We start from the raw sequence: 288,358 nt of genomic DNA, 5'->3' as shown, positions 1-288,358 counted from the left end.
TTTTACTACTAAAATAGATTAAAGACCAGGAGAAGGCAATACATCACCTCCCAGCTCCCAAGCTCAAAAAGTATTTCTCAGGGAGAAATATTTTTGCTGTGAGCATTTTCATCAGAATCATAATTGAGCGCACCTACTATATGCCAAGCCCATGCCAGGTGACCACCTGCTCTGACCACCTTCCACTGCTCTGACTGAGCCACCTGAGTGGTTATCATGAGAGTTTTTAGAACCCCATGCGCCCTGAAGAAGCTTTTTCTGTAAAGGAGAAGATAGTACATATTTGTTGCATATTCTTCTTATATACGTGGCCCTTTAAAAATGTAAAAACCTTCTGAGATTGGAGATTGGAGGTCACACTAAGGTAGACTACAGGACAGATTTGGACCATGGGCCAGAGTGGAACAGAGGGATGGACATATAAAGTAATCCAATAAAAGTCAACCCCTGAACTTGTGTTGGAACTGGTGAGAACAAGGGGTTTCTGCTGGAATTATTGACAATAAGGGCAAAATAAACCTACAGCTTGTGGAAGCCACCACACGGACACTGCCAATAAAGAGAGGAAAACAAAGCTGAGGAATGCAGCGAGAGAGATACCAAATCTTGGTTACACCATGGGAGCACCTGGATCTAGCCAGACCTTTGAACTTTTGAGTCATGGGGACAAAGCCTGCTTCAGCCAGATTCAGTTTGGTCTCCTTCACTGGCAACAAAAGGATTCCTAATTAAAAGGAGAAAAGGGATCCGTGTATGAGTGTGGCCAAATTCAAGACAACCCTGAAGCAGGGCCCTTCCTCTCACAGGGCTGGTGGGACAGTAGTGGGAGAGACTAACATCAGATATGTCGTGCAGGTAAAGCTAAGAGAAAATCCTGAGTTAGACCCCACAGCACCAATCAAGACACAAAGGGAAGACTAGGAACACAGATGTTTTATCACTCAGCTTTGCAGCAGGTGTGAAAGTGCCAACTTAGCTTTAAAAGAGCATAAATACACGTAAGGTAGGGGTTGTGATCAGAGCCAACCCTCCCGTATGTGACAGGAGATGCTGGATAAGTGAAGTCCCCAGCTCCGTGGTCTCCAAAGTGTGGGGTGAGGGGCTGGAAGGGGTGGCCGTGCACTAGATGATCCCTTAGGAAGAAGAAAATATCGGAACTTAGAGTTATCTTAACTAAAGTCTATTTTAAGCATTACTAGTAATTTAGATGTGGCTTGAGCCTGGAACCTTCACTCAGTCTGTACTGAGAATGGCTGTACGGGTCTGGTATCAGTCAAGCCAGGAAACCCAAGAGGAGAGGAGAGTTCCACAGTATGAAACAGTCCATCAAGGCATCACTGTCTTCTCATCCTCAGTCTTCCAGTAAACTACAATACCGCTTCTTTTTTTCTGTTTTTAATTGTCTTTTGAGATACAGTTGACATATAACATTGTATTAGTTTTAGGTATTCAACGTAATGATTTGATATACCACAGTAAGTCTAGATGTCATCCATCGTCACCTCACACAGTTACTTTTTTTTTTTTTCTTGTGATGAGCACTCTTAAGCTCTACGCCCTTAGCTACCTTGTCCAATATGGTAGCCGTTACTTGCTTGTGGCTACTGAGCACATGATATGAGGCTGGTGCAAATTGAGCTGTGCTGTAACTGAAAATATACTCAGGACTTTGAACATTTAGTATGAAAAAAGAAATGTAGAATATCTCATTAATATGTCTTAATGTTGATTACATGTCAGAAGGGTAATATCTGGGATATATTAAGTTAAATAAAATATTGTATTAAGATTAACTTCATCTTTCGTTTTACTTTTTCTTTTTTTATTGAAGTAAAGTTGATTTACAGCGTCGTGCCAGTCTCTGCCGTACAGCAAAGTGACTCAGTTATATATACTGAATACATTTTTTTAAAATATTTATTTATTTATTTATTTTGGCTGCGCCAGTCTTAGTTGCAACACGCAAGATCTTTGTTGCAGCATGCAGGATCTTTAGTTGCGGCACGCATGTGGGATCTAGTTCTCTGACCGGGAATCGAACCTGGGTCCCCTGCATTGGGAGCACGGAGTCTTACCCACTGGACCACCAGGGAAGTCCTACAATCTTTTTTTTAAATATTCTTTTGCATTATGGTTTATCCCAGGAGATTTGATATAGTTCCCTGTGCTATACTGTAGGACCTTGTTTATCCATTTTTTGTTTTACTTTTTTAATGTAACCCATAGGAAACTCAGAATTACACATGTGGCAGACATTGTGATCCTGTTGGAGGAGAGGGCTTGAGACTGAAGGTGAGAAGACCAAGGAGGAGACTTCGGAAACACCCAGGAGAAATCAGGAGAGGATGAGACATCCCCGGGCAGTGGGATGGGGACAGAGAATAAGGGGGAGAAACTCAGGCTTCTGCTGTAGGATGCAGTGTAGTGTTGTATTGTTGCAGGATTAGAAGCGTGGACTCTGGGACCAGATAGCCAGGTTCCAAACCTGACTCTGACACTTATCAGCTGCGAGACCTCGGGCAAGTCACTTAACCTGTCTGTTGTGCCTCCGTGTCCTCAATAAGACAGTGTGGGTAGTCACAGTACTTCATAAACTTGCTGTGAGGATTTAATGAGTTTGTTCACTGATTCTCACCCTTGACTGCACATTTGAATTACCTGGAGAGTTTTTAAAACTCTTGCTGCCCAGAGATTCTGATTTCACTGGTGCAAGGTATGGCCTGAGCATCAGGACTTTAAAAAATTACCCAGGTGATTCTAACGTGCAGCAGAGTTTGCGAACCATTGAGTTAGTATACACAGCGTAAAACACCGGCACGGTGTGACCCTGATTTAAGTGTTTGCTGCTATTATACTTTTAACGTCTTGAATAATTCATAAGATGTTTATATTATGGTAACAGTTGAGAGCCTACTATGTGCCAGTCATGTCATTGCAGGAGCAGGGCATCTTCCAAGTCCATTCACAGAGCTCACAGTGAGTGTTTCGATACGTCCTCCCCGGCAAGTACAGGTGCGCCAATCGGAGACCAAGGTTGGATCTGGCGGCTCATTCAGCAGTTCCAGCTTTTCAAAGCCTCGGTTGGGGAAATAGTATAGCCCATTTCCCAAAACACTTAACTCCAACAACAAGGTTTTAGTGTTTGGCAACATACAAGCAGAATGCAATTAAGCCTTGGAGCTGTGTACTGGGTGTCTACCAGCTGGAGCCAAGTGGAAATGGAGTGAAGTGAGGCTCTGTTTGGAGTATGGAATAAAGCCGTCTGTCTCAGGCCCCCACGGTGGGAGATGCTTCAGTGAGAACTGGCTGAAAATGGTGAGGGACCTTCAGAACTCAGGTTGTCATCAGGGAAGGAGGCGTGGCTGAGACGAATAAGGACAGAAGGCAGAGAGGTACTAAAGTCATGAAGAATGACCCTTCTGCCTTGGACGGAGCTGAAAGAAGAGCCAAAACTCTCTTCTTATTCAGCAGACTTACAGTGAGCACCCACATTGTCTCTAGGCACCATGGGTGCTGATTTAAATCATAATCATTGTTAACAATTATTGGGCACTTACATGCCAGGCGCTATCTTAAACACTTTGTATGCAATATCTTTTTAAAATATAACAATTCTATGAAGAGAGGGTTATCATCGTCACTTTTAATGAGAAAGCTGAGGCTCCAAGAATTGCAGCAAGTTGGTTGCAAGCGACAGAACTCAGACTCGCTTAGACTAGAGAGAAATTTGTTGCCTCAAGGAATACAGTGAAGGATTGAAACAGCAAGCTATGGTATGGACAAAGATGCGTCTGGATCTTTTTTTTTTTTTTTTTTTGCTGTATGCGGGCCTCTCACTGTTGTGGCCTCTCCCGTTGCGGAGCACAGGCTCCGGATGCGCAGGCCCAGCGGCCATGGCTCACGGGCCCAGCCGCTCCGCGGCATATGGGATCCTCCCAGACCGGGGCACGAACCCGTATCCCCTGCATCGGCAGGCGGACTCTTAACCACTGCGCCACCAGGGAGGCCCGCGTCTGGATCTTTTGATGCATCTGGTACCAGGGGCCCTTTCTCTCTGTGCCTCCCCTTTTCTTCTGTCTGTGCATCAGCCATATGCTATCCTGCATGCCATCCTCTTAACGCAGATGGCGGTATGGTTTCTGGCCTTCCCAAGGCTGCTCTCCTCCGTTCTGGTTTTTCAAATTCCAGGGAAAAGCTCTAATTGACCCAGCTTGGGTCAGGTGTCCACCTGGGTCAGTGCAAGCTTGAGCCAGGGAGGTGACAGTGATGATGGAAGGAAAAGGACAGATTCCAGAGGCATCATGCCTTCAACACACTGGAAGCAACCTGTGTGCAGTCATAAGGGTCACATAAGTATAGTACAGCCTATCTGAATAATTGCTCTACATCCATAAAAATAAAGATGCAGATGAATAAGTAATGAAACCAAAGGATGTTCACAGTATATTAAGTGAAAAAAAAGGTTACAATACAGAATGTACATCATGATCCCATTTTCAGGTAGATGATATATAGTTAGATCAGGAGGGCAGATACTGAGGGAAAAAAGACCTTGAAAAAGCACACACGTGAAAATGTGAATAATGACCATCTCTTCTAAGCTGAACTCCCAAGAAGTTACTTCCCATGCTTTATTTTATTTTCTTCGTTGCCCTTAACGCTTTCTGAAAATGTCTGATCCATTTGTTCATCTGTTTATAAATTCCAGGAGGGAGGGAGTCCTTCATTCTCCTCTATTCCCAGAACCTAGAATCAAGCCATAGGAAAAGCTCTATAGATACCAGCAAAGTTGCTCAGTGATGAGATCCCACTTTTTTTTCTTACCTATTTTTTAAAATGTATACAATGAATTCATAAGAAGAAATAGCAAAGAAGCAAGACATTAAAAGGCGTCATTCTCACCACTGGCAATACTATCACCACCACCTCCACCAACACCACTGGTTCCTTGATCACGGCCGTGGTCCCCAGAAGGACCGCGCAGTCAGAGGCTAATGCCAGACACCGCTAGCACATCAAAGTGCTTTGCTCAGCCTGTGAACCCACCCAATGCCTCTCTCGCCTTTCTCCAGCTTCCTGGGTGCCCACTTTGTCCATCTGTGCCCACTCGGTACAGGGGATGTTATTAACGCCATCACACCCCCATAGACTCAGGAGCCCGGAATAACCTGCTGCCGGCAGGGCATACACTCAGAAGAATGTTTCCAGGAAGAGGGGGTCACCAATCTGTATCCACGCTCGTCCTATCCTCACCCCCTCACCTCCTTTGCCCCCAGTCCTGAGGACTATGAAGATCATTATGAAACACCAGAGCTGGCAAAGTAAGGTTGGAGAAGGAACTCAGGCTGTGGGCACGGAAAAGTCAGAATGGAGGCAAGTAGACCGCTTGTTCTGACCCTTCGGAGTTGGGCCCCAACAAGGGTCCTCCTGCCCAGTGTCGTTCGGGCCAATAGAAGCCGACTGAATTCAGTTCAGAAACAAAGGAAAGCTTTATTCTTTGATCAAAGAATGAAGCAGTCCCACCTGGACAAGCTTTCCCGGCAGCCCGCCAGGCCGTGGGCGGGGCTGCTTTATAGGGTCCTGGGCAGCGGAGGGGGCGGAGTTCTCGCAGGTCGGGCGCATGCGCTGCTCAAGACTCCAGATCTCAGAGCCGGGGGCAGCCTCCCTGCACACGGCCCGGGGGCGAGGCCTCCGCACGCAGCCACCCAGGAGGAAGGGAAGCCAGACTAAGCACAGAGGAAAAAAAAAAAGGTTAGACTTTATTATCATTTCCTGGGAACTGTTCATGGGCTTTGCGAGCGGCAGCCCCCTCGTCTGTCTGTCGTCCGGCTCCTCGTTGTCAGGGCGCGCTGGGCGTCTTGTGTAACTGCCTCCTGCTGAGGCTGGGCGTCTTCGTGGCCTGGGTGGAGGAGCAGCACTCCTCCAGCCGCCTTTAGATGCGTTTGATGGTCAGCAGGCCTCGGCCCTGACTGTTTGCCCCTGAGCGACCCCCATTTGTCTAACCTCTTGGAGACAAAGGATGCCAGGCAATTGAGGGTGCGTGGCCCAGACGTTAGCAAGAGCGTAATGGTCACATGTCACATTTTTCCTAAACATGAAGCTCTTGGTCTTCAGCCTGCCGGCCACTGTGCCTGGTGTGGAGGCTTGGTCGGGGCGGACTCTCCCTGGTCACACTTTGGTTGTTGTTCGGAGGAGAAGCTTCAGGTCAGAGAGAGGTTAGCGCGAGTAGTCAAGGGGGGCCGTTGCCCCAGGTTGTCTCTCCGGAGGTTGGGGATTGGGGGCCTTTTCCCTCCAGCGTGATGCCCCCCCCCGGAGTGACCCCTGCGACTTAAGGGCGGACGGGTGATTAGGGTCACCAGTGGGGTCCGTCCACTTGGGGATGAGCTGGACTTGCAGGCCGCCGGTTTTCCAGGGTTTTAGGTGCACCCAGACTCCTGGCTGGAGGGGGTGCAGGGCCAGGTAGGTAGGTGGGTGGGTGTGAGCAGCACCTGGGCACCATATTCAATGAGGGCTTTCACGGTTCCTCCCACCTGGAGGGCCCACTTGAGTTGGTCCATTTCAAGGGGGCTCAGGTGTCCCTTCTCTCAGGCGTGGGGAATGGGTCTACCATCCGTGAGTTGTAACGCACTAGATTTACCTTATCCGTGGGGCTAACTGCGTGCGAGCTGGGCAGTTGGAAGCAATTGAATCTAATTTTCTTGAGTCTTCTGGCGTAGCTCAGCTGAGGTTCATTTTCAGGTCTGATTGGATCTCTGTACTTTCTCGGATGACTGGGGTCTCCAGGCTGAGTGCAAAGTCCATTTTACGCCCAGGGCACTCGTTATTCACTTCGTCACTTGAGACACAAATGCCGGACCATTATCATTTTGTAGGGATCCTGGGACCCCAGACCTAGGGATTATTTCTTTTAGTAATGCCTTAGCTGTTTCAGCTGCCATTTCAGTTCTAGCAGGGAGTGCTTCTATCCACCCAGATAATGTGTCTGTCAGCACCAAGACATACCTGAAATTACCAGGTACTCTGGGCATGACAGTAAAATCAAATCTGCCAGTCTTCCCCAGGATATGTTCCTCTGGTCTGAATGGGTCTTATCGGGAGGCCTCTGGGGGGGTCTGGTGTTGGGTTTTTCATTGTGCAGATGGGGCAGATCTCAACTCTCAGACCGATTATACCTTTCATGCCAGCAGTTACCATGACCTCAACTAACCAATTATAAAGGGCTTCCCTCCCATAGTGGGTTACTTGACGAGCCTTCATGATGGCTTGACAAGCTGTGGCTTGGGGGAAAGAAGTATTGTTCATGTTCATTAACTAGCCACCCCCATATCTATTAAAACCCCATTTTCGGGCTTTGTCTCATTCGTCCTTTGTGTAGTTCGGAGAATAATTGAATGGATCTGGTCTTCGAGGTATGAGGGGTAGTTGCCAAGTTACTGGTTCTAAGGCTGCCCTTTTGGCAGTTGCATCAGCCTTGTTGTTTCCCTTTATTACCTCTGCACCCACTTTTGGTGACCCCTACAGTGAATCACTGCCGCCTTTCTTGGCATTTGTCCTGCTTCTGAGAGCTTCAGTATGCTTAAGCCATGCGTCACCTGTTTATTCTCTGCAGTAAGCATACCTCTATCCTTCCAAATAGCCCCGTGTGCGTATAGGATGGCATATGCGTACTGGGAGTCTGTGTAAACATTAAAGTTCTTCCCTGTCCTGAGCTCTAAGGCTTGGGTGAGGGCTATCGGCTTGGCTTTTTAGGGCAGAAGTCCCTGAGGGTAGGCTTTGTGCCTCCATGACTTGGGTCTGGGAGGTCACCATGTATCCCACCAGCCTTTTTCCTTCTCTCATAAAACTGCTCCTGTCGGGCTTTCCTGGTGGTGCAGTGGTTGAGAGTCCACCTGCCGATGCAGGGGACACGGGTTCGTGCCCCGGTCCGGGAAGATCCCACGTGCCGCGGAGCGGCTGGGCCCGTGAGCCATGGCCGCTGAGCCTGCACGTCCGGAGCCTGTGCTCCGCAACGGGAGAGGCCACAATGGTGAGAGGCCCGCGTACCGCAAAAAAAAAAAAAAAAAAAGAAAGAAAGAAAACTGCTCCTGTCTATGAACCATCCCTCTTTGGTGTTTAGTACAGGCTCACTTCCTAGGTCACAGGGACAGGAATAGATCATGTCTATGGTGTCTATATAATCGTGCTCCAAGCGGTCCCATTTCTGTGGGTAAGTGGGGTGGCAGGATTTTGCGTGTGACAGGTTTTTATGATAACTGCTGGCTTGTCTAAAAGCATAGCCTGAGCTTGGATCAACCTTCCGGAGGATACACATTCTGTTCCCTTAGAACTTAACCAAAGCCTGAACCTGGTGTGAAGTCCAGGTTGACCAGACATTAACTTTTCAGCTTCCTGTAGCCGAGTGGTAGCAGCTGTCACTGCCCGTGGGCAAGGAGGCCACCCCTTAGCAGTTTGATCTAATTGTTTAGAGAAATAAGCAACCACCTGAGTAAGGGGTCCTAGGTTTTGAGTGAATACCCCAGTGACAATTCCTCTTCTCTCGTGAATATGAAGGTTAAGAGGGTTAGCTAAATCTGGGAGGGCCAGGGCATGGGCCTGAAATAATTGCTTTCTCAACTTTTGACAGGCCCCTTCACGTTCTGAATTCCATTCAAAAGGATCATCATCCTTTCCTACAGAGGTCTAGCTATTAGATCATAGTTAGGGACCCAGGTGCAGCAAAACCCAGCCATCACCAGGAAACCCCTAAGCTGTCTTCCAGTTCTGGGAGGGGTGAGGCTGCATGTGTGTTCTTTCCTTTCCTGGTATAGGCCTCTCTGACTTTCTGTGAGAAGGAAGCCTCGGTAACTCACCCTAGTTTGTGGTATTTGAGCCTTTTTCTTGAACACTTTATATCCTTTATTGGCTAAGTGGTTCAGAGCAGCTCAGAGGCCTCCTTAGTTGGGCTGGCTATCAGAATGTCGTCTGCATCCAGGATGTAGATCTTTTAGACCTTTAGCTAAAATTTCCCCAAAGATGGTGGATGAATTTTTGAACTCTTGGGGCAGGACTGTCTAGCAGTATTGTTTTTTGTTGAGAGTTTGGGTCCTGCTGCTCAAAAGCAAAAAATTCTTGTGACTCTGGAGCTAATGGAATACAGAAGAAGGCATCTTTTAAATTTAATACAAAATACCAGGTCCTGGTGGACGGTAGAGTAGTCAGCAGGGTGTGGGGATCAGGGGCCACTAGATGCGTATCCTTGGTGGCTTCATTGATTTCCCTGAGGTCCTAGACCATCCAGTGTTCCCCCCTGGGTTTCTTTCCAGGGAGAATGCAGTTGTTACAGGCTGATTGGCCTGGTCTAATAAGGCCCTGGTCAGTTAGGCCCTGTATGACAGGGGCAATGCCCAACAAGGCCTCCGGATGGGGTGGGTACTGTTCTCTATGGGCCATGTATGTCCAGGTTTTAGAAGGGCTGTCACAGGACTGGATCCTGCAGCTCATGGTGCTCCAGGTCCGAGTGCCAAGTGTGGCATTTCTGCACGTGCCCCACTGCCACCGTCCTGAATTCGGATGTCGTGTGCAGCACTTCTGCACACGGCACGCCAGGTGTCGGGCACAGCCTTTTCGCTCTAGGGACTCTGGTCTGAAGTGCTGGGTGCAAGGCCTCTGCACATGGTACCCTGTGAGCAAGTGAAATTACACTCAGCACAAAGGGGAAAACAGTTAGATTTTATTACCCACGTTCTATTTTTATTTCCCGGGAATTGTTCATGGGCTTTGCTGGTGAAACACTCAGATTCATCTTACAGTTTTGGGTATTAATACCTACTCGCAGGTCCCAGAGTTCTGAACCAGAGGCTAAACACCCCTGGGACAGAATTCCTATGAAGCAAGTTATGCATAGTCATGGTTATAGTCATGGGTCACTAACATATAGTACCAAGTTTTAAAATAATCTAATATTTATAGTAATTTAGTATATAGTTTATTATATGTAGTAAATATATTTTACTACATGATGTGCTGTATAGAGAAAAGTACATATATTTATACAGTACTATATACTACACAATATATATGATATATAAAAGTATAGAGATTATTATATTTTACCATGTACATATATGTGTGTATATAGAAAGTACACTCATTTATTCATTTGTGCTGTGAAACTGGACATTTTCACATGATATTTTGTACCCCCTCTAGTCTTTTTTTTTTTTTTTTTTTTTTTTTTTTTGCGGTATGCGGGCCTCTCACTGTTGTGGCCTCCCCCGTTGCGGAGCACAGGCTCCGGACGCGCAGGCTCAGCGGCCATGGCTCACGGGCCCAGCCGCTCCGCGGCATATGGGATCCTCCCAGACCTGGGCACGAACCCGTATCCCCTGCATCGGCAGGCGGACTCTCAACCACTTGCGCCACCAGGGAGGCCCCCCCCTCTAGTCTTAAAGTGGAAGACACACCTATTTTAAAGCCATAGTATTTTTTCAATTGCTCCTGAGATAGAGGTTGAGTTCATCATAGGAAGAAGAGAAGACTTCTATTTTGTTTTGAGGAGAATTACTCTTAGAGGCCTTTGAATTAAGCAAAGGAGAAGCAAAGGCCTCTTCTGAAAAGGTCTTCATTAAGGGCAGAGATGTCTCTCTAAAGAGATTTCTGTGTCAGCAGGAAAGGAGAGACTCTCCTTCCTCTGGAACAAAGTGGGAGTTGGCAGCTTCAACCCTGATCTGGGGAAGAGATGATCAAAAGCACTGGCAACTCTGGGAAACAGGCTGAGCCCACTGAGGCAGGAGAGGAGAGGCACCAGGTGGGGCATTTCAAGGCCAGGATTCAGGGTCTCGGTTGCCCTTTCTATGGTACAGTTTCCTGCTCTCACCTCCACGCATCCAGTAAATGATGTAGGGCTAAGGTGGTGAGAGATGCCCAACAGAGAACTTAGGAGTGGGAGCCCAGAGGAAGGCCCTTAGGACACATACGGGGAGCAGGGAAGCATTCTGCAGGAACCCCCAGAAGTACCTGGGAAGGGCAGCTTGGTACCAACTCCAGTGGATCAACTAGGAGAAGAGCTCAGACAATTGTGATGCAATTATGAATGGAAGATGGAGGATCCCAGGACATCTGGGATACAGTGAACTCAACAGTATTGACTATCAATTCTGTATCCAGAACTAGAAAGACCACGGTGAACAAGATAGACATGGTCTTGAACCTCACAGATACAACAACTATGTACAAATATGAGGTTGATTCCAATAGAGATCACAGTCTGTGAAAGTGTCAGCAAACTTTTTCTATCAATGACCAGATAATACATATTTTAGGTTTTGGGTCATATGGTATCTGTCACAACTACTCCACTCTGCCACTGTAGTGTGAAAGCAGTCACAGACAATGAGTAAGAAAATAGGCATTGTTGTATTCCAATAAAGCTTTATTTATGGACACCAAAAATTGAATTTCATACCGTTTTCACATGTCACAGAATGTTATTTTTTTTCAACTACTTAAAAATTCAGAAATTATTCTTAACTCACAGGTTATCCAAAAACAGGTGGCAGGCTGGATGTGGCTCCTGGGGTGTAGTTTGGCTATCTCAGCTTGTCAGTTAACCTTAAATATAAATAATAATAATTTTTAAAAGCCTGTGGTTTTGAGAATTTGCTAAGTGTCAGGTGCTATGTTAAGTATGTTTCACTATAATAATATTACACTTATAAGTTGGCTTTCCAGTGGACTTTCTTGACTGGGAAAGGAGAGAGTGACGGTGCAGCTACTTTTCCAAGTATTGAGCGTAGCTATGGGTGATGTCACTCTATGAGCATCATCCATTATATCTGTCTCTTTATTTTTTTTTACTTTTTTTTTATTGGAGTATAATTGCTTTACAATGTTGTGTTAGTTTCTGCTGTACAGTAAAGTGAATCAGCTATATGTATACACATATCCCCATATCCCCTCCCTCTTGGACCTCCCTCCCCACCCCATCCCACCCCATCCCACCCATCTAGGTCATCACAGAGCACCGGGCTGAGCTCCCTGTACTGTACAGCAGGTTCCCACTAGCTACCTATTTTACGCATGGTAGTGCATTTATGTCAAACCTGATCTCCCAATTCATCCCACCCTCCCCTTCCCCCCCGTGTCCACACATCTGTTCTCTGCATCTGTGTTTCTATTCCTGCCCTGCAAATATGTTCATCTGTACCATTTTTATAGATTCCACACATATGTGTTAATATACGATATTTGTTTTTCTCTTTCTGACTTACTTCACGCTGTATGACAGACTCTGGGTCCATCCATATCTCTACAAATGACCCAATTCCATTTCGTTTTATGGCTGAGTAATATTCCATTATATATATATGTACCACATCTTCTTTATCCATTCATCTGTCAGTGGACCTTTAGGTTGTTTCCATGTCCTCGCTGTTATAAACAGTTCTGCAATGAACATTGGGCTACATGTGTCTTTTTGAATTATGGTTTTCTCAGGGTATATGCCCAGTAGTGGGATTGCTGGGTCGTATGGTAGTTCTATTTTTAGTTTTTAAAGGAACTTCCATACTGTTCTCCGTAGTGGCTGTATCAGTTTACATTCCCACTAACAGTGCAGGAGGATTCCCTTTTCTCCGCACCCTCTCCAGCATTTATTGTTTGTAGATTTTTTGATGATGGCCATTCTGACTGGTGTGAGGTGATGATACCTCATTGTAGTTTTGATTATCTGTCTCTTTTTAAAGGAAGTGTTGAAATAGCTGACCTAGCCATCTCCTCTCAAAGTCACCAAATGCTAAGCAAGAAGGGATCATCAAGTCCAATCCTGCCACTTTATTAAAGAACTCTGAGTCTTAGAGGGAGTTACAGAAAAGGCACCCAAACACAGCAGCCATCGGGCCACATCTCCTGGCCCCATTTACCGCTGCCTTTCCCCATCCTCAGTGACCATTCAGCTTCTGGTCACAAATTGGCGAATGGGATCACAGAAAACCAGGTGGCCTTGGGTCAACAGAGCATCTTGCCCAACAAGGGAACATTCAGCTAAGAGTGACTCTGGCGGGGCGGGGAGAGACAGATTTAATAGGCATCTGGGCAGGAAACACTGCCCTGTTTATTGATGGAAAACTGTTTGCCAGATTAAGAGCTCTTTGGGGACCTTTGAAGATGTTTGGCAAAGTCCAGTCCCAAAAGCTGATGTGCGCTGAGAAAAAAAATCTGTGGGCCTCTGAAAACTGAGCAGCCAAAAGGCTACCTCCCCAGAAGCCTATGAAGGGAGCAGCATGAAAGGCTCCACTTCCAAGAGGATGCATGGGAGTGAGCTACCGTCTCTTTAAGAGGTGCCCCTCCTCCAGGAATTAGTCAGGCACTCCACCCTGGCCCTGTAATTTCTTTTTTTTTTTGCTGTATGTGGGCCTGTCACTGTTGTGGCCTCTCCCGTTGCGGAGCACAGGCTCCGGACGCGCAGGCTCAGCAGCCATGACTCACAGGCCCAGCCGCTCCGTGGCATGTGGGATCTTCCCGGACTGGGGCACGAATCCGCGTCCCCTGCATCGGCAGGCGGACTCTCAACCACTGCGCCACCAGGGAAGCCCCCTGTAACTTCTTTGGAGCAATTTGCACAACTGTAATTAGTCACTTGTATGTACTTTATACCCGCAAGCCCCAAGCCTGTTTGCTGTGCTGTACTAGCAAAGTGCCAGGCACATGGTAAAAACTTATTGACCATAGTGAGACACCGCCTCACAGCCATCAGGATGGCTCCTATCAAAAGAAACAGTAAGTAACACGTACTTGTGAGGATGTGGAGAAATTGGAACCTTCGTACATGGTTGATGGTAAAATGATGCAGCCGCTGTGGAAAACTGTGGCAGTTCCTCAAAAAGTTAGAAATAGAACTACCATTTGACCTGGCAATTCCACTTCTGGGTACATATCCAAAAGAATTGAAAGCAGAATCTTAAAGAGATAGTTTTACACTCATGTTCATAGCAGCACTATTCACAACAGCCAAAGGTAGAAGCAGCCCAAGCATCCATTGATGGGTGAATAGGTAAGCAAAATGTGGTATAACATACAATGGAATATTATTCAGCCTTCAAAAGGAAGGAAATTCTGACACGTGCTGCAACACGGATGAACCTTGAAGACATTATGTTTAAGTGAAGTAAGTCAATCACAAAAAGACAAATATTGTATGATTCCACTTATATAAAGTAGCTAGAGTAGTCAGACTCATACAAGCAGAAAATAGAATGAATGTTGCCAGGGCTGACAATGTCAGTACACTTGACATTACTGAACTGTACACATAAAAAATGGTTAAGATGGTAAATTTTATGTTATATGTATTTTACCACAGTTTTTAAAAATGAGTTTAAAAAAAAACAACTTCTTGAATAAATGAAGATCACTGCTGGGGAGACTTTCAGCTATGTGGAACAAAATCCACTGCAAGCCTAATTAAGCCAAAAGAAAATTTTATTGGCTCATGTGACCAAAAAAATCCAAAGGTAGATGCTTCAGATATAGCAGGATCCAGGTGTTCAAATGATACCATCAGGAATCTGTCTCCATCTCAGCCCTGTCCCCACGTTGTGGGAAAGATGAGCACACAACTTTTGGAAGATGGATTTGCTGTTCATCAGTATAAGTTTCTTTCTGAATTGGACACTAAGTGGAGACTACTTTAAAATCCTCTCAGGCTTACCTCACACTTCAGGGAGTGTGGGATTGGGTGGGAACAGTGGGGAAGAATGTGACTCGAAGGGATTTTTTTCAGAGCGATGAAACTTGTGGTGGTGGTGATTTCACAGATCTATGCATGTGTTTAAATTCCTAGAACTGAACAGTCCCAAAACCCAGTTTTTCTGTGCATTAATTAAAAAATAAAATAAAATTTATAATATATCAACAAAATGTAAGGGGGGGGGGGAAAGAGTGGACAAGAAATAATAACCTGCTTAGATAATCAGGAAATTTTGAAAAGTAAGGTAATGGAACCACTAGAAGTTTTTAATTTTAATCTGGTAATTTAAAACCCAGAAGAGGGGCTAAAAGGCAATTTAAACCTAGCTAAATAGAAAATAGATGAACTAAAAAATTCTAAATAAATTACCCAAAAAGCCACATGGAGACATAGAGATAAAATATATGAAATAAATATTAAGTGACATAGAAGATAGATAAGAGAGCCTAACAAATATCTAATCAAAGTTTATGTAAACAATAGAGAGAATGGAAAACATAATATTTGAAGATATGATGGTTGTGGTTTTTTAAAAATTAGTAAAAGATATGGATCTGGAGATATGGATCTGGATCATTTGCTGGAAGCCCAGCAAATCCCAACCAGAATAGATAAAGGTCTTACTTATGCATCATGGTACAATTACAAATAGCAAAACAAAGATCTTAAAAGCAGCCAGAAGGAAAAGAAGGTCATTTGTAAAGGAAAGACACAAGTAGACAGCACACATCTTATCAGTAACATGGAAAGCCAGCTGTGAGTGAAATAACATCTTTAAAATACAAAGCAGAAATAACTGTCAAACTAGTTTTGTGCACTCAAAAAAAGCCATCTTCCAAGAATGTGGGCTACGTACAGACATTTTCCAAAAAAAAAAAAGTGGAATAGTTTATTACCAATAGATCCCACTAATACAATTTCTAAAAGATATTTCAAAGAGAAGAAAAGTAAGCCCATAAAGAAAATATGAAATTTAAGAAGGAACAATACCAAATACATTGGTAAATAGGTAAATATAAAATATTATGGGGGCTTCCCTGGTGGCACAGTGGTTGGGAGTCCGCCTGCCGATGCAGGGGACACGGCTTCGTGCCCTGGTCCGGGAGGATCCCACATGCCGCGGAGCAGCTGGGCCCGTGGGCCATGGCTACTGGGCCTGCGCGTCTGGAGCCTGTGCTCCGCAACGGGAGAGGCCACAACAGTGAGAGGCCCGCGTACCGCAACAACAACAACAACAAAAATATTATGTAAAAAAAAAGTGAACATAATAGTAATACTTTATTTGTGAGGTATAAAAATAGACTTAGGGGCTTCCCTGGTGGCACAGTGGTTGAGAGTCCGCCTGCCGTTGCAGGGGACACGGGTTCGTGCCCCAGTCCGGGAGGATCCCACATGCCGCGGAGCGGCTGGGCCCGTGAGCCATGGCCGCTGAGCCTGCGCGTCCGGAGCCTGTGCTCCGCAACGGGAGAGGCCACAACGGTGAGAGGCCCGTGTACCACAAAAAAAAAAAAAAAAAAAAGACAGTGTGGTACTTCTGTGAGGAGAGGCAAATAGGCCAACCAGTGGAACAGACCCACATGCATTTAGACATTTGATTGATGACAGATTATTAACAGTGCTATATTAATTAGATATCCACGTGGAAAAAGAATACTGACCCCTCCTCACCCCCTTCACTAAATATCCTGTTTTCTTAAAGGATGCTATGAGGCTTGAATTCACAATTAGGAGACAGAATACATCCTCCGCACTTCTTCACTGATTGCAGGTTACCACTTAGCGCTTCAGCTGTTGGCAGGCTTAAGAAGTTGCACCTTTGGCATGGAAATCAGGGTGTCAGAGTGGGACCAGCAGCAGTGAGGGTACATAGGAGACTCGATATGGTGACTATAGCTGGCAGACCTGTCTGCAAGCATATGTGACACGCCCCCAGGGTCTACCACACAGGAACGGAGGGTCCCTTGCCGTTTTCTGGAAGTTCTGGGTGAGCAGGTGGAGGCAAGGGCCAGTTGGATATTACTGTTAAAGTGACTCCAGGGGGCTTCCCTCGTGGCGCAGTGGTTAAGAATCTGCCTGTCAATGCAGGGGACGTGGGTTCGAGCCCTGATCCGGGAAGATCCCACATGCTGGGAAGCAACTAAGCCCAATGTGCCACAACTCCTGAGCCTGCATTCTAGAGCCCGTGAGCCACAACTACTGAGCCCACATGCCTAGAGCCCATGCTCTGCAACAAGAGAAGCCACCGCAATGAGAAGCCTGCGCACCACAACAAAGAGTAGCCCCCGCTCGCTGCAACTAGAGAAAGCCTGCACACAGCAATGAAGACCCAATGCAGCCAAAATTAATTAATTAATTAATTAATTAATTTTTAAAAAGAAGTGACTCCAATTGAGCTCGCAGGAACACAAGCCTATGAGCTCCCCGTAGGTCTGAATTAGGTCTCATCTACCTCTATGTCCTCAGTGTCACACATAGGGTAAGTGTATTGTTTTGCTCAGGTGGCCATAATGAAGTACCAGAGACTGAGTGGCTTAAACACGGAAATTTATTTTCTCATAGTTCCGGAGGCTGGAATTCCTTTGTCGGTGTGGTTGGTTTCTTCTGAGGCCTGTCTCCTTGATGAGTAGATGACCGGCTTCCCCCTGTGTCTTTGCATGGTCTTCCCTCTGTGTGTGTCCAAATTTCCTCTTCTTATTAGGACACCAGTCATAATGGATTAGGGCCCACCCTAATGACCTCATTTTGACTTAATCACCTCTTTGAAGACCCTGTCTCCAAAAACCATCCCTTTCTGCAGTCCTGGGGGTTAGGACTTCAACACACGAGTGTTGGGGGGTACGATACAGCCCATTTGACACTCTGTGCTAAGTAAGTGAATGAGTGTGTGAGTGAATGATAGATGCCTCCATTACAACATCTCTTCTCTGAAAGAAGATTTGAAGCCCCGATGCCTGAGCAGAGAGTATGTAGGCATTTATGATGGTCCTGGACCCCTCCCCTTCAGCCAGTGAAACAAAGTGGAGGGTGCAGCCATCCCCAGTGGGACACCAGCTAGCCAAGCTAAGTGCTAATACAGTCTACTTGTTACGGCTACTGCTTTTATATCTTCAATATTCCAGCACTAAACCTTGAGGCTAATTTTCCAAGTGCCAAGGAGGCTTTCAAGAGTCCAATGCAGTCACCTTTTGGAAATTAACCCTCACCAATCCACAAATCCTATAGAACACATTTAGACACACAGCCACGACCCTAAGAAATACTTTCATTGTCATGATACGTGGTAGGAGGATAAACTGACCTATAGCCATTTATTTCCAATTTTCCAGGTCAGGGCAACCCTTATAGCCAGAGTCCTAATTTCAAATATATAATTCCATTGTCTTCACATATATCCTTGTGATCAGTGGAATACATGCCCAAATTTTGGTAACTAAGGAAATGGTGGTAAAAAGCTTGGATATCAGAATATTAAACCTGGTCCTACTCTCTAAAGATATCACCATGCTTATCATATGCATGCTTTGGAGTTAATCATCTCACTGGTCCCTTTAAGTCTGATGCTTATCTCTAGATACCCTTTATTCTTTATAAAATTATGGCTTTGATATCTATTTATCACTTCATATTTATTCATTTATTATTTTGATCAATATTCATTCAACATTCTTTCATCTGATCAGTATTTACTGAGTGTTTACTATGTGCTGGGCACTAAGACCTCATGTACAGCAGTGAAAGAAGGTTCCTGCTACCATGAAGCTTATGTATTAGTGGGGAGAGGGATGCTAAGTAAATAATAACAATTATAATTAGAATAATTGAAAAATGTAATTGAAAACCATGTGAAGATCAGAGTATAATCCAGTTGAAGGGAACAGAATATGCAAAAGCCCTGAGGTAAGAACAAGAGTTTTTAGAGGAACAGAAAAACCGTGCAGTGTGGTTCTGAGTATCAGAAGTTCAGTAAGTGTCCAGAATGGTATGTTCTGTCATTTGGTTTAAGCTGAATTCTCCCAAGCATTTGGGAACTAGGAAAGGACATTCGTTCTTGTAAACAAGTAACTTCTCCGTTATCTCTTTCATGAGTTTAGATTTGGATCATGGCTCCTCTTAAGCTTCATCCTCTAACTTGAAGCATCCCAATGGTTTTTAGCTTATCTCATGCCACCTCAAGTCCTCTCGATAAAAATAACTTTGTCCTTTTTGCATTCCCAGTACTTAACACTTAGTGAGCCCTTATCATGTGTCAGGTGCCCTGCTAAGCACTGGACATGCATTATCTCCTTTAATCCCTACAGCGACCTTGTTAGGGATGGTATCATTTTATAGGCAAGAAAACTGAGGCTCAGGGAGACTGGATGACTTGTTCAAAATCACTAAAGAAAGAAGTGGGAGAACAGAAATTTGACTTGTCCAGGAGTGTGCCATGCTACTTTTGGCCGCACTCTATTGGTTACCCTTCTCCCCTACATGATGTACATGACCCTTGACCTAACTCAGTTCCTAAAATCATGGAGGATCTCAGGGAGTCCTCAGGCTCTTCTAAGGGACCTTTCAGTTCTGCCAGTTTACTGGTTCCAAATGCCATTTGGGACCAGATCCAGGTTGACTTCATCTGAGTCTCAAGGGAGGATTTTTTTTTTTTTTTTTTTTTTTTGCAGTACGCGGGCCTCTCACTGTTGTGGCCTCTCCCGTTGCGGAGCACAGGCTCCGGACGCGCAGGCTCAGTGGCCATGGCTCACGGGCCCAGCTGCTCCGTGGCATGTGGGATCTTCCCGGACCGGGGCACGAACCTGTGTCCCCTTCATCGGCAGGCGGACTCTCAACCACTGCGCCACCAGGGAAGCCCAAGGGAGGATTAAAAAAATAAAATAAAATAAATAGAGATGCTAGGATTTGAACCCAAGGCTAAAAATCATCTGCCTCTTTTGGAAAGCTCCCCCAGGTGATTCTGGTAAGCAGCAAAGAAGGGGTCAGTTTTATCCAGCCTGAGCTTCCTGATATAAGCAGCCTGTGCCAGGAAACTTTCAGAAGTGGAGAGATTATCACATACCAGTTTGATAGTCCTAGTATTTGAAACTTCTTTCTTCTTTGCCTGAACTCTGCCCTTCCCAAACTTTGGTTGCCTGAAGAAATGAGGTCATCCAGTGTCAACCAATAATACCATATGGTTGAAAATTCTTATAGCTGAGAAACAATTTCACATCCCATTTCTTAAAACTGTGCTGCTTTGTTCTGATTTTTGTAAGGAAAAAAAAAACACAAGCAAACACAGCACCTCAGAGTGCAAATCATAAAAGAAAAGCGTGTGTGCCTCACTATATCCACTTTGCAGAACGATCAAAGGTACAGAACGAAGAGAAGGAAGTGGAAGGAGAAACGGGAGGAAGAAGTCGATGGGCATAGAAAGAGAAAAAAGAAAGATTAGGTCAAATATGGGCTCTACTGACTGTAGTTCTGAATTTTTAAAACACACTTTCACTCTTACTCAAAAGAACCATAGAGAAAATTTTCCCTTACCAAGAGTGTTATACCTTCATTGGCCCAAAAGATCCAGGAAAGTTTTAATCCTTAATGCACAAAATTTCCCCAAGAGCCCAAGAAGAGCTTTATTGCTGGATTGTGATAGAAAGCCCATACCTTCATGTATAATTGAAGACGTTTAGGGCAGCAATACAACCCTTCCTGCTTATACACAGACTCCAAACCCTCGCTAATGTGCAGCTATCTCAGGAAGCTCTCTGAAGCAATTAAAAATAGTTATTCTGCTGCCTAGGAAGAGTCTGAGCTCGTCCTAGCCTTTGCATGGATTGTGACAACACATTAAGGAGTTATTCACTTCACTTGTACTCATTCTACAAACTTTTCTCAAACTGTGATTGCTAAACACGTAGGTAAGGCTCATTACATTTTTTTTCAAAATAACACAAATAGTGAAGATTGTTTTTGATAAGCATTTCCTCTTCATTTATCCAGTTGATTTCTAATTTGCCAAGTGTAGGAGGTAAAATTATATTATGTGTGGTCTCTACCCCTCAGGAGAATTTTGCTTCTGAAATTTTAATAATGGAATCTTCATCTTCCACACAGGAAACCTAATTTAATTCATAGCAAATGTTGTTCTGAATGGAGTGTTATTTTGCATTTCATCTGTGATATACACAAGTCTCCAGAAATGGCAGGAAAAAATTGGTTACCTCATTAGGCTGTGTAGTTTAGAGCAGTGTTATTCAGTGCGTGATCTACAGTCTAGCAGCACCAGCAGGACCTAATATTTTGTAGAAATAAAAAACACTTCTTTAGAGCAGTGATACCCAGTTGGAGGAAGTTTTGCCTCCGAGGAGGCATTGGAGACATTTTTGGTTGTTACAGTTGGGGGTGAGGATGCTATTGTGTTCTAGTGGGTAGAGGTCAGGGATGCTGCTCAACATCCTCTGTGGCACAGGACAGTTCCCTACAACAAAGAATTATCTGAGGGCTTCCCTGGGCGCAGTGGTTGAGAGTCCGCCTGCCGATGCAGGGGACACGGGTTCGTGCCCCGGTCCGGGAAGATCCCACATGCCATGGAGCGGCTGGGCCCGTGAGCCATGGCTGCTGAGCCTGCGCGTCCGGAGCCTGTGCTCCGCAATGGGAGAGGCCACAACAGTGAGAGGCCTGCGTACCGCAAAAAAAAAAAAAAAAGAAAGAAAGAAAATACTCCACTCCCCTCACAGATACAGAGAACAAACTAGTAGTTACCAATGGGGAGAGGGGAGGGGCAAGATAGGGGTAGGGAATGAAGAGGTTCAAACTACTACCTATAAAATAAATAAGCTACAAGGATATATTGTACCAAACAAGGAATATAGCCAATATTTTATAATAACTCTAAGTGGAGTGTAATCTGTAAATATTCTGAATCACTATGTTGTACACCTGAAACTTATATAACATTGTAGATCAACTGTACTTCAATATAATAATAGTTTAAAATAAAAAAATTTAATTAAAAAAATACTCCACTCCCCCAAGTCACTATCATATTATCCTGTTTTACCGCCTTCCTTACAGATTGTAAGTATCTCATTTGTTTGTCCATCAGAGTAGGGGTCATGGCTCTCTTGTTTGCCACTATATCCCCAGCACCCGAAATAATGCCTGACATGTGGTAGCTTCTCAAATAAATATTACTGAGTGAATAAGAAGACTTAACTGACAAAGTGTGATACAGGTTGACAAAACCAGAACATCTGGTCTCCTTAACTTGGGTGCACCAAATGATACACTCCAAACTTAGACACTCAGCTCTCCCTCTCTAGCCCACATGTAGGTGCAATCCTTGTCCAGTCCTCTTCAGTCTTCCTAATACCCAGCAGATCAGGCCTGCTCAGCTGTCACCCCTAAAACCTCCACCACCCATTACTCCAGCTTGCCATTCCACGGGTCAGTTTTCAGCCTTTCAGAACCTAATCTGGTTCGCAGTCCAGATTCTTTGGAAATGATTCTGCTCCAGGAGACCTCTCCTGCGAACATGGCGAGCCACATGCAAGTCCCCACACGGCAAGGGAAGGAGAACGCTTCTATAGAGGGGAAGAGGCAGTGGGCGGGCCCTAGGAAACAAAGAGTCCCTGGCCTGTCATTGGCTGAGTCCTTGCCAGGAGAAAAGAGGAATCTTTCTTCTTCCTGTTGGGCTCTGTTATCATCACAGGGCATGAGGGCTCCCCCGTCTGGTCTCCCAACTCTGTTTAGCTGAAGTTTCTGTTTGTTAATTTTTTATAGCAGGTTCATCCATGAGTTGCAGAGTATAGTCCAAAACACAGCATTTTATATATATATATATATATATATATATACATACACACACATCTATATGTATGTGTATATATCCTTATAATATATATATTTTATATATAAAATGATGGGATGGATACAGTTCTTCCCTGGTACAATGGAGGATGAATGGGAAAAAGATTTTTAAGTCAGAGAGTTTGTGTTTTATGCCCCTCCATCTTCAAGTGGTTTCATTAAAAGGTGGTGTGGTTTAAAAAATTAACAGGACAGAATCTGTTTCACCCTCATACTCCCTCTCCCCTGTTTTGCTCATTTTTCCCCCTTGTGAGAGGATCAAAATTGTTGGAAATTGGAAACGTAAATGGTTTTCTAATAATATTAGCCAAAAAGACACTGTTCTTTTGTAGCAAACCCCTGAGACCACAGCAGTTACTTTATGACTGCTAAAGCCTGGTAGTTGAGACTAACGCAGAATTTGGCAGCAAAGGTACTCGACTTCTTACCATTCCTGAAGATCTGGAACCTTTCTCTTGCATTTTCGCAGATCAGCAGATTCTCAGTCAATCTCTCTCTCTCTCGCTCTCTCGCTCTCTCGCTCTCTCGCTCTCTCGCTCTCTCGCTCTCCCGCTCTCCCGCTCTCCCTCCCCCTCCCTCCCTCCCTCCCTCCTTCCCTCCCTCCTTCCCTCCCTCTATCTTTCTTGCCTTCCCTCTCCCTCCCTTCCTCTATTATGGAATCCTAGATACAAATAACATCAAAAAGCATACATTCAACATCACCCCATTGAATATTGTAGATCTAGGGATCCATCTGGCATTGAGAAGTTGTTCTTTGAATCCATCTCATTTCATCTCATTTGAATCATCTCATTTCTGTAGTCCATTGAATCTGTGATTGTTTCCTTGGCCTACATTTTAATTTTACCTTTGGTACATACCTTATAATATAATGTCTCAACCAGCAAGTCTGTTTTCTTTGCCTTTCAAAGACAGACATCTACCCTGTAAAATCATGAGTCATAAAGAAATGATCACAAATGCTGATAACTGGGTACAAAAGATGTCCATCACAGCATTTTTCATGTTTTGTGTAACAACAGAAACCCACTAAAAATAATCTAAATAGCCAATTATCAGGGAACGGTTACATAAGTAATAATCCATCTCATTAACAGGAAATGATGCAGACTATGAAAATATCTGCAAAGAACGTTAATAGTGATATAACATGTAGAAAGAGGATTAGAAGGAAATATTCCCTTATTTTCATGGTGGTTAACACTGGATGGTAGGATATAGGTGATATCTCGTCTTACTTATACTTTTATTCATTTTCCTACTTTTCTAGATTGAAGGTATATTAGTTTTACATTTGGAAGTAAAACTATTTTCAAAGGTCAAAAAGGGTAAGTTGTTACATCAGGATCTAGAAAGCTAGAGTGAGTTTTTTTCCCTCTCCTACACTGGCTATTAGGAAGTCACTTTCTTCTCTCCTTTTAAAAGAGGGAAGGTATTTCCACATTATTAAGCAATCAGCCAGTAGGGTTCATTCAATAGCAGTAAATGGGCCTCTCAAGAGAAAATTAGTGAAGCTCAGGAAATTAGAGCTAGAAACCCCTACTGAGTGGTCTAATGCATCCCTCAAGAATCAACGCCATATACATTGCACTTGCTGGTATGGGCACTTTCTTTTCAATCTAATTGTAAATGTTTCAAGTGATTGCAGTTTCACTGCTGTATTTTAGACCAGTCAACAAACTATTAATCCATCTTTCCTGAGCAGAATATAATAACTCCAGCAAACTTCATAGATGTCAAACTACCTCTCTTGCCTGGACCTGCTAGCTGAACAAGTATCTTAGACCTGGTTCAAATCCTGGCACCTCCACTCAGCTATAAGGCCTTACACAAGACCGTTTACCTGTCTGATCCTAGGTTTCCTCAGCTGTAAAAAGAAACCTCTCCACGTACCTTACAAATGGTGCTGTAGGAATTAAATGAGATGGTGCATCTAGGGAATGCATTGAGTGCACACAGTAGGTACTCAGTAAATGTTTGGTGATTCTGGAGTGTTGGACCAGTGTTGAACAGTTGTTTTCCTGACAGAGAAGATGGGCTATGCTGAGTCAACAACCCCTTTTTAGTGTATTTCCCTGGATGACACAAGTGGGTTGGAGTGGATGGTGCAGTTCATGACCTTGAAACAGCAAAATTCCATTTGGTACCCAATCCTTGAGCTTAGTCACACCAACTAATATCACCAGGCTCACATCACAAATATGGCTCATACAGCCCCCATTGGAGCCTTTTCATTGTTGATAAGAGCTGCAACTAGAACACTGGCCATGGGGATGGGAAAAAAAGGATGGAGTGAAGAGTCATGTTTGAGGTGGAATCAGTAGGGTGTGATGAAACGTTCATGTAGAAGCTGAAGGAAAGAGAATAATAATGCCCTCCAAGTTCCTAACTTGGATGACTACATGCACAGCTTATTGAGTCAACAAATATCTACCTATGAAGAGCCAGGAACTGGGCATGAGGAACACCACAGTGAACCAAACAAACAAACAAAAATCTCTGCTTTTGTGAGTTTACCTTCTAGTGGGAGAGACAGACAATAAATAGTAAACAAATAAATAAGACAATTTCTGGTTGTGGCAATGTAGTGAAGGAAATAAATAGGATAAAAGGATGGAGAATAAGATTCTGGAAACCTGCTTTAGATATGATGGTCAGGGAAGGACTCTCTCAGGACATAAATCCATGAGGTGATGGGTTCTGAAAGATGAGAAGGAGCCAACAGGTGAAGAGAGGGAGGGACACATTCTGGGAAGAAGGAATAGCAGGTCCAAGACCTTAGGATAGGAAAAGGCTAGGTGTACTCCTTGAGAAAAGAAAAGGAAAAAAAAAAAAGGCCCGGGGCTTCCCTGGTGGCACAGTGGTTGAGAGTCCGCCTGCCGATGCACGGGACACGGGTTCGTGCCCCGGTCCGGGAGGATCCCACATGCTGCGGAGCGGCTGGGCCCATGAGCCATGGCCGCTGAGCCTGCGCGTCCGGAGCCTGTGCTCTGCAACGGGAGAGGCCACAACAGTGAGAGGCCCGCGTACCACAAAAAAAAAAGAGAGAGAGAGAGAAATGGGCGGGACCCATTAGCCAAGAACCAAGCCTTGAGAAGCAGGTTCTTGGGGAGGACACTTTCACCTTTGACATGCTGAGTTTGAGGCACCAGAGGCAACCTAAAAACTAAAGATCCAGACCTACATCCTGCGAACTAGAGACAGTATTGGGATTTGGAAAAATGTTCCGTTCCATCAAAATCACTGGGGACTGTTCTAAAAATACAGACTTCTCAGGCATTCAAAATACAGATTTCTGGGGTGCCACCCTGGGAAATTCTAATTCAAGTAGATCTTGGTCAAGATCCGGAAATCATTGTTCATTTCTCCCAGGTAATTCTGATCCATTCATTCAAGAACTATTGCTTGCGTTCCTAGTATGTATCAGGACAATTCTAAGTGCTGGAGATACAGCCCTGAACAGGTTACAGAGCTTATAGTCTCAAGAAAGAACAGACAGCAAACAAGTAAACAAATAAATTACAATAGTGATATATGTCACCCCCCCCAAAAAAAGCTGGTAGAATGTATAATAATTATGGGGACCTACACTAGATAAATCTAAAGAGCTCTCTGTCTCTCTGAGGAAGTGACATTTCAGTTGACAGCTGAGGAATAAGAAGGAGCAGCCATGTGACAGTCTTGGGAAATACCATTCCAGGCAGAGGGAACAGCCAAGGCAAAGGCTTGGTTGAGAACTCAGTAGATGAATCTAATTCTTTGGTTTATTCTCACTTGATTAACCAACCAAAATGGGGGAGAAGGCATGGTGGGAAAGGTACTGTTGTACTGTTTCAACATTTTTTTAATCATTTTTAAAAATTGAAGTACAGTGAACTTACAGTGTTTCAGGTGTACAGCAAAGTGATTCAGATAGACATGTAGATAGATAGATATCCCTTTTCAGTATCCATTATAGGTTATTACATGATATCGAATATAGTTCCCTGTGCTATATAGTAGGTCCTTGTTATTTATCTATTTTATATATAGTAGTGTGTATATGTTAATCCCAAATTCCTAATTTATCTCTCTCTCCCCACCCCATCCCTGCTATCCCCTTTGGGAACCATAAGTTTGTTTTCTATATCTGTGAGTCTATTTCTGTTTTGTAAATAAGTTCATTTGTATCTTTTTTTTAGATTCCACATATAAGTGATGTTTCATATTTACATGTTCACCCAGCAAGCTATGCTAAGCACAATACCAGATACTGTACCAAGGGCTGACACAAAGATGAGCAAGACAGTTCCCTGTCTCAGGGATTTTGCAGTCCAGTGAGGTAGGTAGATATTCAAATCACTGCGGCCCATGAAATGAGTGAGAACATCCCAGATAATCAATTCATGTTCTGAGAAAGCCAAGCAGATGAGTAATATTTTCTCATCTCATTTCTCCGTACGATGGTGTGAGCAACTGTTTTTGAGACTGTACACACTGAAATTATTTGCACTTCTTTGCGACCCTGCCAGCTGAGACTATCTGGATTTTTCATGAAATATTTGCAACAATGGATATTGGGTTTGAGATACTGTATAACGACTATATTTGGGGAAAATATCGTTCTAATAATAGCGAACGTTTATTGGGCCCTTAGAATCACGTGGCTTGACATGCAATCTCATAGTCTTTACAACATCCCTATAAGGCAGGGTCTCTCATTATTCCACCTTTTTTGGATGAAAAAATCAGAGCTCAGTCAGGTGAGGGAATTTTCCTGAGATCATTCAACTCAGATGTGATGATTTCCCAGCTCTATCTGGGTTTGGAGCCCCAGTTCTGGTCCATACCATATTTCATAAATTGCCCAGATACAATTGCTATCCTCACCCCGGCTCCCAAAGTGGATCCCTCTCTCTCCTTTCCATCCCAGTAACCACCTGGGTTGTCTACACTCGTTAGATCTACCTGCTTCTCTCTTTCCTATAGGTGGGAAAGTGGAGCGGAGAAGGACCCCTTGTTTCCACACTTGGGAGAAAGCGGAGGGCACCAGGGCAGGCCCTGACCGGGTGGTGCCCACTGCCTATCTACACTCCACCCCAGTCTCCAGAGGCCCCCTGTGCAGTGTGTGAAGGGTTAGGCCCCAAACTGAGTACCTTGTTCCCTGCCCACCTGTTGAGGAAAAGAAATCAGTGGGGCTCAATGTTCAAAGTCTTAGAAGGAGGATGGAGCCGGGGAAGCAAATCCTTAAAGTCAAGAGGAAGTAATAGGGCTTCCCTGGTGGCGCAGTGGTTGGGAGTCCACCTGCCGATGCAGGGGACACGGGTCTGTGCCCCGGTCCGGGAAGATCCCACGTGCCACAGAGCGGCTGGGCCCGTGAGCCATGGCCTCTGAGCCTGCACGTCCGGAGGAGCCTGTGCTCCACAACGGGAGGGGCCACAACGGTGAGAGGCCCGCGTATCACCAAAAAAAAAAAAGAGGAAGTAATAAGTCTTTGGGCACCTTGGTAGGGTTGGACGGCCAACTGGATAGAGCTGTGTCGCCTGCTGTGACGCTGAATGTGTTCACATTCAGCTGCTTAAAAAGATGAGCTGGTCATCTTCAGCCTGTAGGTCAGCCAGTCTACAACGTCTTAGAGTCTTTGCTTTCCCTTCCCTGAGCCTCCTTTTACTCCGGACTCTTAGGTGTGAGTCTGGGTGTCTGCCTGTTGGGCCCTGGGTGTGTCGTCAAGGAGTGCCTTCCCCCTGTTTCTCAGGCTGGCGGGCTCCCTGCCTCCTCCCCCATGCCCTCGCTCCCTCCCTCCCTCTCCTGCGGAGGCTCTTGGCCTGGGTCCCTGAGGCCAGGCGGGTGCAAGTGAAGGGCGAAGGAGGGGTGAGGTTACGTCTGCCTGGAGCCCCGCGCCGCTGGCTTTTCAGCGACTCGCCAGGAGCCCGCGGCCAGAGCCCCAGACCGCGCCGACCGCCTCCCTGCACCGCGCGTCTCGCCCATGTCTCAGTACGCTCCCAGCTCGGACGTCAAGAGGGCTTTGGACAGCAGCCCCGAGGCCAACACTGAGGATGGCAAGACCGAGGAGGACGTGCCCATGCCCAAGAACTACCTGTGGCTCGCCATCGTCTCGTGTTTTTGCCCCGCGTACCCCATCAACATCGTGGCTTTAGTCTTCTCCATCATGGTGAGTGAACAAGGGCCCGGAGCAGCCAGGGAGGAGAGACCCGGGCCGTGTAACACGAGCCCCTCGGCCGCTCCCTTCCTCACGGCCCCGCGCTCCGGGGGTGTTCTGTCCTCCGCAGCCCCTGCTCACCTTTCTCGGGCCCTCCGCACTCTCCCCCCAGCCATCAGCGCTGCCCGGACCAAGCCTCCCCCAGGCCCACTTCTTCCAGCAGCGCCCGTTGTGCATTCTCTCCGTCCCGGGGAGGTTCTTCCCCGGACTTTCCCGCTTCCCTCCCGACCTCCTCCGACATTCCTGGGCGCTCATCCGATTCTTCTCAACCCGTTTTTCTGGAGCCTCCAAGCGCGCCACCCTCGCAGGCAGCAGCACACCCCGTCCGCTGAGCGCGCAGGCTCTGCGCCGCTCTTTGCCCCGCCGGTGCTCGGCCTCTCCAGCGCGCGGCACTGTCTCAGTCTTTTAGCGCGGAGTCCTTTCTTTGCCGTGCCCGGAGCGCCGCCTCCGCCGCTCTCTGAGGGTCCCCAGGCGATCCCCGATGTCCTCTAGAGCCCCGGTCCCACACTTCAGCACGCCCTCTCTGCGGCACCAGTTCCTTCGCACTTCTTCCTACGCCAGTTCCCTCTGCTTGGCTCCCTTCGGCACCCTTTGACCCCGCTTTCCAGTGAGCCTGCGCTCCAGCCCGTTCTTGGGCTGCCCCTGTGCCCCTCTCACCAGCACTGTGCGAGCTCACCTTTTACTCTTTCTGCCCCAGCATGTCGTAGTCCCTCTCTCACTTCCTGCGCGGGGCTCTCTGCCCGCCACTCTTGGTGTTGCCCAGGGGCTCCCAGGCGCCCCTCCACCAATGCGTCTTACGCCCTGGGAGCTCCCGGGAACCCACTGGGGACTCCCGCGCCCCGTGCAGCTCCGCGCGCCCTTTGCGCTGGCCTCCCGAGCTGCGTGCCTCTCTCTGAGCGATCCAGTCCCCCCTTCCGAAGCTCGCCTCCACCGCCCTCTTCCGCCCAGGTAGGAGCTCTGTGCGAACCCCACCGGGAGGGCAAGGAGCGCCCGCGAGGTCCTAACCTTATTGACTGGGGCAGCTGGCCGGGCACTGTCCCGGGACAGCCTTGCGAGCTCCCTCTCCCGCCCACCCACCTCGCCTGACCGAACTCTCCAGACACAGACCCGGGAGAGTCCGGATTCAGCTCAGTAAAGATCAAGAGCCGCCGCCCCTACCCCCTACCCCCTTCAAGCCCGCCCTCACTTGCCCGTGGGTGGTTCCGTATTCGCTTCGTGGGTGCACACGAAGACCTCATTTGCACGCGCAGCTTGCCCTGTCTCAGACCGCTGAAGTTCTGACCGCCTGGGTTCAAATCCCAGTTCCACCACGTACTAGCTAGCTGTATGCATCTCTCTTAATGTCAGTCTCTGTCTGTAAAATGAGAATAGTCAAAGCCATATGTCTTAGGATTGTTGTATTAATGAGATAAAGTGTGACCCGCTTGGCACAGTGTTTAAAATCAAACCCCCACAAGCTCTATTCTCCCTTCCCCGATAGTTTTTGCCCAAAGCACTCGTCTGCATCTGATATATTATTTCACTTATTAACATGCTTACTGTGTGTGTCCCCTCGTTAGACTATAAGCTCTCTGAGGGCCGGGATATTTGCTTGATGCTCGTTTTTTGTTGCTGTACCTTTACCTAGAAGAGAATCTGACATTTGGTAGATACCCAATAAATATTACAAAATGAATGCCTGAATGAATGCCTGAATGAACGAATGGTGTTAATGGGTCACAATGTCTGTTTTACTCCTGCTGCTCTATCCCGTACTGGAGCCTCAGAACCACCGTATCAGGTTCCTTTGGACCAACCAGCCAGTTTCCTCCCTTCCTCTCCCAAGATATCCGGTCTTGGGTTCTTTTTGTTTTTTGTGTTTTTTGGCAGCAAAGCAGGGGGAGGATGCAGCAGCCAAATTCTCCAGACAGCAGCAGACTCTCTGGCTGGTATTGGTGTCCACATTCTGTCCTGGTTTATTAATGAATCGACAGCCGATTTACCCCTTTCCCAGTGCCAACGAGAAAACTGCCTGCAAAGGCTCCCCGCACCCCACATTCATCGGAGATGAGCTAAAACTCCAGCGGGTGGTGACAGGTTGGACACTAGCGATGCTACTTGGTGTGTCCTGGGGGATAAGACTTGTATGTGTTTCAAATAGAAACCTTTTTCTGGTCCCCTCATCCCCATTCCCTCCACCAAGACTTCTTCACTAGCTTTACAGCAAGAGACCATTCTATTGTCAGAAAGTAGACACTGGAGTCAGAAAGTTGACTATGGCCAAGTTCCATACCCTTTCAAAGCCTTGGTTTCTTCACCTAGAAAATGAGAATGTAAAAGGTGTTTTAAGTGGAGGCAAAACTGTTGTAAGGATAAAACAGAAGAAAAGCGTGTCAAGCCACCAGCTTTGTGCTAGGTACGGGCAATAATTGTCAGACAGATGGATAGATTTGGAATCTGGAAACATCATATGCCATGTATGAAAACAAACAGAACATCAAATTAATGAAATCCAAATTCTAAAAAGAGCTTCCTACACCCTCTCATTGCACTCCCTCTAAGGTACTGGAAGCTTTTTCCCTTTGAAACAGTGTACATCCCGATTTGACAGGTTTCATAATAAAGACTCCAAAGTCCAAAGGATGAAGAGGAAGTGGAAGGGTGTGTAAGAGGAAGGTGGCCCACCAAAAGCCAGGTGTGTTCTTTCCCTAGGGAGTGTTGTGATGTTCAGTCCTGGCTATTTTCAGATCTTACTCATCTGTAATTTGTGATAAATTGAGGCACTAAATAGTGGTGCTATTCCCCATGGAAGCACTTGGAAGTATTGGGGAGTATTTGTGTATCTCAGTGATTCGGGGCGCTACTGGCATTTGGGGAGGGGCTAAAGAGTATTAATATCCTACAGTGCTGGAGGCTGTTGCCCGAATGAAGAACGGACCTACCCCAAACATCAATAGCACCCCAATCAATAAACACTGGGAGATGATGCAAACTGGTATAAATATTGACAAGGCTCAATATAACTAGTTCCCAGAACTGTAAAAAGAGCCAACAATCTCAAAACAATCAATATCTGTATTTATTAAACCAAGCCTGAGAAGCCTTCTGTAAAATCACGGAGTTGAAGTAGGTGCTAGGGGATAATAAAACTACTTTGAAAATTATACATTTGAGAAGAGTGTTCTTCAAGCTGTGGGCACCTGTGATCTTTTAACCATCCGTGCAGAGCTAACGGAGTCCTGGTTGTGAGGCAGTGCAGCACCGATGAGAGTCAGTACAATACGGTTTGTTGTATTGAAACACTGGTGGGTCAAGCATTGTCAGAGGCAGGGACGTGAAAGCCTTTGCTTCCCCCAAGTACTGAAAGTCTATTTGTTGCAGTGCACTTAACTGTACTCCATTTCAGGGACACATATCTCAAAGAATTTCCCCCAGACTGGGCCATCGCTAGCCCATATTGCACATGTGAATTTGAAAATGGCACCCTTCCTCCATACAGATGCAGCACATGGCTTGGAAAGTAAAGCCCAGGGTGGTTTTCATTGTGCTCCCGCTCCTCCCTGGCTATCTCTGTTTATTCCGTCCAAAAGATAGAATGCTGGAGACTATCCACATGGCTTTTACCCTGGAGAAAGAATGTTTGTTCATCCTACAAATACTTATTGAGCACCTATTATATGCCAGGCTCTATTCCAGGCATTGGTATACTCTTTTACCTCTGTCAAGTGGTAAATAAGATCAGCAAGGTCTCTGCCCTCTGGAAGAAAAAAGGTTCCAGGCAAGTTGCAGGAGTGTTGGCAAATTTAGCCTGTTGGTTTTGTAGCTGGAATTTGCTGCCTGGCTCAAGAGACTGGAAGTGAGTCCATGCCGAGCCTGCATTTTTTATGATGTTATGATACAGTCTTTTGCATAGTTGAACCGAGTTGGTCACTCTAAGTATGGATACAAAATAGCCAATGAGTTTTAATTAGGTGAATTGTAAGCCTTCTTTCAACAGAACTTCTCCCTCACACCAACAGAATCTGTCTAGATACCAACCAGTGAGGTTCAAATCCTTTTGTGCTTTTTGCTACATTTGTGATTTCATGCAGCTGTCTTAATCTTTCTGAGGCTTGATTTTTCAACCCTGTAAAATAAGGGTTGTGACAGTACCAACTCAGGGGCTGTTGTGGAGATTAAATGATAAAAGTTAAATGGTTTCATGGCATTACCTAAAACACAGCTAGAACTCATAAGTATTGATGATGTTGATGATGAACTCAATAAGGATGGTGATGCATATATTTTAGGGATACAAGCCATTACCTTTTCCAGTAGCAGTAGCAGTTTTTCTGTTTTTATTGAGACTAGCAAAATTTGATAAAAAATAAAAACAGTGACCAGTAAATGTGTCACTGGAATAAATAACTGCTGTGGTCTAAAGGTAAATATTAATTTCAGACATTCAAGATCTCAGAAAAACATCTGACATATACCTTTTCTCAGAAAGCTATGGGAGGATGTGCTCCCTGAATACAAGGAAGTAAATCAGGAAAGAGAAAGACACAGGATCCAGAAAATGGCTCCAGCACAGAAAAAAAAAAGGCAAAGAGAAATCCTCAAAACAAGGCAACAGGTCTCATAAACCAGCAGAAGATGCAGTTGATAATGGATGATTGGTCTGAGGCCATTGTCAAAATCCGTTATCTGAACATGGGCTGGCACAGTAAGCCACAGTCCTGCCCAGAGCCTGACCACACCTGCTCTAGAAGACAAGGTCTGTGGTCAAAAAGAAAGTAAATATCCACAGGATGAAAGACAAACCAAACTGGGCATTCTTTCTATCTGACCCAGGCTCTACCAGGGCTCATCCATCAACACTGTGTTTCAACTGGACTTCAGTAGGTTTAGAAGGGAGTTGTTTTTTGTGTACGTTTTTTGGGGGGTTTGGTGGTTTTTTGTTTGTCTGTTTTGGGTTTTGTTGTTGTTTTCAGTGACCAAGGCAGAACTTGGAAATAACAGATCTTGGTCGAGGTAGCTGACCCAGGAGGCTTACATTGCTTACAAGTTGAAGCTCTAAATATTGTAGCTCGTTGGGTCTCTCAGTGTGATTTCTCTCGTCCTTCTGTGGCTCTTTCCACATCATTGTCATCTGAGAAATAGGTTATTAATATTATGGACACCTATGACTTATTTCTTATGAATTCCTGTGCTTGAAGCTCTAAAGAGTGTTAAGATGGTTTCAGATGACAAAGACCTTGCCTGAATTGTGTCAGCTTTGTTGGAAAGCTCTATTTTAAATACCCATAGATTTTATTTTTTAATAAATTTATTTATTTTATTTATTTATTTTTGGCTGCGTTGGGTCTTTGTTGCTGTGCATGGGCTTTCCTAGTTGCAGCGAGCGGGGGCTACTCTTCATTGTGGTGTACAGGTTTCTCACTGCGGTGGTTTCTCTTGTTGCAGAGCACAGGCTGTAGGCGCGTGGGCTTCAGTAGTTGTGGCACGTGGGCTTAGTTGCTCCGCGGCATGTGGGATCTTCCAGGACAAGAGCTCGAACCTGTGTCCCCTGCATTGGCAGGCGGATTCTTAACCACTGCGCCACAAGGGAAGCCCCAATACCCATAAATTTTAGATATGCCCATCACCCAAGCAGCCCCTTGCCTGGATGGCTACTTTCTTTTTTTTTTTTTTTTTTTTTTTATGCTGTACGTGGGCCTCTCACTGTTGTGGCCTCCCCCATTGCGGAGCACAGGCTCCGGACGCACAGGCCCAGCGGCCATGGCTCACGGGCCCAGCCTCTCCGCGGCATGTGGGATCTTCCCAGACCGGGGCACGAACCCGTATCCCCTGCATCGGCAGGCGGACTCTCAACCACTGCGCCACCAGGGAAGCCCTGGATGGCTACTTTCATAAGTTTCCCCAATATGTGGCAGAGGGTGGCCACTGACATTTGGTATTTGGGAATATAGAGTTTAAACTGCTGTTAGGATCCTTTCAGTAGGTCCTTTCAATTTAATAAGTCCTAGATTATTAGAGGTACAAGATGTTAATCTGTGTGTTCCTGTAAAAGAAAACATTTTAGGGCTTCCCTGGTGGTGCAGTGGTTGAGAGCCTGCCTGCTGATGCAGGGGACACGAATTCGTGCCCCAGTCTGAGAAGATCCCACATGCCGCGGAGCAGCTGGGCCCGTGAGCCATGGCCGCTGAGCCTGCACGTCCGGAGCCCGTGCTCCGCAACGGGAGAGGCCGCAACAGTGAGAGGCCCGCGTACCGCAAAAAAAAAAAAAAAAAAAAAAAAACCATTTTAAATGACATTTTAATTTACTGATAAAATTTTATAATGGCTTTGTTATAATATGGAAGATATAGATAAAACAAGATTGGCCACTAATGGATGGTTGTTGAAGCTGGGTTATGGGAACATGGAGTTTTGTTACATTATTCTGTTAATTTTTTAATATGTTTGAAAGTTTACATAATAAAAAGTTTTTTTTGTTGTTAAGGAAAAAAGAAAGCCCCTCCCAAAGTTGTTAAACATTGCCCAGATAACAAAACAGCAGCTATTAAATGAGATGGCAAAACAGGCCATGGTTGAGGTGCATTTTGTCATTAATTAATAAGCAAACTATGTCTGACTTGTAATAAATTTTTTTTAACTTTTTATTTTATATTGGAGTATAGCCAATTGACAATGTTGTGATAGTTTCAGGTGCACAGCAAAGGGACTCAGCCGTATGTATGCGTGTATCCATTCTCCCCCAAACTCCCCTCCCATCCAGGCTGCCACATAACATTGAGCAGAGTTCCCTGTGCTATACAGTAGGTCCTTGTTGGTTATCCATTTTAAATACAGCAGTATGTACATGTGAATCCCAAACTCCCTGACTATCCCTTCCCCCCATCCTTCCCCTCTGGAAACCATAAGTCTGTTCTCATAAATCGTTCTCTAAGTCTGTGAGTCTGTTTCTTTTTGTAAATATGTTCATTTGTACTATTTCTTTTTAGATTCTGCATATAAGAGACATCATATGATATTTCTCTTTCTCTGACTTGCTTCACTCAGGTCCACCCACGTTGCTGCAAATGGCATTATTTCATTCTTTTTAATGGCTGAGTAATATTCCATTGTATATATCTACCACACCTTCTTTATCCATGACTCGTAATGAATTTTAACGATGACTTTGAAGGACACCTTCAACTAGGTCTCATGAGAAGGCCAGGTAGGAGGGCTCATATCCTAGAACAGTGCTCCTCAAAATTTAGCCACTTGAAGCTCTTGTTAAAATGCAGATTTCACTTCTCTTTCAAAGCTCAGCTGGAAGGTCACCTCCTTCGTGAAGCCCTTCTTGATTGCCCTGTTGCCCTCACCCTAGGTTGTACCCACTATACTCTGAACAGATTTCTCTCAGAGTACCTTTCCTTCTCTGCACCAGTGTGTGTATGTGATCCCCTTGCGGCTGCACTGTTAGCCCCAGGAACTTAGCACAGTGTTGATAAGTAATGTATGTTTGATGAATGAATGGATGGATGAATGAATGAATGGCTCCAGAGGCCGAAATTTGTTCCTACCTTTATCTCTGAGGATTACACTCCCTTCCCGTCTCTGTTCTGTGTTTCTGCCAAAACATTTTTGGAAAATATCCAGGAAACCCAGGCTAATGCCAAGCATTGCTGAGAAGTTAGCCAAGGCTTGGTTCCCAAGGATAGCTTTCCTGGCTCATCTGGAGCTCACCAGCACCCCACACACTGCACGCCAGTGGGTCCACCTTTGGAAATTGATTTCTGTTCTCAACTAACACTCTTCAGTTCAAAGCTGCTCATCCAGAAGTATGATGCCTTCAGAGCAGGAGTCTGAATATATCTGAAATCTCCAGTTCTGCAAGTTCAGGAATTAAACCATATTTTCCAAAACCATGCTTCTCAAATAACTGGTTTTGCCTGATATAAACAAGTTTTATGAAAAAGAAAGGGGTAGGGAATATGGGGGGAAATTGAGAAGTCAAATGCTAAGTTAAGCAAAAGTGAACTGTTTCCTTTCCTTGGAGGTCTTGTGAAGCCTTTGGCCAACCACTGTTTCCTGTGGCTCTTGGATGGAACAGTATAGCATGGGACATTTACTAAGCATGTTGCCTCGCGTCTTTTGATCCTCAGGCTAATACGCCACAGAACACACTTTGGGAAATACTGTTCTTAATGATACATTGGTTCTCACTTTTAATGAGTTGATCCATTGTTGATATTAGAGTAATAATGCAGGGTGTTTCATCCCTAACATTCTTGCCTAAAGACCCACCTCTCTACCTTTCTTCCAACACAGCTTTTTATTTTCCTGCTCAGATGTTGTGCTTTTATTTTTTTATTGAAGTATAGTTGATTTACAGTGTTCCAGGTATACAGCAAAGTGATTCAGCTTTATATGTATATTCTTTTTCAGATTCTTTTCCATTATAGTTTATTACAAGATATTGAATCTAGTTCCCTGTACTATACAATAGGTCCTTGTTTATCTATTTTATATCTAGTAGTGTGTATCTGTTAAATCCAAATTCCCAATTTTTCCCTTCCCCCTCTTTTTCCCCTTTGGTAACCATAAGTTTGTTTTCTATGTCTGTGAGTCTATTTCTATTTTGTGAATAAGTTCATTTGTATCATTTTTAAAAAATTCTACACGAAAGTGATATATGATATTTGTCTTTCTCTGACTTCACTTAGTATGATAATCTCTAGGTCCATCCAAGTTGCTGCAAATGGCATTATTTCATTCTTTTCTATGGCTCAGTAATATTCTATTACACACACACACACACACACACACACACACACACACACACCCCCCACATCTTCTTTATCCATTCATCTGTCGATGGACATTTAGGTTATTTCCATGTCTTGGCTATTGTAAATAGTGCTGCTATGAACATTGGGGTGCATAGATCTTTTTGAATTAGAGTTTTCACCTTTTCTGGATATATGCCCAGGAGTGGGATTGCTGGATCATATGGTAGCTCTATTTTTTGTTTTTTAAGAAACCTCCATACTGTTCTCCATGATGACTGCACCAATTTACATTCCCAGCAAGAGTGTAGGAGGGTTCCCTTTTCTCCACATCCTCTCCAGCAGTTATTATTTGTAGACTTTTTGATGATGGCCCTTCTAACTGGTGAGAGGTGATAACTCATTGTAGTTATGATTTGCATTTCTCTAATAATTGGCAGCGTTGAGCATCTTGTCATGTGCCTGTTGGCCATCTGTATGTCTTCTTTGGAGAAATGTCTATTTAGGTCTTCTGCCCATTTTTTGACTGCGTTGTTTGGTTTTTTTGATACTGAGCCCGGCACAGATATTTTTAATGTGTCCTGTAACCAGACTTGCTGATGTTCTTCCTCCCTCATTATCTTTTTTTCTACAGGTAGAATTCAGAAATTTGTCTTTCTGTTTCCTTTACCCTTTACCTCCTGCTTTCTATTACCCCAAACTAAAGGGCACCTCCTATATTTAACTGCCTCTTCTGATAACTTCATTTGTTCTTTGTTCTGGATAATTTTGATAGTGTGCTATTGCTGTTATTATTATTATTATTATTACATTTGTCCATATGTATTTACTTCTCAAAGCATTTTCACATGGACACAATTTCACTTGTTCCTCACAAAATTCCAGCGAGACACAGACGAAAGTGGTTCTCCCCATTTATCCATGAGGAAACAAGGCTCTGAAAGGCGACCCTAGTGGACAAAATCAAACATGACAGTCCTCACCCCCATGAAGTTTACAGTCTGGCCTCTTGAAGCATTATAATCAGATGACTATGCCTGCCCTTGGATAGGAACACAGCTTTGATGTTCTGAGAGCTTTTTCTTTTAATAGACTTGCTCCATTGATATAAGAAACATTCATGTAATACTCTCCATCAAGCCTGGCAGAATTTCTCTCTAGTTTTTTTATTTTAGTGATAGACAGGCAAAAGGACAATTCTCACTTGTCCTTGAAGATATTTATAGAGAGAAACAGCCCAGAAGCCCAAGAAGGAGACAGATTAGCATGAACAGATGAATGGTGATGACAAGGAAATGTGCCTTATGATCTAAAAGCTTAGTCTCTGAATTCCCAGCACTACCTTTAGGCAAAGAAACTTAGGAGCAAGCAAAATCTAAAAAGAAACCCCAGAGTCCTCTGAAAACTCAGACATTATTACTAAAAATATTTACTGAGTACGCACATCCATCAAGCTATTTTGATGGAACCTGCTGTCTGGGAGTTTGGGATCTAAGACAATACTGATCTATATAAAGAGAGTTCTTACACCTGGACGGAAGTATCTCCGACTATGTTCAGACATGGATGTAAGTTTGCACAGGTGTGTGAGTGAGTGTGTGTGTGTGTGAGAGAGAGAAACAGAGGCAGAGAGAGAGACACACACACAGAGGCAGAAAGAGAGAAAACCTTACTTACTCCCCATTAGGCAAATATCTACTAGAGATAAAGGGATGATAAAGATGGGCATGGTTTTGAAAGAGAGAATAGGTGTTTTGAAGAAAAGGGAACATGTTCTAAAATTAGGATTTCAGTATTGGCAACTCAATAGATCAAAATACTGGCAAAGTCACAATAGCAAATAAAAAATTTAAATACCAGAAATAAACCTAGGAAACAAGCAACATCTATACAAAGAAAGCTTCACCAAGAGATTAAAATTTTTTAAAAAATTAACTAAATGGAGAGGCATAACATTACATATTAGATATTCATCCCAGCATTAAGTTATGAAATGAATTATGAAGTGAGTTAATATACATGAATCATGGTGCCTGGCTCAGAGTAACTGCTTAATTGATGTTTGTCATTGTTGTGGTTTAAATGTGAAAAATTAAAGATGGAGATAAAGATTGATGCCAACAGAAGAGATTGACTAAGTTAATTATAATACATACATTTAGAACATAGAATATTTTGTAACTGTTAGAATCATGCTTTTGAGGAATTTTTATGCAGGGGAATGTTTAAAGTAAAAGATCAAGTAGGGGAAAAAAGACAATATAAAGTTGTATACGCAATAAGATCACGCGTTCTTACACATTCTGTCAATTAAAAGAATCCACACACCTATATGCACACACACACATGAACATGCATGGGGGGAAAGGCTGGAAAGCATTCCAAAATGTCTACAATGATTCTCTCTAAGCGGCAGGAATATGGACAGTGTTACAACTGTAAAGGTTAAGGGCACAGATTCTTTACCAGGTCCACCAGGGTTTGAATCCTGGCTCCCTGCTTGCTGTCATGTGACATTGATGAAGCTAATTAACCTCTGAGCCTCAGTTTCCTCATCTGTAAATTGGAAACAGTATCACCTACCTCCAGACTTCCCTGGTGGTGCAGTGGTTAAGAATCCGCCTGCCAAGGCAGGGGACATGGGTTTGAGCCCTGGTCCAGGAAGATTCCACATGCCGCGGAGCAACTAAGCCCCTGTGCCACAACTACTGAGCCTGCGCTCTAGAGCCCATGAGCCACAACTACTGAGCCTGCGAGCCACAACTACTGAGCCTACGTGCCACAACTACTGAAGCCTGTACTCCTAGAGGCCGTGCTCTGCAACAAGAGAAGCCACCACAATGAGAAGCCTGCGCACCACAATGAAGAGTAGCCCCCACTCGCTGCAACTAGAGAAAGCCTGCACGCAGCAGCGAAGACCCAAGGCAGCCAAAAATAAATAAATTTATTTATTTTTAAAAATATATATATATCACCTACCTCCAAGGGGTTGCCCTGTGAATGTGATAGGATAATATATGCAAAGTACTTGGTAAATCTTGGCTATTATAACTTCAGATTTTACTATAATAAGTCTTTACTATTTTCCAATTTTTCTGTAATAAATGTTTAGACTTCATTTCTAGTCAGAAATAAGGATTTTTCTAAAGACAATAAAAATCTTCAGCCAGAAGGAAGAAGGGGTGGTGGTAGATAAGTGAATTCTCCACCTTGAAGGGTGGTGCTACTTCTACATCATACGTTCTTTTTTTTTTTTAATGTCGGTTCATTGGTTTGTTTATTTATTTTTGGCTTTTTTGGGTCTTCATTTCTGTGTGAGGGCTTTCTCCAGTTGCGGCAAGCAAGGGCCACTCTTCGTTGTGATGCGCAGGCCTCTCACTATTGTGGCCTCTCTTGTTGCGGAGCACAGGCTCCAGACGCACAGGCTCAGTAGTTGTGGCTCACGGGCCTAGTTGTTCTGCGGCATGTGGGATCTTCCCAGACTAGGGCTCGAACCCGTGTCCCCTGCATCGGCAGGCAGATTCTCAACCACTGCGCCACCAGGGAAACCCCATACGTTCTTATCAAGCTGAAATGGTCAGCTCTGTAGCCCAGTCAAGACAAATGCTATTTTATTCTGATGTTTTGTTCTAGTCTTGAAAATCTCTAAGGATAGAGAAAGCACAGCTTAGCACAGTTTATGCCCAAAGGAAATGGTTAGAAAATATCAGCAGTTTTGTTGTTTGGGGTCTGATTTTACTGGGGTTTTACCTAAGCAGAAGCTCACCTCCACTAATATAAGCCCACTTTTTTAAAAAATTGAGATATAATTGGCATGTAATTTTGTGCAAGTTTGACATGTATAACATTTTGATATGATACATTTATGTATTGCAGTACGATTGCCATCATAGCATTAGCTAACACCTATATTATGTCACATCATCATCTTTTCTTTTTTCATGGTGGGAATAATTAAGACCTAGTCTCTTTGATATTTAGAAGTTTGATGTTTATAATACAGTATTGTCTATAATCACAATACTGTGATTAGATCCCCAGGACTTATTTATCTACTAGTTGCAAATCTGTACCCTTAACATCTCCCCAGATCCCCAGCTTCCATCCCCTAGTAAACACCACCCTGCTCTCTGTTTTTGTGACTTTGGCTTTTTTAGATTCCACATATAAGTGATATCATACAGTATTTGTCTTTCTCTGTCTGACTTATCTCACTTAGCCTAATGTCCTCAGGGTCCATCCATGTTGTTGCACATGGCAGGATTTCCTTCTTTCTCATGGCTGAATAGTATTCCATTGTATGTGTATATATACACCACATCTTTATCCATTCACCTATTGATGGTCCCTTAGGTTGCTTCCATATCTTGGCTTTTGCAAATAATGCTGCAATAAACATGGGAGTGCAGATATCTCTTCAAGATCCTGTTTTCATTTCCTTTGAATATATACGCACGGGTGGAATTGCTATATCATGTGGTAGTTCTATTTTTAATTTTTTTCAAGAACCTCCATACTGCTTTCCATAGTTAAGCCCATTTGTTTGTTCTGTCTCTCACCCACTTATAGGGCACCTTATGCTCCTGAGATGAGTTCTTCATGCTTTTGAAGGACATGTGGTTCATAATATTTTCCCTTGAGCCACACTATCTACTCAGTAAGGATCTACCAACAGAAGGAAATGGCAGACACCAGAGAGGATGTCTCCATCACTTCAAACATCCCATGAACCGCCCCAGCCCCAAAAAATCTCTTCCACATCTGTGCTTGATTGTGGCAAAGTTCAAGACCCATTATCAATGAGAAGGAAAACAGAAGAGGCAGGATGTGGCAAACAGACATCTGCATTGCCAAAGACAGAGAAAGCCTGGGTCACCAGGCTTCTCTTCCATTTATGGCAGTTCCTCACCCCTGCCACCATGGTAGGAAGCTGATTGCATGGCAGTTAGCTCTGAAGTTCAAAGAGAAAAGCTGGGAGAAGGAATTCAGACGAGGGAGGAGAGATTTAAGTCAACACAAAGAAGCATCACTTGAGTGTGCTCAGTTCCCTTAGAGAAGGTGGCACAGGACCTGGGAAATTTTCAGCTGACATTTCTCAAGGGTAGAAAGCAGGGAACGGGGATTCTCACACATTCATTCATTCATTCAACAGCTTTTGTACACTTACTATGTGCCAGACACTGTGGCGACCAGGTAGATAAATACAGCTGACACTCTGGACATCTGTGAGCTAACAGGTTCTCGTGACTAGAAGCAGTCTACATGTTAGGTCAGCACATTAAACACTCTGCTTCCCCTCAAGAATTCTGAACCACTTAAGAAATAAAACATAGGAAATAAAACAGAGGAGGTGTTTGGAGCATGTGGCTTCTGACTCACAACCAAAGGGATCTACTCTGCCCCCAAATTAGGCAGAATTACCCAACCCTCCATGGGCAGCACAGGACAACCACAGCCTTCCCCTGCTTGTCGAATGGGACAGTCAGAGTCTCAGCTCTCTGGCAACTTACATACGAGTCGGGGAAGACAGACCATACACACGTTAGCACATAAATGAGATCGTTTCAGAGTGATAAGCACTGTAAAGAGAATAAACAGGGAAGTAGGAGAGAAGGATTAGTGAGGGCAGGTGGTGAAGAAAACCTGCTTTAGAAAGGGTGATGGGCAAAGACTAAAGGCTAAGAACTAGCCAGCCATGGAAAGACCTGGACAGAGCCAGGAGGTGCAAAGGCCCTGGGGTGGAATCAGCTTTGTGTGTTCCAGGGACATATGCTATGACATCTATGTCATCCACTTAAAATGGATTTAACTCCCCCAGGAAGGAATCCCAGAATAGGCCACAAAATAGAAAGGTAGGGCTCTGTTATCCAGTGGGATGTCACACAGGAGCTCTTAACAGACCATTACTTTGCTCTGGTCTCAAGCCAGCCTGCTCCCAGATTTAGCATCAATTCTTGGTTTACTCTTACTTTGACAGTCATTCCAAATTAGAACAATTACTCAAAGTTAATTTGGTCCCTGAAGCACGATCTGTTTTTGTCTGGATCCCAGTTTCCCTGGGCATTAATGACCTGTGCATTTAAATGGGGCTTACATTTATACACCATAGCCCAGGATTCACTGTTTTTTATCCCTCCCTGCTAAATCAACTCCCCACAGAGTTTCTTTCCATATTTCTAGGAGATGTTTCTCACGTGCTCACACAAAAGTCTAATCTGCTGTTAACACATGCAGGCCTGGCTGCTGCTTCCGGTGGGCTCTGGGGTAACTGCCAGGCACCCCCAAGCTGATTCTAAGCCCTGCCACCATCTCTTGCCAGATCCTGCCCGTTTCTTTGGGCTCCATCACTGATCCACTGGAGCCCTCAATGTGCAAAAGCTCTATCACTTGTTCTTGTTTCTTTAAAAACAAAACAGTGTACAACTTACTGGGTTTTGGTATCAGTATATTCACAAGGTTGTGCAATCGTCACCACTATTTAATTCCAATAAATTTTTACCACGCCTAAAAGAAATCCCATTCCCATTAGCAGTCACTCCCCATCCCCTTGTCCTCCCAGATCCTGGCAACCACTGATCTATTTTCTGTCTCTGTGAACTTAGTTATTGTGGATATTTCATATAAATAGAATCATACATTATGTGATCTTTCATGTTTGGCTTTGTCGGGGAGGGGAAATTTCCCCCTCTACCCCTCTTGAGTTCTTGTGGCTGGACTAATAATAAAATTGACACAAGACAGATGAACAGGAGAAAAAGAAACACATTATAATTTGTGCACACAGAGTTCTCTAGAAATGGGACCAAAGAAGTGGCCAAGGTAGGCAGCTTTTATACCTTTCAGACAAAGAAACAGTAAATTTGTGAAGAAGCGACAGGACAAACTTAGGTTCTGGGTATTCAGTCAGTAAAGAATCTGGACAGGGTTTGCGCTTGGGCTAGTAAATGTTCAAAGAAACAAGGACATTTGAGTTGATTCCATTTGGGGGGCTGTTATAAATAATGCTGCTATGAATATTCGTGTACAACTTTTGTGTGAACATAGGCTTGCCATTTTCTTGGGTATATACCTAGGAGTGGAATTGTCAGGTCATAGTGTAACTCTGTGTTTAACTTTTTGAGGAACTATCAGTTACTTTTTTTTTGGAAAGCAGCTGCACCATTTTACATTCCCACCAGCAATGTATGAAGCTTCCAGTTTCTCTACATCCTCAGTAATACTTGTCATCGCCTGTCTTCGTTACTCTAGCCAACCTAGTAGGTATCTTGTTGTGGTTTAGATTTGCATTTCCCTGATGATTGATGAGATTGAGCATCTTTTCATGTGCTTATTGGCTGTTTGTATATCTTATTTGGAGAAATGTTTATTCAGATTCTTTGCCCATTTTTAATTGTCTTTTTATTTTTAAGTTGTAAGAGTTCTTTATATATTCTGGATACAAGTCCCTTATCAGATATCTAACTTGCAAATATTTTCTCCTCTCTTAGTGGGTGGTCTGGGCCTTGTTTCTTTCACTTGCTTTGTGACCCTTGTTGGAGGGAACTATCTGCGTGTTGCAAAGTTTTTAGCGAAACCCTTCCTTTTTTGCTTGTAGCCTTTCTCTCCTTTGCCTTGCAATATGGACACTAGGCTGGCAGTAGATTCAAAGGCAGACACTGTGAGGGTTCAGGCTCCGTACCCAACTCCTGGGTTCAGATCCCAGCTCTATCCCTTCACCTAATTTCTCTGGGTCTAGGTTTTTCCACCTCTACAACAGGAATGTTAACGCAGACCTCTTTGCATTGTTTTCAGAATTACATGAGATAATGCTGAGCCCTTTTATACTCATCTCAATTAAGTCTCACCACCAACCTGTGTTGTAGGTACTATTATCCCCATTTTACAAGTGAGGAAAACTGAGGTTCAGATCCATCCTTCCAAGGCTTTATTCTCCTTTGGGTTCAGCTGCTACCATATTAAAGATCCATATATCTGTTGTATAACATCTGTAATAAAATTGGTCAGAGCACAGTTCACATACACACATACAAGTGTTGGGAGGGTAGGTTCCATTTAAGTGAAAAATCGCCAGTGACTCTGGCCTACGAAGTGAAGGCTAAAGAACTAAAATTCCTTCATGAGTGCTTGACCTCGAGCCAAAAATTCTTTCTTCTGGTCATTCAGACAGCAGACCCGTGTCTGCCATTCTAAGGCAGAAGCCCACCCTTCAGAACTCTGACACAGAAAGTTAGGTGACTCAGTTTACCCTTTGTTCTGCCAGTGCCGAAATAACAGGTCGTCTTGGTTGGTCAGAAAGTTATGCTGGTCGACCGTTTTGTTTTGGTGTCTGTTTGCCTTGCTTGTGGATTTGTTTGGTTTTCTGACCTCACATAAGGGAACTGAAGGAACCCTAAGTGCCCTCCATTAGGGACTAGAAATGGAGCGGTGAGCGAAGAGAGACGTGGTGTCTGCCCTCATGGAGCTCACAGTAACACACACTCAAGTCAATAAGCAACAGAGTCAATAACCGTGAGTCACACCAAGAGCTGTTGACCAAGAAAACGCAGAAGCCTGCAAATAAGAGAAGAGTTCATTGGGATGTTAGGAATGGCAATTCAGGAGGCATAGATTCAGATGAAACTGAAAGAATGTTCCAGGGAAGAGAAAGAGTCAGGGGCTTATAAAGGCAAAAGCCACGAGGCTGTTAAAGTTGTCTGGCAGGAATTATGATTGATTCTGACTCAGGAAACGAAATAGCTTGTCCTGAGGGGATGGACTGACATGAGTTATTTTAGGGTAAGTGTCTGATAAGTATCTGGAGTTTCTGGAACAGCAGGCAGATGTTCTGGATGCTACATTAAGACGTAAGTGGTTGAATCTAAAGAAGAGTGAATATATGTATATGTATAACTGATTCCCTGTGCTGTACACCTGAAACAAACACAATATTGTAAATCAACTATACTCCAATAAAAATTTAAAAAAAAAAAATTTTTTAAATCACCTTTTTTGAAACCATAATTCAAAAGGAGTCATGTACCGCAATGTTCATTGAAGCTCTGTTTACAATAGCCAGGACATGGAAGCAACCTAAGTGTCCATCAACAGATGAATGGATAAAGAAGATGTGGCACATATATACAATGGAGTATTACTCAGCCATAAAAAGAAACGAAACTGAGTTATTTGTAGTGAGGTGGATGGACCTAGAGTCTGTCATACAGAGTGAAGTAAGTCAGAAAGAGAAAAGCAAATACCATATGCTAACACATATATATGGAATCTAAAAAAAAAAAAAATGGTCATGAAGAACCTAGGGGCAAGACAGGAATAAAGACACAGACCTACCAGAGAATGGACTTGAGGATACGGGGAGGGGGAAGGGTAAGCTGTGACAAAGCGAGAGAGTGGCATGGACATATATACACTACCAAATGTAAAATAGATAGCTAGTGGGAAGCAGCCGCATAGCACAGGGAGATCAGCTCGGTGCTTTGTGACCACCTAGAGGGGTGGGATAGGGAGGGTGGGAGGGAGGGAGACACAAGAGGGAAGAGATAGGGGAACATATGTATATGTATAACTGATTCACTTTGTTATAAAGCAGAAACTAACACACCATTGTAAACCAATTATACTCCAATAAAGATGTTAAAAAAAAATCACCTTCTTTGAGAAAAGGTATTATATTAGCAAACCAAATTAAGGATAGGGAATTATGCATTGTTTATGTTAATTATGTCTTTGTTCCCAGAAGAATGATAATTGACCTGGATATGGTTAAACAAGTAATATTATGAAATAATTCAAATGCAAAGGAGGTAGAAAGATTAAATAAAATGCATGACTGTTAAAAAAAAAGACATAAGTGGTCAAAGTTCAGATTCCATCCAGGCTGAGATGTGCATAAGTCACACTTTCTTAGTGGCCTTGAGAGCTTTCTTAGCAATACCAACTCCATTTTGATTGTCCTTTGCCAGAAGGAGACAGACCAGGGCTGAGTCAGAGCCTAGGTCAAGGGACCTACTTAGGATAGGGTGACCTGAGAAGGCTGCCCTGAGGAAGTTGACCTGTAAGTTGAGACAGGGAGAATGAGCAGACATTGGCCACATGGGACGGACAGGGAAGAGGGCTCCAAGCAGAGGAAATAACCTAGGCGAGGACCAGGGCCAGGAAGGAGGTAGAGGGTGAGCAGGGAGGAGGGCTCCAGAAGAGGCTGGAGAAGCGTGCCACGGGCCAGGCCTTGGAGGGCTTGGAAGGCCAGAGTTGAGAATGAGAATATGAATCTCTCCCCAAGGGCAAGGGGAGCCAACGATGGGAGGCCTCTCAGAGCTTCCAGTCCCATCCCCTCACATGCTTTATGCCCTCTTCTCATAGATCATTATCAGATATCAGGAGCTTTCCAGAAAAGCCACTTTCCACTAAGGTGTCACTGACTGCTGAGGCGTCACTCTGCTACCTGTCCCAAGTGACAGAAATGTACCTTCTGTGCCATACCAAGGAGGAAGGGGACTTAATGGTGGAAGTCTTGATTTTTGTTGAGGTCTTTTTTTCTTAACACTGGGAAAAATCATGAAGGAGAGCAATTGGGCAAGGGGATGTGGACTCTACCAAAGTATATTTAATAGCTCATTTGTTTTCATCTTCCTTAGTTGGCCTATGACATCATAATATCAATATAATAGCTCATACTTATTGGTACTATTTCCCAACCACTGGTGTAAGCACCTACGTGTATTAATTTACTGAATCCATAATGACCAATGACCAGGAAGGCAAAATAAAAAATAACTGACAATGTCTTCCATTGTTATTATTTGGTGTTTGGGGGCTAGTTTTATTTGAGGGTGAACGTGGAAATTCTGAGCACGTTTGGTGGTAGAAAAATACAAAATGAATGAGTTTTTGTCAGGGAGATCAGTAGCTCAGATGAGAGATATATTTGCCCCAGTTTTTAAATCAGTGGCCAAATTTTTATTAAATTAGAATCAAGTCAGCTATCTGGTGCTGGGTTATCAATAATGCATTAAATCTACCTCTTGGGTTTTAGGGGACATAATGAAGTAGTTATTGTAAGGGCTTTGTCAGTGGATTTACTGTCTTTTGCTTAAGTTTGTAGCCCCTTAGCAAGTTGCCTTTGACAACAGAAACATTATTTGCTTCCCTCTCTCTGAGTCTCAGTGTTCTCATCTGTAAAATGGAGGATAAAATGTTTTGCTCCCATGAGGTTACTGTGAAGATGCAATTATACGATGCACATAAAGTGATTAGGTCAGGGGCTGGCACAGGATAAGCACTCCATAAATATTATCTATTATTTTCACGTGATAATTCATTATTGTAACTATTATAGCCCCTGGCTTCACCTCCAGCCTCATCTCATGTTCCTTCCTCTCTCTCTCTGTCTCCCTCCCTTCCTCCCACCACCCCGTTTTTCTTACCTTAGTAATATTCTGTAATCTTGTTTATTTGCATGTTTGAGTATTTATTTTCAGTCTTTACCAGAATGTAAGCTCCATGAGGGCAGGGAACAGTGCCTGGCACATAGTTGGTGCGTAATAAGTAGTTTTTGAGTGAATGAAGGAATGAATGAGTGGCTGTCCATCAGGATAGTGGTTCTCAACTCTTCTCAGAATGACCCGAGAAGCTTTCCAAAACATACTGATTCTGGAGTCTTATCCCCAGAGATCCTAATTCTGTTGATCTGGGATGGGGCTTGGGCATAGGAATTTTTATGGGCATTTTTGGGACACAGGCAATCCTAAGGTACGGCCACCAATACAGGGAATATAAAAAGTATAACTTGAGAGAGTTTCAATTCAAATCTTCACCCGGCATCCACCCCATAGGTGATGCTGTCTAAGCTGGTATCATCATGTGGAATGCAGCAAGAGTTCTGCTGTAAAGACCAGAGGGAATAGACGAAGTACTTTCCATATTTTCTTGGCTCAGGACAAGAGAGCAGCTGTATCACTGATGTAAAGTGTCACAAATTCCCAGAACATTGGATCCATTGGTGTTCAACTCCAGTTATCACAATTTACGGGGTTATTCTGGGTGTCTCCTTGGAAGTGTGGATGCCGGAAATTACCCGTACCTTCTGACAGGTAGCCAGGAGGCTTGGCTGCACGGCCTCACAGCACAGTCTCGCTGGTCCCTGCTGCAGCCTTCTTGAGATTGGGCAGAGAGACAGTCTCCCTCGTTTCTGGCTCCTGAACAACTTTCCTGCCAGGGTATTTGCGTATCATGTGTCCATCCAGGGAAGGGACGTATAAATAAGCTTGAAATTACTAGATGCAGTGAGCATGACGTCACTAGTATTTACTACAGGAGAAAGGAACTTGCCCACTTTTCTGTCCAAGTGTGACCTTTGCTGGCTCGAGGCAGCTGACCAAGACCTGGAAGCTCTTTTTAGGTTTTATAATGACTTATATTTTGCCAGCACAAGCCCAGGCTCACAGAAAAGGGAAAAGGCACCACTGGGAACTCGAGCACCTTATAAAATGTGTGAGGACAGCCCATTTGTTCTACATGCTGAGAAACGTTCATTTGACTCGCCGTGGAAGATAAAAACCGGAAAGAATCTAAAGGTCCTTCATTTTTTTTAAAACACATTTATTTATTTATTTATTTATTGGCTGTGTTGGGTCTTTGTTGCTGTGCGTGGGCTTTCTCTAGTTGCGGCGAGTGGGGGCCACTCTTTGTTGTGGTACACGGGCTTCTTACTGCGGTGGCTTCTCATTGCGGTGGCTTCTCCTGTTGTGGAGCACAGGCCCCAGGCCCGTAGTTGTGGCTCTGGGCTCTAGAGTGCAGGCTCAGTAGTTGTGGCGCACGGGCCTAGTTGCTCCGCGGCATGTGGGATCTTCCCCGACCAGGGCTTAAACCCTTGTCCCCTGCATTGGCAGGCAGATTTTTAACCACTGCACCACCAGGGAAGTCCCTCTAAAGGTTCTTTTTAACATACTTTGCAGGGTGAACAGAGACAGCAAATTGCTATCTAGCACCTTAAAATAAGGGTCATTGGTTTATGAAATTGTGAGGAAGTCTCACAGCTTGGAAAGCAACTCTGGGCAATATCCAAATGCCACAAATCTAAGTTAAAAGACAATGAACATGGACATGGAGAGAGGGTGCGACTTACAAAGGGTAACATGAGAGAATTGCTTTTTTTTTTAGTTGAAGTATAGTTGATTTAGAATGTTGTGTTAATTTCTGGTGTACAGCAAAGTGATTCAGTTTTATATTTATATATATATATATATATATGCACACACACACATACATATATATACATTCTTTTTTTATATTCTTTTCCATTATGGTTTATCATGTGATATTGAATATAGTTCCCTGTTCTATACAATAGGACCTTGTTGTTTATCCATTCTATGTATAATAGCTCACATCTGCTAACCCCAACTTCTCACTCCATCCCTCTCCAAACCCCTTCCCCTTTGCAACCACAAGTCTGTTCTCTATGTCTGTGAGTCTGTTTCTACTTCATAGATAGATAGGTTCATTTGTGTCATTTTTTTTCTTTTTTTTTTGCGGTACGGGGCCTCTCACTGTTGTGGCCTCTCCCATTGTGGAGCACAGGCTCCAGATGCGCAGGCTCAGCGGCCATGGCTCACGGGCCCAGCCGCTCCGCGGCATGTGGGATCTTCCCGGACCGGGGCACGATCCTGCATCCCCTGCATCGGCAGGCGGACTCCCAACCACTGCGCCACCAGGGAAGCCCCCATTTGTGTCATATTTTAGATTCCACATATAAGTGATATCATATAGTATTTGTCTTTCTCTTTCTGACTTACTTTGCTTAGTATGATAATCTCTAGGTCCATCCATGTTGCTGCAGATGGAATTATTTTGTTCTTTCTTATGGCTGAGTAATATTCCATTGTATGTGTGTGTGTGTGTGTGTGTGTGTGTGTGTGTGTGTGTGTGTGTGTGTGTGTGTGTGTATGCATGCCACATCTTCTTTATCCATTCATCTGTCGATGGACACTTAGGTTGTTTCTTTTTTTTTTTTTTTTTTTTTTTTTGCGGTACGCGGGCCTCTCACTGTTGTGGCCTCTCCCGTGTGGAGCACAGGCTCCGGACGTGCAGGCTCAGCGGCCATGGCTCACAGGCCCAGCCGCTCTGCGGCATGTGGGATCTTCCCGGACCAGGGCATGAACCTGTGTCCCCTGCGTTGGCAGCTGGACTCTCAACCACTGCGCCACCAGGGAAACCCAAGTTTGCCTTTTTAATGTGGCTACCAGCAAATTTTAAATTACATATGTGGCCCCCATTATATTTCTTTTGTACAGTGCTGAACTATAATATATAAAAAGTTCCTGCAAATCAATAAGAAGAAGACAAACCAATAGAAAACTAGACAAAAGATACAAGTATAAACTTCATCAAGAAGAAATACATTTGACAAATAAACATCCATACATACATTTGTTAATTCAACAAGTATTTACTGATCTCCAGGCACTGTATTAGTCACCAGGGAGAGTTTTAAATAAGCTGATCTGAGAAGGCCTCTTTCAGGAGGTGACATTTGAGTGGAAGTGTGAATTTGACTTAGTTTCATTATTAATCAAGAAATGTTATTTAGAGATTCTTTTTCACCTGTTAAAATGGCAAAAATAGATTGATAATATACAGTGTTAACAAGGTTGTGGAGGAAAGGACACTTAAATACTGTTAGTGGGAATATAAATTTATATAGCTTTTTTGCAATGCAATTTGACTATGTCTCCAAATGTAAATACATCTACCCTTTGACTCTGTAATCCCATTCCTAGGAATCCAGTCTAAGAGGCTCAAATGTGTACAAAAAAAATGTGAATGAGGGTGTCCACTGCAGCATATTATGTAATTGCCACAAACTTTAAATAACTGAAATGTCTTTTGGTGAGGTGTGACCATTTAAGTGACTACTACAAACCCATTAAAAAGAATGAGACAACTATACTTGCAGCTTTTCTGAAAGTTTGAAGTTGTTTGAAAACAAAAATTTACCCACCAAAAATGCATCGTGACAAATTAAGATTTTCCCCAAGAATCAAGGATAATGCAACATTAGGGAGTTTATCAATATACTTTAAATCATGACTGGAGAAAGAAAACAGGAATGAGATAGACCCAGAAGCACTAGCTTGGAAAGCCGCCCACCCTATAACAAGTGGAAAAAAGCAACTTTCAGAACAAGTATAGTATAATACTATTCACATTTTTAACTAAGAGGAAAAGAAAAAAATGAAAAACTCAGAGAGAGAGAGAACCAAACTATCTACGTGACTTTGGGCAAATCATTTTAACTTCTCTGTGCCTCAATTTTCCCATCAGTAAAATGAAAACAAAGCATCTGCCTCACTGGGTTGTTATGAGGACTAATGAGATAACCCTTGAAAAGTATTTAACACAGTGTCTGGTACATAATAAGTGCTCAATAAATGTTATCTGTTGCTATCATTTTGTCAAAGAAAAACTCAGAGGCCAAAGCAACTAGAAAAGAAAAAATTTTATTTGAAAAGAAATACAAGCAAGTCCAGCCAGCCAATTAAAAAGCACAGCACAAGTATGTAAAGGAAACAAATGCAAAATTGCCAAGGTTACCAAGTTTTACATTAATCTGTTCATGATTAAAAAACAAAGCAGAACAGTATCTTTCTCAAAAGATTACATATCCACAAAAGAAGTGACCTGTGTTTAGGCATCCACATAGCAAAAGGCAAGGATGAAATTCTTTGCCAAGACTTAGGGGAAATACTCAAGGTTTCAATATCAGAGGGATGCGGGCTAGATAGACTAACCTGTTGTTCTTGGTTTAATCTCAGGATACAAATTGCTATTTCTTTCTCATGACTGTGATACATGATGTGCTTAGTGATCATGAAAACAGGAGAAAGTGTCAGTTGTTTTCCTTTCATATTATTCATGGGAAAAAAATCTAGAAGCAAATGTACCACACTGTTATCTTTGGGAAATAGAATTGTGAGAAGAGCTTACTATTAACTGTATATGTTTCTGTAGCATTTGAATGCTTTACATGTTCACAAATTTCATTCATAATTTGTGAAAGAACTAAGAAGATCATATAAATTTTAAATATTGACGCCATCCCTTGTTTCTTTCTAGTTCTTCCACAGAAGATGGGATAGTTTGCTTTTTAAGCTCTTCAGAAAAAGATTTATAAACCATGCATTTTCTCTAAAAGCCATTTCTGCCACTTCAGTCTGTAGCATCTGCCAGGAGACACTTAATATGCAATTCCAGTTGGGAGAGAAAAGAATTACAGCCAATGAATTGGGGAGGGGGAGGTAATTAATCCTTTCCTGCTTCATTGTTAGATGATGACCCTGCAGCCCAAGCCCCACACCAGTGAAGTCCTTTAGAGTAGAAATCTGGGAGTTCTGAAATATCCCACCCTCGTCCCTCCCCCCATATCCTTACATCTGCCCAGCAGATTTACCCATGGGCAGCTCCTTCTTCAAGAACCAGAGGAAGAAACGGATTCATAAGAGGACTCCTGGGGAGAAAAGAGTCCACAGTTAATACTGAAAGAGGCTTTTCATCTGTTTTTCAAGCTAACTGTGGACCCATTCCTAGAATGACTCAACATCTCCCTTATGAGCCCCAGAGGGATGGTGAATTGCAGAGAGGAGGGTCACATACAAGATGCCAGACTGGCAACAGGTGATGAAGGTTGGGCAGGGTTCGCTCATGTCTTGCACTCAAATCCCCCTTAGCCAGGCACCAGCATGACTCTTCTGACCTGCAGCAGACAAGTCAAGTGGCCTGGGTAGCCCCCATCTCACCTGTGCTCATGGGCAATGCACAGATGTAGACGTACCCTTCAACATGGCACACATTGGCTGTTCTTCCCACTTTCATTGTCACTGCTGCTGAGAACATGAAACTGGTTTTTCGTCCAAACAGCCAAGAGTTGACAATGTTTGTGGGGAGATTGGCGGGGGGTGTCTCATTATTTTTTCTCTGGTTACAGCAAAACACAAACATCACCAGAACTAATCTGAAAACTGGGTTTCCCAAGGTAGCATGATAGAATAATGATCATTTTAGGAGGGTCTGAATCTACATAATTTTAAAATGATCATGAACTCACAATTTGGGGTTCTAGGATTCTATGCACTGACTTTGATTGTGAAGCCTCTAAAACAAAGTTTCCCAAACTTGGGTCTCCAGATTCTATTCTGTCAAGGGGTAGAGATTGAGCACTTGTAATTCTCATAAGTAGCCCAGATGATTCTATTGCACACCAAGGATCTCAGCTTTAGAAGAAGAATAAAACAGGCAGCGGCAATTCACAATAAAAGGTAACATGTATTGAGCATATATTATGTCCTGGACCAGTGCTAACCACTTTACATGCATTAACTCATTAGCACCTCTCATATGAAGGAGGTGTTATCACTGTTGCTCCCAACTTACAGATGAAGACACCGAGGCTTAGAAAGCTTGATAATTTGCTCTAATTCTCACAGCTGATAAGACATGGAATTTGAACTCAGATCTCTCTGCGTTTAGAGCCCATACTCTGTGACACACTTCCTTGGGTTAAATCTTAAGGTGGTAAGCATCTTGACCTTGCAGGATGTTAAGGATAGCTGTCTAGACCAAAGCTTTTCAATCCTGAGACTGCCAGATACTGTGGCAGCAACCTAAGTATCCATCAATGAATAAGTAGATAAACAAAATGTGGTCTATCCATAAAATGGAATGTTAGCCTTAAAAAGGAAGGAAATTCTGACACACGCTACCACATGGATGCACCTTGAGGACATGATGCTAATTGAAATAAGCATTAAAAAACAAATATTCTGTGACTCCACTCATATAGTGTCCCTAGCAGAGTCAGATCTATAGAGACAACATAAAATGGTGGTTGCCAGGGGCTGGAGGGTGGGAGGACTGAGGAGTAGGTGTTGAGTTGAGTGCAGAGTTTGAGTTTGAGACGATTGATGATGGTGATGTTTGCACAACAGGGTGAATGTACTTAGTGCCACTGAATTGTACACCAACAATGGTGAATTTTATGTTAGGCACATTTTACCACAATTAAAAAAAAACTGGTGTCTGGTTCCTGCACCAGTTAAATCAGAGTCTCTCCAGAATAGGGCCCAGCTCTCTGTATTTTTTAGAAATATACTATCCAAGTGTTTCTAATGGGCACCCAGAGTTAAGAACACCAGAATTCAGGGTGCAGAATTCTGGAGCTCACCCTGCTGGCAGTCCCTGGCATCGTTGCAAGTTCCCACTCTCCCATTCACACAAGAGGCCTAAAAGCAAGACTCACTGGGAAAGGCGAGTCTCCCAGCCTGTTGCTGACTAAGGTGGCCGGGTCCAAGAGTTAATGGAAGGTCCTGGAAGCAGAAAGCTCTGCGGTATCCTGGGTATTTCTCTGGCTTGTCATTGTCTGCATATGCCTCATTCCCCTTAATAGTCGACGAAGAAGGGTGATTATTACTGAAGTGCTGAGCTTTCAGGATCAAGAATAGAGTTCCGGGCTTCCCTGGTGGCGCACTGGTTGAGAGTCCGCCTGCCGATGCAGGGGACACGGGTTCGTGCCCTGGTCTGGGAAGATCCCACATGCCGCGGAGCGGCTGGGCCCGTGAGCCATGGCCACTGAGCCTGCGCATCTGGAGCCTGTGTTCCACAACGGGAGAGGCCACAACAGTGAGAGGCCCGCGTACTGCAAAAAAAAAAAAAAAAAAGAATAGAGTTCCCACGGAAACCTACAGTCCATGGCATGGATCAGGTCACTGTGTCCCTAACTTATAAATGTATTTCCAGTCTTATTTGGGCTGCAGCATGACTTTTGGGGAATTCTCAGCAATGGGAGTTAAGATAAAGAGAGCTTATTATAAGCGAGAAGAATGGCATCTGGCCTCCAGCTCAGCAGCAAGGATTCTCTGAGCACCTCTACTTTGCCTGGGACTCCAAGATGCCCTCAATGAACTCATATTCTGTAGGGAAATGGATGTATTCATTCACCCATTCAGCCAATACATATTTCATGAGTCCCTGCAATGGCCCAGACATTGCTCAAAGGGGCACAGAATCTGATTCTGGGCCTTTGCACAAGGATAATCTGCTGAGCCCAGTGATACCCTGCAGCTGCTGGATCATGGGGAAGCCTGGGGTAACTCAGAGGAGAGGCCAGGATGGCTGGGACACTGGGGACGGGTAGCTGCTATTTACCAACCAGTACAAAAGTATTCCAATATTTTAACAGCTGGGAAAGCTGTATGAGTAGGTGCCAGATGAATGGCAGCTTGGCTTGGGCAATGAGGTGAACAGTTCAGCCAATGTCCCTGACCTTCTTGTGTAGGAACAGGCAATCTTTTTCTGTCGTAGACCAACTAGTAAATATTTTAGGATTTGGTAGACAGTATGCTCTCTGTCCCAGCTACTCAACTCCATTGTTGTAACATAAAAGCAGCTACAGACAATAGTAAACAAGTGGTTGTGACTGCATTCCATACAGACTTTGTTTATAAAAACAGTAGACTGGATTTGGCCTAGGGGCCATAGTTTGCAAACCCCTCTTCTAGTGGATGAGACAGATATACCCATTCATCCTTTCATCATACAAATATTTATCACGCATCTTCTACATGACAAATATTGCACTGGGCACTGGTATACTGTGCTGAAAAAGATGGAATGGTCCCTGCCCACAAAGCACTTAATGGGAGACAACAAATCAGTCTTTTCAATATGCTATGGTAAATATTAAGATGAAAATAATCAGGAAATACAGAAGAGGAAGTTAACTCAGACTGGGAGTTCAGGGAAGACTTCCTGGAGGAAGTGGTAACCATGCCACCTGCTCAGATCAGCCTGGGAAGCCATATCTTTCCCTGTGGGTTGTCATCACCAGCTCTTCCCTTGTGTCCTCCAGTCTCTGAACAGCTACAATGATGGAGACATCGAAGGATCCAAGCGGCTTGGGAGGAATGCCAAGTGGGTGGCCTTCGCCTCCATCATTATTGGCCTTCTCATCATTGCTATTTCTTGTGCAGTTCACTTCGCACGAAAGTAAGTAGGCTTTTTTAATCCCTGCCAATGTAAAATGTCTTTTCTTTTTTGTTTTAATTTATTTTTTTTAATTTATATATTTGGCTGCACCAGGTCTTAGTTGCAGCATGTGGGATCTTTAGTTGCAGCATGTGGAATCTTTAGTTGCAACATGCGGGATCTTTTAGTTGCAGCATGCAGGATCTTCAGTTATGGCATGTGAACTCTTAGTTGCGGCATGTGGGGTCTTTTAGTTGCGGCATGCGGGATCTTTAGTTGTGGCATGTGATCTCTTAGATGCAGCATGTGGGATCTAGTTCCCCGACCAGGGATGGAACCCAGGCCCCCTGCATTGGGAACACGGAGTCTTAGCCACTGGACCACCAGGGAAGTCCCCTAAAATGCCTTTTCTTGAATGTCCACTGGAATCAACTAGGATAGGTTAGGTTGCGCTCAGTAACAAACAATCCCAAACAAAAGGGTTTTCATTTTTCCTCACTGCTGTTCCATGGGCCGTGTAGGTTTGCGGAAGGTCTCTCTTCCACACAGTCACTCAGGGTCCAGGCTATCTGAAACTCCACCATCTTGTAGCTGCTCTATCTAAAACAGGAGTCAATAAACTTTTCCTTTAAAGGGCCAGATAGTAAATATTTTAGGCCACTGTCAGCATCTCAGTTGCAACTACTTAGCTCTGCCATTTTAGCACAGAAGCAGCCATAACCAATCTGTAAATGAATGGGTGTGGCTATGTTCGATAAAACTTTATTTATAAAAACAGGGAGCTGGCCCATGGGCCATAGTTTTCCAACCTCTGATCTAGAGCATGAGGGCTTCTCAGGCTAAGACAGGAGACAGAAAAACCAGAGAATCCCACATGGGTTTTCACTGCCTCAGCCCTGGAGTGACACATGTCACTTAGGCTCATAATTGATTGGCTAACACCAGTCACATAGTTCGACCAAACTGTAAGAGAGTGAGAGCTGCAGGACAGTAAGTGGAATATTTAGGTTATTACTTGCTCTGCCTTAGCATCTAATCTGCTAAATGATTTCCTACATGACACTGCATCCAACTAGCCTAACTGTTCTTAGTTTAAGAGCAGAAGGGTCTCCACAGATGTTCGGTATTTTCAGTGAGCTCTCATCTCATAAAGAGATGGATGCTGTTGATGTTTCTCTCTGGATTTGGACAAATTTATTCTGATTTCTCCAACCAGCTGAGATGGGCTCCATCTGCTAGAATCCATGATACTTTCCATCAGAGGTTTGCCAGAGGGCAAGGTGGTGTGATGGACAACCAAGACCTGGAAATGACAAGTACAGATTCATCTCTGTCTCACTGCATAACTCCTAGCAAAACAGATAAGAACTCAGAAATCCTTTCACTCTTCTGTCAGAGCAGCACTGTTCCTCCTACACCATTTCCCTCAAGCTGAGAAGATCAGTCTTTCTGACGTGGTTTCAGGAAGGGCCCACTGGGTGGATAAGAGAGGAGCGGCACACCCTTTAGCCTGCCAGGTCAGCCAACCCCACCTTGGCAACCAAGAGTGTAGTGGATGTCACAGTAGGTCAGCTTCCTAACAGGCAAGCCAAATCCATGAGCAATCGGGCAGTTGGATGGAGGGGGAGATGTCAAAATACAAAGAGCCATAAAGGAAAAAAATAGATGGCTTTGGCCAAAGAGAGGAGAAAAGGACAATAAAATATCAAAGGAACCTCACACTTTCTTGCCTGCAAGATGGCAAATTGATGATGTTGGCTTATGAAGGAAAAGACAGTTGAAAGATAGATGTGAACACACCAACTTTCCTCTTAAGGAAAGCATAATGTGCTTGTGAGTGTGAGCACAGGGCTGTGAGCTGTGGAGTTCATGGTGCGGGTTTGGGGACCAGACTTCCTGGACACAAGTACCCCCTTTACCACTTACTTACAGTGAGACCATCAGCCAACTGCTTACCTTTCTCAACTTCAGTTTCTTCCTCTGTCAACTGGGGATTATAGTAGTACCCATTTAATAAAGCCGTTGTGAAGGCTAACGAGAATGTGTATAGGTTGGCATCTGTTCCTTAGTAGTACAGAAAAAATACAAACCATTTATTAATTCTATTATTACTACAGTTATCAACATGATGGGGGGAGGACGTCGGGGTTTAAAATGCTACTCAATAGAGTTCAAGGCTTTGTACATACGAGCCAAGCTCAAAGGACGGTGTTCCAGGGGAACGAGGCCAAGTCCTGGCCTGACTCCCGGGGACTCGTGAAAATACATACTGCCCAGATCGGTGTTTGCGCTCAGTGGTTATAATAATAGCAGCTGACACTGACATAGAACTTACCATATGCCAGATACTGTTCTAAGCTCTTATATGAATTAACCCTCACTGAGCCCTCACAGCAGCCCCATGAAGTAGGCGGTATTATCCCCATTTTTGCAGATGAAGAAACTGAGGCTCAGAGAAGGGAAGTGACTTGCCTGCTGACTCACAGCTCCTAAGTTGTAAAGGCGGGTGTTAAGCCCGGCATCCTCTGGCTCTGGATGCTGTCCTCAGCCGAACACCACACAGCCTCTAAGCTAGCACGTCCTTTCTAGTACATCCAATAACAGAGGCCAGTGGACGGCGCCCACCTTGTGGCTGACTCTAGAATCGTTGATATGATGCTGGTGCGGTGACGTTCCAACCTACCGCAAGAATGGGATGAGCTAGGGCCCAGGGTAGCAAAATCAGAGGGCTGCAGGGGTTAGGCAGGGACTGTCCACGCATGAAGCAGCCTGGTTGCAGGACGGTAGGTAGCAGTGGGGACGGTGGCGCGAGGAGAGAGCGCAGTTTACGGGGGGGGGGCAGCCACCACTCTGCTCCGTTACTGTCACCGCTTAGAATGCAGATCTCGTGGGCCCATTTTCCAGAAGACGTTGAAAAGCTCGGTCTTCATTTAAAATCTCCTGAGGTTTAGATTTTGACAACCAGTTCGCATCGTTTAAACACATGGTGAGGGCCCAAAACAAAAAACACAAAACTTGCACCTGCAGCCTGGACATTAGCTACTTTGCAGTCTCCGGTGGACAGTTTGGCTTTCAGAGTTCAGTTTGCCGATTAGACACCATGCAAGAAGTTTTACTAGGGGCGCAGAAGTCTTCATGTATGGGGACTTTCTCCATTCTTCATATAAATGTTTCTGTCTGGAGATAAAGCATTGATGTTTGTCTGCTTGTGACTGAGGTTTTGTTAGTAGCAGTGAAGGACAGAAAGGAAGTCACCTCTCCACCCCTTCTCCCTGGGGGCAAGTGTCTCACAGCTGTTAGAGCCCGGCCCGCAGCAGGATTCAAATCCTACTTCTAACATGCGGACCGCCCAGACATGTTATGAAACTCTCTGTGCCTCAGTTTCCCTCTCTATAAAGTGAGGGTAGAATTTTCCCCGCATCTATATGGTCAGCTTCCTTTTACATACTTTTTCTTCCGTGTTATCAAAGAAAGCAAAAATGTCTTCCAGAGTTAGAATCCCATGGAGACACTCAAATTTAAAGGCTTTGTTGTGTGTGTGTGTGTGTGTGTGTGTGTGTAAGTGTGTAAGAGACAGCAAGAAACTAGGCCTCAGTGAATGAAATCAACTCTATCTTCCGTTAAGACCAATTACAAGGCCGATTTCTCAGTAACCCTTTGAAATAAAATTCCCCAGCCTGGCTTACTGCAGGAATTGAATGGCAGTGTAGAATTGCTAAGGCAGAGGTTCCCAAGCTTCGGGCTGCAGAAGAGGTTACCTGGGGAGTTTTAAAAGAGGTGGACATCGTCGGAGCCCTACCTCAAAGGATTCCAACTCACAAAGCCAGAAGCGAGGACCAAGAATCTGCATTTCCAAGCTCCCCTCTCCTGCCCTAGGGCGCTGGTGCAGGTGATCAGAACGCACCAAACTTCCTCCCTCCCGAATCTAAACGGCAGAAGCACTAGCGGTAGCCAGCCGTGAACAGAGCGGTCAGCTTTCATTTACCGCAGCAAACTTGTCCTCCCAACGTGTTACATCGAACGAACAAGGCCAAGGATGGGAGTCATTTTACAGCCTAGGAGACGGACCCGCAGAGAGGCTCTTTTGTTGCGATCTAAAAGGCAGCAAGGACTTCCTTGGAGGGGCTGGGAAGATCTGACTTTAGAGAAGAACTACCCTAGAGATAAGACCGAAAGGTTTGAATATGTCAGTTTTCTGCATTTCATTAAAAAAACTGTCTGAAGTCACCTATTGCCTTTTAAAAATGGTGAAGTTCTGCCTTTAAAACAAGTATTCCTTACCCTTATTAAGAAAACTGTAACCAATCTCTTCTCCCTCAAGAGACTGAAATCTCGGGTAGTTTGTTTTCTCGGAATAGACTCAGGTCGTGATAGCCTTCACCCAAACTCATCAAAAAGTCTCATTCATCCTAATTTATTTCCTCCCAGTTTTATCAAGATATAATTGACATAGAGCGCTGTATAAATTTAAGGTGTCCAGCGTACTGACTTGACTTACATACACCATGAAATGATGATCACAGTAAGTTGAGTGAACATCTATCAGCTCATGTAAATACAAAATTAAAGAAATAGAAAAAAATACTTTTCCTTGTGATGAGAACTCTTAGGATTTGCTGTCTTAACCACTCTTCTATGTAATGTACGGCAGCACTTTATCACATCGTACATCACATCCCTAGCGCTCATTTATCTTATAACTAGAAGTCTGTACCTTTTGACCACCTTCATCCAACTCTCCCTCCCCCCAACCCCTGCCTCTGGTAACCCCAAATATGATCTCTTTTTCCATCATTCGTCCTAATTGTACAGGTTGTCTGTGTGAGCCACATGGTGCTGGGAGCAAAGAAAGAGTTGCATGACATGCAGTCCGTTAGAACTGGGAATCATTGAACTAAAATAGTCAACAGTCTGGGGTAGAATGCTGAGCTGTCAGAATAGAAGTGTTCTGGTCCAAATGGAATCAGAAGCTTGCAGTCTCTTGCAGTGATAAAGTTCCCTGCCCGCAGGTTATAGGGAGAGTGGAGGAATGGATCACAGAGGTGAGACGTTTGAATACTGCAGCCGTCTAGTTCTTGATCCTGCTTCTGCACATGCCCAGCCTACATCAGCAAGTCTATAGACTTTTACTTTCTGCTGGTGTCTGAGGATTCAGGCAAGGGAGGTTGTTCTAGTCATGTTTCACAAAGCACAGGCCTCACCTGTGACATTCAGCAGAGATGTTTGTGTTGTATGTTGAAACACTGGAACCACACTCTGAGCTCAGTGGGAGCCCTGTACCCATTCATACTCCTAAGTGTCGAGCGACCTGGTGGCCAGAAGCTCCATTTAAACGGTTGCTTTTTTTCTCTTTGAGGAACATGAATAGTTGATTTCTGTAAATGCACATACATTGCAATTCCACTGACCTTACATCTCTGGGTGTTCTTGTAGGTACCTAAACAGCTAGGCACACTCCCACCATGGATTAAAAATGTTTGTTTGTCGTTCTTAGCAATAAGAGACTTCATGTTCCAGAGTTCCATTAAGGAAGAACTTGACTTCTAAATTTAAGGATCCCACGACTGTCTCCCATTAGCAGGTTCAGAGTTTGTAGATGTTAACGCATTCTGTACGGCAAAGCTTCTGTCTCACAGACAGACTGGAAAGGTCCTTTCTTGGCCTCAAAATATCCTCCCTTTGCATTAGAATGGGAAGTAAGCATATACTTGCTTACATATATACTTAAGCATATATCTCAAGGGGCATAAGAAGCAAGAACTTGGTCTTGCAAAAACATTAAAGCAAATCTGTCTTATTCCCTATATTATTGGCTGGTGTAAGGCTTCTTGGTGATTGTTTCGCACAGGATGTGTCTTCAGAGAATATTTATGATTCCATGATGAAAAATGGGGGACATTACCTGTTTCCAGAAGATCAGAAGGGCTTTCTTTGTTGGTTCAGATAAGTTGCAGTAAAGACAAGTAAGACCTAAGTCATCAACAATGGACAGATTTTTGCTTTGAAAAGTTTGTAAGCTGGTGGGACATTGATGAAAAAATCAGAATAAACATGAAAAAGATGTTCAAAAAAATAAATGTTTTTAAAAGAAAGAAGAATAAAGAAAGAAATTTTTAAAAAGGAAAGAAAAAGATATTCAACCTCTTCAGTAACCCGGGCAACACAAATTAAAGCAACAACAAAATACTTATATATATATATATATATATATATATATATATATATAATTTCTTTTTCTGTCTGCCAAATTGAAACAATTTAAAAGATGGATAATGTCAAGGTGGGTGAGAGTGTGAAGAATTGGATACCACACTGTCGGTGGAACAGTAAATTGGGACAGTCTTTTGGGAGATCAATTTGCTTGTATCTATTAAACTTTTAAAATTTATGTGCCCGCCCACCCAGCAATTCTGCTTTTCAGTGTCACAAAAAGGCATGTAAAACAGTAGTTCTCCTCCCTACACATTAAAATCACCAATGCCCAGGGCGCACCCTGGACCAGTTAAGTTAGAATCTCCAGTGAAAGGGCAGGGCAGTGGTAGGTTTTAGGGCCCTACAGATGATTCTGATGTACAGCCTAGGGATGAGAATCAAGGATGTGCAATGATGTTCATTGAAGCTCCGTTCGAAATAGGGGAAAGCTTGAAACAACCTAAATGTCCATCAGCAGGAAAATGGTTAAATACACAGTGGTTCATTCATAGGATGGAATAATACACTGCAGTTTAAACGTGGAAGTATCACTGTGGCTTTATAAGGCCCCAGAGGATCTGGTTGCTGCTTCTCCATCCTCACCTCCCAGGACTCTCCCCCTCACTCCTCCACTTCAGCTACACTGAGTTCCTCTCTCTTCTTTGAGCAACAGAAGTATGCCACAGGGCCTTTGCACTTGCTGGCCCCTCTACCTAGAATTTTCTTCCTCCCAATATTCACATGGCTTGTTCCCATCTCTCCTTGACATGCTTGCTCATACGTTACTTAGCAGAGAGGCTACCCCTGACCAGCTTCTCTAAAATAGCACCCACAGCCCCACGTCTCTTCCCTGTGTCCTCTTAACCAACCTTACTTTTCTTCCTAGTATTTACTTCTCCCTGACGAATTTTATATATACATAAAAATTTTTATATAAATATATAAAATATATTTTTATATATATATTATATATATATATAAAATGGTCTGTTTCCTCCTACTGGAATGAAAACTCCAGGAACATTTTCATTTCATTTCTGTCATTGCCCATAACAATAGAGCATAACATTTAAGGGTGCTTCCTGTGAAGCTAGACCATTGGGGTTTAAATCTAAGTAGTTGTGTGCCTTTGGGCACGTCTTTTAACCAATCTGTGCCTCAGTTCTCTCATCTGTAAAATGAAGATAAAACAGTACCTACCTCATAGGGCTGTGAAGACTAAATTGTATAAAGCACAGTGCCTGGCACGTGGTAGTAACTGCTGGGTATTGTTATTAACACCAGCACCTAGAGCAGTGCCTGGCATATAAATATTTATGGAATAAATGAATGAATGAGTTTAAATCAAATGCACACATTGTGCACACACACAGCGAATTTCTAAGTGAATATGGATTTAAATGTAGAGGAAAATGCCTGGAGGATGCACCCCAAATGCTAACACTGCTACTAACCCTTGAGGAGGAGAATAAGATTCAGAAAGACTCACGAACCTTGAGTGTGCCTACATCTGTATCGTTTGGGTTTTTCTGCATGTGCCACACTTAAAACATAATATGTTTACAAATAAAATGTTCCTCAAAAAGAAGCCAGTGCTTAGACTCAAAAGCATGCAGACCTGCTAGTCCACATCAGCACTGGTTGAATTAGGGTACTTACCCTGAAAGAAGGAAGCCCTCGGAGACGAGGCTCTGCTCCCTCCTTCCCTCCCTCTCTCTCCCTCTTTCTCCCTCCCTCCCTCCCTCCCTCTCTCCCTCCCTCTCCCCCCTCCCTCCCTCTCTCCCCCTTCTTCCCTCCCTCCCTCTCTCCCCCTTCTTCCCTCCCTCCTTCCCTCCCTCCTTTCCTCCCTCCCTCCTTTCCTCCCTCCCTCTCTCCCTCCCTCTCTCCCCCCTTCTTCCCTCCCTCCCTCCCCCTTCTTCCCTCCCTCCCTCTCTCCCTCCTTCCCTCTCTCCCCCTTCTTCCCTCCCCCTTCTTCCCTCCGTCCCTCCCTTTCTCCCTCCTTTGCTCCCTCCCTCCCTCTCTCCCTCCCTCCCTCTCTCCCCCTCCCTCCACCTTCTTCCCTCCCTCCCTCCCTCTCTCTCCCTCTCCCCCTCCCTCCCTCCCTCCCCCTTCTTCCCTCCCTCCCTCCCTCTCTCCCCCTCCCTCCCTCCCTCTCTCCCCCTCCCTCCCTCCCCCTTCTTCCCTCCCTCCCTCCCTCTCTCTCCCTCTCTCCCTCCCTCCCTCCCTCCCCCTTCTTCCCTCCCTCCCTCCCTCTCTCTCTCTCTCCCCCTCCCCTCCCCCCTCCCTCCCCTCCTCCACCCCACGCCCCTCACTTTATCTCTTGTACACACAGTGTCTGAGCAGCCAGCTGTCAGCCAGGAGCATGGAGGACGAACCTCATCCACACACACCCCAAAGGAGTTTCTGAGGAATGGATCCTTGACTTCAGACTGTGAGATCTTTTCCTCCAGGACTCTCCCTGGCAAATGAACTAAAAACGAAAAGAAAAAAAAAATGTCCAAAATTTAGGAAAACCAGACAGCAAAGCCAGGTCAGCCAGGGTCTTTTTTTTTTTTTTTTAAAGAAAGAAAATCAAGTCTCACTGTTTCAGTTTATCAAAATCCATTGTGTCCATGTGTCCTTTCCTCTTCTCCAGAGATAAGCCTCAGATAATCTCATTACTTTTAATGGGGGAGAGGGGTCCAGATCCAGAAGGAGAGGGAGGTTCTGGGAAGAGCAATGGATGCTGGTGTTTGTGATGTTGAGCACATTTGTAGCAGGTTTAAAGTCATCAAATAGAGCTGAATTTGTGGATTGTTTCCTTTTATTTTTACATGTTGTAGCTTCGCTTCAGTCTTCAGTAGCTCCTCCATCAGTTCCCCAGAGTTCACCATCCCATCTTTGAAGACTCCGATGAAGGAGCTTTCTGGTCTTTTGTCTTGATTTCACTTTTCTTAACTCCCTCCCACCGACCCCTTCCTTGCATCCACCCTGGGTGAACTTGACCACAGCCACAGTTTTCACTCAGACTCTGAGAATGTACTTAGTGGTCAATTCTAGGTACACGGCCACCTTTCCCATCCCAGTTTTGGAAATATACTGGCTGTGTTTATGGAATGTGCTTTTATTCAATCTCTCTCTCCCCTCTTTCTCTCTTTAGCAAGTCTCAGGCAAGACCTTTGATTTTCCTGGATGCCACCTGGAAATGCCACCCACTGTATTTATTTTCTGTCAAATGTAAACCCTTTAGGTGTGACTATACTGGTTTAACAAGGCCACCATTATTCTGCCTTCCAGAAGACGCTAACCCCGTGTGCAAGACATACCGCTGGTGGTACACAAAGATAATTTTCAAGTCCTTTAAAGCCACAACATTAAGTGACACTGAATCACAAAGAACATTTGCCCTTTTCTATTCTTTTTCAATCCTGATTACAGCTCAGAGAAAGTCTCTGTGTAGTGCTTAGGGGCCCTTAACCCCTTTCTGACCCTTTGGCTCTTTTTCCTTCTTAATAAAGAAAGAGCAGGCCTCAGGTTCAAAGTCTTTTGTTTAGATAGAATTTAATAACTTACTGGGTTTTGTTTTCATTCTATGTATTTTATTAATTACCTTCCATTTATAGCTGTCTACTTAGGGACATTGTTTTCTGTTCAAATACCTTTACTTAAGAAAAGGAAGTGGACTCAAAGAAAATATTAAGTGGTTAACACAACAGGTGATAGGTATATATGTCAAAAATAACTTCAAACACTAATATTAGAAATAGTGAAAATAACTTTCCTAAGCAAGAGAAAAGGCAGCTTATTCTAAGTGAATGAACAGGATGCTAAGTCAAAACACTTGAGTTCCAAAGCCTTTCTGGCCACTAACTAGCTATGCAAGCTGATTTTAGGCAAGTTTCTTAGCCTTCTGTGCCTCAAATTTCTTCATCTGGAAAATGGAGATAAGAACACCTGCCTCCTTACCTCAGAGTGTTATTGTGAGAATTCATTGCCATGATAGACATGATGGCCCCTGGAGGGAAATTCTAAGTGCTATACAAAGCATTGTTCTTAGATATTGTGAATCTCCGGCATTTGTTAAAAATCCTGGACCCTCGCAAAAAATAAACACTGATGGACACCAGATTCCACCTGTCATTTTTCCCAGATGTCCGTCACGAGCCAGGACTTGTCCCAGGAGGACATGAATCAGGGACACCAGTTCTCAGCACACAGAGCTCCTGGCATCATTCCAGTATATGGGATCCTGATTTCTGTTTCTCACACCTTGTTTTTTGTTTGTTTGTATTTGAGTCCCTGATCTTTTACCCAAATCAAATGAAGTGTTGCTGAGAGGCAGAATAAAAATAGTTTTAAGAAAGCCTGTTTACCACGGTGTATACATTGTGTTTTCTTGGGGTTCCCAACCTTCTAGAGACGCCCATAATCATAACGGGCTCATTCATCCCAGCCTCAGCCTATAGGGAGGACCATAGAGAGGCCCAGGGTGGGGCTAGAGAGGTGTCAACTCAGATCTAACTCATGGCCTGAAATGCCCTTCTGGGAGGCATTACAAGTGTTGGTCCCACTAAAGCCACTGAGATCTCTGGGATCAAGATGAGGGTCTGATTTTTTTCTGGGCCCCCAGGGCCTGGCAGTGAGCTTTAATACTGACAAAGTGAGATGACGGTCTTCTCTGGGACCTCCTACAAGGCTGAGATCGCCCCTGTTCCACTCCAAAAAGCACAGTTAGGAAACAGATTGGCCAAGACCAGGGGACTCTTTCAGCAGCCAATGACAAAAAAAAAAAAAAAAAAAAGGCTACAGAAAGAAGAGTTTACTTGATCATATAATTGAAAATTCCAGGGATAGCTTCAGGTATGGCTGGATCTTGGTGTTCGGCGTTATTAAGAGCGTCTCCCTTATCTATTTCTCAGCTTCAACTTCCTGAGTACATTTTGGGTTCACAGTGGCACAGTGGCTGCCAGCATCTTCAGATTTCTTCCTACCAGCTAAGCGATGCCTGTGGAAATAAAGTAACTCTTCCCTCATAGCTACAAGGGAAAAAAACAAAGTTTCAATTGGAAATAATGCACAATTGATGTGGAGCAGGAACCAAGGCATCAGAATGGATACCAGCCATTAACAAACAGTTGTGGCCACCCTTTCCAACACAAAGTGATGCTGTGTCCAGGGGTGTGTGGTGCCCTCTTTGGCCAGAACTGGGTCACGATTCAGCCAGTAAAACTGAGGGTGAAGTCAGCTCCACCCAAACTTTATGGATTGAGAGTGTGGGAAGGGTGGTTTCCCAAAGGAAAACTAAAATACTTTTACCAGAAGGAGAGACAGATGCTGAGCAGGGGAAAAAAACAAAACAAAACTCAACCACTGTCTGCATTAAGCAGGCTGCTTCTTACAGTGCCTGTCACAAGCAGGGTAAAAGTCATCTACTAGCTTTTCAGGCAATTTACCCATTCTGTTGTCACTCTCCTCCATTTCCTCATCCAACCATTATTGACAGAGCACCTGTTCAGCCATAGAAACTGGGCTGGGCTGTGGAGATTCCAATAGGATGACAAGAGACCCTTGGGAAGAGTTATCAGGCTAGTGGGGAACAAGCACATATGGAAACAATGAGAAGCAAATGTGAGAGTGCTCAGACAGGCAAGAAACAGTGTCATGCAGTCCCTTTGCAGGAATGAGCACTGGCTGTATCCAAGGGGCAAAGCCTCAGGGAGGGAATGTCCCTGTCCCACTGCTCTGTGCATTGCTAAGGCTGATATGGCTACAGCCTTTGAAGTGGCTCCGTCTTTGCCCACAAGTTATGGGCAGAAGCAGATGCAGACATAAAATCGCTGGTCTCAGCTCCTGGATCAGCAAATTATCTTCGGCCCATACAAGACAGCTGCATTCAGCAAAACAGCATTATGCGTGTATCTTGATACGTAACCCTAGATCCAGGCTTCTAAATATAAGAAACCGTCTTGGGCTGCTGATTTAAAAAAAAAAAAAAAAGCGTATTCTAAGTGTCCACATTCATTGGTTACTACCAATCCTTAAAAAAATACTCATGGATGTTGAATATTTGAGACTGGGGAATTACCCTATAAAAATAGGCCCCTGGGGGCTTCCCTGGTGGCGCAGTGGTTGAGAGTCTGCCTGCCGATACAGGGGACACGGGTTCGAACCCTGGTCTGGGAGGATCCCACATGCCGCGGAGCAACTGGGCCCGTGAGCCACAACTACTGAGCCTGCGCGTCTGGAGCCTGTGCTCCGCAACGAGAGGCCGCGACAGTGAGAGGCCCGCGCACCACGATGAAGAGTGGCCCCCGCTCACCACAACTGGAGAAAGCCCTCACACAGCAACGAAGACCCAACACAGCCAAAAATAAATAAATAAATAAATTTATATTTTAAAAAAAAGTAGGCCCCTGGACCAAGATACTTTAAATTCCGATTTGACAAATACAAAGATGCCTGATACCCAGGCATCACCCATCATACCTAGAGAAGCCACAGAAAGAACGAATCCCCTTTCCAACAGATTGATTGATTGATTATTTGTTCCAACAGAGATTTATTTATCAGGGGTCAGGAGAGGGAAGCACAAAGTTGCCTTTGTGCGTTTTTTTTTGTGTCGGGCATCTGAGTTTCATCTTGTGTACCTGTCTGTTCCAAACCTCAGATGAGCGGCCAGGTCAAATCTGTGATAGTCCAGTCAAAACTTTTATCCCTCTTCCAGTTCAAGTGCACGTTTGCCCAGTTCACAGTCATAGACTAGTTCACCGAGGTGCCCTGCCATTTAGTTTTCCCAAGCTGTCTGCTCCTGGCACTGCCACCAAGCGTTGATTCCACTGGGTGGCATGGAATCCCACGTATGGGGACTGCTTGTGCTTTGGAGTGAGTATATTGACAGGAATTCATGAAAGGCCAAATCCTGCCTCTGTAAAGGTGACAAATGGCCTAACGGCCAGGGTGAAAGAGGACCTGATACAGATCCCAACATTTAGTAGGTAAGGTAAATAGTTCTTGAGCCATCTCAAGAAATCTAAACAATTACAGTAGTCTTCCTGTAGGTCTCCCTGTGTATTCGTTTCTGATCGATGCTGTAACAAGGACTACAGACATGGTGACTTGAAAACAGTCCACATTTATTGTCTTCCTGTTTTGGAGGCCAAAAACCTGAAACAGGTCTCACTGGGCCAAAATCAACATGCCGGCAAGGCTGCATTCCTGCATGCAGGCTCTCAGGGAGAATCACTTTGCTTGACTTTCCTACCCTCTGGAGGCCGCCCACACAAGCCGGGCTTCATTTGGGTCCATAGCTTCGTGAAATAACTTTTGGGTGTACGTGGATTTACGTAACTTCTGTTTTCTAAACCATTATGATGAGTGATCAAGGAATAAGTGAGAATGTTTGGGGACAGGAATTTGAACCAACTCCTTGTATGGGTGGCTTGTGAGGCCTCTGAGGCTGGGCTGCCCCCTCGTGGAAGAAGTGGAGAAAGGCAAGTCAGGGTGTTCCCCTTTAATGAATGGCATGTTTTATTTCCTTTTATAACCCTCTGTGTCCGTGTAATGGGCTCCAGAAACAAGCTGGAGGGAAATTGCACAGCTTTGACAGAGAAAAGAAGCAACAGGGTCTGGAATAACCAGCTTTCAACAAAATGGAAATGGAGCTGATGCTTTTTAAGGGCTTACATTATGTCAGACACTAAGCACTTTGTACCATGTAATTGTCACAAGAACCAACTGAGGAAGCTACTGGTTTTTTAAAATTTATTTACTTATATTTTTGGCTGCGTTGGGTCTTCGTTGCTGCACGTGGGCTTTCTCTAGTTGAGGCGAGCGGGGGCTACTCTTCGTTGCGGTGCGTGGGCTTCTCACTGCGGTGCCTTCTCTTGTTGCGGAGCACGGGCTCTAGGCACGCGGGCTTCAGTAGTTGTGGCTCGCAGGCTCTAGAGCACAGGCTTAGTAGTTGTGGCACATGGGCTTAGCTGCTCCGCAGCATGTGGGATCTTCCCGTACCAGAGCTCGAACCTGTATCCCCTGTATTGGTAGGCGGATTCTTAACCACTGCGCCACCAGGGAAGCCCAGAAGCTACTACTTATTTTCCACTTTTGACCAACGGGGAAACCGAGGCATGAGAAGGCTAAGTAACCTGCCCAAGGACCCATAAGTAGAAAGTGGTAGAAGTAGGATTTGAACCTGTGTAATCTAGCTCCAGAGTCTTAGGTTCCAACATGACCATACATGCCACTAGTCACTAGTTCAAAGCACAAAAGTACAGTCTGCTGCTTTTGAAACAGATTTATTGTCTGATTTCCAGGGTGATTTTCAGGATAACTCACTCTAGGACTTAGTTCTGGCCTCAAAGTTCTCAAAAGCAGTGTAACATCTCTGTTCCTTGGCAACACAAAAAGTAGAGAAGGTAGTAAAACCTCCGTGACGGAGGAAGACAGAGTCTGGCTAAATCAGGCTTGTTCTTCAGTCTCTATTCTGCACTTCTAAAAATAGCTCTTTGGGGCCTCCCTGGTGGCGCAAGTGGTTGAGAGTCCGCCTGCCGATGCAGGGGATACGGGTTCGTGCCCCGGTCTGGGAGGATCCCATATGCCGCGGAGCGGCTGGGCCCGTGAGCCATGGCCGCTGAGCCTGCGCGTCCGGAGCCTGCGCGTCCGGAGCCTGTGCTCCGCGACGGGGGAGGCCACAACAGTGAGAGGCCCGCATACCGCAAAAAAAAAAAAAAAAAAAAAAAAAAAAAAATAGCTCTTTGGCCCCCAAAGAAGTTGTTTAAACATTAAAAGAAAAAGGTGGGTAACTCTAGTAATATTATGGCTTGCTATCTGCCAGGTATTGTGCTAAGCCCTTAAAATGTACTTTCACTCAATTGCCATTAACAACCCTAAATATAAGTACTACTATTAATTCATCTTTGTCTTTGAGGAAACTGAGGCACAGAGAAGTTAAGTAACTTGTCCAAGGTCACACAACTGCATAGTGTTAGGATTTGAGCCCAGGCAGTTTGATTCTAATATCCATGTTCTTAATCACTACATTAACTCCCATAAACCATAAAATGACTCTAATCTTTTAATTCATAACTAAGAAGAAATAGCAGAACTACTTTTTACACATAACAGAATGAAATGACTTAATTGCCTGTTGCCCATTTTCCCTAATTAGTTGCAAGCTTGACATAAATTTGTGCGGGCTGAACTTCGGGGACAGATTTGCGGTAACTACAACATACTTTCTGTCTGGGATCTTATCAGATATTTAAGAAGCTCTGAGGTCTCACCTTTATGTCTAAAATTTATTTTCTATGTACAATAATTGATATGCACAGAAGAAAAAACTACTACATTCCTATTGTTATATTCTTTTTTTTTTTGCCATCTTTTTTTCCCCCCCTGCAGCATCTTAGTTCCCCAGCCAGGGATTGAACCCGGATCCTCGGCAGTGAAAGGGAGAAGTCCTTACCACTGGACTGCCAGGGAATTCCCCATTCCTATTGTTTAACAATAGGAGCTAATCTGAGTGTATGATTTAGAATGCTTTTGGTTGTAAGCAACAGAAAATCCAATTGACTTAAACAGTAAGAGAAGTTACTGGTTCTCATAATGGAAAATTTCAGACAGAGGACAAACTTCAAGGTTGATTTGATCCAGCAGATCATAAAGTCAGCACTATGGCTCTGGTTCTCTTTGATTCTCTCAGTTCTGTTCTCTTTTGTGTATAATTCATTGTTCTCATCTGGCATCCCTCATGAGAGGAGCATCTCAAGCTAAAAAATTCCTCATAAATATCCTGAGAGAAGGAAGGCCTCTCTACCCCAAACCATCAGACAAAAGCCCCGCTATTCCTTCTCACTGTAACATGTCATAGGACCATGTCTGAATCCAGGTTCATAGGTCTGGCTTACAAGCCCATCCCTGAAATAAATACTTGAGCAAGAGGGATGAGATAATCCACAGGACCTGCTTCTGGAGTTGTTCAGTAAATATTAGCTCTTATATTTTATTATTTTAAAAAATGAGATTTTTTTTCTACCTAGGTGAAGTATAAGTAGAATGACCAATAATGAAAAGTTGGTCCACCTAACTCATGAATCAGCAAATATGTAGCAAAACGATAAAATACTACTTTTACTAAGGCTGCCAAAAAAAATTTAATGTGATAATGTTAAGTTTTGAAAAGAGTGTGATAAACAGTCATCCCAAACATAATTCCTAGAACATTTTTAGAGATAAATTTGAAAAATTCTAGCAAAATTTTAGAGGTGTGTACTCTTAGGTTCAGTGATCCTATTGTTAGGAATTATTCCCACTATTTTGCTCACAAAACTACACTAGATATGTGAATTGGTTGAGTTGTACGGGTATACAACAGCAGTATTATTTGTGTAAGTCCAAGATGAAGAACAAAAATGTTAGAACAATTAGGCACCCATGTGCCAAAAATGAACCTCAACCCATACCCCGTACCACACATATAAATGGACTGAAAATGGATTAGATCTAAATGTAAAACCTAAAATGATAAAACTTCTGAAGAATATATATGAGGATGTGGAGAAATTAGAGCCATTGTGCACTGTGGTAGGAGTATAAACTGGTGCAGCCGTTATGAAAACAGTATGGCAGTTCCTCAAAAAAATTAAAAGTGGAATTACCATATGATCCAGCAATTCCACTTCTGGGTATATACCGAAAAGAATTGAAATCAGCATCCCAAAGAGATATTTGTACACCGATGTTCATAGTAGCATTATTTACAATAGCCAAAAGGTGGAAGCAACCCAAGTGTCCATCAACAGATAAATGGATAATCAAAACATAGTATACACCTAATGGAATATTATTCAGCCTTAAAAAGGAAGGAAATTCTGGCACATGCTGCAGCATGGATGAACCTTGAAGACATTATGTTTAAGTGAAATAAGCCAGTCACAAAGGACAAATACCATGATTCCACTCATATGAGGACCCTAGAGTAGTCAAATTCATAGAGACAGACAGTAGAATAGTAGTTGCCAGGGGCTTCAGGGAAGAGGGAACAAGGAGTTATCACTTAATAGGTATAGAGTTTCAGTTTTGCCAGATGAAGAGTTTTGGAGTTGGATGGTTGTGATGGTCGTAAAACAGTGCGAATGTATTTAATGCCACTTATAAATGGTTAAAATTGTAAATTTTATGTTCTGTATATGTGTTAATCATGTGTTTTTATTTTCTATATTTTATGATGCTTTGATATCTTGGGGCCAGTGACAGGGGAGAGACTTCCCCTCCAAAGGTTAACTAATTCCTAGGGATAGTAGATGACTTGCCTAGAATATGCGAACCAACAGCTCCAAAGCCCATACTCTGAACTACCCCCTTTCTCTGGCTTTTCCACTCCAGGAGGCAAAATTCCTCTGCCCTGACCATCCCAGGGCCAGGTAACAGACAACTGGGGACCAGCCCTATAGCCCAGAGCCCACCGAAACTATTCAAACTATCCAATCTTAGACCTGCTCAGCTGCTTACCCTGCCTCCCCCGTTCCTTCTCTCAGAAATCACAATAAGGACTCTATACACGCTTTCCCCTCACTCTCTCTGCCTGTGACCAACCTCAGGGTTCCCTCTTGAGGCCATGTGTGGCATGACGCACCTCCCACCCCCTCCTCTTGGGAACTGAGAGTAACAAACTATCTTTCTTTTTTTTTTTTTTGGTTGCACCGGGTCCTAGCTGCGGCAGGCGGGCTCCCTAGTTGGGGCTCCAGGGCTTCTTAGTTGCGGCATGCAGCTCCTTAGTTGTGGCATGCGAACTCTTAGTTGCGGCATGCATGTGGGATCTAGTTCCCTGACCAGGGATAGAACCCAGGCCCCCTGCATTGGGAGCGTGGAGTCCCATCCACTGTGCCACCAGGGAAGTTCCCAAGCTATCTTTTTTTTTTTTTTTTTTTTTTTGCGATATGTGGGCCTCTCACTGTTGTGGCCTCTCCCATTGCGGAGCACAGTCTCCGGACGCACAGGCCCAATGACCATGGCTCACGGGCCCAGCCGCTCCGCGGCATGTGGGATCTTCCCAGACCGGGGCACGAACCCGTGTCCCCTGCATCGGCAGGCGGACTCTCAACCACTGCGCCATCAGGGAAGCCCCCAAACTATCTTTTTGATGGCAATCATATCCTGATCTGTTGGCCTCACCATACACGAATAAAACCAAAATCCCAGGTACATTTTACAATGGTATATTTTAGCACAGTTTTCAAAAAATAGATAATTTTTTAAGAGTATTGAGAAAGCAATTAAGTCAATTATGGTACGTTTATGCTGTAGTAGTTTAGCCTGGTCATTAAGAGTGTAGACGTGGGAGTCGAATTTCTTGCATCTGAATCCTGGCTCTCCTGCTTACTAGCTTTGTCATGTTGGGAAGTGACTTATCCACTTGTGTCTTAGTTTTCTCATATTTAAAGTAGGGATAATAATAGAATGTACCTCCGAGGGCTTTGTGAGGATTAAATGGGTTAAAGCGAGGACAGTGCCAGCTATATAGTAAGCACTCTGCAATTGTTAACTATTATTGTTATGGAATCTGCAGTTATTTTTAAAAGGAGGGAGCTCTGTATGTGCTGACATAGAAAGATACACTAGGGGGGAAAAGCTCCAACTGTGTCAGTATTTTAAAGGAGAGAGATATAAGCAAATACATTTTCTGCAAAAAATTATACAATTATAAGAAAATATGCCCCCTAAAAGTAGACAAGAGGTTATTTTGGGAGGAAAAACATAGGGGTATAGGGGGAAGGTATAAGGGGGACTTTTGTTTTTTTATTCAATACCTCCTATACTCCTTGAAATTTTTATCATGTTCATTCATACTTAAAAATACAGACATTTAATTTTTGGAAGACTGTGGGAACATTTTTCGTTGCTCTTTCTTGCCACCTAGCGGTTGATGGAGGCATTGCCTGGAATGGTCACTATCATTGGTGTTCTCCTTATTCACTATTTCATAAGTGATCCACCTTCTTGATTTAGTATCTTACGCCAAGCAATTCATAGCCTCCAACTTTCAGATGTTGATGAGTTTGGTAACAGTAAGAAACATGCACCCATAGTTACAGAAGTCAAAAGATGTTAAAAAACACAACAAAAACAAAAAAGCATCTAGTTTGGTATCCTTCACTGAATGACCATTTCAGTTTTATATTTATAATCTTGATCAGCCTGACCCATTGGTCCACCTCAAAGGATCTCTTACCGATCGGCCCTTACCCAATGATCTGTCCACTATGCCTAAATTTCTACATCAGTCTGGCTGCCGGAGTTTGATTGTATATTGGTTCCATGATTTCCTTGCTGTATGAACTTAAGTAAGTCACTTCACCTCTCTGAGCTTCAGTTTCTTCATCTGTAAAATACAGGTGATAACAATAGTATATCCCTCAGAGGACTGTTGGGGTGTTATGAGTTGACATATCAAGCACAATGACAGGCACGTAACAGGGCTTGATAAACAACTTTCACTAGTAATACCTACAGTCTTCAGATTGCAACTTAACTGTCACTTCCTCCAGGAAGCCTTCCTTGACCTCCTGGCTAGGTCACATCCCTCTCACTAGGGCGCAGTTGTCCTTCCTAGCATTTGTCACAGACAACTACTGGATGATTATTTTATTAATGTTTCTGTTGCCTACTAGATCATAAGCTCTATGAGCATGGAGCCTGGGTCTGGTTTTGCCCATCATTCTATCCCCAGCATCTACCCCAGTGCCTGGCAGATAGTAGTTGTGCCATAGGTAATTATTGATAAAGAAATGAATTAATGAAGTTAGAAAACTGAAGGCCTCCAAAAAAACTGATGTTAACTAGAATGAGTGCCATGATTAGGTTCTGATGGACTGAGCTATCTGTGTCATGAGACACAGTAGCAGACCTGGGGTCGACAGGTTATCCTGCAAGATGGTTTGCATATGGTGAATTGGAAAACGGATAAACTGTACACCTCTACCATTTGTCCTAGGACCAATCCTAGTTTTTTTTTTTAATTGAGGTGAAATTCACATAACATAAAATTAACCATTTTAAAGTATACAACTCAGTGGCATTTAGTACATTTTCAGTGTCACACAACCACCATCTACACTGAGTAAAAAACATTTTCATCACCCCAAAGGAAAATACTGTGCTCATAAAGCAGTCACTCCCCATTCCCTCTTCCATCCAGCCGCTGGCAATCACCAATCTGCCTTCTGTTCCTATGGATTTACCTATTCTGAACATTTCCTACAAATGGAATCATGCAACGTGTGATCTTTTGTCTCTAGCTTCCTCCACTTAGCATGTTTTCATCATCGAGCGTGGGATCTTAACCACTGGACCAACAGGGAAGTCCTGACTCCTGAAATTTATCAATCTGTGTTTTTATAATTGGCTGAATTCTAAGATTTAGCCCTACCCTCAAATTCTGTGATATTTTAAAGTGTATATTCATCATCCCATGAATCAGATAGTATTAATCCCATACATAAACCCTCCTGTGAAATCCCACTGACTTGGAATAATATCCAGAATGTTCACTGTGACCAGTGAAGTTCGAAAGAATCAAGCTTTTCCTCCTGCTTCCCAATAAACTCCAGCCACCATACAAATTGCCTCTATATTTCTCTAGCATGGGAAGCTCATACCTACCCCAGGACCTTTGCACTTGCATTTTACCTCTGCCTGAAATGCTCCTCCCAAACTCTTCTCCCGTCTGACTCTTTCTTGTCATTGAGGTCTCAGCTCAACTCTCACCTCCTTAGGGAGGCTCTCTGTGACCATCTCATTTGAAGTAGTACCCTTGTCACTCACATAATTCCATTTTGTTTCCTTCATAGTAGTAGGTCACTCTGAAATTATCTGGCTTTTTTGTTTGCTTGTTTATATATCTGCCTGCCACCAGGGGCCCTTCAACTTTGCAAAGGGATAAACATTGTCTGTCCTGTTATTCCTTTATCCCCAGAACCCAAAACAAAGCCTAGCATATATTGGTTCTCCATAAATATTTGTGGACTGAATACTATAAAATGAACTCCATTTACTTCTCTGCCAGTGACTATTTCTCTGTCACAATGACAGTTGCATCTCAGTGGGGAGAGAACACAGGGATGCCTAGCAAGAAAAGATGGGCACATCTGCCAAACATTTTCCGTGTTATTTACATTGGCTAGATAAATTTCCGAAAGCCTGGTGGAAATCCAAGTAGGCCAACTAAAAGCAAGCTTATAATTCTTTCCCAACAGCTCATACACATCGTGGTCTGTCTTAGCTCGGGCTGCCATAAAAAAGTATCACAGATTGGGTGGCTTAAACAACAGAAATTTATTTTTCCACAGTTCTGGAAGCTGGAAAGTCCAAGATCAAGGTTCTGGCAGGGTTTGGTTTCTGGTGAGAGCTCTCTTCCTGGCTTGCAGATGGTGACTTTATCCTCACATGGCCTTTCCTCTGAGTGGGCATGAAGAGAAGAAATGAGAGAGAGAGAGATCTGGTATCTTTCCCACTTCTTTGAAGGACACTAATCGTATCAGATCAGGGCCCCACCTTTATGACCTCACCTAACCTCAGTCACCTCCTAGAGGTCCTGTCTCCCGATACAGTCACATTGAGGGTTAGGGTTATGAATCTGGGGGGAGTACAAACACTCAGTCCATAACAAAAGGTGCTTTTCTCTCCCAGGTCTCTTCAGCAGCTCTAAACTCAACTAGCTGACTAAGTCCAGAACCTCAGACTCCAAATGGCCAGTAGTTCAGAGATTGCACTGGAAGCTTCCATAGTTACTAAAGAAATGCCCCTGCCCAGGAGTCCTTGGAAAGTGATCATCTGGAAGGCATGGCTTGAGCCAGATGTATTTTTCGAGAAAGGGTTGTGAGGAAAGAGGGTCAAGATGTTATTCTCACAATCAAAGGGTTACAGTGCTGGGCAGTGTATAGTCCAGAAATGAGGCAGGATTCCCTTTTCCAGAGCTGGGCACCTCTCTTTTCTTTTTTCTTAAGATTATATTTATTTCTTAAATAGTTAACACTCACATGGTAATAAATTCAAAAAGTGTAAAATGGAATAAAGTGAAAAGTCTCCCAGCAGCCCAGCTGCCTTCCTTAGAAGCAAACAACATTTTCAGTTTCCTATGTATTCTTCAGGTTTTCTATACTTTTACCAGCAGATACATGTGTATCTTTTTTTTCTCTCTCCCCTTAAATGCTAGCATACTTTGATGCGCTGTTCTGCACCTTTCTTTTTTTTTTCTCTTTGTTGATATACCTTGGATATTGATCAATGTGAGCATACAGTGTTTCACCATTTTTTAAGTCTGTATAGCTTGCCATTGCATAGCTATGTCATGACTTTTTTATTATTTATTTATTTTTGGTTTGTTTATTTTTTAATTTTTAAATTTAATTTTATTTTTTATACAGCAGGTTCTTATTAGTCATCCATTTTATACACATCAGTGTATATATGTCAATCCCAATCGCCCAATTCATCACACCCCCACCCCCACCCCCCTACTGCTTTCCCCCCTTGGTGTCCATACGTTTGTCCTCTACATCTGTGTCTCAGTTTCTGCCCTGCAAACCGGTTCATCTGTACCATTTTTCTAGGTTCCACATATATATGTTAATATATGATATTTGTTTTTCTGACTTACTTCACTCTGTATGACAGTATCTAGATCCATCCACGTCTCAACAAATGACCCAATTTCATTCCTTTTTATGGCTGTGTAATATTCCATTGTATATATGTACCACATCTTCTTTATCCATTCATCTGTCGATGGGCATTTAGGTTGCTTCCATGACCTGGCTATTGTAAATAGTGCTGCAGTGAACGTTGGGGTGCATGTGTCTTTCTGAATTATGGTTTTCTCTGGGTATATGCCCAGTAATGGGATTGCTGGATCATATGGTAATTCTATTTTTAGTTTTTTAAGGATCCTCCATACTGTTCTCCAGTACAGTAGCTGTATCAATTTACATTCCCACCAACAGTGCAAGAGGGTTTCCTTTTCTCCACACCCTCTCCAGCATTTGTTGTTTGTAGATTTTCTGATGATACCCATTCTAACTGGTGTGAGCTGACACCTCATTGTAGTTTTGATTTGCATTTCTCTAATAATTAGTGAAGTTGCACAGCTTTTCATGTGCTTCTTAGCCATCTGTATGTCTTCTTTGGAGAAATGTCTGTTTAAGTTTTCTGCCCATTTTTGGATTGGGTTGTTTGTTTTTTTAATATTGAGCTGCATGAGCTGTTTATATATTTTGGAGATTAATCCTTTGTCCGTTGATTTGTTTGCGAATATTTTCTCCTATTCTGAGGGTTGTCTTTTCATCTTTTTATGGTTTCCTTTGCTGAGCAAAAACTTTGAAGTTTCATTAGGTCCCATTTCTTTATTTTTGTTTTTATTTACATTACTCTAGGAGGTGGATCAAAAAAGACCTTGCTGTGATTTATGTCAAAGAGTGTTCTTCCTATGTTTTCCTCTAAGAGTTTTCTAGTGTCTGGTCTTACATTTAGGTCTGGAATCCATTTTGAGTTTATTTTTGTGTATGGTGTTAGGGAGTGTTCTAATTTCATTCTTTTACATGTAGCTGTCCAGTTTTCCCAGCACCACTTATTGAAGAGACTGTCTTTTCTCCATTGTATATCCTTGCCTCCTTTGTCATAGATTAGTTGACCATAGGTGCGTGGGTTTATCTCTGGGCTTTCTATCTTGTTCCATTGATCTATGTTTCTGTTTTTGTGCCAGAACCATATTGTGTTGATTACTGTAGCTTTGTAGTATAGTCTGAAGTCAGGGAGTCTGAGTCCTCCAGCTCCGTTTTTTTCCCTCAAAACTGCTTTGGCTATTCGGGGTCTTTTGTGTCTCCATACAAATTTTAAGATTTTTTGTTCTAGTTCTGTAAAAAATGCCATTGGTAATTTGATAGGGGTTGCATTGAATCTGTAGATTGCTTTGGGTAGTATAATCATTTTCACAATATTGATTCTTCCAATCCAAGAATATGGTATATCTCTCCATCTGTTGGTGTCATCTTTAATTTCTTTCATCAGTGTCTTATAGTTTTCTGCATACAGGTCTTTTGTCTCCCTAGGTAGGTTTATTCCTAGGTATTTTATTCTTTTCGTTGCAGTGGTAAATGGGAGTGTTTCCTTAATTTCTCTTTCAGATTTTCATCATTAGTGTATAGGAATGCAAGGGATTTCTGTGCATTAATTTTGTATCCTGCAACTTTACCAAATTCATTGATTAGCTCTAGTAGTTTTCTGGTGGCATCTTTAGGATTCTCTATGTATAGTATCATGTCATCTGCAAACAGTGACAGTTTTACTTCTTTTCCACTTGGTATTCCTTTTATTTCTTTTTCTTCTCTGATTGCCGTGGTTAGGACTTCCAAAACTTTGTTGAATAATAGTGGTGAGAGTGGACGTCCTTGTCTTGTTCCTGATCTTAGAGGAAATGCTTTCAGTTTTTCACCATTGAGAATGATGTTTGCTGTGGGTTTGTTGTATATGGCCTTTATTATGTTGAGGTAGGTTCCCTCTGTGCCCACTTTCTGGAGAGTTTTTATCATAATTGGGTGTTGAATTTTGTCAAAAGCTATTTCTGCATCTATTGAGATGATCATATGGTTTTTATTCTTCAATTTGTTAATATGGTATATCACATTGATTGATTTGCATATATTGAAGAATCCTTGCATCCCTGGGATAAATCCCACTTGATTGTGGTGTATGATCCTTTTAATGTGTTGTTGGATTCTGTTTGCTAGTATTTTGTTGAGGATTTTTGCATCTATATTCATCAGTGATATTGGTCTGTAATTTTCTTTTTTTGTACTATCTTTGTGTGATTTTGGTATCAGGGTGACGGTGGCCTCATAGAATGAGTTTGGGAGTGTTCCTTCCTCTGCAATTTTTTTGGAAGAGTTTGAGAAGGATGGGTGTTAGCTCTTCTCTAAATGTTTGATAGAATTCACCTGTGAAGCCATCTGGTCCTGGACTTTTGTTTGTTGGAAGATTTTAAATCACAGTTTCAATTTCATTACTTGTGATTGGTCTGTTCATATTTTCTATTTCTTCCTGGTTCAGTCTTGGAAGGTTATACCTTTCTAAGAATTTGTCCATTTCTTCCAGGTTGTCCATTTGTTGGCATAGAGTTGCTTGTAGTAATCTCTTAGGATGCTTTGTATTTCTGCGGTGTCTGCTGTTACTTCTCCTTTTTCATTTCTAATTCTATTGATTTGAGTCCTCTCCCTCTTTTTCTTGATGAGTCTGGCTAATGGTTTATCAATTTTGTTTATTTTCTCAAAGAACCAGCTTTTAGTTTTATTGATCTTTGCTATTGTTTTTTTTTTGTTTCTATTGCATTTATTTCTGCTCTGACCTTTATGATTTCTTTCCCTCTGCTAACTTTGGGTTTTGTTTGTTCTTCTGTCTCTGCTTCCTTTAGGTGTAAGGTTAGATTGTTTATTTGAGATTTTTCTTATTTCTTGAGGTAGGCTTGTATAGCTATAAACTTCCCTCTTAGAACTGCTTTTGCTGCATTCCATAGGTTTTGGATTGTCGTGTTTTCATTGTCATTTGTCTCTAGGTATTTTTTGATTTCCTCTTTGATTTCTTCAGTGATCTCTTGGTTATTTAGTAACATATTGTTTAGCCTCCATGTGTTTGTGTTTTTTACGCTTTTTTTCCCTGTGACTCATTTCTAATCTCATAGCGTTGTGGTTGGAAAAGATGCTTGATATGATTTTAATTTTCTTAAATTTACTGAGGCTTGATTTGTGACCCAAGATGTGCTCTATCCTGGAGAAAGTTCTGTGTGCACTTGAGAAGAAAGTGTAATCTGCTGTTTTGGGATGGAATGTCCTATAAATATCAATTAAATCTATCTGGTCTCTTGTGTCATTTAAAGCTTCTGTTTCCTTATTTATTTTCATTTTGGATGATCTGTCCATTGGTGTAAGTGAGGTGTTAAAGTCCCCCACTATTATTGTGTTACTGTCAATTTCCTCTTTTATAGCTGTTAGCAGTTGCCTTATGTATTGAGGTGCTCCTGTGTTGGGTGCATATATATTTATAATTGTTATATCTTCTTCTTGGATTGATCCCTTGATCACTATGTAGTGTCCTTCCCTGTCTCTTGTAACATTCTTTATTTTAAATTCTATTTTATCTGATATGAGTATTGCTACTCCAGCTTTCTTTTGATTTCCATTTGCATGGAATATCTTTTTCCATCCCCTCACTTTCAGTCTGTATGTGTCCCTAGGTCTGAAGTGGGTCTCTTGTAGCCAGCATATATATGGGTCTTGTTTTTGTATCCATTCAGCAAGCCTGTGTCTTTTGGTTGGAGCATTTAATCCATTCACGTTTAAGGTAATTATGGATATGTATGTTCCTATGACCATTTTCTGAATTGTTTTGCGTTTGTTTTTGTAGGTCCTTTTCTTCTCTTGTGTTTCCTACTTAAGGAAGTTCCTTTAGCATTTGTTGTAGAGCTGGTTTGGTGGTGCTGAATTCTCTTAGCTTTTGCTTGTCTGTAAAGCTTTTGATTTCTCCATCGAACCTGAATGAGATCCTTGCTGGGCAGAGTAATCTTGGTTGTATGTTCTTCCCTTTCGTCACTTTAAGTATATCATGCCACTCCCTTCTGGCTTGTAGCGTTTCTGCTGAGAAATCAGCTGTTAACCTGATGTGAGTTCCCTTGTATGTTATTTTTCATTTTTCCCTTGCTGCTTTCAATAATTTTTCTTTGTCTTTAATTTTTGCCAATTTGATTACTATGTGTTTTGGCGTGTTTCTCCTCGGGTTTATCCTGTATGGGACTCTCTGTGCTTCCTGGACTTGGGTGGCTATTTCCTTTCCCATGTTAGGGAAGTTTTCGTTTATAATCTCTTCAAATATTTTCTCTGGTCCTTTCTCTCTCTCTTCTCCTTCTGGGACCCCTATAATGCGAATGTTGTTGTATTTAATGTTGTCCCAGATGTCTCTTAGGCTGTCTTCATTTCTTTTCATTTTTTTTCTTTATTCTGTTCTGCAGCAGTGAATTCCACCATTGTGTCTTCCAGGTCACTTCTCTGTTCTTCTGCCTCAGTTATTCTGCTGTTGATTCCTTCTAGTGTAGTTTTCATTTCAGTTATTGTATTGTTCATCTCTGTTTGTTTGTTCTTTAATTCTTCTAGGTCTTTGTTAAACATTTCTTGCATCTTCTCCATCTTTGCCTCCATTCTTTTTCCGAGGTCCTGGATCATCTTCACTATCATTATTCTGAATCCTTTTTCTGGAAGTTTTCCTATCTCCACTTCATTTAGTTGTTTTTCTAGGGTTTTATCTTGTTCCTTCATCTGGTACATAGCCCTCTGCCTTTTCATCCTGTCTATCTTTCTGTGAATGTAGTTTTTATTCTACAGGCTGCAGGATTGTAGTTCTTGCTTCTGCTGTCTGCCCCCTGGTGGATGAGGGTCTCTAAGAGGCTTGTGCAAGTTTCCTGATGGGAGGCACTGGCGGTGGGTAGAGCTGGGTGTTGCTCTGGTGGGCAGAGCTCAGTAAAACTTTAATCCACTTGACTGATGATGGGTGGGGCTTGGTTCCCTCCCTGTTGGTTGTTTGGCCTGAGGCAACCCAACACTGGAAGCCTACCTGGGCTCTTTGGTAGGGCTAATGGCAGACTCAGGCCAAGGAGCACCCCCAGAACCTCCGCCACCAGTGTCCTCATCCCCACGGTGAGCCACAGCCACCCCCCGCCTCTGCAGGAGACCCTCCAACACTAGCAGATAGGTCTGGTTGAGTCTCCCTTGGGGTCACTGCTCCTTCCCCTGGGTCCCGATGCGCACACTACTTTGTGTGTGCCCTCCAAGAGTGGAGTCTCTGTTTCCCCCAGTCCTGTCAGAGTACTGCAATCAAATCCCGCTAGCCTTCAAAGTCTGACTCTCTAGGAATTCCTCCTCCCGTTGCTGGACCCCCAGGTTGGGAAGCCTGACGTGGGGCTCAGAACCTTCACTCCAGTGGGTGGACTTCTGTGGTATAAGTGTTCTCCAGTCTGTGAGTCACCCACCCAGCAGTTATGGGATTTGATTTTACTGTGATTGTGCCCCTCCTACCATCTCATTGTGGCTTCTCCTTTGTCTTAGGATGTGGGGTATCTTTTTTGGTGAGTTCCAGTGTCTTCCTGTGGATGATTGTCGAGCAGCTAGTTGTGATTCTGGTGCTCTCGCAAGAGGGAGTGAGAGCACGTCCTTCTATTCCACCATCTTGGTTCAGGGCTATCTGTCTATCTGTCTGTCTATCTATCTATCTATTTATTTATTTATGGCTGTGTTGGATCTTCGTTGCTGCGTGCAGGCTTTCTCTAGTTGCAGCAAGCGGGGACTGCTCTTCATTGCGGTGCGCGGGCTTCTCACTGCAGTGGCTTCTCCTGTTTCCCATGTCATGATTTATTTAACCAGTCCTCTACTGATGGATGCGTAGTTCTCCTCTTGCAAACATGCAAATATTGCAATGGATGACTTTGTCCATCATTTCGCATGTGCATGAGTATATCTATAGGATAAATTCCTAGAAGTGTTTGAATTAAATGTCATGGACCTTTTAAATTTTGCTAGAAATTGCCAAACTTTCCTTCATTATCTTTCAACCAAATATACTCCCCGCAGCCCTGGATGAGAGTCATTGTAGGATTCTGATTCAGCCTGAGAAGTGGCATCATGTGGAGGGACCATGAGTGATTGGGGGACCATGAGCCAGGCTATCCCAGCATCCAGCTATCCCAGCACAACCTGTGATCATCTGAGTGGCCTCTGCAAATGGTTTGACCTCTGGGCCTCAGACCACCCTCCCTTATATAAAACCAACAGGTTGGTGGGTCCATAAGTGCCTTGCTAATTCCAATCTGTTCTCAGGAAGGAGGCCCCTAAATATTAACCTCAGCCTTTTTAGTCATGGGTAAAAGGATAAATGAGATTTTTCTCTGACTCTAGATGAGATTTCTAAGGCCTTGAAAACCTGTTTCTCTCTGGGCTTAAATCTGGTTGAGCTGGGCTCCTGGCAATGGACCTGGTTTGTTTGGGGGTAATTTATGAAGTCATCCATCTTTACCCTGACTCCAGACTGAGACCAGTGAGCAGATGATGCCTCTGACACATGGTGCCCTACCATTTATACCTCCTGGGACACCCCTGCCTTCCCCCCTCCCCGCCCCCTGCCCCTGCAACAGAGTAGTCTGACACCCATACCAGCAGAGGGTCAGGGAAAGAAGAGGCATTTCTGATGCTTGGGAGAATCATGAACTATTGTTAAGTAAAGATAAATAACACAAAGTAACCCGTGAGAGATGCAGCTGAAATCCAAGTAGACACTTGTAATTGGAGAGTCTACCCTATCTGTGATGTTCACTATGGGGCCAAAAGCCGATACCAGTGTTAGTTTCTCTGTCCATGAAGTCTTAACACAATATGGCAAGACTCCCCCATCAGCAGTTACACAGACCCCTTGTTGTACTCAACTTTATCTCTTTGAGATCTCCCTGAATGTGTCCCAAAGTCAGTTTTTTATAATTTTTTATTTGGCCACACTGGAACCCCAACCACCGATCAAACCCATGCCCCCTGCAGTGGAAGCGCGGAGTCCTAACCAGTGGACCACCAGGGAATTCCCAGTTTTGAGAATACAGTGTAGCATTGTAAGTCAGACTGTCCCACACATATCCTCCAAATTTGGTGTAAATCTATCTATTTGCTTTCACCTGATACAATTACAAATAGACACAAACTTAAAAAAAAAAAGAGCTCAATGAAGGCAAAAATGGTCCTTTCTGAAATGTCAGTGTGTCCTAGAATTTAATTGTACGTCCCTATTGTGTTGTGTGGCAGACACTCTGTAAGTAAGAAAAGATTTTACACAACTACTTCTGGTTCTCATGGTCAAATGTTTCTGTTGGAGAGAGGCCAGGACCACTGCTAGTCTATATGGCTGTATTTGTACAAATTAGAAAAAGGCACCCGTTCTTCCAGGCAGGTGGAACCTTGGGACCTACTTGCGTCCTCGGGTAGGCACCCCTGTGCAGGGCGCACCTGTACAATCCCAGTTACTGGGCTGTCTCAGCAGTTGAAAACCTCAGGATATCACTTATCTTATCCGAGCCAGAGCAGAAGTCTTGAAACTTTCTTCATGCATAGAAGTATCTGCATAGCTCAGATTAGGGGTCCATAACTCATGTGTTTTTCCTTATCTCTCAAGTTGTTTGGGGAAGAACCAAAGATCAACATCTTTATATCCATGGCTTCTTCATTGCCTATTGTGAGCAATAAAAACAGGTCAAGGAATGTATTCTGGGTTATCTGTTGGCCTGGCTTTAGTGCTTTCAGGGCTTCTCTAGAACCCCTTCCCTCCTGTATTGCTGCCTTTCTGTGAGTGTGTTTCCACCTCCATTCTATAGATTCCTTTAGGGCTGGAACCACATCTTATTTATTTTTGTCTTTTAAAAAAATGTGGTTTTTTTTGATGTTGCGGGTAGGGGTTTATTAATTAATTTATTTATGTTTGCTGTGTTGGGTCTTCGTTTCTGTGCGAGGGCTTTCTCTAGTTGTGGCAAGCGGGGCCACTCTTCATCGCAGTGTGTGGGCCTCTCTTGTTGCGGAGCACAGGCTCCAGACGCGCAGGCTCAGTAGTTGTGGCTCACGGGCCTAGTTGCTCCGAGGCATGTGGGATCTTCCCAGACCAGGGCTCGAACATGTGTCCCCTGCATTAGCAGGCAGATTCTCAACTACTGCGCCACCAGGGAAGCCCTAAAAAAATGTTTTTCAATTACAAAAGTAATACATCCTTGCAGTAGAAATATTTTAAAACAGTAAAGTAAAAAGTGAAAATCCCCTATCTGTTCCTGTTTCCAGTTTGAGTCCTCTCCCAAGAGGGGACCACTATTAACAGCGTGTTGTACATCTTCCCAGAACTTTCCATTTGCAAGCAAAATGATGCTAAGAAAAGTGCTAGTGTTTATTGGATGCTTACTAAGTGTCAGGTGCTATGCTAAGCACTTTTCCTGTGTGTTCTCAATTAATTCACAAAACAAGCCTATGAGGTCGGTATTTTTTTATTCCCCATTTCACAAAAGAGGAAACCAGGTGATGTTACTAAGTAGTAAAGCCAGAATTTGAACCGAGGCAGGCTGACTTCAGAGCTCATGCTGTTAAAACCTCTATTGTTCTGCCACTTGCTTTGGGGATTTGGAATGTCATAGACATGTCTTCATAGTTGCCCACATAATTCTATTTCCTCCTTTTTAAAAGTTGCTCGGGCTTCCCTGGTGGCGCAGTGGTTGAGAGTCCGCCTGCCGATGCAGGGGACATGGGTTCATGCCCCGGTCCGGGAAGATCCCACATGCCGCGGAGCGGCTGGGCCCGTGAGCCATGGCCACTGAGCCTGCGCATCCGGAGCCTGTGCTCCGCAACGGGAGAGGCCACAACAGTGAGAGGCCTGCGTAATGCAAAATAAATAAATAAATAAATAAATAAAAGTTGCTCATTATTCTATAAAATGAATGTATTTCATTCATTTAGCCATTCTCCTACTGACAAACTTTTTAGGATTCTGCAGTTTTCCATTTCCTTATTTCATCAAATCTAAGATTCCATTGATTGTAAGATGCACCCTGTTTCAGAGATTAAAATGTGAAATAAAATGTGCATCCTACAATTAATGTATTATGGCATTAGAAACAATGCTGCAAATGAACATATTGCATATAATTTTCACATGTGTATTTCTGTAGACGTTTTCTAGAAGTAAATTTGTCCACCAAAATGAAGGTGCGTTTTTTAAATTTTATAGATACTGCCAAATTCCCTGTATCTGAGTCATCTGTGTCTCCCATTTACTTCACACAATGTCTGGCATTATGTAGGTACTAAATAAATGTTTGTTCAGTGGACAAAATGCATGACCAGGCCCAGCAAATGCAAAGCATTTTGGCATACTCGCATGCAAACACACACACCACTACCACACACACCACCACCACCAACAAAAATCCTAGCAGTGACCAACAAGGAGATTAGAATATTTTAGCACCACATGTGTACACACTTCTTGCTGAAGCACTGGCCACAGCAAATGACAAACGCTAATAAATGCATTTTATGCATAATTATGTGTTCGAAGTGATTTTAAAATAGCTTGCAAAATTACCTGTCAAAAGGCTGTGCACTCCATTTTTTGAAAATACACGAATAATTCCAGCGTTTTACAACCCCCAAGCTACTAGACGTGAGAAGTTTCCAGAGTTTAATGGTCTGTCATTTTCTCAAACACCTGCAAGATTATCTGCATAGGAATCACCTGGAGTGCTTATTAAAATGCAGACCCCACGCCAGAGCTTCGGAATCATAATTTCTGGGGATTAGGGGCAGGTGAATCTGCATTTTAAACAGGCACTCCACGTGATTCTAAGGCACTCAAAGGCGTGAGAGCTAGCGCATTAAAGGGCTTTAAGGAGTCTTAATTAGATTTGCCCTTTAGAACGACCTCTTTGGCTGTAAAGTGTAGAATCAACTGGAAGTGGGCAAAAGTAACCGAGGTAACTAACACCATAGCTCATCCCAGCGCGGGGAGGGCGGCCCAGATGGCCTGCGCGCTTCTGCGCTCCCTGCTGGCCATCAGCAGCCACGTCCTGGACCGGCCGGAGCGGCCAACTGCGACTGCGCCCTCCGGAGCCCGCCGGGACCGTCTGGGTGCTTGCCAACGCGCGGACCTGGACCGGAAGCGGAAGTGAGGTCGAGTTCGCCTCGCGCGCTTCTCCCACCGCAGCCACTCCCAGCCCTGTGGGTTGGGTCGCTTTGCGCAAGTGCCGGAAGCGGAAGTTGTTAAGACGTTGGGGAGTTCTTGGGAGAGAGCCGAGTTTTCCTAACGCTCGGTGGTTTCGCTCTGCGGCAGCCTGAGCATCAGGTAAAGCGCCTTTGTGAGACCTCGGCAGCCCTGCTACCCGGCCCAAGCCGGATCCCGACCCCGTATCCTAGCCTGAGGGGTGTGGTACCCGGTGCTCTGACTCCTTCCTAGGGTCCTGGTGGAGGTACCGGGAGTCACTTGTCCCTCCCTTGGAGTGAGGCCCCGTGTCCGGCTACCTCCGCCATGGGCAACACGAGCAGCGAGCGCGCTGCGCTGGACCGGCAGGGCGGCCACAAGACGCCCCGAGGGGACAGCTCGGGGGGCTCCAAGGATGGGGACCGGCCCAAGATCCTGATGGACAGCCCAGAGGACGCTGACCTCTTCCACTCCGAGGAAATCAAGGTAATGGGGGTGTGGGAATCTGATTCCCCTTGACTAATGTTGAAATCTCCTAGATTCCTCCCCTTGTATCTCCTCTAATCATCAGAAGTGGGAGAGCCCTCTTAGCAGCTCAGGAACCTCTGTCTAATTACCGATATGAGAAAGTCACCCTGAGGGAGGAGGAATTCACTTCGTTTAACATCATTAAGGAAAAAAGGCAGTTCTGAGACAGGTTCAGATTCTTAATTAATTAAGATCGTGGCACTAGCAGTAATTGAGTCCCAGTCTGCTTTTCTCTTAGGTATAATTAATTTCACAGCTCTGAGAAATCTTCCACCACCTTTACGCAGACTAGCGCTTTTTGTAATAGTTGTGCAGTTAACTTTCAGTTTTGGAGATAAGCCAGAACATGTGTAGGGTGAACGTAGAGTCGAACAGTTGACCGCAGCTGCCAGAGGTCTTTAGTTCTGCTGAAAACTTGTGGTTCACCCTTTAGAGCAGGCATAGAAAAGTAATTTCACTTCCGGAGGTCAGTGAGTAAGTGAAACATCGGTCTGAAGGAGGCAGCCAGCTGCTCAGCTTCTCTCTCTATTGTTTATATATGACTTAATATTTTAAACAGGCCAAAGCAAACATTTTGCAGGCCAGATTTGGGCGTCCTGCGGCAGTCTGCTTTAACTCATTAAAAACTCTATAAAGACGGTTCTCCACTCCTGCTTCAGCCACTTTCCTGCTAACCACCTGATGTGGTCAGTTTCTAGGGGCAGAGCCCGGTCCAAGAATACTTGGTGATTCTGGCAGCTGATACGTATGTGGTATATCCTAAAGAAATGAACAACTAAATACTTAAAGGGCACTGCAACAAGTAGGTTTAGGAAAGATGACAGACACCCCTTACCCCCTCCGACACACACATTCTGTTAGTATCTAGTTGCCTATTAATCATCATTGTCCATTAGGCTAATTGCCTGGCAACTCATCCAGCTGTACTCATTTTTCCTCAGATGCTGGCCTGGGTAATCGCATTATTATCTTATATCCTCACCTGGATCTTGGCTTTGAGGCTAACCTATAAAGAGTCTGCTTTTACTTGGCCCTCCAGCCTGTGATTTCAACTTGCTTTCTGAATTTGTTGCATCCCTGAAGCTGTGTGCAAAGTGAACTTAGGAATCCTGTTTTTCCAATGATTTGAGATCTCTTTCCCTAGAAATAATTTTGGCCCAAGGGTAGCCGTTTAAGACACCGTAAGAATCAAACTACTTTCTTTAAGAAATATTTGTTCTTTTGCTGCTTTAAAACTCTTACAAGAAATGTTTAGCATACAGATGATCTGTAGAGAATGATTTAAATAATTTCCATTATCATTTCCACAGAAGTCACTGAAATGATGTAGCAGACACACTGGATTGAATGCTCGGATACAAAAAAAAAAGTCGTGAATTCTTTTAACTATACTTGTTCACCATTTTGGCTGTGGCTAGTTATCACACCCTCAGTGGAAAGTGATTGCAGTCTGTTCTTTAATCTGTAAATTTTGTTAAAGGTCACAGAATGCAGGTATCTTTTAAATGAGCTCAGGTCAGTATTTGAAATGAAGGTGCTAGAAACCTGCTCCAGACCTTTTAAGAGTCTATCACAGCCTAGAACTCCTGCTCTTTGGCTTCTGACTAGGAAAAATTTAAGAGATCCAAAACCACACCCAGAGTCAGATGTGTTTTTTTCTCTCGTCCTGGAATACCTCCTTTATACAGCGCTGCCCATATAAGAAGTTACTGTTTACCGTAATTAGGGTCAGTCTTTGTCTTATGTTTTTCTCCCTGGTGCCTGGACAGCACTCAGTGATTAGCTTTTGCCTTCCTCAGCACCTGGGCTTGCCAGTTTTCAAGTTGACAGCTCTGGACTTGTCCCTAATAAATTTTCATGTACTTCAAATCTTGCTTAATTAAGGGAGGAAAATGACATTTACTAAGCTAATCTCAAATTCATCACTGCCTTCTTGCAAGTGAGCTTTATAACTTCTAGAATTTTGACGACGACCTCCTAAATAACAGCAGTAAAGTAGCTAATAATTATGAAGCGCCTACTCTGGGTCCGACACTCTGCAGAGCATTTTACATGGGCTGTCTTGTCTCACTCAGCCTTCACAGTAACCTTAGGAAATAGCTACTTTGATTACCTCCATTTTGCAAGTGAGTTAACGAGCCGGAATATGAACCTGGGTAGTGACGGCTGCCTCTTTAGAATGAATTGTCAGTGTGAGGGTAATTGTCTCTTGCAGGGAGCTCACTAATGGCTTCCTGTTCCTGAGTCAAGCGCTCTGCTTCCAGGCTCCGGAGAAGGAGGAGTTCCTGGCCTGGCAGCACGATCTGGAAGTGAACGACAAAGCTCCTGCCCAGGCTCGGCCAACTGTGTTTCGATGGACGGGGGGCGGAAAGGAAGTTTACCTATCTGGGTCCTTCAACAATTGGAATAAACTTCCCCTCACAAGAAGGTAATCGCCTGGGTGTGTTCATCTATTTGTCTTAACCCAGGGCTGCTCTGGTTTCTGAAGGACTCCTGTGGGTGAATAGAAGAGGCTGTTTTTATAAAGTCGATGCTGAATGGAAAAATAGTTGTTTAAATATTAAATACTTAACATTAAATAGCTTAATAATTCACAGGGTTCAAATCACACACACCAAGGAGTCGTGCTAGGTTTAGAGCACACTTAGAAGAAAACGTTGCTCAGTTATGAGCATTTCCGTTTCACAGACACCTTTCACTTCAGATATTCTAGCTTTGTGTCTGTTCAGGCAGGACTTTTTTCAGAAAGAGAAGTCTATTCCTAGCGCAGTGGACAGAGCGGGAGTTGAGTCCTTGTTGGCTGAGCTGAGCCTCAGTGTTCCTCTCTGTGAGAAGGGAACGTTGGACCAGATGATCTCCGAGCTTCCTTCTGACTTGGACTCTGTATCACTTTTGTTTGAAAGGTACACATTATGTAGGCGCCCTTAGCACGACTATAGCCAAACACTTGCTCAGACACCCTAGCGTGGACGGCTGTCTCAGATTGTCAGTGGAAAAGCATCTTCACTAGTAAGTCCTCTTGATGAAACCAAGGAAGAAATCGTGCCCTGCTGGGCCAGGCCTGGTCCTTGATAAGGAGCCGCCTGCTTTTCCAGGGGTCTGGTTGGTGTAGGAGGGAGACACTCAGCCCAGTTACAAGTCATGCTAGTCAGGAGAACAAAACAATCAACTGAGAGAGGTTTCGTGAAACATTTTTTTTAGTAGTTATGCGAGTTGCTTTAGGGAACTGTTTGTACATCCTGTGAAATTGATCCCCTGCCCTGAGCTAGGCAAGCTGGCAAAGGGTAAAGCTTGGCGGGCAGCTTGCTGTTTATCTTGTGCTGCCATCCTCCTTGGCATCCAGGCTGCCAGGTGTTACTTTGCACACAAATTGAGGACAAATGACTGTTCGTTGACCTTTTGATGGTAGGAATGTGGACTCCTGGTGTCTGAGCAAAGCGAGTTTCCCAGGAAACCTCTTACGGTGCCGCTTCCTGGTAGCTTTTCTAGATTGAGATCATTATACTGAATTGTGTAAATTGGTTAAAAATGTTTATTTCTCGTGCAGCTGAACCCTTGATTTTACGTGGAAGTTTTGTTTTGTTCCATGGCTGGTTTTGCAAGTCAGCTAAGAGGGCAGCCCACCCCGCTGACCTCGTCTGCTTCCTTTTTTCTCGCAGCCACAATAACTTTGTAGCCATCCTGGACCTGCCCGAAGGAGAGCATCAGTACAAGTTCTTGGTGGATGGTCAGTGGACACATGACCCTTCTGAGGTACTCTTCCTCACGCCCTTGGTCCTCTGGCCGCCCCCACAATCCAGACAGATCGCCTTCCCGCAGAGACAGTTGCCAGGTCCCTTCGTCCTGCTGGTCGAAGTCCCTGCGTGTGGCCGAGCTAGATAGCAGTGCTCCTTGTCAGCCTGTTGGCATCCTTGACCGAGATGAGCAGGTGGGCCAGCCCGGAGATGAGACCTTCCAGCCAGGGCTGCTAGATCCTCTAAAGAACACCTCTAGAGACCTTCCACGTTGTGATTTCTGCCTGTCTGTCTCTTCCCAGCCGATAGTGACCAGCCAGCTTGGCACAGTAAACAACATCATTCAAGTGAAGAAAACTGACTTTGAAGTATTTGATGCTTTAATGGTGGATTCCCAAAAGTGCTCCGACGTGTCTGGTACGAGCAGTTATTTTATACCACGTGTGCGCCGGTGGGGGCTGTATAGTTTAGAAATACCTTGTTTCAAAGAGCCACAAAACTAATTCCTAACTCTGTGTCAGGTCAGGTTGCTAAAATCTAGCTCTGAGGGACCCGTAAGTCATTTTTTTGGTCATCTCCAGGATTCCGTAGGTCTGCTTGGCCACAGAGAGCAGACACTGGAAACGGAACCAGAGCTTGATCTCGTGCCAGGGCAGGCCCAAGAGGCCCTGGAGAGTTGCATCAGGTCGCTGAGGGGCCAGTACTGGGGAAGCCAGCCTGCTCGGGGCACCTGGAGAGTTTCAGCCCGACAGGTGATACACTGACCCCTCAGTGACCTTGGCATCATTTGCGTGGTCCATGAGCACCTTTTCAGAATCCCTTCGGGGCGGGGGAAGGCTCACCACAGAACAGGCTACACGGCACAACCTGCTCGGTATGGTCCTAGTAAAACTCTCCCATCTTCCAAGGATCATCCGATCGCCGAACTTTGAGTAAATTGCTTTGCATCCAAACCCACAGGAAGAAACTGCTTTTTGAAACAGTATGTGCTACGCAGGGAGAAGGATGCGTTGGCATTGACAGTGTTCACACCAGCTGCACTGCCCGTTCTTGCAGGGCCTCAAACCGTCCCAGGACCCCTGTGGGAAGCAGTGAAGGCTCCCCGGGACTGTGCCTGACCGTCTAGGAAAACGGGTTCAGTTCACAGGATGATTCTTCATTGTCACCTGCCTGGGCCTGGAGGTCCTGCCCCCAGGATCTCTTAACTCTTTATCAGCTCAGAACTCACACTGGCAGGTGGGCCACGTGGCTGACAAGTCATGTTATTGAGCAGGAATTGGAAATCCAAAAATAGCATTCTCCACTCTGGATAGCTGACTGGTCTTTTAGAGAAGTCATTTCTGTTTTATTCAGACAGGTGGGAATTGGGGGGTGGGGGAAATGCCCAGATATCCCTTACTTGCTGATAAGTGAAATTTTAGGCCACAATCCAAAGCTTTTAGTCAAGATTGTGCAGCAGAGGTTGCCTGGGGAAAGGAAGCTGATCCCTCGCTGCTGGGAAACCAACTGCAGGCTCTCCATGCTCTTCTCATACTTAGACACTCCCTTTCTCAAAATACATATTGACTCTTTTTTTTTTTTTTTTTTTCTTTTTGCGGTATGTGGGCCTCTCACTGTTGTGGCCTCTCCCGTTGCGGAGCACAGGCTCCGGACGCGCAGGCCCAGCGGCCATGGCTCACGGGCCCAGCCGCTCCGCGGCATATGGGATCCTCCCAGACCGGGGCACGAACCCGTATCCCCTGCATCGGCAGGCGGACTCTTAACCACTGCGCCACCAGGGAGGCCCCATATTGACTCTTAATGGCTCAGTTTTCTGCACTGAATGCCTTTCTCAGTTTCCTGCTGTGATAGGGCTGGGTTGTGTGAAGGGAGTCGGTCCCCTAGAGAATGACATGGAAGGAATTGGCGGAGCCAAGCCATCTCAGCTTTACGGGGACAGCACATCCCAGGTGTCTCGGCGGCCAGACACATCCCAGGTGTCCTTTGGATCGCAGCTCAGTCCCCGCCGGCTGGCCAAATGTCGCTAAGTGAGCGGCTTCGAAGCTGACGGAACACTGCACTTCTAGAAGCTTCTTAATATATCTGTATAATGGGGATACTCCAGTATGAGTTTAAGAGGAACCGGAGAGCGATGGAGGCAGAGAGCCTTTAGAGGTCAGGTCTTCAGCTTTTCGTTGTTTTAGTTGTGAAATCCGCCGGCGCCTCTGTGTGAACAGGCTGCTTTATCTTCGGTTTTATGCTGGCTGCTGGCGCGCCTCACCTGGGCCCGGCTGCGTAAGCCTCACTGGGGCCCGGCCGCGTAAGCCTCACTGGGGCCCGGCCGTGTAAGCCTCACCTGGGCCCGGCCGCGTAAGCCTCACCAGCCGGCGCGCCTCACCTGGGCCTGGCCGCGTAAGCCTCACCTGGGCCCGGCCGCGTAAGCCTCACTAGGAGCCTTGAGCTTCTATGTGGTACTCGCCGGCCCGGCCTGCAGCGAGGAGGACGCGTCGGCCTGCGGTGGCTGTTGGGTCGGGTCGCTGTGAGCAGCTTTCCGTGACTCTGTCCCGGACTCACTGCTTTGCCACGACTGCTGTCTGCCACCAGGAATTCACTACTCGAGTTTTATGCCTGTCACCCAACTTCCAGAAGTGTTTTCTCATTGCCTCTGCCCTTCCCCCTTGGGGCCAGGATGTCCTTCAAGAGAATATAAATCTGTACTGAGGGGACAGGAGACGTGGAAAACTAAATGTCACCCCAAATTGAGACTGTTCCCAGGACTCCTAATTTTCCAAGTAAATGTCCTGTCACCGTCTCCCAACAGAGCTGTCCAGTTCCCCACCAGGACCCTACCACCAGGAGCCCTACGTCTGGAAACCAGAGGAGCGGTTTAAAGCGCCACCCATCCTCCCCCCACATCTTCTCCAGGTCATCCTGAACAAGGACACGGGGATCTCCGTGAGTAACCAGACACCTGCCCAGACCGTCCTCCATGGTCCTGTTCAGCCACTCCCCTCTGTGCACGTCTGGCAGGGCAGCTCGTGAAAAGTTAAGTGTCACCCATCGGTGTTAACTGCCGGGGTCCCCCTCTGACGTGGGAACGGGCTACTCAGAAGATGTTCCCAGGGTGGGCCTCCCCATCCCACAAAGCCTTTCTGAGCCCTTCCTCTGGTGTTCCACTCCCACCTCAAATTTCATGACAAAATACACAACCATCTCTTCTCAGTAAGCTGCGTGGTGGAATTCCTCCTCTGGCCCCCAGATTTTAGAATCTTCTTTGTTTGGCCGCGCTCGGAATGTGGGATCTTAGTTCCCCAACCAGGGATCGAACCCACATCCAGTGCAGTGGAAGCGTGAAGTCTTAACCACTGAACTGCCAGGGAAGTTCCAGAATCTAGTTTTGGTCACCAAATTGCTTTCAGAAACCTCAGGGATCAAAATTTGGGGTATGTGGGTAACACACATTGCCTCTGGGACATTGATATTACTTATAAAAAGAAGTGGGCTTCCTACTGAATCCCGAGGAGCACCCCATTATTCCCTGCGTTTGATTTTCCATCCCGTTTTGATCTGAACTGCCCAGTTCCCCTGGCTCTGGACTGTGCAGTGTAGCCATAATTCTTGGGAGTCCAGGTGTTCTTCAGCCTTGTCCAAGCCACCACCTAACAGGCAGATGCTCCAGGGTGATCAGGTAACTGCTGCTGCTCTAGACGCCACACAGAAGTGGATGCATGTGTGCTGAGCAGGGGGCTGGAGGCGTACACGGGCAGGCATCCCCGCAGCAGTCATGGTGTGTCCCCCGGGGACTCGCTGTTCTTGGGGCCGCCCCGCCCCAAGCACGCACCTGACAGCTGAGCCGGCTTTTACTGGATGCTTTTTCTGTTTTGAATTAGCAATTATAAAATTGGGGAGTGTACGTTGGGGGGAAAAAAAAAGAAAAACAAACCTGGATTTCTGGCTTCTCTGAAAAAATAGGAAGGAGTGGCCACATTGCCTCGTACGTGAGCTCTTATGGAGGAAGAGCGCCTCTCCCCTCCCCCAGTTATCCAGTGCCTTCTTCAGGCTCCCCGTCGGAGTCTCAGAGACATGAGTTTGCAACACGCTGCTCAGGAGCGTTGAGTATTGATCGTTTCTTCCCGCTTTTTCTAAAAGCGCCTTCACTGCACGGCTTCCTTCCTGCCCCTCCTCCAAAGAGAGAACAGAGCCTGGCCCACAGTCTAGATGAAGCCTGGCCGGAGACGCACACCAGTGCGCCCAGCAGACGCCCCGAGAGCGCCCCTTAGTTGGAGCACCAGGCATGACCCCTCGCCCACCCAGTCACTGTGCACAAGCCCTTTCACTGCCTGACAAGGAAGAAAGGGGCCTGAGAGCCTGCCTCCTTCCCTCTGAAATCCAGTGCCGTGCAACACAGGGGAGAGTCTCCTTGATTTCCGAATCCTAAGTGCACACGTCTGCTTTTGCTCCCCGCAGTGCGACCCAGCTTTGCTCCCTGAGCCCAACCACGTCATGCTGAACCACCTCTATGCACTTTCCATCAAGGTAAGGACGCGTTGGTTACTTACGCTGTGTTTCTCCAAGTGCTCTGAGGCCCCCTAGCGATGGCACTACCTGCACTATCGACACTTACCTAAAGGGCGGCTTCCGGGGCCGGACCCAGACCCATAGGCTCCTCTTCCGAAGGAAGGCCCAGGAACCTGCTTTTATTCAGACCTCCTGCTGAGTCTCATGCTCCTTAAAATTTGAGCCTCCTGACTTAGTCCTGCCCTTGATGATTTCCGCCCTCTTCCTCAGGACGGAGTGATGGTGCTCAGCGCGACCCACCGGTACAAGAAAAAATACGTCACCACCTTGTTATACAAGCCCATATGAAGAGCTGGGAGCCGGCCATGGGCCCCAGGGAGCAATGTGTGCCACCGGGCTCCGCGCGTGCATGCTTCTCGCTAGACAGGATGGACTGTACATTTCCCATTTCACGCTCTTTAGAAGACATTTCATACCCGCCCTACTCGTACTGGAAGGTTTGTTCCAGACACAGCAGCTCCTGGAGCGCCTCAGTTTGTAACAGTCCTCTTAGCATCCGGTGGCTGTGAGTCCTGGGGCTCAGCAAGGCTGAGGGGAGAGGGGGAGCAGACAGTCTGCACCCCACACCGCGGTGCAGAGGACGGAGCAGGTCTAAATGTACATCCTCTGAACTGGTCACGGAGACTTTTCTTAAGCCAACAAGGAACCTGAGCCACTTTGCTGGTGGAAATCCGGGAAGCAGGTACCGAGGCCGCACAGAATTTCTCATCGTGTGTGTGTCTTGACTTGTCCCTGCTGAGGCCTGGCTGCGGACCTACAGCGAGTATGGTATTGGTCCTGCCTGTCCTCTGAATTCAGAGCAATAGATCGTCTTCCATTCCCTGCTCCAGGAAGGCATAATTTCTATAGAAATTAGAACCTGTCTAATTTCCAGATGAAGTTTTACAATTGTTTCTTACACTTATGTGCACTGAGTATTTTTTTTAAACCAGAGGTGGCTGACTGTACAGCCTTAGGGCAATTTTTAAATCACCCCAACTAGACTGTAGATCATGTGAACTGCGCTCAGCAATAATCTGTTCTCAGAACAGACTTGGAAAACCACGGCCAGATTTCTCCGTTAAGCTGGATGATCCTGCGGACTGACCACCGCTAGCTGGAAGGTTGTCCAGCTTTTTATTCGAATCGTAATGAGGTGACAGTGTTAGCAGGAAAATTGTGGAGAGGCACCGTGCCCTAGCCTGTGCCACCTTGCTTGGGACCTCTGGTCCCTCCTTAGCAAAGAAGGCTGTACCAATTGCTGTGCTTATTCTGGAAGGAGATTAGAACTTGCAGCAGCCTTCTGAGTTTGTGTGAGGAAGACATCCTTTGGACCAAAGCGCACATCTCCACACGGTTTGGAGATGCTGGAGTCATGCCCGTTAGTGAGGTTCCTGTCCCCAGGTCGGTGGACACTGTCGTCCTGTGCTGTGTTCCTGCTGGGAGACGGAGGAACCATATCCCTGATGTCTCATATTTATTTGGTGAACCTGAGTCTGGGATACCCTTTTTTGTTACTCTTTCCAAAACACTGAATGACTGTCACCTTGATGTACAGGTTTCAATAAAGCTTTGTAAAGATAACAGACATGCACTTGGAGGAAGGTTTGATTTCGTGCAGTCATTTGGAGAAGAGACTGGAGCTCTCCCCAAGGTTTATTCAGTGCAGTGCTTTTCAGTCTTTTTCCCGCCTTGGCACACATTGAAAATGGTACCATCCTTGTGGCCCGCTGGGGTGAGTGGACAGGGCTGCTTGGCTCCCTCCCGGGCTGAGGGCCTTTCCCTGACCCGCCTATCCTGCACACAGAAGGCCGTTAAGAGGCTGTAAAATTGAGCCCCGTGGAACCGCTCGACCACAGGGGAAGCTGAGGAAAAGCAGCAGTGAAGGCCCCTGGCTTGCGCAAGTTGGCAGCATCCCGGGTCCGAGGTCTTGCTGCTGCTTGCTCGTTGACAAGCACCACAGGGGAGCCTGGGATCATGACACGCTCTTGGAAGACACCAGGGTGTTCCGGAGTCGGCTGTTCTCACCAGCTAAAAGGGCCTCTGTCCGTTCTACCAGAAAGATGGAAGGTTGCAGTGTCCCTGTAGGAATAAGCCTTTTCTTCCCAGGCATCAGGAAACATGTAAATAACTTTAAGAGGAAAGGGAACCCCTCAGGTCATCTGGTCCACGTGAGGTGGAGAGTAGCTTAGAAAGCATTCCTAGCTGGGTAATTAGCCGTCTCACTCTGAAAACCCAAGTGATGTGGGAACCCTAGATTTAGGGATTGGAGGGATTATTTAAGCAGCCTAAGGAAATACACAAAAATCCTCTATCCAAAACAATCAAAAATTTTTTCTATTTTTAAAAAATTATTGAAGTATAGTTGATTTTACAGTATTGTGTTAGGTTCAGGTCTACAGCATAGTGAGTCACTATTTTTTGTAGCTTGTGTTTCATTGTAGGTTATTATAAGATATTGGGTATGATTCCCTGTGCTATGCAGTAAATCCCTGTTGCTTATCTATTTTATGTATAGTAGTTTATATCTGTTAATCCTGTGCCCCTAATTTGTCCCTCCCCTCCCTTTCCCCTTTGGTAACCATAATTTTGTTTTCTGTATGTTTCTGTTTTGTGTATACATTCATTTGTATTATTTTTAGATACCACATGCCTGATAGCATATAGTATTTATGTTCTCTGACTTAATTTCACTAAGCATAATATTTTCTAGGTCCATCCACGGTGCTGCAAATGACAATATTTCATTTATTTTTATGGCTGAGTAATATTCCAGTGTGTGTGTATACACACACCACATCTTAAGTCAGTCGTCTGTTGATGGACACCTGGGTTGCTTTCATGTCTTGGCTGTTGTAAGTAGGGCTGCTGTGAACATGGGGTATGTGTATCTTTTCAAATTAGTGTTTTCATTTTTTTCTGGATATATACCCAGGAGTGAAATTGCTAGATCATGTGGTAGTTCTATTCTTAGGCTTTTTTGAGGAGCCTCCATATTGTTTTCCACAGTGGCTGCACCAATTTACCTTCCCACCAACCGTGTAGGAAGGTTCCCTTTGTTCCACACCCTCTCTAGCATTTGTTATTTGTAGACTTTTTGATGATAGCCAGTCTGACCTGTGTGAGGTATTACCTCATTGTGGTTTGGATTTGCATTTCTCTGATAATTAGCGATGTTGAGCATCTTTGCTTGTGTCATCTTTGAAAAAAATGTCTGTTCAAGTCTTCTGCCTAGTTTTTGATTGGGTTGTTTGTTTTTTTGGTATTGGATTGTATGAGTTGTTTGTATATTTTGGAAATTAACTCTTAGTTGGTTGCATCATTTGCAAATATTTTCTCCCATTTTGTAGGTTGTCTTTTCATTTTGTTGATGGTTTCCTTTGCTGGGCAAAAAGTTTAAGTTTAATGAGGTCCCATTTGTTTATTTTTGCTTTTATTTCTTTTGCCTTGGGAGACTGAAAATACTGCTGTGATTTATGTCAGAGTGTTTCGCCTATGTTCTCTTCTAGGAGTTTTACGGTGTCATGTCTTACATTTGGGTCTTTAAACCATTTTGAGTTTATTTTTGTGGATCAAATATTTTTGAAGTATAATTGAAAATACATAGCTAAGCTCAAAAGTATTAAAGGGGTATATTGAAGTACCAGAATTGAAGAAACCGTTGCTGTGTTGGTGAGCTGTGAGCGTGGCCCCTGGCCCCATGGTGGAGACGCAGGGGGTGGGGGGGGGAGGGTAGGACCCAGCCATAGGCCTCCAGGACCAGGGTTTGACACCCTCACCTGGATAGGAAGCCCGCTTCATGAGTTGGCCCAGAAAAGCACTGCCTTTTCTGTAAGAGGGGTTAGAGAATCTGGCTGCTGGCCTGAGTCAGGGCTCAGAGGGAGTCATCAGCCCCAGGCTGCAGGGGGAAACATCATGTTTGAAAATCTCACCTGCAGATCAGCTCTACTCACAAAGTTCAGATAAAGCAAAGCCAAAAATCCAGTGTAAAAACTAATTTGGAGCCAGTAAACCCAGTAAGAGTCCTCTGCAGCCCTGGGGCCACGGGGGACTCCCAGGGCAGTAACTGCTAGGGTGGGGAAATGTAGCCAAAACCACAGAACCCTGGGACATGGGTGTCAGCATTCTCCACAGCTGTTCGTGTGTCTAAAAGACTTCATTTTCTTTAAAAAGCAACACAAAAGGAAGTCCCCCGTGGTCCAGAAGACTGCTAACAGACCCAGGTGAAAGTCTTTATACCCAAGAAGCTGAAAGTAATGGAGATTATTTCATGGATATGGAACAGGAGACCCTGTTTGGTCCAAATCACAGGAGCAAAGCCACACTGAGGTGTCCTATGACCCAGGTAATGCTTTCTCTTTTATGGGTGAGGACTGGTTACATGGTTGGTTAAAGTGTAACTGAAATTGCTTTTGAATGAAGATATTTTTTTCCTCCAGAAATGTATATACAAATGAATTTATGGAGCCAAAGGTAAGGTCTTTAAATTACTAGTGGGTAAAGTAGTATTGCAAGCTAAACAGAACCATATGTCAGCATATTGAAACCAAAGATCAAAGGACCCAGGCAAGGTCTTTTCCTTCCCTCTGGTCAAAGCCTGGCTTCATGTTAGAGTCGGCTGTTCCCCCCCACCATCCACTCTCCCAGAGTGTGGACGCTGGACTGAGATTAGGGATGTCATCCAGCTCAGTGCCTGACTAGCTGTGTGACCTTGGGCAAATCACATGACCTCTCTTAGCCCCATTTCCTCTCCTGAAAAATGGAAGGGGTTGGACTAGCACTAAATGATTCCTAGGGCTCCTTTCATTTCACATTGGGAGCCACAAGGCTTTTACACCATGAATGGGATATGGCCACAGACAGGAAGTCAAGGGCCAGAAAACGAAAAAGTGCCGGCACTGTAAGCTCAGTTAGGAAACCTCCAAGATGCCAAGGGCCAAGATGGGAAAACACAACATCAAAGTGATACCATGCATGGCTAAGGTCAGAGACTCAGCCATTTTAGGGAAAAGCACAATTTCATTTTGTTTAGCTCAGTTACTTGTAGATGAGCATGGTTTCGTTTCTGAGCGTGAACTCAATTCTCCTGATACATGACCCTCCACCAGTGTGTACAAACGGTTTGAGTGCACTGATGAAGACCCAAGTCTCTGGGCCACTCAACCCTCCATCCAGCTTTTTAGCACCTCACTTGATTAGCAAATTAGTGGAGAAAAGAAGCTAGAGCCTTCTACCCTGGGACGCCAATTATAATTATCTTCAGGAGAAAACAGTAAGCTACGAATGTATGTACAAGCCATTCCAGCTAATTGTAAAAACATCGACAAGGGCCTTCCTAAGAGTGACCGCTGCTGTGAGTCAGACCCTTGGAGAACCAGTGCCCTGCCTCTGGGATCAGCCACTGAGCCCAGCTCCCACAAGTGCCTCGTCTTTTTTTGTCCTAAAGACAGCCAGAGGGCCTGAGCCTGGGTGAGGATGCCAGCCTTCTCCACCTGCCAGGAGCGCATTCACTCATTTTATCTGCAAGACTCCACAGCAGGTGAGAACGAGACAGCTCGTTGTGTGTACCCTGGATCAGCTTTATTCGCCCTTTTTGTGGTTCTCTGAAAGGACAGGCTGAGCTGTGTATAGCAGTAAAGTCATCTCCAGAGTTCTTTACCTCTACAACTCCTCCAGGGCAAACAGGAGTTCGTTAATCATTGACGGACTCAAGAGAAAGCCAAGCCATCTGTGCAGTTCCAGATTTGCCCTGCCCTGCCCTCCCAGCTTCGGAAGATAGAAGCCTCAACGTTTGACCAGGCAACTGATGAAACATTTTCTCGTGTGAACACTGTGCCTAGAGCCACAGTCTCCACGCTTTTGGCATCGTGAGCAATATTTAAACTGCCAAGAAAGAAATCTGACTGGAACAGGCCGAGCTTCCTCAGCCTCAGCACTATTGACATTTTGGGCCTGGTAACTCTTTGTGGAAGGTGGGCATGCAGGCCACCCTGTGCCTTGTAGGATATTTAGCAGCATCCCTGGCCTCTACCCACGAGGTGCCAGTAGTACCACCGGTTGTGACAACCAAAAATGTCTCCAGATGTTGTCAAGTGTCCTCAAGGGAAGGGAGCCAAGGCACCCCTAGTTTAGAACCACCGGAGCAGGCCCGTCTGTTGTATTATGAGACCAAAAGCTTAGCTGGTCCCACCCCTGTGGGCCTAGCATTATTGCTTTAGACTTAAACCTGCATGAATATTTTCTAAAGCAAATCACGTTCAAGAGGCCCAATTCCGAAGACAAACTATCTGGTCAGTCCTGTTAAGCACATCATCCCTTTTTGGCCTAAGTCTCCAAATCCTAATTTCATAGTTAGGAAATTTGCTTTGCAAGCAGCTTCTTCAATCTCGTGAAAATTAAGTTGTAAGAGCAGAGAATGTGATGTCTAATTTTGTGCTTAAGAGGTAGGAATAGCAGCATGGACGGCTGGGCCTCAGTTTATGGTGTGGCTGAGTAATTTGTTGTTTCTTTGAGGTCCTTGCTTAGGGTCCAGAGAACCTTTCTGGCACATTCCTCTCGGAACCAAACCACGTTTACTTATGCTTTTGAAGTGTTACGTGGCTGCCAAGAATCCTCAAGACAATAACTGAAGTGGTATTCAGTGGACTTTTTCTAATTTTATAAGGAAAGAAAGGTTCCAACATTTTACTTGTTCATCTTCCAAATTATTTTCATTCTTAGAGTTGGCAGATTTTTATCCCCAGTGGTAAAAGAGAAAGGAGGAACAGAATAGAATCGCAAGTACAACTCCTGTCACAGGGCAAGTCGGCTACGACCCTGCACGTCAGAATTTGACTGTGGTCAGATTACTTCATTGGAAAATAAAAATCGAAAGCAACAGGAACCATGAGAAAATTACCATTTGCCAAAACCAATGTTTGTCTGGCTCAACAAAGTTTATACCAACAAAACTAAAGCATCTTAGAAAAATGTACCTTGCATACTATAAAAATTCATTTAGTTAAAAAGAGAAGTATCTACATTTTAAATTACCTTGATCCGAATTCCTCCCTCCAGAAATCTACATCATTAAAACCGGTGGCGTTATCCTAATGGATGAGAGGAATTGAAAGGTGACCTGTTTTGTTTGTTTGTTTGCTATTAACCGCATTATAGGAGAGCTGGGTAGTCCATTCTCCAGTAATCCTTTCAAAGTGGCCTGAATGCCTTAAGGAGCTTTCCAGTTCTGCAGTCCTATAAAGTGACCTTAACAGCCAGTTCACGGTTCATTAGAAGTAATGACCAAACTTCGACAACATCGCACTTCTGGGAGAGAACGTCGCTGATCTCTTGACTCCAGGAGAGCAGCTTGCTCTAAGTCCTGCGTGGCTCTCCACCCCTCACCCCCAGAAGAAGCCTCCCTTGAAAGGAAGGACGGTCCCATGCCACGCTCCCAAGCTTAGGCTGACAGTGGCGATACTTTGGGTTTTTATGGGCTCTCTTAAGAAAAGAAGAGGTCTTGCACTAAGGCAAACATTTTAGATCATTGCTTTATTTGACTATTTGTTCAACAGAGTTCATTCCTCTCAAGGTGGATCGTGAGCCGTTCCTTGTGATCTTTTCCTCGTTCTGAATAAAAAAAGGTAATGAAGAAAAAGCCTGTACTTTTGGACCTAGAATCTTATTTATGCTAGTAAGCTTTGACTGCAATTTCGTGTTACGATATTTCCTGCTGGCATCTCGGTAGTCACACGGAGCTCCCCGCACTCCAGTGAAGATGGCTGTCCACAACTACCACCGTTGAAACCAAAAGTAAGAGTTGAAAAATGCACCTTTTACAATAAAAAAGTAGAAACCAATTCAATTTCCTTTTTTTTTTACGAATATAAAGTTTCTTGTAAATATGTACAGTCTTTGAGCTAGTGCTATAGCAGGAAGCATTTCACAAATGAGACACACGATATACACTTTGAGGGCTAAGAAGCCCATTTCTCATGGAGATCCTAAATGAGATGCCAAGACTAAAACACCAATTTCCAGTGACCTCTCCAAATACTTGTGGACCAAGAGACAGAAACTTCAGCAAACATTCAGTCCGATCTGCCCTGGAGAAGAGAGGGGATGCAGCGTGACCCCAAAGACGAAGCAACGCATAGAACACGACAGCATGACACTGGCCAAGGATGCGACGACGTGGAGGAAGGGCCATGGGCGTTTCAAACAAGAAAGCACTTAGGTTAAGAGATGAGCAGGGGGGAGCCGGGACTCAGGCCAGGTTGCAATCTGGAAAGTGAGCTGAACCGTGGACACGGGGGTTAAAACGCGGTCACGTTCGCCAGCTGCGGTGGGAACAGGTCTACCCGTCAGCTTACCTAGGATGTGCCCTGGTGGTTTGAGGTGTAGAGAAGCAAGAGAGGCCTGGTGGGAGATTAAAGGCAGAAATAAGGCCGCTAGGTAGCTTGCCAACTGCAAAGCCTCTAGTTGGTTCTTTACCGGTTGCCAGGAACCTCGCACCGCCGGAGGGGAGAGAGAAACTGGGTGAGCCGCACGGCACCTAAGGAGGGCTTCCCCGCCCGGCTGGGGTGGGAGAGTTGAGCTGCGGCTTCCTTCTCGAACTTCCTGGTCTTAGTCTAGCCCTAGGGAGAGGCTCGTTTGGGAAGTCACAGTTTTCATGGGGTAGAACCTGGTGGATTGTGTGTGAGCAGAGTTGTCCGCGCGGGCGTCGGCAGGGAGGTGTGGAAGTGTGAGGTGTGGTTTGCTGAAATCCTTCTCTGGTCGTAAGGCTTGAGTGTTTGGTTTTTGTTTGTTCAGTGCTACAGACTGCAGCTTGTGGCCGGTGAGTTGGCAAGTCCCAGAGGGTCTCGGTTCGGCGGGAGCTATGGGATGGAACTAGTGCATCGGCAGAGCAACCCAAGGGGGCAGCCAGGTCGGGGGGCAGCGCATGCAGTGAACCGCCATGCAGAACTCCTGGGGCTCTCTTCCCAGCCCGGGGAGCCGGGGAGAGTGCGCCATCACGACGACAGGAGGTGAGTGCCCCCGGCCCCCGCCTGGACCCCCATCGGTGCCAGGCTCAGGGCAAGTCTGTTGCGTGCTTTCCTGGCCAGAGCTACATGGAAAGTGGAGACATCAGGCCGGGGGGTGACGCTGAGGGCAGGGAGGGAACAGCTCCTCGGGGCCCCTTGGCCCCAAGCCACTGCCTCTGAGCCGGGCCGATGGCCTCCATACATTCGCAGCTGGTGGGAGGGGAAGTCGTCAAGGCCATCGAAGGCAATGAGAACGGTAAACATTTGGCTGAGGTGTCCCGCTGGGTAAGACAGGGCCATCTGTGCGGAGGGACTGGAAGGGGGGTGGGCCTAGGTGAACGCGGGAGGTTAGCCAACGGCAGAGGCTCTTCTACGATGCATCGCGGTAGTAGAGACCTGATTGTGTGACCTGCTACAAATGACTACAACAGGAAATACGGTGCTATTCAAATCTATTAAGAAGTCTGTTGTCTTTAAAAAATAAATAAATAAAAATAAAACAGAAAAACAAAAACCCAACCAACCCTAGGATCTTAAAGTAGCTATTAATTAGGATTCTAACCATGTCGTAGTTAGCCCCCGGTTGGTTTCCTGTGATGAACTGGTACAGGCTAGAGCTAGGTACAAAAGTTTATGAATGCTTTGAAAGAGTAACAAAGTGCAAAGAGGGTGACTGCAGGAGGGCGCCGGCAGCTCCCAGGAGCCCCACGCCCCTCCTGGCTGCAGGGTGTCCGTGCTGAGGCGGGTCTGGGTCCAGCTGCGCCGTGGGCACTGGGGTCCTCTTCAGCAGCGTTCCATAGTGCGGATGGTGTTTTCCTGCAGTTCAAGAGGAGGAGTTGGGTTTTCTGGCTGAGATTTATACTGAAGACTGGTCCCAGACCTAGGAGGAGGAGGGGGGGGATTTGCCATGAGAGGTCAGAAATCGCTGTGCTCACTTTGCAAACAGGAAGCCCAGACTGGGGTGTGCAGGAGCACGTGGCCTCGCCTTCCTGCCGTGAGCTGAGCTCGCGGAACGCACCGCAGAGTCCCCAGCACTACGTAAGTACTTCTACTGTTACACACCCCATTTTATCCATAAATCATAGGAGATAAGGAAAAGCATTTAAACAGCTTTTCCCCTCCCTGTAGCGGCAGGGGTGCCAACAGTGAACTGCGGATGGCAGCAGGAGAGTACGAGCCAGAAAACTGGCCCCTGGAACCGGCTGGCCTGCTGAGGAGACACCATGCTCTGGAGCCTCCCCGTGCACTTAGGGGGCCCCTAGGCTTCAGCACATCCCTCCATCTTGCTAACCTAAAAATTACACAGGTAATAAATACATGCACATGATTTAAAAATTTTGAAAGGTTCGGAGTTCTTCTAGAAGGCAACCACTGTGTCCAGTTCGGTGTAGCCTTCCAGAGAAACTGTTGATGTATATGTGTTTGAAAAAGTAAGGCATCGAACCTTCTGAATAGCATGTTATCACCTGTGTTTAAGAAGGGTGACTACAATCCGTATTTGTTTGTATGCAGAGAGGATCTCTAGAAACTGTGCACGCTGGCTGCCTCCGGAAAGGGAACGCCATAGCCCTGGGCAGCTTTTACGGTTTGAGGTGCACACGTTATCCATTTGTGCAGCAGGAAGCCCCTTCTTAAGAGGCTCTCTTCCTAAGCTTGTTAAGTCCCGCAGACTCCGAAGTACGGTAGCGGTGCCCCTTCCCTACAACAGTGGCCCTCGGGGATGAGGAGGGCGCCTCACTCACCTTGTTGACCTGGGCCAGCGGGGTCCTCACGGCTCCCACGGGCAGCCGGCCCCTGCTGCCGTCCTCAAACAGCCTCCCGGGGGAGCGCTCCCTGCGCGTGCTGAGCATCCGGCCGGGGGACTTCTCCCGCTCCAGCGGGCGGCCTGGAGACTTGTCCCTGCGCAGCTCGGTCCGCCCCTCGCGGTAGCGGTGGGGCGTGCCGGGCTCTCGCGGGTGGCTGGGGCCTTCGGGGGGCGCCGGGCTGGAGGCCACGCGCTTGGTGATGTGCTCGTTGTACGTCGGCGGGCCTCGCTTGTTGGGGCTGCGGCAACGGGAGAGGAAGGTGGGGAGCTGAGCCGTCACAACCCAAAGGGGCAGCTTCCTCCTCCTCTGAGCCACCCGTGCCCCCATCTCACTACGCGTTATTAGAAAAAGACCCCACTGGGACTTCTTCGAGCCGCTTATCTCAACAGTGAGGCCGGGGAAAGCAGGCAGCAGTGACAGCAGAGGGGAACCAGGCTTCCTGGTCTCGACACAGGCTTTCCGCTGAGCGCCCACAGCGTGGCGGGCCCTGCGCACTCGCCAGATCGCCCTGCCAGCATCTCTGCAAGCTAGGAACAGCCACGACCCTCGTCGTACAGACAAGAAGCTGGAGACACAGAGAGGCTGCGATTCCAGCGCAGGTCAGTGCAACGTCGTACTCCCCATGTTCTACCCTGCTGACCTAGTAGCTTCCAGAGCCCAGAAGGCACAGAAAGAAGTCTTCCTTGAGGGGTTAAGCCTGTACTCATCGCTGTTAAGCTGCCCCCCTCCTGGGCCTTTGTTGGGTCACCTCTCCTTCCAAGTGGCTTTCCAAGAGTCTTTGGGGCATCCGATGCCAGAGGTGTAGGGATCAGGCCTGATATAATTAGGAGACTGAGGAGGGCAGACGAAAGCAGTAGAGCTGGCTCAGAAAATGTCTGAACAATCTGTATGACCAATCTAACCCTCCACCCAGCCCTGGATATGTCAGATGAAGATCTCACCAGACACGGCCCTAACCACCTCTCTGAAGAAGCAAGATCCAGAAACACAGGACTGACACACAGCCTTCGGCGTCAGTTCCTTCCCACCCCTGATGAGCAGCCAAGGTACTCAGGCCCTTGTTATCTGAGCATAATTAGTGTGAGGAAAAGGCAGACTACTTAAAATGGGAACACCATTTCACAGAGAATGTTACTTGAAGACATTTTGATTGATTGGGTCTTTATCTTGGAAAAGTAAAAGTAGAAATCAGGAAAATATATTTTAACCTAGATATTTTTAAAATCTAAATTACAATTGCAGTTACATGGTAAGAATGAACCAAGTATGAATCACACACTGATTTATTCTGCTCTAATTTTCTCAAAATTCTATGCTAACATGCTGGGTGACATCCTTCACCAGCAGTGTTGTAATTTTTGCAGCAAAATCGTAAAGTCATTTCTTAAAGATTTGACAGTGCCACTGGTTTTCCCAGAGGCCTCTCTTAATCCTTGATATTTAAATCCTTCCCCTTTGGAAGGGACCAAACTTATTGTTTTTTTAATTATTGGTCTAACTGTAAGGAATCTTTTGTCAATACCCATAATGGAAAGCAACTAACTGAGCAGCGAAGACACTGACCCCAGTGGGGGAGGGGAAACTCTCTAGAGCAAGTTTGAGGGCCAAATCCAGACAGATGCCTGCTTCTGTTTTTTACTGGAGCATGGCCACGCCCATCCAGTTTTTGTGGTCCAACAACAAAGTTGAGCAAATGAGACAGGGGCCATGTGGCCAGCAAATGTGGAAATACTTACTATCTGGACCTTTACAGGAAAAGTTTGCCCGTTCCTTCTCTACGGTAAAATAGATTGGTGGACAGAGCAGAAATAACCACCTGTCTTAAATGGTCAGAGTCCATTGTAAATAATTTCATTCTCTTGCTTCCCTATGCAGCTCAAAATTTGGAAATTCCAACAACCCACGCTCAGAAGGCCAGAACCTTCTTGTGTGTGCAGCAGTATTGAGATAAACCTTGATTTCAAGATGTCGAAATCTGAGCTATCTTCATCTCTTGCCATGTGGCTTTGTGATACAGGAGACAAAAAAAGAAATTTCAAGTAAGAGTATCCGATTTGTAATGGAAGAGAAATTATAAAGCGTGTCAGGGGCCCATCGTAAAGCAAGCTCACTGCCCAGAGGAAGAAAAGTGGCTCAAGGAAGGCCATTCGAGAGGTCAGCTTAGGTTGATGGGATAAAGGAAAACACTCGTCATTCTGGGCGGATCGGGCCATTTTCCATCTCCAAATCCCTTAATAACCAAGGCTCTACCAAGTCAATTTTATGTTTGTTTCTTGCAAAGAGTTACATTTCCTGCTCTGCTGAACAGACCCGGGGCAGTGCAGCCTGCAGTGAATCACATTCTCCCAAGCTGGCCTTCTACATTCGGGACCTGCCCAAAGCAGAGAGCAACAAAAAGACGGTTTTATAAGCCAAGAGACAACTAAAGGAAACTGCTGGTTTTCCAGACATGCCTGGCAGCAGCAGGAAAACAACAGCATTATTTCTGCCCCTTGTTCACAGGAACTAGAACCATTTTCCACGACAGAATAAGTTAACTCCTCACAGAGACACCATATCATCTCAAAAGGAAGGTGCCTGGCCATCTAACTAACTAGTGAGGCAGTGGAGAAAAGAAAGAAATCTAATTACAGTACTTGGGTTGGCTCTTGGCATGACTGGCTTGGAAACTAAATAAAATCTAGACCTTGTCAGGAGAGGACTACAGCCCTTTGAGCAGAGTCTCTTGTGAGGCAGGATCAAGCCAAAGAGTGAGAAGCAGCTGGTTATTCAGCACTTCTGGTTTTCCAGCAAGTTCCTGGGACTAAAACCACACTGACCAAATGTTTCTGACCAACACTTACATTTCAACAGAAGAAACAGACACTATTCGTTAGGACATAGTCTGGTGGAGAAACCACCTCTAATGTTATGAAATGCTGCTTAGATCTTAGGAAAGAGAGTCGTCAATTTAATGTTCTGAGACTGAGTCCGTTGAGAATAAAAACCATCTTGTCTTCAGCTGTGTAGCCCCAGACATTGTGTCTGGCACTTGGTAGGGGGTCCACATAACTCTATAGGGTAGATGTAGGGTTTGTAAACCAGTCCACAAAATTAAAACCCTAGGTCAATTAAATATTCCCCTGGGTTAAGTAAGCTTATTTCCTTTGTGGACCAGGATCTTAAAATTACACATCTCAAACCTTCACATCGAACCGAATCTGGCTCCGAGCCCTGGGTGTCAAGACAAAGCCAGTCCCACTTCCACACACTGCTGGTGGGATAACTAAAGGGTACGGCCTCTAAGGAGGAAAACTCACCAACATCTATCAAGATTACCAACGCCCACCAATTCCTTTTCTAGGAATTCATCCTCCAGATAGATTCCTAAGCATGCAAAGTGAATGTACAAAGTCATTTACTACAGCAACAGACTGGAAACAACGCAAACATCCACTGATAAAGGAGCAGTTAAATAAGGTATAGTCATGTGAACGAATGAAGAAATACTTCGGATCCTGCCGTGGAGCAATCTCTAAGGCACAGCAGAGCGTGCACGGTATGCTGTCGCCTGTATCGAGAAGAAGGGGAAGGGCACCTCCAGCATGGCAGGGCGAGGGCTCCCGAAAACCTGCTTCTCCACAGAAACAACACGAACACTGGCAAAATTGTCAAGATCAACTTTTGGGAACTCTGGAAATTAACCAAAGTCTTGCAACAATTCAGAGAGTGTTTATGTAAGAAACTGTGCAATATTCACCACCCCTGTCTCCCCAGATCTGCAGTAGTTTTGAAACCAACAGCCTTGTAACCAGCTGTGAAAGCCAGCACCCCGGCAACCACTGGAGGGGAGTACATTAGGACTGCAGCCCCAGCCTCAGAAAACTGTCACTATCTGGCCTATCTGCTCCTCCTTGGAAAAAGACCGTCCTCAGGGCCTGTTTTTAATGGAGCTGATTCAGGTCTTCCTCTAGAGAAATGCCCTATCTCTAGACGTTTACCAAAAAAAAAAAAAAAAAAATCAATTGAAAACAAGAGGCCAGCTACAACACTCAGAAGGAAGTCCTGCATATTCCTGGGGATCTGTAAGGACGGACGGACACACACACACACACACGCACGCACGCGCGCGCCTGTCACATACCCAGGAGAAACCTACGAAGGCCTCAGTCTGTCAGCCACAGCTGACTGAGTGCTGAAGGTGTGCCCCCAAACACACACACACGTGCGCGCGCGCGCGTGGTTGCTCAGCAAAGGGTGGGTTCAGTGCATTTAAGGAAATCTCTTTCTAGTCATTCAGCTGACCACTACCCTAACCAAGCAGAAACTTCAATGGCTGCACATAACAAAGGACACAGACTACAGAATTAGCACAAGAGTCACTAAACAAATAGCGACAACAACACACCCAGGGAGGGGAAGGGGAGCTGATTTTCGGAGCTGCCACATTGTACTATTTGAAATGTTCAGTTTTCAACAAGAAAAAATTTACAAGACATTCCAAGCAAGAGTAAATAAATAAAGTGTAGCCCACACTCAAGGCCTCATTTCTCCTTTTACCAAGGGGGGGCAGGAAAAGTTCTCCTGATGCTTATAAAGGGCTCATTTCAGTGCCGCAGATACCAAAGAAATGAGTGGCTTGAGCTTTGAAGATTGGGAAACTTTCAGCCAGTTTGGCAAGATATCCTTCTGCTTTGTAGGAAAGCACTTTGCCCCGTGTGATGAGGAGGAAGAGAGGTACGTTACCTGCGGGAGGTGGACGGGCCCCGGTGGTGGTCAGTGCCGGTCTCCTTCACGAGGTTTCCTTTGCAGCAGATGACCCTTAATTTATCCTGATACGAGGACGCCAGGTAAATCGCTCCCGAGGAAATTGCAGGGCCCAGGTAGCGTGGGTTCGGGATTTCCAAGTACGCTCGGGCAGGGGTCCTGTGGAGTTCCAGGAAAGAGTCTGCACGGCCGGCCACCTCCACTGCTAGGCGGGATGAGAGGGAGCACCGCCCGGCCCGACACCCAGACCCAACCGCCGAGCTTTGCAAAGCCTGGAGGACAGTGCTTACCCCAGAGAGGAGCGGGCCTGGATCTCAATTACTTCGAGTGAGTTGAAGTGGGTCACAAACAGATAAGGTTCTCTGTAGGCTGCGTGGCCACCACCGAGCAAGAGCGTGGGGCAAGGGAGGGTTAAAAGACAGAAGATCAAAACCTGGCTGCCATGCAATCCCTGAAGGGATTTACCCTACACATGCACCCACGTGCCTACATAATGAGACATGTTCAAGTTTACCCCCTGCCGTGCTGTTAGAGCAGATGGGAACCGACTCAAGGCTACATGGTGGGGATCAGTGACATAAATCATGGCACATCTCTGGAATTTTGCACAGGCGTAAAAATGCATAAGGCAGCTCTCTATGCACTGATGGGGAAAAAACCCAAGGTGTAGTTTTACTTAGTTTGTAAAGCAGGGTTCAGAATACTGTGTAAAGTGTGCTACCACACTGATTTTTTTTAAAGGGAGGGGGATGAGAATATATTTTTTAATGTGCCCGTTATTTGCATAAAGCACTGGAAGGATAAACTCAGAAAAATGTTTTCCTTTCGGAGAGTGGGGAGGGAGGATTTGGGAGACAAGTGATATGGGTGAGACTTCATTGTAGACCTTTTTAAACTGTTTAATTGAATACATTTTTCTAAAAAATTCAATTAAAAAAGACTAGGTTCATAGATGATTAAATATTTCTGGTCTTAGTACTATATTTCTGTATCACAGTGTCAACTCAAACTCTAGGATATAATGAGAGCTGTTTCTGGTCTTAAAGGGAAAAAGATGATGATCACTATTACTCCTCGCGGTGAACTGCTACTTAGGCCCTTGTGGACTCTCCTTGCCTGGCATCGGACTAAACCAGCAGAATGTGGTGGAAGCGAGAAGGCCTGCCAGCGCCCACTTTCGCACTCTTAGGAGAAGCCCACGTGGAGAGGAATAAGGCCTCCAGCCACCGGCCCCTGCTAAGCTCCCACCTGACGGCCAGCTCCAATTGCCAGCCACTTTGTGAAGCCATTTCCGACTTTCTAGGTGTCCTGGTGCCCCTGCTGACACCGCAAGAAGCAAAACTGTCCAGTCAGGCCACAGAGGCTCAGGCAATGATAAGTAGTTGTTTTAAGTCACTAGGTTTTGGAACTTGTCATGAAGCAACAGATAAACGAAACAGCCTTGAAGAGTATTTCAGAACATTCACACAGTCACATATGTACGTTGTGTGTGTGTGTGTTCACCCTTTGACCCAGTAGCTCCACTTTTAGAATTTCTGAGCTGGGGATATTTAACAAGTATGCAAATTTTAGTGTAAGTTGTTCATCACAGTATTGTTCACACTTACAAAATGAATGGGCCTAATTAGAATTGGCTAAATTGACAGGTGTTCAGCGCTGCTGTGAGATGCTGCGCGGTCTTTGACATGATTTAAATGAACTCACAGGGAATGGTCTCCCTTTCTATCATGAGAGGCCGGGGGGTTTGGCTTGTGTGGCTCTGCGTCAGGCCTCGGGATCTCTGCCCTGGACGCTCACGCGGGTGATGCTCCACGTGGCGCCTGGCGTCTAAGGGAGCCCCGAGCACGGTGCTTAAGCCTAAAGGAATTCCACCTGCGGTGTTTTCCCGGGACACCAACTACTGGCAGAAAACAGCCCCACACGTCGCCTCACCTACCGAAGGCCAAAGGTAAGCGACTCCACTTGAGATCATCTGTGCGGCTGCGTCTTCCGTAAGAATCCACGAACACCCCAAACTCTGCAAGAAGGCAGAGCCCGGGACGTGAGCACGGCCAGAGGCAGGGGTATCGATGACGCACACTTTCATGGAAGAGCAAGGAACCCAGCCCAGGGGGCTTGGATTGTGAGAAACCTCAGGAGCTCTGCTGAGCCACGTCTCTCGGGGTTTATTAAAGAAAGAGGGTTCGAGTGAAAGGGGGAGATAGGAAAAGAAGGGGGAGACGGAAGGAGGAAGAGTCAGGGAGTGAGGAAGGGGGAGAAACAGGCCCAGAGATTTGGGGGGGGAAAAGAAAAAGGGAGTGAGGGGCAGAGCAGGACAGCGCAGGCCGCTCCTGGAGAGCCTGACAGCGCCGGACCCGGCTGGAGCCCGGGGGTGGGGCGGGGCAGGACCACGTACTCCCCGCAGCAGGACCGGCCCCGCCCCAGGCACACTGGCCACGCCCGGCCCCTGGACCCCGCCCCGCGGCTGTGGTGCCGCGAGCGCCCCCATCAGCAGCGGGCGGGTGGCCGCTGCACTCACCATGGAAGCAGAGCAGGAACTCCTCCCGCTGCCCCGCGCCGTTCACCTGCATGATGGACACGGGGAAGCTGTGGGAGGAGGAGGCAAACACGGCAGGCGCCAAGGAATGGTCGTTCTTATCCAGGAATTCTGTAAAGGCAGGCAAGAGGCGGAGCCTCAGGACCCAGAAGGAGGCTGAGGCGGCAGCGGAGCGCGGGCAGGGGGCGCACCCGGGCCCTACCCTCCAGCGTGTACTGCTTCATGTCAATCTCGTAGAATTTATTGGTTCCGATGAGGATACTGTAGTTGGTGAAGTGGACACAGCTGCAGGGCTCCGAGGTCTCGATCTCCTGAGACGGGGCAGAGAGGAGGGTGTGAGCGCGGACTCGGGGTGGCCCCTGCTCTCCTCGGGCATCTAACCAAGCCGTGCAGGCGTGGCCGTGCGACTTCTTCCTTTTGTCTTCACACCAAGCACATTCAGTCTCTTCACGTCCCTCACAAGGACCCCCCCATCCTTCTGCTACCTCTGGGTTCTATGCAACCTGAGACTAAGAAGGTCAAGTTGCAGCCAAAAGGTCAGAAACACCATTTCAGTGAAAAGGTAGCATTCAAAAAGAGAGCTTTAAAACTAGGCCATTCTAATCAGAAGAAAAAGCCTGGAGGAATACACAAACAGTGGTGGTTAGAGGGAGTGGTTTTAGTTTCCTTCCTTTTCCAAGCTTCTAGGTTTCTATTCTGAACCTGTATCACCTATATCATTGTTATCACTACTGAATTATCTCATCTATCTGAATTATCTGCTTCCTAATTACTTACACTTGTTTTCAGGTCAATCCTAATGGCTTCAAAAACCTAGGCATGCTTATTCCAAATGATGGCCAGGAATTATAAAGAAGCAGTGATTTCTGGGAATTTTCCTGAAGTTAACAGTTCAAACTCTAATCGGCATTATCCTCACCACTAAATATTTACTGATCACGTACTAATTATGAGGAAGCTAGTATAACACAGTGAAACGTTAGGGAAAGTCAAACCAGTTTTGGTCTCAACTTTGTAACCTAGGATCTTGGCTAGCCTCAGTCATCTTACCTGAAAATTAGGGATGATCACCCCTGTTTCTCACAACTGCTGTGAAAAGTGTGTGAAACAGCCAGCTCAGTCTCTGGTACCAGTAGGTGCTCAATAAAAATGCAAACTAAACAAGAGCCCGCCCCAGACGAAACAGTTTCTCTATCTAACAGGTAACAACCCTTATATATTCATCCCTCCTTTTACTTTTGAGACTAATCACGAAAGCACCTGAAATACATCAGGCTCAGGATGGGTGGAACCTTCCTAATCTAGGGACAAGAGACAGCCTTCTCCAGAAGCGAGGCAAATGCAGTGATCTCATGGATAGCTGTCCACACCGCAGGCAACATCACAACCCACTGTGCTCGGAGGAGAGCCAGGTCCCGCACTGCGTATCGGAACACAGCCAGCGCTGGTTTTTTTGAAGGTCATTAATAGAAACTTCTACAATCTGAGAAGGATTCTGGTAGGTGCCACCAGGGCTTCTAGCTCCTCAGAGAGATCTTCCTTTGTTCTACTGGTTCAAACGAGGTGTCTCCTCCATCAGCCACCTTCCTTTCTCCCTTCACAAAAGGCTGAATTCACTGGGCTGGCCAGAGAGGCAGCTCACGCAGGGGAGGAGAGCAAGAGGGAAAAGTGTGAGGATGGGCCGCTCTGGAGCTTTCTCCAGGGAGCAAGACACCCTCCTGCTCTCTCTAAGGTCACCCAGGCCGAAGGGCCCAGGCACACACTACTCCCCGAGACAGCACCTTCCCCAGCTGCTCGCTGGGAGAGCAGGCCCGGCCAGGCCCGGGACTTACTTTCCGAATGCAGTACTTGCTGAGGTTTTCGTTGTAGCGGAGAATGACAACTTTGTTGGGCATGGCCGCGCAGATGCAGAGCCCGCTCTCGATCTGAAAAGCAGTTGAAGGGGGAGGGGGGACGGAGAAAGAAGGAAAAAGAGCGTCACCAGTGTGTACACTGGCTCCGTGGAAAAGCTAGGAAAGGAACATCAGTTGAGAGCGGGGTCTCTCAAGCCTGGCACTATGGACCCTTTGGACCAGGTCATTCTCTGTGGTGAGGGGCCGTTCTGGGCACTGTAGGATGTTTAGGAGAAACCCCGGGCCCTGCCCACTAGATGCCAACAGTGCAACCACCAGTTGTGTCGAAAAGCAACTGAAGTTTAACCCAGTTTGAGGACACACAATTTTCAAGGTCAAATCAATCAGCCCTGTGGGCAGAGGAGCCGTGACAATTTTACGAGCACTTGCCGGCTGAGGCCCGCAGGGGCGCTTACCTTGCCGGCAGCAAACAAGTGGCAGCCCTTGACGGCTTCGAAGATGTTGGGGGAGATGTCCGGCTGGGCGGGAAGGTGAGACTGTGCGAGGGACTGTTTCACTTTCTTCACGTCCACGAGGCACAGGGCCCGCTCTTCTCCTGAGGGGACAGGACAGCAGAGCCACAATGGCGGTTCTCGTCCTCCCCCGAATAAAAGCCATGCAAGGCCAGGCGGAGGCACTGCTTTCCACAAATTCCCATAAACACAGTTTAGGTCCAAGTTTTAGATCTAAGGAAAATATCTGGCCTCTTGGTCAAGATTCTGGGAGGAAAACAAAAAATTCTGCAGACACAAAACTGGAGAACGTGAACTGAATATTCAAACGTGCTCCCCACCAAAGTCAAAGAATGGGTGGGGGACAACAAAACAGTAGACGTGGACTAATCCAGTATGTGTCACGGTGTCACGAGGGACCACAGAAAGGCTGAGGATGGTTCCACGTTCAAGGAGACGAGGGAGACCTGAGTGAGTGCAGAGCGTGGTCCTGGACTGGATCACAAGCCGGGAAAAAAAATAAAGGACATTACTGGAGCCACAGGTAAAAGCCAGCTATGGGCAGTACATGAGAAAATGGGAGTAGCAACGATTAAGTTCCCTGAATTAAAAAGTGAAACTTGGGGCTTCCCTGGTGGCGCAGTGGTTGAGAGTCCGCCTGCCGATGCAGGGGACACGGGTTCGTGCCCTGGTCTGGGAAGATCCCATGTGCCACAGAGCGGCTGGGCCTGTGAGCCATGGCCGCTGAGCCTGCGCATCCAGAGCCTGTGCTCCGCAACGGGAGAGGCCACAGCAGTGAGAGCCCCGCGTACCACAAAAAAAAAAAAAAAAGAAAGAAAGAAAACAACAAAACAAGCCAGCAGGGGGAAAGAGAGACCAAAAAAAGCCAGTTCCTGACCATATTATGTCAGGATCCGGCCCCTGGAACCAGCCGGCCAGGCCTGAATGAGACCTGACTGTGGATGTTTTGAACATGGAGCAAATGCATTATTGTTTTCCCCTTACAACACGCGTGCGCGCGCGCGCACACACACACACACACACACGATAGAGAGAAAAAAAACCTTCCTGCCATGGGTATGTGAGAGAATGCCCCTTGTTCTTAGGTGACTGGCTGAAGGATCCAGTCACAGCTGCCACTGACTCTCAGGTGGTTCAAAGTAAGTGAGAGAGAGAGAGTGTGTGTGTGTGAGAGAGAGAGGGAGAGAGAGAGAGAAGGGCCGGGGAAATGTGGCAAACTGCTAATGAGTTGTGCACGCAGATGCAGGGTGTCTGAGACCAGGGAGACATGGGAGGCAGGCAGCAGGGCGGGCAGGCGCTCAGAGAGGGGCCGCGTGTGAGCAGAGCGCCGGGGGCGCGGGCACCTCCAGGACGCAGCGGGAAGAGCCGCTTCCACTCCAGCCTGCCCCCAGGAGGGCCTGTCTCTGCGTTCGACAAGCATGTGGCGAATCGTCTCCCTTACAAGTGAAGGAAAAGCGCCGTGTCCTTGGCCTCCCACCTGCAATCATGAGGAGCTTCTCCAGGTCCTTGATGATGTAAATCTGGAAGACGGCTCCGATCCCTGGGACGTGGGTGAGGGCGTTCTTCAAGACATTCAGCGCGTACAGCCCTTCCTCGGTGCCCACCAGCACCACCTGCCGGGGTGCAAGTCCCCAGGCAGAGCGTGAGGGGGGTCACGTCCCCATAACCAGCCCCGACACAGCCGACGGTGCCCCAGAAAACACGGTCACCTGGTCGCTGAAGGGCAGGGTGCAGTTCAGGTCAAGCCGGTCATCGCCTTCCAGCTTCAGCAGGGAGTTTCCAAGCAATTTCTTTTCACATGAGAAAGAAAAAAAAGAGAGAGAAAAAAGAGGACACGGTGAGCTGAACTGTTCGTGACCGGACCGTCCAGACAAAAGCAAGAACGGAGAAAAGTTTAATGCCAGGAAGAAGGGCGAGTTCCTCCTGAAGACTCTCAGAAGCACACATCCACTCGTGGCTTGCCCCGTATTTTGATCTGAGCTCAAAAGGCAGGACGTGAATGTTATCGGTATCTCTGGGGTGGCTGTTAATTAGTGTCGGAGTTGTAACTCAGTTCGGATGCAGAACTAAATGAGTGCAGGAGATGCAGAGAGAGTCTGTGATACGAAACAAGCCGAAGCTGAAGGATGTCCCTGCCAAGGCTTGATAAGCCACATGGACGCTCCTGCCCCTCCAGGTGGTGGCACAAGGGCAAAGCCCAGTGTCAGCAGCAAACCAACCCACTTCTGAGTCTCTTTACCTGAACCCACGTGGGCAGAAGCTTGTAGGAGGTACAGCCAGGGCCCTATTGTACACACATGGATGGGGCGCTCGGTAAAAGGCTCACACGTGGGATAAGGAGATGGGTCGTCAAAACAGGTTCACCCCACGAGCAGGAGACTCATGGTTGAGGATTTTCCAATTGCTAACACTTAAAGTGTTTATTAGGAGCTAAGTGTTTGAAAAGAGCCGTTGGGCCTTTGGTGGAGCAAATACCAGTGAGTGATGAGCGCTGTTTGTATCCTGGAATGTTCCAGGAGGAGTGATGCCAATCAAGGCCCACCCACATCTCTTACGTCTTCAGGAGAAGTAGGATTTCAGACCTGCCTTCGGAAGAGCAAATCACATAAAAGCAATTGAGCAGGTTATGAAAAGCCTTCCTGAAGGAGACACGGCTGTCGGCAGCCTTTCGTGCCGCTTCACGGCCAGCGTGCTCGTAACGCAAGCCTTCAAACCACATAAATACTTCCGGGTAAATGAGAGAGAGGATTTCCTTATAAGTACATTTGCCCTGTGCTGCCAGAACCGAGATGTAGTGCGCCCTGAGAGCTGGCTAAGGGGGTCGACTCCCCCATTCTAGAAGGCTCTGGGGGTTGGAGGGGGACCCACGATGCCGGCCAAGCTGCCTCGAAGCCTGGGTCTCTGTCGGCACAGAATCCCGGTCGTGACAGTCTCAAGCCATCACCCCTCAGAGAGGGAGGCCAAGAGGAAACACGGCAGCCGACGGGACTCCCACAAAGTCTGCCCGCTTTACAGAGACAAGCTCCGGCGCCTGTGTGCATACTCACAGCATCGGCTTCTGCCTTTTCCCTAGACACTCTCCCACCTGCGACAACTGACTCTAAGGCGGTGACCCAGCGCTGCTTGTCGGGAAAGCTGGGAGCCAGCAAGTAGAGGGTTCTCCCGGGCCAGCAGGTGGTGTGCGGGTGAGATTCCATCTTCAGCACGTAGGGGACATCTAGAAGATTCGACAGAGCACAGGGTGGAGTTCGCCCACCCCCGCCGGGAACAATGGCCAAGCCACACCTGAGTCCCAGTTACTTAGCAGAAGGGGGGGCCGGGGAGCCTCCTTCGCAGGCTGATCCACCACGTGCCCCCTCCTGCCCTTGCTGACGGATCCAGCCCAGCCCAGCCCAGCCCACCTTGGGGGGCCCCGCCGCTCCTCACCTGCTTTGGCTGTGTTTGCGAGTTCAGAAGCACCCACGGCGCCATGAATAGACACGTCCCCGTCGGGAAGGCACAGCTCAAATTCTTCCAGCGGCCTCTGTCCAGCTTGGTGCCAAGAGGAAGGGCAGAAAGAAAAACAAAAGACCAGGAACGAGAACAAGAGGAGACGAGAGGAAAAGAGAGAGAGACGGAGTATGCGGTGGACAGAGAGGCGCACGAGGACAGAGGAGGGAAGAGGTGTGCGGAGAAGGTGGAGAGGGAAGATAAAAACAAAAGTAAAGTGCGTCAGATGAGTGGCACAGTCAAATTTCGGATGACGATGCGGATTTATGGGTTAGTTGGCTGAGGCGGAAGTTCTCGGAAGGTGTATTAGCAGGTGGAATCTTCAGGGCAGCGCCCTGCAGGGTCTTCAGTGGGGAGACCTACAGACGTGAGTATCGTACCAATAACCTTCAGCGCAGTCATCTGGGTTTTAATTTTCAAAAATGGAAACTTGTAGAAGGCTTGCAACGCAGTCCGGAAAACAGAGCCTTCACGCCAAGACTAGGACACCTGGGCCAACCGCGTGCAATGAGATTCCCCGAGCTATTTATTTACCTTCTCTGGCTTCGCTGTCGTAAATGAGGACTTTCGAGCCCTCCAGGACGATGTACTTCCTGTCCCAGCCTTGCTGTCCTCGTTTGTTATTCCTGGGGAAACAGAGATGGGAAAGAACCGCTTGAAGTCAGAAGAGTCAGGCAGGGGGAAGGGGTGGGGAGGCGAGGGAATCCCGGTGAAGATGCTTCCCCCAAAAACGCCGGGAATGAAGTGCAGGGGCAGGGGGGGAAATCTTCCTTCTACCCTGCTGGGTTGTAGGCTGGCCTCGGAATTCTACTGATGTAAGACACATGAACGGGAGAAAAGCATACACATTTTATTCTATGTGTACGTGGGAGTCTCCACAAGAAAAGAAAGCCCCAAAAGCAGATGGGCCCCAGTGCTTATATACTAAGTTGAACAAAGAGCAGCAACTGTGGAAAGGTAACAGGGTCTGTGTGCACAGAGTTCTCTCAGCTGGGCTTGCCCCAGCCCCCAGGCTCCGGGGATGAGAATGCTTCTTTCCTCCTGGTACAGGAAGAGCAGCTTTTACTTGGGAGTTTTATCTCCTACTTTCCGGGAGAGAAAGGGGAGGTCAGAGTGTCACTCCTGCACCTGCTGTTTTCCAAATGCCTTTAGCTCAGAAGTATCCTTACCCCGAAGCGGCCTGTTCTGGGCCGGCACATCTTCACCACACCCCACCCCAGCCCGAACTGCCTTGCAGCAATACCTGGGCACCTTCATCCACCCTTCCAGGTGCAAGCCGCTGCTGGGCTCCTTGGTCTGGAGACCCGGGGAGTTCATTTTGTCACGGCAGAAGGCCTCAGTGAAGTGCGTGGCGTATTCGGCTGGCAGGCCGCAGGTGGCCGGCAAGCACGTGGAGCACTTGGGATGACACATGACCTGACATTCTAGGGAAAAGCAGTGGACAACCTGAACACACACTTGGCTGATGCGGGACCAGTCCCTGCCTCTGCCAGCCAATCCCCCGCCTGGCCCGTCCGTCTGGCCCCGCCATCCAGGGCATCCCTAACCTTTCCCAGGAGCCAGGCCCCTACGGAGAAGAGGAAACGAGACAGCCAGGCACTCTCGACCCAGTTTTCCTGGCTTCTCCCAGGCTGCCACAGACAGGTGTCTAAAACACATCTGCATGTTTCCCTTGGAGGGAGAGACCAGCCTGACGGAAAGGGGGCTGGAAGCTCACAAAGCCCAAGGCATTTTGCACAGGAGGTTGGAGACATGAGCTGACAACACGTATAAACTCCCTCTTGAACAGGGGAAAAATAGCGTCCTCCCACTGAGACTAAAAACTTGAAAATGAATGCACTACATGATGAGGAATTTAAAAAGGAAAAGAAAAAACCCCGCCCCCATCGGACAGAATCTTAGGTGGAGATGCACCCGCACCCTTCCCCCAGGCACAGTAGCTGCTCTTACCAAGACACTTGGATGCCTGGCGCCCAAAGTGCACGGTATCCAGACACACGGCACACTGCGTGGCTCGCATGTTCAGTCCTACATTGAACCGGTGAGGAATGTTGTGGTGCATGCGCTCCTTAAGACGTCGGCTGAATTCTGGAGGAAAATTTTTTCAAAGAAATCATTAAAGTGCTGCAAATGATACCATCAAGAAAGTGAAAAGACGCCCCACAGAACAGGAAAAGTGTTCGCAAATCATCCCTCTGACAAGGAGCTTAGAGAGAATATAGGAAGAACTACAGGAAGAATAGAATATAGGAAGAACTCTTATGAAGCAATAGGAAAAAGACAACCCAATTAAAAAATGGGCAAAAGATCTGAATAGACATCTCTCCAAAGAAGATAAATAAATGGCCAAGAAGCACAGGAAAAGATGCTCAACGTCATTCATCATTAGGGAAATGCAAATAAACACCACAGTGAGACATTAGTTCACACTTGCTGGGTTATCCAGACTCAAAAGTATGGAAAATGCATGTTGGTAAAGATATGGAGAAATGAAGGTCCTCATACACTGCTGGTGGGAAAGCAAATGGTGCAGTCATTTTGGAATCCAGTTTGGTCATTCCCCATAAAGTTAAACACAGAGTTACCAGATAACCCAGCAATTCCACTCCTAGGTCTACACACCCAAGAGAAGTGAAAACATTATGTAGCCACAAAATTTGTGCACAGATGTTCACAGCAGCATTATTTATGATAGCCAAAAAGTGGAAACAACCTAAATGTCCATTGATGGATTAATACAGAAACAAGATGTGATAACCACACAATAGAATATTATTCAGCAATTAAAACATGAAGTACTGATAAATACTACAAGATGAATGAATCTCAAAAACATTATGCTCTGTGAAAGAAGCTAGACACAAAAGGTCATACGTGGTATGATTCATTTATAGGAAACGTCCAGGATAGCAAATCCATGGAGATAGAAAGCAGACTGGTGGTTGTCAGAGGTTCCATGAAGGGGGAAATGGGAAGCAACTGCCAGAGAGTATAGGGTTGTTTTGTTTTTTGGTTTTTTTTTTTGGGGGGGGGGGTGGACCAAAAATGTTTAAAAATTAGAATGTGATGGTTGCACAACCTTGTGAACTTACTAAAAAACAATGAATTATACATTTCAAACAAATGAATTGTATAGTATGTGAATTGTATCTCAATAAAGCTGTTTAAAAAACATTAGAGCACGTTAGTGACAGATTGTAAAATTACTTTAACACTAACAGATGTGTCTAGATTTATATGAACCAAATTGAAATCACTATTATCTGGTTATTAGGAATTAGGTTTTATTTAAGAACACATCACTGGCAGCAGATTGTTAATACAATGGCATAGATATTTGTGAGCATAGAGAAACATATGCTTCTAAGTCAGTTGTTTATAAATATTTTAGTCATAAAAGGTTTGTTTTCCACATGAGATCATGGATCTAGAGCTTTTCAGAATCCAATTCAAAAATCACTATTCTGAATTACAGAATTTCTGATTATTCAATACATAAACTGACTGAAGAATTCTCACTTCATGCCCAGTTCTTTCATGAATAACCTCCTTTTTTAAAAAACCCAACTTTTAAGCCTCAAACAACTGATTCTTACATTTATAGTCCAGTCAGTTAAAATTAACAAGATTGATTTTTTTCCATTTAGAAGGCCCCCTTCTCAATAGTGACCTAACTAGCTAAAGGCAGCTTTAAATAGAAAAATTCAGGATCCATATTTCTGAATCCAAATTGATTTCTCCATATAATGCTATCACTGTTCCTTTATCAGAAAGTCATGAGGAATACATAACATAAATGCACATTGAAACTGTGAACAAGCCACGCACACGAAGGAGATGCTTCGAGTATTCCAAACTACTCAGGGAGCTGCTCTATGCAGCTTCGTCGAAGGACACGGGGGCCAGAAATGATTTTCCTCTGTGTTACCAGCTCCACTTTGATGGCTTTAAGGGTGAAGCTCTTTGATTCAAAGTGTTATGTAAACATAGGAAATGAGATGACATCATCGCTGAAGAAAACAACGACAACAAAATCCCATCGATATTGGCAGCTGAAGGGGGTTGATAGTGGGACTTCCCTGGCGGTCCAGTGGTTAAGACTCCACACCTCCACTGCAGGGGGCATGGGTTCAATCCCTGGTAGGGGAACTAAGATCCCTCATGCCGCACAGCGGGGCCAAAACTAAGTAAATGAGATAAAGTGCGTAGCTGGTGACGCCCTGATATGAAACACCCACAGCTCTACCCCACCCTCTGTATGACTTTCCAAACCACCTTCCTTGGCTGTTTTTAAGTCCTTTCCGTCTCTAGGTGAACAGAGTACCTTTGAGCCCACAAAGAAAACTCCTCACACCACTGGTATAAATTGGCACAAATTACCAGCTTTCAAAATGCACATAACCTTTAACCTGATTGATTTCCCGAGGACTTATCCTACAGTCATAGCACCCACAGAGCTGCAGGGTATTCACTGCAGGGTACGTATGGAAACAAGGAACTGGAAATAACCTAAATGCCCATCAACAGGGGTCTGGATTAATAGATGAATCATATACCTCCCACCATGGAAGACCACGCAGCCCTCTAGAAGGATGGGGTCGATCCATGTTATTACGAAACTGGCTAAGATAGCATTTTAACTAAAAGAAGAAAGATGTTCTGCAGTGTATAGCAGCGGCCCCCAACCTTTTTGGCACCAGGGACCGGTTTCGTGGAAGACGATTTTTCCAGGGACTGGTGCTGGGGCGGGTGGAATGGTTCGGGTGGTAACGCGAGCGATGGGGAGCGGGGATGACGCTTCGCTCACTCGCCTGCCGCTCACCTCCTGCTGTGCGCCCGGTTCCTAACAGGCCACGGACCGGTACCGGTCCACGGCCCAGGGGTTGGAGACCCCTGGTGTAGAGCATAGTGGGCTATGATATTTACGAAAGACAAAAGGACTGAGAAAAATATATTATTTTCTCCTGCCTCTTAAAGATGATTATATAAGACACCTGCATAATACAGACATGCACTCACATGCATGAAGGACGGCTGGCAGAGCACAGTGGGTGACTCTGGGTGAGGGAACCGGGGTGGGGAGAAGGCTTACTTCTTACTCTTTATCCTTCAGTGTTATTACTTGTCATTTTCACCTTAGGTCTGCATTTCTCAGTCCATTTAAAAAAATGTCGATGCATGTCCAGTGGCCCCTTTTGCGGACATACCCTCTGGAGTCGAAGACTCCTTCCTGCGGCTGGATGGCGGGGCGAGAAGGCTCAGGGCGCTGGGCTGGTGCTCGGGCGACCGCACGATGGCGGACATGGCAATCTGCTGCCTGGCGGTGGCCGGCGTGGACGGGTGCGGGTGGTCTGTGGCTTTCCGGTGGGCAGCTGGGGAGAGACGGGTCCAACGCCTTTCGGTTAGCAGGGTCCCCGAGAGGCCCCAACCAAGTGGACCACCCCGGGGGCTGGCTATCAAAGGCCCGAGACCAAAAGGACACACAGGGTGCCCGATCGGCAATGCCGAGGATGCCGTGCATCGTTCAGACGTGGGATGTCTGGGCTGTCACCACAAGGCTGAACTAGTCTCGGCCAATCTCCTTGAGATCGGTCCTCTGCCTCGTCCACCGCACTTGGCGTCGAGGGCGCCCGTACCTTCCTCCCGGGCGGAGCGGAGCTCGATGCGGGTCTTCTGCAGGGCTTCCTCGAGCTCCGCGCAGCGAGCTTTCTCCTTCTCCAGAGCCACCTTCAGCTCATTGTACTGCAGAGGAACCTGTGTGGGCAAAGCAGGGTCCTCTTTCCGTCGACTAAATAAACCCTAGCAATGGAAACAGAGATATCTCCTAACTCCTGGAAATTGGCACTGGGAACTAGTGAAAGGAACCCTGCCTCGGGAGGAGCAGACCACGGGAGCCGGGCGTGTACTCACTGCAAGCGGGTTTAGTAAAACTGGCATGTGAAGGGGGAGGGGGGGACCAAGCCACAGCCCCTCCCAGCCGGCTGGAAAAAAAGTAGGGGCGTGGAAGTTTTCACCGAGAGGGTCAGAGATGCTTGAATTGCCACCACCTCTTCCTTTAGCATTCCCAAGAAGGAGAGCCATTTCCTGAGCCTTTACCCTCAAAAAATGGAAGTGGAGGATGGAAGCAGGAGACATGGTTCAGCAATCCCTCTTGCCTTGAATCTGTCTCATGATGCTTAGTTACAAGACACAGAGATGAGTATTTTTTTTTAAAGGAAGCAAAAAAAAAAAAAAAAAAAAAGGAATACTAAACTAATGTCACCACAAGGGGCTTATGCAAAAAACATGCAAATGGAACATGTATTGTACATGGGAAAGAAAAGTATAATGTAGGGTGATGGGAGTGAAAACTAACAAAAAAATACACGGAAGCACCCTGACTACATCAAGTGACAAACTCAGATAACAGTCCACTGATAAAATAAAATAGATTCAGTATCATCAGCACAAACAAGCATGGTCACACAGCACACAAGGAAATCCTCCTCCACAGCCACCACTGCTGCTCTGGTCCCTTCCCGTAAAGAGAACAATGGGACCAAGAGACCGACCGCCTCCTTCAGTCCACTCCCCAGGACCCTGTCATCGGAGGCCTTCCCTGTGCCACCGCCAGTGCTACTTTGGAATCTGGGTGCCTTGGGAAGAAGCTTCAAGCTCCTTAGAGACCTTCTTGAACTGAGAACACATGACCAAACCTTCAGTGGTTCAGGGAAGCATGCTTTGGGCTTATTAAAAATCTTCCCATGTGTGCCTATATCACCCTGTCCATCTGTTTCTTTTGGTCATTGTTTTCAATTTATATGTTACAATTTTAAAGAGATGGAGCCGCACCCCATGGAAGGGACAGCTATCCAGTCAGACACTTTGGGCAGGTCACGTCAGCTCTCCGGGTCCCAGTCTCTTCTTGAGCCAATCAGAAGGACTGAGCAGATGATGGCTAGTTTTTCTGGAGTCCCGTACACGTGACCTGAGAATCCTTCTACGGCCCCATACAGATGACCTATTAAAACCTCTGGAATCCTATCCCCATGACCTAAGAACCCCTCTCTGTGTAGAATCCCATACAAGTGACCTGTAATCTCCCCAGAGTCCTGTACATGTGAGCAGGGAACCCCTATGGAGTCCAGGACACTGACCTGAGTATAAACCTTCCTCTCTGCTACCTTCCCCACCCCAGCTGCCTGGGAAAAAAACTATCACTGCCTTCACAGAGGAAGGCATGACAACTTTAAAGGCCATGAACACAAAATAGTATATTACAGACTCGAGAGTGATAGCTTCTCTTGAAGAGCTATTCTCATGATCCCAAAGCCTCTTTCTCAACCCCAAACAAAACAAGACAACATGCCTTTTGTTTTCTCTGACGTTCCTAGGATTACCTACCCCAGTGGTCTCTACAGAATCACCACGATTGAGCAAAACTGTCAGCTCCCCGCTTTTCAAACCCTCTGACCCACCTTTTTCTTTTTAGCAGGTTGGTCCATTTTGGCTTGCAGAAAATCGATGAGTTTGGTTTGTTGAGAAATAGTGCCTTCCATTTTCACCTTTTCATGAGAATAGAGAACCTAAAATTTGTGAAAACAAAAAGCACCTCAGACACCGAAAGAAGTATACTTTTAAACTTGGTACTTTAAGAAAATAAAAAATAAAGTTGTTACAATATTAACATATGAAAAATCCAACCCAAGCCACACTGGGCCCATCTTTATTTACTTAGTTCTGATCTTACTGCCCACCATCCCCCCCAAAAAGATGGACTGAAGCACGGACAGATATGTGAAAAAGCAAAAAATAGCAAATGGCAAGTAAGAGAATCCAGAGGGTGGTCATGATAGAAACTTCCCAGCTTCTCTGAACGTCAGAGAATTTTCATAATAAAATACTGGGAAAAACACACAACATGAAGATACTGCCCATTTGACCAGACAGATGGCTTTTAGCCATCATGCTTTGCCTCTGCAGACAGTTTAAGTTCCCTTTGCCAGTTCTCACCTGAATGTTCTCTAGCTGATATTCCAGATCACTCCTTTCTGTCTTCAGCAGATCAGCCCGATCTAGAGCTTCTTGTAGCCCTTGAGTCAGACGGAAAATATGACTCTTTTGCATGTCCATCTGCTGCTGTAACTTGGCTTGCTGGTGGGGAGAGAGGCAGGAGAGGCTTCATACCACACACAAAGCAACGTGCTCCCTCACTGTCCCTGTTACAAACTAATTTCAGACATGGCACCAAAAGTTCGGCTCATTCCGGAATGACTAACTGTCTGCTATTCCAAAATGATGCATGTGCAGTTAAAAAGAACTTGCACAGAAATCTCTGATGGCCAGCCACTCACAAGGTGCCCACCACAACAGGAAGTCCAGACTGGTGGGTCTGCCTTCCCAATCAGAGTTGCAGTTAAGGATATTTTGGTACTTCAGAGTACGGGCCATCTGAGTTGACATCTAAGGCAGTGCGACTTAATGCCATGACAGCCACGTTCTGATTTGTCCTTATTTTTTGTTTTTAAGATCTCAATTGCTGTTAAGAGAACTCACTTTGTGATTCTCCGTGTAGAATATACAAAGGGGAGTCAGGGCTTCCCTGGTGGCACGGTGGATAAGAATCCGCCTGCCAGGGCCTCCCTGGTGGCGCAAGTGGTTGAGAGTCCGCCTGCCGATGCAGGGGATACGGGTTCGTGCCCCGGTCTGGGAGGATCCCATATGCCGCGGAGCGGCTGGGCCCGTGAGCCATGGCCGCTGAGCCTGCGCGTCCGGAGCCTGCGCGTCCGGAGCCTGTGCTCCGCAACGGGGGAGGCCACAACAGTGAGAGGCCCGCATACCGCAAAAAAAAAAAAAAAAAAAAGAATCCGCCTGCCAGTGCAGGGGACGTGGGTTCGATCCCTGGTCTGGGAACATTCCACATGCCACGGAGCAACAAAGGCCGTGCGCCACAACTACTGAGCCCACGTGCCTAGAGCCCGTGCTCCGCAACAAGAGAAGCCACTACAATGAGAAGCCCGCGTATGGCAACACAGTGGCCCCCGCCCGCCACAACTAGAGAAAGCCCACGCACAGCAACAAAGACCCAATGCAGCCAAAAATAAAAACAAATAAATAAATTTATTTTAAAAAAAACCCAAAGGGTCATAGCACCTCTAACTCAAACAGCACCTCGTCAGGGTGTGGGACCAACAAGCACACCAATAGCCACAGTCGCAGGAGGTATTTCTACCACGTGGGGAGGAAGGATGATCTCAGGTTCAGTACAAGTGTTGGTAAAACCCAAGGAAAACAAAATTCTATTTAGGACACTGGAAATCGCTTTGTGCCGGAAATCTCTCCAATTTTTTTTTACAATGGAAGTCAACCAGAAAATAGAGCAGGCTATAAAGATACTGGGTTTATGACTCTCTTTCCTAAAATGCTTCTGTTTCTAAAAAGCAGGAAAGAGCAGCTATCCTGACAAGACGCTGCTTGATTTCACCCAACCCCTTGGGTCCAATCTAACCACACCACCAGTGGCCCAAATACTCCCTTCCCTGGTGGCCTAGACCCTCTGCAGCCTTAAGGACAGAGGGCTGGTAAAGAGCTATAACCATCAGCACGGGAGTTTCCCAGCAGGCGAGGGCAAACCTCGGTGGCCCATGCCCCAGCCGGCCAAAGGCTACTGATGACCTCGGAATCTGCTGAAACCTCGCTACCTTATTTCTCTTCCCTCCACCAATGTTTGTCTTTCCATTTCTACTCCTCACCTGCCCTTCCTCTTGAGAGGCAGCTGATTCCCTGAGGCATCATGGTGTCATGGAAAAGAACCTGGGCTTTAGAACGTTCCAGACCCTGGTTCAAATCCTGACTTTAACTCTTATTAGTCCTGTGACCAGGGGCAGCTCACTGCCTCTCAGACCCTCAGTCTCTTCGTCTGTAAGTGGGGGTAATAACTCCCTTCACTGGCTGACACACCGAGCACAGTGCCCAGCATACAGCACATCCTCGATGAATCTTAGCGCTGCTTCCTTCGTCCGTCTTTCTTCCCTCCATCCCGTTCAGGTGCGCCCCCCTCACCTTTCCATCTTCCTTTCCTGCCCGAACCTACTCCGCCAGCCTCTCCCCATCAGTCCTCCATAAAGCAGGAAACTAACTTATGATCACCTGCCCTGTGTGCGTGACCTGGAATTTCTGAATCAAACCACAGAACCCCCTAAAATACAGGGAAAGAAAGAGAGAAAACAGCTAAGATAACCTCCTCCAGGGAGCTATCTGTCCCCTGTAGCACAAATGATTACTTCTTGCAAATTATCCGCTTTAGTTTCTCTCTACTATTTTAGGACAACACTAATTGCTAGGCAGGAAGCAGAGAAACAAGTGCTAGGGACAAGAATCTGTTTGGTGACAGCCAGGCCCAAAATATTTCTCTAGAATCAACACATCAACTGTCCATTAGCTTTCCAGGAAATAGGCTACTTATTCACTACAATAGAAAACAAGAGTGACATTTGTGCTCAATGAAATGTTTTACAAAACCATTAACCTGCTTCCCAGAGAGACGTAAATGGAGGCTGTTCCTAATCAGTGTTAGAGTGAAAAGAGGGCTCTAGCCATGTGCTTAGATCTGTCCCCCAATTTTATGAGGGTGACAGGAAACTGGGAGGAAGCACAAAGGAACTAGATGACTGAACCAGAGCGTGAAACAACTCTGGTGGCTGGGAAGATGGATCAAAACCAACAAGAGAAGGTTTCATAGGATGGTATCTTTTTAAAACATCAACTGAATAAAGAAAGATGTTAAAAAAAAAAAAAAAAAAACTTGTAGAAGGGCTGGTGGTGATTTAACAGATCGATGGGTGTCAGCAGCGTGCTAAAGCCACACAAAGAGCCCGGGTCACTGGCAGAGGTATTCAGAGCCCAGAATGGAAGTGGAGATGGCCCACTGTTCTGTGCTGTTCAAACCACAGGGGCTTCTAGAAACTCTCTTCGGAAAGATAAATCTATGAGAAAAGAACATCCCAAACATGGAAGGACTTAAAGTCTTCCATTTAGAAAAGAGAAGGCAATATGGACTGGGAAAGCTACAGAGATATCGAATCAGCTGTCACAGAAATGATAAAATAAAAAGTAGTAGTTCTCTCACAGAAGCGTCACAAGGACTATAGGTGTTAATTCATGGAAAGTACTCAGAAAGGCACCTGGCACATAGTACATGCTAATTAAACATTAGTTATTTTGATTACTAGTCAAGTGATTTGATCATTAATCAATATTAACCTCCTACTTTGGTTGGAAATATGAGACTACACCCTGTTTTCAAATGTTTTGCTGTAACAGAACCAATGGTTGGAAGTTATAGGCTTTAGTTTACAATAAGAAAGGACTTTCCAAGAGTTAAAGGTGCCAGAAAAATGAGCTGGGATGTCTAAAGTCACTCTAAGTTTTGATATTGAGGCCAAGGTTCACCGAAGCCCACCTATGAGGAGGGTTGGGGAAGGGACTCTCTACCTTGGAGGGGGATTAACTCGACAGGATTAGCAAGTGGACTCTGAGCTCTGGCATCACTTTCAAGAGACTAATCGTGCCTGTAAAGGGCAGTGTCAGAAAAGCTTCCGAGGCCATTTCTGGCCCGAGAGAAAAGATCTGGGAGAAAGATCCGTTAGTGCCCAGGACAGGGATAATAAAGGGAACAGCGGTGCAAGTGCTGGGAATTTGCACTAAATGACACACAAAAATTCTTTCCAACTCTGAGACACTGATTCTGACCCCATTTACAAGAATCTGCACCTGATGGAGAGGACAGCCAGGCTGAGCCCCCGGTCTCCTGCTTACAGAGGGCCCACCACAAGCCAGGATGCCAGCTGCGTTCCGGACAATAAAGATTGTTCTTAGTTTCCTAATGGTTTCGGCTGTCAGTGAGATCTGCCTCCCATTCAATGGCAGCCAGACATCTGCTCAAAAAGCCCTCTGTGAGGTGCAGAATGGAGAACTGGAAACGTTCCCAGGTAGTTTTAGAAGTGAGAACAAGGGGACTGAATCAGGATTCCAGCCTTCTCTTCCTAGCCCTGCTGCTGACTCACCATGTAACCTTGGACCAAAGCACTGAGCTGTTAGGGCCAGCGCTCCTTCCTTGGAAGAAAAAGAGGACAGGCGAGATCACTAATTATTTCTGTTTCTTCTGTTTCCAACAGGTGCCTCAAGTGGGGGTGTTGCCTATTCATTCCAGATAAAAGACCATCATTCTCTATCTGACCACCGGGGTGACTTGTCAATTTCTATTATAATGTTCTTAGTGTCACCTTTGGTGAATTTCCCACCCACGTGTGTGTATGTTTGTGTGTGTGTGTGTGTGTGTGTGTGTATAATTGATTTTATTTAAAAACTTTTTGTTGTGGTAAAATATACACAAAATTTACCACTTTAATCATTTTTAATTGCACAGTTCTGTGGCATTAAGTACATTCACATGGTTGTACATCACCATCATCCATCTCCAGAACTTTCCAAAACTCCCACCCATATTTTTTAAAGCCTCCTTCTATAAAACATTTTATATTCACCTGCAAAATTTTCACCACACTTTTCGAACTTAATAGCACAGTCATAATATTTCTACCAGCAGAGCCCCTCATGGGCTACAGGTGGCACACAATAAAACCTCAATTCACCAGAATAGATAATCTGGCTAATTCAACCGTCAGGCTCACTATGGCTTAAACAGAACACTCTTGGAGTCCAACTTCTCGTGAAATATCTTTATAAAGTGCCTTTGTCCTGATAGGTCAATTCTAATGAACAAAGCTGAATTATCAGTGATTCAACCAAACCAGGGCTTTGGTTGGGAGTGGGAAGTTGTCATCAGTTTAAACAGAGATTTTCAGAATTCTGTTAAAAGGTACAGGAAATAACATAAGGAATGGATTGGTTTAGGAGACCAATTTGAGCTTTTCGTTTTGTGTCTCAAAAGCAGGGCATCATTTTTTTAAAATTGAATTAACTGGATGTTCAAAAGCCTTCATGAGATTTGGCACTCAGTGTAATCTAATCAGGTCTCTGCCCCGTGCACAAAGCTAATTACATGGTTGTCCTATCAGCCTGCAAACTTCATATACTTTGGACATAAACTCTAAAGAATAATTTAACTCAATATCCACGTGCCTGCATATTTAATAAACTTCCACTTGGCACAGACTCGCTGTGTGCTCGACACGCCATTAAGCACCATTTGGGAGGACACAATGACAAAGAGGACCCCGGCCTTCGTGACACATTTTTTTAACGTGTTAAACACCCTTTAGAAAGTATCCAGGACTTCCCTGGAGGCGCAGTAGTTAAGAATCTGCCTGCCAAGGCAGGGGACACGGGTTCAAGCCCTGGCCCGGGAAGATCCCACATGCCGCGGAGCAACTAAGCCCGTGCGCCACAACTACTGAGCCTGTGCTCTAGAGCCCACGAGCCACAACTACTGAAGCCAGCGCACCTAGAGCCCGTGCTCTGCTACAACAGAAGCCACCGCAATGAGAAGCCTGCGCACCACAACGAAGAGTAGCCCCCGCTCGCCGCAACTAGAGAAAGCCCATGCGCAGCAACGAAGACCCGATGCAGCCACAAATAAATAAATAAATAAATAAAAAGATAAGATGAAATAAAATTTTTAAAAGAAGAAAGAAAGAAAAAAAAAGGAAGTATCCGGTGACCACCTTTTACTCTTCCTTGAAAATTTCCACTTTGAAATCTGAACGCCTTAATTTGGATCTGCCCACCTGAAGACAACAGATATTCACTTGAGAGTCCACCCGGCTCTATTTACCTGGCATTTTACACTCACCTCTTCCAGAAGCCTTTGTTTGAGCTCTCGTTCCGTCTCCAGCTTCTGTTGTAAACTTCGGGCGTTCATTTCAAGCATGGCGTGTTTCTTCTCCAGGTCATTGAGCTGGACATTTGGAAAAAATTGGCCGTGATACCACATTTAGTAATGTTAGACACTAACAACTTTTGCAAATATCCACAAACCTTCTCAGGTAAAGAATAATCAAGTTCTAAAGGTCAGAACATAAATACTGTTTTTTTTAAAGTATATCACAAATGTCCATGACATAGATAAGCCTTATGTGCGTTATTCTATGAGGAGAGAATATTATTTCTAAGGGATGAGTCATATATAGAGCAGTGACAAGTTCTAGGAGGATGACTTCTCAAGAATTTATTTATCTGACATGCTTTGGCTGAATTAAATAATCACATTCTGAATGCTTACTACTCGCATAGGATAATATCAGGGGCTTTGGATGAAAGGAGAGACAAGCTCTCTCAAGGATCTTACAACAAGTCACAAAGGCAGAGGGTGGTGCCATAACTAGACACGTATACAAATAGTGACTGCTTTGTCGGGTGACGATTTTGATAAGAGGTACGGAGATGAGAAATTCATCCTGAAAGACCAGTCATCAAGAGAAGATGGGGTCAGAATGTCTAGAGTCTTAAAGGATGGGGAGGACTTTGCTATAGAATACTTTAAGAACAATCAGGTAAAAAAAATATCCTTCAAGCTAAACACAAAAGGGTTCATTTATCTCTAAATAATATATTTACTTTCCTCATGGTCAAATAATATATTTACTTTCCTTATGGTTAAAAAATGGTTAAAAAATTGTAAGCCAACACCAGGAGGGTTCCTGAGTAACAAGCTCTAGCCTTGAATCTGATCATATAATTTCTATAAAGTTCTGGTAAGAAAATCATCACAGATGTCCATAAAGATTTATGTTCATCACAGTGTTATTTATGATGGCAAAAACAAAAAAATGGAAGAAGCTCAAATTTTCAACACAAGCGGAATCATTAAAATAGGAGCCTCGGGCTTCCCTGGTGGCGCAGTGGTTGAGAGTCCGCCTGCTGATGCAGGGGACACTGGTTTGTGCCCTGGTCCGGGAGGATCCCACATGCCGCGGAGCGGCTGGGCCCGTGAGCAATGGCCGCTGAGCCTGCACGTCCAGAGCCTGTGCTCCGCAGCAGGAGAGGCCGCAACAGTGAGAGGCCTGCGTACCGCAAAAAAAAAAAAAAAAAAAAAGGTGCCTCTGTGTAATTGATGTTTCTAGAACTACACGTTCAAAAAAGATTCACTAACTCAGGAAAAGCCCCTAGTTATGTGATGTTTAAAAATTATGTAAAGCTGTTTACATAGTAAGAACCTAAATTTATAAATAAATATTTATATGTATATACAAATTCACCAAGATAACAGTGATGACAGCTTACCAGTCATTTTTTTCTTTACTTTTCTATGGTTTCTATATCTTCCACAATGACCCCAAATAATCACTTTTATAATCATGAAATTACAAAGTTACACAAAATTCAGAGGTTAGATTTCTACTTTATATTATGTGTGTGTGTGCTTGTGTGTGTGTGCAAAAGAGTGTGTATGTATGAGGCTATGCGTATACATGAAATTCCTCGGACCTTTTGTTATCTATAATATTGAAGCTCCTATTCTAAATCTCTTTTAAGATTATTAGATAAAAATCTCCAAACACTGGTATGGCACTTTGTAAATACAGGATACAGAGTGCTACGTGGACAGAACACGTGTATTTCCAACGTGAAATACTGAGAACCCGCACCATCCTCAGATCCTACCGTGTCCCTGGACTTAGAACCCAGAGAGGCTGAGGCTTCCTGTCATTGCAGCAATGGAATGAGCATGAGTCCTCAACACTCCCCACTCCCCAAGGATGTTCGACATTAGACCCATGAAGGCTTCTAGAAATCAAATGCCAGAAAGCAAGAGTGTTGTGCACCCAGATCAAAATCTCGACCTCAGGGGCCCTGATGGGCAGATGTGAGGAAGTCACTGACCGACTCTGATACCCTAGTACCTGCCCCCCTCACCCACACTACTGGCAACAGAGGGCGGCCCACGGGGAAGCATAATCACACGACTCTGTTTATGAAACATGCTGACCATTGATCACATGTGACTGTGTGTCAAGCATACCTGCTAAAAGGAGGTGCACACGTGTATCTAAAGGGCAGGAGGGACAGGGGCTGACCTTGTCGGAGAGACTCTCGGCCTTCAGCTTCTGTTCCTTGAGAGCCTGCTGCAGGGCCAGAATCTCAGCCTTGTGCTCCTTCACTGCCAGCTCGACCACCTGGCGCGACTCGGTGATCCGCTGATCAGCCCTCGCCCTGCGAAAAAACACAGGCGCGTCAGAAGCCCCACCATCGCCACCCTGCAGGAAGGAAGCTGGTCCAGCTCGGGCCCTGCTAAGCAACCAAACAGACTGCAGGCTGGCGAGATGCCCAACCCGACCCCTTGTTCTGAATCATGTCTTGTTTTCTGACCACGTTCAGAGTGAAGATGTGCCCCACTTTAGGCCCTGGGTAAAAATACTCTTCACAGGTAAAGTTCCTGTGAATATATACGCACTTGGAAAGGCTGAAGGCGATAAGGCATCTTTCCAAATGCAACTGGGCTGGAGAAGACGTCACAAGACTGTCACACCCTCCTACGGGAGCGGGAAGGGAATGAGGGCCTGCTGAAGGAACACAGGGTGCAAAGGGCCATGCGAGGCCCCATGTGAGCAAACATTTCCTCTCCTTAAAGTACATGCAAGAGGTGAAGTGTTCTGGGTGCTCCTCAAGAAACTGAAACTTGAACCTGATGGATGTATCAATATCTGTCAATAAGGTGAAAGAATAGAAAAACTGGAAGCAAACTGGAAAAATCACTGCCCCTCCCCGCTTTAGGTCTTATGCTTTGCTGCTTCCACACCTGGGCTTGTACAGGCTCCTCCACTGGCAGCTCTCCTTCCCCACCCGACAAATCCAAATCTTACTCAGACTTCAAGGGTAAACTCAAAGGCCATGTCCACCATAGAACCTTTCCCAGTTTCCCTCTCAGAAGCAACCTCTCCTTGTTGTCCCCAAAGCATAAATGTACTTCTCGCCTGGCACAGCCCACTCTCTATTTTAGGCGATAAATAGCTCAATGCATAGTTTACTTCCTCCACTAGACTCTTAGCCTCTTGAAGACAAGAATTAAGAATTATATTTTACTCATCTCAGGTCCCACATAATACCAAAATAGAGGCAGGAAAAAAACGGGGGTGGGTAGCCAAGATCTTTCACAATTGCCCCTGAAAGTATACATGAAATGTCTTCCCAAGCACAGCCCATGATTACACCTTCCACGTGTGATTGTGAATTTCTTGATGCTATGGTCAGATTCCGTCCCCAAAACTGTCTCTGAAGGATTCCAGAAACAGCTGGCATAAGAGCTGGACTTGCAGGTGGGAGGGAGGGGGTCTGTGTGAGGGCAGCCAGAACGTATGGTGAGGACGGGGGAGCCCAAGAGTTTGGAGGGAAACAGCAACAGGAGGTCTTAAACCAGCAGCCCCCTTACATCAGCAAGTACCCTGAATGGGAAGATGTCTAAAAGGGGAATATTTTTACCAGTTTCTCTTGAAACTTATAGGTCCTCTTTGCTTCCAGTCTTTTCTAGTTTGATTAAGCACAGATTATACATCCAAGACTGTGATGAGTCTACTTTATGATCAAGCAAATGTGGGAAACACTAAAATGAATCTGATAGAGTCCTAATAAATGATAAATATTTCCAGGTATAGTTTTTTTTTTTTTTTTTTTTTTGTTGTTGTTGTTGTACGCGGGCCTCTCACTGCTGTGGCCTCTCCCGTTGCGGAGCACAGGCTCCGGACACACAGGCTCCGCGGCCATGGCTCGCGGGCCCAGCCGCTCCGCGGCATGTGGGATCTTCCGGGATCGGGGCACGAACCCGTGTCCCCTGCATCGGCAGGCGGACTCTCAACCACTGCGCCACCAGGGAAGCCCTTCCAGGTATAGTTTATCTTGCTTACAGAGTTCAGAGTGGACTTCCCTGGTGACGCAGTGGTTGGGAATCTGCCTGCCAATGCAGGGGACGTGGGTTCGAGCCCTGGTCCGGGAAGATCCCACATGTCATGGAGCAACTAAGCCCGTGCATCACAACTACTGAGCCTGCGCTCTAGAGCCCACGAGCCACAACTACTGAAGCCCACGTGCCCTACAGCCTGTGCGCCGCAACTACTGAGCCCATGCACTGCTACTGAAGCCCGCACGCTGCAACTACTGAAGCCCACACGCCTAGAGCCTGTGCTCCGCAACAAGAGAAGCCACCGCAATGAGAAGCCCGTGCACCGCAACTAAGAGTAGCCCCCACTTGCCGCAACTAGAGAAAGCCCGCGTGCAGCAATGAAGACCCAACACAGCCAAAAAAAAAGGAGTTCAGAGTACCGCAGGAAGGCAAGTTTCAGAGGAAGGTGATATTAGCGAGGTTATGGGGGAGGGATAGGATTCAACTGGGCAGACATGAAGCCACGGGGCGAATACCAGCCTGTAGGTGTCTCTGCACAAACTAAGAAAGGCACGTGTTCTTTAAGACTGTTTACTTCCATCTGTTGGTAAACCGTCATAATATACTGATTTTGTTAGTGCAAACACTGCTGCCGTGAGCTGTTAAACTGTCATAATAAATCTTCCTATCTATGATGTCTTCAGTGCAAACAGCATCCCCAGCAGCATGCAGTACACAACCCTCACACCTGTGACCCCGGCAGGAAGGGAATTCTATGCTGGGAGGACTGTGGGAACTCAGAGAAAAGATACTACCTGAACTTATTTCCTACCAAGAAATGGAAAAAAAAAACCAAACCGTTCTTATGGAGCAGTTGTTCTCAAACTGGGGGTGATTTTACCCCCCAGGGGACACTGGGCAATGTGTGGAGATGTTCTGGGTTGTCACACTGCAGGAGGGAGCAGCTCCTCGGGTTTAGTCAAGCCCAGGGGTGCTGCTTGGCAGCCTGCAGCGCACAGAAGAGGGCCCGCGACAAAGGATCACCCGGCCTGAACTGTCAATAATGCCAAGGTTGGTGTAGAAGGCAGGCTTGCGTCATAAATGACCAGGATTGAAACAGTGATGGTCTTGCTACATGGTCACAGTGATTAGAAACCCGAGAAAAGAGTTTCTACAAAGAAAGCGCTGAGATATTCTCCCTGCTGACTCCCAGGGCCCTGCATGGGGTAAGTGGTCACCATCTACTGCCAAATGGCAGTGTCTGTATTTACGAGGATGACGGACCCATTCTGGTTTGCACAAGTCTCCCAGTTTTAACACTGAAAGTCTTATGTCCCAGGACACTGCTCAGTCCTGGCCAAGCTGGGACAATCGGTTACCCTGCTGGTAGCTCTGAGGTGGATCCTGCTCCTGTCACCTGCCACAGCTTTCTACCAACAGGAAGTCCCACCTGCTCTGCTTCTCGGTGTCCAGCATCCTCTGTAACTCTCGAACCCGACACTCAAACTGGGACTTCTCGTCACCAAGGACGCTCCTCCAGGCCTCCCACTGCCGCTCTTTTTCCAGCAGCTCGTCGTTCAGGGCCTCCAGGTCCATGACCTGCTCCTCCAGCATTGTGCAGGTGGTCTTCAGAGCCTCCATCGTCTGCAAATCAGTATCACTGAGTTGTGCTTTGTATCAAATGAGGATTTCCCAGATGTTACTTTTGTCGGATCAGTTTCAGAAAAGCAGGAGTTTCTAACTATGGTCTGAAAGACACTATCTTTTTCTCCTACAGAATGAGGGGACCAGACAAGAATGGATGAAGGGCCGTTTCTGCCGTCATCTTATAGAAAGAACCAGGAGGAAGACCAGGGAAAAGAGACCACACTTAACAATAAAGTGGCTCGGGAATTCCCTGGCGGTCCAGTGGTTAGGACTCTGAGCTCTCACTGCCAAGGGCCAGGGTTCAATCCCAGGTAGGGGGAAATAAGATAGGCCACGGGGCGCAGCCAAAAAAATTTTTTTTAAATAAATACATAAAAATAAAGTGGCTCACAGGAGCATTCTATTCTATTTTTAATGGTTTTAAATCAAAATCAAGAACAACCACACACAGGACTTCCCTGGCAGTCCAGTGGTTAAGATTCTGCACTTCCACTGCAGGCGGCATGGGTTCCATAGGGATGGGGAACTAAGATCTTGCATGCTGTGCGGAGCGGCCAAAAAACAAAAAACCCCAAAAAAACCAACTTCTAAAAGCCATTTTTAAAACCCACAAGCCTTCAAAACACAGACATGGGCCTTCCCTGGTGGCGCAGGTTGAGAGTCCACCTGCCGATGCAGGGGACAGGGGTTTGTGCCCTGGTCCGGGAAGATCCCACATGCCGCGGAGCAGCTGGGTCTGTGAGCCATGGCCACTGGGCCTGCGTGTCCGGAGCCTGTGCTCCGCAACGGGAGAGGCCACAACAGTGAGAGGCCCAGGTACCGCAAAAAAAAAAAAAAAACAACCCACAGACATGATTATAAAAAAGAGCCCTTTTACTGGACAGGCTCAGTCTGAGAACCCTTGCGAGAGATGCAACTGGCACCTGCTCTAAAATCTAAAGGGGTTCCAAGTTTCCTGGGGAAGTCTCTGACATTGTTTACAACCCTTACTTGCTTCTGGCTGGTGAGCTGCATCTCCCTCTCCGTGATCTCGCGGCGGAGATGGTCTACTTCACTTCGCAGCTGTACGATCTCGTCACTGGCGCCAGAGGCCTCATCAAGTTGTTTGGACAAGTAGAAATTTTGGTTGTTGAGCTCAGCGTTGTCCTCCGTCAGCTGGTTTAGCTGCTCCTCCAGGTCTGTGATTACCTAAGAGGAAAAGAATCCGGTTACACAGCAAGCAAGTTGATCTGAAATGAGAAATTGCTTCTAGAGCCATCAGCACTTGAACCTACGTGATAATGACGATCAGCGTGCAACTCACGTTTGCCCATCCAACCCCTGTGAGCCAAACTCAATCTCCCACACCCGCCCCCTTAGCGCCCAAACACACATATGCTGTGGGAGAACAAGAAATGTCTCGGATTCTTTTCTGACTCAGGATTCATCAGGAAAATATGGTAAAAACAAATCAATCAAAAGTGCCTGCCATATGGAAGGGGCAACTTTAAATGAGATCAAGTTCATGGCCGATAATAGAATGTGGAAGATGCAAACTGAGGAAAGAGGAATAGTAGAGAGACTGGTATCACAATCTGCTGATTAGGCTAAAACGCCAGGGACACCATCTACAGGACATTATCCTGGGAAACAGTCTTAGAAAGCAAAATAAAGTTCTTATCACGGAAGACTGAGTGAAGGACACTAAGAGTTATTTTAATAATATTTTAGGCAATAAATTTAAGTTCATGCAACAAAAGAAAAAAAAATTTAAGGGACTCTCAGAATAATCCTGAAAATATAATACTGTACGACAGCATCACTTTAAATGGCTCTAATTATGCAGCTGGCTACCAGAAAGTGGGAAGGCATGTATATGAAACTGTCATTTTACTGAGAGAGATTTAACCTGGTGTTACTAAATGATTTCCCTGCTCAGTGGCGGAATGATTTCAATTTCAGTGCATTTAGCTTTCCTGAGGTTTAGTACCAGCACTTGCAAAGAGCTTTTATATATAATACTTTAGAAGTTTAAGGGCAATTTTCTAATAATAGTTGGAATGAGGCGCACTGGCGGTAAATTAAATTTTACATAACTAAAAGGAGTAAATTAAAAGGAAGTGCCTCTGAGCCTATGGTTAATTGTTTCCCATTTTCAAACCTAGAGTAGACTTAGTTTTAGTTTCTGAAATGTTGCCATGACTAACTCCCTATTTTAACCTACTTTGACTATCAATTAAAAAAAAATCTTCCCAGGCACATAGAATTAAAGAACATCAATTAAGTAGATTTGTTCAATGTGGCCACAGCTTTTCATTTTGTTAACTGTGCTGATGAGCTTTTAATGCAGTAAGTGGTCTAGTAATTTGTATTTTAATATGAAAAGCCATGTTAATTCCTACAGTTTGTGTAATGCTATCAGCTACAAGAGGGGGAATAAAGGTTATCTGGTCAGGTTCTTGGCTAAACCTCCTTCTTTATCGGGGTAAAAAAAAAAGAAAAGGAAAAAAACTGCAAGTCCGTCACTCCTAGCAGACACTTCTGCCACACAGGGAACCCTGTATCAACCTCTGTGTGACGTGGTTAAATCTCCCGAAAGCAGAAACAATGAATAAACAATGCAGTAAGCCCATTCCTTAAGATGGTTTTCCTCCTAGACTGCAAATGTCTCCACTGTGCTTCCTTCTACTTCTGCCCCCAAAGGAAAACAACAAGACTGATGAGGCAAACTGGCCTGGAAGCTGTGCTATAAAATGGATTCTGGAAGCCCCAAATAAGCCACCTTCAACTTGCCTGGGTTGGTTTCTCCAACTGACATGGAGGTAAATACTATATTGACTACCTCCTCTGTTGCTCTGGTTTTAATGTTTTGGCTTTTTCTTGCGTGCTATTCTACTTTAACGCATCATGTGAAATACATGGGATAAAAATTAGTGACCAAGATGTTGAGGCATCAATGGTGCCCCATGGGGAGCAAACAGACGACAGAAAATCTACCCACATAAGAATATATATGCTGCCAAAATAATTTACTTGTCATTCAAAGACATATTTAAGCCTTTGGGTACCTACTTCCCTTTCTTTGACTCATGAAAAAAAAATGCAATTTATAATAAGCCCATTTCTGCCACTCCTTCTCCTCCTCCCCAAATTAGATTATAAAGTGCTAAAGAAGAAACACTCGAAAAAAGTCAGGGAGGTGCCAAGATGACTACTCTCATTTCAACTGGCCATTGGAGTAGGAAGAGTCCTTCTATTTCCTGTCGTCACCCTGTTTTCAAGGGGTCTCTGACTTGTGTTTACACTTTGTGATGACTGGCTCTGTATTCTGTCATCATCTCTATGTTGCCTGTTTGACAAGAGGAGGATTAGGTGCTTGCACGAAGCAGCCGAGGCCTCGTGAAAGCATGTTAGCGCGTTCGGACATTTCGTATGTTCTTCCTGCCCCAAAGCCGTAACACCTTGAGCTTGTGGCTCTGTTGGAGTTGCCGGAGTGTTAGACACACATAGATATTGGGCGGACCTGAGACACAGGCAGTAACTTAATGATCTCTGTGGTTAAAAAACAAAAAAAAGGATAATAATGAGCTATCTGTGAGTTTGAACCAGGTTATAAGCAAAGAGAATTCTTAGGTCTACTTTGTGGGTATATTCTCTCCACACCAAGGGCAAATGATCTGTTTTCTGTATTATGAGTCTCTTAAGCTTTCAACCCCAAGGACAGAAGGCAGGAAAGATAAGCAAGGCTGATTCCATCTTAGTGGTAAAAAAAAAAAGATGAGGGAGATAGTTTCATAATGCAAGGGCCAGCAGAGCTTTCTTCTATGCTGTTTTTACAGATAAGAGATCTTGGTACAATTCTAACAGAAAACAGGGATACAAAAAAATTATCTACGCTCAGTGTCCCCAAAAAATTTTTTTAAAGCTCTCTATTTGGGGTTATCTGTTGCTTTTTAAGTACACCTCGTGGTTCCGAGATACATATGTTACCTCTCACACCTGACTGGGCAACCAGCAGAGGGAACGCTACCTGGTAAATGTCCAAGAGCATGTTGGGGGTGAAGACACCAGCCAGACAATGAGTATCGGGCTGAAAAGACACAGGGCTGACATCCTATTTTAATGCCTCGTTCCTTCTTGAAGGCAGTTATTTGCATATTATTTATTTTTAATCTTATAGCTGACAGATTGATTCATAATTAAAACCATGTCATATGTTGGCCCACCAACTCCTCTCCAAAACAGACTTAGGTAGGGTTTTAGGTGCCAGATTGAATCAAATCCTTTTTTTAAATCTCTTCACAATATAGAAATGGCCTGAGCTCGAAAATCTTACTGCTCATGAGCTTTTTAAAAGCTGCTAACTGGGAGCTCCAATTGATTGAGCTATTACAGGAGTTCCCACCAGTAACAAAGATGACATTTCCCAGCGGCGACAATCCTGGACAGCACCAACGAGAAAGGAACATCTATCGCGCTCTCCTAAAGTGTCTATAAAGCAGCCTTTGAACTTGAGAGAGTATAACTGAGATCTACCATTGCTGCCAAGTGTTGTTCTAAAGTGGTGGTTTTCAAACTTTTTTAAGGAGTGGGACCGTTTTCTACACAAGATTCTGTGGTAAATCCAATATAATAAAAGGATAATAGCAACCAACACTGATTAGTGCATTCTGTGGACCAGGCCCTGTACAGAAACCAATGCACCATCTACTTCTTGCAGGAACCCCAGGTATTATTACCAAGTGTCGGATTCTATGACTCAGTGTTTCCTAGGTTTTACTGTTTCTGAAATCTGAATGTATATTGCAACTAAGCAGCTGTCTCTCTTCCCTCACCCAGCCCCACAAAGAGCAGTAATTAAATGAATTATGCATCTTACAATCAATGGTGTACTGAAATTGAGGACATACAATGTCATCCCATTTCATGGACAAAGAAATGGAGCCTCAGGAGTGTAACATCACATAGGTTACCAAGAGACCAATTTAGAATCTGAACCAGTCTATCTGACTCCAGAGCGTGTGGTTTGGACCCCCAAGCTACCCAGCTGCCCTAGCTGCACTGTGGGTGGGGATCACTTTCTTGGGTTCCCCCTCCCACTGGGAGAGGTCCCCAAAGGCTTCTCCACAGAATGCCAGGGGTAAGTAAAGGAAGGATTAGAAGTCACTGTGCCAGAAAAAGCAAATTTGAGGGATAAAGAGAGTACAAAAGTTACGTAAGAAAGTAACCAAATTTGTTCTACATATTGGTATATTCTATTAAAACTACACTTGCAATTTTAAAAATGGGGGAGAGGGAGGATTACAAAGGCACATGAGGAAACTCTTGAGGGTGATGACTATGTTTGTTATTTTGATTGTTTTGCTGATTTCACAAATATACACACATTTCAAAACTCATCAGGTTACTGTACTCTGATTATCCCTTAAGCTGTAAAAAGAAAAAAAGCTGTAAAAAAAAAAAAAAAAAAAAAGATGTTTAAAAAAAAGACTAAAAAAGGAAAAAAGAAAACTCCAGATGAATGGAACAGGATTACTGATGTACACATTTAAAATGCATCCAAGTTTATTTTAGGAAAAAATAGTAATGTTAAAAAAAAAAGTTACAGTCCTAAAATGATCTATATTTTATTCAGTGATCATTTATGAGCATGTATGTAATATAAGCAAATAACTCTTGTGTAAAATAAGAAACCAAGATAATAAGAAACTAAAAAAGTAAGGCAAAAGAGTACAGGAACAGAATAATGCATCAATTCCTCAAGGAAGGGAAGAAATCAACAGATAATGCTAAGGCAGGCTCACCCTAGATCCAGCCACTGGCAACAGGAAACAGACCTAAATTCCATCTGCCAGGTACCTACTAGAGTGAAACAGAGGCACGTCCCATGACCTAGCTATTCCACTCTTGGGTATGTGCTCATCAGAAACAAGGCCTTACAGCCGTCAAAGGACCTGTACAGGAATGTTCCTAATAGCTTTATTCCTACCAGAAACAACCCAAACATCCATCAACAGGAGAATGGATAAACAAACTTCAGTTCTATACGCACACTGGAAACACGACACCGTAATTAAAATATAACAAAATCTTGATGGATGCAACAACATGGATGAACCTCAGAGACAATTTAAGTAACAAAAAAAGCTAAACCCAAAAGACCACATCTTCTATGATTCCATTTATATGAAGTTCAAGAACAGGCAAAACTAAGGTGTGGTATCAGAGGCCAGAATACTGGTTACCCTTAGGGCAAAGGATGCTGATGGGAAGAGGAGAGGAGGGAACCTTCTGGGAGCTGAAAAGTTATGTATCTTTTTTTTTTTTTTTTTGCGGTATGCGGGCCTCTCACTGTTGTGGCCTCTCCCGTTGTGAAGCACAGGCTCCAGACGCGCAGGCTCAGCGGCCATGGCTCACGGGCCCAGTCGCTCCGCGGCATGTGGGATCTTCCCGGACCGGGGCACGAACCCGTGTCCCCTGCATCGGCAGGCGGACTCTCAACCACTACGCCGCCACCAGGGAAGCCCAAAAGTTATGTATCTTGATCTTTGTTGTGGTTACACAAGTTGTCTATACACATACAAATCCATCGAGCTATATGCTTAATATTAGTTGCACTTCATGTACTTTGTTGTGTGCATTTTATACCTAAATGAAGCAGGGGGCAAGAGCCGGGGAGCATATACCAGGACTTAATGTCCCATTTATAGTAGGTAAGGAGGAAAGAAGGAGTTCATTACAAGAAAAGAAAATATGCCTATAGGAGGTGGAGGGGTGTTTCTGGAAAGTTACAGATGCAAACAATACAAATGGAGACAAGCTGACTGAGAACTGCCTAAGGAGGTAACAGAGCAATGAAAGGACCAAAGAAAGGAAGTAGAACCATGAATAAGGACAACATCCCTCCCTTCTGAAAGGGGCCTATTTTAGTCCCTCTCTCTGATCAAAAATAGACTCCGAGTTTCCACTGATCCTACCCTATTACATAACCTATGAATGATGCTTATCTGCTCCTGGAATTGACTTCTCTCAATAGACATAACGACTCCCAAAGAGTCCTAGATTCTGAATTTGCATGTTAGGAAGCCAGATTTTGCCTGTTAGGAAGTTAACCCTTCTAGATTCCCCAGGAGAAGAACTTGTTGGTCTTCCCTCTCTGTAGAGGCAGTAGGGTGGAGAAGCCTGACATGTCTACCTGCCCCTTACCATCCGGGGCCAGTCTCAGACAGAACCTTCTAGATTGGAGAAGGGAGGGGAGCTCCAATGGGACTTCTGTTGCAGTTACTGAGATCTATTAGTGGTTCTGCAGTGAGAATTATTTTGACCATTCCAACAAGCCTTCCCCAAACACGAAGAATGGTTTAATTTTTTTTTTTAACTGGCAGGAACACAAGACACGGAAGTTATCTGAGGCTCAGAAACTTCCAAATCAGTTGGACCACATTAACTGCTTCAATCTGGAAGTTTGTATCAAAAATCAGTCACTGATATTAGAATGAGACGTCCCCCTTTCCTTCTCAGTTTTAGTTTCATGTTATTTTCATCATCTTTGGTTAATACTCACAGTACAGCTGTTACGGAGGGCATCAAATTTGCGCTGGATTTCATCTCTATGTGCCTAAAACGTAAGAAGTCAATTGTAAATTTTTCATAGGGTGGAATACAATTCTACATGCTATGGGTCAAATAAAGAAAATCACAATTTGTCTAAAAAAGCCAAGACTGTTGCAGCTGCCCCAGCACCTTTTTTTCAAAGAATTAAGCAAGTCATACCCAACAGGAGAAGCAAAGTTACAGGAATACACAATGACTATTAATAACAATTAACTATTTAGACCACACATGACACCCTGTACAAATATATATTTAACATTCATATTAAAACTAGGGACTAGTGGAAGAAAGGAAAAAAACACAGGATGAAGTTTTACTCTCCTTTATTTGTCTTCCTCCCCATTCTTTTTTTTGTTTGTTTGTTTTTTTGCGGTACGCGGGCCTCTCACTTTTGTGGCCTCTCCCGTTGCGGAGCACAGGCTCTGGACATGCAGGCTCAGCGGCCATGGCTCAAGCAGCCATGGCTCACGGGCCTAGCCGCTCTGCAGCATGTGGGATCTTCCCAGACCGGGGCATGAACCCATGTCCCCTGCATCGGCAGGCAGACTCTCAACCACTGCGCCACCAGGGAAGCCCTTCCTCCCCATTCTTAATCTTTTCCTCTTCCCTCCAATTGGCTGCCCACCACTGCCCCACCCCCGCCCCCAAGCCTTCTCCCAAGAAAGATACAAACACACATATACAGGACAATAGCCAGGACAAAGTAGGGACTTTTTAAAAAATTAAATCCAAAGCTGCTGAGATTCAGAAACCCTACATAGACGTTGAAATAAATATAAAGATTTTCACCAAGGCAGAGGCGCTCTAAACCAGTAGCATCAGTAGACACTATGGCAAGATACAGCATATCTGGCCTCACCTTCATTCTGGTGTGGACAGGTAGAAAATAAACAAGGGCAGGATTACAAACAGTGACAAGTGTTATGAAGGAAACGAACGGGGCCTAGGGAAAAAGAATAAGGGGGGAGAAAAAGAACTCACTTAGATGGGGCAGTCAAGGAGGGCTTCTCTAAAGAGCTGACATTTAAACTGAAATCTGCAGGATGATGAGGAGCCAGCCATGCAAAGAACAGAAAAGAGCAGAGGGAACAGCATCTGCAAAAATCCTGAGGCAAGAGAGGGTTTGGTGCATTTGGGGAACAAAAAAGGACCTGAGTGGCTAGAGCAATTTTTTACACTTCAAGCTGTGACTCAAGAGTGAAGATGTCAAGTCAAATTTTTTTGGTTTGTTTTATCCAATGAAATGGAATAAACAGGATACATTAGAAAACATCAGAATGTACCTTGGAGAGTAAAGGTAAGCACCATTGTTGGAAACTTGTTTCAGATACCATAAGTCATCAAGTTTAAGTTGCTATCAATTGTAAGATTTACCACAATTTTATGTAACATTAAGAAGAAGAAGTAATGCCAATGAAACTATGACATGTTTATGTCCTTATGACTACAGAATCATATACAGGCTATAGGATGCATCCTGATTATCTACCTTAAAACTCATTGAAACTCAGTATATAGGCTCCCTTGTATGAGACTTCAAGGTAAAATGTATTCTTCTGTGGATTGTGGCCAAGAGCAAAAGAGGGAAAATGTGGCCCAAGCTGATGGTAGAGAGGCAGGCCCAGACCAAGAATCTTTTTTTTTTTTTTTTTTTTTTTGCGGTACACGGGCCTCTCACTGCTGTGGCCTCTCCCGTTGTGGAGCACAGGCTCTGGACGTGCAGGCTCAGCAGCCATGGCTCAGCGGCCATGGCTCATGGGCCCAGCCGCTCCGTGGCATGTGGGATCTTCCCGGACCGGGGCACGAACCCCCGTCCCCTGCATTGGCAGGCGGACTCTCAACCACTGCACCACCAGGGAAGCCCCAGACCAAGAATCCTGAAGGCCAAGAAAAGAGTTTGGATTTCATTCAAAATGCAATTAATTGGAGGCCACAGAGGTTTTAAAATGCGGAGTGACATGGCCTGGCTTTCGTTTTGTGGATGCTGCAGGAAGAACAGATCAAAACAGGACAAATGTAGAAGGAAGTTCAAAAACCACTGAGGAGGTTGCTGCTGTCATTAAAGGAAGAGAGGATGGTGGCTTGGAGCTGGACGTGACAAAAGATGCAGAGAAGTGGATGGAGGTGAGATCTCTTTTGGAAGCACAGGTAATAAGACTTGCTGATGGACATGGGGGCCAAGGGTTCCTTAACGGACTCCTGATTTGGAAGACAAGGTAGATTATGGCACCATTTGCTTAGCTATGAAAGCCCAAAGAAGAATCCAGTTTGAGGGAGAGGAAAAAGTGGTCCTTTGCTTTAAAAAAAAAAAAAAAATTCATCTCTGTCAGAGATTAATAAGAATAAATGCTGGAGAGGGTGTGGAAAAAAGGGAACCCTCCTACACTGTTGGTGGGAATGTAAATTGATGCAGCCACTATGGAGAATGGTATGGAGGTTCCTTAAAAAAATAAAAATAGAGCTACCATATGATCTAGCAATCCCACTCCCGGGTGTATATCCAGAGAAAACTCTTAATTCAAAAAGATACATGCACCCCAATGTTCATAGCAGCACTATTTACAATAGCCAAGACATGGAAACAGCCTAAATGTCCATCAATAGATGAATGGATAAAGAAGATGTGGTATATACACAATGGAATACTACTCAGCCATAAAAGAAGAATGAAATAATGCCTTTTGCAGCCACATGGATGGACCTAGAGATTATCATACTAAGTAAGTCAGACAGGGAAAGACAAATATCATATGATATCACTTATATGTGAATCTAAAATATGTGACAAATGAACTTATTTAGAAAACAGAAATAGACTCACAGACATAGAAAACAAACTTATGGTTACCAAAGGGGAAAGGGCAGGGATAAATTAGGAGTTTAGGATTAGTAGATATAAACCACTACATACAAAATAGATAAACAAGAAGGTCCTACTGTATAGCACAGGGGACTATATTCAATACCTTCTAATAGGGCCTCCCTGGTGGCGCAAGTGGTTAAGAGTCCGCCTGCCGATGCAGGGGATGCGGGTTCGTGCCCCGGTCTGGGAGGATCCCATATGCCGCGGAGCGGCTGGGCCCGTGAGCCATGGCCGCTGGGCCTGCGCATCTGGAGCCTGTGCTCCGCAACGGGAGAGGCCACAGCAGTGAGAGGCCCACATACCGCAAAAAGAAAAAAAAAAAAAAAGGATGTGAAATACCTTCTAATAAAGCAAAATGGAAAAGAATATTAAAAAAATGTAGCTGAATCACTTTGCTGTACACCAGAAACACAATACTGTAAATCAACTATACTTTAATTTTTTTTAAAAAAAGAAAAAGGTTCTATAAGAGAAGTAAGTCAAAAAATTCAGCACCTAGCCTGTCAACGCAGGGGACACGGGTTTGAGCCCTGGTCCGGGAAGATCCCACATGCCGCAGAGCAGCTAAGCCCGTGTGCCACAACTACTGAGCCTGTGCTCTAGAGCCCACGAGCCACAACTACTGAGCCCGAGTGCCACAACTACTGAGCCCGAGTGCCACAACTGCTGAAGCTGCGTGCCTAGAGCCCGTGCTCTGCAACAAGAAGCCACTGCAGTGAGAAGCCTGTGTACCGCAATGTGGAGTAGCCCCCACTCGCCACAACGAGAGAAAGTCCACGTGGAGCAATGAAGACCCAATGCAGCCAAAAATAAATACACACATACATAAATAAATAAATTTAAAAGAAAAATTCAGCACCTAATTTAGCTGTGATGTATTCTCTAAATATGTCTATTTTGCCATAGATTTATATTTTAAGTTTATAACAGCAGATCAGCCACAGCAGAAAAAAAGATTAGTGAACTTGAAGACATAGCAACAGAAACTATCCAAAATGAAATACACAAAGAAAAAAAAAAGACTTAAAAAATGAACAGAGCATCAACGAGCTGTGAGACAACTCCAAGGAGCCTGATATACATGTAATCAAAGTCCCTGAAGGAGTGCAGGAGACAGACAGAAAAAAATATTTGAAGAAATAATGGCCACAAATTTTCCAAAGTCAATGAAAAAATAAATCCATAGATGCAAAAAGTTAAGTGAGCCCTAAGCACAGGAAACATGAAGGAAATTAAGCTAAATCACATCATAATCAAACTGCTTAAAACCAGTAATAAAGAGAAAAAGCTTAAAACCAGCCAGAGAAAAAAGACAAGTTACTTATAGAGAAACAAAGAGAAGAAAGATTTCTCCCAGTGAGGCTGGAGGGGTTTTGGAGGGGAGTAAGCTAGAAGACAGTGGAGCAACATCTTTAAAGTACTGAAAGGAAAATAAAAACAAAAATCTGTCAACCTAGAATTCTATACCCAGCAAAAGTATCTTTCAAAAATGAAGGCAAAATAAAGACCTTTCCAGACACACAAAAGCTGAAAGAATCTGCCACCCACACACCTGTACTATAAGAAATGTTAAAGGAAGTCTTTCAGGCAGAAGATGACAACCAGAGATTTAAATCTACACAAAAGAATGAAGAGGACTGGAAAAACGGTAAAACAAAACAAAAATCAGTAATTGCACAGACGAACTTACAGATTCATAAATTAAGAGTTATCACTTAGAATCATCTCAAATAATTAGCCCCTATTTTAAAAACTAATTTAATAGATGATTTTTTCCCCAAAACTCTGTTTTTTGCCTAATAATGATATGAGAGATTTATTAATTTAATGGGGCAAGAATACTATTTATCCAAATTAGGAACATGTCTATTTGTATCACTGATGAATCTCATCTGTGAGTATCCTAGAGGAAGTATCCTTAGGTTAGTAAATTCTAGAGCAGGAAGGAGCAACTTTTTTCTTGTAAGGATCAGATAGTAAATATTTTTGGCTTTGAAGGCCACTCAGTCTCTGTCACAACTACTCAACTCTGCCCTCACAGCACAAAACCACCCACAGATAATATGTACACAAATGGGTGTGATTGTGTGTCAATAAAACTTTATTTACAGGAAGCAGACTAAATTTGGCCCACTGGCTATAGCTTGCCAACCTCCACTCTTAAATGACTATTTGGTGTGAAATTACTCAGACAGAAACAGGAAGCTGAAGGTGGAGTTAACTTCTTCAAAGCCTAAGCAATGATTATAAAAAAGCTTTCTGGCCTAGACTGAGGGATAGAAGACCTGTTCCACTTTCTGACTAATAGCAAAGTTTCCAAATAACACCACACCAGTAGAAACTTGCCTAACTGGCCCACAGGAGCCTGAAATTTCAATCACTAATATTTCTATTATAATTTACCATCATGAGGCCTTTGGATCACTCTGACACATCAAATGACACTCCTCTTTGAGGGTATAATGTAAGGAACTACCATCATTATGGCTCTTGATTATTGACTGAAATATAAACACAAAATGTAGTTGTGACTGTTGTGACTGCTGAAAGTACTGTAACAATCATTGAATTGATCTGAGCTTTAAAATGGCAAGAAACATGTTTTATGTTCCTTTGAAATAAGTTGTAAAACAAATGCACAAAAAGCAAAAGGTCACATTATATATAAAGGTAATAAAATATGTAAGACAAGCTTTGGATTCTCTCAATGAAATATCTGAATGTTAATTAGGTGTTAGAAGCTACAGGGAATAAATATTTACCCTCTTAAAAATTATTGAGGACCCCAAAGGGCTTTTGTTTATGTGAGTTATATCTATCTCTATTAACCACATTAGAAGTTAAAGCAGATTTTTTCAAATATTTATTATTTCTTTTAAAATAAAAGTATTGCTTTTGCACCATCGGTGCAAATGTTAACACAATGAAAAACATCACATGACAGCTTAGTATTATTATGAAAATAACCTGAACTTGGGGACCCCCCACGGAGCCACAGACACCCCCCACAACTTGAGAACCACTGACCTAGAGGTTGGGTGGCAAGAGACAGAATGGACAGGCTGCATCCTGGAAACCAGAGAGGCACTCACTTTGGGGAGTACTTATGTCTTCTTTAATTTTAAGGAAAGTTACAAGAGGAGTGAAGAAAAGAGAATTATTATGCAACCTCGATGAGAGAAAATACCTGTAGAACTGTGAAAAGGAAACATGTGTTTAGATGTCTGACCGCCTTCTGGGATCCACGGTCAGTATCCTAGAACACAGGCTTCCACGCATCCACCCCTTTCCCTGGGAAGGCAGGCGCCAAGCAACACTGTCACCTTAGGTGACCCAATTTCACATCTTGCCTATCATGCCGATGGGTTACTAATTCAAAACAATTGATAGTTATGTAAAAGAGAAAGAGAGCGTGCATTGACTAATGATTTTAACAAATCAAAGAGGATGACTCTGGGATCCCACCATCACGCTCTGCTGGGAGGATCCCTTTCTCGAGTGTCTCTAGCTTTTGACTTGATTATTCAGCATTAGTCATTTAACAAAATCAGTAAAAGAACGTGAGGACAGGGACATGAAACGTGTTCGTGGGGCCATGCTGCTGGGCACCAAGCCCACACGGTTCCTCTACCCCGCGGCCCCATTCAGAGCAACGCTCCCATCACGTCGCACGTCTGCACGCAATGAAGTGCGCATGCTCAAATTCTCTTCCTCAGAAGAAGGCATTACACGGAGTCTTTTTTTTTTCTTTTTTAAGATTTTTTGATGTGGACCATTTTAAAGTCTTTATTGAACTTGTTACAATATTGCTTCTGTTTTATGTTTTGGTTTTTTGGCCCCAAGGCATGCAGGATCTTAGCTCCCCGACCAGAGATTGAACCCACACCCCCCTGCGCTGGAAGACGAAGTCTTAACCACCGGACCGCCAGGGAAGTCTCTACATGGAGTCATAAATTTCAATTCCAGGTGGAAAATTCTCTCTTCCACCAATAAGCACTGAAGCATCTTAAAAGCATGGCTTTTTGTTTAAATCCGACTCTCTTGTTGCTGTCCACCTTGACTCAATCTCAGCTTTTTTTTTTTTTTTTGCTGTACGCGGGCCTCTCACTGTTGTGGCCTCTCCCGTTGCGGAGCACAGGCTCCGGACGCGCAGGCTCAGCGGCCATGGCTCACGGGCCCAGCCGCTCCGCGGCATATGGGATCCTCCCAGACCGGGGCACGAACCCGTATCCCCTGCATCGGCAGGCGGACTCTCAACCACTGCGCCACCAGGGAGGCCCTCAATCTCAGCTTTTAATGGCCAGTGAATTTCAATGCAAATGCAATTGACAGGGTGAGTAAAGGGAGAGTGGGAAAAAAGAAAGCCTGAGGAAGACCAACAATGGCGACTGGTGGCCCCTGCCACACTTCTTCAAGGAGAGCTTCCTTTTAACTGTGCTCCATCTATTTTTGGCCCAGGGGCAGAAGCCAAACAGGGTAACTGCTCCCCTCCCAGGTGAGGAGGTGGCCACCTCTTAGAATTAAAGCAATAATAGCCCATTTGACTATTTCCTTTTCTTGATAAAACAGCCTGCTATGAAGCAAACAAGCCTCCTAGGAGATCATTTTAGATCCAGCTGATTGAATTTGATTGATGCTTACGTTGGGTCTGAACTTGGACCAGAACAATGAGAGAGGGAGTCAGGGTACCGCATCTGTGACCATTTTCTCTCTCTCTCAGAAAATACATTCTTTGGAACAAATTCAACAAAGCCATTCAGACAATGGCCACCTGTGGTCCATGACCAGATTTATGGGACATAATCAGGAGGAGGGGAGAGGAAAAACCCACAGCCTTCAAACTGAACTGAGGCAAATTGATGTGAGGTTTGGATTCCTGCATGATGGGCTTACAAACAGCTATTTGACCAAAGGCACTTTCCTGTCATCATTGTGAACAAGCCCTATTTTCCAAGGGATCCTCATCTGTGAGAGTCGTAGAGCCCTAGTTTCCAGACCTAGGGAGGTTTGTTTCTTTCTTTCTTTCTTTCTTTCTTTTTTTTTTTAAGATGCTCTGAGGCAGTGATCTCATCCGACTAAATTAAGTCGTGACTTGCTGCCGTGCAGGCGTCCAGCAGCCATTAGACATGGCACATTCCAACCAGCAGCAAGACAGGACTGAAAGACTAATTTCCCCACAGATAAACAGCAGCGACACAAGCTCTACTGTACACCCTCCTCCTTCCAAACAGGCAGGATAAGACGCGTGACCACCGCCTCCCTCCCAATTCCAACAGAGTAGAGAGGTAAACGTTTCCTTCTCCTCCACTCCAGGGTAAAAGGGTTTGAGGGATTACAGGCCAGTCCCCTGGGGAGAAAAAGCTAAAGACACAGCACTAGGCGCACAGTGAGGACTCATTAAGTACAGATTAAACGACTGATGTCTCCTTCTTTCAGAGCTGGGGTGGTTCATGTGGGGAGAAATATTAATATACAAGGCATTAAATATAATAGTGGTTGGATTTTAGGTGTCTCTTTTAGCAGCTAAGAAATGCCATCTGGCTGTCTCTCTCCACATCCACCCCACTCCAGGAAGTGTATACGCCTTCTTGGCGTATATATTCATTTCATCCTTACCTCCATTTTTTTCTTCTATGACTTCTCTTCTCTTAGACTTTTCTTTCTTATTCTATCCTGTTATATTGTTTCGTATCTTTCCGAACTGTTTCCAGTCCATTTTTGAAACAGGGCAGAATATAAACAAAGAGACACTAACTATTTTTTCCAAACCAAATACTGGGGGCACATGGCATCATTTAATGAGTGTTTTCATAGAGAAAACACTGGAAACTAAGGTTGCAACCAATATCTGAACTTGGCATAAGTCCTGGAAAATCTAGGATGCACAAGCATCTTCTATAAAGGAGTTACTCTGTATCCCCAGAATCCTGGAAGGCCCTGTATCCTGGACTGGTCCATAAAGACCCTGGCACTCTCAGATCATGGTCCCAATTTGGTCCCCAAACACCCAACAGTGGTAGATAACTTCTAAGAAGGAAATTAGTTTAAAAAAAAAAATATATATATATATATATGTTATATATATATATATGTATGTATATATGTATATATACAAACACACATGTATTAGTTTTAAGCAGGGTAAATCATAAGCAACAAAAGTGCATGATCATCTGCAGAAGTAACCCTACTCTAAGAGATGTTTAGAGGTGTTTGCTGATGGAGATGGGGACAGGATCCAAAATGAATCAGAATGAATAAGATACCCATTTGGGTACCTTATTGAAAAAGACTCTGAACATCAGCTGCATTGTGCCCTGCCCACAGAAGGGGGTACCCTGACCAGCAGGCATGAGTGTGCCTGTCCGCTTGGCAAGTACAGTATGTTACCATTAGAAATGTATGCGCTTGGTTGACACCAGCCATTAAACTCATTCAGCTCTCTATGCCCAGAGTCCAGGTCCACCAAGCAGCCTTCCAAGAGAAATGGGATTTATAAGTAGATTTCTCTGAAGGGGAAGAATGTGAAGATTAACCTGGTCAACTTGGCGGTTGTATTTCCCTCTGTAAAGCTGGTAAACTGGCATTTTTACATGTAAAATTCTGTCAGTTTTGTTAGCCTGGGTCAGTCTATGTGAGAAGGATCAACTGTGGGAGACTGGCCAACGAAGTCACATTTTGAGACTTGCAGAAAGAACTAAGGTCTAAATCCAGGGGCCACCCACCAACAATATACCTCCTGAGAACACTCTTCACGTGAGCAAACCAGTCTCTCAGAAAGAGCAGGGAAGCCAGTTCCCTTTACAGAAACAATCTCTCATTCATTAGAATCATTTCCATCCAGAACCTACCAAATGCATACTATAAAGACTTGAAACAGAATCTACAGCTTGAAAAAAAAAAAGGAACACAAATGAGGTTAACCAAAACAAAAACAAAAATATGGTAGAAAGACTACTATAAGATTATTATTTTTTTAATGTTTATTGAAAACTAAAGTAGAAGACCCAAGTAAACAGACTTTGGTTAAGCTAAAATTTAAAATATAGCGATGATTATTTTAAAAAGAGGGAAATGCATAAATAAAGGAGGAACTTTTCAAGATCCTTAGGAAAGTTCAGACATTGCCCAGTTGATCTAGTTTACTAATTCCAAAGAGGAAGCAGCCTACATAAGCCAATTTTCTGCCCATTAAGCATCTCTCTGGTTTATTTTTTCTCTCTTGGCATTTCTAAGGGTGAGCAAATATCCTCAGCTCCACACTCATCCTACCGTGAGCGCCTGGATCTCTTCTTCTGCTTCCGCTGTTGTCTCCTCCAGCTCCGTCTTTGCCTGGCGGAGCTGGCTCTCCAGAGCTGCCCGGGCTGCCTGCAGGCTTGTCAGCTGAGACTCGCGCTCCTGCAGGGAGAGCTGCAGCTCCGTGAGCTGCCGCTTGAGCTCCAGTTTCTGCTCTTCATGCTCTAGACTGACCTGAGACAGAGAGAGAGATGCCCGTTGACCTTAACTGAAGAGAAAGCCAAAACGCAACCTGCCGTGCAATCTGCATCTTAAATTTGGTCATGGAATTAAATTCTCAGCACCCAACCGAGAAGGAAAAAAAATGCAAAAAAACAGCTGTGACTTCGATAAGTTTCAAAAATCAACAGGAGTGAGAACACATAAGAGTATATACAATGTATATTATCAGTACAAACCATCCCTTCCTTTCATATATTCGAATGCTTGGGAAAGCTTCTAAAAACAAAAAACCACACAGCAAGAATCCCCTATGAAAATGATGACGGTTGTTCTTATTAGAAAAACATTTAAAAGTAAACACATATAAATAACATTGTATTAGTAACAAGGACACCTTTAGAATGGAAATACAAGTAGAACAACGGACTGAATTCTACTTATTTAAAATATTCCTGCTCTGATTTGTTCTGATTAGGTAACCCAACTTAAGGTCATATTGGGTACTAATCATGCTTCCCTCCATCTGCCCATCTATCCATCCATCTACTCAACCTTTCGTCCATTCAAGATAAATTTACTTGTGACTTCCCTGTTGGTCCAGTGGGTAAGACTCCACACTCCCAATACAGGGGGCCCGGGTTCGAATCCCTGGTCGGGGAACTAGATCTCGCATGCACGCCGCAACTAAGAATCCATATGCCGCAACTAAGAAGCCCAAATGCTGCAAGTGAAGATCCCGCATGCTGCAACTAAGACCCGGCATAGCCAAAATAAATAAATAAATAACGAATAAATAAATAAATATTAAAGGCAGTCGCTATTAACATAAAAAAAAGAAAAAAGAAAATTTACTTGGCAAATTCTGTGTAAAAGGAAATACGGAGATGAAAAACAGTCTCTGCCTTCAAGTTGGGGAGAAAAATAAAAACCAACCATTGCCATACATTGTGGTCGAATGCAATGGTCAGGAGATGCAGGGATGTGATGGGAACACAGCAGAGGGGGAGAGGAGGTGACTGGGGATCTCCGTGTTGAAGAATCCAGGAGCCAAACAAGCAGCTAAGAAGGGAAAGAAAATTCCAAGCAGAGGAAGCAAGACGTCCAAGGCATGGAGATGTGGGAGACCCTGGCACATCTGCTGACGTCACCAACACTGACAAGCTGTCCTAGGGACCAGACCTTGTGTCAGATATGGGGACGCCAAGCAAATAAGAGATGCTAGCTACCCTTGGAGAGCCCACTGAACGCGAAAGGGTACAAGCTAAACATGAAAGGCCATGGGGACCCAAAGGAGACATCCCATCCAGCTCCAGGGGGACGGAGAAGGCTCCCTGAAAAAGGTGACACCCAAGTCCCAAAGGCCATAGGCATGAAGAGGAGAAAGACTTTAAAAGATTCAGCCTTGAGAACCAACAGGAGGTAGTGGTTAACGCAGAGTGGGACAGAGAACAAAGGACAGAGAGGGGGCAAAGGTGACACGTATGTTGCCGGGCATCTGAATTACACAGACAGTGAGACCACTGGCCACGACAGGGGACAGGAGGGGAAGGGCCAATCTGAGGAGAAGGGTAAGAAATTCACTCTTGACACGTTGAACTTGAGCTGTAAGGGAGACATCTGAGTGGAGGTGTCCAATGTCTACGGGGACAACAGGTCAGACACTCAAGAGACAGGTCTGGGCGGGTCGGCTGGATCTGGGAGCCCTTAACGAGTCCACGGCAGCCAAAGCCAAGGCTATGATCTCTCTCTAGTGAGGATGACAAGGAGGACAATGGCTACGGCGGTGGCGACAACGATGATGTGACAGCAGCAGGTGCAGTACCCATGTGGAGCGTGCCAGGCACTGTCTTCACCCATTTCATCTTCCTAACAACCCAGCAAGGATGGTATGACTAGGACCCCCATTTTACAGACAAGCAAACTGTGGGCCCGAGAGATTCAGGAACTGAGAAGACGTCACACAGCTAAAAAGTGGCAGGGTTAACTACTCACTGTTGGTCTTATTAAAATGCCAGCAGTCAGCGGAGGCTGCGACTCTGCTAGCATGCCTGAGAACTCCCACGGCCACGTGGCAAAACCATGAGAGGCCAGTGACATCACTGTCACATGTCAGGAGGAAGTTGGGGAGCAGGATGCTGTCCGATGCAGGGAGGACCCAGGGGCCCTGCGCCACACACGCTGCTGGAAAACTGCTAACACTGCACACATGGGCTGCGGGGAAGGACGCCCAGGACCCTTGCAGGTGGGTCAAACCTGAGGCTGAGGCCTCTACCCTCAATCGCAATGGCAGCACGTGGCAAAGAGAAGGCGGACCGCCTGGCTAGATTTAAAGCTAAACTCCAGGAGAAAATATGTGCAAACAAAGTGACTGACAAGGGACTAATCTCCAAAATATACAAACAGCTCATGCAGCTCAACATCAAAAAAAAAAACAATCAACCCAATCAAACAATGGACAGAAGATCTAAATAGATATTTCTCCAAAGATGGCCAAAAAGCACATGAAAAGATGCTCGACATGGCTAATTATTAGAGAAATGCAAATCAAAACTACAGTGAGGGGCTTCCTTGGTGGTGCAGTGGTTGGGAGTCCGCCTGCCAATACAGGGGATGCGGGTTCGTGCCCTGGTCCGGGAGGATCCCACATGCCGCAGAGCGGCTAGGCCCATGAGCCATGGCTGCTGGGCCTGCACGCCTGGAGCCTCTGCTCTGCAACGGGAGAGGCCACAGCAGTGAGAGGCCCATGTACTGCGCGCGCGCGTGCGCGCGCACACACACACACACACACACACACAACCTACAGTGAGGTATCACCTCATATGGGTGAGAATGGCCACCATCAAAAAATCTACAAACAATAACTGCTGGGGAGGGTGTGGAGAAAAGGGAACCCTCCTGCACTGCTGGTAGGAATGTAAATTGGTGCAGCCACTATGGAGAACAGTATGGAGGTTCCTTAAAAAACTAAAAATAGAGCTACCATGTGATCCAGCAATCCCACTCCTGGGCATATATCTGGAGAAAACCATAATTCAGAAAGACACATGCACCCCAATATTCACTGCGGCACTATTTACAATAGCCAGGTCATGGAAGCAACCTAAATGTCCATCGACAGAGGAATGGATAAAGAAGATGCGGTACATATATACAATGGAATATTACTCAGCCACAAAAAAGAACAAAATAATGTCATTTTCAGCAACATGGATAGACCTACAGATTGTCATACTAGTGAAGTAAGTCAGAGAAAGACAAAAATCATATGATATCACTTACATGTGGAATCTAAAAAGAATGGTACAAATGAACTTATTTACAAAACAGAAATAGACTCACAGATGTAGAAAACAAACTTATGGTTACTGGGGAAGGGGAAAGGGGGAGAGGGATAAATTGGGAGATTTGGGACTGACATATACACACTACTATACATAAAATAGATAACTAATAAGGACCTACTATAGAGCACAGGGAACTCTACTCAATACTCTGTAATGACCTGTATGGGAAAAGAATCTAAAAAAGAGTAGCTATACATATATGTATAACTGGTTCACTTTGCTGTACAGCAGAAACTAACACAGCATTGTAAATCAACTATACTCCCATAAAAATTTTAAAATAAATAAATAGATAAAGCTAAACTCCAGACTCCCCTGGAGCATATACAGCCTGAGCCCCTCAGGAAGCATCCTAAATTTCTCCCACCGCCCCTGTGGGGCTGGCTATACTGACTGGAGAACAAAGCACCACGCCTTCCCTGGGGCAGGTTAGTGCCCAGAGGAGCTACAGCTGCAGGGCAGACACACAAGAGAGACATTTGTGGGAAGGGAAAGCAAAAGACAGCCAGCCAGCGTTCCCACGCTCAGAGAAATCTATCCGAGTTATTTACACTCACACTCCTAAGGCTGACACTACGGGGAAGTGTGGTTAAACTTACTGAAGTAAAAATATCGCCTGGATTAGAAAAGTAAAAGCACCGCCTAAGGCTTCTGGATAACCTAGAACAATAGCCCTCAAACTCCGGAAGCATAAGCATCACCCAGGGCACTGGTTAAAAATGCAAATCCCTGTTCCTCACCCCCACCCCACCCCGATTCCATTCAAAAAGCTGAGGGAGGAAGCCGCCCAGGAATCTGCATTTCAACACACAGGCCATGTGGTCCTAACAGAGAGGGGTCCACACCTTGACCACTCCTGCCCTTGGGAGAAGTGGCCTCATTTTAATACTCCAGTACAAATGAAGACATTCCTAAGCGTCAGAATTCAAGGTTGGGTCCTTAACTGAAGACTGTCTGCTTAATGGTCTTTGCCTTAAGAGAGATCATCTCCGCTTTGAAGAATTCCATCACAAATATTTGAGCCCAGTGTCTCTACGCCCAGCTGGGATGTCCCACTTCCAAGGACCACCCTCCTGAACTCCTGCCTCTGCCAGGGCCAGCTAAACCCACCTGCTAGGCTGACAGCCCCCGAGATCAGGGATGGGTCTGTCTTGTCACCACTGTCTATCTGGCTACTAATTGGCACAGAGTAGGCATCTGATAAATACACAGTGAGCCGTGTCAAGTCACAGCTTCAGTCAACCTCCAAAGGTTCACAACCAAATGTGTGGTATTTCCCTCCCCAAACCTGGCCGCCCTTCCCAGCTTCCTTATATTGGATTGGCCCAAAAGTTCATTAGGGTTCTTCCGTCTTATGTAAAAACCCAAACGAACTTTTTGGCCAACCCAATACCTCTGAAGCGAATCACCTTCCATCAGACAAACCTAAAGTTTAGATTTCTCTTTTAGTCTCCCACTGTCATGGTGGGGGGGGGGCCTCTGTCACTGTCATTAAGCCGTACTATGTGCTAAACTCCGTGCAGGGACACAGTCATGTGGCCCTCAATGAATCAGGATACAGGAGGGATCACTGTGCCCCATTTGAAGATGCACCAATTCACGTCATCCTCATGTGACCCCGTGAGGGAGATACGTTTTCATGGCCATTTTACAGATGAGGAAACTCAAGCACAGAGGTGGTAGGGTAGCCTGCCCGACCCGAGGTTACCAAACTCCTAAAAAGGGGAAGTGGAATTCTAACGCAGACGCCCACGGCCCTGTCTGCACTCTTCACCACCACACACAATGGCTCTCATGTAAGTATTTGTGCTTGACACTTGGATGACTGGGAGCCCCTGGGTCCTCCAACAAATAGCCTCGGGAGATCACCCCTCACTCTCACCTCCCGCAGCCTGGTCTCCAGCTCCAGCAGACGATTCTTGTCACTGTGGTCTTGGTGGCTGATTTTTTCCAGCTGCTCCTCCAGCTTCCGGTTCTGGGCCTCCAGTTTCCCAGCCTGTGTCTCCAGGTAAAACTTCTGCTGCCTGAGTTCTGAAATCATTTCTTCCTGGGCCTTCCTGGTGGGGGTGGTGGGAGGAGCCAAGCAAAATCACAGTCCCGTTAGAGGTGAGCATGTCCCCGCAGAAGGACAGGCAGAAGGGGAGTGAGAGGTGCATCTGAGCAAGTGGACCACACTCGTTCCCAGGTTAGCGCCACCCTGACCCGGCCTCGTGTGCATGGCCGCAGCATGGGGACCTGGGGCCCGTTCAGTCCCCACCGCGCAGAGTCCCTCGTCAACGGGATTCAGTATGGTCAAGGGGGATTCAAGAGATACTATCATTTCACTCCTTTGGTAGACCTTTTTATTTTTCCAGTCTGTATAGGAGAGCAGAAAGGGCCTCCTGAGAGTACAGGAGCACCCTGACGACTCACTAAGACAGGCGCTGGGGAAGAGAGGGCGATGAGGAGAAAGGATGCTACTCCTTCTACTTCTCTGTCGACCTTGCTCACCTCTTCACCAGGCCGCTCAGAAGCTGGAATAACTCAAAGATCGGACAGCGGCCTACCAAGCTGGTTTAAACTAAGATGGGAACGTTTAAGATCTCTTAAGGAGACTGTAATTCTTTGGGGGAAAAGATTAAGATCAAAGAGCTCCCAGAACATAGGAGAGTCCTTGCCGAACCCCAAAACTCACCCCCAAGGGCCCAACTTCACAACAGCGAAATGGATGGCCCAGTTGGGCACACCTGAGATCACCTCTGGCTGATTACAGGAGGCGAGTGTGGGGAATGAGGTCTCCAGAAGCAAACTGTAAATTACCTCATTAGAGAGAGCAAAACACTCAGTGATGGGATGGTAACTTGAAGCATTTAAGAAAACGCGGCTCAAAAGAGAGGGCGGGTAGAGTGAGACCACTTCAGAGAGGGCAAAAGGACGTAAGTATACGGAGGCTGGGCCCCGCCACAGGAGTCGTTAAATCCACTCCTGCTCTGCCGACAGAAGAACAGAGTTTGTGCCCAGGAGAGAAGACCAAAGCGGGATCAAGCACACAGTTAGAATCTGAACACTTACATGTTCCTCTGGGTAAAGAGACTGCTGTTTGCCGCAAGTTTATTGGCTTCCGACAATTCCACTATCCTCTGTTCCAGGGATCTGATCTTGGAATCCATGGCGTTGATCATCTGAAACACGAGGGATCTTTGGCACCTCGCACACAGACAGTAACACCGGAATGAGAGGGAAGTGGGCCACGTAAGTGAGGAAAAGTGTCAACTGAAAGGCAGGCCATTGGACCAGAGACTCAACTAGCCTGTACCCTGAGGAGCGTAGATCTCACTGCTCCAACGATGGCACTCACTTGTTTTATCAAACGGAGACTGCATATGCCCTCACTAGCTAAGGGGCCTGCAGTAAGCACACACGGGCGGACCTCTTGAGGAACCTGGCATTCCGTGAGTTGACAGGCCTTGTGAAATCCCCGTGTCGTCCATATGCACCCTGAGCCTGCCACAGCCTCTAAACTTGCATCTGCAAGTTCCTATTTCTCATCACCCATGAGCCTGTCATTCTCTGGGTGATTCCTTCTCACCCAGCCCCTACTGTCCTAGATTCTCTGCATCAGAGCTTCCCCAACTTAATGAATCCTAAGAATTGGCCAGGGCAGAAAAGGGGCGGGTGGGGTGCTGGTTAAAAATATCACTTCCCAGGACCCTCCTTTAGAGATTCTGTTGTGAAAAGTCTCGGTAGGGTCTGAGATAATAAGTAGATTAACAAGCACAACAGGGGAAACTCTTAAGCTGCAAGTTTCTGAAACATCTGCCTACACAGATTTGAAAGGAAACCAGATGCCTAAGGGAGGCCACAGGCCACCAGGCACTTCGTCGGGGAGGTGGCGGGGGGTTGGTGTGTTGAAAGACAGGGTTCTAGTTGACGCAGGTCAGCGTGCGTTCTTAAAGAAGGGCGTGAAGGGCAGAACTGGCCACCCCGAGCCACCACTGCCGCTGCTTTTACGAGAAGGGGCTGCAGAGAGAGCTTTCTGTTAGCAGCAGACTCCATGGGATAAAACAGACCAAATGGACTCTTCTCTGGTGGGGGACTCCTGGCGTGGTTCACACACCCTCCCTTGGAAACCGGCTTTGTGATTCTGTCTACCTACCGCCTTCTGCTCGCTGAGAATCTTGCCTTTCTCGTGGGCCTCCTCTTCGTGTCTCTGCATCAGATTCTCCAAAGTCTCCTTGTCGGCTAGGTCTTTCTTTATCTGATTGTCCAACACCTGAGGAAAAACAAAAGGAGAAGTTAGTGTCCTGAGCAGAGCAGACTAACCAGAGGCACTGGAGAAACACAGGAAAGGAGGGGAAAAGCAGTGGAGAAGCCACGCTGCCCCAACTCCGGGGCAGAGGGAGGGAGCGGGGGTCTGTCTAGCAGTCAGGATGAGGTTCAGAAGTGAAGTATGACCATCAAATGGCAAGTAACCAGAGGACGTGAACTAAGAACTTATTTTTAAATCAGCAGCCAAAATGACCTGAGAGGTATGGCCGAAGGGGAGGTGGACTCCAGAATGAGAGGGAAGAAAAAAGATCTCTCTAGAGATCTTACGATTTGCAGCTATTACCTAGGGGCACTGTTATCGTAGCCAATGCGCCAGTAGTTTTTAGAACACTGCTTGCTCTTAACTTGTACAAAATTAATCTCGTTATCTCCAGGCTGTATGTGGAGGGATGGAAAGCTGAAGACCGAGGAAGCCTGTGTAACCAAGGCCGACGTTCAGAAGCAGCCAGGGACAAGTGGATTCTGCCCACCGATAAAGTAGGTGGGGAGTCAATAGACTGAAGAGACAGCATAAAGGAAAGGGGAAAAAAAAAAAAAAAAGGCCTCCTTCCTCCGTTCTTTCCTCTGATCCAGCTGGGGGTGAAAATAAAAAGTCACTGGAAAGAGAAATCCTTCCCAGGGGAAGAGAAATCATGTGTTCTCAGTGCTGAGAATGCCACTGTAAGCACCTACTGTTCCCAAGAGGAAAAAATAAAACAGTAATGGTGTCACCATCCACCAGCTTGATCTAATGTTCTGCGAGGGACACACACAGCCCCACCAGCTGCCAGAACAACTGGTGAAAAAGAGAGGAGAAAAGGAAGGCAACATCATAACTCGCCGAGCCTTTGACCACGACCCTGTGTTTCTCATCACTGTGCTTCTCTGAATGATGGCGACTGCATCTGATACTGGGAAGAAAGCCCAAAGAATTGGGGTCACAGATGGGAACTGAAATCTGCCTTTCCCACATTATCTATTGTGATGGGTCCTTCGTAGCTCATGGGGACACAGTCCCTGAAAAGAGCCAATGAACAGGGAGGGGGTCCACATGATAAAGAAAGGACAGAACAGATTTCAAAGAGGGCTTTAAACTAGAACTGACTGATGAAAAAAATAGAGTGAGAGTTGGCAGAGAAGAATAAGAGGTGGAGGATGGGGTCATGGGAGAAGGGGCGAACCTCAAGAGGATAAGTGGCCTGCTCTCTTGGATGTCAGGGCACGATTCTAAAATTATGAACAGGAAAAGGACAGAATCTGGGGTATGATCACAATGATTACCAAAATGGCCTCACAGGGGATGGAACAGGAACACAAAGCAGAGCAGACTAAAAAGAAATGGTTTCATAAAGATGCCAGGAGGGAAGACAGAAGAAAACAGATCTCTCCCTAACATTCTCTAGGATCTATAAAGCCAAGTTCTTGCCTTCTAGAAGGTAGCAGAGACCACATAATGTCTAGACCAGGAATGCTCTTTTTTTATGCAGTGCTAAAGCAATGAAGCACATTTTCAGGATGACTCTGCTCAAACTAAGACCTCCACTTCGGCAGTGGTGGATACCAACATAGGTAAGTGTGAGCCACAAGGAACAAGCCTTTCTCAAGGATGTACACATCCCGGCCTTGATTGGGTTAAACTGACGGGAGGATGAACAAGAAGATGCATGGGAGGGAAGCAAGGAATTTGTTTGAAATGAGAGATTCCACTGTAGACATTTATATCAATTGAAGATATTGATAGAACATGGCTTTTTGACAGAAAAGTCAATACACTGACCCAAATTACAGAATGAATTTGCAAAGGTTATTTTCATCATGCAAAGATACCAGTGGACTACTGTATATATTCTCATAATTTTCTGAAAGTCAGTTTATTTCAAGGATAAAAGTCTGGACACCAGTAAGAACTCAAACCAAAAGGACTGGTAGGTAAATGCACTAAAGTAGAGGGTCACACTAAAACACAGTGTGGTCCCTTCTGGGTTATTTTCCTAGTATTTCTTTTAATGAAAAATAACCAAAAGTAGCACGAGGGGTAAAAAAAAGAAAGTGTCAGGGTAGTGATGGGGAAGATGCTGTGTGAGCATGTACATGTGTGGTTCTCCAGAAAAGGAACAGCCAACTCTTTGAGAAAATCAACCAAATCAATAATATGATCATCACAAAAATTAAAAGCCTCCTTCACTGTCTGACTTGGAAGGGAAAGAGACAATATTCGAGATGGTAATGAACAATGTCTGATTCTCAAGAACGTAAGAATTAGTTAAAGGCTCAGTCCAAAATCATAATGAACATGTGATGTGATTTCAAAAGGAAATAGATAGGCTGGCAGTCATTTCTGATCATTGAACTTATTAATAATAATTGAATTGAAATAATAATTTCAGTAAGTAAAATAATAATTGAATTTATTATTTTATATGATAAGCTGGACTATTTAGGCCAGTTCTTCTATGAAAAATGATTTAAAATGCTAGATAGAATATGGAAAACATTTTCCTAAAAGCACTTAAAAGTTGGCAAGAGAGTAAGAAATTACAGACTAAAATCTAAGTGAAAGCAAAAACCCAGCTATTTTGAACTTGAGGCATTTGCTGAACCAGATAAACTTGAGCTTCATTTTTAATTGCCTCAAAGGGTAAGAAGACAAAGAAGTCAAAGCCCAGAGCCACCCACAAGGTGGGCACACATTTTCATTCAAGGCCTCAAAGAATTCTCATTATTAATTTTCCAAGGAAAACGAGCAGCTGACCAAGCACAGGAAAAAGAGAGACACCTTGGAAAAGAGCCAAGAGAAATCAACAGAGCAGAAACAGACCTTCAGATACTGGAATCATCAGATACAGATCATAAAACAACTATGCTAATGTGTTTAAAGAAGCAGAAGATAAGCTTCAAATCAATGCAGGAAATAGAAAGTTATTGACTTAAATAATCTAGCAAACTTGGGGAAGAACCAAACAGAATGTCAAGAAACAAATAGATACAATAACTGAAATTTAAAACTCAATGGTTGGGGACTTCCCTGGTGGCACAGTGGTTAAGAATCCACCTGCCAGGGCCTCCCTGGTGGCGCAGTGGTTGAGAGTCCGCCTGCCGATGCAGGGGATACGGGTTCGTGACCCGGTCTGGGAGGATCCCATATGCCGCGGAGCGGCTGGGCCCGTGAGCCATGGCCGCTGGGCCTGCGCGTCCGGAGCCTGTGCTCCGCAACGGGAGAGGCCGAACAGTGAGAGGCCCGCATACAGCAAAAAGAAAAAAAAAAAAAAAAAAAAAAAAGAATCCACCTGCCAATGCAGGAGACACGGGTTCGAGACCTGGTCTGGCAAGATCCCACATGTCACAGAGCAACTAAGCCTGTGCACCACAACTACTGAGCCTGAACTCTAGAGCCTGGAAGCCACAACTACTGAAGCCCGTGTGTCTAGAGCCTGTGCTCCACAACAAGAGAAGCCACTGCAATGAGAAGCCCGCTCGCCACAACTCGAGAGAAGCCCATGCACAGCAACAAAGACCCAACACAGCCCAAAAATAATTAATTAATTAATTTAAAAATACCTCAATGGATGGGTTTAACAGCAAATTAGACAGGTAAGGATTAGTACACTGGATCAGTCAGAGCTTAACCAGAATGTAGCACCAAAAGACAAGGAAATGGAAAATACAAAAAAAAAAAAAAAAAAAAGGATAGATTGGTGGTAATCTAACACATGCCTAATCAAATTCCCAAAAAGGAAGTAAAGAAAGAAGGGGAAGAGACAATACTTGAGATATAACAACCAATAATTTTATAGAATTGATTTTTTAAAATATATACATATATTCCAAAGTCCAGTATATCTCGAGGATAAATAAAAATAAGTCCACATCTAGACACATCACAGTAAAACTTCTGAAAGTTAAAGATAAAACAAAGTTTTAAAAGAAAAAAGACTGCTTTCAAAGAAAGCAACTGTTAGACTGACAGCTGACCGTCAACTGCAATAATAAAAGCCAAACGTCAATGGAATGATATCTTCAAAAAGTATTAAAAGAAATAACTGTCAACCTAGAATTCTATCCCCAGTCAAAACATCTTTCAAGAACAAGGAGGAAATAGAGACATTTTCAGACACATAAAACAGAGAGCCTGGCACCAGCAGACCTTCACTAAAGAAAGTCCTCAAGGATATACTTTATAAAAAAAGGAAAAGAATTCCAGGTCTTTTCTTCCAGATGCAAGAAGGAAATTAAAAGCAAAGAGATGGTGAATCTCTTTAAATCTAAATTATCACGGACTCAGTGACAGTGGATCAAAAAACATTTTAAAGATGGAATTGAGACACATGATGATCAAATTTTCTTAAATAATAAACTATTTTTGAACTTCTGATATTCAATCAGCCCCAAGGATAACACCCCAAGACCTCCCACCATGGCCTGAGGACAGCATTTACCACGGAGAGTCCTTTGTTCTAGCAAGAAGTGGCCTGAAGTGCCTGGGAAGAGAAAGGAGCTACATGGTGCTATAGGAGGAAGGGCAGGGAAGACTGTAAAGTGCCTTTACTTTGATTTTTTCCTCGTAGTGCTGTTCTTTCTGTTTCAGGTGCACCTCCAGGTGCTGGGCTGAGACCTGAGCTTCTCGGTGCTTCTCCTCCAGTTCCTGGACACAAAAGAACAGACCGTCAGGTGTGCAAGGGAAGAATTGAGCCGATGCATGTTAGACGTTCGCAGGAGACACCACTTTGGCACAGGCACCAAAGGCAACAGGCATCTGTTTCTTCGTGACTAGCCCTTAAGGCTCTTGGGAAAGGAAACCACCACCAAGCCTTGGCCCTGGGTTTTCCAGCTCCGAGTATTCACACACATAAACACGTGGCTGGTGGGCTGGGATCAGAAATCTGTCAGTGTAACAGGTCAAACAAAGGCAGCTCTTCATCTCTGCCTAGAGAAATGAGAGTGATGAGGCAACACAATTTGAAATTTCAGTACAGCACAAAGCCCCTGACCACTGTCTTGACGGCCTTAAATGAGGAAAGTAATGTCAATTTAAGTTTTAAGTTAATTTACTATGAGGATAAAAAAAATTTTGTATTTTCCTCATTAACAAAATGATTGCTCAGGAAACCTAGCTAAGAAGGAAAACTAATGTAACAATTCAAACACTTTGAGTTTTGAATGATTATTTTAACTGACTGGTAATATGGAGCATGTGAATATCTGGAGGTGTTCATATGACATCATGTTTATATGAAGTTTACATGATATAATGCTAATGGGAACAAGGCAGAACATAAAATTCACTAAAAATGACATAAACGTGTACACATACATTGAAGATAGGAAGAGAACGTGGAGTAATATAAATAGCTCAAATGTAATGTCCTCTTCATTCTCTTATTAAGATTTCTGCTTTCAAACAAAATTGTAATTCATTTGGAAATTATACCAATTCATTTGCCAACGTATTATAAACTGATCGTATAAAAGGCAGCATTCAACTCACCGAAACATTCTCTAAATGAAGCTATCTGCGTTTACATTAATTCTTATGAATCTGGACCCATTAGTTAATTACTAATATCAAAAGTCATTACTCCAAGTTTTTGTCTCTTCACACTATCTTGAAATTTTCCTTTGAAATGGAAATAATTATGAGAATTTTGAAGAATGAGGAAATTATACAGGATATGCCCATAAAATGGAGAAAAGAATAATTTTAGATTCACACACACATGAAATGTTACTGATTAAGCTTTTGAAATTCGAAAGTCTGCAAGCATTTGACTTTGCTTTGGGGGCCAGTAAAGTATTCAATGTTAAGACCAGGTGCACAAGATCTACTGCAAGCTAACAGATGTTATCTTGAAAAGTTGAATATAAACAGGATTTTAAGTAATAAAAACATACTTTATGGGCTTTATGTATATTAAAGGATTCCTGGCAATGAGATCTTTTATTAAAGCAAAAGACTCTGCTATAATGAGAACCTCAATTAGCTGTTTTGAAAGTTCTTATCAGAATAGCAAATATTTTAATGCAAATGATATTTGGGAAGTGTTTCCAAGCATCATCATTATGTAACAGTATTAAGGACCCCTCTTTGCCCATATCCCAGATACTTCACAACCTAAGCACCAGGTTCTTGAGCAAAAGGCACCTTCCGATAAATGAAGTCACAACCACAAAGGTACTCGGACAGGTGGCAAGATACACTTGGAAGAAGAAAGCTGCCTACTTTTTCTTTATTTTAGAAATCACTTGATAATCGTCTTGTCTTAGCTTCAGTCCTCCTAAGATAGCACAGGAATGGAAATCAATCTGAAAACAGGTCGAAAACTCAGATACCTGAGACTGACAACCTTAAGACCAAATTTCCGGTCTACTTATGCATGGGAGTTTACAACATATAATCCAGGAATGCAGAACTCTACACTCCCACATTTTAATTGGAAAGTGAACCTTGGAAAAGCAGACATTCTAAAATCTGACTTCTTGACAGTTTGGCATTTTTTGTTGTTGTTGTCATTTTTTAAAACGTTATCTTCTCTACATGTGTTGGATCAGATTCTTCAGTCCTGTTATGCAAACAGTACTGTTTGCTGCTCTATTCCCAGCTCCTAGAACACTGTCTGGCACATAGTAGAAGCTCATTAAATATTTGTTGAATGAATGAATGAACACATCACCATTAAACAGAGAAACACTTTGCAACCACAAGACTTAACCACGTCGTTTGCACCAAGCAAGGGGGTAGCGGTGGTGGAATCTCAGTGGGAATTCATTTGACTCACAGTAAAATTCACACATTTGACAATTGCCAAGAGATACTTGGATGATGGCACGAGAGAACAGAAAGGATAGACTGACAATCACATTTGCCTTTGTGTGTAGACGTTATCTATAAAGACTGTGTGTCAGAGCAAAACAATTTCTCTTTTCACCTGTGTGTTCAAGAGTGCCCACACGCTCACGAATATAGACAAACAGAAATGTAACGTTTTGAAGGGTTGGGTTTTCTTTTCTTTTTTTTTTTTGGTATTAAGTATATAGGCCTATAAGTTGGTCATTCTTGAGTTCATATAGCTGCTGGTGACTTGGTTCCCAGAAGTGATGCAGAGGGAGAGACAGAAAGAGGGAGGTGGGAAGCACCCCGCTCACCACCTTGTCTCTTTCTGGTGCAGAGGAACGCCCGACTACTCCAGAGTCAGTCCTGGGGGCAGGGAGGAAAGGGCTACAAACAGGCTCCCCAAAGTGGCATCAAATTCTTGGTTTGGGGACTGAAATCCAAGGAGAGTCCTTTAAAGGTTCACCTGCCTTTCACCCTGGCAAGAGCAAAACTTTGACACGTCGGCAAGCACCACCCAAGCCTTCCTTGATCAAGTTAATTTGGTCGTCAGAGCCGAAAACAAAATCATCGTGATTATAAAGCTAAAAAACGATCTGCTACCTCTAAGGAAAGTGAAAATAATAATAATATTAACCACCAACTGGAGCAGAGAAAGTGGGTGAGTGAACACGGATCTATGACAAATACTACTCTGAAAAAATCTGCGTGACTAATTTCTTTCCTCTGCAAAAGCAAGAATTTGGGTGTCGGTCTTAAAGCCCTGAATCCCTACACCTTTTTCAAACAGGCATTTGCAACTTTAATGGCCATACAAAACTCTGCTGATAGAAGTACGTAAATGCTCCTGTAAAAATGCATCGGAAATGACAGCGTGTGCACATTCGTGATTTTAAAAGTCAGGCAGTAGCAAACAGAGCAAAAAAAATCATACTGATGGATCTGTTACCAGTGCTGAAATGTCCAGCCTGTGGTTATTCGTGCTACTCTCTGACGTGGCGTCCACTAAAACCACTTCCTCTTAATTCACCTGCTTGGCGATAACCTCCCCTGTGACGGTGGCTGGTTCTTCTTTTGACCCCCTTCCCTCTACAACCTCTAACCTGTTATCTTTGAACTTGTCAACTTTGGTTCCTGCTCACCAGAATTTTATCAGCCATCTGCTGGATCTGTTGGGACTTTGTCTGGATGTCATCCTTCAGTCTGTTTTCTCTACGCTCCATGGTCTCTAGCCTCTTTACCTTGTTCTCCAGAGAGTGGCGGCGTTCCTGTAGATCGTGAATCAATCAGAAAGTTTTAATGGGGTAACCGCTACGGGCATGACGCCTGTGCCGAGGGAGGGGGCCCTCAGGAAGCGTACGCTCGAGGCAGGAAGAGAAGTCTCAGGCACCCGAAGCCACGGTGAGGAAAACACAGTTCTGTGATCCGAGGAGTACTTGCTTGTGCAGGTTACAAGAGTGCATTCATTCATTCAAATATTTACCAAGCACCTACTATCTGCAAAGTACCACACTAGGCATCATGGAAAATACCGAGAGGAAGCTGACAGAATGCCTGCCCTTGGAAGAGGTAAGATAAACACAAATAAACATGATATGGGTTAAGAGGGCCAGGGCCGTGAAGCAAACAGGTACAGAGGGCTGTGGGAGGGTGCAGGCAGGAGGGAGGGCTTTGAACTGAGCAGGTGAGGGGATGTGGACGCCGTGGAGAGGGTCGGGATGCGGGAGGCTGGAGGGGAGAGGGCCGGAGGGGAGGGGGGAAGGCCTTTCAAAAAAAGGCGCAGCAGCAGCAGTGCGGAGGTGGCCGAGAGCCGGCGTAGGCCCCAGGTGGAGCGTAGAGGGGCTACTGCATAAGGTGTAATAGCGGAGGAGCTGGAGAAAATGGGAAAGGGGAGCATGTGTGGGGCAAATGGCTGAGAGCCTCATGCACCTAAGATGTAGGGAAGCCCTGAAAGGTTTGGGATGGGGCAAGGGGTGCTGATGAGCCTGGAGTTTGAGGTCCACGAGTCTGACCCCATTTGAGCTAGATGGGAGGAAGGTGAGCCTGGAAACAGAAAGCCAAGAAATTACTACATTCACCCAGCTAAGAGGAAGAGGGCCTACACTGTGGGGAGGCCTGCAGAAATGGCCGGCAGAGGGTGGACGGTGGAGACAGTGTGGGTGTATTTACAGGGCTGAGGGACTCTCGGAATGGCAGGGCCTAGGGAGAAGCAGCAGATGATGTCAAGGTGTCAAGCCTGGGGTGACCAGATGGATGAATGGGGGCCTTGACCGGTGTGAGGAAGACTGAGAAGGCAACCCAGCTTGTCGGGGAAGATACTGAGTTCATTCTAGATCGGAGGCACTGTTCAGACACCCAGTCAAGATGTCAGGGGAGCAGTGGGAAATACTTCCTGGATCGCGGGTGAGGGTGGCCCCAAAGAGACGTAGGCAAGTAGGTTCAACGCCAGCCCTGCGACAGGGAGAAGCAGAAGGCCCAGGACAGGGGGGTGGTTAAATCAACTATGACACATCCGTTCCATGGACCCATCACCCAGGCGTCAGGGGAGGCGGAGGGCAGCAAAGGGGAAACGTCCCTTTTTATTCTATATTCTTCAGTGCTATGTTTTTCACAATGAGAAGACACTCGTGTGTTTCCTGTATAATTATATAATTGGTTTCAACAACAACAACAACAACAAAGAATTGGACAGAGAGAAGAGGCCCAAAAATATAGATCTGGGAGTTATCTACACACACAGGTCACAGCTGAAGCCTCGAAAATTAATATATTATTAACACCGTTGGGGAGAAGGTGAGGAAAAGCAAGGGTACAGAGGGAAGAAAAAGGAAACCTCGGGGGTGGCATCACAGTTCATCTAGATAAACGTGAATCCTCCCACACAGGCGAACAGGTCAGAGGAAAACAAATAGGAAGGAAAGGTTTTATCAAAACATCTTTCTACTCAGAGCTGCTGTGACAAATCCTTCTCCCCCTTGGGGAAAATGGTCCCGAGCCTCTTGGGTTTCAAAGGGACTGGCGGAAGGGAAAGCAGTTTGGATGAACAGGAGCAGAGAGAGGGTGGTCCCGAGGTTTCTTCCCCTGCACAGCCGGAGGCCGGGCACCTCGGGAGCCGGGAGCTGGAGGTCCCCTGCTCACCTCGGCTTCCACCAGCTTCTTCTTGATGCCTTCGGAAGAGTCCTCGCGGTTGTGCAGCTTCTCCAGCTCGCGCTCGGCCCGCTCCTTCGCCTGGCGGATGTTCTGCAGCAGCTCGGTGGCCTCCGTGCTGGCTTTCACGGCCTGAAAGGAGAAGGAACAGGGGAGAGATGGCCCAATTTATCCACGGAAAAAGATGGGGACCATCTCCTAAACAGGAAAAAAAAATCGGGTCACACTGAATGGATATTTTTATCCATTTTTCAAAACATATAAACGTTTCATTTTATTCTGTGTTTCGTCTGTCCTAAGGTGCACTTATATATATTTTTTAACAGCACTGAATTTTAGAATGCATCTACGATTAAAATTGATGGTGTTTTTTTCTTTCTTGGGGTACAGAAGATAATGGGGTATCGGACAATCATTAGCATCTTAGGGTCAACATAACATAGTAAATGCAAACAAAAAGGTCTCAGGTTCATCTGCCCAGGTATTAATGTATTTACCCCGGACTGTTAATTGTCTCCCTATTTAATCATCTCATTTGCTGATTTTCCTAAGGGGAATTTGTACTACTTTTACAAGAAAACAAGATAAAAACTATAAACTTTTTTTTCTCAAATACCTATCAAAGGGCATAACCACCACATTGTTCGTGGTGACTCGCAAATTCATGTTTAAAGAAAAAACAGTGAACCCTTTTGAAGTTAATGTTTATTTGGGTCTTTACTATACTGCAGCTCTTCCAGCATCACAGTAAAGATCTGAGTGTAAGAAACCAACAACCTCACACTCATTTGCTTTAGATTATAGTTTTGTTTTTTTGTTTTTTTGCGGTACACGGGTCTCTCACTGTTGTGGCCTCTCCAGTTGCAGAGCACAGGTTCTGGACGCGCAGGCTCAGCAGCCATGGCTCACGGGCCCAGCCGCTCCACGGCATGTGGGATCTTCCCGGACCGCGGCACGAACCTGTGTCCCCTGCATCGGCAGGCGGACTCTCAACCACTGCGCCACCAGGGAAGTCCTAGATTATAGTTTTAAAACGTGAAAACGGCAAGGGAACTCCAACTTCGAGACCAGCACTGTCCAACGTGGGAGCTGCTCGCCACATGTGCCCGGTGAGCACCTGAAACGTGGTTGCTGTGACTGGGGAATTAATTTTAAATTTTACTTAAGTTTAATTCATTTAAAAACTGAAGCAGTGTACATGTTTTAATATCACTACATGCTGCAATATTGTGTATAAAATGGATTAAGGAAACTATATCATTCAGAGGATTTTCCCTTTTTTAATGTGGCTACTAGAAAACTTAAAATTACATCTGAGGCTGACATGTGTGGGTTGCTTCCCACTTCTACTGGAGAGCAGAGTTCTAGGAGATACAAATCCTCACACAAATGTCTAGCTGAAAGGCTTCCAGTAGTGATCTCAAGAATAAGTAGGAAGGGGACAGATGAATGGATGCAGAAAATGTGGAATATCCAGGCCATGGAATACTATTCAGCCTCTGAAAAGGAGATCCTGTCACATGCTGTAACATGGATGAACCTCGAAGACATTGTGCTGAGCAAAATGAGCCAGTCAAAAAAAAAAAAAAAAAAAAGAGCCAGTCACAAAAGAACAAATACTGTATGATTCTATCCATAGGAAGTACCTAAAGCAGTCAAAACCATACAAGCAAAGTAGATTAGCAGATGCAAACTATGATATATAGGATGGATAAACAAGGTCCTACTGTATAGCACAGGGAACTATATTCAATATCCTGTGATAAAACATAATGGAAAAGAATGTATATATATATATATATGTATAACTGAGTCACTTTGCTGTACAGCAGAAAGTAACACAACACTGTAAGTCAACTACACTTCAATAAAACAAATAGAATGAAAAGGAAGGAAGGGAGGGGGAGGGGGAGAGAGAGGAGGGAGGGAGGGAGGGAGGGAGGAAAGGAGGGAGGGAGGGAAGGAGGGAAGGAAGGAAGGAAGGAAAAAGAAAGGTGGTTACGAAGGGTGGGGGTGGGGAGATTAGCATTTGGCAGGTAGAGAGTTTAAGTTTTGTGAGATGACAAAGTTCTCAAGATCTATCTCACAATGTGAATATATCTGACACTAAGGAACTGGACACTCAAAACAATTTAGACAGTAAATGTAATATGTTTTTAATAACACAATTTAATGTTATATGTTTTTAATAACACAAAAAGAAGGAACTCTTTTAAACACATTCACAAACGTTCTTGACATGAAAGGCCACATTCATCCTGGCCCTTTCTTTAGCGTTTCCCGTGTTCACCTAAAGGAAGGGCCATTTGCACACACTGTGCCCAATGCCGTAAACCAAACCCACATCCCACCCTCAACCGCCCAAGGACTACTGGTCCCTCCAGGCTCCCGACGCACAGGAAGACTGCCCACAGTCTCTGACTGAAAGCTGTCTGGGTCGTGAACAACACAGGCTTCTCCCGTGCAAGATGGGGACCCGGTCCCCTGAAGGGAGACGAGACAGCCTCTTGGGTTCTGCTGTAGTACAATTAGAGCTTTGACTTGAGAGTCTCACAGAGCTTGGTGGGGTTTTTTTGTTTGTTTTTTAAACAAACACTGTTTGACATGTCTCAAAAGGAGAAAGTATACTCAGAGCTCTTGTATTTTCAGGTAATAACTCACTCCCCCTTCATTTTCCTCGGTGCTGGGCGACTAATTCTCTTTCTTTGATCTCCTGTGCTCCATGACAAAGCAAGAAGTAGGTGGAAATGGGGGGTAAGTTCCCCAAAACATCACCTCAGGCTTACCTTTTCCAGCTTCTCTTGGAGCTCCTGAATTTTGAGCTGCTGCTCAGCATTGATCTGTGATTAAAATCCCAGGAAATAAAGCAGAAAAGGCAAATTGGCATTAAGATCTTGCTACATTTACTGCAGTCCTGTTTTCTTGAGGTTTCTGTTGGGGTCTTTTTGTTTTGTTTTCCAATACCTACTGATGGAGAGGAAGAACAGTAGCCTAGCAGAGAAACCTTTGAATGTCTCAGGGCAAACCTCCATGTGGACTATTTCTCTAAAACCAGCAACACACATACAGATGGCAAAAAAAGAGAATCAAAGTCGCCGGTACCCTAAAACAGTTAAGAATTTGCCCATGTGTCTTACTGAGTGTCTGGGTTTGTGTGTTACTGTGAGCGGGCCTGACAAAAAAAAAATGAGGTGTCTTCTATCCCTTTTAGAAATATAGCTGAAGCTACACATGGTCATCCAGAGACTGACCATCAAAATAAACCCAGAAGACAGTTCTCTATTCATTGCAAGTGTATTCTTAACCAGTGACAGGCCACGGAGAGCAACATTTAAGAGGCTGTCTACCCGAAATCACGATACCAATAATGGAAAATACCTTCTCCAGTTTGGCATATTCTCCCACTTCAGGCTTCCCTTGATCTTTAGCCTGTAATTTAAAAGATACAACATAGTGGAAAAATCTCAAGAACCTCAAAGTCTTATAAGACAACACTACAGGCTTTCTTGGTCTCTGTGGCCAAAATAATGAGGATGATGATAAAAAAAAAAAAGTATCTTCTCTAACCAAGACCAGGAGGCTTTGCAAGGCACCCCCATTATTTCCCAAACGTACACTCATGAAGCTAGGATTCCCTTTATTATTGCTAAGATCATCCATGATTCTACCCCCAAAACACCCTCCCCGGCAGGGAGCCGGCTACCTTCATCAATTTATGCTGACATTCTGTGGCTTTCCGCTTGAACTCTTCGGCGGCCAGCCGAGACTCTCTGAGCTCCGATTCATAGAGATCACTCCGTCTTCTGGCCGAAACCAGGTCCTCTTCCAACTGATTCATCATTAACCTCATTTCTTCCACTTGAGCCTGGTACTCCTAAAGAGTAGGCAATGGAAGGAAGGTGAATTTGGGAACTCCTGAAAGCAAAGATGGGAGGTGAAGATGGAAGAACACAGACCACAGAGGGAAGACACAGTGAAGAGAGACCGGAGAGAATGGACCTAGAGAAAAGGTGAGTAGAAAGATGGGGATAAGGGCAAGGTGTGTGGAGGACGAGGAGGGAGAAAAGAATATTAAATCTTTAAACTGTTTTCATCTAGATCATGAATCACTAGTAACACCATTTGGAACAAATGTGCCTATACACAATAAGATCCTTTGAGCAAATAATATCGTACAAGAAGTGCAGAACCTTAAGACCTTTGTAACACAGGAGAGCTGAAAGGGATGTACTTTAAACAACCAGGATAATCTGCTTATGCGTAGCTTTCCTCCAAGGGTAATCATTTATACAGATTTGTCCTTTAGAAGTTATGTGCGCCTAACACAATTAGATATGGTACTAGTTTTAAAATTAACCTTTCAGAAGGCACAAGGGGGTAATTGGAAATCTCAGTGGAGAGAATCTTGGAAGGTGAAACTCATCATGTCAGTTTCTCATCATTAATTTTTCTGGGCCCCAAACTGCATGATGAACTTAACGTTGCTCTTGAGAGGCAAGTCACCCTGAAATTTGGAAGAGTCAGGAAACACTGGCTCTGATCAAAGTAACTTATGAGAAAGACTCTGAAGAAAGAATTATCTTGTTCCCTCGAGCAAAAGCCTTTAAAGTAATCCCAACAGCCCAACCTTTTCCAAATTGAATTTCTAAAATCAAAACAGGACATCTGCATCGAGGTTTTCCAAAACTGGTTTACCAGAAGAAATGGGCAATGGTTTTGAAAACTTTGGGGCAAAGTATGAAAATATTCTCTGTTAGCAAAAGCAAAGCTTATACATATAAGGATTATGAATGAGCAGTTTATCCAATCCAAGGTGGCGGATATAAAATGAAAAGAATAGAGAATTAAAACTGTCTCTGACCTTCGCAATGTACAGTGATCATCTCTAAGATCCGTTCCCCCAAGAAATAACTGAAGAGGGATCAACTGAGCAAGGTTATGCTTTTAACCAATAAAATGTCTTTTTTTTTCTTTCTCTTTTTAGTAACAGAATATAAAGTAAACCTTTCATCCTTTGTAACAGGCAATCCCCCCAAGTGCACACTAAAGGGGAGGTGATGTCCTTATGAAAATGGACAGCTTTCACGTAAGCACATCTCTCTGTATTATTGGTACAGCGGAAAGCAGAAAAAATGAGCACAGAATGGAGCATGGTCTCATTTCACTCCTTCCCACCCAAAAGCGTACAGTCGTCCCTCAGTATCCACAGGGAAATGGTTCCAGAACCAAATCCGATCCACAGTTGGTTGAAATCGCAGACATGGAACCCGTGGATACGGAGGGCCGACTGTATTGTTATTGAAGGTCAATCCCACAAGTCATGGGGCGCCAGGTTTTCTGGACGATGCCCACTAAGTGGGTGGTGCTGGGTTATATAAGCAAAGGTCTTTATAACCTACTGAACAATTATCTCAACTCACAGAATGGAATGTGAGCCGGTGATGTGAAATAGTACTCCCTCTACCTGGGGTTTTTCTAGACCCCTCGGCCAGGGCTGTGTCATGACTTATTATGACTTTCATAGCTCTGGGTATTGTGCCTTCCTGGATCCCTTCCTCCATTAAAAAAACTATATATATATACGTGTATATATATATACATATATATATATGTGTATATATATATATATATGTATATATATATACATATATATATATATACACACATATATACATATATATATAAGAAATTCTATTTTACAATAGCATTCATATAAAGACAAAAACATTACCTATGAAAACCGTTTCTTCTACCTAAAACTCATTATTTTACTTCTGATTTTAAAGTTTTAAAAAATCCAAAGTACCCACAGGCACAAATACCAAGCTGTGGAGGAAGCAAAGAGGTAGGAGGCACTCTTGGCCATCTTTTATCCTTTTTTTTTTTTTTTTTTTTTTGCGGTATGCGGGCCTCTCACTGTTGTGGCCTCTCCCGTTGCGGAGCACAGGCTCCGGACGCGCAGGCCCAGCGGCCATGGCTCACGGGCCCAGCCGCTCCGCGGCATATGGGATCCTCCCAGATCGGGGCACGAACCCGTATCCCCTGCATCGGCAGGCGGACTCTCAACCACTGCGCCACCAGGGAGGCCCCATCTTTTATCCTTGAGCTCCCTTGTCTGACTTAAACTTATGTCGGCAAGAAGGGAACGTAATTTCTGTGTTTTGTCAAGAGTGAGGACACAGCCCTGTTCCCCCAACATCTCTCCTTCCTGAGCTGTCAGCGCCCAGGGGGACGAAGGCAAGAATCAGGCAACATCTCTGTCAGCAATCTGAGCCCTGGGGGCACCCAGCCTGCTACAAGCATCAAACAAAATTCCACCTCATTTATTGAGCCACTGTTACTCTGCTGGATACTTCAAGGAAATCCTATACATCCAACAGCGGACCAAATCCCTGCTTCAGGAAAACTCTGAGAGAAGATAATCAGGCCAGTTCCCAAGGACAGCTGAGAGGCAGCTGTACGTATCTCAGCATGGGCTGAACTGTGGGTCAGAGTTGAACAGGATCAGAATGGGGAACTGTGGACAACTTTTGGGTCCTGCCTCGAGTCATTCTTTGGAATGGAGCTTCAGAATTTTGTGGGAAGGAAGACATGGTCCTATTCAATCAGAAATCCTGAAACCCAAACGCCTTCTGTGTTACCTGAACTTCTGTCTCCCTTCCCGGGGTGAGGGGTGGAGGGGGGCAGGGGAGGGGTGGGACGGAATCAGCAATGGCTACTGATGGAGCATGAATCTAACCATCATGTGAGACGCTTAGATGTTTTTATTTGTTTATTTAATTTTTGGCCACTCCACGTGGGATCTTAGTTCCCCGACCGGGAATCGAACCCATGCCCCCTGCAGTGGGAACGCAGAGTCCTAACCACTGAACCACCAGGGAATTCCCTAGGTGTTTTTTTTTTTTTTTTTTTGCGGTATGTGGGCCTCTCACTGTTGTGGCCTCTCCCGTTGCGGAGCACAGGCTCCGGACGCACAGGCCCAGCGGCCATGGCTCACGGGCCCAGCCGCTCCGTGGCATATGGGATCCTCCCAGACCGGGGCACGAACCCGTATCCCCTGCATCGGCAGGCGGACTCTTAACCACTGCGCCACCAGGGAGGCCCCCTAGGTGTTTTTATTTTAAACCAAATTCAAGTGCTCCATTGGGGGTAGCTAAGCAGAAGCAACATATTTAAATTAAATAAACAGCAGTACAGAAATTGGCTTTGAGAGGAAGAGTGCGGAATAAATGGCAAAACTGGGAGGAATTGACAGGCTGCAAACCAAATACTAGGAGTTTGCTGCAAGTATTAAATGCTTTTTCCTGGATTGCAAACATCCTGCTCTCACCAAACTTACCGAGGGTCATTTTAATAAATCCTTCTTCCGATGAGAAATAAAATCTGAAACGAAGAAGTTTTCTCCCCCCTCAAAATGGAACGCTTAGCAGTCATTAAATCTAAAATTCCACATGGATGCCAACTGTGGTATGAATCACAAAGGACATTTCTTTGAACTCAACCACCAGCAAACACCTTTTCAAAGTGTCCTGATAATTCTGTTTCTATGGAATTTCACAGACACCAGCTGCTCCCTCTGGTGGCCAAGCACAGCTTTCATTTCCCCAGGATGTCACCAAAAGCAAATTTCCAACCACACTGAACTAATGGGAGAAAAAGAATCCTACCTCTTGAAACTTTTAGGATGAAAAACTGTGTTGATAAAAGGGGCAACGAGTCAACTGTCAAAGCAGATTTTTTTCAAACTGTAGGTGTGACCTTCAAAATCTCTAAGTTAGAGTTGTTGTTCAGAAACCTGACAACCAATTTGCACCATTTCCTATGTACGTTTATTCAGAATACTTTTATCCAGCAAGAGGATATTAACCAATGATTTAAGAAGTATGAAGGTGATAATGAGATGATGCCAACAAAACATCCAAAACAGGAATTCTTTCTGTAAAGAACAGCTAATGAATCAAATTATTTGCCGGAGTTTCTTGCATTAGCACCACCCAGATGGCTAAGTGTGCGTTACCCAGAGACAAAAATGTTCATTTCCATCACTGTTTCCACTAGATTTTCTGAAGTGAATGAGAGTTGCCTGGCAGCTGATAATTCAGCTCTCCAATTGCTCACTGCATTCTCTTCATTAAAGTTTCTATTTACGGTTTCTTCAAAGGACAAAAAAAAAAAAAAATCCATGCTAAAAAGGAAACAGTGAAGTGAAATAAAAATGAACCATCTAGAAAGAAAATCCTTTTAGAAATAGAGGGGGTAAAAAAAGAGAGTAGGCTTTTTAAAGGTCTGGATTCTCTTTTCTGAACACACAGGGGAGGGGGCTTTCTGTAGTCAGATTTGCCGTGTCAATTCTGACTCGGCTTTAACTGCTCAAACTCTTCTTCTAGGATAAGTCTTTAGGTAAGTAAGACTATGAAGTACTCTGGCTTTTCTCAAAAACTTTAAGTGCATCTGAAAAGCTATGAAAACATTAATTTTTTTTTTTAATGGTCTAAAGGAGAGGTTGGCAAACTCTTTTGGTAAAAAGCTAGATAGGAAGCAATTTCAGTTTTGCAGGCCATGTGGTCTCCGTCACAACCACTCACCTCTGCCACTGTAGCATGATCAGCAGCCATGGGCAGTACCTAAATGAATGGGTGTGCTGTGTTCCAATAAAACTTTATTTATAAACACTGAAATTTGAATTCCATATGAAATATTCTTCTTTTGAATTTTTTCCCCCATTTAAAAACGCAAAAACCATTCTTAGCTTGTGGTCATGAAAAACAGGTGGTTGGCCAGATTCTCGCCCACAGGCTGCAGTTTGCCCACCCCCCTGCTCTAAACCTATACCTTCAATTGAAAAGAGTAGCCATCGTGGGGCCCAGACTTCACAAGGAGCTAGAAAGAACAAGGACTCTGCCATTTATATAAATCATGGGGAATCTAAAAGTTCCAAATGACCTACATAACTTTCTCTCCTCACCGCCCCCCCTTCCCTCCCTCTGTCCCTCAAACACACCTCTCCTGAAATGAGAGGTCCGGTTAGTGCCCTGCTCCCAGGCAGGGAGCCGTACCTGCTCTTTGATTTCTTGGAGCTTCCGGCTCTGCTCTCTGATATCGTGGAGAAGCTGCAGTGCTTTGTCGTCCTCCTGGGACACCTCCATCCGTGCTTGCTCCAAACTTCGCTTTAAGCTCTGCGGAAAGCAAAATTTTAATAGGGTTGTCCTGTGGATCCTGCTCTGTTTGAAAAGATTCATTAAGGGAGCTGCAGGCCGCTTCGCAGACACCAAGATGGTTTCAGGTGACGGACCAAAGTCGACAACTTCCGGTGAGTCGCTGATTCCAGGTTTCATCCTGTAAAACCCCTTGGTTCAAGAAACATCATCTCAAACCTTGTGACCTTAAGGATCCAGCCTGAAACTGCATCCACCTGTTTCCTACCTGCCCTAGCAGATACTTACTTGTATGTTCAGGACTAAAAACTAATAAGATCCCTTAGCCATGAAACCATCATTGGGGTGGCTACAAAGTCTTTTCTGGAATAGCAGTTATTCAAGGACTGTCAAGTATATATCCCTCTTTCAAAGTAGCAATGACTTCATTCTCTGCCCAGGTGCCATTTAAGACTGCAAGCAAACTATTTCCACCTCCTGGCTTATATTTCCTGGACACCTTTTATCCAAAAGGTTCCCTCAATGCTTCAGTGACACTGAAATATAGATCTGAAATACAAAGCTGAATAACTTCACCCACCACTGAAAGGAGGCCAAATCTGGAATGGAAACATAGCAGTTATTCTTAATCAGCCACGCTCTATAGATTTCCTCTCCCTTGTGAAAAAAAAAAAAAAAACACTTGAAGAATGTGTGATTCAACTTGTTAAGACTGTACATTAAAAGACACCTGAATGAAAATTTTTAACGAGACAATGGAGAAGACAGTCCACTCTTGTGAAGGAAAGAAAATAAAAAAGTCGCATGGTAAAAGATGACAGAGGGTCTGGGTTTTAAAGGCTGAGTTTTTCTTGTTGCTGCGCTGGTTCTAGGCAATGGAATATTGATTTGGGACAGATTCAAAACACATTTTCTTGCACTTATTTGGGAGCTTGGTTCCTGAGGCTGATTGCGCTGGACACGAGGAGGAGCAGAGAGGCTGGGATGGGAGATGCTGAGACCCTCTGCCACGCCGTCTATGCCCGTCTCCAGGCTCCTGCCTGGACTTTCTGAGCCTGATCTCAGGCCTCCGGGCCCTCACGCCCGGCCCCCGCTACTCTGCACATCACAGGTCTTGCTCGTGCGTCCTCCCTCTCTCTCCTCTCTGCCCCTGGCTGTGATGTGCCTCATGATGCTGTCATGAAACAGGATGAGACACACACGACGGGAAGCGCCCGCTCCGAGGGAAGGGGGCTTGGGGGGAAGGCTCACACTGCACTCTGTGATGTAGGTAGCAAGGTCCTGCTCCAGGAGGGATCTCTGAGTCTCAGAGGCCTTCAGCTCCACCTCCTTCTGACTAAGCACAGCCTCCACCTCTGACACTCTCCGATGTAACCGGGTCATTTCCTGCTCCATCTGAAATAAACACAGCGACACGTTAAAAAGGCCCGGGGGGCGGGGGGGGTGGTTCGTCAGGAGCAATCGCATCTCAAGCCGCCTCCGAGACCACCTGGTGGTCCCGGCTGGCGCTAACTCGCCAAAAGGTTGGGATGGAAATACCATGGTTTCTTCGCCTGGGAGCGCACAGGTCTTCGTAAGGGCAGTCACCAATGCTAAGTCACTCCTCTCATGCAAGGCTGGGTTCACACTCGATCACTTCTCTAACCCAGTGAGCGAGGAAGCCACAATCACCATTTTTTTCACCTGTTTGCTTTTTTGGGGTTTGGTTTGGTTTTTTTTGCAGACGTCAGTTTAATTTTATCCCAAATCCATCTTGATCCCCCCCATCTCCTTGCAAAGATCTAGAGGACAAATCCAGGACAGGGCAAGGAGATACGGATTCGTCTGCACTCTTAGGAGTCCCAGGCAAGAAGTGACTCTTATGAGCTTCCAGAGAGCTGCCCCTGGGCAGAAACAGTTAAGACACGTTGAGCATAATCAACACAGTGGCCGCAGTTACATAAGCAGGAGTTTTTAAAGACTAGGAGGAGAGACTTCGCATCACTCAAAGCAGATGGGATGCATCTCGGCCACAGGTGAGGACCCACGCCACCTGCCAGAAGACGCAGACATCTAGCTGGGTCATGCTGAGGAACTGGCCGCTTTATATCCAGGGCCTCCTCTGGTTAAGATTTAAAGGATTTACGGCAGCGTCAAGGCCCGAATTCATCTCCCTCTGAGCTGCCGGAGGCGCGACTTCAGCGCGGGAAGGATCAGGTGGCTCGGCGCCAGCAGCGGCCCCGGGCGGATCCCTTGGCATATATTGACGGGAGGCTCCTGCAGCAAGGAGGGAGGCCGGCTGCGGAAATAAATACCTTGTGACACTTGTCCTGGGAGTCTTGCAGCTCTTTGCTTTTGATGAGAAGTTTCTTTTCCATGGAGCTAGTCTTGGCAGGGGAGTCCAGACTTGACACAACAGACCTGGATGGAAGAAAACCAACGTCAAGGAGGCGGGTGGGTGGGCCTGAAAAGCTGCATTCAGAAACTGCGGCAGAGTTTGGGATTAGCAGATGCAAACTATTACGTACAGAATGGATAAACAACAAGGTCCTGCTGTATAGAGCAGGGGAATATATTCAATACCCTGTGATAAACCATAATGGAAAAGAATATGAAAAGAAATGTATATATATGGGTAACTGAGTCACTTTGCCATACAGCAGAAATTAACACAACATTGTAAATCAACTATACTTCCATAAAATAAATTAAAAAGAAAAAAAAAAAAGGAAAACTGCGGCAGAGACCACAAAACCTGCCAGCATCCTTGGCCATCAACAGAGCTGGCTCAAGCAGCTTCTAATAACATCAAGGCCGTGAGGCAGAGAGGTGGACAGGACCAAGAACTCTGGAAGCAGGAGAGCCTGAGTGTAAATTTAGTCACCATTGACCTGAGGCAATGATTCAGCCTCCCTGAGCCTCTGTTTCCATTTCTAGGAGGTAGAACGATAATAAAAGGACTTACCACAACACGAGAGCGTGGGCATTAAGCACATGGCATTTGTGCTGATACGGCTTTATTCACTTACTCACTAAACGGATGTGTACTGTGCACCTACACTGCTCCAGGCACTGGAAGAGCAGTGGTCAAGACAGACACGGTCCCTGCCCTCCTGGAGCTGACATTCTCAGAGGGCACGCAGAATGCATCAGGCAGACACACAAACTAAAAGGTTACAGATGATGCCAAAGAAGGAAATGGGGTGATGTGCTATGGCAGAGGAAATGGATCAGGGGCCTGCTTCTCTGTGCGGTGACATCTGAGCTGACACCTGAAGGATGAGAAGGCACTGACCCTCCAAAGCGCTGGAAGAAAACAAGCTCCAGGGAGCGGGTGGATAACGCCAAGGTCTTGACGCAGGACTGAGCTAACACATCAAGTGCCCAATGGTATCAGTTAACTATACTGACCAAATTGCTGTTTATTCCATCCCCAAGCTAGCCAGTTTGGTTCTGTTTCATTTTACAGAAACAGCTAACACTAATTATGTTGGCTAAAGAATGTCCCTCCACCAAGATGTCCACATCCTAATCTCTGGAACCTGTGGATCTGTCACCCCGTATGGCCAAGGGGACTTCGCAGATGTGATTACGTTAAGGATTTTGAGATGGAGAGCCTACCCTGGATTACATGGGGTGGGGGGGTGGGGTCCAACGTAACCACAAGGGTCCTCTTGAGATGGAAGCAGAGGAAGAGAGGAGAGGTGACGACAGAAGTAGGGTCACAGTCAGAGGGAGGCTGGAAGATGCTACACCGTTGGCTGTGGAAACGGGGGAAGGGGCCACAAGCCAAGGAAACTGGGCGGCCTCTAGAAGCTGAAAAAGGCAAGGAAACTGATTCTTTCCTAGAGGCTCCAGAGGGTGCAGCCTTGTACACCTTGCTTCCAGCCCAGTAAAATCCATCTTGGACTTCTGACCTCCAGAAATATAAAGTAATAAACCTGTGTTGTTGTAAGCCACTAAATCTGTGGTCACTTGTTACAGCAGCCAGAGGAAACTCATACACTTACTGAGCACCGATTCTATATGCACGGTTCTGTCCTAAAGCGAGGCATGTTTTAGCTCTTTAGTCCCCACAAGGACTCTATGAAACATTATTCTCATTTTATAGATGAGGAAACTGAGGCCCAGACAGCTTAAGTAACCTGCCAGTTAATAAATGGTTTCTGTTGGTCCCAATAGAGAGCTGGGGTAGAGAGACTGACGATGCACCTGATATAACACTCAGGATAGTATCACAAAAATAATGTAGCGTGACCTCCTAAGAATGGGCTAGAAGGATGCTCTCTCCACAAGGACGTACTTACCCCGCCCCCACACACACACGTAACTCACACATCCTGCCTCATTCCTAAAAGCAGTTAATTATTGGTGGAGGGACTTCCCTGGTGGTCCAGTGGGTAAGACTCCACGCTCCCAATGCAGGGGGCCCAGGTTTGATCCCTGGTCGGGGAACTAGATTCCACACGCATGCTACAACTAAGAACTCCACATGCCGCAACTAAAGATCCCACATGTCACAACGAAGATCCCATGTGCCACAACTAAGACCCAGCGCAGCCAAAATAAATAAATAAATAATTTTGTTTGTTTTAATCTGTTTAAAAAAAAATTATGGGTGGAGATAACAGTTCTCATACAGGGAAGCTTCCCTCAGTGGTTGGCACCCTGGGCATGAACACTGGGACTGGTGAAGGGCAGAGATACAGAAATAGCCGACAAAGGTTCTTCTGCACGGAGGGGCATGTGGCAGAGCCCACCGCTGCCCCACTGTCCAATTTTTGCTGCCTTAGTAACGGGGTTGCGGGAGCTGGTTGTCACAGAGCACTGGCGTCCTACCAGCAGGTGAAAGTTCTGCTTTCCACTGCCCCAGACTACTTCCCTGCCTAAAAGAGGTCAGTTCCCTGCAGCAGCTCAGGTCTCTCTCCCCACAGCTCCCAGCCCAGTGACAGGGGATGGCGTGATGGCGCTGGCTCACTGTACCCCAGTGACAGCTCCCAACACACATACTGTAGGGCGGCCAAGTGAGTCAACACCCAGTCATGCAGCTCTGTTCAAAATCTGACCTTGCCACTCACTCACTCTGTGAGCCTCGATTTCCTCATCTGTAAAATGGGGATAATTCTCAACCTACTTCCAAGAGTGCTTATGAGGATTAAGTGAGATAACCCATGGGAATTCCTTATCACAGTGCCTGGCACATCATGAGGGTTCGATAAATGTCAACCGTCACAACTATCACTGTGGTTTCTATCATCATTACCCTTGCAACGGTGTGAGCAGCACATGCCTCGCAGGCCTAAAACCCTTGCTTGAAACAGTGAAACTTGGGACTTCCCTGGTGATCCAGTGGTTAAGAACCCACCTTCCAATGCAGGGGACACAGGTTCGATCCGTGGTCGGGGAACTAAGATCCCACATGCCACGGGGCAACTAAGCCCACGTGCTGCAACTAAGACCCGACGCAGCCAAGTAAATAAATAAATACTAAAAAAAAGAAAGAAAGAAAGAAATAGTGAAACTCAGGGGGCTGAATTTGCTCCATGCTATTATTCACATTAGAACAAATGTTGATTATTCACAGAAATGGGCGCCGGGGACTGAAATCCAGAAATAAATCTTTTTTTAAAATCTCACTTTGGGCTAAAAATTTTAACTAAGTTCTGCTCCTCTCACTGGCCTATTTTCTACCTAAATCTAGTCAAAACACATACAAACACACATTTTTTTTTTAACCCGAGATGAAATGGGTTGCTTGGCACGGCCTTGAGTTGCCTTCGCTACTTCCTTTATTCCTGATGTTATTCTGGTGGGTGGGCTAGAGAAGACCCGACCACCCAAGGAGGGATGGATGATCTACAGACTGGGTCCCCGGTCCTTCAGTCATCAGAAGTCACCCACACTGACACGAGTCAGGGATGACAAGAGGGGCCATGGCTCTCTGGTCCTGAGCACAAAACCAGCACCCTTGGAGAAGAACGATTACATGGGTGCATGATGATGGGATGGGAGGTGGCTCTCAAAACTTGATGACACATGGAGGGCAGGCTCCAGAGGGGTGTAAAGTGCGCTCCTGTGGGTACAAAGCCCACTGCTTATTCACCCAAAAAAAGCCTTTCTAGGGCTTCCCTGGTGGCGCAGTGGTTGAGAGTCCGCCTGCCGATGCAGGGGACACGGGTTCGTGCCCCAGTCCGGGAAGATCCCACATGCTGCGGAGCGGCTGGGCCCGTGAGCCATGGCCGCTGGGCCTGCACGTCCGGAGCCTGTGCTCCGCAACAGGAGAGGCCACAACAGTGAGAGGCCCGCATACCACAAAAAAAAAAAAAAAAAATAGCCTTTCTAGGTCACCTGTTAACAGGGCCCAGAATCAGGGAGATGCGCAGCCCCCATCCGCTGACACCCGCAGGAGACGATGCACCAGCCCCTCCCCATCACCGGAGTCCAACTCCCTCATTCTGCTATTTTGATGCTTGACAAATGTTCACTGTTTAGAAGTTCTAAGTATGGCAATTAAGTCTCTTCAGAATAAAGGTGCTAAAGAAATCTTTTTTTTTGAATAAATAAAAATTACATCTAAAAAAGAAAAAAGCTGGGGGCTTCTCTGATGATGCAGTGGTTAAGAATCCACCTGCCAAGGCAGGGGTCACGGGTTCAATCCCTGGTCTGGGAAGATCCTACATGCCACGGAGCAACTAAGCCCGTGCACCACAACTACTGAGCCTGCGCTCTAGAGCCCACGAGCCACAACTACTGAAGCCCACGCGCCTAGAGCCTGTGCTCTGCAACGAGAAGCCACTGCAATGAGAAGCCTGCGCACCACGACAAAGAGTAGCCCCGCGCTCGCCGCAACTAGAGAAAGCCCACGCAGCAACAAAGACCCAACGCAGCCAAAAATAAATAAATAAATAAATTTATTTTTTAAAAGCTATGGTAAGTTTGCTGTGACTAAACCCAGGTTGTAGCAACAATGCCGTAAACCGTAATGGGATTGGAGGATGAGGCTGGGGGATGAGGACAGAAGGCGGAAAGGTCCCTGCAGCTTTCTAGGATGACTCTGGTCTTCAGATCGGCTACACATTAGAATCACTTGAAGAGCTTTTTAAAAATTACCGATGTCAGCCAGTGAAAACACTCATGTGACACTATAATGGTGGATACATGTTATCATACCATTGTCCTAACTCACAGAATGTACACCAAGAGTGAACCCTAAATAGGAAGGTTCAGTGACTGTAACAAAGGCACCCCTCTGGGCGGGATGTTAATAACGCTGGAAGCTGTGCATGAGTGGGGGGCAGGGGGCATATGGGAAATCTCTGTACCTTTTGCTCGTATTGCTGTGAGCCTAAAATTATTCTAAAAAATCTAAAGTTAAAAAAAAAAACTGATATCCAGGGCCCAACCAGACCAATTAAATCAGAGACAGAAAGGCTGGGAGTGGGGCCTGGGTAACACCATTTTTATTAAGCTCCCAGGTGATTCTAATGTACAAACAGGCTTGAGAACCATGGTGCTAATGAGAACAAAGTACGTGTGATTTAAGGTCCAGGCATTTAAAACTCACAGTATGACCGCCCCCAGCATTTGGTTCCAGGTGGCACTTTGGTCAGGCCATTTAACTGGTGCCTTTTGGTCACTCTTTCAGCGGAAATACAATTTTGAAGTTAATCATGGTGAGCTATGAATTTCAAGAAAATGTACAGATTTCAGACACTGATTAAAGACTATTCCTACCCCCTCCATTTTAATAAGTCAGCTAAAATATACTATTTCCATGAATTTCTATAAAAGAAATATACTAGAGACAGGTATGGCTCAACTTGACGTATCTGTATTCTATTTATTTTTCATGTAGACGCTTAGGCCAATTCAATCACGAGTGTCAATGATAAGTAAGCTCTCAATATGTACTTCTTGAATGAATAGATTCCCCCCCAATAGATATTATGAAACATTATCACAACTTACTTTGTCTAGGATTTTCATTATCCGTCCTTCTGACTTTGAAAGCAAGAGCAAATTATTGCTGACATCTGTACTATTCTAGAATTGACTGCGATATAAATCATAGCTTGAGAGGTTTGATCCAAAGCTGGCCTCAGAGCCACCGGACTATTACCAAATTCAGCCCTGTCCTCGTCACGTAACAACTCTGCTGGTCTAAAATCATCCTGAAAAGCACCATTTCATCAAGAGTGGTAATATTTAAATAGCTGATGCTATTGTTTCTTTAAGAGAAGAAAAGTACAAAAAATCCTGTAACTGGTTGTAACTCTACAGCTAGCGGAGATGGGCACGGAATTGCTGTAAAGAAACCATTTCTGTTGACCCTGAAATGGGACAGAGTCTACCTGCTAACTTAAGAAAGAGTTGCCAGGGCTTCCCTGATGGCACAGTGGTTGAGAATCCGCCTGCCAAAGCAGGGGACACGGGTTCGAGCCCTGGTCCAGGAAGATCCTACATGCTGCGGAGCAACTAAACCCGTGCACCACAACTACTGAGCCTGCGAGCCACAACTACTGAAGCCCACGCACCTAGAGCCCGGGCTCTGCAACAAGAGAAGCCACTGCAATAAGAAGCCTGTGCACCACAACGAAGAGTAGCCCCCACTCGCTACAACTAGAGAAAGCCCATGCACAGCAACAAAGACCTGACACAGCCAAAAATAAATAAATAAAATAAATAAATTTAAAAAGAAAGAATTGCCAGAATTCTCCTTTGTTCTCAAAATTCTCAAACTTCAACAGATATGGGCATACCTTGTTTTACTGTGTTTTGCTTTATTAAACTTAACAGATATTGCGATTTTTACAAATGGAAGTTTGTGCAACCCTATGTCAAGCAAGTCTATTGGCGCCATTTTTCCAACAGCATTTGCTCACTTCCTGTCTCTGTGTCACATTTTGGTAACTCTCACAATACTTCAAACTTTTTCATTATTATTATACAGTAAGTCCCCTACATACAAACAAGTTCCGTTCCGAGAGCAAGTTCATAAGTCCAATCTGTTCATAAGTCCAGCAAAGTTAGCCTAGCTACCCAACTAACACAGTCGGCTGTAGAGTACCGTACTGTAATAGGTTTATACTTTTCACACAAATAATACATAAAAAACAAACACAAAAAATAAAGAAAACATTTTTAATCTTACTGTACAGTGCCTTGAAAGGTACAGTAGTACCAGCTACATCACCACTGCTTTTACACTTGCTTATGGACATTGTGGGCTTGAAATAAAGATACTGTACTACTGTACTCTGTACAGTACTGTAAAGTACACAAAAGCACAACCACTAGTAGAGGATGCACGTATGTGACAATCTACACCAGACAGGTGAACTAATTTATGTCACTGGACGTTCGAACATACGTTCGCATCTTTGAAAGTTCGCAACTTGAAGGTTCGTAGGTAGGGGACTTACTGCACTTGTTATGGTGATCTGTGATCTTTGATGTTAATATTGTAACTGTTTTGAGGCACCACAAACTGCACCCACATAAAACAGTGAACTTAATAAATGTTGTGGGTGTTCTGACTGCCTCCCCTTCCGGCCATTCCCCACCTCTCTCCCTCTCCTCGGGCCTCCCCATCCCCTGAGTCACAATACTGAAATTAGGCCAATTAATAACCCTACAATAGCCTCTAAGTGGTCAAGTGAAAGGAACTGTCACAGGTCACTCACTTTAAATCAAAAGCTAGAAATGATTAAGCTCAGTGAGGAAGGAATGTCAAAAGCCGAGACAGGCTGAAAGCTAGGCTTCTTCGGCCAGTTAGCCAAGTTGTGAATGCAAAGGAAAAGTTCTTGAAGGAAATTAAAAGTGCCCCTCCAGTGAACACATGAATGATAAGAAAGCAAAACAGCCTTATTGCTGACGTGAGGGAAGTTTTAATGGTCTGGATAGATGATTACACCAGTCACAGCATTCCCTTAAGCCCAAGCCTAATCCAGAGCAAATAGTGATTCCTCTGATGGATCTGGGCAAAGTGAATTGAAAATCTTCTGGAAAGGATTCACCATTCTAGATGCCATTAAGGACATTTGTGATTCATGGGAAGAGGTCAAAATATCAACATGAACAGGAGTTTGGAAGAAGTTGATTCCAACCCTCATGGATGACATTGAGGGGTTCAAGACTTCAGTGGACGAAGGAACTGCAGATGTGATGGAAACAGCAAGAGGACTAGAGTTAGAAGTGGAGCCTGAAGAGGTGACTGAATTGCTGGAATCTCATGATAAAGCTTTAATAGGTTAGGAGTTGATTCTTATGGATGAGCAAAGAAAGTGATTTCTTGAGGTGCAATCTACTCCTGGTGAAGATGCTGTGAAGACTGCTGAAATGACAACACAGGATTTAGAATATCACATAAACTTAGCTGATAAAGCAGCAGCAGGGTTTCAGAGGATTAACTCCAGTTTTGCAAGATGTTCTATTATGGGTAAAATGCTATCAAATAGCATTGCACACTACAGAGAAATCGTTTGTGAAAGGAAGAGTCAATCAGTGTAGCAGACTTCATTGTTGTCTTATCTTAAGAAATTGCCACAGTGATCCCAGCCCTCAGCAAATATGACCCTGATCAGGCAACAGGCATCAGCATGGAGGCAAGACCCTGCACCAGCAAGAAGACTACGACTCACTGAAGTTTCAGGCGATGGTTTGCATTTTTTAGCAATCAAGTATTTTTAAATTAAGGAATGTACACTGTTTAGACATAATGCTATTGCACACTTAATAGACTATGGTATACCATAAACATAACTTTTATATGCACTGGGAAATCAAAAAAAAATTGTGGGACTTGCTTTATTGCAATATTTACCCTACTGCAGTGAATACTGTGATACTCCAAGGTACACCTGTATTTTTTGACCACCTTCTACGAGTGAGTGTAAGATAAATAGATAGATAGATAGAAAGAAAATATATATATATATATATATCCCTTACACATCAGGGAGAATATAAAAGCCCTGTGATCCCATGAGAGGTACGTATGGACCAGTGGTTCTCAACTGGGGCAATTTTGCCCCCCACAGGACAGGTGGCAATGTCCGGAGACTTTTCTGATTTTCACGACTGGGGGTGGGAGTGCTATTAACATCTAGTGGGTAGAGGCTAGAGATGCTGCTCAACAATTCTACAACCCACAGAACAACCCCTCACAAAAAGAATTATCCAGCCCAACACGTCAATAGTGTCAAGTTGCAAAACTCTGCTGTGGAGGCTATGAAGTTAAGGAAGCCACAATTCCTGTCCTCAAAGAAGTAGCAATGTAGGGGAGAGAATTAATGTCACCACCTTTATTATCAAGAATAGCGCCCATTTATTGAGCACAACATCAGGCACTGTGCTTGGTACTTTAGGGGTAACCTCACTGAATCCTCCAACAATCCTCTAAGGAGGGCATTATTATCCTGTGGCACTGAGGCTAAGGAACAGCTTACCCTATGGCCTCTACATTCATTCTCCTATCAACCACATTAGGATGACTGAGGTACAGGTGATGGGCAGGAGAGCTGGGTTTTGGTTCAAAGTGGGGCTCTGCAACCCATCAAGTCATAGGAATCCCAACTCTGCTACATTTTGGCTGGACGGCCTCGGACAAACCCAAGAAAAGAAACCCAAGAAAACTGCCCCAGAGACTCAGAGGAGCGAAGTCAAAGAGGATGGGGATATGGATCGTGCAAGGGAAGGTAGCTTCTACTCGTGACTAGCTGCGTGCAATGCTGGGAGGGCGACTCCAAGGCCGGGACAGCCTGGGTACCCAAGAACATCCATATGCCAGGTCAGTCCACAGCCACCCCCCAGAAACAGCTCAACTCACGCACGAGAGCAGCTCCTTTTTTTTTTTTTTTTTTTTGCGGTACGCGGGCCTCTCACTGCTGTGGCCTCTCCCGTTGCGGAGCACAGGCTCCGGACGCGCAGGCTCAGTGGCCATGGCTCACGGGCCCAGCCGCTCTGCGGCATGTGGGATCTTCCCGGACCGGGGCACGAATCCCTGTCCCCTGCATCAGCAGGCGGACCCTCAACCACTGCCCCACCAGGGAAGCTCAAGAGAGCAACTCTTCCTCCATCGCTTGGTGGCTCAGGGGGGTAATTAAATAGGACAGTACAGATTTTACAGGTCCAGGCTGGTTCATGCTCTGGGCTCGATGAGATGCAGTCCAATGAGGATGCTAACAACAGGATATGCAGCCTGCCCACACACTGCTTGCCTACTCCTCCTGCTGCATCTCTGATACACAGCCCGTTGTCCCCATGGAGAGAAAAGGTACTTCTGAGCAGCGGGTGCGTGCAGCCACCCACCCACCCACAGCAGTGCTGTCTCTTCAAGCACAAAGCCAAGTTTGGGTTTTCCTTTTTTTTTCCAGCTTCTATTTTCTAGAAAAATTTACTCCGAAATCAACATCTCTTACTGATATACACATGTGCTTTATAATTACAGAGGTCCAAAGAGTATCAATAGAGGTAATGGTATATGACACAGAGGGAACGTGGGGCTTGGTCGTTACTGCTGCAGCAGAAAGAACGTTTTCTTAAAATGCGTTCGATGTGACCTAAAAATTGCTTTTACATGTAACCTCAACGTTTAAGGAAAAATGACAAAATGCAGTTTTTTCGATGTCTATAAATAACTCCCATAACTAAAAAAAAATTTCCTTAATAAAGCTATCAATAGAATACGTCATATCAAAAGAGAATACAATCTGTATTTCCAACCTAAAAAGAAGGTATACGCGCTGAGTTCTCTCTATCACTACGGTAATAACTAAGATCATGCTTAAGCATCAAGCCATCCATTTATTTCCTTAGGAAGAGGATCCCAAGCCTGCAAGACATGCCTCCACATCACAGATCGCATCGATCACAAATCACAGATATTCTTGAGATAACCAAGAATGGATACTGGAGGCTAAAATGAGGGAATCGAAATTAGCTCAGCTGAGAGCTCTACCTTAATTGTGGCCAACGGCACTAAAAATACATGCAAGCACAAGATGTAACATGGTGCAAAAAATAAAACACTCATCAGCATTCTGTTCCAAAAATATATTGGCTTTTAAGATTGAGCATTTTGAAATTTATGAACTAACTTTATAAGCCCGTTTAAAAATACACACTGGTGTCCATCATGAACACTTGGAAATACAGTAGTCCCCCGGATCCACAGTTTCACTTTCCATGGTTTCAGTTACCCATGGTCAACTGTGGCCCAAAAATATTACATGGAAAATTCTAGAAATAAACAATTTATAAGCTTTCAATTGAGCACCGATCTGAGCAGCATGATGAAATCTTGCGCTGCCCTGCTCTGTCCCACCTGGGACGTCATCCATCCCTTTACCCAGCCTATCCATGCCAACACCGTTATCGGATTGACTGTTGAAACATCGCAGTGCCTGTGTTCAAGTAAACCTTATCATACTTAAAAACGGCCCCAAAGCCCAAGAGTAGTGATGCGGCAATTCTGATACCCTCTTACTGTGTCTAATTTATAAATTAAACTTTATCATAGGTATGTAGGTACGTATAGGGAAAAAAGTATATAGAGAGGGTTCGGCCCTACACGCTGTTTCAAGCACCCACTGGGGGTCTTGGGACGTGTTCCCAGAAGGTAAGGGGGGGCTACTACCCCCAAAATACCACTCTTCTAAAAAGCTTCTGAATCTAGCTAGCTTTGGGGCACCTCCTTGCCAACCCACACACACACCACACACACACAGAGCAGTGGTCTCCAGCTGAATGAGAACATATGCTTTGGAATGACTCAAGAATCATTTATTAAAACTCACGCTAGGGCTTCCCTGGTGGCGCAGTGGTTGAGAGTCCGCCTGCCGATGCGGGGGACACGGGTTCGTGCCCCGGTTCGGGAAGATCCCACGTGCCGTGGAGCGGCTGGGCCCGTGAGCCATGGCCGCTGAGTCTGCGCATCCGGAGCCTGTGCTCCGCAACGGGAGAGGCCATGGCGGTGAGAGACCCGCGTACCGCAAAAAAAAAAAAAAAAAAAAAAAACCTCATGCTATTAATAAAAGTATAGTTATGTGATTTCTAACACAGTCCCCACCTTTAAGCCAGTGCCTAGCTTCGCAGGTTAATTTCACTGGTATACCACCACCTCTTGCCTGGATGGCTGCAGTAACTTAACCCATCTCCCTGAAGCCGACTCCTGTCATCCTGCTGTCCACCACACCATGATCAGAGGGCCTCTCTGTACCATGAGAAACAGACCCTCCACGTCTCTACTCAAAATCCTGCAAAGGCTTCCTGCTCATTGCAAGTAGATCAAAATCCAAAACCAAAGGCCCTGCCTACCTCTTCTCGGACAACTTCCCCCGTGCACCTGGAAGCTCTGGCTACTCCAACGTGCTTTCTGGACACCCACTGGACACCCATGGGCTAGTGCCGGCCTCAGGGACTAAAGTGCTAGTTCCCAGCCATTGCCCACCCAGGTTCAGATTTCTTCAGAGCACTTCCCACCGTCTGAAAAACATCCTACCCATGAACTTACTTATCCTCTGTCTCCCTGCACAGAGTGTTGGCTTCCCGAGGGCAGGGACCTTATCTATCTTGCTCAGTCATGCCACAAAGCTTAGAACTACATGTTTTTCCATGAACGAATGAATGAATGTGCCAAGCACTTCTGTGCCCCAGGCAGTCTCAGTTTAAAGGTCACAGTGGGACAAAGAGATCCAAAATAAGAAGTGAGTTGAATCAATGCTGACTTGAGAAAGCGCTCTGGCCCTCACACGGGAAATGCTCAGTATTGGTTCTGGATGGCACTGTCACGATGACACACACGCTGTCCCATCCAGGGGACGCTCAAGCACTGGAGGGTGGGTGGGAGTGCGTGACCGCCAGGCTGGCCACAGCGCATGTCCACCTCCCCCGGCACCGAGTTCCAGACCCCGCTGGAACTAGGTCCTACCAGGAGCCTGCAGTGTGTTTTGCAGAAGGTATAGCCAACAAACGCATCACAGACCCCATTCCGAGTAAAAAATTGGAGAGAGACATTAGGAAATCTGTCAGGCACCCCCATGGAGCCTGATTCTCTCAATGGGCAGAAACCAGCAAGATGTCTTTATAAAGAGGAGCGGGAAAGAAAAGAGACTCAAAAGCACCCCTGGGCCCATCTTCACCCCTAAATAACAACAAATATGAAATGAACACTCACTCTGCTCCCGGCACTAACACTACATGCTCTGCGTGACCCCACAATAAACCCAGCGGATTGGCACGAATAACCCCCACTTTATATGTAAGGGAAGTGATGCTGAGAGGTCAAATGCCTTGTTTGCACAGCTAGTGAGGCAGGGAGCCTTGACTTGAACCTACATCTACCTGGTCCCAAAGCCTAGACTTGCAACGAGTGTGCAACATTCCGTCCCCCAAAACAAAGAATGCTTGTATCAGCTCTAAAGTTAAAAGCTGGAAAAGTTGGCCATCCTCTGCCACACGCACGGTGAGTGAACTTAAGAAGTAACCCAAGCGGGCTTCCCTGGTGACGCAGTGGTTAAGAATCTGCCTGCCAATTCAGGAGACACGAGTTTGAGCCCTGGTCCAGGAAGATCCTACATGCCGTGGAGCAACTAAGCCTGTGCGCCACAACTACTCAGCCTGCAATCTAGAGCCCACGAGCCACAACTACTGAGCCCACATGCCACAACTACTGAAGCCTGCACTCCTAGAGCCCGTGCTCCACAACAAGAGAAGCCACCGCCTGCGCACTGCAACGAAGAGTAGCCCCCGCTAGCCGCAACTAGAGAAAGCCCGCGTGCAGCAACGAAGACCCAATGCAGCCAATAAATAAATAAATGTTCCTTAAAAAAAAAAGAAGTAACCCAAGCTTCTTGATCAGTTTCCTTGTCTGTAAAACAATGGGTTACCACTGGGATTAAATGAGAATGTTCATCAAGCCCTTAGAATAGTGTCTGGTACAGTGAGTTCTCAGTAAAGTCATCTCTTTCGCCTTTATTATTAGGCTAGTCCGTCAATCCTGCACAGTCTAGCAGAGTCAGGATTGTTAGAGGCAGGGCAGTGTAGTGGTCCAGGCTCTGCGTCTAAGTCTCAGATCTGTTACTACCTGCAAAACCTCAGGAAAGTAACCTAACCTTGCTGAGCCTCGGTGTCCTCCTCTGTAAAATGAGGATAATACCAGCTACCTCATACAGTTATGGTGAGATTGTGATGACTTAATGAGACAACGCGTGTGAAGGCGCATCCGGCACAGTTCTGGGCGCACAGGAAGTACTCAATAGACGACAGCGTCCATGAGCAGCAGTATAAACTGTGCAGAAAAATCGGAATAATCTCTGGCCACTTCTAGTTCAATCTGACAAATGTTCATTGAAGGCCTGCCAGCGAGGCAAGGCCCCGCTGCATGCAAAGGGTGGAAGACACCATCCCCAACCTTGATGAGAGCTGAACAGCTGGGTCAGACATAGGGCACAAGGAGGATGGGTGAGTGAGAAGGCAGGCTGGGGTCCTGGCACACCAGGCTTGAACACCCAGCTCAGGAGTGGTCATTAATTCTGTGCACATCGTGATGCTACTGAAGGGCTGAGCAGGAAAATGACATCATCCCACATGTGCTTTGGGAGAATTCCACCCTCTGTAGAGAATGGATTAGACCGGGGGAAACCGGAGGCAGATGAATCAGTCAGGAGGCTACTGCAGAAGTCCAAACCTCAACGAGGGGTGGCGGTGAGGACAGAAAACCAGGCACAGACGCAAGAGGCACAAGTTCGAAAACTCGGCAACTGATGAGATGGTGGGGAGATGAAAAATAGTTTAAGGTGACTCCACTTCCTTGCCTAGAAAGGTAGAGAAAGTGGTAGTTTCTTAAATGAAATGAGGAAAACTAAACTGGCACCGAGTGGCTTACTGAGTGAGCAAGTGAGTCTGTGCTGGGAACAGGGATGGAGAGACGCTGGTAGGACATTCTGGTGATGATGAACAGGGCACAAGGGGAGGAAGGCCACGGGGGAGGAAGGCCACGGCGGGAGGAAGGCCATGGGGAAGTGAGGGTTACAGTCAATGGACTGAATGAGATCACCCAGAACAGGCTAAAAAACCAACTAAGGTGGAGCTTTAGGGGGATGGTGCAACATCTCAAGGGCGGCCTGAAACAGACACGGAAGAGGGAGAACAGCACTCAGAGAGGAAGGAGGGAAAACCAAGTTTCCATAATGTGGAAGAGACAAAAGGAGAAAGTTTCAAGACACACGTGGCAACTAATGGTATCATGTGGTGGGGTGGCAACTACTAAACACGGTGGAATCCGTGGCTTCTGAGACAGTGATTTTCATAGAGTTGGAGAGGTTGGAAAAGAGGCATTGAGGGTGGGCTATTCTTTCAGGAAGTTCGTCAGAGAAAGGAAGGTGAGAGAGGTCAGGAGACTCAAGACAAGTAAAACAGAGAGAACCAAGAGAAATTCACTTAGGGGAAGGGACACTTGCCAAACTGGCACCGAGATTGGGAACATACAGCACCATTTAGTCAATTACTGTCTTCTTAAGGGATCCGAGGCAACCATGCAAACCAGCATGTGTAGACCAGCAAAAAAATGCACTCGACAGATCTTCTGGAGCCTAATCTTCAGGACTGGGCTGGTATCGTTTGGATCAGATTTCCTAAAGGTATCTTTAAGACAAATGAGAAGGCGGCAGAATGGTCCTGCCAGGCCTGCGAGGCAAGCACACACAATCTAAATAGAGAACAGAATAAGGCAAGAAGAACAAGATGTGCTTGACTTAGAAAAGAAATTGAGCAGGAGGAGAAAACCCCACCAAATACACAGAGGAGAGTCTTAGGCACCTGGTCGGGATGACCGTGGACTGGCAACAGCACGGGGCAGTGCTTTAGGGCAGTGTCCATGGGCAGGAGCTGGGGAAGGCTTTGTAACTGATTTGGGAGGCACAGACGATGCCTACCTTTGTGAACCAGAGCAGATTCTGCTACTGTTCAAACAATCAAAACACAGGTGAGGCTGTTTGCTATAGGGATCTGTAGGCAGTGCGCACAATGACAGACAGCCTTGGGCTGGAGGTGGAAAGGAACAGAGTTTTTAAGGGAAGATCACCCCCCCACCCCCAAGTATTTCAGTGAAAAGTAAGAAGGACTGATGGGAGAGTTCAGGCCATCTTCCGCTGGAATAAGTCCTCCCGGCATGGACGGCGGGAAGCAGTGAAGTACAAAACGTAGACGTGAACAGACACGGGTCTCAGACTCGTCAACAAATTGAGAGCTGCGGCCATAAAAATGATTTGAATCGATTCACCCAGTGCTTACTGACTGGCTTGTCTATGATAGGCCTGAAGGGAGAGTGGAGGGCAAGGTCAATGCAGTCCCCTGTCCTCGCCAAGCTTACACTCAAGCAAATGAAAACTCTCGGGGAGAGTGTGTGTATGCACGTGTTCATGTACACACACACAAAGTGAGAGCCTCTAAATGAAAAGAGGAAGAAGTCAGGAACATCCAAGCACTACAGTCTACCTACTCAATAAACTTGCAGAGGCTGAAAACAAAGCCCAGCCTTTCCACCGCCCATCAGCTCTCATCCCACCCTGCCCCACCCCACTGCTCAGTCGCTGCCCATGATGGGCCTCTGCTTCTGAAAAGCACGTGAACCTGGGGACCCCACATAAATGTCCTCATTTCTCTTGCCTGTGGCATTTATTTGGCAGCCTAGCACAGTGGCTAAGAGACCCTGGAGCCAACCTGCCTGGGTTCAAGTCCTGGTTGAGCCACCGGGTGCCGCGTGACCTTGGGCAAGTTGCTTAGGCTCTCTCTGCGCCTCCGTTTCCTCACTTGTAAGATGGGAATGACGACGGTACCTTCCTTGGGGGCTGTTGTGCAGTTTAAGTGAGTTAACCTGTGTAAAGTGATTGGACCAGAGCCTGGTACAGAGTCGGTACCCTGCAAGGATAAGCTGCGCTTATCTCCCTGCCCACGTGAAATTCTACGTGCCTCTCCACTCATCCAAATCCACTGTCTTCTAAGCAGCTGAGGCAAATATTCTACCTTCCATTTGTCCACTTATAAACTCACTTCCAACACCTGTGTTTTCTGAGGGTCTATAACGTCCTGTGCTCCAGGAAAACCAGGATGAATAAGACCCAGCCCTGCCTTTGAGATCACAGCCGACGTGGGGAAACAGACAGATATTCCAACAAAGGTGATCACGGTACTTTGGCAAGAACTGGGGATTGGCATTACCCATTAAGTGCCCCCATGTCAGATCTTTTGCCTTCCTCTCCCAGCTCTCCTAAAGCACTTAGATATCCAATGTTTACACGATATTCTGCAGTCAGGGTGTTTGCTTTGTGTCCCATGAAGTATTTCACGCATATACTTGTTTAACTGGATGGGAAGGAACCCATTCTGGGACTGGGCCTTCAAATTCTGGCCCCCAGTCCACTCCACCCAACAACCACCTTTAAGCTACAGGGATTTGGAGGCTGCACATTAACTTGTGGTGAGTCAGGATGTTCAAGCATCACCAGCAGGAAGTTCTCAGGGCCTGGGAAGCTGGGTTTCTGGTCTGGCATGACTTTGGACTATTTAATTATTGCTGAGTTCTTTCCATATCTTCTTCACATAGATAGAAGGGCACCATGCATACAGAGACTAGTGTAGTGGTAATAACAAAAATAATAACAGTGGACATTCCGTGTGACTTTTCCATGTGCCAGGGACTAGACCAAATGCTTTACATATTTCACATAATTCTCAAAACAGCCCTAAGAGGCAAGTATCATTATTACCTCACCTTGCAGTTGAGGAAACTGACATGCAAAGAGGCCTCAGTAGAGCAAGGAAGAGGCACCCGAAACTGGTTCTCTGAAAATCTGGAAAGGCATTGGTGGAAGCCATTTTTCACTCTTCCACAGTCACAGTGTTTGGATGGCTGGTTCCAAGAATAAATTTTCAGATCCACCCAAAAGGAAAGGAAAAAGCCCTGAGTCAAAAGAGAAAGCCCCCAACAGGGGGGCTAAATATAGCCTATTCAGACACTGTCATCCCACAGATTCCAGTCTCATCGAAATCCCATTGGTCCTCTAAGATTTCCAACGTCTCCAAAAGCATAAAACCAGCATGCGTAAAAACTAACACAAAATATAAAACCAAATGGCTTTTTCCTTCTAGAGTTTATACTGAAGGTCTGCGGAGATGCACTGCTTCTAGGAAGAAGGAGAGGGACCTAAAAAAAAATGTACCCCACGCTGACAGAGGAGGGAGGAGAGCTGGGATCCATTATATTTTTAAACTTTTAACACACTGATTCCTGTTACTATCCCACCAGTGTAAAATTCAAGCCAACAGAGGCTCAGAGCAACACCCAGGCATTCAGAGCTTAGGGATTTAGTTTGGGTTACTGTTGGTTAAAAAGAAAGAGGCACCAGATTTGCACTAACTTTGCCATCATCCCACCCCAAAGACGACCAAAACCAGTTCTGTAGGATCTCTCCCGTGCCCTCCAACTCAAGCTGCAAGGAATTCCCACTACACCTCAGACACAGAAGGCTGAGATCAAGATTCCTGTGAAACCTAAAATGACGCACTCAATGGCTGGCTTAAAAATAGTCTGGGGTCCCAAAAAAGAATCCTAAAAAGTGATGAGCAAATGCAACAATTAAAATCATTCTCACTGCCAGTCTCTGTGAAAATTCCTCTTTCATTCAGCTCCACCTGTGAACATTTAATTCTTTTCACTGGTAACAGATCTGGGGTCAGTTTTTCCCAACGCAGTAGAGCAGCATCTGCAATTTCCTCGGTGGTGTGAAGAGTGAGTAACAGTACAGGTAATCAATGTGTGTAAATAAAAACCTGTGATGCTGAAACAGGGAGGGGAGAAGTAGAAACTCAGAAATACCAGGTCCCTGGTGGCGACGGTGGCGTCCCAGAAAATTCCCCCCAAACCTCCAAATGAATTTTGTAACTATATGTTTACAAAACTGCAGGGGCTTCTAAGTAATTTCATCACTGCATCTTTTCTATTGAATTTCTAAATAATGATGACCCAATACGTCCAGGGTCACCTACATCCAACAGGTGGGGTCAATTTCCAAAATGATGTTAGAGGTTTCACCCATAGGGCTGTCCCTGGCAGAATAAACAAATCCAACAGCAAGATCACATTGTAAGATATAAGATGAAAGGAAATCGTTCTGATTCCAACCCCAAATTGCCATGGAAAGGGCAATTAAAGCTCTCCCACCCAAAGACAGGAATACTTCAATTCCATCTTCCACATAAAAAATACACAGGTTTGTTTGCATGGACTTTTTTTTTTTCTTTTTTATGAGAATCTTAAGCATTCTTTCGGGGCATGAACAGAAGCTCATCTTATGCTCTAGAGATATATTTTGAACTACCAAAGGTAAAACAGCATATCTTCAAATACAGTGAGCAATATAAACACAATCTAGGGGAAAAGGATCATGAGTAAATTAAAACAACAAATATTTATCGAGTGCCTGGGCCTTAATACTGAGAGGCCCCTGTCGGGGAGCTCCCTGAGCTTTCTGTGAGAAGCAGAAAGATGCAATTACATTCTTCCTGAAAAATAAGCCATTAATCACACACTGCTTCAGATTAATTGCAATGCCTGAGAGCCCTCACATCATTCTGCCTTTGCCCCTGAAATCTTATTCCCTCACGTCCTTCCTGGTTTTTCAGATCACTGATTAGTACCCCAGCAAGCTTTCATTCTGAGCCAGCTAGCCCACTGCTAACCAGAACTAGAACTCTCCACGCACCTCCGTCCAGTCCGACAGGTGACCTTCACTGTGCTGTGTGTGTCAAGGTTAAGCTGCCCACTAACCATGCATCCTTTAACATTGGGCCTCCAATTCTGCCCTGGTCTTTGACGCTGGTACAAAACCTCCCAGCCCTGCTGGGCCATTTCAAATCCATCTGATGGCACATTCAACAGCTAGTGAGCTTTCTGCCTCTCCTCCCATTATCTAGATTGCTTTGGGGATACAGAGCAAATTAGCCTGAAAGGTACAGCCAACACCACCAAAATCCAACCCCCAATTTTAATCCCAGCCCCCAGGGAGAGAGGAAACAAGGGTCCCTGCGGTCTCTTGCAACACAAACAGCTCTCTCAAATTCTATCGCAGCCCACAACGCTACCTCCCATCAAGTGCCCAGTTCCCCCCAGTTGTCTGAAATCTTTCCAGGAACATTACTGCCAAAATAGCACCCATGGGGAGACACTATCCAAGAACCTACATGACATTCCCTCAAATCAATATCTGAGCTACGAGCACAACAAATCAGGACTAAATGCTGCCAAGAGAAGATCAAATTCTGCTTGTTTTCTAAGTGGGCAGCGACCGATCACCCAACATTACCCCGAGAGCCTCCAAGTGAGGGAGCTGGGGCATCGGGGGAATAACACAGCCAGTCCAAGACCTTCCCAGGGAACTCGAACCTCTGAACGCAGCATGTCATCGGATCAGGAGAACGAAGCAAGACACTGAGCTATGACATCCACAGAGGCCACTGCATTTTAGAGAAATTCCAGGAGGCTGGAAGCCAGGGACTCCCCCCGCCCAACCCCATCCCCAAGTCCCAAGTGCCGTACTAATGCGTTTTTCTTTAGCTTTTTCAAGAATGGAAAAAGACTGATCATGTCAAGAGGTTTACAGTAATATTTATATTTCCATTTTCTAGTCTCCCGGTTTGTTTTTCCCTTGTGAAGCCCAGTTTCTGTGAATCAATGACTCGGCTACATCATACTCCCTCCTGGTGGCTCACAGTAACGGGGCTCTCTCTGGCTGCCAGTGCTTTGCCAGCTCAGAGGCTCAGCTGCCGGATTCCCCAGTCTTGCAGCAGACTTTGTGCTGAGCCAAGTACCATCTCTCCGTTAGAGCTCTGGTACAGCCACTTGCAGCTCAGGTAACCCCATCGGGAAACCTTCAGCTCGTGAGAAACGGATTTTAGGATTCTTTCAATACTGCCAGGAGAGCAACCTCCACCCACCCACCTGAGAGACAGAGGGCTACACAGATGGAAAAATAGATAGATAGCTCATCTTAACCCTGCACGTTCCTCCCTTCACCAAGGCTCTGCACTGCTAGGTATCTCCCGCTATCTCCTCCCCTCCAAAGAAGACCAAAGACTGAAAAACTAACCCAAAGTACCCGATTGACAATTAATGACGCTATGGACAGGAAGAGGTACCTTAAACACAGCAGAATGAGAATATGAACAGTCTACCCCTCCCCAAAGCCCAACCAGGTCAACTGCTTTCCAAACGCAAGCTGATTACCAGCTTTCCTCCACCGCACTCCCCCCCGGCTGCCGCTGCCGCTGCCGCCACCACCTTTGGGCTCTATGCCTTGCATCAATGCAGGTCCCTAAGAAAAGTCAAAATTTCACTTACTCAGATCTACCAAGAATTCCCAGTGCCTTGCTATACGAAAACCCCACAAACGGCAGTTCTTCTCCTGAGAAACCTGAGGGGTTCAGCTGGCACGGAGAGGATGAAACCCACGAATTCTTCTCTGGTTCATCAAAATTGGAGGTGTCATCATCAGACTTGAGGGTGGGAACGAAGGGGGGAGGAGCTGGTTAAAGAAAAACAAGAAGGGGTTGGGGGGGGAGAAAAATTCAGACGGATTCAACACTGTTGCGGAGAAGAAAATCGTCTCACTCCTTCAGCGTTCCCGATGGCACTGCAGCGCCTGCTTTCAATCTAGCTCACACACAGGCAGACCCAGCCTCTGCTCGGCTCTTACAGCAACAAGAGATTAACCCCTTCCCTGCCAACATGGCCACCAACCAGCAGACGGGCTGCCTTCCCTGCTGGGGTAAACTGAAGGGTAAACTCAAACAGGTCACTTGGTAGGACGAAAAGCACTTGGGGAACTCGTTTGAGCAAGCCACTCGTTCCGGATATTTCCAGAATGATGCTACAGAGCATCAGATGGCTGGTGCTAGTGTACCAGATGACCTAAACCTATTTATTTCCTCTTCCAGACAGGTCCAAATTATTAATATTTAGTGCTAATCATTGGGATAAGATGGAATTTCTACATTTCGTGGATTAACTGGAGTGAGAGGAAAGAACAGGAGAGAGGGTTTGGGAGGCATGTAACTCGTGTTAGGATAGCACTGCAGTCTAGCCCATTCATATCCGGATGAGTATACTCGGAGCACTTATGTACCACTTTTTTTTTTTTTTTTTTTTTAGTTCATTATCCCTCCTCCCCAGCTCGATCATGCCCCCTGAATCCGCCGCAGTTTAATCAGCATAATGAAATGCCAGCCAGATAAAGTTCTTCCCGATGATGTACGGCACCCCTGTGCACTGATGGTGTGGATGGATGGCTGCGTCCTACCTCATTAAGGCATGACTCCTGGCTAGGGACGTCTTACATCTTCTCCACTTCCTGTGGACCTACTAAGCTCTCTCGGTCAGGGAGTTGGACACTCGTTCATCGGTCACCAGGAAGCCGCCCACTGTGGTGGGCTCCCAGGGGTGTAGCCAGCCAGAAGCGTTACCATGGCTGCGGGCTGAGGCGTCTGTGGCAGGTGGGCCGGGTAAGCTGGAGAGCCGGGCATCACATCCCCCGCAGTGCAGGCTTCATGCTCCCCACTCTGTGCGTGCGTGGTCTGGCGGCAACCCCGCCTGGCCACCTGCATGGCAGGGGCCAGTGCTGATCTGAGTGACAGAGCAGCATGAGTCACGGCCAGAGCTCTGGAGAGCGCCCCCTAGGACAGTTGTCACAGCCCTTCCCAGCCCAGGCTTCTTTTTTAACTCCTTGCTTTCTGGACAAAAGCTGTATGCCAGATAGGAGCAGCAGTCTATTTTCCGCTTACAGACTCCAAAGAATCTGGCTGTTTCCAAAGTTCCCCGATGACAACAACAACATCAGAAGCAGCAGGCAGCAGCAGGAAGGAGACAAAGATGAAGGGATGTGGAGCGGCAGGAGATGAAGCCAGAATGAAGAGGTATGGCAGCTCCCGGGAAATGCAAAAAAGAACATTCTCAGAACTCAGGTGCGTTGAGATGTGGTAGGAGACTGAAAAACGTAAAATGTACACTTCCTGAAAATTATTTAACACCTTGAAGCTCTCAAGAGAATTTAAATCTTCCCTGTTAGTATCAGAATCTACTTGCTTATTAACATGTTAAAAATAAGCTGATGGAAAGAAAAATTACATTGAATGCTTCAGCCCACCTCCCACGTGTACTTCCCATCGACAAGGGCTCAAATCCAATCGGATTTCAATTACCCAATACCTTTTTTTAAAGCAAAAAAGAAAAAAAAGAAAAAAAACACCTTTTAATGGAAATTATACTTCATGAGGATAAAAAAGAGAAGTTTCCCATCCCAAAATAAGGAAACTCAGGTGAAGACTGAGGAAATGCATGGAGAGAGATTTGCAGATGATATTAATATGGAAGCATCATGGCTGGTGGCACATACTTTGACTAAGTGGGTTCAAACCACAGCTCCACCACTTACCAGCACTGTGACCTTGGGAAAGTGCCTTAACCTCTCTAAGCCTCAGTTTCAACATATAGATAATTTCCACAAAGGGCTACTGGGAGGTTTAAATGAAAGAAATCTATATAAAGTGCTTACTGGTACAGCTCTTAGCATACAGTAAACACTCCATAAAGACTACTTGCTATTAGAGCAGGAATAAAGAGGCAGACATAGAGAATGGACTTGAGGACTTGGGGTGGGAGGGAGAAGCTGGGGCGAAGTGTGAGTAGCATGGACATATTTACACTACGGAATGTAAAATAGTTGGCTGGTGGGAAGCAGCAGCATAGCACAGGGAGATTGACTCCGTGCTTTGCGATGACCTAGAGGGGTGGGATAGGGAGGATGGGAGGGAGGCCCAAGAGGGAGGGGATTTGCTTTGTTGTGCAACAGAAACTAACACAGTATTGTGAAGCAATTATACTCCAATAAAGATCGATTAAAAAAAAAAAGACTACCTGCTGCTGTTATTGCCCACATGACAGATGTTTATGACAGATCCTGCAGTTAGAAGGCTAGTGAGATACAGCAGAGTCTGTGTTGAGTATTCTTCTTTCCTGCATAAGACACAGACACTCACGTGGATGTTTGTGTTAATCGTATCATTTCATTCTTAGCAGAAGTTTAATTCCCTTTCCACTATATACTAATTTATCTCTGGGAGACTGAAATAGAATTCCATTTCTGAGTGAGGAGTACGATTAATATAGGGCCAGGAGCCACCCTCTGTGAAATAATTATGACTGAGAAATTCCATACTATAAAATAAGATCCCTCTTTAAAACTCCATCACACTCAAGGCTAGCCCATGTAGTCCAGACTAGATAAAGGGCCAGGTAATCTTCAATAAGAGGGAGGAGAAGTCAACATGAAATGCCCCAGCTGGTAATAAGCGAGATACTCACAGGACAGATGAAAAGCTAAGAATGTCAGAGCCTCTAGACAGGTAGTCAGCTGGGTACAATGGGAAACTCTGAAAAGAGGGGCTTCTAGGGGCCACATTTGAGCAGGGAAAAGAGCCACAGCCTCAAGCCAAAGAGAAGTGAGGGAAGTGGAAATCCTCAACCTAAGAGAAAGTGATGGATGCTCACCCTTGTCCACGGCCCTTTAGAAGAGAAACAGAACAGCTATTAAAACTGCAGCCCAAGGTAGAGTGTCTGCGTTTACAGTATCCTACATGGTGAGGGAACTATAAGCCAAGAAATTATCAGCAATATTGGTCCAGGATCCCTTAGGGCACTGGCAGATGTAAGTGGAGAAATATCTGTAGGGTCACGTTCACAACCCAGGGCACACAAGACTCCTCTCCCTCCCTCTCTCCCTCCCTCTCTCACTCCAACACACACACACACACACACACACACACACACACACACACACACACACACACACACACTCCCAACTAGAAATGAGTTCACAATAAAAAGTAAAAACCAACAACTACACATAACAAGAAAAAAGAAACCCCCCAAACTACCATGAAGGAGCATCAGCAGATACAAAAGTGGGAGAATTAGCCCCAAAAAACTGCAGATAAGAGAACAATCTAAAATGGACCATAAAATAAATTTTCATTCATTATCAAGATAAATGAGTAGAAATTCTAATAAAACAACAAGATACTCTGGACAAAAGACAAAGCACATTTGAAAGGAACCAAATGGAACTTCTGAAGATGAAAAACATGATTGCTGAATTTAAAGTTTAAAACTCACTGGCTACATTAAACAGATCAGACACAGCTAAAGAGAAAGTTGATGAACTAGTGGATAGATCTGAGGAAATCACATAGAACCATGCTTCACAAGGCGTGATCTGTAGACTTGCAGCATCAACAGCATCACCAGGGAGGTTGGTTAGAAATACAGAATGGCAGGCCCTACACCATGCCCACTGAATCAGCACCTGCATTCTAAAAAGATCCCCAGGTGATTTGTGAGCACCCTGCAGTTGGAGAGGTGCTCATACAGAATGCAATACACAGAGACAAAGAGACAGGAGACAGAGAATGAGAAGGTTCAATGTACCTCTAATAGGAGCACTGGAAAGAGAATAGAGAACTAGCTCAAAATCTGGATGCCACATTTTAAAGGATTATATAATCTAAAGATTATCAAGTATGTGACCACATCTATCTTGGGGGGTTAATTCTCCTCTTTCTTGTACCTTATGGAAGAAGTCCCTTTTTTGATCCTCATAAAACATGATTTTTTCTTTTTTTTCCTTTAGAAAAGGTATTAGTAGGTCACTGAAATAATTGGATTTGCATCTATGTTGATGGAGGTATACAATGCATCTAAGAACATAGCATAGTGCCAGGCACATAGCAGGTGCACAATAACTACATGCTGAATAGATAACAAACCCAAAACGATTGAGAAAATGGGAATAGAAACATACACATGGATAATTACCTTAAATGTAAATGGATTAAATGCTCCCACCAAAAGACACAGACTGGCTGAATGGATACAAGAACAAGACCCATATATATGCTGCCTATAAGAGACCCACTTCACACCTAGGGACACATACAGATTGAAAGTGAGGGGATGGAAAAAGATATTCCATGCAAATGAAAATCAGAAGAAAGCTCGAGTAGCAATTCTCATATCAGACAAAATAGACTTTAAAATAAAGACTACTACAAGAGACAAAGAAGGACACTACATAATGATCAAGGGATCAATCCAAGAAGAAGATATAACAATTGTAAATATTTATGCACCCAACATAGGAGCACCTCAATACATAAGGCAAATACTAACAGCCATAAAAGGGGAAATCGACAGTAACACAATCATAGTAGGGGATGTTAACACCCCACTTGCACCAATGGACAGATCATCCAAAATGAAAATAAATAAGGAAACACAAACTTTAAATGATTCATTAAACAAGATGGACTTAATTGATATTTATAGGACATTCCATTCAAAAACAACAGGATACACATTTTTCTCAAGTGCTCATGGAACATTCTCCAGGATACATCATATCTTGGGTCACAAATCAAGCCTTGGTAAATTTAAGAAAACTGAAATCATATCAAGTATCTTTTCCGACCACAATGCTATGAGACTACATATCAATTACAGGAAAGGATCTGTAAAAAATACAAACACATGGAGGCTAAACAATACACTACTTAATAACCAAGTGATCACTGAAGAAATCAAAGAGGACATTAAAAAATACCTAGAAACAAATGACAGTGGAGACACGACAACCCAAAACCTATGGGATGCAGCAAAAGCAGTTCTAAGAGGGAAGTTTATAGCAATACAATCTTACCTCAAGAAACAAAAAAACCCTCAAATAAACAACCTAACCTTGCACCTAAAGCACTTAGAGAAAGAAGAACAAAAAAACCCCAAAGTTAGCAGAAAGAAAGAAATCATAAAGATCAGATCAGAAATAAATGAAAAAGAAATGAAGGAAACAATAGCAAAGATCAATAAAACTAAAAGCTAGTTCTTTGAGAAGATAAACAAAATTGATAAACCATTAGCCAGACTCATCAAGAACAAAAGGGAGAACTCTAATCAATAGAATTAGAAATGAAAAAGGAGAAGCAACAACTGACACTGCAGAAATACAAAGGATCATGAGATATTACTATAAGCAACTCTATGCCAATAAAATGGACAACGTGGAAGAAATGGACAAATTCTTAGAAATGCACAACCTGCCAAGACTGAACCAGGAAGAAATAGAAATTATGAACAGACCAATCACAAGCACTGAAATTGAAACTGTGATTAAAAATTTTCCAACATACAAAAGCCCAAGACCAGATGGCGTCACAGGCGAATTCTATCAAATATTTAGAGAAGAGCTAACACCTATTCTTCTCAAATTCTTCCAAAATACAGCAGAGGGAGGAACACTCCCAAACTCCTTCTACGAGGCCACCATCACGCTGGTACCAAAACCAGACAAACATGTCACAAAGAAAGAAAACTACAGGCCAATATCACTGATGAACATAGATGCAAAAATCCTCAACAAAATACTAGCAAAAAGAATCCAACAGCACATTAAAAGGATCATACACCATGATCAAGTGGGGTTTAATCCAGGAATGCAAGGATTCTTTAATATATGCAAATCAATCAACGTGATACACCATATTAACAAATTGAAGGAGAAAAACCATATGATCATCTCAATAGATGCAGAGAAAGCTTTTGACAAAATTCACACCCATTTATGATAAAAACCCTGCAGAAAGTAGGCATAGAGGGAACTTTCCTCAACATAATAAAGGCCATATATGACAAACCCACAGCCAACATCGTCCTCAATGGTGAAAAACTGAAACCATTTCCACTAAGATCAGGAACAAGATACGGTTGCCCACTCTCACCGCTATTATTCAACATAGTTTTGGAAGTTTTAGCCACAGCAATCAGAGAAGAAAAAGAAATAAAAGGAATCCAAATCGGAAAAGAAGAAGTAAAGCTGTCACTGTTTGCAGATGACATGATACTCTACATAGAGAATCCTAAAGATGCTACCAGAAAACTACTAGAGCTAATCAATGAATTTGGTAAAGTAGCAGGATACAAAATTAATGCACAGAAATCTCTGGCATTCCTATACACTAATGATGAAAAATCTGAAAGTGAAATTAAGAAAACACTCCCATTTACCATTGCAACAAAAAGAATAAAATATCTAGGAATAAACATACCTAAGGAGACAAAAGACCTGTATGCAGAAAATTATAAGACACTGATGAAAGAAATTAAAGATGATACAAATAGATGGAGAGATGTACCATGTTCTTGGATTGGAAGAATCAACATTGTGAAAATGACTATACTACCCAAAGCAATCTACAGATTCAATGCAATCGCTATCAAACTACCACTGTCATTTTTCACAGAACTAAAACAAAAAATTTCACCATTTGTATGGAAACACAAAAGACCCCGAATAGCCAAAGCAATCTTGAGAAAGAAAAATGGAACTGGAGGAATCAGGATCCCTGACTTCAGACTATACTACAAAGCTACGGTAATCAAGACAGTATGGTACTGGCACAAAAACAGAAAGATAGATCAATGGAACAGGATAGAAAGCCCAGAGATAAACCCATGAACATATGGTCACCTTAACTTTGATAAAGGAGGCAAGAATATACAGTGGAGAAAAGACAGCCTCTTCAATAAGTGGTGCTAGGAAAACTGGACAGGTACATGTAAAAGTATGAGATTAGATCACTCCCTAACACCATACACAAAAATAAGCTCAAAATGGATTAAAGACCTAAATGTAAGGCCAGACACTATAAAACTCTTAGAGGAAAACATAGGCAGAACACTCTATGACATAAATCACAGCAAGATCCTTTTCGACCCACCTCCTAGAGAAATGGAAATAAAAACAAAAATAAACAAATGGGACCTAATGAAACTTAAAAGCTTTTGCACAGCAAAGGAAACCATAAATAAGACGAAAAGACAACCCTCAGAATGGGAGAAAATATTTGCAAATGAAACAACAGACAAAGGATTAATCTCCAAGATTTACAAGCAGTTCATGCAGCTCAGTAACAAAAAAACAAACAACCCAATCCAAAAATGGGCAGAAGACCTAAATAGACGTTTCTCCAAAGAAGATATACAGATTGACAACAAACACATGAAAGAATGCTCAACATCATTAATCATTAGAGAAATGCAAATCAAAACTACAATAAGATATCATCTCACACCGGTCAGAATGGCCATCATCAAAAAATCTACAAATCTATAAATGCTGGAGAGGGTGTGGAGAATAGGGAACCGTCTTGCACTGGTGGGAATGTAAATTGATACAGCCACTATGGAGAACAGTATGGAGGTTTCTTAAAAAACTACAAATAGAACTACCATACGACCCAGCAATCCCACTACTGGGTATATACCCTGAGAAAACTGTAATTCAAAGAGTCATGTACCAAAATGTTCATTGCAGCTCTATTTACAATAGCCAGGACATGGAAACAACCTAAGTGTCCATCATCGGATGAATGGATAAAGATGTGGCACATATATACAATGGAATATTACTCAGCCATAAAAAGAAACGAAATTGAGATATTTGTAGTGAGGTGGATGGACCTAGAGTCTGTCATACAGAGTGAAGTAAGTCAGAAAGAGAAAAACAAATACCATATGCTAACACATATATATGGAATCTAAAAAAAAAAGAAAAAAAAGGTCATGAAGAACCTAGGGGTAAGACGGGAATAAAGATGCAGACCTACTAGAGAATGGACTTGAGGATATGGGGGGGGGGAAGGGTAAGCTGTGACAAAGTGAGAGAGTGTCATGGACATATATACACTATCAAATGTAAAATAGATAGCTAGGCTGCTCTCGCCTTTTGAGATGGCCCACACTCTGTCTGTGGAGTGTGTTTCTCTCTAAATAAATCCACTTTTTACCTAAAAAAAAAAAAAAAAAAATAGCTAGCTAGTGGGAAGCAGCCGCATAGCACAGGGAGATCAGCTCGGTGGTTTGTGACCACCTAGGTGGGTGGGATAGGGAGGGTGGGAGGGAGGGAGACACAAGAGGGAAGAGATATGGGAACATATGTATATGTATAACTGATTCACTTTGTTATAAAGCGGAAACTAACACACCACTGTAAAGCAATTATACTCCAATAAAGATGTTAAAAAAGAAAGATATATAATTAAACGACTAGAAAATGGCTCTTGCAAAGAGTGCACCTGGGATAATACAGGCCATGAAGAAGTTACTGGATGTTTGAGTTAAATGAAGAGGCTTTAAAAGTAGAGATTGTTCTGTCTGAAAAATATGTTAATGAGTGCCTATATTAATATTTCCTGATAGAGTATAATGAAATCACCATCTCACCCCACCCAACATGCTCACTACATTCAATAATGACAAATAAGAAGTCATACATTAAGATCTGTTCATTAGTAAAAGGCACTAAAAAAAAAAAAAAGGAAAAAACCTTTCCCTATATACTTTTAAAATAAATCAGCCTATGCTTGAGGTCACATCAGGGCACGTTTTCCTCAGTGACAGGGGCTATACAAGTACATTCTGGAGGGTCCCCCTCCCCCACACTTATAAGATAGATGGCAGAACAAGGTTTTCAGAAACAAAGAGCTATTTTAAGAACTGTAGTTAATCTCCCTCCTATAAATTCTCTCCTTTTTAAAATCCTGACATTCATTAGAAGCTTGGCGGGGTGGGGTGGGGGGGTGCGGAATGTATTGTCTTCAAAACTATTCACGAAGGAAAAAAAAAAAACAAGGAAAGGAGAGGCAAAAGGATTCATCCTCTCGTCCCTACTTCTTTCTAACATGCTCCACTGAGCTCCATTTTTCCCATTCAAACTTTTAACTTCTCGGCATACCAGACAAACATGAATATTAAAAACGAAAAAGAGGGCTTCCCTGGTGGCTCAGTGGTTGAGAGTCCGCCTGCCAATGCAGGGGACACGGGTTCGAGTCCTGATCTGGGAAGATCCCACATGAAGAGTGGCCCCCACTTGCCGCAACTAGAGAAAGCCCTTGCGCAGAAACGAAGACCCAACACAGCCATAAATAAATAAATAAATTTATTTAAAAAAAAAAAAAAACGCAAAAGATTTTTCTAATTTTGGTCTAATGTTGATCATCTGCTTTCCCCGCTGGAACACAAGCTCCACGAGGCGAAAGACGACGCTGTGTTCACCATTATACAACTAACACCTAGAACAGTACCCATCTGTCCTGATTCAAGGGTTCATATCTATATTGTGAAAGGAATGAATCAACAACAAGAACCTTAGATGTGGGATAATTTTTTAGACCTAATGGGATAGTTCATGCCATACACCACTTCAGGGAACTCAGAGTACCCAGTTTAGTCATGAGGAATTGGCACGTTAAAAACAAAAACAAAAACCTGAACCTAGATATAGCTCATAAAACTCCCATGACATTCAATCATCACTATGGGTTACGGACACTGCTGCTGGGTTGTGTGTGGCTGAGTTAGAAGATGAATAACAGACAACATAGTGTCAGAAAAGACAAAGGCACATGAATAAATACCGTGTGATATCATGAATCAGGACAGTGCCTGGAACGCAGTGGGCATTCAATGATATTAAATCAAAATTTCAAGTTCATTCTATCTACCATGGTGTTCCACACCTTAAAAAATAAATAAAAAGTACTCAGTTGATTAATTATATGCTACGTTCAAATCTAAAAGAAAGACTACCTAAAAGTTAGCTGTCTTCCAGTTCGTTAAAATCTGAGGCACCAATGTGATCGCACTTATCTACATGATGAAGACAGAACTGCAAACTAAGTGAAGAGGAGGCTGTTTGCGTTGTTTAGAGGTCAAGGTGAGGCTGTGAAAAGTGAAGAGTGTGTAAACAGAATGATGGCCATCGTGTATTGCTGATGGGGATACACTGAGTTTTGTGTGTTCCTGTGCCATGGAGGTAATTGAATCTCTAGAGTTAGTTAAAAGATGTCTTCACGGGCTGCAGTGGGGATGAGTGCTACTTTAGAAAAGCCAGGGAACAGCAGCCCAAGAAAGCTGTGGGTAATGAGGCTGGGAAGTAAATGCAAGTGAAATCCTGGCTGGACCTTGAAGGGGGGAAATCCTAGATTGGATTGACAGAAGGGATTATTAGAGAGAGTTTAAGAGTGCTGGGCTGGTGTCAGTGCCTGAGACTGATAAGATCACTTCAACAGTGATGGCAGAAAGAGGTCGATGCTAGGAACTGCTGAAGGACAGGTCTACAATAGTTAACGTGACAAATTCTATACTAAGGAAGTGATAACAGAAAGGGAGAGGACGTGGATTCACAGGAGGCATGGCAAAAAATGTGACAACTGATGCAAGAGCAGAGATTTTAGGAATATCAATGACCGACTCTTACAATAGGAACAACTGCGCGAGAAAAAGGTAGCAATAGAAAGACCGAGATATCCAATATCAGAGATCTCATGGGAATGAACAAAGAGAATAAATTAAGGGACAGGCAAGTAGAGCTAGCTACTAAATACACGTAAGTAATTGAGCCCATGAGAACAGACTATATCTCCTGAGCCTCACGCAAGCCCACGACTTTCTCCCCTCCGCGCAGGAAGTGGTCAGATATAACTTGTCCAAACAGCCCACTGTACATGCAGTGTAAAAAGAAGACAAATCGGATCCAGTTTCCCATAGACTTGAGTAAATAAAAAATTATCCCACGTCTTTGCTTCCCAAAAGAGCCATAAAAAGACTTTAAGGTAATGTTGATTTGGCTGGTCATCAATTTTTACAATGGTGTCTCCAAAGTAAATGAATAAGGAAGTTTTAGCATTACTAAAGGATGCTTCCATCCATCAATCTCAAGGATGCCAGGGCTTGGCTGCCAACAACTAAGCAGGTTTCCCCTCTGGGGGCAGATATAAGATCTTGATGGAGTTGTGTGCTGTCTGAATCTCGCCATTCTGAAAAGCCATATTCCTAAAGTTTGCTTAATATCGAGTTTTTGGTAAACTACTTATGTTTTCCCACAGAATTATCCTTTTAGGGATGCTTCCTCTCAATTCTGGATCACACTTCCACCAGCCTTCTAACGTCGTAGCATCACTTTGTTTTCCCCCCTCCCTTTTGGTCTAGGTAAACAGCGACCTGGGAAACACCTACATAGGATAGAAACACTCAAAGAGAATCTTTTCAAACTGCAACTAGTAGGGCTTCCCTGGTGGCGCAGTGGTTGAGAGTCCACCTGCCGATGCAGGGGACATGGGTTCGTGCCCCGGTCTGGGAAGATCCCACATGCAGCGGAGCGGCTGGGCCCATGAGCCATGGCCGCTGAGCCTGAGCGTCCGGAGTATATGCTCCGCAACGGGAGAGGCCACAACAGTGAGAGGGCTGCGTACTACCAAAAAAAAAAAAAAAAAAAACTGCAACTAGTCATGACCGTATTTCTCTGCAAAGCTGGGTGTGGATACATCCAGTGTGGGGCGCAGGTGGAGGCCCCCAGAGCACACTTGTACAATAGTTCATGGGCTTCCGTTTCCCGGGACCTGCTCGCTCTAGACCCCAACAACTTTCCCTTCCAGCACCTTCCCCCTTGAATTACCTACACTTGAGGACACATCAGATTAGATTCATTCTTTTCTACCCTCAAGACCTCTGTGGTATCCTTTTCTCCAACATTTGCGGGGGGGGGGGGGGGCGGTTTCCTCCAACATTTTTTAAATTTAAGTTTTTATTATGAAAATTTTCGCATGCACCAAAGTGGTACGGGAGTAAAATGAACTCCTGCGTGCCCTCAACAGCTTGCAACGTTCTCGTTTCATCTCATCCCCACCCCTATTTTATTTGCACGTGCGCCAATTATTAAAAGCATACCCCAAAATAGCAAGTTATCAAAGAAACAACAAAAAATTATTTTCCAGAGGGGAAGAAAGATATGTTTCATATGAAAAGTACCATCCAAGTGCTGAATGGAAAGAATACAAAGACCTAGGTACACAGCTCTAAACAGTTCCTAAAAAAAAAAAAAAAAACTACAATGAAAACAAGCAAAAGGGCTTCCCTGGTGGCGCAGTGGTTAAGAATCCGCCTACCAATGCAGGGGACACGGGTTCGAGCCCTGGTTGGGGAAGATCCCACATGCCGCGGAGTAACTAAGCCCGTGCACCACAACTACTGAGCCTACCCTCTAGAGCCTGTGAGCCACAACTACTGAGCCTATGCTCTAGAGCCCGCATGCCACAACTACTGAGCCTGTGCACCACAACTACTGAGCCTGTGCTCTAGAGCCCGCGTGCCACAACTACTGAAGCCCGGGTGCCTAGAACCCGTGCTCCAGAACAAGAGAAGCCACCGCAATGAGAAGCCCACGCACCACAATGAAGAGTAGCCCCCACTCACTGCAACCAGAGAAAAGCCTGCATGCCACAACTACTGAAGCCTGCACACCCAGAGCCCATGCTCTACAACAAGAGAAGCCACCACAATGAGAAGCCCGCGCACAGCAAGGAAGAGTAGCCCCTGCTCACCACAACTAGAGAAAGCCCTTGCACAGGAAAGAAGACCCAATGCGGCCAAAAATAAATAAATAAATAAATAATTTTTTTTTTAAAAAAGCAAATACATGTATTTGTACACGCTAGATGGAGAACAAGGTAAAAGAATAAAGATATCCATAGCTAACTCATACACAATGCTCATAAAAAGCAATGATGAAAGTCACTCATTCATCAAAGAATTATAATGGAACAACTATTATTTTTCAGTCATGGTTCCAGGTGCTTGAAATGTATCTATGAAGAAAACAGAAAAAATGTTCCTGCCTGTTCTCTACCATCAATCATTTTGAACTGAAGTGCCAATGGCTAAATGAGCATTCAAGTGACAGGGTAAAATAAATATCTTTTTAACATTCAGAGATTCAAGAGATTTATCAACCACAGGCTACGTTGAAAGAATTATTAGAATATATATTCAGATGAATAAAAATGTAAAACCCCCCTCCGCCAAAAAAGCAAGCCCCAGACGTCATAATAATTTCACCTTCAATTACTGCAGCAGATATCCCTAACTTAGGGTTTCTCAACTGTGGCATCACCAACATCCGGATTAGAGAATGCTTTGTTGTAGAGGGCTGCCATGTGTATGGTAGGATGTTTAGCAGCGTCCCTGACCTCTACCCACTAGGTGCCAATGCCACCGCAAGTCATGGCAACCAAAAATGCCTCCAGACACTGCCAAATTGCCTCCAGTTAAGAACCACTGCTCTAACAGATAAGGACTTTTAAAAACCATGACCATAATACCTTCATCACACCCAAAAAATTAATAGTAACTCCTTAACATTATCTAATACCATGTTCTTGTTCAATTTTCTCCAGTTGTCCCCATAATATCTCTTTACATTTGATTTGTCTGACTCAGGATCCAACCAAGGTTCACACACTGATGTAGTTGGTATGTCTCAATCTATAATCACTGACCTTTTTTTTTTAATAGTATTTATTGGTTTAAGAAACTGGATCACAATGTCCCTGTAGAATTTCCCACATTCTGGACTTGGTTGATTGTATCCTTGTGACATCATTTAACACGTTTCTCTGTCCCCATGTTTCCTGGAAACTGGCAGTTAAATCCAGGGCCATCTGTACACTCATATTCGATTTCTCTTTTTTTTTTTTTTTTTTTGCGGTATGCGGGCCTCTCATTGTTGTGGCCTCTCCCGTTGCAGAGCATAGGCTCCAGACGCGCAGGCTCAGCAGCCATGGCTCACGGGCCCAGCCGCTCCGCGGCATGTGGGATCCTCCCGGACCGGGGCACGAACCCGTGTCCCCTGCATCGGCAGGCGGACTCTCAACCACTGCACCACCAAGGAAGCCCTCGATTTCTCTTGACGAGAATACTCCCCAGGCTGTGTTGCCTACTTACTAGTCCATGACATTAGAGGGCACACATGTCTGCTTATCTTTCTTTGTGTGATGTTAAGAATGATCCATGGGGTCCAGTGAGATCAGCGTGGTCGCTCCCCCATGAGGCTCCCTCCCATCTTTCACTACATATCTCAGCAACCATGGATGATCACTGCCTAGAATCATTATTTTATTAAGGGCTGAAAAATGGTGGTTTTCTAATTTCGTCATTCTTTCTACGTCTATTAGCACATTAACAATTTGGTTACCCTGGAATATAGTTCAAATATGAAGGCGGGATAAATGCTCGGTTCTTTCCCTATACTAAGCAACATTCAGAGTACTGAGGTGGGGGGGGGGCCTTAGCAACCGCCAGAAGTGACCAATGAGACTTCTTTTTTCAGTTGCCACTATGAACGAGTGAATTTTCATATATGTCATGGGTTTCAAGCCACTGCAGTCTTTATGATGCTTATGTTGTCCCATCTTCGGCCAGGAGAAGCCCCTCTACTAGATACACTTGTCAGAAAAGTCAACTCAGATTCTATTTTAGCTTTGGGGGCTACTTTCCAGTTTACAGGGGCGGGAAAAACACCACCCACCACCATCAGCCCCTACGGAAGAAGCAAAGAGACAAATGTGGGGATATTCTATAAGACAACGACCTGGCTTCTTTGTCAAGTTAATGGCGTGGGGAAAAAAATTATATATATATATATATATATATATACAGAATTTTTTAATTTAAAAAAATGTAAGCCTATCTCCACAGCTAACTATACTCCAAGTTATGAGTGCCTTTAAATCCACCTGTTGGAGGGTTGGCAAGATGTGGAGGAACTGGATTTCTCCCACATTGTCAGTGGGAATGTAAAACGACACAACCACTTAGAAAAGTTTGGCAGTTTCTTAAAAAGTGAAGCATACACCTACCATATGATCTGGCCAATCTAATCCTAGATACTTACCCAAGAGACATGAATGCACATGTCCACAGACTTGCTCATAGAAGCTATATTTCAAAGAAACAACTCAAATGTCTATCAGCAGATGAACGGATAAACAAAATGTGGTATATCCATACAATGAACTACGATACATGCTATAATATGGATGAATCTCAGAACAATGATGTTGAACGAAAGAAACCAGGCTAAATAAGAACATATTCTATGACTCAACTTATATAACGTTTAGAAAATACAAACTAAACTACAGGGAGGCAGAGCTTTTAGATACTTTTGGTCTGGTCTTCTTGAGGACTGCTTGAGATAAAGGGTCTGTAGTAGATTCTCTAGCAAATATAACAAGACGCCATGCCCTGCTGAGCTGACTCCCTGCCTGTTTGTCTATCTGCATCTCCAAATAGTTCCTGCTTGCCGTTTCCATCACTGTGCTTTACTGTCCACTGGGGCTGTGTGTTATCCCTTCCTGGAGGGTCGCCTATCCTGCCTGCTGGACTGCATGTTATTTACTGCTCGGCTACTGTGTCTCCTCCTCCAGCAATTGGCTCTCACCAGCCCAAAGGAGACATATCTAGTGCATCAGTGGAGGTTGGTTAATAATTCCACATCAGCGGGCGCCTGCGGGCGAAGGGTGAAGCGGCCGAGGCAGGGATACACCAGAAATACAGCTACACGTGGAACAACTCCTACAGAACACCTACTGAACGCTGGCAGAAGACCCCAGACCTCCCAAAAGGCAAGAAACTCCCCACATACCTGGGTAGGGCAAAGCAGAGAGATTCCCGCACAGAGGAGCGGTGCCGAGCGGCACTCACCAGCCCGAGAGGCTTGTCTGCTCCCCCGCTGGGGCGGGCGGCGCTGGAGCTGAGGCTCGGGCTTCGGTCAGAGCGCAGGGAGAGGACTGGGGCTGGCGGCGAGAACTCAGCCTGAAGGGGGCTAATGTGCCACAGCTAGCCGGGAGGGAGTCCGGGAAAACTCTGGAGCTGCCGAAGAGGCAGGAGACTTTTTCTTCCCTCTTGGTTTCCTGGTGCGCGAGGAGAGGGGATTAAGAGCGCCGCGTAAAGGAGCTCCAGAGACGGGCGCGAGTCGCGGCTGAAAGCGCGGAGCCCAGAGACGGGCGTGGGACGCTGGGGCTGCTGCTGCCGCCGCCAAGAAGCCTGTGTGCGAGTGCAGGTCACTGTCCACACCGCCCTTCCGGGAGCCTGTGCAGCCTGCCACTGCCGGGGTCCCGGGATCCAGGGGCGGCTTCCCTGGGAGAACGCACGGCGCGCCTCGGGCTGGTGCAACGTCACGCCGACCTCTGCCGCTGCAGGCTCGCCCCGCACTCCGTGCCCCTCCCTCCCGCCCGGCCTGAGTGAGCCGGACTCCCCGAAGAGGCTGCTCCTTTAACCCTGTCCTGTCTGAGCGAAGAACAGACGCCCTCCGGCGACCTACACGCAGAGGCGGGGCCAAATCCAAAGCTGAGACCCAGGAGCTGTGAGAACAAAGAAGAGAAAGGGAAACCTCTCCCAGCAGCCTCAGAAGCAGCGGATTAAAGCTCCACAATCAACTTCATGTACCCTGCATCTGTGGAATACATGAATAGACAACAAATCATCCCAAATTGAGGAGCCAGGAGTCAGTGCTGTGCCTCTGAGGTGGGAGAGCCAACTTCAGGACACTGGTCCACAAGAGACCTCCCAGCTCCACATAATATCAAACGGCGAAAATCTTCCAGAGATCTCCATCTCAACACCAGCACCCAGCTTCACTCAACGACCAGCAAGCTACAGTGCTGGACACCCTATGCCAAACAACTAGCAAGACAGGAACACAACGCCACCCATTAGCAGAGAGGCTGCCTCAAATCATAAAAAGTCCGCAAACACCCCAAAACACACCACCAGACGTGGACCTGCCCACCAGAAAGACAAGATCCAGCCTCATCCACCAGAACACAGGCAGTAGTCCCCTCCACCAAGAAGCCTACACGACCCACTAAACCAACCTTAGCCACTGGGGACAGACACCAAAAACAACGGGAACTACGAACCTGCAGCCTGCAAAAAGGAGACCCCAAACACAGTAACATAAGCAAAACGAGAAGACAGAAAAACACACAGCAGGAGAAGGAGCAAGATAAAAACCCACCAGACCTAACAAATGAAGAGGTAATAGGCAGTCTATCTGAAAAAGAATTCAGAATAATGATGGTAAAGATGATCCAAAATCTTGGAAATAGAATAGACAAAATGCAAGAAACAGTTAACAAGGACCTAGAAGAACTAAAGACGAATCAAGCATTGATTAAAAACACAATAAATGAAATAAAAAATACTCTAGATGGGATCAATAGCAGAATAACTGAGGCAGAAGAACGGATAAGTGAGGTGGAAGATAAAATAGTGGAAATAACTGCTGCACAGCAAAATAAAGAAAAAAGAATGAAAAGAACAGAGGACAGTCTCAGAGACCTCTGGGACAACATTAAACGCACCAACATTCGAATTATAGGGGTTCCAGAAGAAGAAGAGAAAAAGAAAGGGACTGAGAAAATATTTGAAGAGATTATAGTTGAAAACTTCCCTAATATGGGAAAGGAAATAGTTAATCAAGTCCAGGAGGCACAGAGAGTCCCATACAGAATGAATCCAAGGAGAAATACACCAAGACACATATTAATCAAACTGTCAAAAATTAAACACAAAGAAATCATATTAAAAGCAGCAAGGCAAAAACAACAAATAACACACAAGGGAATCCCCATCAGGATAACAGCTGATCTCTCAGCAGAAACTCTACAAGCCAGAAGGGAGTGGCAGGACATACTTAAAGTGATGAAGGAGAAAAACCTGCAACCAAGATTACTCTACCCAGCAAGGATCTCATTCAGATTTGATGGAGAAATTAAAACCTTTACAGACAAGCAAAAGCTGAGAGAGTTCAGCACCACCAAACCAGCTTTACAACAAATGCTAAAGGAACTTCTCTAGGCAAGAAACACAACAGAAGGAAAAGAACTACAATAACGAACCCAAAACAATTAAGAAAATGGGAATAGGAACATACATATCAATAATTACCTTAAATGTAAATGGACTAAATGCTCCCACCAAAAGACACAGACTGGCTGAATGGATACAAAAACAAGACCCATATATATGCTGTCTACAAGAGACCCACTTCAGACCTAGAGACACATACAGACTGAAAGTAAGGGGATGGAAAAAGATATTCCATGCAAATGGAAACCAAAAGAAAGCTGGAGTAGCAATTCTCATATCAGACAAAATAGACTTTAAAATAAAGACTACTAGAAGGACAAAGAAGGACACTACATAATGATCAAGGGATCAATCCAAGAAGAAGATATAACAATTGTAAATATTTATGCACCAAACATAGGAGCACCTCAATACATAAGGGAAATATTAACAGCCATAAAAGGAGAAATCGACAGTAACACAATCATAGTAGGGGACTTTAACACCCCACTTTCACCAATGGACAGGTCATCCAAAATGAAAATAAATAAGGAAACACAAGCTTTAAATGATACATTAAACAAGATGGACTTAATTGATATTTATAGGACATTCCATCCAAAAACAACAGAATACACATTTTTCTCAAGTGCTCATGGAACATTCTCCAGGATAGATCATATCTTGGGTCACAAATCAAGCCTTGGTAAATTTAAGAAAATTGAAATTGTACCAAGTATCTTTTCTGACCACAATGCTATGAGACTAGATATCAATTACAGGAAAAGAGCTGTAAAACATACAAACACATGGAGGCTAAACAATACACTACTTAATAACGAAGTGATCACTGAAGAAATCAAAGAGGAAATTAAAAAATACCTAGAAACAAATGACAATGGAGACACGACGACCCAAAACCTATGGGATGCAGCAAAAGCAGTTCTAAGAGGGAAGTTTATGGCAATACAATCCCATCTTAAGAAACAGGAAACATCTCGAATAAACAACCTAACCTTGCACCTAAAGCAATTAGAGAAAGAAGAACAAAAACATCCAAAAGTTAGCAGAAGGAAGAAATCATAAAAATCAGATCAGAAATAAATGAAAAAGAAATGAAGGAAACGATAGCAAAGATCAATAAAACTAAAAGCTGGTTCTTTGAGAAGATAAACAAAATTGATAAACCATTAGCCAGACTCATCAAGAAAAAAAGGGAGAAGACTCAAATCAATAGAATTAGAAATGAAAAAGGAGAAGTAACAACTGACACTGCAGAAATACAAAAGATCATGAGAGATTACTATAAGCAACTCTATGCCAATAAAATGGACAACCTGGAAGAAATGGACAAATTCTTAGAAATGCACAACCTGCCAAGACTGAATCAGGAAGAAATAGAAAATATGAACAGACCAATCACAAGCACTGAAATTGAAACTGTGATTAAAAATCTTCCAACAAACAAAAGCCCAGGACCAGATGGCTTCACAGGCGAATTCTATCAAGCATTTAGAGAAGAGCTAACACCTATCCTTCTCAAACTCTTCCAAAATATAGCAGAGGGAGGAACACTCCCAAACTCATTCTACGAGGCCACCATCACCTTGATACCAAAACCAGACAAGGATGTCACAAAGAAAGAAAACTACAGGCCAATATCACTGATGAACATAGATGCAAAAATCTTCAACAAAATACTAGCAAACAGAATCCAACAGCACATTAAAAGGATCATACACCATGATCAAGTGGGGTTTATTCCAGGAATGCAAGGATTCTTCAATATACGCAAATCAATCAATGTGATACACCATATTAACAAACTGAAGGAGAAAAACCATATGATCATCTCAATAGATGCAGAGAAAGCTTTTGACAAAATTCAACACCCATTTATGATAAAAACCCTGCAGAAAGTAGGCATAGAGGGAACTTTCCTCAACATAATAAAGGCCATATATGACAAACCCACAGCCAGCATCGTCCTCAATGGTGAAAAACTGAAACCATTTCCACTAAGATCAGGAACAAGACAAGGTTGCCCACTCTCACCACTCTTATTCAACATAGTTTTGGAAGTTTTAGCCACAGCAATCAGAGAAGAAAAGGAAATAAAAGGAATCCAAATGGGAAAAGAAGAAGTAAAGCTGTCACTGTTTGCAGATGACATGATACTATACATAGAGAATCCTAAAGATGCTACCAGAAAACTGCTAGAGCTAATCAATGAATTTGGTAAAGTTGCAGGATACAAAATTAATGCACAGAAATCTCTGGCATTCCTATATACTAATGATGAAAAATCTGAAAGTGAAATCAAGGAAACACTCCCATTTACCATTGCAACAAAAAGAATAAAATATCTAGGAATAAACCTACCTAAGGAGACAAAAGACCTGTATGCAGAAAATTATAAGACACTGATGAAAGAAATTAAAGATGATACAAATAGATGGAGAGATGTACCATGTTCTTGGATTGGAAGAATCAACATTGTGAAAATGACTATACTACCCAAAGCAATCTACAGATTCAATGCAATCCCTATCAAACTACCAATGGCATTTTTCACAGAACTAGAACAAAAAATTTCACAATTTGTATGGAAACACAAAAGACCCCGAATAGCCAAAGCAATCTTGAGAACGAAAAACGGAGCTGGAGGAATCAGGCTCCCTGACTTCAGACTATACTACAAAGCTACAGTAATCAAGACAGTATGGTACTGGCACAAAAACAGAAAGATAGATCAATGGAACAGGATAGAAAGCCCAGAGATAAACCCACGGACATATGGTCACCTTATCTTTGATAAAGGAGGCAGGAATGTACAGTGGAGAAAGGACAGTCTCTTCAATAAGTGGTGCTGGGAAAACTGGACAGGGACATGTAAAAGTATGAGATTAGATCACTCCCTAACACCATACACAAAAATTAGCTCAAAATGGATTAAAGACCTAAATGTAAGGCCAGACACTATCAAACTCCTAGAGGAAAACATAGGCAGAACACTCTATGACATAAATCACAGCAAGATCCTTTTTGACCCACCTCCTAGAGAAATGGAAATAAAGACAAAAATAAACACATGGGACCTAATGAAACTTCAAAGCTTTTGCACAGCAAAGGAAACCATAAACAAGACCAAAAGACAACCCTCAGAATGGGAGAAAATATTTGCAAATGAAGCAACTGACAAAGGATTAATCTCCAAAATTTATAAGCAGCTCATGCAGCTCAATAGCAAAAAAACAAACAACCCAATCCAAAAATGGGCAGAAGACCTAAATAGACATTTCTCCGCAGAAGATATACAGACAGCCAACAAACACATGAAAGGATGCTCAACATCTTTACTCATTAGAGAAATGCAAATCAAAACTACAATGAGATATCATCTCACACCAGTCAGAATGGCCATCATCAAAAAATCTAGAAACAATAAATGCTGGAGAGGGTGTGGAAAAAAGGGAACACTCTTGCACTGCTGGTGGGAATGTGAATTGGTACAGCCACTATGGAGAACGGTATGGAGGTTCCTTAAAAAACTACAAATAGAACTACCATATGACCCAGCAATCCCACTACTGGGCATATACCCTGAGAAAACCATAATTCAAAAAGAGACATGTACCAAAATGTTCATAGCAGCCCTATTTACAATAGCCCGGAGATGGAAACAACCTAAGTGTCCATCATCGGATGAATGGATAAAGAAGATGTGGCACATATATACAATGGAATATTACTCAGCCATAAAAAGAAATGAAATTGAGCTATTTGTAATGAGGTGGATGGACCTAGAGTCTGTCATACAGAGTGAAGTAAGTCAGAAAGAGAAAGACAAATACTGTATGCTGACACATATATATGGAATTTAAGAAAAAAATGTCATCAAGAACATAGGGGTAAGACAGGAATAAAGACACAGACCTACTAGAGCATGGACTTGAGGATATGGGGAGGGGGAAGGGTAAGCTGTGACAAAGTGAAAGAGCGGCATGGACATATATACACTACCAAACGTAAGGTAGATAGCTAGTGGGAAGCAGCCGCATAGCACAGGGAGATCAGCTCGGTTCTTTGTGACCGCCTGGAGGGGTGGGATAGGGAGGGTGGGAGGGAGACGCAAAAGGGAGGGGATATGGGAACATATGTATATGTATAACTGATTAAATTTGTAAAATTAAAAAATAAATAAATAAATTAAAAAAAAAAAAAAAAAAAAAACTACAGGGAGAGGGAGTTCCCTGGTGGTCCAGTGGTTAGGACTCTGTGCTTTCACTCCATGCTTTTCCCAAATGAAGGACCAGGTTTGATCCCTGGTTGGGGAGCCAAGGTCCCGCAAGCCATGCAATGCAGCCAAAAAAATTTAAAAATTAAAAAAATATATAAGTACAGTGAGAGAAGGCAGATCAGTCATTACCTGAGGTGACAGTGGGGGGAGGGTGGTAGGGAAGGGTTACAAAGGGGCACGAAGAAACTTTAGGCAGTGACGGATGTTCATTATCCTGAGTGTGGTGATTTTTTCACAGGTATATACATATGTCAAAATTTAAACTGTGCACCTGAAATACATGTGCTTATTGTCGACCTATTATTTCTCAATAAAGCTGCTTCCAACCATTGGGACGGGAGAATATTTTGTCCCCAATCGTTTCCTGGTCTAAGGAGCTTCCACTCAGGCTCCTTCACCCCATGAATGAACACATCTAGTCTCAGCCCTTGACTCACTCCTCACCTAGGGAAGGAGGAATTCATCTGACTCAGCAGAGCTGGGCATTTATCAGGCTGTTGTACCGGAGACAGGGTTACCATGCCTCAAAAGCAAGAAGCGGGCTCAACGCTTCCTAGGTTACTGCCTACACCCAGGCCTGGCGGGCACTCGGCCATCGGACGGCTCTTGTCCTCCTTAACCACCAGGCCCACTGGGGCGAGGCTTCCCTGTCCATGACAGAAGGCCCACCACGCTCCTCTGGTAGGGCGTAAATTTACCAGAGACCCGCATCAAAGGCTTTTGAGCGCCCCCCTTGCCAAGAGTAAAGTGGCTATTTTGGTCCCTGTGTGGCTATCAGTTCTTTCTGTGTGTCCATTGTTAGTCAGAATTTTGAAGGCTAGGAATGGTGGGTCTTGGTCCCCGAACTGCTGATGCTGTGGTTGAATGTTATCCTTTTCTTTCCATCCCCAGGGACCAACAGAGTCGGGCACTCTTTTCTAAAGTGAAGACACTGAAATTTGTTCCCAAATCCTCAGTGGTCACGAGCCACCTGGACCTCCCACGGTTCGTCGTCCAGCTCTGATCTCTCCTGACTCCTGCCAGCCTCCCTCTTTAGTTCTGCCCTCGGAAAACGAGCGTAAATGCAATCACCGCACTTCACAGAATTGACTGGAAAGCTGGCTGCTGAATAGAGTCCCAGATGTTTAATATAATGTTGAATCTTTAGCCAAATCATTTCCATGTTTCCTGGAAAACCTTCCGAGCAAGTGAGAATTGAAGGATTGAGGACTGCAATTTACGGGCTCTCTAACAAACCTATTCCTCATTTCCCATCTTCTCCCAGGAAAGGCATGAATTTGCCTCATTTAGAAATGATTTTCTGAAATGGGATTTAGCACTGCAGCACTGGCTTACACTAAGAGGCACCATAAGAAGCGGTCATAGGGAAATCCCCAGGGCACGTATTAGAGGGGTGTGCTCCACCACGTCACAAGGGGTCTCATTTTGGGGAACCCCATGTTGAAATTCCTCAGGGTTCAGTACCAGAAAATTGAGTCTTTTCTGAGCACACCATTCTGGATTTTTTTCTCATGGGACTGAAGCTCTTACAACTGTTCATATTCTCCTTTTTGCTTTGGCCACTAGGAGGATGAGGATCCCAAATCCGTCCCCGTCTACCAATGTAACAGGAATTTGTTTGTTTTTACCGTTAACCCTGACTCTATTTCCTTACCCTGACACTCCCTTCACCCAGATTTCTCCATTTATTTATTTTTCTCATTTTAGTATTGCAATTATCTCTAAAGTAAGCCATCTCAATTTATCTTGGAATAAAGTGGAATATTACATATTTTTAACCTCTCTGGAGGTAGCTTCTAAATTCAGACTAGAGGGGGAGATCCTAGAATCCTAATCCATATGCATTTAGCTTTTTTTTTTTTTGGCCCCAATGTGTGGCTTGCAGGATCTTAGTTCCATGACCAGGGATTGAACCCGGAGCCCCGGAAATGAAAGTGCCAAGTCCTAACCACTGGACCACCAGGAAATTCCCTGCTTTTAGCTCTTTTTAGCCTATTTTCTCTTATCAATAACTTACTCTATAAAATATTTTTTTTTAAAAAGCAGAACAATCCCCAAGAAACATACAAGTATTTCCCTGTATATCTCTTAGCCTGTAAGAACTACTGACCGCGTCCCCATTATTCCTTTTTTATGTTTTAGCAGGTGGTGCCCACATGCTCCTGGTCCAGTAAATTGAGTTTCTGCCATCACTATACCATCCTCTTGCCCTCTGCCCTCCTCTCCCTCATGCTGATCCCCCAAACACCCCCAGTTCCCCTTCCTCATTTCCTCCAGCCCCTGAAGTGACTGGGTGGGTGTCGCACAGGGAGATACATTTAAAGGCCAACCCAGGCTAACAGAGAAGTACATCTGCTGTCCTCCTCCAACTAGCTTGGAAATCAAAACATGGCCAGAAACCTGCTCAACTGCTAGGAACCCCAAAACCAGCAGACCTTTAAAAGGCTCAAAACCAACACACATACACACACAATATACAAGTCACTGAGATAATGCTATTCTAAAAGCAGAACACCAAAAGAAATAAATGAAATGTGCTTGTCAAAACCATAAGGGGTTTTCATTTGAGAAGAGAGAACCACTCATCAGAACTCAACGTCAGGATGGCCAATTCAAAGCATAAACATGTTGGGATTGTACAAAGACTTCTCCTTCATTTATTTCAATGATGCAGGAAAACAGCCTGACAATAAAAACTCCGGAATTCTTAGGAGGCAGTATAACAATGCCGTTGAGTACAGATTATACTGGTGTTTATATTAGCATACAGAATGTCTTGGAAAGTTACACAAGAAATTGACAATAATGGTTCACTTTAGGGAGAGGCACTGGGCGTGCGGTGGGAAGGAGACAATTTTTCACTATTTAACCTTCTGTGTTGCTTGAATTTTTTTTTTATCATGGACTGTACTGCTTTTTCAAATAAATTTTAAAAAAGCAAAGTGAACTTGGGAATTCCCTAGCGGTCCAGTGGTTAGGACGTTCTCACTGCCAAGGGCCTGGGTTCAATCCCTGGTCAGGGAACTAAGATCCCACTAGCTGCACGGCACAGCCCAAAAAAAAGCAAAGTGAATTTGGAGTCAGGGAGACCTGAGGTAGACTCCTACCACTGCCAACTACTGGTTCAACTACTGGCCCTTTGCCAGTGGTTTCATCTCTTTAGGCCTCAGTATCCTCATCTGTACTATGGGCCCGAATACAGTGTCTGCCTCATAGAGGTTTTAGGAGGAGTAAATAGGACAATAATATGCATAGTGTGCTTTGCAGGGCCCCTAGGCACATAGTAGGTACTCAGTAAAGGGCACGGCAATATAATACACACCTAAAAAGTGATAATGGGGCCTCCCTGGTGGCGCAGTGGTTGAGAGTCCGCCTGCCGATGCAGGGGACACGGGTTCGTGCCCCGATCCCGGAGGATCCCACATGCCGCGGAGCGGCTGGGCCCGCGAGCCATGGCCGCGGGGCCTGCGTGTCCGGAGCCTGTGCTCCGCAACGGGAGAGGCCACAGCAGTGAGAGGCCCGCGTACAGCAAAAAAAAAAAAAAACAAACAAACAAACAAAAAAAAAAAAGTGATAATGAAGGAAATGTAATCCATCATTAATTGAAAGTAAATATGGTTATACCGATTATCTTGTAATAACCTATGATAGAATATAATCTGCAAAAATACTGAATCACTATGCTGTACACCTGAAACCAACACAACATTGCAAACCAAAATATACTTCAATTAAAAAGAAAAAAAGTAAATATGGGACAAGAGTAATGGTGGGGGCAGGGGGTAGAAGGCATACAAATGCCTTTTATACAACCACCTATTTGCTGTCAGCAGGAAGAGATTAAGTTAAACCACCATCTTGAAAGATATGAAGGACGTACAGTCCATCTGAAAGAAAAGCTTTAAATTTGTCAAAAACAGAGCCTAAAATCCAGCATTTCCAAGCAGTTCCATCCACCCGGGGAAGTCCTTAGCCAAAAAGCGGTCTCCCCTTACCCTGAGCCCCGTGGAAAAAATAAGGAGAACCCAGCCAAGATGAGCAAGAAACTCTTAGGCTGACAGATCTCGTTTTCTCCTTTTGCGGGGCTTCACAAATGCTACACACAGGAATTTTATTCCTAGAGATCTTACTGAAGTGCAGCTTCTGACTCAGCAGGTCTGGGGTGGAGGGGAGCCTGAGTCTCTGCATCTCTAACAAGCTCCCAGGTGATATCGGTGATGCTGATGCCACTGGTCCATGGACCACACTCAGTGAAGCAGGGTCCCCCTGACCCCAGATTACGGTTCCACTGCTGGTTAGCAATGGCAGTCTTGAGTGATTCTGATTACTGTGATATTCTCTCTCCTGGTAACTATCTGACCAATTCTTCTAAAACAATGGTTCTCAACTAGGAGCAGCTGTACCCCCCAAGAGACACTGGGCAAATGTCTGGAGACATTTTGGGTTGTCACAGGGAGCAGAGTGCTACTGGCATCTGTGGGTGCTGCTAAACATCCTGCAATTCACAGAACAGTCCCTGAACAAATAATTACCTGGTCCTCAATGTCAACAGTGTCGAGGCTGAGAAACTACATAACCTAGAATAAACAGAAAACATGAATCAAGTCCTCTCAATTCACCTTGAGACTATAAATCACAATTTTAGAAGTGAGGACTTCCCTGTGGCACAGTGGTTAAGTGTCCTCCAGCCAATGCAGGGGACACGAGTTCGAGCCCTAGTCCGGGAAGATCCCACATGCCACAGAGCAACAAAGCCCCTGCACCACATCTACTGAGCCTGCGCTCTAGAGCCCATGCACCACAACTACTGAGCCTGTGTGCCACAACTACTGAAGCCCACACACCTAGAGCCCGTGCTTCACAAGAGAAGCCACCGCAATGAGAAGCACGTGCACCACAACAAAGAGTAGTCCCCACTCGCAGCAACTAGAGAAAGCCCGCGCGCAGCAACGAAGACCCAATGCAGCCAAAAATAAATAAATAAAATATAAATAAATAAATAAATAAAACAGCTTTATAAAAAAAAAGTTTTTAGAAGAGAGTCATCGATTCAACATGGTCCTTTCCCAGGCTAGCTCTGAGGCATGGGGAGGGTAATAGATTAGAAGAAAGAAGGGGATGCTGTATATGGGGAAGGGGTCACTGGGTCACAGGCTACATTTTGTTTAAGATCAAGCATATGTGGTTCAGTAAGCCAGTGGGTGACCTACTAAGCATTCAACTTTCTACTTTTTTGGTTTTTTGGTCACACCACACAGCTTGCAGGATCTTAGTTCCCCAACCAGTGATTGAACCTGGGTCCACGGCACTGAAAGTACAGAGTCCTAACCACTGGACCACCAGGGAATTCCCAAACTTCCTACCACTATGTGGTATGGAAATTTAAACGGGACTACAGGGGCTTCCCAGGGGGCGCAGTGGTTGAGAGTCCGCCTGCCGATGCAGGGGACATGGGTTCGTGCCCCGGTCTGGGAAGATCCCACATGCCACAGAGCGGCTGGGCCCGTAAGCCATGGCCGCTGAGCCTGCGTGTCCGGAGCCTGTGCTCCGCAACGGGAGAGGCCACAACAGTGAGAGGCCTGCGTACCACCAAAAAAAAAAAAAAAAAAAAAAAAAAAAAAAAAACAGGACTACGCTCTATTTAAGCAAGGGACCTATAACTTAGACTGTAAGTTCCCTGAAAGCAGAGGTGTATCCAAGTTTATTCATCAATAGAGCTACAGCACCTAACATAACACATAGCACTTAGCACTTAGCATGTAGCACTCAGATATCATGATGAATCTTGTAGATGCAAAATTGCTACAAATTCCAAATGTGCTTGAACAGACACAGAGACTAAAGAGCGGTTTATTATTTGTCATCAACACAAACATCATTAATAACAATTATTTACGCTAAGGCATGTACGGTATTGCTCTAAGAGCATGGGCTCTAGAACCACCCAGACCTCAACCCAAATCTAGACCCTCTCTCTCACTTGCTATATGACCTGGGACAAGTTATCACAGTGTACATATCTGTAGAATGGGTACAATAATCCTTACCTCTGAATTGTTTTGAAGTAACGTAGCATAATATACTTAAATACCTGGTAGTTGTCACAGAACAGTTGCTACTTAACCAGTGTTTCCTATCAGACTGAAGGACTGAAATAAAACACCCAGTGAGTCTCACGGTGCTGATTTCTACACGCAACAATAAGTGAGAATTTCACCCGAGGCTAGGAAGCCATAGAATCCCTTTCCTTTAAACCAAAGGCCATCATCCCTCAGGTTTATAGAGCAATCACAGGGTTGTGCATCTCCGGTTTCACTACAGCCATTCGGGGGCCAGGTAGTGAATAATGATCAATGACAAAGGAACCTCTTCAGCAGGGGAAAATCTCAGGGCAGATCAGCACATGACCACCACTGAGTCACCACCAGATGGAAATAAAACATACTCTCTGTAACAAATGCTAAGGACCTGGAAACTCAAGAGTAATTTTGCAAGAACTGTGCCTTTCTGAGAAGAGTGAAAGGAAGATGATTCAAGAGAAGAAGGCCGAGTCATAAGCAACAGACAAAACAAGTTCTCTAGAGCATTAGCCACAGATGCTCTAGGAAACAATCTACAATCAACACTCCCATTAAGCGTTTCTCACTGTCAAGACGTGGCTGGTTTGGATGAAAGGTGCAAGCGTGCTGGTTCCGTTGACATCACTATGCCTCTGGGGGAAGACATTTAAAAAGATGTGAGTAGAAGGGCACACCTGACAGTAAAACTCTCCCATTGACACAAGCAGGTGCATGATGCCAGGAAAGGTAGGCACAACACCAAAGGCACGAAAGAGGGGGTCTGATTGGCTTCAAGTTTCCAGAAGCCCAGAAAATCAGGCGGGGGGGTACAATCAGACTCCTGCCCAATACCTGAAACATCACTGGAATTGCACAGCTCAGGGCAGCTAGTATATTTAAGAGGCCCCCTACTAAAACTTGGAAAGCAGCCTTGAAATAATAGTAATAAGTAGCTAAAAACTCAACTTTACATCTGATCACATGAGGCTGGGAATGAAACATCAGGGTAATAGGTGCACGGTAACCCATGAGAGTGACAGTAACTCATCAGAGAGCTCCTGACTTGCTGGGAGAATAACCATTCCTGAACTAGGTCAGATTCCTGATTCACGTGGTGTTGCCCACAGCCACTCCAAGGGGCTGGACCCAAGAAGGTGCAGATGCTCCATCTGACCTCAGGGGTCAAAGCCAAGGCATGTCCTAGTTTCTCCCAGTAGCCACTCCCAATTCTGTCACTCATGAACCTGCCCAGACCCTTCTTAAATTGCATTTATATATCCTGCCAGGACCACCTCTTGAGATAATGAGTTTTAGAAGATTATTACCTGCTGTGTTAAGCACTACTTCCTTTCATTGGTTACAACAAGAAAAAGAAGAATTAGGGGTGAAATAGCAGAAAGGCTAATGTTGCTTTCATCAAGGGACAATCTCGTGTGTGGAAAGTGGAAATATTCAACAGCCTGGAACCACAAGGCATTGGAGCAGCAACTAGGAACTCGGGAAACCTAATGACTTCAAGTGCTTTGGTTGATGAGAGTCACTCAATGTGTGTCTATGAGAAACAGGACTAAACAAAGGCATAATTTCTGTTAGAGTTACCTAGTAGAAAATAGCTCAAATGGCATGGAGTCCAGTAACGTTTTCAATCACAAACCCTGAGTTGATTGCAAATACACAAGGATCAGAGGTTGGTGAAAAGCAGTAAAATCTGCTAGGAGACACTGAAAATTAATACCATAGCACTCCGTGCAGTCAGGGATGCCATGGAACCGCCAGGAAAAGGCCCTACCAATCCTCAGTGGGCATGGAGATCCCACCCACTGGCTGAGCTACACTAAGCACCTCAGCCATGGTAAGTCATATCAACTGCAAACATTCTAATTGCAATATGGTACCCTGGGTTGATTCCTGGAACAGAAAAGGGACATATGTGGGGAAACTGGAATAAAGTCGAAGTTTAATTAATAGTTATGTACTAATGCTAATCCTATTTTGACAAATGTGGTATTGTTATGTAGGATGCTAACATTAAGAGAAACTGGAGAAGGGTATGTGGGAACTCTCTGCACTATCTTTGCAACTTTTCTATAAATCTGATATTATTCCAAAGTAAAATGTTTATTTAAATTGCAAGAAATTGGGAGTTCCCTAATGGTTCAGTGGTTAGGACTCAGCGCTTTCACTACCGGGGGCCTAGGTTCAACCCCTGGTCAGGGAACTAAGATCCTACAAGCTGCACAATGCGGCCAAGAAATAAAAATTAAAATAATCAATTAATTAATCTTAAAAAGAAAATAAATTACAAGAAATTTTCTTTAAGGCAAACATATTTCATGACTCTTCTGAACCACTATATTGGGACTTATATTTTAAAAACCGTCAAGAGGGACTTCCCTGGTGGCGCAGTGGTTAAGAAGCCGCCTGCCAATGCAGGGGACATGGGTATGAGCCCTGGTCCGGGAAGATCCCACATGCTGCGGAGCAACTAAGCCAGTGTGCCACAACTACTGAGCCTGCACTCTAGAGCCCATGAGCCACAACTACTGAGCCCACATGCCACAACTACTGAAGCCCACACGCCTACAGCCTGTGCTCCACAACGAGAGAAGACACCACAATGAGAAGCCTGCGCACCACAACAAAGAGTAGCCCCCACTCGCCGCAACTAGAGAAAGCCCGCGTGCAGCAACGAAGACCCAACACAGCCAAAAGTAAATAAATAAAATAAATAAATGTTTTTTAAAAAAAAAACAAGAGTTTCTGTTAGAGTTTTAGAATCAGGATTCAAGGCAAAAGACATGAAAAGACATTTTTCTAAAGAAGACATACAAATGACCAACAGGTATATGAAAAGGTGGTCAACATCACTAATCATCAGGGAAATGCAAATCAGAACCACAATGAGATACCACCTCATACCTGTTAGGATAGCTGTCATCAAAAAGATAAGAGATAGGGGCTTCCCTGGTGGCGCAGTGGTTGAGAGTCTGCCTGCCGATGCAGGGGACATGGGTTTGTGCCCCAGTCCAGGAAGATCCCACATGCCGCGGAGCGGCTGGGCCCGTGAGCCATGGCCGCTGAGCCTGCGCGTCCAGAGCCTGTGCTCCGCAACGGGAGAGGCCACAGCAGTGAGAGGCCCGCGTACCGCAAAAAAAAAAAAAAAAAAAAAGAAAAAAAGATAATAGATAATCACTATTGGCGAGGATGTAGAGAAAAGGGACTCCTTGTGCACTGCTGGTAGGAATATAAATTGGTGCAGCCACTATGGAAACAGTATAGAGGTTGCTCAGAAAACTAAAAATAGAACTAGCATGTGATCCAGGAATCCCTCTTCTGGGTATACACCCAAAGAAAATGAAATCAGTACCTCAAAGAGCTATCTGTGCTCTCACGTTCATGACAGCATTATTCACAGTAGCCAAGATATGGAAACAACCTAAGTGTCCATCAGTGGACGAATGGATATTTACATATGTGTGGTGGAATATTACTCAGCCTTAAAAAAAGAAGGAAATCCTGCCATTTGCAACAATATGGATGAACCTGGAGGTCATGGTGCAAAGGGCAATATGACAGGCACAGAAAGAAAAAAACTACATGATCTCACTCATATGTGGAATCTAAAAAAGTCGAATACATAGCAGCACAGAGTAGAAAGATGGTTACTAGGGGTGGGGAGGTGGGGGAAATGGGGAGATTCTGGTCAAGGGGTCCAAAGTTGGAGTGATGTAGGATGAACAAGTCCTAGAGATCTAATATACAGTGTGATAACTACACTTAATAATACTGTAATGAATACTGAAAATTTGTTAAGAGATCAGATTTCAGGTGCTCTCATAAAAGAAAGAAAGAAAGAAAAAAAGAAAGGGAGGGAGGGAAAGAGAGAGAGAGAGAAGGAGGGAGGGAAAGACAGAGAGAAAGAAGGAGGGAGGGAGGGAGGAAGGGAGGGAGGGAGGAAACTATGTTAATTAGCTTCACTGTAGTAATCATTCCACCATGTATATGTATGTGTATCAAATCACTATGCTGTGCACCTTAAATATATACAATTTTTATTTAAAAAAATAAATTTAAAAAAAGAATCAGAATTCAGCTGGGTGAGAATTCCCTCATATGAACTGGGTGTGGGAGGGGGAGAAACATGTGTTAAAGATAAGGAAAAACTAAGTGGCTATTTATCAGGATACGGAAACATTAAGTAGGACCACAGGAGACGTGGTGAGTCAAGTGTGGAGGCAACAAGTGTGAAGATGACCAAGACTGCAGTGACCCATCCCAGAGTCATCTCATCCCAGTGATAACCATGACCTTCCACAAGACGGGCCTCATGATGGACAGCAGGGGCCACGCTCTACGCCAACACATATCTTCCCTGGGCACTACGTATTATAATTTACAGAACAGTACTTACCCTCGTAAGCCCAACAAGCCTAAAACCAATAAACAGCCTGAGAGGAAAAGACTAGAACGAAATCTGAGAATTCTGACATGATACCAAACATCATCAAGGTTTACCAAAATACAGAATAAAGTTACCTGTGTGATTAATCACCGTTCACTGACTTACTAGAGTGAAGATACATTATTAGACACCATCGGCAAGGGCAGGCATAAAAAAATGAACTTTCTTATTCAAGAAGATTACAGAGATAAGGTAAGGCCAGAAAAGATTAACTATCTGAGCAGCATCAAAAAGAAACTGTTTCAAATCTTTCCAAAAGAAAAAAAGGAAGAGCACACTGAAAACATATTGCTGTGGGAACTTCGGAATTCCCTGACAGTCCTGTGGGCCTGTAAGACTTGGTGCTTTCACTGCTGAGGGTTCAGGTTCAATCCCTGGTCAGGATATAACAAATATCCCACAAGCCACTCGGCGCAGCCAGAAAAAACAGAAAACATATTGCTGATTAAAAGCTCTAAACCTTGGAGATCTGGGGGTTGGTGCCTAAAGATTTGAAAAATACAGTGATGTTGCTCCCGGAAGAAAAAAAAAATGCCAAGAGCGATTTATGGAAATACGGCCTACTTAATTAAATATTTTGGCAGGGGGTCAGAGAAACCATCAAAATGGCTTTCAACTGGACAATACTGGCTGTTAACCCAACTCATACATTCCAACTGAAGGTACAAGAGGTTATAATTACAATACGGCTCCAACTAGAAGCCTGGTTTTGACACCTAGAAATGGATTCCATTTCCCTATCAGGAGGGATATCACTAAAAATCAAACACTCAACCAGGCCAACTGCTTTCCTACAGACCTTAATCTACGCTAATCACTGGGTCAGGTCATTAGATCACATTCAATCAACAACACATCCAAGAAAAAAAAAGGTTGAAAAAAAAATCACCAATTTGTAAAACACCAAGCATTTTGGATTTGTTGATAATAAATCAGGTCTTTGTTTTTAATGAATTTAGTCTGCACTAATTGATAACAAAGCGATGTATGAATGAATCCACTGTGCATGTGCATTATAGGTTTTACATGCTTGTGAGCAAAGACAAATACTTTAGAGGGAAACAAACGAACACAGCAAGGTATTCATGGCTTTGGGCAGGCTTGGCCAGTTAGCAGAGCAACCCTGGCACTTTGCCTAATCTGAGTCTTTTTCCTAATCTTGTGAATGAAATAGTTAGGTCCACTCTTCTTCTGGGAAGAAATTCTGTCAAACCAAGTGACAACCTTCAATCTCTATCAATCTGTACCTCTAATGTACTGAGGGGTAATATTCCAAAGGCCACATAAACACAGAGTTTGATAAGTGACCCAGTTCTGTGCCAACAATGTTAAAGAAGACTTATTACTAAAGACAGCTACATCACTACCCTTTTCTACTCCTATAGATAATTAAAACCCTTACTCATATAATTTATACCAGCTTCTGTGGGCCAGAGTAATTTCAGACCATTCTTAAGCATTTCTTAATCCCAACACTGAAATTGAAGGAACACGACTCTACTTACAGTTTCGAATGTTACTCCAGTCGATTTTAGAGAAGAAAGGATGACAGCAGAGGCCTTCAAACTTCAGTCTCTCTTTCTGGCCACACAACAAACTTTGGATCAGATCAAGTAATTCACTGCTAACTTTGGGATCATCTGGAAACTTCAAAAACCGCTATTTCAAAAAATAATAATTATTATTATTCCCTTAGCAAATTCAGCTTCTCATGTCTCCAAGTTAAAAAAGTAATTCTCGTATATGCAAGTTTCTTTCTTTCTTTCTTTAAGAAGGAAGTTTTATGCCCTCTTAACTTGGGACCAAAGGCATGTTCCCAAAATAAACAGCCTGTTCATATCAATAGGCCTAGCTCCCTTGCAAGGGTTCAATACCCTTCATAACTTGATCCCTGTACCCTCTCCCATCTCATCTAGCTACACTCCCCACCTCGCTGTTTGCCATCCAACAATAATGAGCTATTTAAAGCTGTCTGAACAAATCACTCTGTCCTCTCTGCCCAGAAGGCCCTCCCCAACCTCAGCCCCTCTTCCCTGCCTACCTCCCGGCCTCCCTCTCCCACCCTATCACTCACTCCCTCCTGCGTGCTCCCCGTGTTCTGCTTTTGCACACACACGGTGTATTTTGATTCCTGTGTGATGATGGAGAAAGAAGGCTGAGAGGGCCTTTCTCCTTCTTGCTCATCACTTCAAACCTGGTACCTAACACCTAACAGTGCCTAGTGCAATTCACTCGTTACTGAATGAATGGATGGAAATGAAGGAAACAAATGAGCCCCAGGCATCATCTCAGGGGAAACTTTAACTCAGGAGTAGACTCGGGAATAACAAATAATGTATGTATGTATTAAGCATACAAAAAGTGTACTATACATAGAAAAATATGCATTAAGCATCCCAGGAAGAAATTGGATGATATATAAAAACCTGTGAAATACATTCTTTTTCCTTTTGGTTGAAACTAAAACATAGATATTCATCATCTCCTTAAGAAATGAGCTTACTATAGTGACAAATACAGTTATTAGAAAATAGGTTTAATTCTACTTTATGTATCTATTACTGTATTTCTAATCCATGTCTTTGACTTTTACTACCATATTTGACAGCCAGCAGTACTAAGAAGCAGTATAGCATATAAGAACATGGATTTCAAAGCCAGACTCCCTGTGCTATTTTGGGCAAGTTTCTTAACCACTCTGTGCTTTGGCTTCCTCATCTGTAAAATGAAAATAATAATGTCATCTACCTCACAGGATTGTTTGAGGATTAGCCAAGTTAATGAACTATATTTCACAAATTTTAAGACTCCCATTTTATTCACATTTGACAACACTGAAATCAATGAAATATCCTAGATTAATGGGCAGCAGTTTTTCTTTTTTAATGGTACATAAAATGATGGCATAAGCTTACAATTACTGGCAGCTGAGAGTCAATATAATACAATTAATAAAGCATTTAGAATTGCTTTTGGCGTAAAGTGCTATTTAAAGTAGTTGTTGTTGTTATTATCCAGAACTGCTGGTTTACATTATAAACTTTCATCCCCACAATTTTAGACGACTTTTCTCAATATTACTTCAAAATCTAATAATGGCTCTTTACCTGGAAATTCATGATGTTATTGAAGGTTCTGGCTGAGGTTCCCTCAGTGAATGGGGACCTTCCATAAACCATCTCATAAGCGATAACTCCCACCGACCACCAATCACAGTCTAGGCCATAGGCACCTTTTCCGTCCCCATTCATGACGGTCAGCACTTCAGGGGCCATGTAATCTAGGGTCCCAACTGGGAGTTTGGCATTCACCTGGAAACCCATAAATAAAATGAACACAGCAAATTTTCAATTATCCTCAAATGGATTGCCAACAGACGCAATTCAGACATAAGCTGATTTGCCACTGATTATTATTCTCCCAGGCACTTGAACTTTCTGTCAAGTGGCACAGCATCAGGAAAAGCAAATGATTCACTAACTTTAAAAAAAAAAAAAAAAAGCACATAATATAATCCAAAGGCAAAGGGCCCAGGGTTGTTGATGATATATATGTTTAGTTACACAAACGAGAGTTGGGTATATACCTGCAAAGGAAGATGTCGTTCCTGATACATCTTACTGATATGACAGAACTTCTCTTACTTATGAAAACAGTAAAACGATAACATGTAAAGATGAATCTAAAAGATCTTCTCATTACTGAAAAACTGGCAGCTAGCTGGCAACACAATACTGCAAGCATGTGTTATATCTCAAGTTTAAATATTTGGAATCAACATTCCTATTCAGCCCACCCGCAGGGCAAGACATGATAAATACTTTCCACCAGAGGTCAAATGTTAATGAGTTCATTTTCCTCACCCCCAACTCCCGTTTCTGTGGTTCCCTCCCCACTGTTCAGAGACACAGAGCCCTCCAATCCTATGGTACCGAAGCACCTGACTTTGACAAAGAAATATCAGGACAATGTAGGAGGTCTTTTTATAAAGCTAATATATTCCACTTAAAGAACTGTCCTTATTTCTGAGAATTTGTCCTTCTGACTGGTTTAGTGTTTAAACATACTTTGTTTCTCGAAATGACGCAGATGAAAAGGGTATGTTTTCTGCCCCTCACCCCGACTCCTTCCTAGGCAACCTAGTAAGCTGGCAAATTTTTGGTCTTCAAAATTGTCTTGAAGTTTTACTGAATCATGAAATTTGAAGTCTAAGGATCACCTCTCTAACCTTATTCCCCATCAAAACAGAGAGGGCCTGTTAGTCACATATTGGGTTGACCAGTTGTCCAATAACCCTACATCTAAAACGGGTTCTCTCACAGCAGCAGCTACATGGTGCAGAAGAACTCTCGCCCTATTAAAGGGTGTTAATTGCCCCTGAGTGAGCTGAGAGATTTTATAGGTATGGCCACATACCTTTAAGGCTGGGCTTTATATCAAGAAAGTCAACTTGCTTTGCTTTGCTTTGATTTGAATGGAGATTGAGAGGAAAGTCAATGTTTAGAGAAGATGCTAAGAGGTCTCCTTTCTCCAGTGATGAAGACCGAAGCTCTTCCAGCCCTAAACTTTAATCTGGTCTGTTCCTCTGCCTCAAAGACCCACTGTTATAGGAAACAAACTCGTTGTCCCTACTCCCTCTCTTTTCACCCCTTCCCTCAGGCCCATCACAGGCTTTTTTCAAACCCTAAACCCAGAAAGCAGTGCAATACTGTTATTCTTGACACCAGTCAGCCATCACTTTGAGCAATAAGGCTTCCACTGCAAACACATGCCTGGGAAAGTTAGATGGTCACGCCACCCAAGAAACCCACAGGCCTGTGCTGAGGGACTAAAGTGAGAAGAAAGAAGAAAATATCTGGTCTAAGACAGGACACCCTAAGCTTGAGGAACTGAGTGTAGCTTAGGTCAAGGGGAGGCCTTGATGTTGGGAAGCCTGAGCCAAGACTTCTATCTTTTACTGTGTGTGTGTTATTGAGCTCAGCACAGAACTGAGATTAATTACAAGATTTTGGGGGGGAAAAATCCTGAATGCTGACAACTAGAAATAAGTATCTTTTTTTTAAAATTGGGGTATCGTTGTTTTACAATATCTTTAAAATATCAAAACAAGAGAGGGAAAACTGTAACATCTTGGTTTGACTAGGTACTGGTAACGCCACTGTATTGTTGATTAAATGCTTACCCTTTATGCCTAATTGTTTTGCAGAACCATTAATACACAATCCTCAAATATTCATCATTTCTATGTATTAGATTTTATTTTATCATCACACTAGATTGTGTGGGGATATTCAGTTCTCCTGAATATCCTTAGGAGATGGCAGCTCCCAGGGCTTGGTCACTTATTCACAACCAAAGAGTTGAAAGGAAGTTGACTGGGTCATGTTTATCAGTATGACCCAGCAAAAGGTATAAACTGTCAATGCCTCATGTTCAAACTAATGGTTAGACTTTCCAAAGAGTCGGATAACTCCGCAACTGTTTTTGCCCCATAACAGGTATGTGATTATACACATTTATGTCCAACAATTTTGTAAATTTCCAGAATTAAAAAAAAAATCCCCTAGCTTGCTTTCTGTACCTCTCCTACCACAGTAATTAATATCAATTAACAAAGACTTTTAATGAAAATTAATGGCTCCTAAGTTTCCATGAGTTACTGACCTCCAAGTACATTAAATCTGTCCAACACGTAATCTGACACATCTTGATAAGGATTTTGCAAGATCTTTTCACTCTCCTCTGGTGGCAATTCACAGCCAGCTAACCTGGGTGAGATATTAAAAGTGGGACCGTGTACTAGGAGCGCAGCCTGCCTGCAGTATAACCATCTGACAAGGCCCCAGTTTTACTGAACTTTAATTTTCCCTGTATTGACAGGAAAGAAAATATACCAGTTCAGGAGGAGACAACAATAAAATGACTAGGAGACAGAAGAGTCTGTCACATTTTCGAGAGACAGAGGGTTGAAAAGAAAAGAAAGGAGGGAAGGAGGGGATGAACCCAGCAGATTCTTTTACAAAATTTAGCAGATTCTTTTACAAGCAGAAAGCAGATGGAGAAGAAGGTAAGAAAACCAGTCTTCCTCCTCCCAATCCCCTTCCTGTAAAAATGCTTATACGTAAAACTGTTTCAACCTAACTTTACTCCTCTAGCTGCCCAGGGCATAAACATACACCTGCAGAAGCAGCGGGGAAAAATAGTCTTGCTATGTTGTTCCTCTCATGGAAAAGTAATAAAATCTTTTCACTCCTCCATAAATCTCAAAAAGGGCTATCTCCTATGGGTTTCCAACTGCTAAATGGTAGTGATTATCACTTAACATGCTATATAATGCTCTTTATTTATAACCTCCTTACAACTGTTTTCACAAGGGCCGAGTGAGACAGATTGGAACTGTTAGCTGTTTGCCATTCTCTGAGATTCTAATAAGGTGAAGTGGGTGACATCTCTGCTCAACACCCAAACTTCCAGGCAGTATGGTCCACCTGGAGGAACATAATGAAAATACTCCCAAGCAACATTCTGGCTAAAAAGCTTAAATATAAAGACAATGGAAGATGGGAAACTCAACAGATCTAAGATTCACAAATATCCAAAATACAATGACCATATGTGGCAGGTGGTAGGGAAAAGGATGAATGGATTTCAGGTAACATACAACAATTTCAGCAAGTGTGAACTATATTTTACATAGTATATTTTGAGTACTAAAAAAAACTTTTAAAACGTACTTTAGACCTATAAAACATTCTATTTAAAGGAAACACGTTTCACCCATCATCATTGATCAAGAATACAAAAAAAAAGTATAATTCTATATCCATACTTGATCTAGATTGCAAATTGTTGATCTTTTATAACAAAAGGGCCTTTGTACTTAAAGCAATGCTAAAAATTCCTTCTCGTCTGCTTGTCACATTCTGGCCCTAAGAGCACAAAGTTCTGGGGAGGCTATTCTCTAAGAGAAAAGGAGCTACAACATTCTCAAGTGAGTAGGACTGAGGGCCATTATCTCCTTGACCATCGAGCGGCAAATAAACCTGAGTGCCTCCGGAGGCTCCCCGCCTGAAGGGAGTGTTGCTACCGCTCGCAGAATTGGAAAGGGCAGTTTGCAGCACTGAAAAATAGAAATTTGAAATGAAGAGGAGTCCTGTCTCTCCACCAAGGGCTCTGAAGAGAGCGATTCCAGATGCAGAGATAGGACCTTACTCTTTATTCCCATTTCTTTACCAAGCAGTGACTCTGGATCATAATGGAGTTTTCTGAGTAGGTTTTCTTATCGCAAACACACATTGCCAGCTCAAATTGATAAGCCTTCTGATGCTTCTCAGTCCACGGCAGAGGTTCTCCACCAGGGGTGATTCTGTCCCCCAGGGAACACTGGGCAATGTCTGGAGACATTTTGGTTGCCACAACTGGAGGGGAGGGTGCCACTGGCATCCAGTGGGTAGAGACCAGGGATGCAGCTAAACATCCTACAATACACAGGACAGCACCCCCCTAACAAAGAATTCGCTAGACCAAAATGTCAGAGGTGCTGACTACATATCTATGCTTCATTTTATTTCTAGATGCCTGATTTTATTAAGGTCATTAATGCAAGGTATCGGTTTTTGAATCCCAGATGATAAAACTTTGCATGATTTAACTTTTTTTCTGTACTTTATTCCACTAAATTCAATACCTAAGTTTTCATGCCTGTTTCTTTTCTTTTCTTTTTTTTTTTTTAATTTTTGTCTGCATTGGGTCCTCGTTGCTGCGCGTGGGCTTTCTCTAGCTGTGGCGAGCGGGGGCTACTCTTGGTTGTGGTGTGCGGCTTTCTCATTGCAGTGGCTTCTCTTGTTGTGGAGCACAGGCTCTAGGCACGCGGGCTTCAGTAGTTGTGGCTCACGGGCTCTAGAGCACAGCTCAGTAGTTGTGGCTCGTGGGCTCTAGAGCGCAGGCTCAGTAGTTGTGGCGCACGGCCTTAGCTGTTCCGCGTCTTGTGGGATCTTCCCGGACCAGGGCTCGAACCCATGTCCCCTGCACCGGCAGGCGGATTCTTAACCACTGCGTCACCAGGGAAGCCCTCATGCCTGTTTCTGAATTGTACATAATTTTTAAAACATAAAATTCTTTGATACTCTAATCTAATTATTAATGTAATGATCAAGTGGAATAGATTATAAGCATATAATCTGAGGGGGGGGTGGTAAAAAACAACCAGTGCTAAGGTAGAAAAACCCTGACCTCAGACAAGGTAAGGAGCCTGTTTTTCCAAGAGCCTGAACCTGAAGGAAGTTATGTCAAGTGGGCCTCAGATCTGCAGAACAGGGAGGCCAAACCCTGGAATGCAAAGAGTTAACACAACCCGGATCCTTTTCCTCGCATCAACATAATAATACTCACGTTTCCTCCAAGGAACCTGAGGGAAATAAAGAAAATTTTATATATTGCCCTTCATAAGGACTAAACTCTCAGACCCAGGAGGCATTCTGAAGAGCAGCCACCCCTCACCTCTTAATTTCTGCATTTTAACTAGAACCAGTATTTTCTAGAGGAAGAATAAAAGCCCAAGTTTCTAAGGATTTGTCCAGATCACCAAGTGATTCAGTTGGGTAGTTAGTCTTAAAATCTAAGTCAATTTTTTCTTAGACTTACCATTTTTTGCATAGTCGACCTGAAAATTTACATTTTAGTATGTACCAACTTTATTAGGTTTCTAAATTCTAATTTTCTTTTACTTTGTCATCTTTTTCCTAAAGTACTCTCACTCTTGACCTCAATAGCTACCCTCTTGCCTTCCTATTAGCACATGGAATACAGCTTAATGATTATTAGCATGTGGAATACAGCTTAATTTTTACCAAAGGTCCAGGATTTAGAATCGACATTTTGAGTACTTGGTTCTTAATGCTTAACACTTGGTTCAAATTCTCTGGTGATTACTTTCAATTTCATTGCACAGGAAATAGAGGATTTGAGATAAATAAGGTTACATTTCATCAAAATATTTAAAGTGAAAAAGAAAATGTAACAGAAGACAATCTATTAACAAGCAAGGAAAAAGAAGGGAAAAACAAAATAAGCATTTTCCCATCTTTTAATCCAAACTATAAGAATGTTCCTAAAAATGTTTTGTAGGGTATTAACAGGTATTTTATATAAAAGGGTACCAGATCAAGTAAGTCTGGAAAATCGCTCTGTGTCCCCATCCCCACCCACCCTGCAGAGAAATCATTTCACACACTGACAGATGAGGGCTCCAGAAGGTCGCTCAACTTTATCCCATGTTTTCCAAACTTATGAGGACCTCAGAACACTTTGTAGTATAAGCTCTATTAAGTTATCTTATTCTATTTTGTTACCATCTTATTTGAGTTCATTTTAGCAGCTGATCCAAAATCCACCAGCTTGATGTGTCCCATTCGGTCAATGAGGATGTTCTCGGGCTTGATGTCTCTGTAAGAAAATCGAGGCCACAAATTAGTGTTATCTTCTCCATGCCAATCATCAAGCAACTGCTCACCTAGGATCCTGCTTCAGCCAAGAATCTTAGTATCTGTGGTTTTGCCATACAGACCTCCCTACTGATGGACATACATAATAAGCATTTTGCAAAACAAATTTAAGTAAAAGAATGAGAGAGAAAGAATAGAAGGGAGGGAGGGGAGAAAGAGAGGGAGGAAGGAGAGGGAAGCAGAGAAGGAAAGGGAACAAAATAAATGCTATTAGATGGATTATTTCTCCTCGAGACACACATTTTACCTCAGGAGAGCTAAGGCCACAAAAAGCTAGGGGATGTGCCCAAGGCCACGTGGCTAGTCAATGGAAAAACTGAGACACTCTTCAGGATTTTGCGGTTCCTGGTCTAACCATCATTCCATTCCCACAACATTCTCAGATGCTCGTAAAACACTAGCTGAGTGAAGATGTAAAGAAACACTTTCCAACTGAGGATGCGGGGGCACACCTTTGTCAATTACTAACGGGCAAGGTCAGAAGGACAACTACAGGGTCTTCTGTTCCTCCAGGGTATGTTGCCTCCTTGCACAAATCAAGTTCAGTTTTCCTACCACAGCACCCAGAGAACCCATGCAAGAGTTCCCGGTCTTATTAGGTGCATTGACAGATCCTACCAGCAAACATGAGAATGTTACAATTTTAGATCTATTTCACTGTTGAATGGGTAAGCTGAAACATCTGCCATTTTGGAAAATTTGCTTTCAGTCAGTTATGGTGAAGATGGGCTAAAAATTGGATGAAGCATTATTCTGATGCTGAAATCATTCACTCTATTTTAGGAACTCTTAGGTTACAGACAAATCCCCAGTCAACTACCACAGAGCCTCACTTACCGATGTACATATCCCATCTGATGAACGCTGTGAACAGCCAAAATGAGTTCAGCTAGGTAAAACTGAATCATATTTTCATCTAATTGGTCCTCATATCTGTTCAAAAGTGACAGCAAATCCCCTCCAGGCTGATATTCCATGACCTGTATAGAATGCCAAAGTTATTAATTCTTCATACACCCAAAAAAGGGGGAATGTTCTCAATTAGATCCTCGAATACTGCCTGACATGTTATAATTACAATGTCTCCACAAAGCAATGAAGATGTATGATACATATGGTAAGTCATATAGGATGAGGTCCCTGCCCTAAGGAAATTACACCCGTTACCCAAGAGAATCAATACAATGAAAGATGAATCCTAAATGCCATGTGCAATGTTTGCAAGGCAAGCTTGAAAAGTTAAATTAAATCCACCCACTCACCCACCCACCCAAGTAGACACCCCAGACATTCCCTGGGATTAGGTACATAGCATAGATGGAAATTCCTGGAGGGCAAGAAACCCTCTTGCATCCTTTCTGCATTTCCCTCAGCACTCAGCAGAATATAGGAGATGGGCAATAAACAGGATACAATCTCTTCCTTAAACAGTCAGTGTGGAAGGCAACCTGACCATCTCTTAAAAATTTTAAGTGTGAACATATACCCTCTGAACCAGTAATTCTGCTTCCGATGATTTATTTTACAGGAACTTACAATAGTTTGTAGATAGACAGATAAAGAGATTCACTGAAGCACTGTTTGTAACATGGGAAAAAGAAACCCTGGAAATCACCCAAATAGCCATCATTAAGAGACTGCTAAAATATGATTTATCTAAACTATGGGACAAGAGGCAGATGTTAAAAATGAATGGACTCGATCTATTCATTCTGCCATGGAAAGCCATCTATGATGATATATAGTGATGCCCTAAAGAGGATACAGTAAAACTTTTTTGTGATTAAAAAAACATATATTACATTTGTTAGTATATACATAAGGGAAAAAAACCTGGAAGAATATAAAGTACAGCCTCAGGGAAAATGTTTGATTAGCAAAAGAAAGTCTTCCACCCCAAGAAACTGAAATCCATCCTCCGTCTGATGATAACCAGGGGTCACATTCCTGAGTCGACACGAGGCTTGGAGGCTCATCTGCCCAAGAAACCTCAGCCCGGTGACTTCACCTCTCTGCTTCTCAGTTTCGTCCTCTGTAAAATGGGGATAAGACTGAGTCCCTCACAACGCTGTGCCTGGCGCCCACGAGATCCTCCACTGCCGTTCGAGTCCTTTCCTTTCCCTGAATTCACGGCACTGTCCTCTCCGCTCTGGCTGGGAGAAAATGGGACCCATTTTGACCGTCTTTGCATCCATGTCAACCCCTCCTGTCCTTTGCTCTGATTTCCCATTTTTAAAGTGTGGCTCATAGCCACACTTTAAATGTCTTTTATTTTAAGTTGTCTCAAACCCTTTCTGGAGAGAGGCAAGATTCAAATAAAAGTCTTTAAAAAAAAAAACACTAAATCTCACAAACCACTGCATTCCAGAAGCCAACTCTGGGATGTGAATTCTCTTCATCCTCCTCCAAACTTCTGTTTGCTTTCAGTCCAGAATTAGAAGAAAGTTCTAGTCAAGTAAGATATGGAGCAACTGCACACGTCCCCAGAGACCCCAGGCTGGTCCAGTAAAGACTCTGCCCAGCACCAGGTCAACCCCACACCGGGGACCCTGGGAGGGGCCAATGACTTGCATGCCCTCCCCAAGGGCCCCTCGTCACCTGGCATCTTACATGTAGCAGATACTCAAGCAGATACTGGACAATTTGATCTAAGGTTCCATTTGCACTGCAACGGCTGGAAAAAAAAAATGATTATGAACTAACAAGAACAGCAGCACTGAGAAGGGGTGGCAGCTGAAATGCAGACTTTATTTTCCCCAAAGTCTTGGCAGACGTAAGCTGCTCGTCCCGGTCCTCAAAGAGCCAGCAGAAGGCACCTGGCTGCCTATAGCTCACCCACGTGTCCCAGCCTGGTTCTCCACAGGCCCTGGGTACACGGGTGAATGCTAATTTTTTACATCTGTTTTAAATATATATTGTCATTAAAAAGGTCTTAAATATCCACACACACAAAGAAAATTCGCACATAATAACGGAAGTACTCATGCTTTTAGAACCAAAATGTCTTAAAATATAATAAGAACAATGCATATTTATGATGACACGTTGCAGCTATAAATTTTCTAATTGGGCTCTATTAAAGATGTGAAAAAAATAGAATGGCTTGCGAGTTTAAGGCTGAGAAAGTCAAGCGTGTAGCAACTGCTGGTCACTTTTAAGAGCTCACGAACGGACCACTATTTAGCACTTAGCGGTGACTCCTGAAGGTTCTATCTGTAATGACTAGTGAAAAATAGTTCAGAAAATCAAAGCCATCTCTTCGAAAGGCAAAAAGATACATATTCTCTGCTCCTATTCAGAAGATCCAAATTCCTAAGCTGAAAATCCCCGCCCAAACTAGTTTAGTCTTTTCTACTGGTCAAACAATTTTCCATTTCTTCAAAAGTGCTCATTAATAAGCAACAAAAATGACAACAGCTGCTAGGCAGCATGCTCTACAACATGAGGTCAAGAAAGATGTACTAAATGACAAACCTTCTTATCAAAGAACCTAATCAGACTTGACCCACCAACAAGATTCTAGATTACCATACTGCAAATTCCAACCGTACACCATTAGGAGAATTTAGTTTGGGCAATTACTGGGTAAATTTGGGTACCCCAAGATGTTACCCCATCCCCAAACTATCTTACCGGGGTACAGTCACTCACCCTGGGATGAATGGAGCCCAAGGGAAGATAGCTTGTGTGTGGTCAAGCCACGCTTCATCAATCTTGCTGTTGAGGCTAAAGAAATAATAAAGAACCAGGACTTGGACACTTTCAGAAAACACTTTTGCACTTTCGAAAATGGTACCAAATCAAGAGGCTCCAGAAAAGGGAATCCTTCTACACTGCTGGTGGGAATGTAAGTTGGTGCAGCCACTATGGAAAACAGTAGGAAGGCTCCTCAGAAAACTGAAAATAGAGCTGCCATATGATCCAGCAATCCCACTCCTGGGCATATATCTGGACAAAACTCTAATTCAAAAAGATACATGTACCCCTATGTTCATAGCAACACTATTCACAATAGCCAAGATATGGAAACAAGCTAAATGTCTGTCAACAGATAAATGGACAAAGAAGATGTGGTAATATAAATACAATGGAATCCTACTCAGCCATAAAAAAGAACGAAATAATGCCATTTGCAGCAACATGGATGAAACTAGAGATTATCATACCGAGTGAAGTAAGTCAGAAAGAGAAAGACAAATACCACATGATATCACTTATAAGTGGAATCTAAAATGTGACACAAATAAACCTTATCTATGCAACAGAAACAGAATCACAAACATAGAGAACAGACTGGTAGTTGCCGAGGGGGTGGGGGGAAGGATGGAGTGGGAGGTTGGGTGAGCAGATGTAAGCTTTTATATGTAGAATGGATAAACAACAAGGTCCTACTGTATGGCACAGGGAACTACATTCAATATCTTATGATAAATCATAATGGAAAAGAATATGAAAAAAAGAATATATATATATATGTATAACTGAATCACTTGGCTGTACAGCAAAAATTAACACGACATTGTAAATCAACTATACTTCATTTAAAAAAAAAAAAAGAGGCTCCAAAAGCATCATCAAGTCACAAAGTTTTTCAAGTCTTCATACCAGATGACATGCTGTAAACCAAAGACCGGGGTCAGCAGAACTGATGAACAAATTAGACCAATGTCACCACTGAGGCTGTGCCAGACAGTCTATTCACAGCATTTGGATTTGCCCCCAAAAATGACTCCATGCCTGATTTTTACTATTCAGAGATGCCCAGGGAGGCAATGTTTCCCCCAGAAATGTGGCTCCTAACCCAAGAAAACTGGCAAGTCCTCTAGGGCAGAGCTTCTCAAACCTGCCTGTACACCAGAATCACCTGGGGAAGCACTTTTTTTTAATGGATAAAACACATTCATCCACATAAATATGTGAGTGCCTATTATGTGTTAGGCACCATTCCAGATACCAGGAAAATAGCAGGGACTAAAATAGACAAAAATCCCTGCCTTCGTGGAACTGTAATTCTAGTAGAATGAAAAAGAATTGGAAAAAAAAAAAAAGAATTCAGCAGTATGAAAGGGTAAAGTATGTCTCTTCCTCATCTCAACCATTCAGGGAACTTGCTAAAAACATGGAGTCCACGGACCAACCCCAGACTTCATGGACAAGCTCCAGGGGTGGGGGTCCAGGAATCTGCATTTTTAAGGAGCTACTGGGGTGATTCTGATGCAGCCAACCCGGAACTTATTTTTTTTAATGTTTTCATTTATTAGTTTCTTTTTTTGTTTGTTTTTGGGTTTTTTTGGCCCACTCTGCATGGCATGCGGGATCTTAGTTCCCCGACCAGGGATGAAAACTGTGCCCCCTGCAGTGGAAGCTTGGAGTCCTAACCATCCTAACCACTGGACCCCCAGGGAGGTCCCCACCCAGCACTTTATTGAGACCCGATGCTGATGAGGCTGTGGAGGCATCATGGGTCCTTACTCCAACTAAATGACACGCTTCTACAGCAGAGGCGCCCCGGTATGAAGCCTGGCTTTAATACACCCCTCACTTCTGCTGCTTACATTTTTCCAGTGACTTCCTGGAGTCATTCTGCATATCAAGACAAGATCACTGGCAATAAAGGGCTGGAACATAACCAGTCCATGAGCACTGAAGCTACGATCCTGCATCCTTGCAAGGACGGGAGATGTCCCTGCAGGCCACCCCAAGAGTGATCACCAAGGCATGGTAATCAGAGACCAGGGAGATGAAAAGATGGAAAACAGCCCTACAGTGAAACAGCCCTGAACAATGTGACAACCCTGCAGATGGCAGAGAAAGCACAGCAGCTGACAGACCAGCCTGGCTTGGAGCTATAATGGACTTGCTCTTTTAAAGCAAAGACGGTTCGGCCAACAGAGACAGACCCTTCTGATGGCAGCAGCTGCAGATGCTAATTAAAGGGCAAATCTTACATGTGCTCGGTTTGGAAGAAGCAGCAGCTTCTCTGCTGGTGTTTGCATCTATACCCCGAGTGCTGGGATGGCAATTCCCACCAGTTGTGTTGTGTCTGGAACAAAGGATAAACGTGTGTATTTGTTGTGTGTGCGCGCATGCACATACACACGCATGCTTGCATGTATGTGTGTGCATATCGGGGTAGATATGCAATAGCTCTTTAGCATTCTATCCCAATTTGCATACTGGTGTCATCAGAGGCATACCGTACTGGCCACATCTTAGAAATGTGTCCTTGAAATGCCTGCACTACAATCAGCATGACTGAAAGTGCCATGAAAATGTAAGGATGCTACGGGCATCATTACCCGCCCTGCCCAGTGTTCCTGATCTTTGGCACGGGGGAGGAGGGAATGGATACTCCAAGCAGAGTGGCCCCTGGCACAAACCCTAAATTATTCTCTTTGAAGGGCAAGGTGACCAAGAGAAAAAGAGAGAACGCCCTTTATTTCAGAAAATACACATCCCAGCCTGAGTCATCCTTCTATTCAAAAAATTCCTCATTGAGCATCAAATCATCCAGAGTCTTGGCAAGAAACAGCCACTCAAACTAGGTAACTGAGGGGCTTCCCTGGTGGCACAGTGGTTGAGAGTCTGCCTGCCGATGCAGGGGACATGGGTTCGTGCCCGGGTCTGGGAGGATCCCACATGCCATGGAGCGGCTGGGCCCGTGAGCCATGGCCGCTAAGCCTGCGCGTCCGGAGGCTGTGCTCCGCAACGGGAGAGGCCACAACAGTGAGAGGCCCGCGTACCACAAAAACAAAAACAAACAAACAAAAAAAACTAGGTAACTGAGGACATTAATTGAGGAAAAGGCTATTAGTAAAGGTGTGGGTGAGGTTAAAGGAAATGAACATGGGATGCTGAGGCACCCCGGGACTAGTAACAGCAGGGGAGTAGGTACCATTCGTTGGCCTGAGAGGGCAAGGAAAGGGGTCTCAGGTGTGTACACTATTACTGAAGAAACAGAAGCAAGAAGCAGTAACCAGAAACTAGCTACGGCTACAGGACAATGGTTCTCCAAGTGGGGTCTCCAGACCAGCAACAGCAGCCTCACCTGGGAACTGGTCAGAAATGCAAATTCCTGGGCCCCACCTCCACCCCCACTGGATCAGCAACTCTGAAGGTGGGCCAGGCAAACCGGGACACCGTAGGAAAACTGTAGCCCCCAAACAGTGGGACTCTAAATGCACTCACTGGAGGGGGACTTCCCTGGTGGTACCGTGGGTAAGACACCGCACTCCCAATGCAGTGGGCCCAGGTTCGATCCCTGGTCAGGGAAATAGATCCTGAATGCATGCCTCAACTAAGAGTCTGCATGCCGCAACTAAGAAGCCCACACGCCACAACGAAGATCCCGCATTCCGCAACTAAGACTGGCACAGCCAAAATACATAAATAAATATTTTTAAACAAATAAATAAATAAATGCACTCACTTGAAATATGCCTCAAAAGACCAACACAAAAAACAACTACTTCAAAGGCACTGATAATTCAAAGAACCTCCTAAGCCAATAACACACTCAGCAACTGAATTGGAGTCAATAAGACGTATTAATATTTCATTTCACCAATGAGAAAATTGAAGCCGGAAAGGTCAATGACTCCAGAGAGACCAAGCAAGGTACAGGAATAAAACAAGAACCTATATTCTAAGTAACAGCTCCCTTCTGATGGGCAGCTGGCTTGTGAAGCAGCCAACACTGGTGAGTTTTGAGACGTGCCTGAAAACTGCATCATCTTACCCAAGAGATCAAAACAGCACGTCTCGCTGTCACAATAATCATAAGCTGCTCTATTTCACTAAAACAAAAAACAGTGAAGTTATATTTGTTAACTCTCTCCCACCCTCAATGACAGCAGAGACTGGTGATCACACAGGCCGTGGGGACACTGCCTAGAAAAAGTCCACCTCCAAATGAATCCTACATAGGAAGGGAAGTGTCCATGAAATTGCATGACTGTGGTTGAAAGCAAGACAGGAAATAGAACCACGGTTGTGTTAGAAACGGTTTTAGATGTGTCAGTATAAAGGTAATAAGGAAGACCACCAGAGGTGGAGCTGTGGGCCTGGCGTCTAACCCCATCTGTTATCTATAAAAGTAGCTGTTTTAACCTCTGTGCCAGGCTCTAAATTATCCCCCAAATATAGTCTTCCCTTCTCCCACAGTAGTAAGAATGTTAGCTGGATACAGGCCATGCAGCGAGACAGTACAGACATGTACACGTGTGACGAAGTTCTGGTCAACAAGATGTGAGAGGAAGTGATGTGTCCCACTTCCACAACATCCTGTGCAGAAGGAATTTGCTTGCTCTGCCTTTCTGCTCTTTTCCCCTTCCAGCCACGTGCAACACAGACATGAAATGGCCCAACTTCAAGCATGCCAAAAAGGACAACATCCTAAAGCACAGGAAGCCACAGGAGGGAATCATCACATATAACAGGGCTGCCCCACCCTGCTGGGGGTCTCTCTGTTACATGACCTTAGGCTATACCTTAACTAATACACCCATGTGTGCAACTGGGGGAAAAGACTCTGGGAGTGAACAGAGGGAAGCTGATGTAAGGTCCCAGAGGGAAAGTGGACTCGTGAGGCAGTAACAGGCTCAGAGCGTGGGCGGACTGAAAAGACCCACAGGATGAGAAGCATCAGCACAAAGCCAGGAAGCTTTACGAGTCTCACAAAGAATTTAGCTACAACAATACTACAAGGGGTGAGTTGCAGAACAATGTTTTCTTTGTAGAGATCAGCTCCTTCATGGAAGGACCCTGGGGAAGGCATCTGTTAAACAGAATTGAACAGATTTCATCATGAACCAGATCAACAAAGTAGTACTTCCGTGGGCCACCTGCTAGAATACACGACTCGCCTTGTTATATGGAACCAGACGTTGACGGACTTTGCTACGATTTTCTGTAGCAAAAACTGGAAAGCCACACTCATTGGTATGCAACTACGAATGGGCAATTTTCAACCATCAAAAAACTCAAAAGGATCCTGGGCTTCCCTGGTGGCGCAGTGGTTGAGAGTCCACCTGCCGATGCAGGGGACAGGGGTTCGTGCCCCGGTCCAGGAAGATCCCACATGCCGCGGAGCGGCTGAGCCCGTGAGCCATGGCCGCTGGGCCTGCGCGTCCGGAGCCTGTGCTCCGCGACAGGAGAGCCGCAGCAGTGAGAGGCCCGCATACCACACAAAAAAAAAAAAAAAAAAAAAAAAAATCTCACTGGGTCTGCCTTCAATTACATACTTGGAGAGCAAAACTCACACTATTAACATAATACAATTTCCATAATACCTTGAGTACAGTTGTATGTAAATCAAATTTCTATGAAATTAATCACACATTCATCCAATAAATACGTCTTAAGCAATAACCTGGGGAAGCTCTACTGGAAGCAAGGAAGAAATCATCGCTCTCCTGGTGGAGGGAGTAGCCTGGTGGAGGCAACCACCCCCATTCACAAAGAGGAAGTACAGCAGAAGGGAGCCCCTCCCACGGCAGAAGATCCGGGAAGGGTTTCTGGAGAAAGTCACATGTGTCCCAAGCCCAGAAGGAGAAATGAGAGTTAGTCAGGTAAACGTGGAAAGAGGGGAGAGTGCGGAGAAAGGTCAGAGGCAAGTTCAAAGAACCAAAGGAAGCTCAGGGTGAATGTAAAGTGAAAGGAGAGAGATGTGAGCATTGAGGCTGGACGCATCTGAGGAAAAGGCCTTGTAAACCACACGGAAGAGTCTGGACTTCATCCAGGGGGCAGCAGGGAGTCTTGAAGGGTTTTAACAGCGCGATGGCTTGGCTGCAGTGTGGAGAAGACCTGGGGGAAGAGCAAGACAGATGGCAGGGAGAACACTTAGGAGGTTGTTGCAGGAATGCGGGCAAAGGAAGATGGCGGCCTGGACTCCCACAGTAAAAACAGCACTGGAGACAAGAGATTGCATCAAGAAATACACAGGAAATGGAATCCTATTTTTTTCATTGATTTTTTAAATTTTTATTTATTTTTAACTGAAGTATAGTTGATTTACAGTGATTCAGGTATACAATGGGGTGATTCAGTTCATATATATATATATATATGTTCTTTTTCAGATTCTTTTCCATTATAGATTATTACAAGATATTGAATATAGTTCCCTGTGCTATACAATAGGTCCTCGTTGTTTATCTATTTTATACATAGTATTGTGTATCTGTTAATCCTAAATTCCCAATTTATCCCTCCTCCCCTTTCCCCTTTGGTAACCATAACTTTGTTTTCTAAGTTCATGAGTCTATTTCTGTTTTGTAAGTAAGTTCATTTGTACCATTTTTTTAGATTCCACATATAAGCGATATCATATGGTATTTGTCTTTCTCTGTCTGACTTACTGCACTTAGTGTGACAATCTCTAGGTCCATCCATGTTGCTGCAGGTGGAATTATTTCATTCTTTTTCATGGCTGAGTAATATTCCATTGTACACATGTACTCCATCTTCTTTATCCATACCTCTGTCAGTGGACATTTAGGTTGCTTCCATGTCCTGGTTATTGTAAATAGTGCTGCTATGTCATTGATTTTAAATGTATCTTTGGGGACTTCCCTGGTGGTGCAGTGGTTAAGAATCCACCTGCCAATGCAGGGGACACGGGTTCTATCCCTAGTCAAGGAAGATCCCACGTACCGCGGAGCAACTAAGCCCATACGCCACAACTACTGAGCCTACACCCTAGAGCCCACGAGCCACTACTGAGCCTGTGTACCACAACTACTGAGCCCACGTGCTGCAACTACTGAAGCCCGCGTGCCTAGAGCCCGTGCTCCGCAACAAGAGAAGACACTGCAACGAGAAGCCCGAGCACCACAACGGAGAGCAGCCCTCGCTCACTGCAACTAGAGAAAGCCCACACGCAGTAACAAAGACCCAATGCAGCCAAAAATAAAATCCATCATATTAAAAATAAATAAATAAAGAATATATCTTCAATTAAACAACAATTGCATTACAAACTAATGTTTAACTGCCAGGGGAGTTTACTATGATTTGTATGTTTCCCCAAACCTCAAAGGTTTAACGATCTAAAGGCACAGTGGAATTTCAGTACGTTATCACACAAATACAGATGGACAGTGCCCTTATCTTGCCACAGGCAGAATGTGTCTCCAGATTCAGAAATGTTCAGATTTTAGGACAGCACAATGTTGCATATGCTTTGTATTATGCAACACCCTCAGGTAGGGCCTGGGATATCACCCTGTAATCAAACATATTCATAACCTGCAGCAAAATGGATGAACGGTCACTCTAAAGGGAATGAATAAGAGTTCGGGTCAGGTTTTGCTACAGAGCTCAAGTCAGGTCTTGCTGCCAAATAAGTAATAAAATAACTTGAGGTTTCCCAGAGTACTGGGTATTTCAGAATTGCAGACAAGAGACGGTGGATCTATCATCATACCTTAATTCCTATGCTAAGTTTGGATTTTTCATATGAAAACAGTACCCTTAGCAAGCATTTTACTCCAAAGTACTGGAAAAGAGAATGCAGACAAGGAAATAATTACAAGACCCCATTGGTAATACCCAATTGAGCTACTTAAGAAGGGTATAAAAACCTCCTTGCAGCCAGGTTTCAAGGTGCTGAGGCAACCAGAATGCAAGAAAACACTCGTTTTAAGAACAGTCCCATTTCCCAAGATGGTGGGTGGAAAAACTGAGAAGACCATCCTAAGCTAAGGATGCCAATGCCAGTGTCAAGATCCAGAGGGAAGCCCCACAGCTCAAAGACCCAAAACAGGAAGCCCCCTGCAGATGGAAGCCTGTCCTAGCAGAGGAATGGCAGATATTCCCAATCTACAAGGTATTCCAGAAAAGTTATATCCAAGCAGAAGTCCACAGTAGTCAAATCCACAATTAAGAAAAAGAAAGAGACAGTTCTTACCACTGTGACAAGGCCAATTGGTATGGATAAAAAGGGTGACACTGAAGAGTTTAAAATTCTCAAAATGCCCAAATATCACCCTCCCAGAGATATGCTTTGAAAACTGTTGAGCAGTGGGGGGAAAAACCCAACTATAATCAACATGAAAAAAACTACGAGTGTTGCTCCTAGGGCCCCGCTGATCATCCTCACTGGCCACCCCAGAGACAAGCAGAGGGTGGTTTCCCTGCAGTAACTGAGCAGGAGCTTGCCACTTGGGACTGGACCACTAGCCCTCACTCATCTGAGTTCCTTTACGTAGGACACTCAGAATCTGCCATCACCTCTACCAAAACTGACCATAATGGTGTGAAAGTCCCAAAGCATCTCAACACTGCTACTTTTATGAAGAAGAAGCTGCATGAGATTGGACAGCAAAAAGGTTGAGCTCTTCGACTCAGAGGAAGAGAACGATAAGATTTCAGAGCAGAGCAAAAGGCAGACCAGAAAACTGTGGAGTCTCAACTCCTGCCAAAAATTAGAGCCCTTCCTAGCTTCAGGATGGCCTGTGTGCTGTGTGGCCTCAAAAACTAACATTATGCTCACACGCTGGTGTTCTACATAATTTGCAGGACTCTAGTTAAAATGTCCAAAACAACAACAACAAACAGCGAGCCTGCTGTGTCAAGGTAACTGCTTTTCTGAAGGCTAATGAATAAATCTGTTAATACACCCAAATACAAGGCACTCCGCAAGACACAGAGAGCACAAGACGAATATTATGTATACAGCAAATGTCCTAGAACACCAGTGAGCCTAGAAACACACCAAGGTCATTAGTAAAGGAAAGGGTTCCAAGCCCCAGGTGTCAAGGAAGGAAAGCTTCCAAGACAATATTCAAGGAAAGGAAGTTTCAGGACACAGAGACCACAGGTGTGTTGTTGATTCTGAAGGACCACTTGGTCAGCGCAAGGCCGGTCTCCCAGTGCATCTGTGTGAGAATGTCCTTGCTCAGAAGGCTGGGTAGGGCCAGGGACCAAGGCAAATAAACTGTTTATTCCAGGTCAGAAATAAAGGTGGTAAAGTCCCCCCAAAATGCCCAGTGGAGGTTGAAGACAAATAGGAATCCGTCTCTCTCTTACCCTTTTCTCTGACGTGAGCTTTACAAAAGTTTATCTCCATTCAATGTAATAGGATAGTCTTGTTTTAAGGGCTGAATCAAGAACAAAAATTGTTTTTAGGATACCTTTTTAATTTTAGGAATCTAAACCCCCAAGAACCTAAACAAGGCCCCAAAATGAATGTTAGCATTCTGTAAGCTATGCTACATGCACATCAGGAAAAACCATGGCATTGTTTGAAAGAATGACGCAGATCTGCATGTAGTGACATGGAAAGATGTCAGCGACAAATTGTTCAATGCAAAAAGCAAGGTGAAGAGCAAAGTAGACAGTAATATACCATTTTTGTAAAACAAACTATATACATGTGTTACACGCATAGACATAGAAATATTTTTCCACAAGGCATGGTTAAGGGCCAGAAAGAACATACATAACCATTAACATTTGTTTCCTTGGGGAAAGGGATTAGAAAGAAAGGTAGAGCATGTTCCCTTCTATTTCATACATTTCTGCAGCATTTTCATTTTCTTATAATAACTATGCAGTATCTCAATTTTTAAAATTTAAAGCAAGATTCTGTTAAAGGAAATAGCAGAGTATTCCCAAATAAATGACTTCTCCTTATTGCTCTTTGAGCCACAGCTACAATATCCAGCAGTAAATGAGGCTCTTTCTAAATGGGTTAGTTCTTCATATTTAAGACAAGAAGAACAGGAAGACACCTGAAAGTCAGGAAAGCACGGGAAAGAATGAGAGGTGTTGTGGGCCATGTGGGCAAGAACCACACTGAATTCCACAGCTGTACTATCTGATTATCACAACACCAGACTAATTCTAGAGAGATGCAAAGACTCACCAGATAAAGATTATTTTTGTCCTGAAAGGCATACTGTAATGGGGGGATCCAAGGGCTGGTGCTCTGAGATAATATGTTCTGTTCTTCCTCAAAATATGAAACCTAGGGGGAAAAGAAACTGTTAGACAATTATAAAGAACTAAGTGTGATGGGGAAAATGCCCTTTGCTTAAACTGATAATTCTAGTTTTGTTTTTTCTAAAAAAGCCATCACTTAGCCCAACATTCCACACATCTCATTCTTCTGCCTACTTTGCTCACCATTTTTGCCAGATCCATGTGTGTCCAATTATTTACTTAACGTCTTTCTTTAAAGTCAGCTCACTACTTTTAAATCTAAATCTCTTTCTCTTTACCTTCCCTTCCTGAGCAATTCAGTCCTAAAGCCATCAGATGGAGAAGAACCACCAGGTAAGCATCCATGACAGGTGGCAGGGAGAGCCACGGTGGCCCAGACTGGTCCAAGCAGGGTGAGGAAGGTCATCACGTGTAGGGGTGGCCTAGAGCATCTGAACCTACCAAGGGGAGGGGGCAGCAGCAAACACAGTAGATTGGATGGACACAGGTGCATAAAAGAAGTAAAAAACATTCAGGGTGATATCAGAGGAGAGAGTTACAAACATGCAAAGTGTGAAAATTACAATGAACCTTGTGAAGCTGGATTGGACTTGGAAGTGTCGATGTGAACACATGGTTTTCAACATATAGAGATAGATACAGAAATAAACAGAGATGTAAGTGTGTGTGTGTGTGTGTGTGTCTGTGTGTGTGAAGGCAGGTATACTGCATACATGTACATGTATTCCCTGGCTTTGTCCACTGAAAGGCGTCTGGGAGCAATGACATCCCAATAGCAATCAGAACACCTAGTGCCCAGATCGTGGCCTCTAAATACCATTTTCCACTTAAAAACAAAAACAAAACAAAACAAAACAGAGGTCCTTGGAGAAATGACTGATTGCAGGTCTGGGGCAGGTAAAGTAAAAGTGTAAGAGCCTGAACATCTGGCTGTATCAGAAAGCAACACAGAACTCAAAGATGGGGAATATGTCAAAAGGACACAAAAGCCAACCTGAAGAGATTCTTTTTTTTTTAATTTAATTTAATTTATTTTCTATACAGCACGTTCTTATTAGTTATCTATTTTATACATATTCGTGTATACATGTCAATCCCAATCTCCCAATTCATCCCACCCCACCCCCACTTTCCCCCTGTGGTGTCCATACATTTGTTCTCTACATCTGTGTCTCTATTTCTGCCTTGCAAACCAGTTCATCAGAGCCATTTTTCTAGATTCCACATATATGCGCTAATATACGATATTTGTTTTTCTCTTTCTGACTTACTTCACTCTGTATGACAGTCTCTAGGTCCATCCAAGTCTCTACAAATGACCCAATTTTGTTCCTTTTTATGGCTGAGTAATACTCCATTGTATGTATGTACCACATATTCTTTATCCATTAGTCTGTCGATGGGCATTTAGGTTGTTTCCATGACCTGGCTATTGTAAATAGTGCTGCAATGAACATTGGGGTGCATGTGTCTTTTTGAATTATGGTTTTCTCTGGGTATATGCCCAGGAGTGGGATTGCTGGATCATATGGTAATTCTATTTTTAGTTTTTTAAGGAACCTCCATACTGTTCTCCATGGTGTATAAATTTACATTCCCACCAACAGTGCAAGAGGGTTCCCTTTTCTCTCATTGGCCAACTTGGGGACAATTTGAGTATAAAAATATATTATGACAGGAATGGATTGTAACTCACTGGCAGGAAAATGCAAAGTCCATACAGATATAAATAAATTAGTGGATTGAAAGTTTTATGAGAAATAGGTATTTCCATAGTTTGAAAGTATCTCCTTCCAAAATATACCTATGTAATTACAAAGGGGAAAGGAGTTAACTCCACAGTGGAGAAGTGTGGCAGATACCAAAGTGACATCCTCAGGAATGTGACAAACTGAAAGTGAGACTCACCTGTTGGGATGCAATGAGAGGAAAAGAGCATCCTGTCTGTGATAATCCTGCCTGAACCTGAATCTCAGCATGAGCAACATCAGACAAATCTAAATTTTACAAAATAACTGGCCTATAATCTTCAGAGTCGCCAAGGTCATGGGGGTCTGGGAGAAATTAAGGGACTGTTCCAGATTGAAAAGACTAGAGGGACAGCACAACTAAATGCCACGTGTGATCCTGAAGTGAACCCTTTTGTTCTAAAAGACCATGGAACAAACTGGTGAACCCTGAGTGGGGCCTGAGGATTAGATGGTGGTAATTTTATCATGGTTGATTTCCTGATTTTGATGGTTGTGTTGTCATTCATGGGAAAACCTCCTTATTATAGGAAATGTACTCTGAAGTACCTGGAGATAATGGGGCATCAGGTTGGCGAGTGATTTTCAAATGGTTCAGGAAAAGGAAGTTGTTGATACTATATGTGATAGTTTTGTGTGTCAACGTGGCTAGGCTCTAGCACCCAGTCATTCAAGCCAACACTAATCTAGGTGTTGCCGTGAGGCTGTTGCGTAGGCGGTAGTTAATTTAGTAAAGGAGGTTATCCTTGATAATTTGGGTGTGCCTCATCCAATCAGTTGAAAGGTCTTAAGAACAAAACTGAGGCTTCCCTGAGAAAGAAGAAATTCTGCCTCAAGACTGCATCACCAGCTTCTGCCCGAGAGTTTCCAGCCTATTGACCTGCCCTACAGATTTCAGCCTTCCTAACGCCCAGTCAGGTAAGTCATACACATATGTGTATGTATGTATAGTCAATGTGTATAGATAGCATGTATCTCACATATATACTATAGAACCTTGACTGACACACTATACTTGCGACTTTTCTGTAAATTTGTGACTGCTTCCAAGTAACTTAATTTTAAATACACCTTCTTCCATTTCGTTCTAACAGTAACATCTGTGAAAGTGCCAGGTTTTGATATGCCAGTTAATATTAAACTATGAAATGTTTTAAAATAGTTCTGTCCGTGTACTGCCCAAAATCATCAAGCACACCACCAGTTTAACCTCTAACACATCTGGGAAACACCAACCCAACCCCCGAAATCTACCGTGTGGGATTTGCTGATCCTTCTCCTTTCCTGGCACATAGAAAGTGTTCAGTGAAGGCTGGCTGAACAGAAGGGTCTACACCTTCACTTGCTTATCATCGACGCCTCGTCTGAGCCCTGAAGCTTCTATTAAAACAAACGGTCTCTGAGGCCCTCTTCCAGTTTTCATGGAGCTCTGGGCGGGGTTGCTGGCTTCTCCTAGGTGACAGGTCTTATTCACAGGATGCTACCTCTTCTCACCTCCTCTCTGGCACTTCCTTCCCCCAACTCCCTGTGCTGACTTCTCTTCTCACACCCTTCAATTCCAAAGCCTCACCGTGGCTCAGGTAAGGAATGGGTGGGTGGGTTTAATTAGCTCCCGGGTGTGTGTGATTTTTAAATCCCCCAGCTCATGCCCGGCAAGGGGTCATCTCAAGTCATTCACCTGGAGGAACGCACACCTACGTGAGTGTCTCTATCACTTGCCTGCAGTATGGCAGACGCTGAATTTGCTTCCTTTGATATGCACGATTTCCCACCTGAAATATAAGCAGCACAAGGCTACATCTAAGGCCTCTTCCAAGGACCTAGGAACACACCAGACACAACAGGTGCTCAGCAGGTGTGGCCTGATGACAGGTGGTTGTTAGGTGCTGGGTGGCTCAGTGAGCATCTTCCACGCCTCTCTTCCGAATGATCTGCCACATCCTGTCATTTGTCCTTTCTGTGAAGTTGCCCACATTTCATTCCTGAATGCACGCCACAGCTTTCTTGGATGCTAACAAGCAGCTTCCTGCCCTCCGCTGAGTCTCTGACTGGAGACCACACAAAGTCACTTAAGTACTCAGACCCCGATCCCAGCCTCCTTCCAAAAACCTACGTGATCCCCCAACGTCTCACAAATTAAACTGTGACTCCGAAAAGCAGTTCTTGGGGAGGGTGAGTTACTATTTAATGGGTAGAGTTTCTATCTGGGATGATGAAAAAGTTCTGCAGAAGGATGGCGGTGATGGTGGAACACTGTGAATGTGCTTAATGCCGCTGAACTGTACACTTAAAAAATGGCTAAAATGGTAAATTTTATGTTGCATGTATTTTATCACAGTAACCGAAAAAGGGTTCTTGAGGTTTCCCACCAGTCACCCCCTCCCAACTCCAATATCCTTATTTCCCCCCATTTCCCAGTCTATTCATTCTAAACCACTTAAACAACAAAAACAAACACATCTGCGTAGCATTCTAATACTCACACCTCCAGAAGGGCACACACACCCCACTTCTACCTGGTCCGTTCTCGTCACTTCTCTCTGTCCGGAGCCCATGCTCCCTCTCAGCACTGTGAACCTTCCCTAACTGTCTGGCTCACCCACACCTCTCCTCATTCTATCGTACATGAATTTGCTAACTGCTCCCTCTTCTGTGATGCTTTAGCTCCTAAGTGCCTGCTTTACGGATCTGCGTTTTACCTCCACTTTCCAAGGTTGTTCTAAAACCCTGAAATTAACAGCCATGGAGCTTCGATTCCTTTTGTAGGCTTCCCACAGAGCTGGGTCCATTATCAGACACATGATGTGCACTTTAACATGGGTAACTAATAAATTGCTCTCTGAACACCAGGGCTGATGGTTGCCTCTCTAGAAACGAGGCAAATGAATCAATACTGTATGGAAGCAGTAGCCTTGTTTAAAAGAGAGAAAAACACCACAACAGGAAAGATAACTTCTCACCTGCTCTCCAACCTGCAACTCCTTAGCCACAGAACAATTTAATTTCTTCAGAGGCCTGGTTTAAAATCAAATACACATGCCCACAACACAAATATATAAGATGTGTACGAAAGCAAAGGCTATCTGACTCACCCCATGACATGCACATCTCTGAATCCCCAAGGGATGGTCATGAAAGATCATCTCCAATTCATTAGTGAAAAGCCCAAGTTGGTTCTGAATAATATGCAACTATAAAAACATGATCAAGCAACTCAGGGGAGCTTGTCAGTCTTCAAAATTAGTCAATGTCAGTTCAAGAGTGTTCAGACCTTCCTGGCTGTGCCACCATAATTAACTAGAGAGGCAGAGGAAAACTGGCTCCATCCCAGAAGCCAATTCAGCAGATTCTCAACTCTGCAATGAACATGCTGGTACAGAAAGGGGGAAAATGCTGTGATGTTAAACGCTCCTACCTGCTCCTGGGCCAACAAAGCTTTCTTCTTCATGACTTTCATGGCATAGATGTCCCCGGTCGCTTTCTCTCTGACCACCTGCACTTCGGCAAAGTTACCGCAACCTACGACACTTCTCCCTTCAAAGTCCTTTGCTGAAGGCTGGAGCTCCTGCAACTCAGCTACGATGTCAGAATCTGCAAAAGACGGAAGAGTGACTCCTGATCCATAACGAGCTTCAAATACGCGCATCTTTACGAAAGCGAAAAGAAAGGAAGAAAGAAGAAAGTGTCGCTATGTCTTCCCTAGCTGTCAGAAGACACTTAGTCACTTCCTCGTCGTCGTGAATAATTATAAAATCAGCATAAAAGTGTTTTCCTATGCTAAGTTAAAATTAAGGGCTCCAGAAATTCCAAAGCACAGTTTCCATGGCAGCTATGATTTGAATCCTGGAGACGTAGAAAATAGGGGAAGGAGAACGGAAATCACGCTCTTCTTCCTCTTCTCGGGAGGCTGAAGGGCAGTGTGTGGTCAAAGGTGCTTATCAGCATTTAGATCAGTTTATAATGGGACGTAAGCAATGTGATTCCTACGTCGGTCGACTTCGGAGTTGACTTCCAGATCATTCCATTCTGACTACACGTGTCCTGCTCAGTTTTATCCCACTAGCCCAAGCCTTATCTCCCTTGGATCGTGTCAGTAAATACCTTCCTGGCCTTAATATGCAGCAGCGCTACCAAAGGAAAAAAAAAAAAAAAAAAGCCTAAGCCCAAGGAACCAAATAGAGCCCTGACCTTGGTCCTGCAGAGCTGACGTATCACACACCTGGATGGGTTTGCAACTATCTTTTTTCTTAGCATACAGTCTATTCCTTCTCCGAGTGCAATCTCTCAGTTGGTGTCTTCATCTACCCTGACTGCTTTAACAAAACACCACAGACTCATGGGCAAAGCGGCTTAAACAACAGGCATGTATTTCTCAAAGTTCTGGTGGCTGGGAAGGCCAGGAGACTGAGATCCTGCAGAGAACCCGCTTCCTGACTGATGAACAGCCACCTTCTCCCTGTGTCCTCATGTGGCAGAAAGAAAGGGAGCCCTCGTCCCTCTTCCTCTTCTTCCGGGGACACTAATTCCATCATGGGGGACCACCTTTATGAATTCATCTAAACCTAATAATCTCCCAAAGCCTCCACATGTTGGCGGATAGAGCCTTAACATATGAATTTGGGGAACTGGAGGAGGGGGCGGAACAGTGAGAGATTCTCAGTGTTTAAAGTATGGACTAAACAGATGGCAGATTTGGAATCTAACATATATTTATTAACAGCACTAAGTTGGGGCATCGCTGGATTTGCAACAACTCTAATGGTCTAAAGAATAGAGTGGAACGTAATTATTAGAGAAATCCAAGTCAAAACTACAATGAGGTATCACCTCACACCAGTCAGAACTGCCATCATGAAAAAGTCTACAAATAATAACTGCTGGAGAGGGTGTGGACAAAAGGAAACCCTCTGGCACTGTTGGTGGGAACGTATATTGGTGCAGCCGCTACGGAGAACAGTATGGAGGTTCCTCAGAAAAACTAAAAACAGAGCTACCATATGATCCAGCAATCCCACTCCTGGGCATATACCCAGACAAAATAATTCGAAAGGATACATGCACCCCTATGTTCATAGCAGCACTATTTACAATAGCCGAGACACAGAAACAATCTAAATGTCCATCAACAGATGAATGGATAAAGAAGATGTGGTTTATATATATACAATGGAATACTACTCAGCCATAAGAAAGAATGAACTAATAAGAACCTGCTGTATAGCACAGGGAACTCTACTCAATACTCTGTAATTGCCTATATGGGAAAAGAATCTAAAAAAAAAAAAACAGTATATATATGTGTATGTGTGTGTGTGTGTGTGTGTGTGTGTGTGTGTGTATGTGTATGTATAACTGATCCACTTTGCTGTATACCTGAAACTAACAACACTGTAAATCAACTATACTCCAATAAAAAAATTTTTTTAAAGAAGAATGAAATAATACCATTTGCAGCAACATGGATGGACCTAGAGATTATCATACTAAGTGAAGTAAGTCAGAAAGAGAAAGACAGATACCATATGATATCACTTATATGTGGAATCTAAAATACGATACAAATGAACATATCTACGAAACAGAAACAGACTCACAGACATAGAGAACAGACCTGTGGTTGCCAAGGGGGAGGAAGGGTGGGAGAGGGAAGGACTGGGAGTTTGGGATTAGCAGATGCAAACTAGTATATACAGGATGGATAAACATCAAGGTCCTACTGTAGAGCCCAGGGAACTATATTCGATATCCTGTGATAAATCATAATAGAAAAGAATATGAAAAAGAATATATATATGTATAACTGAATCAGTTTGCTGTACAGCAGAAATTAACAACATTGTAAGTCAACTATACTTCAATAAAATATTAAAAAAAAAAAGAATAGAGCAGAACAGTTATGACTGACCAAATCCTTCAATCCTGCCTGATACAGGGAAACTGCAGCATATAGAGGGTTACACTCCTAAGCAAGACAAGAGAAGCATGTGATCAAAATTATCCTGGAGAATCCCTCAGAAAGGTGCCATGGAGAAGACCAAGGGACTCTTGAAATCCCACAGGTACCCTGGAGTGATCCTCATTTCTGTGGGTGGGCACCAGATAAAGCTGGGAGCCACACCCTAGAGTTACAATCACTCAGAGAGTTGTTCACACAGCGAAAGGGACAGAATCCAACAAAGGGAAAAGCCACTTCATAACCACAGTCACTTGTCAACATATTAATGAATTAGCCGATGCAAGTTTAAGTTGTTACCCACTCCCTTTCTTTGTTGCGTGGGTGGAGTTGAATTCACTTGGCTCAAAGGCTCATACGATGAACATCACTGCACTAACCACATCTCTTACTTCAACAGTCATCCTAAAAACACCTTCTTTTGGCCCCTTGAGTAATCAGGCAAGAGGGGTGGGTGGATCTGCATGAATTCATCGTGAGCGTTGGAAAACAAAAAAATAAAGAAAGAGCGCTTTCAGGGAGAATTCCATGCAGAAGCAAAATTGAAAGCTGCACGATATTTTCCTTTTGCCCTGACATCACTGTGCCAAGTCCAGCCTTTCTGCCCTGCCCTCTTCCAAGTTTCTTTCAGATCTAGTACTTGAGTTTTGAATTATTAATTCCCCAAATATGCTGGCTTGAACCTGATTTCATCACTGCTTGCACAGAAGGCCAGGCTCTCCTGATTCTGTTAGGCCTTGGCCCCCACGTTGCTTACAGCTTTGTCCAACTTAATAACTCTGGGTCTGTCACTAGCAACCACCAGGCATCTCAATCACCCAGGGAGACAAAACTGCTTGCAGGCAACACCATCACGATGCTCTCAGAATTCTGAGAAACCATTCCACATCGCAATGTTGTTATCCAAAGGCTTTTGGATTTTTTTTTCCAGTTTAAAAAATCTTGTTACAAGTTGGACTTAAATTATATATCAATTACGGATTGCTCACTGGACAATGAAAGAACATATCAGAAGTCAGTTTTCACCAGTGGACTGTCATCTGCATTGGTTTCCACCTAAATGTCCAGAAGGTCATCTCTGCTTTCGTCACTCGCCACTGTCAGCTGCTGGGTCCACCACTTCTTAACCTCAGAACCACAGGAAGCTGTGTCCGTCATGGGGTTCATTTTGCACACGACAGATTTCATTGTGGTCCGCCCTCCAAATGTGTAAGTTGACCGAAGACACCAAGTGGCTTATTGGTTTTGGTGCCAAGGGTAGGCACCATTGCCCAAACTTCCTCTGGGGCTTCCTGGCCTCGGCCGTGTCCTGCCAACTCCCTCCCCTGTCCGACAGGGTCAGGCTTTTGGATTATTAAGGTGAACAGGTGAGATGCTGAACTCATGTCTATGACTGTGAAAAAATAACCCTTCGCAACTTCTTTCCCTACCAGCAACTTTTGTGACTTCAAAACCACAGCGACCCTTCATCCCTGCCCACTCTGAGCCCAGTGCAGACTGAACATTGAGGGGAGGTAAAGACCCAAAGCATGGAATGAAAATGCAGTCAAAGAAGGACCTTGTCAGATATATATTTGGACCCAGGAGGCAAAAGCCACCACAGATGAGTGTACTGCTTCCTTTTTTGAAACTCAGTATTGAGACACTTCAGTCTCTAGGAATTCACCCTTCACAGAAATGCTCCAAAGACATACATATCAAGATACTTATGATAAGCACTGTTTGTTACAGGAAAAAAATCAGAAACAACCTAGAGGTCCGTTAGTAGGAAAGGGGAAACAGCCTAAGAGTCCACCCACATAAAAGAATATTAGGCACATGTTTAAAAGAATTCAGTAGCTCGACCTCCACTAGAGTCCATGTTCTTCAAGAACAAGGATTTTTTCTGTTTTGATCACTACTGTAAACCCAGTACCCAAAGCAGAAACTGACACATAGCGAGTGCTCCATAAACACCTGTCAAGTAAATATTCTGCTAGGTGAGCAAACCTAGTGGCAAAAGCATTATAAACATGAGCCATTTTGCATAAAATTAAAACACAGTAATGTTAGAACATGCGTGGAAAAGGGTTCATTGCTCAAGCTAGTGGATTGGTATGCGGGGGCTCATGACACTCGTCTCTTCACCCTCAGGTATGTTTGAACATTTCATAATAAATATTTTTTAAGGATAAAAGAAAAATTGCAGGGCCTCCCTGGTGGCGCAGTGGTTGAGAGTCCGCCTGCCGATGCAGGGGACGCGGGTTCGTGCCCCGATCCCGGAGGGTCCCACGTGCCGCGGAGCGGCTGGGCCCGCGAGCCATGGCCGCGGGGCCTGTGTGTCCGGAGCCTGTGCTCCGCAACGGGAGAGGCCACAGCAGTGAGAGGCCCGCGTACAGCAAAAAAAAAAAAAAAAGAAAAATTGCAGTACTACACACCAAATCGTTAACAGTGGTTATCTTAGGAAAGATTCTGAGGGATTTTCTCCCACTCTGACCTTTTATATTTAACTTTGTATTTTAAAAATATTTTTATTAAAATATAGTTAATTTACAATGTTGTGTTAGTTTCAGTCACAGCAAAGTAACTAGCTATACATATATAAATATTCTTTTTTAGATTCTTTTCTATTATATGTTATTACAAGATATTGAATATAGTTCCCTGTGTTATACAGTAGGTCCTTGTTAGTTACCTATTTTATATATAGCAGTGTGTGTATATGTTAATCACAAACTCCTAATTTATCCCTCCCCCCTCTTTTGGTAACCATAAATTTGTTTTCTATGTCTGCAAGTCTATTTCTGCTTTGTAAATAAGTTCATTTGTATCATTTTTTTCAGATTCCACATATACGTGATATCATATGATATTTGTCTTTCTCTGTCATACTTCACTCAGTATGATAATCTCTAGGTCCATCCATGTTGCTGCAAATAATTACTTTGTATCATGTTTGCAATTAGGGGGAAAAAACTTCTTAAAGTTACATTTTGCCCAAAGTACTAAGGTTGTGAACATATGCTTGCCTGCAGCGAACCTAGTTAAAAGAGGGTAGAATTTCAGCTACTGTCAGATCACCAAGAACAGCCCAACTTTACCCATTATCAACACTTTGTCTGCATGTTTTAATATCACGCTTGTTTATTTTTTTACACAAAATATGTGATATACTACTTAAGATTTTGCTACTTATTCTGTTCATCAGCAATAGTCAGTCAACCAATATTTATTAAAACCTTCTGTGAACCAGACACTGTTTTAGGCACTGGGGCTAAAATAACAATTAAGAAACAAAAAGCCTTTCCCTGGTTCCCAGATGCCAGCTCCCTGCCCTCTCTTGGCCCAAGCTAGGGGCACTGCTTCAGGGCTGTATTATTCTGTCTCACTTCCTCCAACAGTCCCTGAAGAAAATCTCCAGCTCTATGGCAAGACTCGAGAAACGTATGCAGTAAGAGCTGTTGGACCCTTCCTCCCACGGAGAAATGAAGCTTACATTCCAAAACAGAAAACCAAAGAGGGGGGGAAGAAAGCATACTAATGCAATCACCCTTTTCCAGTCATAGTCTCTCAACCATACTCTCCAGGAAGCCTCTTTAAAAATATGAAACAGGGCTTCCCTGGTGGCGCAGTGGTTGGGAATCCGCCTGCTGATGCAGGGGACACGGGTTCGTGCCCGGGTCCAGGAAGATCCCACGTGCCGTGGAGTGGCTGGGCCTGTGAGCCATGGCCACTGGGCCTGCGCGTCTGGAGCCTGTGCTCCACAACGGGAGAGGCCACAACACTGAGAGGCCCGCGTACCGCAAAAAAATATATATATAAATATGAAACATCTCCCTGGAAGAGGATTCTATTAGAAAAATCTATGTTTCACTAAGTCTAGTCCCCTGATTACTGAATGAGTCTAGAAGATCCACGGCTTTAAAGGAAGCGGAGGGCAATCTCAAGACTAAAGAAGATGCATGTTGATAGCTCAGTAAATTAGTCTGTCACATAATTCCCCTTCCCCTCCCACTCCCTATTTGAGAATTTAAATATTCCACAAAATAAGGTGGGAGCTTATTCAAGCACAGAATCATGAATAAATACGCCAAGTACATTTTCAAGTTAAAGGTACACAATATATTAAACGTTGAGGTTTATGGTTATCATTATTGGGTAACATTTATTGATTGTTTCTACGTGCCAGGCAACATGATAAGCCTGGACTGGGCACTAACTCATTCAATCCCTATTGATGAGATAATGCGTTTTCCCCTATTTCGCAGATGAGGGCACTGAGAATAGACAGGGTACCGACGGTCACTTAGTAATACATTGGTTTAATCCACTCAAAACTTCCAGGTCCTTTGGGCAATGTATATCCCCCTTTCCATGAGGTCCTGGTGATCACAGTGCCCTGGACCCCTGGGGCACCTAGATGAGGCCAATCACAGTACTTCACACCCTGGCCCAGTGACTGGTCAAGGGGTGGGCAAGTGACCCAAAGCAGAGCCAATGAGAATTTCCCTGGGATTGCATGAACATAGACAGTGGAAGATATACATAGTTCCCTGGCACATGGAATCTGTGGGGCCCTATGCCTCACTGCAAACAGTGGAATGCAGCCAAAGAGATTCTACGTCCCTTCCAGGCCTGAGCCCAAAAAAGGCCTGGCAGCTTCCACTTTTGTGCTTTTGGAAACCCTGAGTTGCCATGGAGGAGGTCTAGACACCTCTGCTAGAGTGTAGACCAGGGGTCAGCAGCCTTTTCTTAAAGGGCCAGACAGTAAATATTTTAGGCTTTGTAGGCCATATGGTCACGCCTACTCAAATGCCTTGTGATATGACAGCAGCCCTAGGGAACAGGCGTGGCTGTATTCCAGCAGAACTTTGTTTACAAAGCAGGTATCCCAGGCTGTAGTTGGCCAACCCTTCATGGACAGACCACACAGAAGAGCCGTATGGAGAGGAAGAGGCCCTGAGATTTCACAGTGAGAGAGAAAGGCCCGCTAGTCCCAGGGTTCTGGGTGGTGGGGGGCTGTCCCGTGCATTGTAGGATGTTCAGCAGTGTCTCCGGGCTGCACTCATTAGCTGCCATGAGCCCCTCCCTGCTGCTGTGACAACCAAAACTGTCTGCAGATACTACCAAATGTCCCTGGGAGGCAAAATCAGCGCTGGTCGTAAAACACCGGGGTCACATGAAAAAACACGAAACTGGGGAACCAGCAGTCAACTTCCCCACCACGTGGAAGTCAAGGAGAGTCGAGAACAGGGTGTATTCGTGGACTTCCCTGGTGGTCCAGTGGCTAAGACGCCACGCTCCCGAATGTAGGGGGCCCGAGTTCAATCCCTGGTCAGGGAACTATATCCCACATGCCGCAACTAAGACCCAGTGCAGCCAAATAAATAAATACTTTAAAATAAATAAATAAAACACAACAACAAGGTGCGGGCAGGGCCAATTCATGACTTCCATAGTCCCTAGGCACTTTTGCCTTCGTCAGTCCCTTGCTCCATAAAAATATATATTTTTTATGACTGCATTGGTATAAAGATGAATATAATCCAGAATCATTATACATTATTAGCATACCCACATTTTTCTTATGATTTTAAAATAAATTAAACTAATTACAATAAATTCAATGTATTAAAATTAAATACTGTGGGCGCTAAGCACTGTGCTTATAATGCCTAATGAATAATCAGCTTTAAGTGAGTATAAAGATGGAGCCAGAGGACGTTATTTAAGTCCCTGGAACCAGCCATGCCTAAAATTTGACCCATCCCTGGACTATCAGTTTCATGAGCCAAAAAAAATTCACTTTTGGGGATAAACAACAAAGTCCAACTGCATAGCACAGGGAACTATATTCAATATTCTGTGATAAACCATAATGAAGAACAATATATATAACTGAATCACTTTGCTGTACAGCAGAAATCAACACAATGTTGTACATCAACTATACTTCAATAAAGTAAAAAAAATTTTTTAATTCACTTTTTGGCCTAAGCTAGTTTGAGTTTCTGTCACTTGCAACCAAGAGGCCTGACTTATCCGGTCTCCCACAGACTGAAGGTGGAAGCTGACCTTGAAGGTGAGTCCGTCTAAAGCAGAGTTCCCACCCACTCCCACTGCCCACAAACGCATCCCGCCTCTGGCATCCTTCTAGTTCTCTCTAAGCAGGACAGTTTTCAGGAAAAAGTTCCCCCACACTTACACTTCCGGACAAAGTTGCTCACGTGCTTAATCTTCATCAGAGCAGGCTGACTGCATTCTTTAAAGAGAACAAAGAGGGCATCTAATATCCCTTCTCGGGAAAGAGGAGACATCTGCTGTTGAGTCATGAAGGGTGGTTTCCCCTAAAAACAGCAAACAGCAGATGGAGACACTGTCAATAATGAAAAGCTTTGATCAATAACATCCACGCAGAGTAAATTGCAAGCCACCAACTCGACTAACTGCTCACGACACGCACTAACGACATAATTCGGTGGCCTCGTTCTTTAAAGCAACATCCACTGACAGTCATTAAGTGATCACTTGCACATCCCATCACCGTGGGCTTCTTCCTCCAGCACCTCGGGAGAAAAACGTCACCAGCATGCCAAGAATAAGAAAAGGTCCTTCTTTCTTAACGGTCTGAGGCTCGTGGGGACATTTACTCTGAACCCTGCTGGGCCTGTCACATCTCCATGTCTCTGCACTAGGACACAATGATTGCCTCTTCCTCCCTGTGTTCCCAGAGGTTTGCTGACATAACTTCAGTTTAGTTCACTTGAACAATCTAGGGTGGTGTAAATGGAGTGACTGCACTAAAGCTGAATTTATTCACGATCTCGAGCAACAGCTGCAAACTGGCAAACTGCATCTAGCCCACAGACGTGTTTTGTTTGGCCTGTGGTATTTAAAATAATTTGAGTTATCTGCCAATATTGAAAAATCAGGAGATTTCACGCCAAAAAAAAGGGGGGGGGAGGGGAAGATTTCTGGCTTCTCGTGAGACCCTGGCAGATCTGGCCAACAATGCCCCCACGTTCCTGCCTGGGGATGCTGAGATGCAGCTGAGGAGCGCTGCCCCTCTGGGTAACGGATGTGGTCTGCATTTCACTGCAGACCTCACTCGCAGCTCTTCCATCTGGCTCACTTGTCTCCTTTACACTCCCTGGCCCCCAAAGACATGAGTTTGCACCCCTGGTCTAGAGCAATGAATCCCATGTGCCAAGCTGTGGATTGTGTGCAGGTCTCTCTGCAAAGCTGGCCACCAACAGTTCCTCTAACTCTGAAGGCACTTGCCACTGCACCCACCAAGAGTCAGAATCTATTTCCTCTCCCCGTGAATCTGTGCCATCGCCATGATTCACGTCAACCAACAGAACGTGACATAAGGGATCATGTGCCAGTTCAAGGTGGAGCCCTTAAGAAGTCTGGCAGCTTCTACTTTTGCTTTTTTGGGGAAGCCATCCACCAAGTCAAGAAGCTTGGGCTAGACCAGGGGTCAGCCAAATCTGGCCCACTGCGTGTTTTTATAAATAAAACTTTATTGGAACACAGCCATACCTATTAATTTACACATTGTCTATGGCTGCTTCTGTGCTACAATGACAGAGTTGACTAGCTGCAGCAGAGACCGTAAGGCCCATGACATCTAAAATACTTATTATCCACAGAAAAAAATTACAAGCCCCAGGTTAGACTGACTGAATAATGAAAGACCTTTGGAGAAGAGAGGTCAGTAGAACCCTGAGGCTCCCCAGCCAGCAGCTGGCACCCAAATGTTCCAGTCCCAGCCAAGCTCCCAACTCAATACAGCCCCGTGAGTGACCCCAGCAGAAGAACCACCTAGTTGAACGCAGCCAACCCACAGAATCATAAGACAAAATAAATCACTGTTGTTTTAAACTTTGTGAGTGGTTTGTTACACAGCACTGGATAACAGAAACAGATTGGCTACATCTGAATCACTTGGAGAACTGGAGCACTTAAAAAACAAAAAAAAACAGATTCTCAGGTTCCACCCCGACCTACTGAATTCGAATTTCCCAGTTTGTAGCTTAGAATATGTTTTAGTAACAAGTCCTCCCTAGAGACTCAGACCTCAGCCAGGTTTGTGAAGCACTGGGTCACAAAAAAATTACCCTTCTGTCATTTCAGAGCTCTACCACTAACTGGGAAACTAAGATTCTTTGTTTCTTCTGTTCCTTAATGAGTTCAAGCAGCTGTTCCCAAATACAGTACTGAGTCTTAACAAAGTTTTCAAGTCTGCCATGAAATGAGAAAAGATGAACACTGCATGATGACTCTTTTATAAAGCTACGTGTATTCAAATTGTAAAACGGTCCTTTATTTTGCAACGATGTCCTTCCTCTCATGGTATTTCTTAAAATGTCCTTTATGAAATAAAAGGACCAGAAGATAATATGATTTTCTTTTTTCTGTGTGTTTTTTACATTCCTTACTTGGCAAAATAGAAAGTTGGCAAACCTAGGTCAGCCCAGCAAATTTGTAAAATTTTGCTGGCTCGAAAATCTAAAAGTCTGCCAACCACTGACCTAGAGCTTGTGGGGAAGTTGTGTTAAGTAGAAACTGAGAGCCTGTCTAAAGTACTTACCTAAATGGAAAACAAAACCACTACTCTCTATTCAAACCTCATTAAAAGGGCACTGGGATAGGGATAGGAGTAGGATAATTAAATAGTTTAGAAATCCCACTAGGGGATTAAGGACAGAGAGGGAATTTTAAGGGAGTCTGGGAGACTGTTATAAGCTAATGACCACTCAAGAAAAGAATCCAGTAACCTAGCAACAATCTATATTACCTTGAAGGAAGACCAGGTGCATCTAAGTACCAAGCACACTAAAGCCACAAGTCCTGATAGCTAAAACACAAGACAATAGATATGGGGTCTGAATCTTTTTACACGAAGTCAGGAAGTTAATGGTCCTTGAAGAGTAGCATTTCTGCATGTAGCCAAGACAGAAATACAGGTGAAAGGAGAAAGAAACTAGGTGAAAGGGGACATTATATTGAAACCCGAGGTGAATTAGCATATTTTAGTATATGTTTTCACTCTCCTGCTAATATACATGATTTAAGTAGCACCATGACAGTCCCAGTTAGATCATATAGGGTGAAAGGAGGAACTAATGATGTAAGCCTTGATGTCTGCCCAAAAATGAGAAAAAAGGTGGTCTTCTCCCCTCCCCACTTTTTCTTTGACTATAAAAATGTAGCCCCTCTTTGTTCTCGGGGCTGCATTCCCTTGCTGGCTGTTTGTATCTCTCACAAGCATCCTATGCTAAGAAACTCACTCTTTGTCTTTTCTGTGCTGAGACAAGAGAACCTGAGCTTCAGTAAGTCCTGACACCAGGTGAGCGGTTTCAATTAAACGACAGTGGGTTCAAGTCCCCTCCTAAGTCTGGGATCGTGGGTTCAAGTCCAATCTAAGTTTTGGCTGGGTTCAAGTCCCATCCAAGAAGGAATGCAGTTTCAGCTGGAAGGGGGAAAAACAGTATCCTTACCTGTTTATATTAAGGCGAATGTTAGGGTTATGCTACACTTGCAAATAGCAGCTGTCCTGGGGGTGGGGTGGAACTCATTAGTTTAAAAAAAGATGAATTAGGGGTTTATCCACAATCCTTGCTGTTATAATGACATTTAAGTACAAGACACACTTAATAAACTCTGACATACTCTGGCGGTATTGCCCAGCAGTTACATACCCACAGACCAAAAATGGGGCGTGGCTTTACCATTTACAAGCTGTGTGATTCTGGGCAAGCCTTTGTCTCCCTCCACATCTGCACATGATAAGCCCTTAATAAATTCTGTCATAAGTTGGAAGTTTTGGAGTAAAACGATAAAGGGGCTAAAAAGTGGTAGCACTCAGTCAGCTGAGGTTAAGAATAGACTATTCATTAGTGAAAAATGGCTCATGACTTAAATGGTGATGGGGATGGTCCCACCTACACTTTCTATCTGTCCCCATTCTGATCTGTTTGAACATTCCCCAATACCAATATCTTGGGAAAAATGTTCTCAAGATCGTATTAGTGTTGAAACTAATATAACATTGTAAAATACTATTACATTTAAACCAGTATAGTTGGTTTAAATGTAATAGTATTACTATTAAACACTATTAAATTTAATAGTATTACTATTAAATTACTATTAAATAGTATCATACAAAAATGCCTTCTTAAATATAACTACTGCTATGTGAACATAAATTTATTATTACTGGGCTTCCCTGGTGGTGCAGTGGTTAAGAATCTACCTGCCAATGCAGGGGACACAGATTCGAGCCCTGGTCCAGGAAGATCCCACATGCCGTGGAGCAGCTAAGCCCGTGCACCACAACTAGTGAGCCTGAGCTCTAGAGCCCACGAGCCACAACTACTGAGCCCGCACGCCTAGAACCCGTGCTCCGCAACAAGAGAAGCCAATGCAGTGAGAAGCCCGCACACCGCAACGAAGAGTAGCCCCCGCTCTATACAACAAGGGAAAAGCCCACGCGCAGCAACAAAGACCCAACACAGCCAAAAATTAAATAAATTTTTAAAAAAAGTCTATAAGAGCATGTATTAATTGGAAGGAAAAAGATCAGGAAAGACTGCTAAAAAAATTTATTATTACTGTCACTAATACTATTTCTACACTTATTAATAACAGTTACCATTTATATAGGGCTTACCAAGAGCTGGGCAAGAAACTAAGTACTTTACATGGATTATCTCATTTAATCCTCATAACTCTGTAAATTATGTGTTATAACCTCTATTATAAAGAACGGAAAATGGATTCAGAGAAGGCAACTGACTCGCCCAAGGTAACACAGCTAACAAGTACTGGGGCCAGGATTCAAACCTAAATCTTCACCACTATCTGTATTGTCCCTTTCACTTACGAATACATAAGTCAAACAAGGATTTCTACATCAACGGTGTTCCACCTACATCAGAAACAAAAGAATTAGAAATCTACGTGGAAAAAAATCTGACAACATCAAGTTTTAATCCTTTGGGGTGATGGAAATGTTCTGTATCTTGAGAGGAAAGCGGGTTTCACAGGTGTGGTATTTATCAAAACTGTTTTTTTTTTAATCTAAACTATAAACATCTCTTGAATGAAAAAGATTTCTAAATTTCTATAGGATTACAAGTATAGAAATTTCGGTCAAAAGAGTGTCTTTGTTCAATTACTTTTCTTTAATAAAAGGACAAACTTTAGTACTGAAGTCATAAAAAAGGTCTTCCTTCCAGGGCAAGTTCAGCTACCCACTCCTGTCTGAACAATGGATCCTTTCCAAAACTATCAGCGCATATGAAACACCAAAGGGGATTTTCTCCTGGATGAGCCTCTGTCCTATAACAAAAGCAAAGGTAACAAAGAGGTTCCAAGGAAACACACAGAGGTGAGCAAAGTTGGCAAGCCAGTCTGTTACCTGGAAGAAAAGATTCAACCTGGAGGCCCGACTGGCAATGGATTCAGCAGCACCAGCATCCGGCGTATTCCGTGCTCCATACTTGAACTTCAACATCTCCCCACTAGTGATGAAGGGAGATCGGTTAAATGTGTTCTGCAGATTTGAGCAGCAAGGTCTTGAGAGATCCCGAGCTCCCTCAGGATATCAGGAAAGGGAGGTGAAAATCAGCCACCACTGGGTCTTGGGATGCTCAATCTGGTGACGGAGATTAAAAATCAGATTTTTATTCAGTGTAACAGGAGTAACACTTATCTGACATACTCTCTTACTTTAAAGTTTGTTTATCTGCCCTCCTTAGAATGTAAGCTCCACCAGGGCAGGGACTTTTATCTTCATATAGTGGGGAAACATACAGCCCAGCACATAAATACTAATAGCTACTGAATAAATCACTGAAAATAAGCAAACTACATAATACAGGTATGTTGAAAGGTTTCAAGCGCCATGGGGTTCAAAAAAAAAAAAAAAAAGAAAAGAAAAAGAGCAAAATGGGGGAATTGGGGCATGGCAGTGTGTATAACAGTGGTGTCAGAGTAACGTCACTGAGAAGATGACATTTGAACCAAAATCTGAAGGGCGTTAAGCAGCAAGCCTTGCTGATATTTGGGGAAAGAAAAGTATCCCGGGCAAAGGGCACAGCCAGAGCTAAGGTTCTGAGGCAGGACCTGGGCTTCTCTAACAGTAGCTGGGAGACCAGAGGGGCTGGAACAGAGTAAAAGAGGCAGGAAATAGGAGTGATGGATGGGTACGAAGAGTATGAAGACACTAAAGCAAATTAAGGTCACACAGATTCTAAGGCGCTGCCGGCCCCCACTAGTAATGCTGACAGGAGGCAAGGCAGAATAAACACAGGACCCCACCAAGCTTGAGAAAGGAACAACTCCTCTGGCCCCAGTATCGCCGGGCCGACCCTTCGGCTCTGGTGGAAGTGGGCCAGTGCACCGCCAGTCTAGGAAGACCCTCCCGACCCCCGGAAGCCCTGGGGGCGGAACCGCCGCCCTCCCGGCTCCGAAGGGCAAAGCCGGTAATGGTGTGGGTGGAGGAGGCCCTTCCCCAGGTCTTGCAGAATTGGGTGGAGGGGAAATTGGGCGTGAGGGGACCAGACTCACGCTCAGCCGACCCCGCCAGTCAGCGCTCCACTCCACCCCGGGCGTCCCGCCGCAGCATTTGAACGTGGGGAACGGCGCGGGCGGGGCCCAGATACGTCTGGACCAATCAGCGTTCCCACTCCTATGATGGACAGTTATACCTCAACCAGGCCCTGCCCAAGTCCTTAAAGGGACAGAGGAAGTGAAAGAGATAGCCAATCAAATTGTTTCTTCCTTTGACTCATGGCCAATGGGAAACGGGGAGGGCAAACCCGGCAGGGCAGGTCTTGGAAGTTTGAAATCGGCGGTTACGCACAAGGATGCAATTTTGAGAGCGCGTCTATTTGTGTCTGTGCTCTCTGGGGATCTCTGGGATCCCGGGGCCGTGTCCCCTGCTCGCTCTCAGGCCACCTGCGAGGAGGAAGACAGCTAGGCCGCTCTGCCTGGTGGTCTTGTTCCTCAATCCTGCCTAAGGTCGAAGTACTTACTTTGGTAAACCAGCTGGTTCTCTGCTATAGGCTACAGCTGAGGCAGCAAATGTTTTGAGTTTGAAATTCCACCTGCCTCGATGACTGATTGTCGTGCAACAAATAGGTGAAGGTATTGAGACTGTCTGATAGGACATTTTAAAATAAAGACAACAACTTAGTCAATTC

General features: G+C 44.6%; 3 protein-coding genes and 1 long non-coding RNA gene across 6 annotated transcripts; 3 read left to right on the top strand and 1 right to left on the bottom strand.

Moving 5' to 3' along the window:
- The first annotated feature begins 28,535 nt into the window (after positions 1–28,535).
- Positions 28,536–57,545, top strand: TMEM233 (transmembrane protein 233). The gene is made up of 2 exons (XM_060118409.1): positions 28,536–28,721; positions 57,405–57,545. Exons 1-2 carry the CDS (start codon positions 28,536–28,538, stop codon positions 57,543–57,545), a joined length of 327 nt encoding a protein of 108 aa, XP_059974392.1.
- Positions 57,546–90,551: 33,006 nt separating this feature from the next.
- Positions 90,552–100,879, top strand: PRKAB1 (protein kinase AMP-activated non-catalytic subunit beta 1). 2 transcript variants are annotated; one of them, XM_060119129.1, is made up of 7 exons: positions 90,552–90,979; positions 93,286–93,449; positions 94,681–94,774; positions 95,058–95,172; positions 97,556–97,689; positions 99,202–99,270; positions 99,523–100,879. In XM_060119129.1, exons 1-7 carry the CDS (start codon positions 90,821–90,823, stop codon positions 99,598–99,600), a joined length of 813 nt encoding a protein of 270 aa, XP_059975112.1. In that variant the 5' UTR covers positions 90,552–90,820; the 3' UTR covers positions 99,601–100,879. The 2 variants fall into 2 exon arrangements, with proteins under 2 accessions (XP_059975112.1, XP_059975113.1); XM_060119130.1 differs by lacking the exons at positions 99,202–99,270; positions 99,523–100,879 and adding an exon at positions 98,707–99,192.
- A 5,923-nt stretch (positions 100,880–106,802) lies between these two features.
- On the bottom strand, positions 106,803–287,773 carry CIT (citron rho-interacting serine/threonine kinase). Of its 2 annotated transcripts, none has more exons than XM_060119127.1 (48): positions 287,724–287,773; positions 286,573–286,809; positions 281,347–281,488; positions 272,625–272,800; positions 267,385–267,486; positions 254,355–254,497; positions 253,365–253,458; positions 247,122–247,325; positions 245,520–245,673; positions 210,744–210,927; positions 189,664–189,769; positions 188,621–188,764; positions 187,271–187,390; positions 181,918–182,088; positions 181,593–181,643; positions 181,001–181,054; positions 178,206–178,346; positions 176,210–176,335; positions 172,788–172,883; positions 168,090–168,206; positions 167,006–167,115; positions 165,837–166,011; positions 160,425–160,622; positions 150,240–150,293; positions 143,687–143,884; positions 142,500–142,693; positions 139,251–139,386; positions 137,027–137,131; positions 131,227–131,367; positions 130,692–130,799; positions 128,871–129,033; positions 128,442–128,606; positions 125,185–125,322; positions 124,478–124,658; positions 123,769–123,860; positions 123,172–123,276; positions 122,793–122,962; positions 121,455–121,535; positions 121,223–121,358; positions 119,689–119,828; positions 119,213–119,305; positions 117,583–117,691; positions 117,363–117,491; positions 116,781–116,861; positions 115,135–115,213; positions 114,824–115,003; positions 110,036–110,336; positions 106,803–109,173 (listed from the first exon to the last, which is right to left on the bottom strand). In XM_060119127.1, the coding sequence occupies exons 2-48, from the start codon at positions 286,666–286,668 to the stop codon at positions 109,150–109,152; spliced, it is 6,207 nt and encodes a 2,068-aa protein (XP_059975110.1). In that variant the 5' UTR covers positions 286,669–286,809; positions 287,724–287,773; the 3' UTR covers positions 106,803–109,149. The 2 variants fall into 2 exon arrangements, with proteins under 2 accessions (XP_059975110.1, XP_059975111.1); XM_060119128.1 differs by having other exon boundaries at positions 128,871–128,988.
- On the top strand, positions 107,612–114,603 carry LOC132502876 (uncharacterized). Its single transcript, XR_009534537.1, has 6 exons — positions 107,612–108,296; positions 109,240–109,331; positions 109,422–109,599; positions 110,488–110,697; positions 111,012–111,144; positions 111,974–114,603. It is a non-coding gene; the product is annotated as an uncharacterized LOC132502876 (long non-coding RNA).
- Positions 287,774–288,358: the final 585 nt, after the last annotated feature.

Source organism: Mesoplodon densirostris, chromosome 15 (genome assembly GCF_025265405.1).
Source record: "Mesoplodon densirostris isolate mMesDen1 chromosome 15, mMesDen1 primary haplotype, whole genome shotgun sequence".
In the NCBI taxonomy this organism is placed as follows: domain Eukaryota; kingdom Metazoa; phylum Chordata; class Mammalia; order Artiodactyla; family Ziphiidae; genus Mesoplodon; species Mesoplodon densirostris.
The sequence above is the reverse complement of the archived record's forward strand: the minus strand, read 5'-3'. Positions and strand labels throughout refer to the sequence as shown.

Excerpts from the sequence above, each read along its gene's own strand:
- TMEM233 (XM_060118409.1), top strand. The coding sequence starts at position 28,536 with ATGTCTCAGTACGCTCCCAGCTCGGACGTCAAGAGGGCTTTGGACAGC. Across the intron at positions 28,722-57,404 it reads CTTTAGTCTTCTCCATCATG|TCTCTGAACAGCTACAATGA; the intron begins GTGAGTGAACAA and ends TGTGTCCTCCAG.
- CIT (XM_060119127.1), bottom strand. The coding sequence starts at position 286,668 with ATGTTGAAGTTCAAGTATGGAGCACGGAATACGCCGGATGCTGGTGCT. Across the intron at positions 254,498-267,384 it reads ACAAAAATAATCTTTATCTG|GTCATGGAATATCAGCCTGG; the intron begins GTGAGTCTTTGC and ends CATTCTATACAG. Across the intron at positions 128,607-128,870 it reads CCGCTCCGCCCGGGAGGAAG|CTGCCCACCGGAAAGCCACA; the intron begins GTACGGGCGCCC and ends GTCTCTCCCCAG.
- PRKAB1 (XM_060119129.1), top strand. The coding sequence starts at position 90,821 with ATGGGCAACACGAGCAGCGAGCGCGCTGCGCTGGACCGGCAGGGCGGC. Across the intron at positions 94,775-95,057 it reads GGACACATGACCCTTCTGAG|CCGATAGTGACCAGCCAGCT; the intron begins GTACTCTTCCTC and ends GTCTCTTCCCAG. Across the intron at positions 97,690-99,201 it reads ACAAGGACACGGGGATCTCC|TGCGACCCAGCTTTGCTCCC; the intron begins GTGAGTAACCAG and ends TGCTCCCCGCAG.